This window comes from Myotis daubentonii, chromosome 18 (genome assembly GCF_963259705.1).
Source record: "Myotis daubentonii chromosome 18, mMyoDau2.1, whole genome shotgun sequence".
In the NCBI taxonomy this organism is placed as follows: domain Eukaryota; kingdom Metazoa; phylum Chordata; class Mammalia; order Chiroptera; family Vespertilionidae; genus Myotis; species Myotis daubentonii.
The window spans coordinates 19,444,430-19,732,787 of NC_081857.1; the positions used below are offsets into that span (position 1 = coordinate 19,444,430).

General features: G+C 45.3%; 3 protein-coding genes across 4 annotated transcripts in view; 1 reads left to right on the top strand and 2 right to left on the bottom strand.

Moving 5' to 3' along the window:
* Nucleotides 1–11,872: 11,872 nt before the first annotated feature.
* Nucleotides 11,873–115,726, top strand: NMNAT2 (nicotinamide nucleotide adenylyltransferase 2). Its single transcript, XM_059674577.1, has 11 exons — nucleotides 11,873–12,142; nucleotides 84,838–84,926; nucleotides 85,719–85,786; nucleotides 88,564–88,642; nucleotides 91,802–91,928; nucleotides 93,401–93,481; nucleotides 94,637–94,681; nucleotides 98,769–98,845; nucleotides 112,095–112,196; nucleotides 112,326–112,393; nucleotides 113,044–115,726. The coding sequence occupies exons 1-11, from the start codon at nucleotides 12,058–12,060 to the stop codon at nucleotides 113,144–113,146; spliced, it is 924 nt and encodes a 307-aa protein (XP_059530560.1). The 5' UTR covers nucleotides 11,873–12,057; the 3' UTR covers nucleotides 113,147–115,726.
* A 2,629-nt stretch (nucleotides 115,727–118,355) lies between these two features.
* Nucleotides 118,356–178,683, bottom strand: LAMC2 (laminin subunit gamma 2). Of its 2 annotated transcripts, XM_059674575.1 has the most exons (23): nucleotides 178,482–178,682; nucleotides 159,367–159,555; nucleotides 152,465–152,600; nucleotides 149,453–149,551; nucleotides 146,295–146,431; nucleotides 145,363–145,485; nucleotides 143,977–144,166; nucleotides 141,425–141,537; nucleotides 140,586–140,804; nucleotides 139,778–139,960; nucleotides 138,967–139,212; nucleotides 136,541–136,686; nucleotides 133,583–133,739; nucleotides 133,058–133,263; nucleotides 131,892–131,971; nucleotides 130,665–130,814; nucleotides 129,746–129,890; nucleotides 128,649–128,798; nucleotides 128,004–128,118; nucleotides 126,828–127,027; nucleotides 124,571–124,729; nucleotides 124,379–124,478; nucleotides 118,356–121,982 (listed from the first exon to the last, which is right to left on the bottom strand). In XM_059674575.1, the coding sequence occupies exons 1-23, from the start codon at nucleotides 178,555–178,557 to the stop codon at nucleotides 121,729–121,731; spliced, it is 3,573 nt and encodes a 1,190-aa protein (XP_059530558.1). In that variant the 5' UTR covers nucleotides 178,558–178,682; the 3' UTR covers nucleotides 118,356–121,728. The 2 variants fall into 2 exon arrangements, with proteins under 2 accessions (XP_059530558.1, XP_059530559.1); XM_059674576.1 differs by lacking the exon at nucleotides 159,367–159,555 and having other exon boundaries at nucleotides 178,482–178,683.
* A 21,401-nt stretch (nucleotides 178,684–200,084) lies between these two features.
* LAMC1 (laminin subunit gamma 1) overlaps nucleotides 200,085–288,358 on the bottom strand; it is a 106,267-nt gene continuing 17,993 nt past the window's right edge. Inside the window, exons 2-28 of the mRNA XM_059673654.1 lie at nucleotides 241,568–241,872; nucleotides 237,634–237,764; nucleotides 235,455–235,621; nucleotides 232,468–232,656; nucleotides 231,506–231,623; nucleotides 231,053–231,151; nucleotides 230,823–230,959; nucleotides 229,853–229,975; nucleotides 229,576–229,765; nucleotides 229,161–229,273; nucleotides 226,170–226,391; nucleotides 225,873–226,061; nucleotides 220,837–221,082; nucleotides 220,181–220,334; nucleotides 219,469–219,611; nucleotides 218,310–218,488; nucleotides 216,954–217,110; nucleotides 215,192–215,397; nucleotides 214,399–214,478; nucleotides 212,729–212,866; nucleotides 212,036–212,180; nucleotides 210,625–210,774; nucleotides 210,275–210,389; nucleotides 208,255–208,454; nucleotides 207,099–207,257; nucleotides 204,631–204,730; nucleotides 200,085–203,092 (exon numbers count right to left, since the gene is read on the bottom strand). Of these exons, the coding sequence (XP_059529637.1) occupies nucleotides 202,836–203,092; nucleotides 204,631–204,730; nucleotides 207,099–207,257; nucleotides 208,255–208,454; nucleotides 210,275–210,389; nucleotides 210,625–210,774; nucleotides 212,036–212,180; nucleotides 212,729–212,866; nucleotides 214,399–214,478; nucleotides 215,192–215,397; nucleotides 216,954–217,110; nucleotides 218,310–218,488; nucleotides 219,469–219,611; nucleotides 220,181–220,334; nucleotides 220,837–221,082; nucleotides 225,873–226,061; nucleotides 226,170–226,391; nucleotides 229,161–229,273; nucleotides 229,576–229,765; nucleotides 229,853–229,975; nucleotides 230,823–230,959; nucleotides 231,053–231,151; nucleotides 231,506–231,623; nucleotides 232,468–232,656; nucleotides 235,455–235,621; nucleotides 237,634–237,764; nucleotides 241,568–241,872 (4,412 nt within the window). The 3' untranslated portion in view covers nucleotides 200,085–202,835. The remainder of the gene's footprint in view (nucleotides 203,093–204,630; nucleotides 204,731–207,098; nucleotides 207,258–208,254; nucleotides 208,455–210,274; nucleotides 210,390–210,624; nucleotides 210,775–212,035; nucleotides 212,181–212,728; nucleotides 212,867–214,398; nucleotides 214,479–215,191; nucleotides 215,398–216,953; nucleotides 217,111–218,309; nucleotides 218,489–219,468; nucleotides 219,612–220,180; nucleotides 220,335–220,836; nucleotides 221,083–225,872; nucleotides 226,062–226,169; nucleotides 226,392–229,160; nucleotides 229,274–229,575; nucleotides 229,766–229,852; nucleotides 229,976–230,822; nucleotides 230,960–231,052; nucleotides 231,152–231,505; nucleotides 231,624–232,467; nucleotides 232,657–235,454; nucleotides 235,622–237,633; nucleotides 237,765–241,567; nucleotides 241,873–288,358) is intronic.

Below are 288,358 nucleotides of genomic sequence, written 5' to 3' on the forward strand. Positions count from 1 at the left end.
AAATATCCTAGAAACAATATTTAAAGGAAAGTCACAGTCTGGGAGAAGATAATTGCAACACATATATCAAACAAAGGATCAATATTCAGATAATATAAGTTACTTTTATAAATAAGAGAAGAAAAAGTTGTGTGAGATTAAAACAAATGGACAAAATATCCAGGTATTAGTCCTTTATATGAATAAAGCTACTGATCCATCTTCCTTCGGTCAGAGGGTCTGAGCTCCCACAGGAAGACTTTTATGTCTTATGGTGCTAGGCAAGGCAGGGAAAGCATTGAGTAGGAATGAGGTCAGCTGCCTTCCACTGCTTTTCACAGTCATCAAAGCCAATTTCTTAGGCTTAGAAGATTTTTGTCTTTTAAATAGATTTTTTCATTTCTTATTCCCTTTTCTTCTATACCACTGGTTCTCAACCTTCCTAATGCCGCGACCCTTTAATACAGTTCCTCATGTTGTGGTGACCCCCAACCATAAAATTATTTTCGTTGCTACTTCATAACTGTAATTTTGCTACTGTTATGAATCATAATGTAAATATCTGATATGCAGGATGTATTTTCATTGTTACAAATTGAACATAATTAAAGCATAGTGATTAATCACAAAAACAATATGTAATTATATATGTGTTTGCCGATGGTCTTAGGCGACCCCTGTGAAAGGGTCATTCGACCCCCAATGGGGTCGCGACCCACAGGTTGAGAACCGCTGTTCTATACGCATATGAAAAGAGCATTTGCTAATCATCCCACTTTCAAGTAAGTTTACATATTATAGTGTGTGTGTGTGTGTGTGTGTGTGATATTTCTCTACTTATTATTTTTTGGCTTGCATATCTAATCATTTAGTGGACAAAGGTTTTATGTATAAACCATGCAAAAACACATATCCAGGCTCAGTATAAGATTTTAGAATCAAAAATAAGAACTTTGGAGAGAAGCTAAACATGAAAAGAACGGAAATGTTAGCATGTACTCCGCCATCCTCCTGCTAATTGATCCCGGTCAGAGGGAAATCAGGGTTCAGTGATGAAGACCACATCCTGTTACCATGGAAATGATTGTGCTGTCACAACTTTAGTGCTCTGACTTCATGGTGAAGAGGAACAGATGGTCTGGATGAGAATAAAGACCCAGGTTAGCAAAATTATTTGGAGAATGAGCCATCCGTAGATTCTTTTTGGAAGTAGGTAGGAACATAAATAACTACTTCATAGTAGCTTTACAAAGCCCACTGAGCAAGAAGGAGCTTAGCCAGGGTAAAACTTACAAAGCTCTCTTCCAATGAGAGGAAAAGAAACACTTTACTGTAGGATGAAGCACAGGTAAGAATAGGATACAACTAGAACTCTTAGGGCCAGCAGTGAGGCCCACATGTGCCACACTTTTTACACTGTCCCATTTGGGGGCATTTCTGGCTTCAGTGTTGACTTGATTTCAGCATTCTGGGTCATACATTTCCAAACAACCTCAAGACCACAGGCTTGGATAGTTGGGCTAGTAGGGTAGGGCCTTGTATAGGGGTATCTTGCCTCCAAGTGGCCACAGTCCAGACCCAATTCTCCAGCCGTACTGGTGGTCTGGAAACCAGTCTCCACTGATAGAATAATAAAACCAAGGCATCCCCAGCAACTAAAAAAAAAAAAAGACTAAAAGCATTAACTTTCAGCTTGGTAGCTTTCTATCAACACGTTCTTTTAAAGGGCAATGAAATTTCTCAAGCTTATAAATGCTATAAAATCACTCGTTAGAAACACACTTTTTTTGCCAAAACTGGTTTGGCTCAGTGGATAGAGCGTCGGCCTGCGGACTGAAAGGTCCCAGGTTCGATTCCGGTCAAGGGCATGTACCTGGGTTGCGGGCACATCCCCAGTGGGAGATGTGCAGGGGGCGGCTGATCGATGTTTCTCTCTCATCGATGTTTCTGGCTCTCTATCTCTCTCCCTTCCTCTCTGTAAAAAAAAAAATCAATAAAATATATTTTTAAAAAAATTTTAAAAAAAAAAGAAACACACTTTTTATTTGGAGTAGAGGCAACAAGAAATTTCCCAGCATTATCGCCCGCTGGGGGTGATTATCAAGTAAATTAACCAAGAGAAGCTAACATCAGATAGTAACTGTTATGTGCCAGCCTACAAATTTTTTTTTGAAATAACTTTAGATTTACAGAAGAGTTGCAAATATAGTACAGAGAGTTCACGGATATCCTTCATCCAGCTTCCCCTAACATTAACATGTTATAGAACTATCATTCAATGATTGACACTGAAATTAACATTGGTACAACTATTAACTAAACTACAGACTTCCTTCTGATTTCACCAGTTTTTCCATTATTGTCCCTTTTGGTTCCCAGATCCAATCCATGTTAGATTTCATCATTACGTCTAAGTCCCTTCAATCTGTGATACTCAGTCATTCCTTGATTCTCATGACCTTGACAATTTTGAATAGTACTGGTCAGGTATTCTGTAGAATATCTCTGGATTAGGGTTTTTTTCTGATTTTTTTTCATGATTAGACTAAATTTATGGATTTTGGGAAATAATATCACAGAGGTGAAGTACCCGTTTTATCGCATCTCATCATGGGTACATTATATCAACACTACTTATTACCGATGTTGTTAATTTTGATCACTTGGATCAATTAGTGTCTGCCAGATTTCTCTACTGTAAAGATACTATTCTTCCCTTTTATAGACTCTGTTAGGAGAACTTAGTAAGTCCAATCCACACTCAGGGAGAAGGGAATTATACTTCAGCTCCTGGAAGGCTAATTATAAAAAAATTTGTGGATACATGTTTAAATCACCACAATAATTAATATTTTTTGGTGAGATACTTTGAGGGTATACAAACATTCTGCTTTTCCTGTTTCATCTACTAATTTTAGGGAATCTTGCTTATAGCAATTATCATTGTTATGCTCTAATGGTGATTTTCAATTTCCCCTACAATTTTCCTTCTACACTTATTTGGAATAATTCTGTAAGAAAGATGCAGTCCTCTCCCTTCAAATTTACTTACTGATATCAGTATAGACTCCTGGATATCTATTTTAGTCTTTGAATTATAATGCTATGCTACAATTATTTATTTTGCTGTTTAAATTGTTCCATGTTTGGCCATGGGGGTGGTAGGTTGGTTTCTGTGTCCATTTTATATGGCATGTACAGGCCCATGGCTGCTATCTTTAGAAGGGCCTGATGCCAAGATTGCCCTTGGCTGGCATCTGGGAACTTGGCTTGTGAAGAGTTCCCCATGTTGATATGGAACATTCCCGACACTGGGAAGGTTTATTTTTTCCACTTCAGGTACCAAACACCTGCTTCCTTCTGAGATCCTGGGATTTTGGCACTTGCCAGTCAGAGAATGCCTACATGACTATCCCCCAATAACACCCCTCAACTCTGAGTCTCCGGAGGAGAGACATACACATGTGCCCCTGCATGTTCACTGTTAGAGAAGGCAGCACACCTCGTGTGTCTCCTCTTGGGCTGGCAGGGACAGTGTCAAAGGCCTATTAATAGATTTCTCCAATGTATCTTTTTCTCTTCATGATCTGCTGTGTAATGTTATTCTGTCATTGTGATAAATTTTAGCCATTAATGCAACTATAGGCTGAGCCCTATGAGTCATTGTGTGAGTAGTCTTAGATATGCCCCAAACATGCCCTGTCCTTTATTATTTTAGCACTTCCTTACTTTAAGGCACTGTAGGCAGCTCCAGACTTGTATTTTCCTTGGTTGAGTCATAGTATCAGCCATTTCTTCAAGAAGCCTTGGTTTCTTTTATTGGAGGCTGATATTTAGAAAGCAAGATCTGCGTGCTCATTGCTAATGGGGTATCATTAGGCCCTTTTTTTGAACTGATAAACAAGGAAATGTGTGTATGTTTACTAACCCATATACTAGTATACACACAGATTTATATTTACTTCTGTATCTTTCTACCCGTGTATATACAACAGGTAGTGGATTCATACTAATTATAGTCATCTTTAATCTAGAACCACAGGGTTCATTCTAGCTTTCTCTGCTTATTTCTAACTTCTTTCTTTGATAGTGAGAAAACTTGGTTTTTTGTTTAACCATAGTATACATGCAAAGTAGTTTCAGAATTGCTAACGTATACAAATTGTGTCATAGCATCCCTAGTTGAGACAGAAAGTAGAAAAGAGTTTTCTTTTATGAAGGGTAATAAGAGCCTTTTCCTTTGCCAGGTCTGTTGTATCAGTCAGGCTACATACAGCTGCAAGTCACAGAATATGTGACAAACAATGGCTTAAGTAATTAACACATTTATCTGGACATAGATGGCTCCAGTGTTGAGATGTCATTGATGATGCCATCAAAATTCTTTAAAAAAAAAAACTTCATTGTTGAAAGTATTACATGTGTCCTCTTTCCCCCACATTGCCTCTTCTAGCCAACCAAAAATCTTTTAAAAAATCTTTCGACTCTAATATTTTTGAGTAGTCAATGTTCATTCTCAGATAGTCAGCTCATGGTAACAAAATTGCTGCTGTAGCTCCAAGATCACATCCTCATAAAATTGTTTGAACCCCCACCTCTGTTTTCATCAGGAATAAAAGTCATTCCCAGAAGTGAATCCCCCCTCTCACCCTAGCTAACTTGCCCTCATGTATCATTGGCCAGAACTGGGTCACCCAGTTACACTGACTCCAAAGATAGATGGGACTGAGAGCCTAAAACAGGAAGAAGAGAGTTGGCAACCAACAGTCTCCTACTATCCAAAGGCAACTTCTAAGTCTAGTGAGCAAAAGCATCTCAAGCACCCTTCTTTGGACTCTGAAATTTTTTCTTGAATAAATTTGCAATCTCTATACTATGGCACTCATTCAAACTAATTAGAAAGAAGATAAATTTGAGTTAGTTAACATAGAAAAGTATAGAATACTTTTAGTAGCTTGTATGTCTATCACTTTAAATTGCACTTATCAATAAGGACTGGGCTCACCAGAAAAGGCCAAAAATTAATCCTTCAGAGGAAACTTTGGGGATGAACACTACTCACCTGGGATAAATACATTCTTTGCATACAAAGGGATCTACCAAGCTTCATAAGCATATTTTTTCCTGAACTTCCCCCTGCGACATGTTTAACATAGGCATCTTTTGTGTATGTGTGTGTGTGGGGGGGCACGGTGCTATAGGGAGGGCAAGGTGGAAGAGTGGTTAATCATGCGAGCAACTAAAGGAAACTTAGGCAAATTAGCACAATATTGGCTTCTTAACATAATATAACTTAGTTTCCTATATCTTATAACATGGACGCCCAATTAGAATCTTGGTACTTAGGGAAATCTTATTTAGAAAAACATCTAAAACAACAACAAAAATCCATCAATAATCATCCACTCCCTACTTATCTCTTGTGTAAACATGGATTCCCATATATGAAGTTTGACTAATATGTAGTTTACTTTTCTGCCTTGGTTTCCCTTCATTGTATTATTTTCAATAATATCCAGATCTCTCATAACAAATATTTCCAGGTAAACTCCCCCTGAGAAAGATACTACCCTCTACACACGCACACAGTCACACACACACCAAACACAAATATACCAAGCCCCACTTTATGTTCAGAAAACTCCCATTTTGCCTTTTTTCTTAGTGGAGCTTTTAGGAAAAGGCGTGAGCAAGTTTCCTTCTTCCTCCTCTGAATCCCATTCTCTAGGTTGATCAATTAAATCTGATCCGGGTCATTCTCGAAATGCTTCCTTTTTCTTTCAGCATCCTGGATTTGTTGCACAGCACAATGGTAAGAGAAGAGAGAACAATGCATCAGATTCAGCCACCTCGGCAGTTACTTATCCATTGCGTTGTGAAATTGCCTCCTTTTAGAAGCATATTTCATTTCAACCCATGTTATGGTTCCTGCATTTTTCCAGAGTGGCGGAAAGAGCCAAAGATCCATCATTTCTAATAATACAAACTTTGTTTACTTCAAAGTACTCTTCAGCGCTACTCATATGAGGAAATGAACTCCAATTATACATTAATGACACTTTCTCTACCGTGATGAATTTGCTCAAATCATCTCGGAAACCATCTCAACTATCTTTTAAGGCCTCAAGAAAGATTTTAAAGCATTTTCACCAAAACCGGCCTGTGCTTACCTTCTGCCAGGAAGTCTTCCTGGAAAGAGACATGCCCGGGGACTTAGGCACCCGAGAACCAAGAGCAAGTTCAAAGATTAGCTGAGCCTGAGCATGTGTAGCCTCACAGCTGAAGGGGAAGAGAGGCCCAGCAGAGGTGGGCAGGTGAGGAGGGAAGCAGAGCAGGTGCTGGGGATCACAGGCAGTGAGGGCTGCCTTCTCTACCCCATATATCAAGTCCAACTGGTGGGACTCTGCCTGGCAGTCAGTCTGGGTAGCTAGTGGGCTCAGCCTTTACCTGGAATGTCACTGCACAGTGGGCTGGCACAGCAGTCTTTCTGTCCTCACCCAGGTTAGTTATCACATTGGAGAGTCAAGAGACCCTCACTCACGCCATAGTCTTGCATCGATGAATCTTCCTTCAGAAAGGCAGTGTGGGGCCTTGCTATAGGAAGGGCCCTGGACTCTTGACAGGCCTGGTTCGAATCCTGCCCGTGCCATGGGTAGCATTGAATGATCTTGGGCAAATCCTTTTGATAGGGGCAGAAATAGAACATTAGGGACCAGGTATAATTATCCTATATAATAAAACCCTAATATGCAAATCAACCAAACGGCAGAACGACCAGTCGCTATGATGCTCACTGACCACCAGGAGGCAGATGCTCAATGCAGGAGCTGCCCCCTGGTAGTCAGTGCACTCACACAGGGGGAGCCAGAAGCCAGGATCACAGCTGGCGAGTGCAGCGGTGGTGGCAGGAGCCTCTCCCGCCTGCACGGCAGCGCTAAGGAGCAGCAAGGTGAGTGGTAAAAAGCAGAGAGCAGGCGGGCGGTAAGCAGTGAGAGGGTGCAAGCTGGGCTGAGAAGACCCCCTCCCCCCAGTGCACAAATGTTGTGCACCGGGCCTCAAGTAGATTAATAAGTTCTCTTTGGCTTAAGTTAGTTTGAATAGGGTGTCTGTTACAGATTTCTGAAATGGTCCCGAATCATACAAGAAACTCATAAAATCTAAAAATGTACAGCTACCAACCTTCAGCCACGTCAAGTACAGCAACAGAATGAATATGGGTTGTGAAGACTGAAGCTAACAGGTACAACTGGTGCAAATTTTTCTTATGCCTCCATATCCTCTGAAATTGGTTATTATTGGTAAGTTTTTAGGGAAGCTCTGCTGCACCACTGCTAATTTCTACATTTCATAAATTTAGGGAGTCATGAGATTAAAATTCTAGGTTAGATCTGACTTGACCAAATTGTGAGATCTTGATGTAATAAAAAAACCCCACAAAACTTTTGTCTTTTAAGTTCCCTATCCTTTATTTAAGATTGCTGTGAGCTAGACATGTTTTTCATTCAGGTGACTTAAAGGAGGCAGAAATATTCTCACATTTTAAGGAATACTTTGACTTCTTATTCATTCTTTCTGATAGAACTTGTTTTTATATATCCAATTCCTGCTTTTGGGAAAACTTTACAAGTACTGAGCCCTTTAGTCACAAGATGAAAATAATGATTTGTACGTGCCCCTCCCCTCAATATCTGAAAGAAGCAATGATGAATAAATTGGCAAATATCTGAGTTAGCTGAAGAAATTTGTCTCTTTAAATATTTTTATTGATTTCAGTGAGGAAGGGAGAGGGAGAGAGAGATAGAAACATCAATAATGAAAGAGAATCATTGATCAGCTGCCTCCTGCATGCCCCCCACTGGGGATCAAGCCAGCAACCCAGGCTTGTGCCCTTAACCAGAACCCAACCCAGGACCCTTCAGTCCGAAGGCTGACACTCTATCCACTGACCCAAACGAGCTAGGGCTGGTTTTTATTTATGTGGGTATTTTTTTGTTTGTTTGTTTTAAAAATTTGTTATTTTTAATGGTATACAATGCCTATTGGTTATAAAGACCTGTATCCTATTTTTACCTTTCACTGTGGTACCAGCAGTATTGCCATGTTTATAATTGCTGGCCAGGTCTTAAATTTTGGAAACATCTTTCATTTGTGCAATATGACTTGAATAATTAGATAAATTATAAATCTGAGTGAGATTTAGGGAATTTAGAGCTGAAGGCAGAAGGATTTTTGCTCTAGGGACATTTTTCACTCCATGGATGTAAAAATGTTTGCTTTTGAAGAAGATGGGGAGAATAATGCCAATCATTTTAGCTGTATCCTTGAAGATGTTTGTCTTGAAGAGAAGCAAAGAAAGCAAGAGAGAGAGAGAACTATGCAAATATAGAGAACTGTAGAGAATCCTAAAGAGTCATGGGATTTCTCGGTCATTTCCCAGAGTAATATTATTTTTTTACCAGGAAAACATAAAATAAATATTTAATATCTGACTTTATCTCAGGAACCTAAGGAGATGTGTGCCCTTTTGTCTTCCTATAAAGGACCCCTAATATTACTTTGGAACCCATTTTCATAAACATGAAATGGTTTTACCCTGATTTGTGATGCAATGGATGATTAATCCAAGCTAGGTAAGTAGGGAGATATGTGAGCATAAGTACCCACACTGCTAGATTTTACATATGCACATTTCACACCAGGCCCAATAGACACTTAAGCCTGCCCATCAGAACAGATATTTATAGCAGGGAAAGTTCTGGGCTGGACTGTCTGCCTTGAGCCATTTGGAAACCGAACTAGCTGGAGCAGATTGCAAGATTTAGGCTGTGGGAGAATAACTCTGGTTCCTTTTCAGCCTAAAGCAATTATCCAGCTGTTGGAAAGTTGAAATATTGGACCAAATTATGTTACCTAAGTTAAAATAAGCACCACTGAGAATAGCTCACTCTGTATATTAAGGTACATGTATTATGCAAGAGACTTGACATTCCTATTTCTATATCTTGTAAGTCAGCCTCGGAATCTTAACTGAAAATTAATTTGCTTTTAGTATGCTTTTTGGCTATTTGTTTTCAAATCCATTGTCTTCTAAGATTGTAACTTCCAGAACATCCTTGACAAAGTCATCAATAACAAAATCTAAATAGTCCTGGATGGTTTGGCTCAGTGGATAGAGTGTTGGCCTGTGGACCAAAGGGTCCTGGATTCGATTCTGATAAGGGCAAGTACTTGGGTTGCAGGATCCTCCCCGGCTTGGGCCCTGGGGTGGGGGTGGAGGGAGTGCATGTTGGAGGCAACCAATCTATGTGTTTCTCTCACATCGATATTTCTCTCTGTCTTTCCCTCTCTCTTCCACTCACTCTAAAAATCAATGGAAAAATATCTTTGAGTGAATATTAAAAATAATAATAAAAAAACTAAACACACACACAAAAATACGTATTTTGAACATAACAACTGTGGAGTTTGGCCTAAAACTGACAATATGCTTTAAAAAAAGTCATTTATTTACACATGGTCTTATTTGATACATACTATACCCCTGTATGTATAGTACACAGGGCATGTAATATAGCAGCTCTAGTTCAAAGCCATACAATTAGCAAGTGAAACATTTCTTCACTTCCTTCAGGTCCCTGCTCAGATACCTTGTTATCAGAGGAACCATTCCTGATCACCTTAAATAAAGGAGAATTTCCCTTTCCTTTTCTTCTTACCCTGCTTCCTTCTCATTATGGTATTTATTATCATTAGATTTATTCATTGTTTTATGGTCTGTTTTCCCCTCTAAAATGTGAGTTGTACTAAATCAGGGACTTTGTTTTGTTCAAAGCCCCTAAATCAAGTGCCTGACACATGGCAGATCTCAATAAATATTTATTGCTTAACTATAATCATGTTAATTGCCCAGCTAGTGTCATTGTTTCATACCCAAGTCAGCCTCCCTTCAACATCTTGCTCTTTCTGGCCCAATAATCTGCATTCCATATCAGGGAAGATGCAAACTTCATTATTAATATACACCAATTCTTAGGACCCCTGTATTTAAACTATAAATTTTATACATATTAGGGTTGATTTGCTAGTCAGAATCATTTAACAAGTATTTATTGCACACCTATTATATACTCTTGGACAAGCAATTTACCCAAGAATCTTGAAGCCCAGGAAAGGTAAATATTTGTATTTGTGGAGCTCTATGTTCAGAATTATATGTACACCTGAGACTAATACAATGATATACGTCAATCATATCTCAATTTTTAAAAGGCCAGTTCAAAAAAGAAGAGTTATTAGGTCTATCTATTATATCAGAACAGAACACTTGCTCGCTTTTCACACTTCCCTTTCCCATCTTTCTCAGTCTCTACCTGTTCATTTCCATAAGCCAAATTTCTAGGCATTTTCCTAGATTTCTTTTTCCCTCATCTTCCAAATTCAATCTCTTTGCAAAGCTCAAAAACTCTATTTACAACACTTATCCTGAGACCCTTTGTTTCTCAGCAGCGTCACCTCTATAAATCCTAGTCCAAGGACCATCCCATTTGCTTAGCCTGCCAGCAGATTTCCCTAAATGCTTTCCTTGTCTTCCTATTTCCCACCTAGCAGCCAGACCTGTCTTATAAAAGTGTAAATTATGAATCACTCCTCTGCTTAAAAGCTTCAATGGGTTCCCCCCCCCCACTAGATACCCCACTTATTACAAAAGACATTAAGTGATATATGAACAACAGCCAAATAAAGATACATAGACACAGGCAATTCTGTCCTCCTAGACTAGAGCTCGGGGCCCAGAATGTTGGCACCTGGAAGCATTCTGTTTCCCTTGTGGAAGGTCTCCAATGGCTTCCTTATTTCATTCCTCTCTAAATTATTCCTAACCCTACCTTAACCTATACGCCCTACTTTATTGGATCCTGCTCACAAGCCCAATCTTCTCTCTTAGGATTTCCCCCTTTATTCATACACTCTAGCCACACTGGCCTTCTTTCATTTCTACTAGCACAATAAACTCTTACCTGTCCCAAAATATTTGTAGTAGCAACCCCTTATCTTTTAGGTTTCAGTTTAAATCTTACCTGCACAAAGAGGCCTTCTCTAACTACTTCCTGTAAAGTGGTCCCCTTTCCTCCACTCACAGCCAGAGAGTAAATTACACTCACCAATGGAGCATTGCACAACTGCCATCTAATATTTTCTTGATCTGTTGCGTATTGTTTGTTTCCTTTCGGTAGAATGTACAGTCGGCGAAGACAGGGACTTGGCTTTATCAGCAGATTTTATAACCAAGCCTAAACACAACAGTGAGCACTCAAGAAACATTTATTGAATGCGCACATCTTTGCCTCATTTTTGGCAGCTTATGTAAGATCACAGTCGTTTTCTAAGACAACTTTAGCTCATGGTGCCCCATTTATGTTCTCCCAATGTGATCTCATTGCTTCAACCCAGGAAAGGGAAGAGGGGAAGGATCGAGGCTTCCCTAGTTCTTGGCTCAGTTCAGCAGTTCACAGTCATCAGATAAGGGGCAAAACAAAGGCAGAAATAAACACTCCTGAAATGAACAACTGTCATTCCTCACTTAACATCTTAGAAAGAGAGAAAGAAACAGTTCTTCCCATGGAACGCTTTTGGATTTAGAGAATAGATGTGGACAGAAAAGTGTTAGAATGAGGGAGGAAAACTAAATCAGATGGAAGTAAGAGGAGGAGCTCACACCATACTGTAAGTATTCATGGTTCTGGACTTGGGTACCACATTTTGTCTGGATAGACACTAAAAAAGCAAACGGGATGGAACGAGGTAGGGTGGGGGTAGAGAAAGGAAGGTCGAGAGGCGCGAAAGAAGCTTGGAAGGAAAGAGAAGGAGGGAGCAGAACAGTACAAAAGCAGTCTCGGATCTTGCCGGGGATGCAAGCGTTAAGGGGAGGCGGGGAGTGACGCGGTTTGCGTCTGGAGCGGCTCCTTGGAGTCCACAGCATCCAACGCCGCCGGAGCCTCGCCTTCCTTTCTCCCTCTGCAGACATCGAGACACAAAAAGAAGCGACCCCGCGACCAGGGCAAGGAGCCCACCCGCACCATGACCGAGACCACCAAGACCCACGTTATCTTGCTGGCCTGCGGCAGCTTTAATCCCATCACCAAAGGGCACATTCAGATGTTCGGTGAGTCCTCCCGCCCACCCCCCGAGGCTGCTTCCGCCTCTCGCCGGACCCGGCACCGGTGTTTTCCAGGGCGACTGAACTGGGAGGCGAGTGGCCCTTCGGAGGGGTACGCTGGCTGATCCCGCTGGTCGGAGGTCAGCCCCTCCATTCCCGGCTCCGGGGAGGGGACGCTGACTGCGCTTTCGAGGCGTCACTTGCTCGGGCCAGACCCGGCTCTCGGGGTGGGGGGTGGGGGGAAGGCAAGAGGTGGGGGAGGGGAAGGGGCGAAGGTGCGTGTTGGTTTGGGCTGGATGGGAGGCCGAGGTTCGAGAACTTGGGTGCGGCTGTGCGGTGGTTTGGGTACTTGGCCGAGGAGGATCGGGATGGGGGCAGAGGTTGGGGCGCGGAGGCGCGAGGAGGAGGGGGTTGGAGATAACGTGCGGTTTGTTTAGGCTGGGCGGAAAGCTCGAAGGAGTTAAATGATGTCTGTGCATCCGAGACACAAACATTACACTCACAACAACCAGTAACACATTAATGTAGGGCTTGGATGGTGGTTGGGGTGGCCCGGGGGGGAATGTTTGCGGGTGGTGCACCGTGTTTTGCCCGCGGGAGGTGGATGGTTGAATGAATGGGGCAGAGGAAGGGGGATGCTGGCCAGCTTGGGCTTGGCTGTGGGGACCCGCTGCCCGGAGGGGGGCGGGGGCGGGGGCGGGGCGGCCGCGGCCAGAGGCCTTCCCCAGCTGGTGTTGATGGATCTGGACCCAAGTTGGCTGACGTTCTTCCCAGGGCGGCGATGGCACCTGGGAGGCTTGTGGCGTGCGGGTGTGTGTATATGACTGTGTGTGTGTGTGTGTGTGTGTGTGTGTGTGTGTGTGTGTGTGCGCGCGCGCTCACGCGATTTGGGGCGTGTGTGTGTGTGTGTGTGTGTGTGTGTGCACCATCGCGCCGTTTGTTTCTTGGAGGCTTTGGGCTTGGAGAGAGAGGAAGCGAGCCGGCTCTTGGCTGCTGGTTTGGGATTAGGAAGGGCAAGGGAAAGGGGATCGGTGCCTATCGGAGATCTCCGGCCAGACTCACAGGCGCGGGGGTGTGCACGTTTCAACCCTGAGGGAGGGACGCGGAAGCAGGCTTAAGGAGAGATTAGAAGTTGGGGGTGCTTTTTTTTTTTCTTTCCTGGCACTGAGGGAAAGGAGAAGAGGAGAACGAGTGGGCTGGGGATGGATGAGTGACCGTGGGAGGCGACCCGGGCGGTCAACAGGGCGCTATCCAGAGGCAGTGGTGCTGAAATGCAGGGTGTGCCGGAGCTGGCGCGGCACACGTGTTTACCGGGAGCCTGAGGATCGCTGAGCTCTTCTAGGGCTCTTTAGTGAAAGCCACATCCTATCGGCAAACACTGGGAGAGGTGTCTTACACCTAAAATATTCTCTCTAAACCTAAAAGGTGCGTTGAACTGGGTCCGCTTATTAAAAACCTCACAAAAAGAATACAGAATTACTTTGAGCCAAGGGTAGGCGCATGTATAGGATCCGAGGAGGGGGACTGAGAGGTAGCCATCCTTTCCTCACCATCCCTTCAGCTTTGAAAGGCGTTTTATTAGGAGCTAATACCTACTTACCTAGTAAATAAAGACTTTCGTTAAGCATCAGGGTAGAGCAGAGCATCTCTTCAGTCTTCTAAAGGAATATCAGACAGAGCCTTGGGAACACTGTACTTTCACTTTCTTTTGCTTCTGATGTCTTCAGTCTTGTCCTTCCTTTTCTTTCCGCTCATATTTCCTCTAGCCATTTTATGTGGGTGTACTGTAGTCCTCTCACTTGCCCAGATGGGGATGGGCTTTTCCTCTGGAACTTCTTGGCTCTAGGAATTTTTCCTGAGCCAGGAGACACTCCTCCTTCTTCCTGGGGCCAAAGATGTAGTTAATCCTGCTTGTGTTAGGGACAGATTTAGACAGAAAACCAAGGACTCTGTCTTGCGTCTGAAGAGAGTTTGGTAACAACGATAAAGGCTTTTATTAAGTCAATGCTGACCTGCCAGTTCTTTATGACTTTACAGGATAGAATATGTGGAAAAAGGAATGGATTACAATAGGGAGGTTTAGACAGAGAATAGGTGAAAAGAGACTTTTGACCGTAGTGACTATTTGCTAATTATTGGAACTGAGGAAGAAGACAGTATCTGTCCATAAAATCTTTTGAGTGTCCATTAGTCACATGTAATCCAGAGAACAACATGGAAGGAGGAGGTGGTATGCTCACTGTGCAAAAGTCTTTATTTAATCAGGCAAGGAGCTTATAACCTAATAAAGGATTTATCACATGTGCATGTGAAAAGGAAACAAGAACACAAAATATAAACTCAACTTTTTGTACAATCTGTTATGAGAATCTTAGAGCTCATGCTAAATATTATAATTGATTTTTGTAGAGTAGTTTCTAGTTTACAAAGCCTTTTCATATATGTTGTGTCACATTCCTAATAGCAAACTTACAAGAAAAGCACCGTTATCTCCATTTTACAAATGAAAAACAGATGTTCAGAGGCTAAGGGACTTTCTTAAGTGGCTTAAGTGACATGGAGAGCATGTGGCAGACTTGAGACTTTCCGAGTCCACTTGCAGAGGCCTTTGAACTGTACCAAACCCAGGGACAAGTGCTCACTAATCTGCTGACTGCATAATTCCATGAACTCTATTTTCTTCAAACATATACTAATAGAGATTGGAAGCAAATGGGCCATCAACTAAATGAGATTCCTAAATATGCATTTCCTTAAGAGCTCCTTCCCACTTCTAAAGAAAACAATTACCCACAAACTATTTTCTTCTTTTAAATGGCTTTTTAAATTTCCTCCCCAACAATACAGAAATAATTAATGCAATAAAATTATCAACAGTTTCTTTAAGTTGCCTGAAATTTGTAATGGAAACATTTTTTTAAGACCTAAACAGAACTTTGGTGTTAGACACTTTTAATAGAACTGTATTTTGAAGTGCACTGATTAACCAAAGAAAAAAAGACTATCAATAAACAGAGAGGTGGCATTCAGAACTAAAAACTCACTACCTCTGTAAAGTAGTACTTGTACGGTTGTCAATATTTGTAAAATATTTTTAAATGAAATTTTCCCTTTACTCTGAAAGGGGAGTTGATATTATTCCTATTTGTGGCTATAGAAACATATAGTAAAAAAATAACATTTGTATAGAGATATCTGAAACCTATATACTTTACTGTAATTAAAATGTTTTCAGGGCTAAATACAACATTTTTGGAAAAGTAAACCCATGAGCTAACAATGTTTTATTTCATGGGTCTACCTTATTACATAAGAAGATAATGTTATGCCAGTTTTTTTAAACATGTACTTTCTTAATACGTATATAGAGATTCTATTTCAGTATAACTCCTTTTTATAATTACATGGCTAAATTTGTCAATGAACCTACCACTGGGAAATCAGATAGCAAATTAAATAGAAAAATAAGAAAACAACTGATCAGATTAGTTTTGCCATAAAAAAAATTAAGGAATTGAGGGACTTGATAACAGCAGAAATGTATCCTGTTTCTTGATGGTTGCAAAATAATTGGATTTCCCAGTTTTTCTAATTCAAAATAGTTTTGCTTTGAACCACTGGGTCTTTTGCAAAGAGACACGATCCAATTTGTAACTCCCAAAGGGTAATGAAGATGGCTCTCTCTATTTGTTGTGGAAGTGGAAATGCAGCCCCTGTTGCTACAACTAGAAGTCAAATGAAAAATGAGTTTGAGTTGCTACTAATATGCAGAGAACTGTCAGAAATCGAGAAATTGTTTAATATGCTTGCAATGTCTATTTTAAAGGCACACATTTACTCCATAATAGTTAAGTAAATTAAAAAAAAACACGTGGATGTATAGACTCTTGTTCCACCTAGAGGAATCAACTACACACAAGGGCTGAGGTGGTGAGACAGACAGCCATGACACATTAGAACTAAGAAAAGTTCAGTATGGTTCAAGGACAAAGGGAATGAGAGATAAAACTGGGAAAGTAGGTGGAAATATGATAAATTATGAAGGCTTATAAGTCATGTTAAAGAATTTAGATTTTATCAAAATTAAATGGATAATCTCTGCGTTGTGTTAGGCAATAGTTGTGAAAGTAATCTATTCATGACTGAGAAAGAGAATGAAAACTCAGTTTTGAAAGTGTTTCCTTTAAAAAGATTCAAGTCTAAATTTTATAATATTGTCTCATCAGCCACAAATAGTGGTCCCTTAATATATATTTAATGATACTGTGAAATATACACTTTTTAGTACAGCTCTCTTTCATTTCTAAAGTGTTTAAAATCATCCCAAATTGCTCAAAAATATCCTAAGGACACAAAGGAATGCATTACATATTTCTTCAACACCAGCTTTGTTTTGTTTTTAAACAATAACACAAATTTTGGTCAAAACAAAGACATTTAAAGTAATTATTTAGGATTTGATGTAACAGACTAAGAACTGGGATATAGGGATTTATTTTATAGAGATTTATATTATTTTATTTATTAATATGTCCCACATCTCAATATATGAAAATGTAGCATCAGTTTACAAGGGATGAAGTTTTCCATTGCCAGAGGTTTTCTGATTATAATCATTCAGTTGCACGGAATGCATTTGCTGTTTTTGGATACAGTTTGGCAGATAGCTTCAGAAATATTTTAGCTCAAAAAGATGTCAGCAGCTTACATGGTGGTGTGACTAAGGCCATCCTCCTGACACTGAGGCCATCCTCAGTGACACATCCTCCCCTCCATGAACTGTGCAGCAACGGCAAATGTTACCAACTCTATCAGCATCAGCATCTTCCCCATTGTCATTTTAATAATGGAGCTAAACTGATTTGAAATTCTTTACACACTACTACCATTAAACTGTTTTCCATTACATCTATTGCACAGTTCTCTTAGGTCTGGACAAGTGAGCCAGCCAGGACAATTCTTGTTATTCTGGGGATAAGGGAGTAAGAACAGAAGGTGGAAGAGGAGCAAGACTCAAAGGTGGGGATGGTGGCAGCTAAATAGCACTCTTTTTCTACTCTTTCTCCAGTATCATGTTGCCTCTACATGGGTAGCGATGCTGCTACATCTTTATTTTATTATTTTATTTTTTTTACATCTTTACCTTCTTTAATATTTGCCCAACAGTAGGAGGGTAAGTGAAGTACGGCCCCTAGATCACACTAAATACATATAGTGCTTCCCTTGTTCCAGTCTCTTAGGTCAAAAACCTTGGACTAATGCTTGATCCTTCTTTCTTTACACATCCCATCTATGTCAGCCAGTGTTTTTGGGGCTCTCTAGCTTCAAAATATAACGAGGACCAACCACTTTTCCCCATGTACAACCCTGGTACAAGCCACTGGCATCTTTTATCTGAATTACTGGCCCCAATGCTCAATCCTCAACAAAATAGCCAAAGCGATCCTTTTGAGATGGAAGCCAGACATAAGTCAGATAATTTTGTTCCTTTGCTCAAAATCCTCCAGTGGCTCCCCATCTTATTCAGAGATAATGTCATTATAATGGCTTACAAGACCTTCATGGTCTGCTACCTTTCCCCATCACTGTTTTTATTTCTGTATTGCTCTTTGAAATAAAGAGGACTTTTCCTTTTTTTAATGACTTTATTTATTTATTTATTTTTATTTTCTGAAATGGAACCATTGTACATTGTTCAGGCCATACCTATTGAAGGAAGAACCGAGTGAAAAATTCTACTGCTATACAACCCACCCAAACAGTCAATTAAACAAACAACTACTCTGATGGGAAGCTGTTCTCACCCAGGTTCTAAATGTACCCCCTTTTACTTCAATGGGATGGCCCCTCCTTGTTCAACTATGTTAGATTTGGTGAACTCCATTCACCCCAGTGTGATTTCCATGATTTTGTAGAATTTGGATCACGTGCCCAGTTCTCTTTTCCACAGGCTTAATAGTCTGAAGCATAAGGACCATGGAGATCCTTTCTTTTGACACTTGTATTCAGCTCTAATCTTTTCAGGGGTCTCAAACAAGAATATTTCTGTTCTTTCTATAAAGGTGTGGGTCTCTATGACCTTGAAATTTATTATTATTATTATATAATTTTAAAGCCTCAAACAAGTGACATTTCAGTGTGTGTAGGGGATGGGTTTTCCAATGCTTTATTCTTCAACATTTTCCCAAAACTTCATCTTGGTACCTAAAGGAAGGTGGAATCCTCATTCCATGGAGCATTGAGATTAAACTACATCAATAACTGTTCGTATTTCTTTTGAAATATTTATGTGCTGATAAATATTTAGCAGTATGTGGTTCATCACATGGCCTACAAGATTTTTAAAACAAGGCAAATTTTTGCAAACTTAGGGATGATCACTATTATGAATTAAAATTAAGAAAGACAAAAAACCCAAGACATAATTTCTTCAGTTATCATGAACCACTCTTGCTATGCACAGTTTAAAAATTATTTACTTGTTATGCCACAGGGAATTGCAGTTTAGGTGTTGTGTTTTTTAAAAAATAGATTTTTATTGATTTCAGAAAAGAAGGGAGAGGGAGAGAAAGATAGAAACATTGATTATGAAAGAGAATCATTGATCGGCTGTGTCTTTCACGCCCCCCCTCCCCACTGGGGATCAAGCCCACAACTCGGGCATGTGCCCTGACTGGGAATGAAACTGTGACCTCCTGAATCATAGATCGACGCTCAACCACTGAGCCATTCCAGCCAGTTGGGAATTGAAGTTTATAGATAATATGTGATTTTCCCATGCTGTGAATCATGTCACAAAGCACGGGTGAATATCTCAGTCTTTCCCTATTGCTTTATTATTCATCTCTATATGGAAATTAATAAACTAAATAGCTATTGATTTGAGAATACACTTAGTCTCCTTTAGCCTTTGTATTATCATTCGTATATAGTGTGATTGATTTAAGCCAGGATCAGCAAACTCTACAGCCTGCTGGCCAAATGTGACTTGCAAGCTAAGAATGGATTTTATATTTTTAAATGGTTGAAAAAAATGTAAAAGAAGAATAACATTTTGTGACACATGAACATTTCTTGAAATTCAAATTTTAGTATTCATAAAGTTTTATTCACATACCACCACACTCATTCACACAAGTATCGTCTAGGGCTATTTTCATGCTACAAAAGCAGAGCCAAGCACTGTGACAGAAACTGCCTGGAATGAGAGCCTAAAATATTTACTATCTGGTTGTCTACTGAAAACGTTTGCCTACCCCTGATGTAACCTACCTCTGGGGGTTGGAAAGGGAGTGACTCTAAAGGATTCTAAAAATATGAAGTGCAGTTGAAGTATATTATCCAGAGGAACTCTTTAAAGAACAATTTTTCAATCTAAACTGAATCTCTGAAAAGACTCGTTTGAGCAGCAAATGTAGTTCCAATTTTGTAACTGTAATTTTTCTGGCTGACTTAAGAAATGGCCGTATTCACAATGGGGATGATTTTCTCCCGTCTGGCTCACACTGGACATTGATTAGCTCCTCTGGCTAATGTTGGATGCTTCTCTGTGGTTGAACATTAGATATACATTTCCTGATTCACAGCTACCTATTCTTTAAATCTAATATTTTATATGCCTTCATATTTGAGGATTTAAAAAGAATTAACACACCAATTGCGTCCGGCTTTTATAGGCTGTGCTTGCAGTTACATCTCGTTTTCCTGCAGCAGCTCACCACCTTCTGAGCTCTGACGGCACTTGGTCTGTACCTCTCTTAGGGCATTTAGCACACTGTGCAGTGGATTGTAGCTATTTCTGTCCCACATTTCATATTCTCTATCAGATGTAGACCCCTGCCAGGGTCGTATGGCTTTAAAAAATATATATATTTTATTGATTTTTTACAGAGAGGAAGGGAGAGAGAGTTAGAAACATCAATGAGAGAGAAACATCGATCAGCTGCCTCCTGCACACCTCCTACTGGGGATGAGCCCGCAACCAAGGTACATGACTTTGACTGGAATCAAACCTGGGACCTTTCAGTCTGCAGGCCAATGCTCTATCCACCGAGCCAAACCAGTCAGGGCAGTCGTATGGCTTATTGTATCTCCTAAGGTGCCTAGTACAGTGGTCTAGGCACATGGAAGATACTAGATATATTTAGCAAATGAATGGGCGATAGAACTGTTAGGAATATTCAGAATGTCAGAGTTTAGGTAGCATAGGGGATCAAGAATTTGGGAACCAGGAAACACAGAAAAACAGATTCAAGTAGGACAGAGTCAGAACACAGGACAAATAGCAAACACTCAGTGACCTCACAACTGAGATGATTGTTGCCTCAAGGTAGGAAGGTGGGTGAGTCCTAGATTGGAACCTTATCCCAGAGTATAGCCAGCCTAGATATCCACAGTGGGAACCGGCAAGTCATATTTGAGGGCGATCACGTATGTGTCTTGGCAGGAGTGAAAAATGAGAGTCAAGGATGAAAACTGTTTCCTGGATGTTTTATCCAGACCTATAGTACATCTAGAACAGCTTCTCCATGAGGCAAACGTGGTTTGAGGATGGCAGGGGAACTAAGTTTTCTTTTTATTTACTCTTAGTTTGAAAAAGGTTTCATGTCCATGGCACCCGGCAAAGGGGAACTTGGTATGTTATTTACTCGACTTCAAACAAATGAACAAAAGACCTTGGTTTGTCCATTAGAAGTTTTCATTTTCAGAAATCACAGAATCTCCATGTGAAAGCCTTTTCAAAATTTATGCAGATGCCCATCCAGTCGTGAAACCTCTTTAAAACATCTTCACAAATGTGGGTCCAAACTCCGCCTGAGAGCTTCCCGGGAACACACTAGCCTCCAAAGGAGCCAAAGGGCACTTGGCTCAGTTTTACTTTTTTCAAGATTGTTCCTTCTATTGGGCTGACAAAGGCCTTCCCGAGACTTGCGTGTGTTGGGCCTAGTTCTTTTCCTTCAGATCCACGGAGCAGGTCTAATCTCTCTTCTGTTTGAATAGCTGAAGACAGTTACTCTGTCCTCCTCCTCCAGTCTTCTCTTTAGGCTTACTAAGACCCAGGACCTTCAGCTGGACATCCAGTGCCGATGTTACTCTTCATAACATCCTCGCTCCTCTTCCTTGAATGGCTCTTTATTGTCTATATCCCTCTTTAAGTGTTATATCCAGTTCATGATGCAACATTCTGATGTGGCCCTACTGTGTGCTATCTTATTTATTATTGGACTTGGCTTACTGTATTTATGGCACTGTGTCTACCTCTTTCGAACTGAATCTGGTTATGGTACCTGCAAGCTATGGGTACCTGCATTGCTAAAAAATCCTGACATTCTGAATAATCAATCAATTTGATAGACTAAGCTGCTAAACTAATCCTATTTATTTAAAAATCTGGCTGGTTAAAAACAAAACAAACAACAAGAAACCCCTGACTGGTATATCATCAAGGTGTGGTATCCTCTGGAACTTTGCAGTCAACGCACATGCTTAATTATATGAGATGATGTCAACCACACACTGGAGTGACATGTTGCTTTTAGAATAAGAAAGAAACTTTGCCGGTTCCCGGTCAAGGCTGAAACTGGAAGTCTCGGAATTCTTGAGTTACCAAGTTCCTTGATATTTCACTGCAGGGACTGATCTGTTGTAAATGGGTTCTGTTGTCCATGTTTAAAGGTCCTGGTTTGGGACTGAACTCTGAACGTTCTTCCTATCTTGTCTAGCTCCTCCCTTCACGATCATGCCATTAGCCCTGTCCTTTTCCCAGGGCTCCCATGAGAGCAACCAAAGTGCTCTCTTCCTTTTCAGTGGAGAATTTGTCCCAACAGAGTTGGGTGGTGTCACATTTAAGTTGGGGGCATTTGGAATCTTTTAAAAAAAATCAAATAACAAAAAAGTCGTTTTTCTTCAGGAAATTTCCAAACACATGCAAAAGTAAACAGAATGATATAGTGAACCTCAATGTACCTGTCACCCAACTTCAATAATCAATTCATTGCCAATCTTGATTCACTGGTACCCTTAACTACTGCCTGCTTTATATTCTTTTGCTGCAAATCCCAGACATCCTCTTGCTTCAAAGTGAGATATTGTTAGCTAGTACATAACTGCTGTCTATAGGACCTCCATGTACAGACTGGCCTTTCTCGTTCCCATTTTACGTTCGTTTGCTTGACATTTTGAGTTGCAGATGAAGCTGGTATAGGGACAATGTCTAATTTCCATCTTGGAGCAACACAATAATGCTTCCACCCCAAGTCAACAGTGGGTGACATGTTAGCATTTAAAGGAAGGGATTTATGGCCTTTCCCATCTTTCTCACATAATGGGGGGTCTCTGAGGCTCCCCTCCACAGTGGACTCCTGCTGGACACAATGGGCCATTCTTCAAGGACTTCCAACAATCAAGTCTTTATCCCTTGTCATTCAAAGCCATGAATGTCTGTGTTAGAAGGTGTCCCTATATACATCAGTGGCTCCCAATCTGGGGGGCTTTGAACAACCAGGGTTTCCACAAATCAGAATAATGGTCTGGAAACTTTCTAGTATTTCTAAGGATATGCGTCCACCCTCAGGATGGAACAGGCTACAGGCTATGTGTCAAGTTTCTGGGCTTTTGCTTTTATTATTATCAGTTTGGTGTGAGGTAAGCTCATGCCGATCAGGAGTCCTGCTTGTATTTTATTTGATAATCAAAAAAAAAAGAAAAAGAATTTTTTTCTTCTCTTTCTTCATAAGAGGAGGAACATAAACGGATTCTATTTAGTGACAAGTTTGGCTCCTGCGGTAGCATTTGAGTTTTGGGCTTCTGTTTGGCCTGACTTTAACCTCTGTAGAAAATTAAAATACAACCCTTCTTACTGGTCCCTTAATCCTTTCCTTGGGCTGTTTTAAATCAACTTTTCAAAGTGTATTGTCATGCAATTGAGTGATCATTTGCATTTAAATGTAGTGAATAAAAACTCCCTGCTGAACCCTTTGGGGATGGATAGGCCCACTCTCCTCATTTGCCCAGCAAATCACATGGCTCTGAATATTCATAAAAAAGGGCTGGAATGACTTCTCCATCTGGAATGTGCTCTTCCCAGCTGCACTTGTTTTGTTAAGATTGGTTCTTCAGGTTTTATTTGTGGTTGTATGGAACTCTGTGCACCGGGAAGACGCGGTGGGGAGCTGGTAAGGACAGTCTCAGAAGTGAGTCCCACCCCCATCGTGGCCATGGGGGTACTTTAATGTGGTTTTTCTGCCATTGATCCCCTACGCTTGCTTCAATCCTCCACTCAATACAATATATAGTAATTTACACCACCTTTTTTTTTAGATGCAAATTGTTTATTTCTGTCTATTGTGATAAGAAATTGTTCATTTTTTTTTTAAGAAATGCATAAAGACATTGTGTTTGAGCCTTGGCCTGTGTTTCTCAGTAGTTAGAGCATCAGCCTACACACCAGAGGGTCATGGGTTCGATATCCAGTCAAGGGCACGTTCCTGGGTTGCAACTTCGATCTCCAACCCTGGTTGGGGCAGGTTCAACCTCTCCAATATATAATCACTATCAACTAACACATGAGCTAACGTTCACTGAGCACTTACTTTGTGCCGGGCACTGTTTTAAGTGCTCTCCTTGCCTTGCCTCCTTTAATTCTTAAAACAATCCTATTCTCATTCTCATGAAGCTAATGATCAGAGAGGTTAGGTAACTTGTGCCAAGCCACCCAGCAAGTGCCTGTGGGCAGGAATGTAGACCCACATGCTGTGACTCCTGAGGTCACAGTTTTAACTACTGCCATATGCTGCCTTGCTCTGTGGGCCCTGGGCTCTGTGGTAGGGGCGGTGGGTTTGTGGGCAGAGAGGCCTGCACTGCTCTGGAGATCCTGCCCAAGGCAACCACAGGTGGAGGGGCCAGAGGACTCTGCAGACCACCAGAGAGGCCTGTGGACAAGTCCAGAGGATGGAGAGGGGAGTAATAGGAGGGGGTCCGCTCAGATCCTGGAGCCACTGGAGGGAAACAGAGGAAGACTGGGAGCAAATCAGGAAAGGTCCTGGGTAATGACCATGAAGTAGCCACACTCACCTTTTTGCTAACTTAAAGGCACAAAGTCAGAAAGGACAGATATAAAATTTCCCCCTTGTTTGCACTGTAGTTGGCAAGAGTGTCTACAGATTAGTCAGTGCTCCCCCCCCCCCCACACACACACACTATAAAATAAGTAAGATAATAACTACCTTGTTGGGCTCTTGTGAGGATTAAATGAAATCCTGTGAATACTATATTGTAACACCACCTCCTTTGACAACCTGGCTCTCACCTTGCGCCCCAGTGCCTTATTGCTCCCCTTGCAAAATCATAGATCCAGACCCTAAGCCTAAGTGATGTCTATGTCACCAAACATTTTATGAAGAGCTAGCAACGGTTACAGTGTAAATCACCAACAACTTCCAGAATGCCCTACTCAACTCTAGGGAGAGGACATTTGATGCTTCCCCTTATGGCTGCAAGTTCATCTCTCTTCCCCTAGCAGCTGCCCCTTACTTCCCCATATCCTTTCCACAAAATGCCCTGGCTGCCCCCCTCCCACACACCGCCCCCCCAGCCCCAGCATTTAGCTTCCTTGGTCCAGCTGTCCCTCCATCACCTTGCCCACCTCTTTAAATCCCTTGGCCGGCCTAACCAACTCAATAAGCAGAAGCCACCACTGCTGGTCAGATTCTGCCCAGGTGTGGTTCTCCAAGCATGTTGATGTATGTGGCCACATATATAAAGGTCATAGCCATCCTGTCACATACAGTGTTTTCAGCAAACTATCTGGCCCACAGTAAGTGATGGATAAATGGGGGTAATAGTTTTTGCCAGTGTCTGTCCCGTGATGTCTTGCCTGGGCCAGCACGCAATCACCCTGCAGGTCTGTTTCCACTGTTGGTGGAGGACTCGGGAGATGGCTCAAAGGCAAAGGAGAGTGGATGGTTGCCATCTAGAGATGTGAGCAGGCTGGGATCTCAGAAAGGCCTGTGCTTGTGGACATTACGATGAGCATCCAGAAGTCACTGGGGAGGTGGTGGCCTGTCCAGGACAATGTGCTCTGCTCCTTTTTGTAATTGCTGGTGGCTTAACTATCAGTGAGATTAGAGTGACTGGCAAAGACATCCTGCCCATTCCTCGTGGACAGAGCACCTTGTTTAGACGTGAGCCCCTGGTAGGTGCTGCAGGGTAAGGCTAGAATAGGCTGTGCCTCTAATCTCCCTGCAGAAGACTCAGCTCTTGCTGCTGCTGGAAAGATCTAGGACAGCAGTCAGGTGACTGCTCATTGTCTTTGAGGGCTGGCCAGAGAACCTTGGTTTTTGGCCAGATTTTTGTGCCTGTCCTCACACATCGCCCACTGGAACGGGTGATGACTTAGGGTAAAAAGAGGTTCCAAAGAATGGAAAATAATCAGATTTGTAGTTGGAAGAGACTTCAGAGGACATTCAGTCGCTTACTGGATAGTTGTCATGACGGAGAGCTCATTTCCAGTCTGTTTCGTTGCTGGACAGCCTCATTTGTTAGAAAGCTCTTGGTCAGGAGCAGGTTCTGTGTGCTTGTGACTTTGGGCTGCTTGTCCTAGTGCTTTCTTCTGAAAATGTCAACCAGGCTTTGCTAGCACCCCTATTCCCTAGCATCTAGATTGGGAATCTTGAACACACGTCTTATTCAAATGTATAATAATGCCACCTTTCAGACAATCACAACCCAACGATTTGAAGTACTGCTGGAGGAAGGGTTGAAGGTTAACAAGTTATTTCTGGGCACCTCTAACATAGCTCATCTGCTTTGTTCCCCAATCAATCTTTATCCCTACCCCCTTCCCAGCACTATCACCCCCTGACATAGTTTAGGGGATGTTTATTTGTTTATTGACATCTCTTCTCTAAGAATATAGACTCCATGAGAGCATAATCTTGTCCTGGTTTGTGTTACTCTGCCCTGTATGCCCAGTGTTTAGAACAATGCTGGAACATAGGAAGTACTTGATTAATATTTGCTGAACAAATTAAGAGCCAAAGTAGGATAGTGAGGGTTCCAGATCCTTTTAATTCATCTGAGTGCTCCAAAGAAGGACACACTGTTTCCTTGAAGGTCGACTGGTATGGAAGCAATCATTTTAATCCTGGAGTCCGGGGACTTGGGTTCATCACAGTGTTGCACTCATTGTCTGGGGGGATGTATAAGCTGGATATATAACTGCATTGGGGCTTATTTTTCTCATCTACAAAATAGAATCGACATTCTTTGCCTTATTCAACTTCGGAGTTGTCCTGAGGATGAAGTACAACCACATGGGAGAAAGTATTCTGTAAATTAGAAGCACAATATAAATATAAAAGTCATTACTATTGTGATGATGATGATTGAGATGGTATAATTTTGCTATAGTAAAAGTATATTTAGCCTGAGAATGAATTTATCTTCCACTTGAGATGAGTTAGTTTCTGCAGCAGCTAGGGTTCGTGTGATTTCCAGAGATGCTCCCTATGAGTTGACTTACCAACACCACCAATACTTATTCATGTGTCTACTATGTGTAGGCATTAGTCCAGTTGCTTGAGGTACATCAGAGAACAAAACAGAAAAAAATCCCCCTCTTTCTCGGCACTTACAAGTCTAGAGGAGGCAGAAAGACAGTAAATAAAATAAAGAATTATGTAGTCTGTTAGAGTTACAAGTGCCAAGGTGTAAAATAGAGAAAAAGAAAAGCAGAATAGAGGAATAGAGAGGATGTTGGGGAGGGCATTGCAATTTTAAAGGGTGATCGGGGAGACCTCACTAGATGGTGACACTTGAGCAAAGACTTGAAGGAGATGAGGGATTTATCCACACGGATGCTGGGGAGTGGGCTCTCTAGGCAGAGGGAACAGCCAGTGCAAAGGTGAGGACTTCCCTCAAATGCCCAAGAGAAAAGTAAACCCGTGTGTCTAGAGTAGAGGGGGATGGTGGTAGATGAGGTTAGAGAGATATTGGGTGGCAGATGGTGTGGGGTCACATAGGACATTTTTAGGACTTTGACTTTATCTGCAAGGGAGAAGGGGAGCCATCTGAAGGTCTTGAAGAGCAGGGTTACATGATCTGCCTTCCACTGGGTTATTGTGACTGCCGTGAGGAGACTGGAACATTGGGGCTGAGACTAGAGAGGGAAACCGGTTAGGAAGTTACTACATGTAATCTAGAGGAGGAATGATGGCAGTTTGGATCAGGGAGGTAGAGGTAGGAAGAAGTGATGGGATTCTAGATATATTTGCAGGAAGTGCCAATAGGATCTGTTAATGATCTGCTTTGTTGAGAAAGAAAACGGAATGAAGGATGAGCCGAGGTTTTTGTCGTGAGCCAGTGGAAGAATGGAATGGACATTGACGGATGTGGAATGATTGTGGGAAGAGCAGGTGTGGGAGGGACTATCAGGAGCTCAGTTTTGGACAGGCTACTTCTGAGAGGATGGTTAGACATTCAAGTGGAGATGTTGAGTAAGCATATACCAGCATGAGCCAAAAATATAAGTAAATGAATAACTCGGGAGTCATCAGCATATAGTTGATATTTAAAGCCACAAGACTGGCTAAGAATACAGAGGGAGGGAGTGTCGTTAGAGCAGACGTCAAGGACTGAGTCCTGTGACACTGCAGCATTTAGGGACTGGGGAGATGGGGACGAGACAGCAACTTGACTCTAAAGAGCAGCCAGTGAGGCTGAGGAAAATTAGGAGCGTGTGATGGCCTGGAAGTCAAGTGAAGCTGGTACTTCAGTGGTGCAAGACCAACATGTCAAACATTGTTGGGAGGCCAACCAAGATGAGCACAGAGAACTGATGGTTGGTGTCTCAAAGCAAGATTTTGACAAGAGCAAATTTGCTGGAATGATTGGGGCAGAAAGTAGACTGGAGAGAGCATAAGAAGAGGAGTGTGATTGGAGAGAGTAAATTTAGATGGCGGATGGCTAGAAAGGGACGTGGGTCAAGGGATGGTCTTTGTTTATTATTTATTTAAATGGGAGAAATAACATCATGTTTGCATACAGTACTGACGGGAATCACCCAATGGATATGGAAAAACTAATAGTGCAAGAAAGAGAGGAGAAGAATCTTGAAAGAATGTTCTCAAATAGGCAAAAATGGAGGAATTGGCCTTGCCAGGGAGCGCCGAAAAATTCATCCATAGTAGCAGGAGAGAAAGTGAGACTGTGGAGCCACATGCCAGTTGGTGGGTTGATGTGATGGTGGAAGTATGAGGAAGCTCTCTTCTGAGAGTTCCAATTCTCTCAGTGAAATAGGGAGGAAGGTGAGAGTGAGGATGGGGGAGGAGGTGCTGGGGTTTGAAGAGGGAAGGGAAAGATGCAAAAGGAGCAGGAACAGAACTCAGTTGAAGTGGTGGTGGAGGTGTTTCTCTAAGACACTGTCCTCGTGTGATAGAGCTTCTTCAGTGCTGATCTACGCCGCAAAGTATCCGACGTCCCAATCCCTCCTTCCAGATTGCTTGGTCAGGTTTTTTTTTTTGTTGTTTTTTGTTTTTTTTATCAGTTTTTAGGCATCAGTTTTGGAATTAAAACCCACTTGTGCATCACTCAAGTGATTGCAGGTTGAGGGAGCTGTCAGAACTGTCATGGTCTTTTCAAACACTGACTTCATAAAAAGTAAAGGGAAAAAAATGTTATGCTCTGGCCCAGGCTGACCTTCACACTGTCCCTCAGCGTCACGTGGTTTCTTTTCTCCTTCACATCATCTGTTAGGAAGGCAGTCCTGGCGTGGGTGCAGAGTTCTCTATTTCTTTTGTTTTGGATGAGTGTGCCATCCTTTCCATTTCTCTCTGCCAAAGGGACTTGGCTTTATCTGGCCAGCCATTCCCAGCCTGCGCTATTTTATCTTTTTAAAAATTCCACGTGCTCCTTTGAATCTATCTTTTAGAAAGCAACCAAGAGTCTTCAATTTTGGTTTTCAGTATAATTTGTGCCATTACAATTAGACTCAAGCAGCTAGCAAGTATTTGTGGGGCAAGTAGGATGTACCAGCCGGAAATCAAATCGTGTGGGGAGAGCTCTCACATACTTGGTATGATGCCAACCATGAAGGCAGGCAGGGGTGCCATGTCAGGCTCAGCCACCTCATAATAAGGAAGCTGAGGACAGGGGGATGGTGACAGGGTTAGGGTGCGAAGATGACCTCTGCATGTGACATCTTCTCACCCGAACTCTAAAGTCTATTCCTTCTGGTCATTAAGATCTGCAAGTCTCCGTTTCGATGCTGGCTGGTACCCTGGGCATTTCTGAGTAGCTGTTTTCACAGTGATGTACATGCAGCTCACCCTATTCAGTCACCTCTGATTGATAAGCTACCAATGCAGAAAGCAGCAGTGTTCCCACCTTCTCTCACCATGGCTGCCTGTAGGAACTGCCCCGTGCAGTTCATGCCTTCCAAGGCCTGGGGACCATAGAACAACCTTCTCAGTAGGAACGAGTTTCCATGGCATTATTCTGAAAAAGCTCAAGTCTTCTGGGTGCATGGGTCCTTGGGGATAGTTGAGAGTTTACTTCAAGAAAAAAAGAGAAGTAACATGTTCTTTAATACCTGCTCTGCACGAGGTGCTTTTGTCTTTTTTATCCCGTTTAATTGTTACAACTCCGTCCTGAAAAATCAGTTTCAGCCCATGTTTACAAGATGAGAAGACCAAGGTGGTGAAGAGGTTATGCAGTTTGACTGAGGTCATGTAATTTTAAAATGGAAAAGCCAGCCTTCAAATTCTTTGTGTGCGATGGAAAAAATAAAGATAGTTGTAAAAGAGAAAATTTATTTTTAATTCCCTTGCTTCCTTCTAGAAACAGTGGATCCCAAGGGGTATGTCCTTTGCTAAATAGGGACTGCAGGCTGGAGGATGGTAAACCAGGGACCCTACATTGCTCAGGATCAAGGAGGGGGGTGCACAGAGATCCAGGAGGCAGAACATTGAGGACCTGCAGTGCAGAGGGGGCAGCATGGGAGAGGAGAGGGACGGCCAGCTGGTGGGCCAGGAGCTTGCTCAGTGGAGATCTGGGAATGAGTAAAATGCTGTGGTCTGTGTGAGGTCACTTCTCTTCATCTCCCAACCCGCTCCAGAAAAATACCCTTTCTTTTCCTTGTGCTTCATGACCTGTGCTTGCCTTGAGGGGAATGCGATAGTATTGACGGCCTAACTCAGGCTTGGTTGAAGAAGAAAGGTTGCCCACAAGGATTGGTGAGCATTTTCAAAGACCATTCTTTTTCAAATATTCACTTCATGAATATTTACTGACTTCTTTCTCTGTGCCAGGTGTTGTTCTAAAGTGCCAGAAATGCAGTGATAAGCTAAAGTGAAGTCTCTGCCCATATGTAGCTTATATACTAGTTGGGAGAAACAGACATTACAAAAACAAACAAAAAAGTGCCATAAAGAAAAAACTGTAACAGAGAATTATTCTTAAAGTGTTGGATAGGAATCTTCCTAAAGTGCCTTTCATGCATATCTGCCTTATGAAAAAGTCAACTGAGCCAAGAATTAATGGCTTGTGACATTTGATTAATTACCATGTGTGCGAAGTCCAGCTCTAGATACTATAGTAAGAGAACTGAACAATGGATTCCCGAGGAGCATCTGGTTAATGGGGGGTGGTTTGGACAGGTTTATTAGTAATTAAAAAAGTAATGAGATACCTAAAATGCTGTGGACCTTCCAACACAGTTGGCCAGAGTGTATTTCTTTAGGATCCCAGAACTGGTCCAGAGTGGGGAAGACCCTAGATGGACTCCTGCCCCGTGCCCTCACTTTGCTATACCCCTTCCCACCCGATGTTTGAGCGTTGCTTCACCCAACTAAACACGTGTGCCTCCATAACGCTCCGTTTACCAGCCTGTCTTCTTGCTCACAGCTGCTCTTTCTTTGTTCCTAGTAGAAAAGCATAACGGTAGTTGCCTGGTTTCTCATCTCCGTCACTTATACCTGGCCGCCTTGAGTGAGATACTTGAACTGGGCTATAGTTTCCTTATCTGCAAACTGTGGGTAATATTGTACCTGCTTCATGGAGTTCTTGTGAAGATCAAATGAATGAATTCATGTAAAGTCATTAGAAGAGTGCCTGGCACATAGCAAATTTTGGGTTAGAGCCAGCTGTTATTATCCTGGTGTTATCTAAGGGTTTATTATTATTTGGAATGACTGAGCCCACTCTCAAGACCAGCCCTTTGAGAATCTCCCCACCCCCTGAGCAGAAAGGCCACCAGTGCTGAGCCCTTGGCACTTCAGATCTGAGATCACAGAAAGAGGCTTGCTCTTACTTGAGACGAATGAGACAATAGTTCAGTGGTAGTTGAGATGGACCTTAGAAATGGGAAAGATGTAGACATTTGGAGATGGCAAGAACCCCAGGGGAAAGCCCTCTAGTCAGAGATAATGCCATGAGCAAAAGAAGAGAAGCTGGTCATTAGAGGCCAGCACTGAAACAGAGGGGTTTTGATCTGTCTGAACATTGAGTGCATGAGGTTAAGACCAAGAGACAGATGGGCAAACATGGTAGTTAGCGGGCAAATCATGGAGGCAGGTGAATGTTGAGGTTGTTGGTGTTACTTTACTCCATAGGCAAATGGGGGAACTACTGTGGATTTGTCGGGATCCACATTTGTTCTCACTATAATTTAGGTGTACAGGTGTAAGGGCTCTTTACCCCAGTGATAAATGACTCAAGGCTACTGTGTTCTTTGAGTTATCCAGTTTTTATACCACTTGTATCTCTCTTTTAGATATTCCACAGGGATTGGTCAAGAAAACCTAAATGAATTAATTATGTACAGTATGTATTCCAAATTAAGGGTGTTCCATATTTTCTCAATAAGAAGATGCAAAAATAAAATAAAATAAAATAAATAGGGGTTTCTAATCAAAATACAAGCTTTTAGGGCTATAGATATAACTTAATATAACATTTAATTCATGTATATATTTACTCTTGAAGACTTAGAGTTATATACTTTATGACATAGTATATTACTTTGTAAAGATTGACTTTCTTCATGCACATTTCATCAGTTTTATTCAAACTCATACAGGCACTTTCAACTTCAATGTCTTCGTCATTACTAAAGTGCAGTTTTGAGTCATCTAATAGTTTTCCAGAGCACAATATCGTCACATTAGCCTAAGTTGTTTGATATAAAGCCCTTTTTGCATCTCTGTGTAATAAAATTTTATCCTAAGCTACAAGCGTCCATTTGCATAATGCAAGCAAAGTTTTGATCTTTCATTTTCTTTTTTTTAAATTTTTTTTTATTGCTTAAAGTATTACAAAGGGTATTACATATGTGTCCTTCCCCCCCCCCCGCCCCGCCCTTGACAGTCCCCTAGCCTCCCCTACCCCCCTGATCTTTCATTTTCTTGCAACTTGCTATTCATCATCTCCACAAGTAACTGCATCCTCAATGGCTATTTTTTATTGTTAAAGAATTTTCAATTTTGTGCAAAATATTGATGCAATAATGTCAAGTGGATAAGGCATGATACATAACTATGTAAATATAGTATGCCCTCAACTATGAAGAAATAATATTCAAAATAATTACATTGCTTTTAAAAGGTCCTTAACTTTTTAGTACATAGCTTGTATGCAATCTCCAACCCTTGCTATTGTGAGGTTATATCCTAGGAATAATTATTACACTTGTCTTAAATTTCTTTGTTTTTTAGAAGCACCAAAACTTAGCATAGATTGTGGTTGTTTCAGGTGAATATAACTTCTCCCATTAGTACTTTGCTGTTTAAAATAAAGTAATTGAAAGGACACCTCAAAAATATTTTAGAGACTTTGCAAGGATTTATACATAGGATTATCCTTTCTTTCCTGAGGGATATTTTTGGACATGTTATAGTTGGATATATATGTTCTCTTCTCTCCCATTGATAATCTAGTCTTGTCATTCCTTTGCTCACACTTGAATTTTTTTCTGGGTGAGATTACACTTTTTGTTTAAAAGATTGTCCTTTAGGTAACAAAATGCTATGGTAGAGTTAGACAAACAAAAAAAGAACACCAAGATTTTAATTCCTTAGTAATGTCCTCCCAATAGGCACCAGGGAAGTCCCTCCCTCCCCAGAGCTTCCCTGGCATAATGATTCAGGGCCTTCCTGTGCTCTCAGCCACAGGACTTACCCCTCGGGGCCTCACAGATTGGCCTCATGTGCACCTTTTCTTCATCTGACTCTCTAGCCACTAGGTATCTTGAGGGCAGAGACTGTGTCCTGTTCACTACTCGGTCCTCAGAAGGAATGAATGAACCAGTAAGTGCAGCACATTCTCTGTGATAAGGTGCATTCCAATATCTTAGAAAGCTGGTACAAATTTCAAATGATGCCATATGCAGATTTTAATGTTTGTTATATTCCAACTATGTACACACATTGAGACAGTCCCCATCTGTTGCCTAAATGAATGGGTGGCCAATCTCAAACGAGAGGTGATGAAAGGAGCCTGCAGCTACAATGTAGAGGCTTTTCTGGGGGAGGAAGGGGGAAAGAAAGAAGAGAAATCCAGACTCGGTCTGTTTGTTTATATCACATGACTTTGGTTTTGGGATGGTGCCAGGCCATGCCCCTGTCTTCACAGAGTAGGTGCAAGCTCAGCATGTCTGTAGACTGGTTATCTGCTTTGAGTTTGTTTTATCTCAACTTGACCTTCACTCACCTCCTCCCAAGGTTGTCTTCCATACATGTATTTTTAGATTTAAATAGCTGGTGAACAGTTTTCCAGGAATTTCTGACCCCTGTGGGTTGTAGGCCATTGTTTCCGCCAACCTCAGCCACCATCAATAGCTCACAGTTTCCACAGGCACAAGCACACTTATACACTTATATACCCACGGGCATTGATTTTCACAATATTTTTTGGTGCATCTAGTCCATGTTTTGCAGTGGTCTTGGTCACAGTTTATATGAGACATCCTGCCCAGTATTCTGTTCAGTCATATCTGGAGACTGATGGCACCAACTCCACCATAAACATCTTTAATGCCTTCCTTCACATTTGTGTTATTCTCTCAGCCAGAATGCGCCTCCTACCTCAGAGCAAGTGAGAGATAGTTTCTCACTCCACTCACTGGATGGGAAATTATTATAGGGCCTAGAGAGCAATCAACTTTAGGGCGTAACAGCACAGAGCCTGGAATCAGATGGCTGGTTTGAATCTTGATTCTCCCGTCAACCAGTTGTGTGACCTGGAGCAAGACTTATTTTCTCTGTGTCTCTATTCTCTCATCTGTTAAATGGGTATATAATGGTTCCTACTCATAGGAATCCTGTAAGGAGTAATGAGTTAGAACATGTGGTGTGCTTAGAACAGTACCTCACACAGAGTAACTGTTATTTTAAATGTAGTTATTTATTTTCTATTGAGGTAAAAGTACTATTATTATTATATATGCTATTGGCTCTGGTTAACTACAAGTGCCTGACTGCTAGGACCAGCCCAAATTGTGTTTCCTTCCCGACTTCATCTTCTCCATCCCTCTTCCCCTGACGCTGCTTCTGAAAGTAGGGCTTAGGTTTTGGCGAACTTGTACTTTCTCTACTTACAGAGGTTGGGAGAGGGAAGACGCAGGGTCTGTCAATCTATGTTCAGAACAGGAATCATGCAGATGCCTATCCCTTTGGTCACCTGTATAATCAATCTCTCTCTCACTCATCCCCACAACGAATCCTGACCCTTCCTCGAGATTTCCTCCCACAGGGCATCCCATTTCACCTCCCTCATTCTCTAAGGGTTGGTCCAGGTCCTCCTATCTCTCCCCTGGACCATGGAAGAAGCCTCCCCGCTGTCTTATCTAGCTCCAGTCCCAACATCCCCCTCCAGTGCTCAGACCGCTTCCAGAGTGATCTTTCGGAAACAAATAGCATTGTGCTTCTCTGCTGCAAACCTTGATGGCTCCCTATTGCCTGCACAGTAATGTAAGAAGACACCACCGGGCTTTCAGAACCTCCTGCCACATGACAGAGGGTCATTTCTTCCCTGCCCACCTTCTACCCCGCCAAGCCCATCTCTTCTGCTTCGTTCTTTTACTCACGACATTTCCTTTCCCAGTTTACCTTTTCTGCTACTTCCATCTGCTACATTTCTGTCTTTAAAATTTAAGGTGAAGTTTTTCCCCATGAAGTCCGTACCCCACCACACTGCCCCTCCAGTCAGAATTCTTCATCCTCTCTTATATCCCCACAGTAATTTGTTTATATCTCTCTGACAATGCTTAGCACAGACTGCCTTGTGATACCTCTTTTTTTTTTTTTTACCTTTACTTATTTCAAAATGGCTTTTAGATGGCTAACAAAAGTTATTTGTCAAAACTCATTGCATGCAAATTATATCTCAATAAAATTGATTTTAAGAGAAAAATACAGTAAGAGCATAGCAGAGTAAAATAAAACAGGTGGGAAAATTGGGATGAAGGGAAAATTAGGATGGGAAAGTAAATAAATGCAGGGGTAAAGTTAGTATTAAAAATTCATGTCATAAATTTGCCTCTGAGCAGCCAAAGGAAATAGAGAAATAGAGATTTTCCTAGTTCTGAAACCTGAGAATGTCACAGCAGAATGGAGAAGAGCCAAGCAACACTTAGAGAGATGGAGTCACATTTATTATTATTATTACTCGCGGGCCCAGAGAAAAATGTCTCTAGAATTCTGAGCGAAGGCACACAGGAAGTTTCCTGTATTTATACCTTTTTACCCTCTTTGTCTCCCAAATATGGGGTTTTCCAGTTCCCTTTGCAAGTTCTTAAAGAGCCCCTATGTGCTGGGGCTTTGAGACCTCAACCAAATGCTTGGCCTGGCGCCAGCACTGATAACTTCGTCTGGGGAAGGTTTAATGGCCTCTCTGAAATGGGAGTAGTCTTATTTTCCTTATTATTTAAGCCAGCAAGCATCTACAGAAGCCAAAATAGCAGGGTTAAAATTTCAAACAGCAGTTTTTATATAAGATGGATGCTTCAAGAAGAATCTCATGGGCCCTTATGAAGAGAACACTGATTTAAAGGCCAGCTTTCTTGACAATAACTCTATGTTAAACCCAGTGAGGAGTTGTATGAGGCTGTTTCTTATAACATCTCTTAGTTCAAGTTGCTGGCAGAACATCAAAGTGCTGTTAAGAAAGTTCCATAAGGGACTGAAATAGTGCATGCAGTTCAAGTCCATAGCTTTCTAATGGTTTGGCTAGATTAGGAAATAAAATTTGAAATAACTATAGAAATGGGTGCACTGCTTATCCTTAAAAATTCTTTGAATTAATATGAATATATCTCGAATATCTGTTTTGTTAATACTTGAGAGAGTTCAAGGCTTTAGAGTTTGTGGTTAGATCCGATAGTACAGGTGACTTCTGTTACCCATCAAGGGCAGACCTTTGTTTTTGAATCTGTTGTTATGTCTCTCTTTATCCCTAATATTCCTTGGGCTGAAGTCTACTCTGTGTGAAATTGATATAGCTTTCTTTCAGTTAGTGTTTGCATGTATAGCTTTTTCCATTCTTTGGCCTTTCACCTATTTATGTTTTTATATTAACAGTGGGGTTCTTGAAGATAGTATAGAATTGTTTTGTTTTTAATTTAACCTGATATTATCTAGCACTTCACTGGTATGTCTGAATCATTCATATTTAAAGTGATTATTGATGTGGTTGGATTAAAACTTACCATCTTCCTTCTTTATTTCTATTTGTTCCAAATGTTCTTGCTTATATTTCTACCATCTCTAGGTTTAATTAGAATTCTATTTTGCAATTCTACTTTTCTCTCCTCTATTGACTTATTACTTTTGTTAGTGATTGTCGTAGGGCTTATAATACACATTTTAAAAATAATCTGAGTCTACCTTAAAATATTACACTACTTCAAGTGAAATGTAAAGACCTTATAATAATATTTTCTCAATTTCTCCTTCCCATTCTTTGTCATTGTTGTTATATATTGTTTTTTTTATATATTTCACTTTTACCTATGCTGCAAAAATATAACACATTTATTACTTTTTACTTTAAACAGTCAGGTATCCTTTAGGACAATTAAAAATAAGAAAAAATTATTTTTCTTTCTTCATTTCTTTATGTAGATTCAAGTTTCTGACCTGTACTACATTGATTCTGCCTAAAGAACTTCTTTTAACGTTTCTTATAAAATAGGTCTGTTGGTAGTTAATTCCCCAAGCTTTTGTTTGTTTGAAAGTCTTCATTTCTCCCACTCCTTTGAGCTATTTCTGCTGTGTATAGAATTAAGGATTGATACTATTTTATTTTTTTTTTGCTTTCAGCACTTTTAAAATAGCACTCCATCTTGTTTAAATGGGTCTGATAGCCCTGGCTGGCTTGGCTCAGTGGATAGAGCGTCAGCTTGAGGATTGCAGGGTCCCAGGTTCAATTTTGACCAAGGGCACATGCCTGGGTTGCGGGCTTGATTCCCAGTGCAGGGTGTGCAGGAGGCAGCCAATCAATGATTCTCTCTCATCATTGATGTTTCTATCTCTCTCTCCTTCTTCCTTCCTCTCTGAAATCAATAAAGAAATATATATATTTTTAAAAATGGGTCTGATAATGAGTCTGTTGTAACTTTTAGCTTTGTTCCTATATGTAATGTGTCTTTTTGTTGTTGCCTTCAGGTTTTCTCTTTGAGCTTCTTGGATATGTTGTAGTTTGGTGTCTTTCACTAATTTTGTAATATTTATGGTCATTATTTTTTCAAATATTTCTTTTGTCCCTTTTTTGATTCAAAACACACACGTATGTAATATTGTGGACTTCATATTGTCTCACATTTCTCTCATCTGTTTTTTATTTTTTCTCTTCGTGTTTCAGTTTTGATAATTTCTATTAACCTGTTTTTAAGCTCATTGATTTATTGATTCTTCTTTTACTTATGCCAAGTCTACTGATAAACCCTCTGGTAACGTTCTTTATCTCTGTTCCTGTGTTTTTGATTTCTGACATTTTCATTAGATTCTTTCTTACAGTTTTTAACTCTTAGATGAAATTATCAATATGATCTATTGTTTGTTTTTTCCATTAGAGCTTTAATACATCGGTTGTTGTTATTTTAAATTCCTAATCTGATAGCTCCAACATCTGAATCATTTATGGCTTTGGTTCTAAGGATTGCCTTCCCCCTTCAGGCTGTGTTTTATTTGCCTTCTTTATCCTTTGTAAATTTTTTTGTGGAGAGCCAGACATGCTGAATAATATAGATAATGAAATCAATTCATTATATTTTTATGCTTAAAAATGAGTACACCTTGACTTTTGGTAGACCTTTAGTATTGGGGAATTTATATTAATCTAGTCAAAAGGTAGGCTGGGTTTGAAGTTTGCTGTTGCTGTGGTTACCCTTAGTGCACCACGGCTTCATCTTTCTCTAACGGTAACTTCTGTTTATGGGGCGGACTAATTTACAAGAGGGTTTTTGTCAATGTCTGTCCTCTGCTTTACTTTTAATCTTCCTGCTTGGTTTTGAAACTCCCTTATCACTGCTACCCAGAGAGAATCTGCCTTCTGCAGCTCTCCCAGCCATATTTCCAGCGATATTCTCACTTGATGCTTGCTCGTGTGGAGAAGGTGCGTGGGGGGAGGGACCATTCTCTGATGTTCTGATTGGCCTCAGCTGAAGACAGTCACTATCAATCTGGACCTCGGGGGTGTGGTTTTGGCAAGTGTTCTTACCCCTTTTCCAGAGGTAACTCTGTGACGAACATACATTTCTGCCCCTGCATCAGGGGAGAGTCCCCCCCCCTGCCCAATTTCCTCACCCCAGCTTCAGTGAGCTTTCACCAGTGCGCTCAGGCTATTGTCTTGTCCTTCATGCTGAATATTTTCTTCCTTAGAGAAGACGCGGGAGATGGCATTTCAGGAAGGGCTGTTGCTCTCCAGCCTCAGCCAGCACCACGAGGGGAATCTTCTCCCTGATCGTCCTCGGAAGCCCTTGGGGGGGGGGGGTTCTCAGAGGAAAATCTCTGCTAAGAGAACCTTATTACTTAGTAAGTGCCCACTCTGAGCAAGGAGCTTCTTTTTTAGATGCCATGGGAGATAAAAGGATACATTTGACAAGAGTTTTCTCCTTACGTGGTTTATAATTATTAGGTACACAGGTATTTATAAGACTAAGCAGAATGGGATCAGTGATCTCATTGTGAGTACAGAGTGCCTTGGGAACAGAGGAGAAAGTGTTCACGGGCCCTTTCCTCACAAATACTCTGAGTGGCTGCTTTGTTTTGGGCTTAAGGAGGAGGATAAGCATGAGCGTTGCTTTTGGTGGGCGGTAGTAAAAAGATAACACTACCCCGGGTATAGAGTCGTAACAGGGATGTGGAAAGAGCATGGTGTTCAGGGAGCTCAGAGACAGGAACAGCCCTGTCTTCCTTGGGGACGGGGGAGTGGCAGGTGGTCGGAGAAGTGATTAATGCTGACTGGGGAGATCTGGGAAGGTTTCATAGAGAGATTGCCCTTGAGTTGTCCTTGAGGCTGGGTAGAATGTGGAGGGGAATTTGCCAGCAGAGAACTGCCTGGGCCAAGGCATAGGGGAGGAAGAGTACAGGTCAGGATCAGGAAATAGAAAATGATCAGTGGAAGTGGAGAGCAGGGTGTATGGAGGGGAGGGGATAGGGAGCAGAAGATCGGACTGGGGAGCTGGCCAGAATCAGCTTGTGCTGGCCCAGAGCAGGTCCTGGGTTAATCTTTGTCCAGTGATTGGATAAGCAAATGGCAGCCTCACACGTGGGTTGCTGTTATTTTGTTTATTCATCTGGGGAGCTGAGGGTGAAGAATTTGAGTAGGTGGCATGATCATAAAGTGGAGGACAAATGAGAGGCAGGTTGAAGCTAGGCAGGGACATGAATTAGGAAACCAAGGTGGTTGTCCTAAATGGCCTCCTGCCCCCAGTCCTGGAAGGCCTGGCTCTCCGTGTCTCTGAAAAGCCAGGCTGGAATGCTTCCCTCTTTTGAAATTGTGGGTCAACAAATGTCAGCACTCAAGCTGAATGCAGGGAACACACTGGGAACATCAGCAGACATCCTATTTTTAGGGCGGGGACGAAGGCCTCCTAATTGCATCTGTATCAAGGCTGGCCTGGCTCCTGGGAAGGATGTGGGAGGTGACAGAGAGCACTGCTGTCAGCACCGAGGGTCTGAAGAAGGCTGACACCTCCAAACGTTTGGGGCTTGACGATTCCGTTCATCTTCCTAGAGGGAGGGCGGCAGCCCACCTGACGCTCCCCTCTTAGCGCCCCTCATCTCCCCAGGATTGATGTCAATAAACAATGCAATCACAGGACCCAGATGAAGCAAGTCTCTTTTCCTTGCATGTGGTACAACACAGTTGGGAAATAAGAGAACAAATCAAATGCTCTGAAAGCCAACCGAATGCAAATGAAGGCCTGGAGAACGGTCGGTCGGCATCTGAGCATTTATTTTGCTTTCGTCTCCCCGTTGAATTAAACTAACACCATTGTCAAAGCTCAGATGTGAATCACAGCCCCTTCTGGAATGAACGGCCTCATTTAAGCAGGTGTTCCCTCACCAATGCGGGGAGAGGCGGATGGCCAGACTACCTCTCTCCTAGCTTTGCTCACCGGCCCAGCCCAGCAGCTCAGCTCCTCGAGAAGCATGCCTGTGTTTGTGGATGTCCTGTTTCAGATGTCCTCCTGAAATTGCCCCTTGTTTGTCCAAGAAGCAGGCGTGGTGTGCATAGCTCGCCTTTTGTTTTTTAATACTGGGGTTCCTTGCAAAGGAGAGAAGAAACTTGGGGAGCACAGCAGCCTCCCTTTCCTTGCCCTCCAGCTGCCAGCAGACTCCGGCAGGGCTCAGAGCACCCCAGAGTTTCAGGCCTTTTAAACTCCTTGAATTTGGTTTCAGGAAGTTTGTCTCTTTCCTCCTCTCCCCTCAGTGATGTCTGACAGCATCAATCAAACCCCCACAGCCTTGGCTTGTGTGTGTGTGTGTGTATATATATATATATATATATATATATATATATATATACACACACAAGTGTGTGTGTGTGTGTGTGTGTGTGTGTGTACATGCACACGTGTATGGGATGTACTGGGAGAGTACATAAATTGAGTGGTACGAATCATCCAGCTCCTTCTCCCACCCTGAGTCCTGGACCTGGAGAGGGCCTGACACTTTTCTGCTCTGGTCTGGGTGCAGCCAAGTGTCTCGGATGAGGCATTAAGAAAATGAGGTATCTGGCTGTCTCCCTTAAAGGGCCTCCCATCCAGAGCTAGGCTGCCCAAGTTCAAATCCCAGGTCTTCTGTTTGCTCACTGTGCTGCCTTGGACAAGTTCCTTACGCGGTCTGAGCTTGTTTCCTCTTCTGCAAAGGAGATAATAACAATACTCATTTGTAGGGGAGTCAAATGAGTATTGTTATTACTATTCACAGAGACAGAGTGCAGACTGGTGGTTGCCAGAGGCAGAGGGAAAGAGGGTGGCTTGTCTATGGGCACAAAGTTTCAGTTTGGGAAGATGGAAACGTTCTGGGGATGGAGGGTGGTGATGGCTGCACAACAGTGTGAATGTACTTACTGCCACAGAACTTAAACGTGTATACATTCTGAATACTTTCCCTCAATAAGTAAAGGCAGAGTACCTTCCTCAAGGACCTGGGGGAGGCTTGACGGAGGTCATGTGTGCTAAGCACTTAGGACAGAACCCATAGTACATGCTCCAGAAACAGGAGCTCTCACATGCCCAGCCCTCACCTTCCTGGGGAGGTCCTGGAAGCTGGGCGCCTGTCAGCTGGCTGGGGGGTGCCCTGAGGAGGGGTCTCAGTGTGTGGTTGGGCAGCTGCCAGGACAGGGGCTGGTGACTGAGCATTTCAATGGAAGAGCGCTCGCTGCCCACGTCCAGCGCCAAGGTTATAAATGGAACACTGCTTGCTAAATTGCCCCATTTCCCACAGACGCGCTCCACGAGTTGCCAGCTCTGGTGTGCGGTTGAATTTGGTGGTTAAGCCAGAACAAGAGAATTATGAACCCATAGAGGAAAACATCCAATTAAATGGCACCAACACTGTATGTCTGAGAAGAGCCTGGTGTTTTAATGCTTTCACTGGTCTTGCCCACGAATATTTATGAAGTGTCGATGGGAGGGGGAGAATGCTAACTGCTTAGGCAGTGGTTCTCAACCTGTGGGTCGCGACCCCTTTGGGGGTCGAACGACCCTTTCACAGGGGTCGCCTAAGGCCATCGGAAAACACATATATAATTACATATTGTTTTTGTGATTAATCACTATGCTTTAATTATGTTCAATTTGTAACAATGAAATTGGGGGTCACCACAACACGAGGAACTGTATTAAAGGGTCGTGGCATTAGGAAGGTTGAGAACCACTGGCTTAGAGTTAGGTCAGAGGCCAGTAAGTGGCTCAGTAGGAGCAGAAGGGGGGAAACACACACACACACAGTAGAATGCCCTGTGTCATACTGGTTCTGGGGACAGGAGTCCCTTCGGACTTCCTGCACGTAATTCTCCCCAAACAGCCCAGTTCAGTTTAGATCAATAACGTTTATTGTGTGGCACACGGAGCTCAGAAGGTTTTAGATAACTCAGTCTGGGGCAGGGAACTGTCAGAAAAAGACTTCCCTGGGCTTGTGTGGCCTCCAAGGACCCTTCTTAGTTCACTGCAGCCGCGAAGCTCCCCCAATTCTGAACCCAGAGGACCCTGCCACTTGGCAGGGACGGGTCCCCAAGGCCCTGCCAGCTCAGGGCTCTATGACTGACCATCTCTTCTAGCGCTTCCCAAGCTCTGTTCGCTGAAAGATCAGGTTTTTATTTTGTTTTTAGTTTCCAATGCATTGTGGGTAGATACTTTTACAAAATAAAACAATTAATATGGATTACTAAATTCACTGAATAAGTAAATGAAGGAATAAATTAGAAAAATGAAATAAGAAACAAAGAGATAGAAAATACAAGGCCACACTTGAAGCTCATTATATCTGGCCGACATGCACTTACTTTCAAATCACCATAGCAGTGTCTACTTTCCTTTGTTGTGCTTCTTGTGTAGCCAAATGGTTGCACCCCGACACTGGTTAGGGGGCCCATTTTGAATGGCACTTTTCTAGATCTCCAGTCTCCAGAATGGTATGCCAAGTCAACCCACTGGGGTGCAGGAAGGAAATATTAGCACTTATTTATATATTTTTTATCATCACAGCCCCTCAAGTTTTTATTTTTGGTACATTTTTAATGTACACAGCACAATAGTAAGATAAAACATATATCATTTATAAATAATATATGGCAAGTTATGCTCTGATTTTTTTTACAGAGAGAGCTATGTCCCTGTCAGCTCACACTCAATGTATTAATGGCACCGCCATCGATCCCTGCACCCTCTTCACACTCCTCCCCTCTCTCCCCGCTGACATCTCTTCTGTTTCATTCTACCTCGTTTCCATATCTCAAGTGCATTTCCTTTCCATATTGATAATGATAATACTTTTTATTATAAGGCACTATTTTTGAATAGCACTGCAAGCTCTTCATCTTAGCACTCAAAGGCAAGGACTTTTCATCTTGGAATTTCCAACCCAGCAAAGTGCTTAGCTTGTTGCACAGTACTAAGATTAATGAATCATCATCATCATCATAATCATATCTAATGTTTATATGGTGCTTAATATGTCCAGGCACTATTCTAAGCACTTCACGTATAATAACTCACTTAATTCTAACAATTTCCCTATGAGATTGATACTATTAGTCCTCTTACAGATAAAAAAACAAAGGCACAGAGAGGTCAAGTGACTTGCCCGAGGCCCACAGCTTATAGGGGCTCAGTGTTGAAGGAACGAATAAAAATTTGAATGGGAGAATAAATGTATGAGGCCAGAAAGGTGGGCTGGATTGTATAATGATCATCTGTGGCATTTGTATAATTAGCAGATTGGGAGCCATTTCTGGGTTTCTTTCTAAAGAGGCACTAATTGTTTGTTTTGGCGGCTGCAGTTTGACCCAGGGTGTAGCAGTGCATCCCAGAGCGTAGGAATCTGAACTATGTGATCACAAGAAATAAGGGGACAAAATATTGTTGGTGGAGACGGAAGGGAAGGTGGCTGGCCCAAGGTGTTCTGTCGGTTGGAGATGTGAGTCAGGGTGGTTTATCTGCAGTCTGAGCCTGCAGGGTGATACTGGCGCCCCGCATCATCCAGCCCTTGCTACACAAACATCGTGACCAGTGTCCCAGCAGGGAGCCACATACCTGGGATTTATATAGCACAACTTCCTGGACATCCATCTATCCAGGCTGCTGGCCACCTGTCATTGTCCCTTATTTAAAAAGCCCATTCTCGATCACATTAGAGCCTGGTTACCACAGACTATTGGTTGCACCTTTTCTCAGCTAGAAAAATGATGCTTCTGGACCCGTTTGCAGGCGTCCTCGATTCTTAGTCTTTCCTGAGCGTTCTCTTTGTTTCCATAGGCTCTGTGCTGCAGTTCTGTGGTTCCGCCCACACCATTGGGAACAAAAGCAGTGGAAAGGGTCCTCTCCCTCCTCCACAGCCCTCTCCAACCAAATAAACATTAAGACACCTCCATTTGCGTGGTATTCTTATTTTCTTTCTTTTTTTTCCAACTAAAAATAAACACATGAGTAAAACTACCCACTCTGATTCCTAGGCCGTCAGAACTATAAGGAATCTTCAAGACCTGCTTGTTGAACCTCTTCATCTTTTTTTTTTTAATTGTTTTATTGCTTAAAGTATTACAAAGAGTATTACATATGTCTCCTTTTTTCCCCCCGCCCTTGACAATCCCCTGGCCTCCCCTACCCACCAGTGTCTTATGTCCATTGGTGAACCTCTTCAACTTAAATATGAACTAGAGGCCGGGTGAATGAAAATCGTGCACTGGCGGGTGGGGGTTGTCCTTTAGGGACCCCTTAGGGGGTGTCCACCTGCCAGCTTACTTGGCAGTCAGACATCCCTCTCGCAGTACGGGAACCCTCGCTCCTTACCGCCTGCCTGCAGTGGAGGCGGGAGAGACTTCTGCCACCGCCGCTGCACTTGCCAGCTGTGAGCCCTGCTTCTGGCTGAGTGGCACTCCCTCTGTGGGAGCGCACTGACCACGAGGGGGCAGCTCTTGCATTGAGCATCTGCCCCCTGGTGGTCAGTGTACATCATAGCGACCAGTTGTTCCATGGTTAGGTCGATTTGCATATTAGGGTTTTATTATATAGGATGGAAATGCAGGGAAGGTTGAGGATTATGTTTGTGGGGACCCCTGGTCAGCTTCTGGGGACATGGGAGTGAGAAATCATTCTCTTTGCCTAAATTTCTCCCTGCAGCTTCTATTTATATATCACAAAATTAAACCGCAATTTGGTTTTAATACTTTCCTGTGATTTTTCCTTTTATTTTTCTATTTAGAACATTGATTTTTAAGGTCTCTTCTTTTTCATTTCTTCTCTGCTGGTTCCCTTCTTCAGAATGTGCTTTAACATAGAATGAAGGATTGTCTACGTTTTTCTCTCTTCCCATCAGTGACTGCATATAGATCATGGGGTTGCCCATAGGAGAGCTAGGAAAGGTGAAACTTCAGTGTCTGCTATTTCCGCAAGTCTTCCTTTGTGTGCTCCAATGATGGAAATCGCTGTAGGGCAATCATTGTAAGATGATGTTATCTGTAAATATTTGTTTACATACCGATCTTATCCAATGCATCATGAGCTCTTTGAAGGCCCAGGCTGTGTCATATTCCCTTTTGTGTTGCCGGTCTGCTGTACAATGTCTTGCACATAGTACATGCTCAATAAATGATTGCAGTATTAATGACTGAGTGGAATTTTAAGTCTGACCACTCATTCAGGGCTTGTTCTCCCCTAACGAGGAAGACTATTTACTAGTAGACTCAGGAACTGGCCTTCGAGCTGAGCGTTAATGGAAAGACAGCTCATGATAGCAGGAAAAAGAGGGTTGTTTTAATGCACATGGAAAGAGCCAAACAAAGGCTTGGAGCAGAAGACTAAAATGACTAGGTTGTCCATCAGGAAATTAAACAGCCTATCCATTCATTAGAGAAAGAACAAATGACAGGCCTTTTGCATTACCAGACTGTTAGTAAGCAAAAGCCAGACTTGCTCTTAGGAAAGCCAGACTCTGAATGTCATGTTACCCAGCCCTCTCAAGCCACCTGTCTTAAAGTCTTGCTATTCAAAATCGTGAGGACTGTGCAGAGTTCTGGTGCTGGAATAAAGGGTCACAGTCCCTCTTTTGTAACGGTCTCTGTCCTCGCATTTCTCAGGCTATTGAGATGGCTTATGTTTGCTCAGATGATCTCATGCAGAGATCAGCAGGGCCATGTCACCCCTCAACCCAAAGTGGAGGCATTGTTGTGTGGGAGGGGGACCTCATAATAAACTCACTGACCTCTTCCTGTTGGGGTTCCTAACTTTTAAAGTCTTTTTTAAAAAAATATATTTTATTGATTTTTTTACAGAGAGGAAGGGAGAGAGATAGAGAGTTAGAAACATCGATGAGAGAGAAACATCTATCAGCCGCCTCCTGCACATCTCCTACAGGGGATGTGCCCGCAACCCAGGTACATGCCCTTGACCGGAATCGAACCTGGGACCTTTCAGTCCGCAGGCCGACGCTCCATCCACTGAGCCAAACCGGTTTTGGCAGGGGGTTCCTAACTTTTAGACTTCAGTCCACTCCACTGGCCATGTTGCAATGGGTCTTGCAAGTTCAAATGCACCTTCCTAAGGGAAACCATGTCTAAAATGAGGGTGGAGTGATAAGAGGGCTTAACAAGTTTCTGAGTGTCTCTTGATTACTCCATATCTGTACTTGATGCTTTTCCATTTCGCTTGTTTCTCATAACAGCCCTGGGAGAGAGGCATGACCCCCTTTCATGGATAATAAAGCTAAGGCTCTGAGAAATTCAATAATCTCGCTTGAGAGTAATTCAGAAGATTATACAGAAGTCTAGGCACAATGTGGTGGCTTGGATGTGGAAGGTGCCTACAGTGACTGAGGGAAGTCGGTAAATCTGGGATATTATTTGGAGGTAAAATTGATAGAATTTGGCGATGGACTGAATGTGGGGGAGGGAGGAGGAAAGGAAAAAGTCAAGGATGGTTATAGGTGAGTAGATTGATAGTCTGAGATCTTCCTGGGAAAGTGATGACATTTTTGTGTCCACATCCACTGACAGTCTTTATTTGACCTAACCCCTCATCCTTCCCCCCACTTTTTCCTTTCATCTCTTTGTCATCAAGCCAGTCTAAACCCATCTGACACTTCTTGGGATAGTGAAGCTATTTGTTGTGGCACTAGGCCATCGGAAGATGAAGGCGAGGTTCTGGCAAGTTTAATCAAGACCCGCAGGCTTGGGATCACAATTTGACAAGCATGGTGGGGAGAAAGGATGGTCCACAGAAAGAAGCTGTATCCCTTTCAAGCTTTATCTACTCAACTCTTAAAACATTCATCAGGGAAAGCTTAACATCGTCATTCTTATTTCACTGGGGATAATGCTGAGCCATGGAGCAAAACACCTTGCTGTCTGCTGGAGAGGGAATGTAGCCACTTATAGATCGAGGGTTTGGAGCTCCTGGGCCCCCAAGTATCTCACCGGGCCTCTCTCTTGCTCAAGCAAGTAGAAGTAGGTCATGAGCTGCAATTAGGAACCGGAATAGGATGTTCCCAGCGGGAGGTTTGGATACCAGTGAGTCAAAGTAGAGGTTCCCATGGCAATGGTAATGCCGCTTCCTTGTGTGTTTTTTTTGAGACCAGAAACCTAGCAATATGGGGTGAGTCAACTGTTCTTTGAAGACCTGTGGTGTTCCTTCACTTTCATGTGTCAGATTGGAAAGATCCATGACTACTTGGTTCCTGGGCATTTGATAGCATTTCAGGTGGGTTTCCACGTGGTAATGTGAGCTTAGCTGAGAAGCCTGAGAGCATCATCTCATAATGTGTCTCTCCCCCTTGTCCACGGCACCATCCCCAGAGAGCAATGGACTTGAAGACTCCAATGGAGTGAGATTTTTCTACCAGCTTAAAAGTCTTTCTCAGGGCATTACAAAATTTTCCCACTTGTCTGATTTTGAAAAATATCAAGAAGGGAAGGATGGATGGAAAAGATCTGGCTGTTTCCAAAATATCTCTGAGATCTCCTGTTTCTTTAGGAGGCTGTGCCCAGAGAAAGATGTCCACGGTCTCCTCTCTAAGTTCCCTTTTCATGTTCCCTGACTCATCTGGTCGGACTGCACGCCCTGGCCATGCAGGTACCCTCATGCTCCTTCTCAGGATGAGTCAGAGAATTCCTGAATCACAGGCTGTCAGAGCTGGAAAGTGCTTCTGCCAGAGAGGGGTGAGCACAGACACTTTAAGACTACCCAGGTGAGGTCTCCCATAGGGCAGGACCTTGGTTGGTCACCGTGTTCCTGGGACTCACCATTAGTTTTATAGGTCCAGCTTTCACAGACTGACTCACAATAACTGGATTTGCAGTAAACTGACATAGAAACTCAAATGGTCATATATGCTCTTTCTTTTTTTTTTTTTAATCCTCACCTGAGGCATTGCGTTTTAGAGAGAGTGGAAGGGAGGGAAAGAGAGACATCGACTGGTTGCCTCCTGCATGCACCCAACCAGGAGCCGGGAGTAAACCACAACCCTTCAGTGTGAGGCTGACTCTCTACCCACTGAGCAACACGGGCCAGGGCCATATATGCCTTTTTAATGGGGATATTCTGTTTCAGTGACCAGAATTCCCATGTCTCTTATCCAGTGCTTTAGAGTACTTGGAAGATGGTAATCAGGAGCTTCTTAGCGATCAGAGCTTCAGATCAAAGGGAAGAGGATGACCTTGAATAATCTCTTGTCTGTGCCAGAAGCCCCTGGATGAACTATCCCTGCTCAACAACAGATACTTTGGGTTACAGCAGAATGTTCAGATGACCCTGAGCTAGCCACTCTCTTCCCAGGACAGCCCTGGAAAAGCAAATACTTATATTTGCAAATACATATATTGGCTTTATGGGGTCCACTCAGGCCATATCCCTGTTTGTAACACGTTACATTTCTTTGTTGTTGTTTTTTTAAATATATTTTTATTGATTTCAGAGAGGAAGGGAGAGGGAGAGAGAGAGAAACATCAATGATGAGAATCATTGATCGGCTGCCTCCTGCATGCCCTCACCTGGGGATCGAGCTCACAATCCAGGCATGTGCCCTTGACTGGAATCAAATCTGGGACCCTTCAGTCTGCAGTCTGACTCTCTAGCCACTGTGCCAAACCAGCTAGGACCATTTCTTTGGGTTTTAATAGTCTCAATGCTAATATCACTTGCAATTATGTCCACTCAAATCACATCCTGGTCATCTTGTCTCCTGATTTATTAATGTTCTCTTAGGAGGAGTTCATTGTTAATAATGTCCCTTCCCAAAGGTACTCAATGTTTTAAAATATATTTTTACAGGGTGCCCACTAGAGTCTACTCCAGGACTGCACAACCAAAAGCTTTCCCAGTTCATCACTTCAGAACATGAATTCCCAATGCCTCGCCCCAGCCTGCCTTGGCTTGAACACTGCCAGTAGCTGGGAGCTCACCACCCTGTGGGGCTCAGTTCTTTCAACTAAGACCCTAGGCTGAAAGAGAGGAACCAACCAGAAGACATTATCAATACCTTTGTGATTTTTTTCTCGAGTTGCTAGTGGGGACATAAGAGAAGAGTAAGTGAGCTAAGGAATGGGCAGCTGATTGGTTTCCAAAGTTCTGCAGAGAAGGGGGTTCAGACCTTTGTGGAAATGGCAGTTGGTGTCCTCAGCATCCCTGAAGCGTGTTCAATCAGCCAGAACTACTCCTGTCCATCCAGGACTCTGAATGTTTGGTATTTTAATGGAAAAAACCAAGCCCTGTGGCCCATATGAAGAGCTGTCAGTACAAGGTTGGGCCTTCCATGGAGGGAATAGCCTGCTGCTAGGCTCCATGGGGCTTGCCAGAGTGTCTGAAAATCCCATCATGCCTTTGGACCCTTCCTTTAGCTGTAGTGTTGTCTCCAGAAGGTTCCCATGATAATGCAAGTCATTTTACATAAAATCAGTAACAGATGAAGATGTAAGTGGCTGAGCAAAGAGCAAGACCCCAAGACAAGGGGACCCAAATGCAGGAGGCCTGGCCTGGAGTATGAGGCACTATTCTAAAGGGAGAATGGAAATTTTGAGTAATGATAGGTTGGCTGCTAATGGTGATGGGACATGATTCCCAAGGACCCCATCCCCCAAACCTCAAAACAAGATTTCATTAGCATCTTTGCTGACACATTTTGGAACTGGACTTCGGGAGTTTTCCCTCCAGTTTCATCATGAACTCAGTGAGTTAGCTTATGATTCAAACCCCAGATGTATTACTTAATAGCTCTGTGATCCTAGGTAAGGTACTAAATTTGTCTGAACCTTATTTCACTCAGCTTTAAAGAGAGAAAAAAGAAAATAGTACCTATCCAGAAGCACTGTTCATGAAATTAAGTGAAATTCCACACAATCCATGGCATGTGGTAGACAACATAATAAATGGACATAATTATTTCTTCTTTTATTTCTTGTAGCAGCTCCCTTTAATGTGTCCATTAAGAATCCCTTCTACTCCATTCCCAAGAGTCTTATCTAGGTATAAAATCATTCACTCAGGTATTCCAGGAGCGGAATTGTGATCGAGCCTAATAACAAAAGGGAATTTTGACGAATTAGACTGACCCTTGAAAGTCAGACATGCAGATTCCTCACTAAAGATGGCTCACACGTTGAGTTATATAATTGTGGTAGTTAAAGGAGGCTCCTATCCTTTCCTCTGTCTTCTCCCCCCCCCCTTTTCCTGGTTCCCTTTATCATCGGGGCCTTCAACCTGCAGGATATCTTTGAATGGATTTATCTCCATTTTTCCTCCTAAATTGACCAAGGCTGACCAGAAAGTTCCCCAACTGCCGGGGTCCAACCCCAGCGGGTCCAGGGGTCCCCAAAGGTGTGGACGGAGTCGGCGAAGAAGGAATGGCACGGGAACAGTGTTCAGTTGATCAGCAGCCTAGCCAGGATCTCTAGCCCGGATCTCCAGCCAAGTTCTGGTCTGGATCTCCAGAGAGGTTCCGCTTCGGATTTCCAGCGAGGTTCTGTAGCCATGTTCCCTCGCTAGGTTCTCCAGCCAGGTTCTGTCCAGGCTCTCCAGTCAGGTTGTGTCCAGGTTCCAGTCAGGTTCTCCTGCCAATCTCTGTAGTCAGGTTCAGTCCAGGATCCCTTGCCATGTTCTCCCGCTAGGCTCTGTCTCTAGGCTCCGAGGCCAGTCCCTCTCCAGGATCCTCCGGCATGCTCTCTCCAGCGAAGTTCTTCTGTCTCTAGGCTCTGTGTAGGTTCTGTCTTCTTGATTCTGTTCTAAGTTCTGAGTGTTTCTGTCTTGTTACAACTGTATTTATACCAGTTGATTCAATCCTATCAATCTCTATTACAAAGGTTAGGGCGTTTCTTATCTCCATTCCAGGGAGAAAAGATTATGTAGTTTAAGCATGATTGTTCGTAGTTAAAGGGATTAATTACCCGCCTGGCACTTAGTTAAGAGGTTTTATTCCCTCCCTAACTTCAGGGGAAAATCCCTACCTGGGGAAACCACCTTCCTCAGAGACCTTGGTTAAAACACACAGTGCCAAGAACAGTATGCCATATATGCCAGGTCCCTTGAAACAGCAAGCATGGACCGGCTCCCGGCAAATTCCCCCTTTTTTATTTTTTAAAAGCAAGCATTAAAAAGAAAAACCTCAAATGCTCTCTTATATCCATTTTAAGAGTAGGATTGGCGCTTTCCGCTATTACCTGAGTCCTGATCTATCATCCCAGGGAGAGTTTGCCAATCCTGCACTTTCCCAGGGTAGAAAGGCTGCAGTGGGGTTAAGGATAAGGCTTCTTGGGCCTACCTTCTCCCATGCCATTACATTTACCTTTCCTTCCTCAGAAAAGCATGGACATATTTCTTGTATAAAATGTTCTGTCTGACTGGGAGTAACCTTAATTCCTCTGCTAGCAAGCATATATGTTAAAAGAAAAGATCAATACAGAGTCTTTTTTCTTTAGACTCAGTATGGCACATCTTCTTAATCTAAAGATCAATACAGAGTCTTCTTTCTTTGGACTCAGTATGGCACATCTTCTCAATCTAAGTTCTGTACTATCCACCTTCTTACCCTATTTATCCTCTATAGGGGGGTCTGTAGCACCCTGGTGGAGTCCTATCCGTCCCGAATGTGGGGGTTCTCAATTGGGGGGGCTTACCTAGGGGAATCCTTTCCAGGGGTTCCCAAAGGTGTGGATGGAGTCGGCGAAGACTATCCACCCTCTTCTTACGGTGGAGTCCGATCCGTCCCGAGTGCAGGGCGCTTACCTAGGGGTCCCTGTTCGGGCGCCATATGCTGGGGTCCAACCCCAGCGGGTCCAGGGGTCCCCAAAGGCGTAGACGGAGTCGGCGAAGAAGGAAGGACACGGAGACAGCGTTCAGTTGATCAGCAGCTTTGCCAGGATCTCTAGCCCGGATCTCCAGCCAAGTTCTGGTCTGGATCTCCAGAGAGGTTCCGCTTCGGATTTCCAGCGAGGTTCTGTAGCCATGTTCCCTCGCTAGGTTCTCCAGCCAGGTTCTGTCCAGGCTCTCCAGTCAGGTTGTGTCCAGGTTCCAGTCAGGTTCTCCTGCCAATCTCTGTAGTCAGGTTCAGTCCAGGATCCCTTGCCATGTTCTCCCGCTAGGCTCTGTCTCTAGGCTCTGAGGCCAGTCCCTCTCCAGGATCCTCCGGCATGCTCTCTCCAGCGAAGTTCTTCTGTCTCTAGGCTCTGTGTAGGTTCTGTCTTCTTGATTCTGTTCTAAGTTCTGAGTGTTTCTGTCTTGTTACAACTGTATTTATACCAGTTGATTCAATCCTATCAATCTCTATTACAAAGGTTAGGGCGTTTCTTATCTCCATTCCAGGGAGAAAAGATTATGTAGTTTAAGCATGATTGTTCGTAGTTAAAGGGATTAATTACCCGCCTGGCACTTAGTTAAGAGGTTTTATTCCCTCCCTAACTTCAGGGGAAAATCCCTACCTGGGGAAACCACCTTTCTCAGAGACCTTGGTTAAAACACATAGTGCCAAGAACAGTATGCCATATATGCCAGGTCCCTTGAAACAGCAAGCATGGACCGGCTCCCGGCACCCGACTTCAGTTAGTGAGTGGGAATGGGGGCTCCCCTGTCCTTCTGGACATGGTACCTCATGCCTCTGGTTTGGTGTGTGAGGGAGAAGGAAAGATGGATGACCCTGACCCTCACGTTACTCAATTTAATGATCCATAGCACTTTTCATCCTCTACAGAGCTCCACGTGGGACTGTGTGTGTCTCGTATACCTTTATGTTTTCAATGTTTGCACACTGCCCGGTGCACAGTAGGGATTCAATCAATGTAGATAGAATGAATGCACAGTGTGTGATTGTGTCCCGGTGGGGCAAGGTAACATGGCAAGTCTGGGAAAGAGCCATTCTCAGCAAGGGGACCTCCTAGTTTGGACTGAGACATGCATCTTCCAGCTAGGTTGGCATTGGGGGTGATTTCTGTGCCCTTTTCTCTAGAGGGGTGAGCCTCCAGTTCTCCATTCTAGGCCCCCAGTCTGCAAGGTCAAGACACATTTCCAACAAGAAATGGGTATTTGATGTCCCCTGCAGCTTTGGAAATCTACTGTCCTCTTCACACCCCCCAGAGAGGACATTCCTCCTTTGGCTTTTACATCCTGGGCCCAGGCCACCCACTTCTGCCTACAGTGGATTTCAGCCATATCATTTAAAGTTGCTCCGAGTGCCAACAGCACACTCAGCACTAGACACAAACATGCAAGGACACAGCTCTCGCCTGCCCCGGAGACTTGCCCAGTAAGTTAAACAGACAATAAAATGCAGACTTCAAATATGTCAGAGGAGCAGACATTTAAAATTCTCAGCAGGGCCTGTAAAGATGATGCTTTCAAATTTTAAATTTCTTCCTCTTCCCTTGCCTTCAGCATCTGGGCTGCCTGAGAGCTGCCCTGCCCCTTCTCGGTCTGTATCACTGTTTAAGGAGGATCTGTGCTTTCATGAGCAGGCAAAGCGTTTGAGGTGTTGGCGGTGAGTGTGGATGGTTCTTCCCAGGCTCCTCCCAGGTTGCCTGAAGGAACAGAGGCACCTAAACTTGGCAGCAAATATTTCCACATCTTTCTTTCCTTTCTTTCTTTCTTTCTTTCTTTCTTTCTTTCTTTCTTTCTTTCTTTCTTTCTTTCTTTCTTTCTTTCTTTCTTTCTTTCTTCCTTCCTTCCTTCCTTCCTTCCTTCCTTCCTTCCTTCCTTCCTTTCCTTCCTTCCTTCCTTTCCTTCCTTCCTTCCTTTCCTTCCTTTCCTTCCTTTCTTTCCTTTCTTTCCTTCCTTTTTTTCTTAAATATATTTTTATTGATTTCAGAGAGGAAGGGAGAGGGAAAGAGAGATAGAAACATCAATGATGAGAGAGAATCATTGATGAGCTGCTTCCTACACCCCCACCCCCGCCCCCACTGGAGACTGAGCCCACAACCCGAGCAAGTGCCCTTGACCAGAATTGAACCGGGGACCCTCTAGTCCAGGGGTGGGCAAACTTTTTGACTCGAGGGCCACAATGGGTTCTTAAACTGGACCAGAGGGCCGGAACAAAAGCATGAATGGAGTGTTTGTGTGAACTAATATAAATTCAAAGTAAACATCATTACATAAAAGGGTACGGTCTCCCCCCCCCCCCCAGTTTTATTCATTTCAAACGGGCCGTAGTTTGCCCACGGCTGCTCTAGTCCACAGGCCAAAGCTCTATCCACTGAGCCAAACCAGCTAGGGCTCCACACCTGTTTTCAATTCTACGAATAGGACTGGTGTTATTAAGTGGATGGTTCAGGATCGTAAACCAGCAGAGCTCTGTCTTTTGGAGAAAGCATAATCCGCATGACAGATGTCACCTGGGCTATTTCTGAACACCAGAAACCAGTGCCCCGGACAGTGTAGATCACGAAGCAGGTGGGCCAGGCCCCGTGGGCCAGGCACCACCTGGCAGGAGATGCATGGTTAATTCCTTTCACTGTCTGCCTTGCTCTTTGCAACGGACATAGCCGGGGCAGCACGCATCCCTGCTGTGTTCACATGGTGTCCCTTTCTCCTGGCAAGGACCTGACCTGGGTCGTGGGCTCTCTTGGGTATGATGTGAGGAGGAACTGCAGTGGTTTCCGGGACTTGCTGCCTGGTCTTCTGCTGAGGCTGGCGTTTTGAGGACTGGCACAGAGAAGCACCTTTAGCAAGGGTGGCCCAGAAAGGTCACTCTGAGCAGATGACAGTTTCGCTGAGACCTGCGTGACTGGAACATGGTGGTGGTTCAGTAGGCACTTTTGAAGGAAGGAATGAAGCGTGAACATGAGCAGTAGCAGTGGGAAGGAGCAGAAGGGACATCTGTGAGAGGTTCAGAAAGAACTGACTGGGCTTGGTGATTGTTTGGATATGAGAATTAAAAGAGAGGAGTCCAGGATAGCCAGCCTCAATGGCCCTATGGTGACATCCATGGAAATAAGAAGGAGAATGAGGGGCAGACATGAAGAAAACAGATCTTGCCCTGGTCGGTGTGGCTCAGTCTGTTGGAGCATTGTCCCATACACTGAAAGGTGGCAGGTTCGATTTCTGGTCAGGGCGCATACCAGGTTTCAGGTTCAATCCCAGACGGGAAGCAACAGAACCAAATTTCTCTCTTACATCCATGTTTCTCTCTCCCTCACCATTCCTCTCTAAAATCAGTTTAAAAAAATGAAAACAGATCTTGAGTTACACTTGGGACGGGGAATGAACAGCTGGGTTCAAGTTCTAGCTCAGCTGCCCATTAACTGCATGGCCTCGGGGAAGTCAGTCAGAACGCCAGTTCTTCATTAAAACGAGGTTAAGTCTTGTCTTAGTTCATAGCTTGTCATCAGGATCTAGTGAAATTACATGTAGTCTTTGCCAACGACAGCCTATCCCAGGTATAGGACAGTATTCTAATCACTACACCCCCATCCTTAGTAGAAATCCAGGTGGTCAGGTGGGGCTTCTGGGTCACAGTCATTTTGCTCCTCCACCATTAGGGCACTTGCTGGATGCTGTGATCACACCAACCCCTGGCACATCACGCTTGGGGTGTGCTTCCTCAGCCCAGCTTACCTGGGGGGACAGATACCTCCCAGCATCCAGACAGGTCTCTTAACGTAAGTCAAGCAGGTATTTGGGAAAACTTCCCAGTCTGATTGCCCATGAGAAGTGGCCAACCAGAGGAAAGAAGTGCCAGGATCCAAAAAACCATCGGTACCAGCCCCTTCACCTCCAGGGCACCCACCAGCTGTGTGTACTTGAGGATGTGCCTCTGTGGGAGCCGGTGGAGGGGCTGGGTTTGCTAGCACAGCTGTTTGCTCTTCAGCACTTTGGCCCCCTGCAGGGAGGCAGCACCCAGGAAGGGAGTCTGAGCCTCTATCAGTGTTTCTCAACCTTCCTAATGCCGCGACCCTTTAAATACAGTTCCTCATGTTGTGGTGACCCCCAACCATAAAATTATTTCGTTGCTACTTCATAACTGTAATGTTGCTACTGTTATGAATCGTCATGTAAATATCTGATATGCAGGATGCATTTCCATTGTTTGCGACCCACAGGTTGAGAACCGCTGCTAGCTGGAGGCCCCCTGCACGGCTGGTTGACAGTGGGCCGTGAGGCAGGTGCTGGGACCAGGCTCTCTGCTCACTGTCACCATTCTAATCGCCCCCCACTGGCTCTGTCAACGGTCACAGGGCCAGTCCTCTTTCATGTGTTTGTGTTTTCAGGCCCTGATCCTTAATAAGAGTCATGGCCCCGCCTCCCAGGACGTGCCTTTGTGTTCCAGGGTGAGGGTCTCTCTTTGGGCCACCTAGACGTTGGGGGGAGGTGCTCCCTCACAAGGAGCTTCATTTGACTGCTGCACACGGTTGCCAGGGCAGTTATCAAAAAAGCACCGTGTGACGACTGGGACATCCCATGTCAAGTGCTTAGAACAGTGCCCAGCACAGCGTAAGTGTTCGATTAATATGAACCGTTGTTATTGCTTTTCTCCCAAGAACCCTATACAGAAGTATCGTTATTATCCCATCTTTAAGCAGGAGCAAATTGGAGCTCAGAGAAGATAAGTCTCTTCCCAAGAAGCCAGCTTGTGAATGGTGGCCCCAGGATTTGAATCCAAGATTCTCCCGACCTGGGCTACCTCCCACGCAGGAGCTGTTAACCTTAAACTCGTTCTAAAAATGCTGAAAGGGACTAAAGCCGTGCTCTCAGACTTAAAACTGGTCTCAGGATCCGGAGCTGCTGTGCTTGCCCATAACGGAATGCTTGTCCCCAGGGTGGCCCCCAGGAGGGGCTGGGGGAGGGGCAACTGGCAGGAGGACCCTGTGAACTCAGCCAACAGAGAAATAGAGGCACCTGGTTCTGATCCCCTCAAACATTTCCTCCTCTCTTTCTAGTCCTGCACTCCCCACCTCACCCACCCTAATTCATAGCCTGAGACAGCGTTTCCAAAAGGCGCCTGTCCAAATCCTAGACCTGGGGCTTTTGGCCCTTTGCAGAGCCCACAATCTTGCTATCACAGTCAACTACCGCCCTCCTCCGCAGCCTCCTGAAGCCAGATGCTACTTCCGGAGTCATAGTAAATGACAGCCTGCCCTCTGAGACAGCCTCTCAGGCTGATGGAACGCACTCAGGAGACCAGAGTTCTAGCTACAGCTTTTTCATGTATCAACTTGGACAGTAGGAAGCACAAGCATTGGCATAGGGATGATGAAACAGCTTCTCCAATCTTGTTTCATTTAACTCTCCAAGGACCACGTAGTCATCAGGACAGAGTCCCCCATTTCCATCTTACAGAAGAGAAGCTGATGTTGGGTTAAGGGCTTGATCAAGCTTGTACCTCTAATGAGTGGAAACCAGAACACAAACCCAAGATTCCGATGTTATTTCCATGTTGTCATTTTTCTCTCCAACTCTCTCCCTCACTGAACTTCAACTGTATATGTAAAGTGAGGGTGTCTGAGGTCCCTTTAGCTCTCAAGCAGAATTGAGTGTCTTCCTGTGTTCCGATGCACTCTTATTCACCTAAGGAAGCCAGCAGGGTTAGGGCCTATCTGATCTATGCACACTCTTCTATCTGGTAACATTTCCATGTTTACAGTTCGTGCAACATCCTTTCTTTAGGGAAGGGATCTGTTTGCTATTAATAATAAGAAAACCACCCATTCAGTCCCTGGATTGCACTAGCAAATAAAGAAACAGCCCTCCAAGTGTGTGCACCCTCCAGCAGCCCCATTACTTGGGCATTAAACATCTGAGCACAGCACAATCTCTCTGTAAAGAAGCCTGGTTTGCGACATCTAGCATCAGCAACAAGGCATTTAGACCCCTGGGAAACGGCAGTAAGAGTGCAAATGGATAGAGCGTATTGATGGCTCAAGGTATCTATGCGATTAAGAATTTAAAACCGGAGCAGGAAATGACTGTTGCCAGCAGAGAGAAGCTTCAGCTGAATCCTTCGTCCATTACTCTTAAAGGAGTAATTATAATAGCCCACAAACTGAAGGCAATTCTCAATTATAGATGCTTCTCAAACATATATTTTTTGCTGCAGACAGATGGTTAGGATTCTTGATGGTAAGAAAACCTAGATTCGAGACCTTATTTTTTAGTAAGTTACTTAGTTTCTTTATGCCTATGATTTTTATAAAACCTATAATACAATCCTAACACTAAATCACACATAAATCCTGGTGAGAGGATTTTAAAGTCTAAAAAGCATTAATTTGAATTTCCCCCCTTATTTTCTTCCCTTCATTATCTCATTCTCTCACTCACTGTGAGATTTGTTGGTTTGTCTCTCCCCACTAGAATGAAAGCTCCATGAGGGCAAGGGTGTTTGAACGTCCTCTCTGTTAGTGCTATTGCTGTGTTTCGAGCACCTAGAACAGTGCCGTGTACAAATAGGCCCAGTACATTTCCAATGAATGAAAGCATTAATAATTGTTTCTTTGTTAAAGCATTTTCTCTTTTACATCCCCAGGACTATTTTGTAATGGCTGATCTGTATTCCTTAATCCCTTCACCTTTTTTAATCCAGAACATGAGGATGTAAGTAAGTGCAGAGTAGGACCAGAGCATGTGGTTTCTAGCAGACATTTCTAAGTTGGGCATCTGCCATGAACAGAAATGGGAGCTAATATATAAAGAGGGAGCCTGCTGTGTTGGGAGCTACTTGGGTTGTGGTTGTTTGGTGACTTTTCACAGAAGCCCAATACAGCGAGGATAATGGGGCAGCTGAGTAAATTGAGTGAGAAGGCTTCTGTCAGTGCCTGGTAGGTCATATTTGATCATTACTGTTGAGCGGTGCAGTGAGGAGTTGGGAGGCCTGGCTGAATTACATTTTTGTGATAACTAAAGCACAGATTGGAAGTAGGTTATTCAATTTTCTCAACTTCAGACAGTGTCATGTGACCTCTTTCTGACCCACTGTCCAGAGCAGACAGGAAGTGGGTCCAGAGCTCCTCACCAGGGCACCCTGGAGCCCCAGCTGTCCACAGGGGTCTGCGTTGGAGCCTAAAGACCGGCTGGGGTGTTCTTGTGCTCACTCAGCTGCCCACCACTTCTCTGGGCTCCAAGCAGCCCCCGGAGGGTACTCTGGGCTCTGGCCTCCTCCTGGGTTTTGTTTTTCCCCTAACAGAAATATACACAGCTAGGTGGAGTCCTTCTCTATGGGGTTTCCAGTGGGAGCCAGATGCTTCCCGCCTTGTGCCAGCATTGCCTGGTGACACGGATAACGCAGCCCAGCCTGGCCATAAGGCTGAGTGACAGGTTCCCTCCACCATTATCTCAGGGTTGCCCTTGCCCTGCGGTTCTGACAGGCTGTCACTGCTGCAAACAAACAAGGAGAAATGTATGGAGGGTTTGAAGGCCCAGAACCCAGCAGGGAGGGTGGGGAGGGCAGGGTGCCCAGACCTGGGAGAGGCTGGGAATTTTCCATGGTGGGTTTGGATCCCCAGAGAAATGGTTAGGTCCCGGGAAGCTGGGAATTTTCTCCTGGTCCAGAATAATTTCTTTTTGTGGGGAGGGAGTTTTCTCCTGGGCTGAGCTAGCAGGGTATCATTCATTCAAGTTCAAAGTCAGGCAAGGGCCTCTGACTTTTCTGAATCTCTTCCCCCCACCGCCCCTCTGGTGCAGGGCTGACTGTGGACAGTGTCTGAGTGCACCTCCCTCCCATCCCACGTGCTCACGCAGATCCCAAACCTCCTTTTCAGTCTCTTCTCCACCGTCGTTGCCCTGTTCCCCCTCCTTTTGGTTCTGCTGTACATGACTGAGTGATTTAATTTATTCGGCTCTTGGTATTTCCAGTGATTAATATCACATCCTGCCTCTTATCATTTAATGCGCCGTGCATCCTGAGCTATCTGTCCCCCAAAGACAGGCAAGATAAAGTCTGAAAACAAAATCCCACGTTCACCAACCAGCAGATCAGAAACACAGAAAGGAGCTGGCTTACCTTTGTGAGTCGGGGCCCTGCATACACATTCTAGGAAAGGCCCAGGGGCCCTTGGCGGGAGCATACACAGGTCTGTAACCGAAAGCCGGCCCTCCTGGCTGGGAGGCACGGGCCAGGCTTATTCCTCTGAGGAGGCAGTTCAATGAGGAGGGCTCCAAAGGGAGGCCAAGCAGGGTGTGCTGCCGGCCAGAGGGTTGCCTGAGTGAGTGGGGGAGAAGGGTCTGCATTGTTAGCCTTGTGAGTCTGGCTCTGCGCTGGGCTCAGGCCTGTGGCTGCAGCAGGAGGGCCCAACAGAGAGAGGGCGAACCCTCCAGAAAGGAAGGGCGTTCAAGAGGAAAGCCTCGTGGCTTTTCATTATGAGGAAAAGGTGTTTACATTCCAGGCTCCCTGATTCCCTTGGTCCGGCCCAGCCCAGCCCAGCCTGCCTCTGCCTCCATCTCTCCTTTCATCTGGTCTACCCAGCAGGGTCCCCTGCCGCCTCCTCACTGCCCCATTCCTGCTCTCCCCCTGCTGCTTCCCCATGGCCCTCCTCTTTCAGTCCCCAGCTGTGAGCGGAGAGCAGGCCTGGCAGCCCTCCACCCTGCCCCTCCTCTGGTTTCCACCAGTGTTTCAGGACAGCAGCAGGGACGGATGTCTGCCTGCTGCCCAGTGTGAGTGCCCAGTGCACCCCACAATGTCGCAGGCCTCTGTCCTTGCACTGGAATTGCTGTGGAATTGGGGTTCAGGTGGGAGGGGATCCCAGCTGAGTTTCGGGCTGTATCTCTGCTTGAAAATCAAGCCTGAATCTCGAATAAACCTATGGAAGTGAGTGGGAGGGAGGAAAGGGGGAGAGGGTGTGGGGGTGAAGGGAGAGAGAGAGCCCAAACAAGGGAACAGGGGTCCTCCCACATTTCTGAGGCCGAGTGGAGCTCTGATGCCAAGTTAGGATCAGTCAGACCCTGATTGGCAGCTGAAGGAGGTGAAGACCTTTCTCTGCCTATTTCACTCCAGCCCCTGTGAGGACATAAAGGGGGAGAAACTGCCAACGGGAATTGAATTCACCTCACTACTCCTGTTTAAATTAACCCTACAGATGCAGGTTGGGGAAAAGGAAAGCAAACCCCCACATGTTTCTAGGTTAATAGGAAATGCCCCATTGATTTAGCAGTTCCTTTGTGACCCAGCTCTACACTTTCAGAGCTCGAAGCGGTTTGACTCAGGCTTGCAGAAGCGCTCACAGCCGCCTCCTGCAGCAGGAGTCCCTGAGTCCTCTCCTCCCTCTGGGCCCTGCTCAGGGAAGTGGAGGTAACTGGCCGATCAGCATGTGGCCCCACTGCCACTGGACAGGGGACCTGCCCTGAGCGGGTCTGCCCAGGGCCAGCCGGTAGCGTGTGGGTTCTTGATGTTGTGCAGGAAAGATTTCAGAACACGAGCGAGTCTAGGTGACTTTGAGGGTACATTTACTAAAGCTGGGGACAGTGAAACAAGGAAGGAAATAGTATAGAAGAAGCAACAGGAGACCCTAGGCAGGTCTGCGTTAGCTCACTGAGAAGTGAGAGAAAAGGGGGCCTTGGAGACAGGTTCAGGGGGTTAACCTGGGACAAGCTGCTGCTGCCCATTGCTCCCCTGGTTGCAAGTCCAGGGTCCCTTGGAGTTTAAGAGACTAAAGTCTGTGGGGGAAGAAGAGGAGGGATGGAAAACAGGGGTGTGCTCCTAGGAGGGAGCGTGCCCACCACGACCTTAGTCTTGAGGGTTTTAAAGGCTGGGAGCTTAGGGAAGATCTCAATAGAATATTCATCAGCTTTTCCAGGTGTGCCCTTTCAGGGTCGTGGTTTCCACTGATTGGTCCGTGTCAGGGCACGAGGTCATTAGTCTTTGCAGCTGATCCTGGCGTTGCCTACCTTGTTTTGCTACTTTTCTAGGCCTGGAGCTGAAATACAGCTGAGGCCTCGATGTTATCTCAGGGAGGTGGCCTGCAGTATCTGGCTGAAAATTGCTCGGCCAGTTTGTTCAGCTGTCTGTCTCCGTTTCCCCATTCCACTTGCCAAGGACTTTTCCTAGCTTCTTCCCATCCTGCCTCACCACCAACAGTGCTCTCAAGGGCGCCACTGAGGCTCCGAGGGAACATGGAGGTGTTCTGGGAGGGAGTGGGGGTGGGGAAAGTGATGGCAACATGTGGGAAGAAGCCCGAGCTATTGCATCCGCCCTACCCTCCTTTCCTCTGGCTCCGCTTGGCTGCTTTTGTAACACAGTCCCACAGCCCGGTGTTGGGGGACTCTGTCCACCGGATGTCCCAGGATGGTTCTACCTCGACTCCTCACCAAACCCCGGGTCTTCAGAGCTGCTTGGTTTTATTTCACAAACACACATATAGAGCATGCTACGTGCCAGGCACTGTTCAAACTGCTTGACTCACGTTAACTGCAGTAGTGCTAACACAACCCGATGCAATACATAGTGTTTTTATCTCCATTTCTCAGATCAGGTGAACCAGGCATAAAGCTGTTAAGTAGCTAGCCAGAGCCCCCGCCCCTGCAGCTGGGGAATGGTGGAGCTGGGATTTGAACCTGGGCACTCTGGCTCCAGCTCCAGGTTGTTAATCACTCTTTAGGCTGCATCTCACGGTGGCTCCCATTGTCTCCCTGCTGCATGCCCCGCCTCCCTGCTTTGGGTGGGAAGAAGAGTGGTAATAGAGGGAGTAGAGCACAGCACCGGAGATCAATAAACCTGGTTCTCGTCTGGGTTGTGCCACCATCTGGCCAAGTGACCCCGTACAGCTCACTCAAGCTCTCTGAGCCCCAGCTCCACATCTGTCCGAGGAGGGAGTGGATTGGCTCACTTCCACGTCACGCTCACATTGGATGACGACAGGGCCTCCATAGAGCACTCAGGCATGCTTCGGCCAGGCCGCCCCTGCAGCTACCTGGGCTTTCCTTCGGAATTACCAGAGGAGGATGCAGGCAGAGTGAACACACTGGGCCACAAGCCAGTGGGTGGGCAACCTCCTTTGGAACGGTGGACAGTTTAATGTGGCTCTGTGACCCTCCAGGAGGGGGACAGTCAGAACTTGGATAATGTTCTGCACAGGGAGGTCCTCCTATGATTATGACCCAGGATGGACCTCGTGGTTATGCTCAGGGTTATGATTCCCGTCGTGGGTCAGTAGGAAACTGGCAAGTGCTGTTCCTGATCAGCGAAAGGCCAACCCAAGTAGGTCTCCTTCCTAGCAGGCAGCAACAGATTCCATCTACTGCCTAATGACTTGGAGACACACAGGCTTTAATTGGATTTAAATGGACCATTTTAGCTAATTAACAGTCAGGATCAGAGAGTTTTAAATGGATGTGTTCTATTTCTTCAATGTTGAAATGCATGCTTCTCATGTTGAACATTTCTGAAATTGGAATAAGTCATATAAACAGCAATATTTATTTTAATGTCGTGTTTCCCCCCACCCTAACATACACGCATACACAGATGCACAAACAAGCATTATTAAAATGGATGGTGCATATTAGAATTAAAAAAAACGGTATTATACTTTCTTATGTTGCTTTTGTCTATGTTGGTGTGGGGGAGGGGAGAGAAGTCACTTTAGCAAGAAGAGGAACTTTATTATAATTTTGAACCCCTGTGGGCAGGAATGGGCCTCAGGAAGGCTAGAAACCCAAATTTGGAACGCTGTGGGGAATCCTTGAAGTATTTCCATCTGTCGTCCTTGCCTCTTTCTGTGTATCTGGTTCATTGTTCACTCTTTCTGCTGACTGTACATCTCAAGATTCACAGCACCACATGGCCAACCACAGCCTCACAGAAGGACCAAATCTCTCTGTTTCTTTCTCTTCCGATCTTAACATCAGGGAAATACTTCCTATTGGCCCTTCTAGTCCAATAAACTGTAACTGGACAGAGGTAGGGTCACATTTTACAAGATGACTTCCCATCCCTGTGGGTCCTCAGATCAGTGCAGGGAGATGCTGTAAGTTGGGCAGGCATCCCATAACATCTCCCCAGCTGGAGGCAGGGGCTTACTAGTACACGTCATTCCAATGGCACTACGTGTTGGGGTTGGGACGGGCAGTAGGCAGGGCTCCCGGAGACAAGTCCCCCTAAGCTAGCGCCGGAGGATTGCCAGCTCTGACAGCAAACCGGTGGTCAGGTCAGCATTGGCCATGCTGGATCAGCCTGGCTGCCCAAGGCTTTGCCCTGATCTCCTCACTCAGGAAGGACAAGAGGGCAGAAGGACCGTTGCCCAAGAACGTTGGAGGAGTGACAGGGAGCAGAGATGATGATCCCAGAAGAGGACTCCTCTAGAAAGGCTACTAACCTGAAGATTACCACCACAGAGGTTCTTTCCAGAACGCTCTTTGAGCATCCGGATTTTGCTGATCTCAGCCTCACACCATGTCCAAGGGAAGCATAGCCCCTCCATAATCTCTGGAGGTGAGAAGGGGTGGGAAAGATGGGTGGGGAGGAAGCCCAGAAGCCAAGTGTCCTGGTCTGTAATGTTTGGTGCCTCACCCTTTTCAGTCTGCTTGGGTGTCTGCAGTGGTACTCTGTGGCCTTCAGTTCCAGACCAGGTGATGAACCCCTCACGTGACACCTTCCTCTCCTTTCTGGCCCCGAGTGCTGGTTGCAGCAGTTTCCCTGCCTGTCCTGGAAGCTGGGGGGCAGCTGACGTTGAGGAGCCTCTGACCTGGAGATTTGGCAAGAGAGCTGCTGGCTCAGTTGGAGAGGAAGTCAAGGGAGAGAGGGTAGTGTTCGGCGCCAGCTCCTCTGAAACCCAGGGGAGCGAGGGAGCAGGCAGGGGCAGGGAGGAGCAGGGTGGGAGAGCACCAGCCTCCCAGGGCAAGAGAATAACCAACAGCCCAAGGACTTTTTATTTCCAGTTCTCCAGTTCCCACTCCCAAGAGATCTGTCGAGTGACTCACAAATGTCCTTATGCACCGAGAAATCACCTTGTGTGCAGGTACAATGAGCCAAATGAGCATTCCCTCTCTTCTTCAGCCCCTCAGCCCTACCATGGTAAACAATTCTGGGAAATACTAGTTTCTGTGCAGTGTGCGCATATCTGAATTGGGAGAGTTGTTGGAACACACAGTAGGAAGCCCTACACATATCTGAATTGGGAGAGTTGTTGGGACACACAGTAGGAAGCTCTGTTATACGAGAACTGTTGAGGTACAAGGAGAATTGCATGTAAATATGGTCCACTCGGCTTGCTGGATTGGTGATTCTTGTGCCAACAGATCTCCATAACTTGCTGTATGAACTGGGAAATATTATCTCACCAATTTCTGTCTCTATTTTCCTATTAAAGAGAAAAGAACTATGGACACTGCTGGGAAATGGTACGGGTGACAGTCATCCCAACCCCTTTACTCCCGTGTGGCTTGATTGGAGGAGACCAATTCTATTCATCTCCTTCTGATCCTTCCCCAGGCCCCTTCCATCCACCTGGTTACCCAATCCCTTCCCTAATCTCCCCCCTCCCACCCCCCAGGCCAAACCTTCAGCTAACTTGGAAACTTCAGCTAACTTGGTCATCCTTCCTCCGTTGTATATCTTAAATCCATCTTGCTCTTTCCAGCTCCCCCATCACCTCTCACCTCGTCTATTTCAACATTGGTTTTCTAGGTTCTCAATCCAGGAACATGTCCCTTTGGTCCACATCTGACCATTAGCACCCAGGCTGGGTAACCAAGACATAACAAGTGCTCAATAAATATTTATTTACTTCTTTTTTGAGCACCTACTGTGGGTAAAGAATTGCACTATGTTCTGGGCAAATAATAAGGAAATAAAACAAGACTGCTCACATAAAGCTAATGGTTATAACACATGATTTAACTATTATGATTTGAGTGTGAGGAGAGAAAAAGTGATGGCTCTTTTAATATTAGAAACACATTGAAATTGCATTAAAAAAAAAAAAACAACCATACGTTAACAACAGACTTCTCTGCTTTGCTCCACTGTGGAATAATATGAGGCAAAATGTTTTATTTAAGGAAGCTCCAGCCCAGGTGTCGTACCTTGGGCTTATTTAGCCATTTTCTCTAGAGGTTTCTGATTCTCTTTCCTCAAACCATCAAGCATTAAAATAGCTTGAAGAAAACCTTAAAGATTGCCCCGAGTCTCTTAAAGAACATGACTTTTCATTTTTCCATCTTTTCATGCAGATAATTGTATGTATCTCTCTAGAGTACCTGTGAATTTTCATCCTCTTACAAGTTGGCTGGGTTTGCATTCAATTGAAAGAGAGGGAATAAAATCCTTTTACCTACACTGAGCAAGAAATGGAATTTAGAATGAAGCTGCTTGATGTGGGAATAGATCTCTGACTAGGAATTGGGGAGCACAGATGCGGGGTTCGGTTCCACCGCTAGGTAACTGGTGAGTCAGATCATGTCACGGGGCCTCAAGTTTCTCTCTTAGAGAGTCAGGGGGCTGGACTAAGTGAGGTGTCCTTATCTAGTGGTGGCAGTCGATCATGATGGATGATGGTGAAATGGGATGCCCTGTGCCTGGGGCCCCTAATCATATACCAGAGAGAGAACTTGGTATTCTGGTCTCTAGGTAATCTGGGGGACTGCTTGTGGGACCACAGTCATTGAGCCCACATTTACCCTGTGAATGAATGAGTCCAGAGATTCATTCATTCAACAAATATTTATCAAGCACCTACTACATACTACCTGGAACTGGGACATAATGGCAATGGAAGGCTAATCTAAAGTCCCTGCCTTCAGAGAGTTTTAAGTCTAGTGGGGGAGACAGGTAGCAAGCGCCCCCCACCCTACACCCCCAAAAAGGAAAAAGTACAATGTGAAGTGCGAAGAGACTGGAAGCAAGGTGCAGGGACAGAGGATGGTGCTAGGAAAACCATTTAGGAAGTGGTCAGGGAAGACTCCCCTGAGCAGGTAGCAAACTTTGAAGGATCCAAAGGAGGAGGGAGGTGCAGAGCATATCTAAAGGCAGGAAAGGGCTGCAGCGGTTCTCAACCTATGGGTCGCAACCCTCAGAAAACACATATAGCATATCAGATATTTACATTACGATTCATAACAGTAGCAAAATTACAGTTATGAAGTAGCAAGGAAAATAATTTTATTGTTGGGGGTCACCACAACATGAGGAACTGTATTAAAGGGTCGCGGCATGAGGAAGGTTGAGAACCACTGGTAGAGTACCAGGGGAACTCAAGGGAAGCCAGAGCAGCTGGCATTTAGTGATCTAGAAAAAAACACGTGACATGAGGATGGTGCAGAAGGTAGAAACCAGGCCAGGCAGGGCCAGCAACTGGGACTCCCGCACCTGCGGAGGCCGGCAGCTGGGGCTCCCTGGTGTGTGCAGCTACAGAGCCTCAGCAGATGGAGCCCGTGGCCACAGGCTCAGGGGGCAGGAAGGACTTAGCACTCTTCCCAGGGAGAGGAGGGTTGTGTGGGGTTCTACTGCCCCCTCCCGACCCCTCCCTTCCCTGTTCCGTCCTCAGAAATTCCTTCCCCCACCCTCTTTGGGGGATTTCCTCTCAGGGAGGGTGAGATGACCTCGCTCTGGTTTCAGAATTCCAAAACAGGCCAGGAATAAATCTCCCAGAGCTGACTGGCTTCCAAACCCAGAGCTAACTCCGTTCTCCTTCGCTGCGGCCATTGCTCTGCCCCCTCCTCCGCTCCAGCAGGAGCCAACGCCCGTCTAGAAGGGGCTACTGGAATTCCCACTTAGAGTTAGTCTTTGGGGAGACTCGCTGGGGGCTCTTGTTAAAATGTGTGTTAGACACAGATGGGGTTACAGTTATAAAACGCACACAGGGTACTAAGCAGTAACTAGCTGAGGGCATGAGGGGGGCGCGGAGGTCTGGGACGGGACATGCCAAGGGCGCTGAGAGTTCCACTTGGGGCCCAGCAGGGGGGTCTGTGCTGCTGGGAAAAGCTCAGTTTCCACAAATGGGAAGAAGGAGGATCAGACAAGGGGCTATTTCCCAGAAATTTGCCTCATATACAATATCCCATGGAGAGGCCTGCTTTACTCGCTCATTCACTGTAATATTTAAGATGCTCTGCTAAGGACTGGGCTGGGGCGGGTAGGGCAGCAGCTGGGAGGGTACAGTCCTGACCTCCAGATCACAAACGAAGGGACAGTCCCCGGGAACCCACGCGCGGCCAGTGCGGAGGCCCAGGACGCCCGGGTCTGGAGCTGGTGCTCCCACAGGCAGCCCAGGAGGAAATCCGAGGCTGTTGTTTGGCTCAGCACATGGTCTTCACAGACATGAAAGAGAAAATGGGGCAGCAAGAATGTGTGTGGGCCGACTCTGCTCTCTTTTCAAGCCTGGAGAGTCTGCAGGGGAGAGAGGGGCCACCCCACAGAGCAGCCATTGATCTCAGGAGGCTCAGGGAGATGACCCCGGGGGACACACACACTCTGCCCGCCACCCACTCCCTCCTCATTGTTCACATGGCTCTCCGTGACCTGTGTCCAAATGAATCCCAGGCTCCAGGGGGAAAGGTCCCTGGGAACGCCAGCATGTGGGGTCAGAGGTGACTCTGGGCCCATGACGTCACCACCCACCCTGGGGAAAGCTGCCTCGAGCATCCCCACCTGTGAACCTCAGGATGGGCAGAAACTGGGTCGGAGAAGAGGAATACAGGCCCAGAGCCGTGTCTTTTGAATAGACCCGAAGGAGGACAAACCTCTACGCATCAAAGATGAGGCTTTGGTTACCTGAACTTGATAGTTTGCTTGGTTCCTGAGTTACTCTGATATTTTAAAAGCAGTTTGATGTGATGTTTTTAATTCGGATTGAATTAGACACACACATACACACACACACATGTTCTCTATATGTTGTACCCTCTAGGAATGCTGGACTGGTTACATGTTAGCGAACATGTGTGATGCGTGTTTGTGTTCACCAATGTGGAAATTGTGTGTTGGTGGGGAACTTGGTGTGTACTATGTAAACTGTTGAAATATAAACGGACCCTTTTAAAAGTATGTACAAAAGTATTTTCTTTCTATCTGAATGTCCTCCTGAGCGATTTCAGAACCAGGTACAGATGGCCCTCATAGTACGGTGGCCGGTCCATTTAATGTGCTCTTTTTCATTATCATCAGCATCTTCTTGTTGAAGTAAACCAGTGTCCTAGCAACCAAGAGAAAAAAAATGACGGATTGAATAATAACACATTGCAGGCGGATCACAAGCATTCTCGTGTTTTCATATGACACAGTGTTTTACGTAAATGTTAAAGGCACGCCTTAAAATTAAATACCCATTGCATTTTGAAGTTATTCCATGTTCTTACAAGCTAATATCTTTTTAAAGTATCATACTTTGTAAGACGTTTTTTGTACTCGTTCAATAGAAACTTATCTGGCCACTGGGTAAAGCTAGCAATAAGACTACTGGTGTGCAATGTGTTAAGATGAAGGGTTCATCGAAACCTTTGGCCTTGTGATTTTATCTTTGAAAACCCGTGGGAGGTGACATTAGAAATTTAAATTCATAAAACTAACATATACAAAGGTAACACCCCCCCCCCCCACAACAAATTACTACATTTGTACGTGAGAAATTCACCTTCAGGCTGGGGAGTCTACTTTTTAAGCTGCCTACGCTCTTACACACACATGTAAAAGTCTGGTGGAAAGCTGTGCCCATCAGTGCGCATTGAGTATCACGGAACGTGGGGTTGGTAAGGAGGGCCCAGGCACTGGCGATGCAGAGAATAAAGCACAGTCCTAACCGAGAGTGGCTCTGAAGAAAATGTGATCCAGCCCATTGTGGTGATACATTCGGAGCCATGGACAGGAAGCATCAATTTCCCCTCCAAAGGCCAGGGAAGGTGGCGCGGTGAATTGGACATCGAAGGGTTGGCAGTGTTACCAGCTGGGGAAGACATTTGCAGCAGAGGGAACACCTGGGTGAAGGCATCATAGGGAAGAGGGACGTGCTTGAGGGCTGTAACAGAAGGTTCACATTTAAAGGACCAAAGATGTCCTCCGTGGGAGCTTGGGCCTTAACCTACAAGCACCTAGTGTGGCAGGATTGAAGGCACGTGGAGGCTGAATGGGTGCTTCTGGAGACAGACAGAAGGTCCCACGGGGGACACACGGAGGCTGCCTCTGACTCTCAGCTGCGACTGCTGCTGGCAGAGCCGGCCTCGTGAACATGAGCCCAAGGCTGTGGCCCAGCGAAAGCCATCCCGTTCCCAGCAGCTACACACCCCCCAGGTCCCTGAAGAGAAAACCCAGCAATAGATGGAGCCAAACCATCGCTTTCTGCTTCCAGGCATTCCTTCCCGCCTTCCCGGTGAAGCTGCCCGTGGGTAATCATTAGTGATTACCAGCTATGTGCAGTGGTTGTTGGAATGGGAAAGCTATAATTCTCAAACAAGAAACGCTGGAACGAGGAAACATCTCAAGATCTTGTGAAAGCGCCAGGAACATACTCAGTATATTTTTAACATCAGTATTTTTCTTTCTTTCTTACGAGCCCATTACCGGGCTAGGGGGGCCTAGGGAAAGAAAGGACAGCTGGTTGGCCCAAACGCCCAGAAGCGAGGCCTCTTCCTCTCTCCGGTGGCCGTTACTGACAGCACTGCCTGTGGTTTGTGATCTCAAGTACACCAGGTTCACGGTGGTTTTCCTACTTAAAAGCACAGGCAGTGTAATCATTACATGCAATGAGCTTTTGTTCTTTTCTATTCCATAGCATGCTTCTCCATGTCTAAATCTGCCATTGTTCAGTTGAACAGAAGATCCGTGTGTATGGGGGAAGCAGGGAGCAGTGGGCAGAGAGAGAAATTAGGAAAATCGTGCATCCATGCCAGCTCCGCCAATGACAACTGTGGGGCGGGGGGGGGGGGGGGGGAGTTTCATAGGAGAGGGCAGTGTTTGGAAAAAATGCTGGTGAATAATGATCCCAAATAATGACATAGTGTGGCAGGTTTGTTTAAGTTTAAGCAAATGAGAAGGGAAGAGAAATGGACGTAATGGTAGCTAATACCGAATCACCTTTGTTACTGAGTATCGTGTCATACGTGTGCTACACGTGTCCATGCATTGTCTTATTATTCACTTAGTTCATTTGATCCTCGCGGTAACCTTATGCAAGAGATACCGGCATCCTTCCCAGTTTACAGACGAAGAAACCGAGACTTAAGGAGGTATCCAAAGTCGCACTGCTGGAAAGTAGTAAAGCCGGGATTTGGACCCAGAGATGCCAGGAGGCCCTCGGAAAATCCTACTTTGCGGGCCCAGACTTTTAAGCCATCTGTCAAGTGCTCAGCCTTCCTTCACCTGGAAAAGGACTGTCACTAATGTGTCCTTTTTGCTAGGAAACACATACTGAAGTATTTAGGAGCGAAGAGGCAGCTTAGCATCAAATAGTTTAAAAAGTAATATTCATACGACTATTACAGAAAGCACAGAGATAGAGCAAATGTGTAGTAAGACATTAACAAATGGGGAATCTCCGCGAATGGTATGTGGGATGCTTTGTACTATTTCTGCAATTTATTTCTAAGTCTGAAATGATTTTTTAAAAATTATAAAAACAGCAACAAAAACCTCTGAAAAAGCTGCCCAGAGAAAATGATTCTCTGTCCTTTTCTCCTTCATAGTATGCTTACACATTTCTAAGTTTGTTGTGGTTAAAGTGGGCAGAACACCAGGATGTATGTGGGGTGTGCGCGTGTGTGTGTTTAGGGGCCAGAAGTGTGAGCTGTGTTGCAGAGCCATCTTCCCCTGTTCTGAGCAGCAGCCCACTTCCTGGGTCTGCACGAGAAAAGAGAAGCAGTAACTACCATGCATTTCACAGCTATTAATCACCAGGTTCTCCAGCAGACCCTCCCATCCCCTGACCCGGGAGGCAGGAGACAGGTCTTTCCAGGAGGTGGACGAGGGACCGGCCTCTGTGTCCGCTCCTGCCAACATGGTGCAAAGAGCTCCCTGCCACTTGAACTTGCAGGAGAAAAAAACGGTCTTTACCAGCAGAGAGCCAAGAAACCAGTGCAATTGGTTTTACCTGATTATTAGAGAATATTATTTTGAGTCTAGAAAACAGGCTGCTAATAAATGCTTTCACTGCTGCTTGTCTTAATGACTCCCTCCCAGCTTTTCATAAAGAACCAATTAATTAGCTAGCAGGGCCTGCAAGGAGAAAAGGGTCTCCCTTGGTCCTTGGCCAAGAATTCCCTAAATCACTCCATCTGCTTGTTCCCAAATCCTGTGCCCTTTAACTACTGTGCACAGAAGCCCTTCATTCTGTCAGCGCAGGGGGATTTTTGAAGCTGCACGGCTCCCTAGAGTGGGACTCCGTTTGTAGAAGCAGAGGGAAGGGGACAGACAGATAAGGAAGAAGGCGGGAGGGTGGAAGCCTGTCCCAGATCACTGTCCTTCCCTCAAGCAGGGCAAGTCTCGATCTGCAGCCCTTTAGGGTGAGCAGGAACCTTGGGACTAGCCCCTTACAACCCGCCTGGACAGCTTGGAAATCCCTGTGTCCTGCAGGGCATTTGGTCATAAAATGGGATGTGGCTTGGTCACTTTTTCTAATAACAGTCCCTTGTGTTTAAAGGAGCAGAAAGGCGGAGACAAGTCCCAGCGACCTTGGGTGTTCTTCTCTTGGGGCCGGAATTCTTCCACCTGTGTGGGCGCTGTTCATTTCCACTTCACCTTTCAGGCGGGGGCCTTGTTTTCTTTATCTGGAACATGGTTTCTCAACCTGGGCACTCTTGACTTAGTAGACCAGATGCTTTTTGCCCTGAGGGCTGTGCTGTGCATTGTAGGGTCGTTAGCAGCATCCCTGCCCCCTAAAACAGCCAGTAGCACCCCCTTCTAATGGTGACAACCAAAACTGTCTCTAGACATTGTCAAATGACCCCCCGGGGAGCACAACTCAATCCCAGCTGTGAGCCACTAACTTAGGACTTACTTAGGAAGAGGGGTCTTCCTGGGAAACCACTGGAAACAGGAGAGGGGCCAGAGCAGGCCGGAGGCCTTGGGTTCGAGTTCGGGGTAACGGGGGAAGAGAAGTCGTTGTGATTGGACACCAGCCATTCTGGAGGCCAGGCTTTGCTGTCTTGCTCTGGGTGCTGGTCCTAAGACGTCGGAACCATGTCACATTCTGCACTGGCTGTTCCCACAGCCTTGGGAAGCCTTCTTGGGAGCAGGGCGATACGGGAAGCTGACCTAGAGATACTGAGATCCAGATTGCCGGGCCGTGGTCTTTGACTAATTAGAAATACGGCATCTTAAGAATGTTTGGGAGAGTCTGTCCGAGCCGCACCCGGCTGCCTGCAGATTAACCTAATCCTGGCTGGCTCTTTCCTCTAATTAGAAATTAGAGCTGCCCGCCCTGTGGAAGGTCACAGAACTCCTCTCGTTCGGAGAGCAGAGCCGTGGACGGCCCAGGGTGATTTCCATGCTTCTGCAGGTGCCCGCCCTATATTTTCAGGAAAGTGCTGACAAAGTTCATCCCAAAGAAAATATTTGCTCTGCTTAAAATTAGAACGAAAAAGTAAAGTCTGGTCTTCTAGGGGGCACTGTAACTTTAGCTAAAAAAAGTAACAGGGCCCGGCCGGCGTGCTCAGTGGTTGAGCGTCGACCTATGAACCAGGAGGTCACGGTTTGATTCCCGGTCAGGACCTGGGTTCCGGGCTCCATCCCCAGTGTGGGGCGTGCAGGAGGCAGCCAATCAATGATTTTCTCTCATCATTGATGTTTCTATCTCTCTCTCTCTACCCTTTTCTCTCTCAAAAAACAATTTAAAAAAAAACGTAAAAGGAACAAAACCAGAGAAAAAATATGTTGAAGCGCACACGTAGTCCACTCAAGAGTACAAGAATGTGAGATTTTACTCTTAGGAATTTTGTACATAATCCCTCGGATCCTTCCGACTCTTGAATTTCACAAAATAAAATGTCATATCAGATTGTTGAATAAACTGCCGTATTCTGGGGAAAGGATTTGACCAGATGAAGATAGGCTCATAACAAAATAATCTGCATCATTAACCAGCTGTAACAAATCTAATTCTACTATAAAATTACTCTCCACTTAATGTAGGCCTTTTTAGTTTTAAAAATAACATCTTAGTTATCGAACATTTTGTAAAATGCAGATTAACGTGTTTGCTTCGGTGGTACATGACTGGAGGCCTGGCGATTAGGAGGTTCATGATTTATTTCTCACCTGGTCTCCGGTGAGCATCACTTACTTGGTCTCGCTGCCGTCACCCATGTTCCCCACAATTCATTCTCCACCCAACACTCAAGTGACCGTTCAAAGGTGTAACTTGCACCATTCTGCTTACAACCCTCCTAGGACTTGGGGTAAATCCCAGACTTCTTCCCTGCTCACAAGGCCCTGCCCCGTCAGTCCTCCTCCCGGACTTGAGCACCAGCTGGGCTCTTCTGCCTTTGGGGCTCCATACCAGCAGCTCCCCCTGATCTTTGTGTGGTCGATGTCTTTCATTCGCTTCTCTGCCTCCATGTCACTTCTCCAGAGAAGCCAACCCCCAGCGCCCAACCTCTACCCTCTCTCCCTGCTTCCTTTCCTTCACTGCTCTCATTATGACGACCTGACATTATTTTACACTCACATCGTTTTATTCAAATGTCACCATGCTATAGTTAATTCTATAACTTGATTTCCACCCCCCCACCCCACCACCCCCCGCCACCGAACAGTGTACGTTGGAGATCGTCCCATGCCAGACTTGATAGACCTACTTCATTCTTCTTAATGACTGCATAGTATTCCTTTAGATGTACCAGAATTTGTCTCACGGTTAACCTCTAACCTCTAACCTCTTCCCATATTTATTTCTGATTTTTCCTATTATAAATAACGCTAAAGTGAAATAGCCTTTCGAACACATCTCTGCACATGTGCAAGTTTTTTCTGTAGGACAGATTCCTGGAAGTGGAGTGGAAAGGTCAAAGGTGGTGCCCATTTGTCATTTTGACAGATGCTGGCTGCCATACGGCTTTCCTAAAAGGCTTTATCCATTTATACTCCCACCAACGTGTGTTAGCTGCACACTGCCCGCATCCTCACTGACATTATAAGTATCATTTTTGTAAAAATTTGCCTTAAGGGATATACAACAATGGCATCTTATTTTGCCTCCTAATGCTAAAGGCAGTTTTCAGATTGTTTCCTGCTCGTGGCCCCTGGAGTCGTGCCTCCCGCTCAGTTCGGAGAGAAGCAGCAGAATCCTTTGTGTGAGCTCTGGGAATTTCATAAGATAAATGAAACCTTTCAAAGCAGTCTCATCCATCCCAGCAGAAACCTCATGTGTCCTGTCCCCGAGCTCTCTCCCATCCATCATCCACACACCCCGGGAGCTCAGCGAAGGCTCTGAAGTGAGTCGAAATCTGCCCCAGAGCAGCACGCCCCCCGCCCCAATCTTAGCTTCTCTGACATCATTCAGAGCCCTTCGTTCGGCTTCACGTAAGGACCAAAGGAGACTGAGGTCTGGTCATTGGCACAGCATCTCCAGCGGTGGCTTCTCAAACCCAGAGGGGCATGTCCGCTCTCTCTACGGAAGGCAGGACCAGAGAGCCAGAGGGCACCAAGGAGATCATATCGCTGGCTTGATCTTTCTGGTCACCAACCCCAATCCAGGGGTCATCCAGGAGCCCACCCAGAGTCACCTCATTAGAACAAAGACAAATGCCACAGATGCTGCTAGTGTTCTTATCACCTAGGTCAGTGATGGCGAACCTATGACACGCGTGTCAGAGGTGACACGCGAACTCATTTTTTTGGTTGATTTACCTTTGTTAAATGGCATTTAAATATATACAATAAATATCAAAAATATAAGTCTTTGTTTTACTATGGTTGCAAATATCAAAAAATTTCTATATGTGACACCGCACCAGAGTTAAGTTAGGGTTTTTCAAAATGCTGACACACCGAGCTCAAAAGGTTCGCCATCACTGACCTAGGTCCTAGGTGGTTTCCTAGGTCCTAGGAAATTACAAGGGTTTTAGGAGCTCTGTGCTAGGAACTAGGGGTAGAGATCAATATATGTATTTTCTATTGTCTCAAGAAAGTCGCTAGACTTCCCCAAGGAAGGAGAGTGTGGCTGCGATTCCTGGGTGCTGGTGCTATGCTACGCTCTTTGCATCTATCATCTAACAGCTCTGTGAGGTAGACAGTGTTATTATCTCTTAGAGATGAGTCTGCAGCCAGAGCAGTTGAGTAACTAACTTAAGGTCACCCAGCTCGTAAGGTCCGGGGCAGGATTTGAACCTCGAGCCTCTAAACGTATATTCTGTTGCCTCTTAGGTGAGATCGGTGTCTTAATCTAAGGCCTTATTTGGGGGTGTTAAGAGATTATTGTTCATTTCTTTATTTATACGTTTCTTTTAAGAGAAAATGCCAAAATAACTATGAAATTACTTTAAAATTGTGACCTTACTATGCCCCTGAAAGAGTCCACCACATGGACATCTATTTTCTATGGGCCAATTTCCTTTCTCCACTTCCGGTTCAAGACGGTGCAGGGGTTCCCTGGGCACCCTGGTCAAGGGAGGGGTAGGGTGAACAACTGTTTCTGTTTCCTATTGCTGCTGTACTCAATTACCACAAAGTATTGACTTACACCCACACAGATGTATGCTCGCATAGTTCTGCAAGTCCTAAAATCCCGGTGTGTTCTTCCTGGAGGCGCTGGGGAAGCTTCCCTGGCCTTTTCCATCTCCCAGAGGCCACTGCACTCCTCGCCGCGTGGTCCTCTCCTTCGTCTTCTAATCTCTGCTCCCGTTGCCCACTTTCCTCCGAGTACATTGGACCCACCTGCATAGTCCAGGGTCATGTCCCCATCTCAAGATTCTTAATTTAAGCCACATCTGCAAAGTGCCTCCTGCCACGCACGATAGCACATTCACAAGTGGCGGGGATCAGGATGCAGACATCTTTGGGGGTGTTATTCGGCCACCCATCTCACTTCGCTGGAGACTAAAAGGTCTTCCGGGTAGTGGAGCTTTTAGTGCTACAACTACTACAAAAGTTCTGGGCCAACCTGGACCGTCAGCTGCCCTTAGCAAGAGGGCCCTTGTCCCAGGGAGATACTCTATGACTCTTAGGGAAGTGGAGAGAGAAGATGAACACCAATAAGAAGGCTGCAAAGGAAACTGTTTCTCCAATAACACTGTGAGGAGAAAAGCAGCCTTTACCTTTAGGGAGCCCCGCCCCACACGGTAGCCTCCAAGGACCACGTCCTTTCAAAGGAGCCTTCTCCACTATTTCCTTGATAAAAGCAAAGCTATTTGCTGGATAATCTCTACTTCAAAGTCTGAATTACCCCTAAATAAGAAGCCTATACAGTGAACTTGAATTCAGAAAGGTTCATAAAGTGTGGAACGACAGAGTTGTAGTTAAAAATAGAGCCGATTGCCCAAACCGGTTTGACTCAGTGGATAGAGCGTCGGCCTGCGGACTCAAGGGTCCCAGGTTCGATTCCGGTCAAGGGCATGTACCTTGGTTGCGGGCACATCCCCAGCGGGGAGTGTGCAGGAGGCAGCTGATGTTTCTCTCTCATCGATGTTTCTGGCTCTCTATCCCTCTCCCTTCCTCTCTGTAAAAAATCAATAAAATATATTTAAAAAACAAAAATAGAGCCGATTCCATGCCCGTGACCGAGACTTGCCACCTCAATGTGGAGCCATGGTCGGGTTTCTGCATCGGGTTTCCTCTTCCGATCTTTGTTTCCTATTCCTCACCTTCCCCTCTATCCCTAGCCCCAATCCACCCACCCAGTTATATTTGGTATTACAGTCTGTGGGTTTCTAAAATAATTCTCTCATGTGTTTATGAGTCTCACTGAAGGGAAACCAGTTCATGTCATATTTTTACACATATATTTAGCTTTCTATTTCTGAAGAAATAAACAAAAAAATTCTTGTTCAACGATGGGTGAATTCCAAGAAGCTTGGAGCCTGCTTTGGAAAGAGTGGGGGATGGGATCTGGGGAGCTTTCCCAGTGGAAAGGGTTTGAATGGAGGCCAGACTTCTGGGGTGGCACGCAGCCACTGGGGCACAGGAGAGGGTCACCCAGCACGGTCTGTCAGAAGTGACAATTCGTGGAAGTGAGGGTCATAAATCATCCTTCAGCTGTGAAGACGGAGGGACTCAGATTCTCCCAAGGTAGGGGTAGTGGAGCAAAGAAGATCTCAGGAATGAGGGAGCGACTGCCACTCTGTGTTACTCCGTGACAGCCGGTTCAGGGCTGCAAGTGGCAGTGGCTGCAAAAGCCAGGCAGATCGATGAAAATCCAGGACCTAGAGGAAATGCAGGCATGCAAGGGGTTCTGGGAAGCATTTGCTGCTTTCTTCGGTGAATTCAGACAGCCTGAGGCTCGTGCTGTGGGGATGGGGACCGCTGGTGGGACTTGACAGATGGTGGAGAGAACCGGACTCCAAGGTGGCAGGGCTGCTCTGAGCACGAGTCTGTTCCGGGACCTCAGCCTGATCCCCACGGGCACTTACACCCAGCCCGCCCTTCTGCCGGCCAGCCACTGGCCATAGAGACTGGGCGGAAGAATGCACCAGATCTGGGCAACCTCTCCCCCCTGCATCCCCACCCCGCCATCCCTGAATCAGAGACAGGCCAAAGAAGGTGTCTTTTACTGAAGAAAATAATTGTATTCTCATAACCTCAAGGGGCTTCATGTTATATTGCTTCTTCTATAGGCGTGGGGAAGGGGTATGAAGGAAGGGCGAGGCCACTGTGCTGGTGAATCTGCATGCTCTCCCCCAGTTCTGCCGAGGCATCATCCTTGGCAAGCATCTGTCATGGCCGGCTGGGGCAGGCTGGCGGCTCCCTGTGGAGAGTAAGTCCATAACCAGCTATCCGCCCACTCAGCTCATGGTGTCTAAGGGGTGGCACGGCGGGCTCCCAGGATCCCACCCGTGGATCAACGGTAAGGAGAAGACTGTCCTTTAATACTTACTTCAGGCTCAAGTTGGAATCTCACTTGGAAATCATCTCATGGCATAGGCTGGACAACTCAGAGACAGAGGACCAGGCCCGACCCGCTGTTTCACCCACCAGGGGAACGTGGCCTCCCAGCTCCCCTCTTCCAAACAGATGGGACGGGAGCACCTGGGACCAGAGGAAGATGCAGAAGGTGCTCTAGGTTGCCTGGGGGAGGGTAAGAGGCCCTTAATGACAGTGGATGGATGTGGTATCATTGCTTTCCAAACAAGGAAAGCCAAGCCCTAGAGCCTTCCGGAGGACCCACAAACTCCATTCCTGACTCAGTTCATCTGCTCACATCGCCTTGTCCCCCTGGAATGAGTGTCTTCTGTTTTAAAATGTAGGTTTCTCTATTAGGTGTAGCAAGGCCGACAGATCAGGAAACAGCTGCCTGAAAAGATAGTGAAACTCACAGTTCCCAAGAGGAGAGGACCTGCCGCGCTTGCGGGGGTGGGTGGTGGTAAGACTGGATAAGCACCAGGTCAGTCAGCAGGCAGAGGGAGAAGGGGAAATGCAGGCAAGAGCCTTTCTTGTCATTTCCACAAGAAGGAACAGGGGAGGCAGAGTAAACAGGTTTGGGACTGGCTCGTTTGGGTAATTTCAGCAGATGCTGTGACATCAGAGCTATCCCTAGTTGTTGGGTATCTGGCCCTGAGGTGGTTAAGGCAAGGGGATAGTGTGACCCTGAGTGTGAGAGCAGACAGAGGAGGTGGGGAGGTCGGGGGGAAGCGGGGATGACACTCTGATTGGGGGAGTTTGCATTTGAAAGGTGGGTTCTAGTGTAAGTTGTTCATTATCTCTAGGAATTGTCTAACCCGGGGAGGGGTGGCCCTCCGGGGTCAGCAAGGCCCCCGAGATCATAGCCTCAGAGAGCAGAAAATAAAAATACATGGTTCATCCACTTTCCTCTTCTCTGTTTCCAAGACCCAGTTCAAGCCTCAAGCTTTCCCAGACACCCCATTCCATCGGGACCACTCCCTCCCCCGAAGTCTCATAAGGCTTCATGTCCCTGCTGTTCATTTTGGTATCAATTATCGCAGGCGAGTGTTCTGTGTCCCTGCGTCACACACCTACGCTCCTCGGAGGTGGGGCTTGTGTCTTTTACTTATCTTCGTAACCTGCTGCCCGCGGGCCGAGAGTTTGGCATGCTTGTCGTAGGGTCTCAATTGCCTTCAAGCTCAAAAATAATCCACGTCCAAGTGGCATGTCTTAGGGAGGCTTTTAAAAAACCCCTTCAGTTCCTTCCTTTATTATCTAGGGCTTGATCTTTCTAATACTCAGAATGTATGCAACTCCAGACCCCCTTTCTGAAAGTCTCCGTTCAGGCAGCTCCAGCTGTGAATGCAACTCAGAAGGGATCCTTTCTAGTTTCAGCTGGAAAGGAGAAAGTGAGTAAGTATCCATGCCCTGACTCCAGTGTTTCCTCCATGAACTCCCTGGACGAGGAGAGGCGATCACATACAGCAGTGGGTTCACGGAGTCGCCCGGAGGCAGGGGAGGCATGTCTGTCTCATGTATTATTATTAATGGACAAACCATCTGGGTTATGTCCATCTTCGCTGGTGGGTCCAGCCCAGGCTGTCAGCAAGGGAAGTAGCCTGGAATGAGGAGACACAGTGGATCCTCAAGGTATTGAGGGCACCGGCCACCTTGGGCTCCCCCTCCATTAGAAAGAGAGCGATGAGGGAGAACAAATGGAGGGCGGGTTGGACTTGAGTGTAAAATGATAGAGTGGTTTGGCTCTGTCCCTGGGGCAGAGCTGATGGACAAAAATAGACCACATCTTGGGAAGCCTGGCATGAAATTAAACTCCAGGGCTGTAGCGATAGCCTTGCCGGTGGGCTACCTGCCAATATCCAGAAATGCCCTTGTCATGCAAAGTGGAGGTGGTGGTGGAGTGGAAGAGAGAGCTTCTGTGGAGGGGGCCCTGACATTGCAGGGCTGTCCCATCTGTCTTGAGTCCCTTGTTATTCAAAATATAGCTGATAGGCCTGCAGCATTGGACTCATTTGGGAGCTTGTTAGCAATGCTGAATCTCAGGCAGGGCCAGGGGGAGGGGGCGGCCGAAGAGGTTGGCGCCCTCCACTGCAAAATTCAAGGAGGCGCCCCAAAACTTGGTCATCAAGATAAAGAATACTTTTAAAAATCAAAATTCATGCAAAAAAATAAAAATCCATGAGATGAACACAATAGCATAATTTTAAATGAAAACAGGATCTGACTCTGCACTTGAAAGATTCTGCCTCTTTCACCTCCCCCTAATCTTGGCCCAGATCTTAGGCCCCGCCCACACTGTTAGAGTCAACATTCTAACAAGGTCCCAGAAAATGCACATGCACCTTGAAGTTTGAGAGGCACTGCTTTGGACAACACCTCTCAAGCCACAACAACTCAAAGTCTTGGAATCCAGACAGCAGCAAAGATGGATAGGGATAATCAGAAAAAAAGTTCCAGAAGCATCCGCCCCCACCAGTTGGCTGGCCATTTGCCTGGATTTGCACACGGCCACCTTAGAATTGTAGTGTTTCATAGTTTCCTATAAACTTTAAAACCTGTTTTATTTGGAAATCATCATACATTCATAGGAAGTTGCAAAGAGAGTACAGAGAGAAGCCATGTGCCCTCACCCACCTTATAGCCACACCCACCTCCCTTCCCTGCCTCACTCCCATCCCTAACTCTTGGCAGCCACTAATCTGTATGAATGAATGACATATAAGTGGAATCATACATATGCAACCTTTTGAGATTGGCTGTTTTTCACTCAACATGATGAACTGGAGAGTCATCCCAATTATTGCACATATTACTTCCTTCATCGAATTGTTTGTGCACCTTTGTCAAAACTCAGTTGGCCATATTTGTGTGGAGCTATTTCTAGAGCATTGTATTTCATTAATCTATGTGTCTATCTCTCTGCCAATACCTGAGGTCTTGATTACTATAGGTATATGATAAGCTTTAAAATTTGGATAGATTGATTTTCTCACTTCTCTTTTTTCCCCCCAAAAAAGGTTTTAACTACTTTAGTTCTTTACCTTTCCATATAAATTTTAGAATTATACACCCCGAAAATCTTTCTGACATTTACATCGGAAATGCATTAAACTTATATGCCAATTTGGGAAGAATTACTATCTTTACAATGTTGAGTCTTCTAACCCATAAGCACAATAACCTCTACATTTACTTAGATCTTTGATTTCTGTCACCAGCATTTTGTAGTTTTTAATGTACAAGTACTGTATTTATTTTATTATATTCATACCTGAGCATTCATTTGTGTGAGCGGTTATAAGTGGTCTTATACATTTAATTTCACTTCCACATGTTTTTGCAATTACTTTTCTTAGATCGACCTTGTATCTTATGAACTTACTGAACTCACTTATTAGCTCCAGGAGTTTGCTTGTAGATTTCCTGGGATTTATAAGTAAATTTTCATGCCATCTGCAAATACAGTTTTTCTTCTCCTTTTAGATCTCTATTTTTTTTTAATTTCCTTTTCTCGCTTTCTTGAGGTAGCTAGAACTCCAGGTGCTGTGTTGAATAGCTGTGATGAGAGCAGGCATCCCTGCCTAGTTCCTGATCTTAGGAAGAAGCATTTAGTCTTTCTCTGTAAAGTCTGATGTTCGCCGTAGGTTTTTATGGGTGTTCTATACCACGCTGAGGAAGGGCCCCTCTAGCCCCACTTTTCTGAGTTTTTCTTGTGGGGAAGGAAGAAATTTCCTCTACTCTTCCAGGTTCTGGGCCCCACACTCAACAAGGACAGAAGTTCCTTTGTTTGGGACCTCAACCTACATGTCTCTTCATCTGGCTGTTGATTCTTAGTCTTAAAATCCTTTGTAATAAATTCATGATCTAGCAAATAAATGGGTTTCTCGAGTTCTATGAGCCACTCTAGCGAGTTTGCTGAACCCAAGGAGGGGTTCTTCGGAACCGTCGAACTCTACAACACAAAGTAAATCTGTGACCTAGAAATAATAATGTCAGTATGAACCCACACAGTGTAACAAATGTACCACAGTAATGCGAGGCAATACCAATAACATAGGGGAAATGGTGTGTGTGCGTGGAGTGGGGGAGGAGATAAAGGGGCTGAGTATATAGAACTCTGTACACTATTTGCTCACATGTTTTATCAATCTAAGACTGTGCTAAGAAAGAAAGTCTATTCGTTATTTAAAAATGCAACTCTAAGAGAGCTGGCATTAAAAGAAATGTGATGAGAATTTTTTAAGCTTTAGGAGAGCCAGCAGGGTCACCCTGGAACCTTGCTTTTAAACTGCACTGCAAGCCTTGCTACCCAGGCGCACTTACAGAGTCCATCACCTGTAAAATAAACTCAAGCCTCGCTTCCTCAGCGGCACAAGCTCAGGCCCCGAGAGAGCTGTAGAGCGAACCCCCTGAGAAATAAGAGGGCCAAAATTTTCATCCCCTTCCTAGGTTACTGAATTTTTCTCATGAAAATGAAATGGGGCGTGGCTGGCCAATTTGAAAAAGCAACATCACAAATTCCTTCCTAAGGGGAGGCCGGGGGCGGGGGGCACACACAGGTTTCTCTGGCTGAATGCTCCTTAACTCACTGTGATGATGGGTTTTTGACCTGACGGTTAATTCTCCCTGATGATGCAGAAGGCTCTGTAAATTTGTTTTGGTGGGTTTTCTCTTCGGAGTAACTAGATGAGGCAACCAGCTCACCTTGCCTAACATAAGAAGGCTGCTGCTGCTTCTTTTTAAAAAAATGACTCCTGCGCTTCAGAATTTCTGCACGTGATCAGAGGGAGCACATTTCCTTCTGTTGCTCCAGCAGCTCTTAGTGAGGGGCTTGTTTCAAATCCCCCTAAACTACACTGGCTCATCGAGTGGAGGCCCTTTAAAACTGGATTAATCCCCTGGAGTTCGAAATCCTTTTGCTTTGAGGGCTGAAATCTGGCTCCCTCACCTTTTGAATCCCCAACTTGTGCTTTGAAAGTTAGCACTTTCTCTTTAAATGGCAAGAAAGATCGGAGGTAAGCCTTCTAGAGCTGAATGTATTGATTGCAATGATCGCCTTTAATCCACCCCTTTCCTCCTTATAATGTTCGGCTTTCTTCTCTTAATTAGAAAGAGCCAGAGATTATCTGCACAAAACCGGGAGGTTTATTGTGATTGGCGGGATTGTCTCTCCTGTCCACGACTCCTACGGAAAACAGGTGGGCTCCGCTTTGCCCCTTTTCTCCCTCGCCTCCCCTGCCCCCCCCCCGCCCCCCACTTCCTGACCTGATGCCTCCTCTGGCATCAAACTGCCCCACTGCCATTTCTGCTGTGATTCCTGCCAAAGCAAAATGCCTGGTAGCAGGCATCCCGTTTCCCATCTCTGGACCAGCCAGACCTCAGGGACTGGTGTTGGGCAGCAGCTGGAACAGCTGCCCACGACCAGGCAGCTGCTGGCAGTGCCAGGCTCGGTCCAAACTCATTAGAAGAGAAGCAGTCACACCCGCTGAGGGCCAACTGTGGCTTGGCAGGGATGCCAAATTATCGCCTGGTTATGGGCTAGGCAAGTCTTTCCTGGGATTTTAGGAGGAAAAAAGACTTACACCTTTTATAATCTGATTTTACAAAGTCACTTTCCTGCCCCTCCATCCCTGCCTCATGTCCCAGATAATCTAGGAGCCACTCCCCTTGCACCCCCATGCAACTTGGTGGGCCCCAGGGGAGCCTGAGTCTCATCTCTGTGCTGGGCACATGGCTGCCCCTAGAGGTGGGGGCTCATCCATGGGCCCTGTTGGGGGTGGTCTCCTCCTCCTCCTGCCCTTCATTCCTCTTCTTTCCCTGCTGCCCCTCCATGCCTGTCTTGTGTCTGATGGACAAGTAAAGGGGGCACACCCTCACTCCCTGTCACCACCGAGAAATGGCTGTGCTTTTGGAATGGGCTGCCCCGGATGGTGTCTCGGGAGGCGGTGGGGAGCAGACACAGGTCCCATGATTGCCCTGTTGCTTCCCAGGGCCTTGTATCGAGCCGGCATCGTCTCATCATGTGTCAGCTGGCCGTCCAGAACTCCGACTGGATCAGGTAGGGCTGGTCTGCATGTGGCCCTGGGACTCACAGAGGTGGGTGGAGAAAGGATGGGTCTGGGCAGGGGTCGGAAGGCCAGGGAGGATAGTAACCCTGTTAAAGACAAAATTCAGCTGAGTATATATATATATTTTATTGATTTCAGAGAGGAAGGGAGAGGGAGAGAGATCAAAACATCAATGATGAGTGAGAATCATTGATCGGCTGCCTCCTGCATGCCCCACAGTGGGGATCGAGCCCACAACCCAGGCATGTGCCCTGACTGGGAATTGAACCATGACCTCCTGGTTCATAGGTCAGTGCTCAACCACTGAGCGAGGCTGGCCGGGCCAGCTGAATAGATTTAAAGATCAAATTGGCTTTATTCAAAGATTCATGAATCAGGCAATATCCCACCTAGCAAGTAAAAAGGAGCTCCGAGGAGCGACACCAAATGGAAGGCTTTTATAGGCAGAAGGGGAGAGAGTGGATTGTTTCGGGCTTAGGTAACCTACCTGGGGGCAGGAGGAGGCTATCGGGTGAAGTACCTCACCAGGAGCTGACCAGGAAATTCTAGACTGACTGGTTAAGATAATAATCCTGGGAGAGGCTGAAATTGCTGTTAAGCTAGGTATGACACCCTGGTTTGGTGATGTGAGCTTAGCACAAGTGACTCCATTTTGGGCCTGTTTGTTTCATAACAGCCCTGTGCAAGCAATAGTTATGTAGACCAGAGGTCCTCAAACTTTTTAAACAGGGGGCCTGTTCACGGTCCCTCAGACATTCCACACATGCGCACTGCGGGCCCGGGACGAGTCGGCTGCTAAGCAGGACAGGCAGCGGCGGCAAGGACCCCTGATGTAGACCTTCAGGGGTGGCCCAACTGATAACTTACATTTTTAACCAAGTTCTGGGGCCCATGGCACTAAAGAGGGTGCTTCTAGTGTTTCATCTGCTCTGACACCTTTGGATCCAGGAATATTCTTGGAGCTTCCAAAAGCATCATTGGGTTTGGGGTGAGGCATGGCCAGAAAACCCAAAATGCTTCCCTACTTTTATCCCCACTCAATTCCCAGGTGAGTGGCCTGGCCTTGGCTATTTCCTTTCCCCAATTGGGGTCTCTAGGGCCCCAGGTTGACTGTGGGTCAGAGGTGTGGGGGGAGCGCTTGCTCCCTTTCCCGGGGACATTCCACTAAGATGGCAGAGCCTTTACCCACTGAGCCTGCCCTGTAATTAAAGCAACCTTCCGCTAATTATGCTAATTACACTCCCAACGTGCCTACAGCTGTAATTTGCATGAGTGGATGATGTTTCTAAAAAATAATGGCCCACCATGTGCACTGTCACTTCCCCCATGGAATCGTCAGCAGCACCTAGGCTCCCTTGAAAGGAAGAAAAGGAGGGAAGGCAGACCTCAGGAGGAGGAGATGGGTGGGCCAGAATGAGAGCCGTGAAGGGAGGCGACAGTGGTGATTAAGAATCCATCCTTGCCCATCGTGCACAGTGATCTGTGTGAGGAGCACATGGTAGACCTCCTCCTCCCCCCAGGACAGAGGTTAGGCAGAGAGACAGTTGCCTTGTCTCAGATGAGGCCCAGAGACGTCCAGGGGCTCGAGAGCGAACAGCACGCCTGAGGTCAAGGCAGGGATAGAAACACAGCCTCTGAACCTTGTGACTCATCACCTGCTGGGGAAACGGGGTCCCGTCGGGAGAATACTGGGCAGCAGGCTGTTCTCCTCGGATGTGATTAGAAGATTCTAAACGAATTCCCTCAGCCACTCACTAAATGTTGATTGACAACTTCCAGCCCGCCCTGCTCTAGGCACTGGGAAAGCTAGAATACGGAGCTGAGGTCACTAGGGGGGTTCAGAGCTAGCTCTAGAGGCGGGGCTGGGTGCAGCAGGGCCCCTGGACATGGGGAGTCTGCTGAGTAGATCCATCCGGGGTCTGTGCATCTCAGGGGAGGGCTGGGCTGGGATCTGGGGGGAGAGGGGGGCAGGCTCAGGGCAGGCTGACTCTCTGAGTTTTCAGTTGGAGAGATTGCCTCTCTGAAAACCTTAGGTGTATGTGCATGGTGGGAGGTGGGCAGGGGATGCTCAACTGCTAAGATCCCAAGTTAGCATCTCATTTAGCGTGTAATGAAGGCCGAGTGATGCATCATTCAGGGCTGGAGCCCTGCTCACTCTCATCCTGGGGTGCAGGAGGGCGTGGCCCGGCCCAGTCTGACGGCCAGGCCCACCCCCGTGCCCACAAGGCACCCCTCTGGGCAGCGAGGCAGAAAGGGCAGACTCCCCAGCTCAGCTGGCTGCAGCCACCGCGGGGTGAGGGCTTGGCTCTCGCTATCCTACAAGGCCCCCAGGAGAATTCCCGTCGTGCAGGTAAGGATACAAGCAAGACACTCGCCTGGGCACTTTACCTCCAACACTCATCACGCCCTTCTCATCTCCCCACAAGAGAGCTGCTGCTGCTGGTCTCGTCTTACAGAAAAGTGAGCGCCCAGAGCGATCACATAGCCTCCCCACGGCCCTGCAGCGCGAAGCTCTGGGCCTGGGGTTCTGCCTGAGCAGACGAGTGTCAGCGTCCCTGCATGTCAGCCCACACACCCCTCCTCTCACAGAGGGGAAACTGAGGCTCGGGGAGGCGTATAAGCCCAGGTTGTATCAGCTTTGAGATCTAACTCCACAGCATGACCAGGTCTGCTCAGCGCCCCGAGCGGTGGTCTTTGGAGGGAACCAAGAAGAAAAGAGGGAGAGACTGGACACCAAGGGAGACCCCCTCTTTCCCCCATTGTGCAGGGTGGACCCCTGGGAGTGCTATCAGGACACCTGGCAGACGACCTGCAGCGTGTTGGAACACCATCGCGACCTCATGAAGGTGAGCTGGCCGCGCCAAGGGCTGGGGGACCACAGAAGCCAGGCAGGCTGTGGGGAGGGTGCCGCTGGCCTCCTGACCTGGTTCGGACTCTGGTTTCTCACCAACCAGGCCCCGAGCAGCACACGGGAGGGCGGTGGGCTAGGCACCCAGAGCAGCCCCAGGGACTGCACCTGCCCTGCTCCCCTTGCTGGATCTGACCTGGGGCTGTTTTCATCCTCTGGGGGCAAGTTCAAGGTGGGATGAAGACCACAGGCAGAAGACTTCAGAAAGTGAGGCGAGACGGAGACCAGGCAGAAAAGGCAGGAGAAGGGAGGGCCTCTGGGAGGAGGAACAAGCAGCCAGGTGCTCCTGTCCCACCTGTTTGGGAGCCAGTGGTCCCCCCCACCTCCAGCATAGGATGCTGTGCTGAGGGCTGCACACCTGCGGGTCAATGTACCGCCATCCCCACGGGTTCCTCCTCAGTGAGTCCCACGGGCAGACAGCGTTTCAGCTCCTGCTGTGTCCGTGGGTAAAAGGAAGCTCGAGAGGTGAGCCAGCGTGTCTGAGGACACATGGTGACTGCCTAGTGAGCACGGCAGGGTGCCTGGGGCTTGTGGCCGGGTTGCCAGATGAGGACGGGTTGCCAGGTGAGGACGGGTTGCACACCAGCCAATTGCACCCGCCACAGACCAACACCAACCCATTGACTCCCACTGTGAAAGGAGAGAAGCAGGAAGCCCAGCCCCCAAGGCCAGACACAATCCATTCTGCTCACCTGCACCGACCCTGCTGCAGGGCCCTCCCAGCCCCAAACCACAATCCAACGCCATTGTTCTGCCCCCAGGGAGCCCCTCCAGCGCATCTGTGCTTGTGTCGAAGGGCCTGTCCCATCTCCTCCTTGGGGAGCTGTCCGCGGCCCTGGCCACCCCACACTATGCCAACCACGGACCAGGCTTTATCTTAACAGACGCGCAGCCTTTGGGGTCCAGACCGTCCAGGGAGTCACCAGAGGAGTCGCGAGGACTAGCAGGCAGTTGCCTCGTCCGTTAAGATTTCCCCCAGGCCCAGGGAGTTGAAGAAAACCCATGTCCCTTCCCTCCATTTTCAGAACCCTTCACACTCACCCCGAGTCTTTTCGGGCCCCCTGGAAAGGACTGGTGAAGGATGGCACTGGCTGCTCCCCTGTGCTGCCCCGTGATACAGGACACCCCGTCTTACTGACTAAGGGTGTATCCGTCAGGAGAGGCTAAGAGATGCTGTGGTGACAAACACCCTGAAAATCTCAGTGGCTGCCCACACAGTTCTTCTCACACTGAGTGTCAGCTGAGGGGCCACAGGGACCTGTGCTCCCAATAGTCACCCAGGAGCCCGGGCATCATGATGGAAGGGAGGATGCCAGAAACCCACAGACATGCCTGGGCCCCAGGTATGCCAGCCATAATGCCTGGCTCCTGTTTTGCTGTCTAGGTGCCTGGGCTCCCCGCCCCTTCCCCTGTTGGCAATGCCCAGAGGCATGGTCCTGGGCCAGAGAAGCTGTGCCAGGCGCCCCAGCTGCAGCAGTGATGGCCACAGATGGGCAGAGGATGTAGGTCTCGATGGCCCCGGGCTTGGAGCAGGAGCTGGGCTGCCTCCTAAGAACCCTTGGCCTCCCCAGTCCTAGCATCAGGCTGGGTTTCTGGCAGGGAGAGTAGACCCATCGGAGAGACAGGCACGGGGCTTAAGAAGTGGCTCAAGGCCACATTCGGGAAGTCCTCTGAGAACCTGAGAAACTGACGAGGACAGGTTGGGGCCGGCGGCCTGCCCTCTCCTCCTTCCCTAGCCTAGAACTAGGATGCACGCAGCAAGAGGAGGAAACTCCTCGGCTGCCAGACCAGTTATTAAGTGCGAATGTGGCGTTTTCTTATCTGGGGGTGACATAACATTAAAAAGGGGGCAGACTGTCCCTTCCACTCCACCAGCAATACCTTCAGAGGGTCCCCCCAGCCCTGGAGCTTGGGGGTCCTCTGGCAACAGCACAGTAATCCAGAACGGGCGGTGGGCAGGGGCTGGGATGCTGGCTTGCAGGGAAGGGGCCTGGAGTCAGCAATGGCTCTTCCAACGCTACACAGATTGAAAACTCACCCTTTGTTTCTGTTGCCCAGCAGCCACTGTCCCCTCACTCCTGGGTCAGCTGTGACGAATGCTGGGTATCACAAACGCTTCCTGCTCCGTTTTCTGAAGCTCTAGAGCAGCGGTTCTCAATCTGTGGGTCGAGACTCCTTTGGAGGTCGAACGACCCTTTCACAGGGGTCGCCTAAGACCATCGGAAAACACATATATAATTACATATTGTTTTTGTGATTAGTCACTAGGCTTTAATTATGTTCAATGTGTCACAATGAAAATACATCCTGCCTATCAGATATTTACATGACGATTCATAACAGTAGCAACATTACAGTTATGAAGTAGCAACGAAAATAATTTTATGGTTGGGGGTCACCACAACATGAGGAACTGTGTTAAAGGGTCGCGGCATTAGGAAGGTTGAGAACCACTGCCCTAGAGAGAAGCAGCGCAGGATAACACAGGACAATGCTGAATACACATAGCATTTCCGCTTGGCTCTGGAATGTGGCTTCACACTGGCCCGCTCTGCCCAGGGCCCCGCCCCACCCTCCTGCAACACAAACGCTTCCTGCTCTGCCTGGCACCGCTCTGGCTTGGCCCTGCCGTTGGCATTTCTGGCCTGGAGAGGCGGCAGATGGTGATAGTGCCTGGTGTTTATATGACCTTTCCCAAGCTCACACGGCCCTTGTGCAGACATGACCTCATTTGAGCCCCATGAAGCGGGCAGAGAGGGCAGGTATGCGTGTTACCCAGAGGTTACAGCATGGGCTGGGGGTACCAGGTTCCTGCCACGCGCCAGGCACTCCATAGACACCTTGCATGTCCTCCCTCGTATAATCCCAGCACAACCTGGAAATGTTGCCTCTCTATGTTAGACTCCTGAGCTGAGGTTCAAGAGAAGTTAAGTCCCTATCCAAGGTCACACAGACAGAAGGGGGCAGAGCTCAACCTTGAACCTAGGTCTGGGCCACACCACACCCCATTGGACAGCACATGTGCGTTTGGAGATGATTAGAAACACGTTCCGTAAGTCACTTGGCTGATGGCACTGACTCTGAACTTTTCCCCCAGCGGGTGACCGGCTGCATCCTCTCCAATGTCAACACCCCCTCCATGACCCCCGTGATCGGACAGCCCCAGAACGAGAACACCCAGCCAATGTACCAGAACAGCAGCGTGCCCACCAAGCCCACTGCAGGTAGGGAACGCCGGCGTACGGAGGGTTCTCCGGCTTCAGAACCGCCGGGAGCGCTTGTTAAAGTCCAGAGTGCTCGGTGCCGCCCCGGATCTGATTCAGTATGTCTGGGAGGGGGAGAGTTGGCATTTTTAACAAGGTGATGCTGATGCTGTGGTCTCCGTAGCGACAACGCTTCATATAGAGGGTCAGAGAGAAATGGCCAGGATTAGAGAGACACAGAGACACAGGGGTGAGGGCGTGCATTCTTCCACTGTATATCAATATAAATTATATAAGTATAAGTATAATATAAATATAAACTGCCTCAATGGAAATGAAAGATACAAAAGAGCGCATTGTCCTTTGCCTCTCCCAAGGGGTCAAGGACTTTGCCCAAGTCAAACAGCGAGGAAGTAGCAGGACCAGGAGTCAAACCCAGGCCGTCTGCATCCAGAATCCCACCCTCTTACCCGCCTCTTCAGTGACAGAGAGGTGGGGGGCCACCCAACACCTAGCACTGGGTGTCCGCACCGTGCTCAGTGCTTTACCCGGCTTCTGTTCGAATGCAGAGATTCTGTGATAGAGATAGGACGTTCCCATGGACGTGAGATGCAGAGGAGACGTGGTTCGCCTCAGGACACACGGCTGAAACGCACAGGAGCCAGCATTCGCATCCAGGGCTTTCTGATTCCAAGGTCTACGCTCTGTCTGATATTTTCTTCCAGGCCAATTGCAAGAGGCAGGCCCTGGTATTAATTTTCCAGCCTGGAGCCCAGAAGCGATTATGTCATTAGGCTGCTAGAAACAGGAAAGAGTCCCATAGTTCACTTACAGCCACAGGTGGGGGCTCAGAAAAAAAAAAAAAAGTCTGGATTAGAGCCCAGAGGGATGATGGAAAACCAGATACCTCTTGGCCAGAGTAGGCTGTCTGATTGTTCTAAGGGCCGTCTGCATGGGAAGGAATGACCAGCAGGAATTATTCCACATGAATCCTCTGCCACAGGCCCAGGCTCCTTGGGTCTGGGGGTCAGTGTTCAGCGGTGGGTAAAAAAGCTCATGATATTAAAAAAAATAAATAAGCAAACAGCCAATATGCCCTTTAAACACAGGATATAACCCACCTGATGTTACACAGACACAGCTGCATGATACACATTTGAAAAATGGATGACATATTGGTATATCATTTATTTCCTTCTTCATATATCTTCCTCTTCTATATTTTCCGATTTTTCAACCGTGTAATAAACATGACCGGAGAACAGACGCCAGTCCGTGGCTCAAAATGCTGTGCCTTGGACTGTGAATGAGAAGGAATCTTTGCCGTCATGTTTCTGTTCTTTCTCTCTGCCCTCCTTCCACCGCCCCCCGCCCCCTCCCACCGCCCCCTTCCAGTGCACCCCGCTGTTAACGGGGGCCCGATGCTCGGCTCACCCAGTGCCAGTTGTGAGTGGTTCTCTCCCTGACCCTGTGTGTCTTGCTCTCTCCCGCAGCCAAGATCTTGGGGAAGGTGGGAGAAAGCCTAAGCCGGATCTGCTGCGTCCGCCCACCCGTGGAGCGCTTCACTTTTGTGGGTAAGGAGCACGGACCTTCTCTCCCAGTCCTGCCTCTTTTCTTTCCCTCCTCCCTCCCTTCATTCATCCAGCAACACCACCACCCCCGCCCCCGCCCCAACCCCTCCCTCACCCCATCCAGCACCTGCTATAGGATGACCATTTACAGAACAATGGTTTCCAGAAAGCAAGTTAACAGTGGTGCTGGTGGAGCTGTTCTGGGAGGCAGAGGGCATGACCCTCAGGGCCTGGGCTGCCTGGGAGACCCCCTCGGAGATGGGCTCATTCCCAGCCCCCCCCATGTGTCTACATGCCTAGGAGTTTTCAGGGGCCCACATCCCCGCTCAGGTCCTTCCGGCTCAGGCATGCCTGTCCTCCTGGCGGCGGGCAAAGAACACACACACACGCTTCCCTAATTCCCTCTGGTTCGGGCTGCTCCCCATGGACCCCGCATGGATGGGACTCTCCGAGCCCCCAGTCCCCCTCGGCGGAGGAGCTAAAGGCCCCGGCCTCTCCCCTTTGCCGCTTTGGGGCTGACGCCTGCCATTTCTGAGATTCCCAATCGCAGGCGTCTGGAGAAGGAACTAAGAGGGACAGCTGAGGAGGAAGGGAGGCAGGGGACCAAAGTGGCCTCCCCGTGGCTTTGTGCACGCCGTGCTCCCCCGCGCAGGCCTTGCACACGCGCAGGCTGGCGCCGAAGGCTCTGTCGCTCACACTGGCCTCGGGCTCTTGCTGCATCCCGCCCCGTGGAGAACCGCCAAGGCTGTTTTGCCTGCCCTTCGGGCCACGTCACCCCTAAGGAGAGAGGGCCACCTCCGTGTGACTCAAAGCTGCCTCCCTCGGTTCGAGGACGTTGCTCTTCCCTAAAATACAGAAACAGAAGGCGCTCAGCAGGAGCGTGTGTGTTTGTCACTGGCTCCCCAGCGAGGCTAATTCTGACCGTCCCCGAAATGTGACGCCTGCCCTGGAGCCCAGGGAGATGCTCCCTCTCTATTTTGGGCTGGACTGTGCTGTCCATTCACTCTATGCAGATGCCCCCTGTGCAGGGAGGCAAGCACCCCCCCATCCCCCACCTCCACCCCCTCCCATGTACTCATTCCAAGGAGCCCAGGCAGACTGCAGGTTGGGTACCAGAAGTCAGGGCCCTAATGCTTCTGTGTTCCCCTCTCCTCCCAGATGAGAATGCCAACCTGGGCACGGTGATGCGGTACGAGGAGATTGGTGAGTGGGGATGGGAAAGCAGGGGTGGGGCACGGGGAGCCGCCTGCCTCCACCACGGGCCAGGGTGGCTGCCGGGTCTACTCTCAGAAGAGTCCCAAGCAAAGACCAAAGTCTCAGTGATCCCCCTGTTCGCCTCCTAACTGCACTCTCGCCAGTTCCCAGGAGGGAGGCCTGATCCCTGGGCAGCTTTCCCTTGGAGCCTCCTCTCCCTCATCCAAAGACCTGGGAGTCGAGCTTCAGTGCCGGCCAGAGGGACCCACCCACTCCACTGCACAGGAGGCAGAAGACCTTTGCATGGAGAAGGGCAGAGAGGGAGCCAAAAGCTGCCCCACAGCCTCCCTGCAGCCTGGGGCTGAGGCTAAGGCATCTACCATCCATGCGAGGGCCGTGGAGGCTCAAGGCCAGAGCAGGCGGAGGGCGGGGACCGGAGCTGCCAGGTGGACAGGAGCCAACCTGCCCCAGGGAGGGAACCGAGTCCTGGCCAACCTGGGGAGCAAGCCAGAAAACTGCAATCTTTCCAAGGTTCCAGAGTGGATGAGAGATACGGGGGGACACAAATATCTGACGCTGGGGAAAGAGCAGACAGGTTCCAGAATGCAGCTGGAGCTGCACAGGTACCAGGTGACACAGAGGGTCGGTGGCAACGGGATGCCTGGATCTCTAGGGGGAGGGGCAGCCTGGCGTCCAGCAGACACGCTCAGTCTCCAAGGTCCAGCTGCAGAGACGCTGCCGGTGCCCCCTCCCGCCGTCCTCTGGGGCTGGCGGTCACGGCCTCCCGCAGTGACCCTGGGAGGTGGGCTGCACTTGAACATCAGGTCCTCCCAGGAGGCCCAGCAGCTGTGACATCATTTCAGGGGCTTTTCTGGGCCCTGTCCTCTGATCTGAGGTGCACTCGGCTCAGCTCTCGCTGGTTTGCTAGAACCGTTTGCAAGGTTTCCAGGAATTTTGTGAAGCGGCGGTTACATGCAGCCAATACAAAAAAATTAAATTATATCAAGTAACAGTTAAGTAAATTGTGTTAAAAACCAAAGTAATGAGTACTGGAAACTCCTCACTTCCTAAGTAGCTGACCATATTTTAATATCCTTTATTTACTGGCACGGCCCTGTCTGAGGGCCACAGAAAGTGGTACCTGGCTTCCTGGGGGCACCCCAAAGCAGGCAGGTGCACAGTGGCCACAGCCTCCAAACCCAAAGGCCAGGATGGGAGCGAAAGCCCTGCACCCCCTTCCCCAAGGTTCCACACTGGCCAGGAGTTCGTTTTCGGGGAAGTTTCGTGACCAGCAGAGCTCCCTCCTACCGAGAGGCAAAGCCAACGGGTTGGCACAGGGCTCTGCTCTGCGCCCAGCGCTCACTGCAGCCTCGGGAGGGGCAGTCTTCGCCCCATCTTACTTACTCTTCCTTCAGAGGAAGGAACGCTGGGTGGCCACAGGGGTCAGGATGGACGCCTGGCCTGGCACAGGTGGCGGCTGCCTCTGTGTGCGGTGGGAGCTGGGAAGGGCTGAGTGGCCTGGGCTTCACATAGCACAGATTCCTGGGTGGGGAGGGTGCCTGGAGAGCACTGACCCTGGCTGTGGGCCCTGGATCCCTGGGCGGGGGATGGTGAGGGTTGGGGGTGGGGGGAAATGGGAGAGAGCTGCCGTGCCTCCCCGGACCTCCGTGCTGTGAAGCCCTCTGGCTCACACATTCTCTCTCTCTCTCTTTTTTTTTTTTTTTAATATATTTACAGAGAGGAAGGGAGAGAGAGAGTTAGAAACATCGATGAGAGAGAAACATCGATCAGCTGCCTCCTGCACACCCCCTATTGGGGATGCAACAGCAACCCAGGTACATGCCCTTGACCGGAATCGAACCTGGGACCTTTCAGTCCGCAGGCCGACGCTCCATCCACTGAGCCAAACCGGTTTCAGCCACACATTCTCTTTTTGCAATCCCCTTGCACGCTTCAAGAGAAGGGAAAAGCCATTTTTCTCTTAGCTCAGTTAGCATTTTGGCTCCATGTTCTTAACCAGCTGACTGCCCCGCTAGCGGGAGGTGGGGAGGGGGCAACCCCAGACCAAAGGCTTTGCGGGCTATAAAGGCCTCCTGTCTCAGGCATGAAACTGGGAGAAATCACTGCTGCCCTCTAGTGGCCACACGTGAGATCCCAAGCCCTGTGAGGGCCTGCGGTCTGTGATCAATCCATCTGCTCTGGTCCTGTAAGCGAAGGTGGAGACCCCACTCTAACTCTCGGTGCTCTGGCTTTTAACAAAATAATAATCCAACATTCTACTGGAGTGGGAAAGCGAGGCTCTGGCTGGGGGCTAGAAAAGAGATTCATTCCCATGGCTACCAAGCAGAGGTTCTTGTGGGGGCTGCCGCACGCAGAGTAGGATGTCGAGCAGCATCCCTGCCTCTCCCCGGTCTTGACAACCAAACACCTCTCCAGATGCTGCCAAGTTCTGGAGACACAATTGCCCGCCGTTGTGAACCACTGAGGGAGAGCGAGCTGAGGGCCGGCACATCCTCTGGGCTCAGCCCCCTGACTGAGCTTTCAGGTGCCTGGAGTTTGAGCCTCAGCCTTTCAACAGGGAACTGACCTGGCTCTCTGGCTCCTGGTGGGGGGCTGGGAACAATAGGCTCCCAGGAGAGAATCTGGCCTGGCTCCTCTGAGCCATACCAAGGCCGGTTCCTCTCCACAGGTGGGGAGTCGGGCCAGCAATCCCAGGGCATAACATAGAGGGAGGGAGGCATCGCTGACTAGGGCGACACTTTCCCAGGCCCCCAAGATATAAGGGCAAAGGCCATGATGGCCAGCCCAGACCGCCCGGAGGCTCTGAGACAGCCTGCCTGCATGGCCTCTGTGGTCAGGTGGTCTGCAGTTCACTTAGTCATATGTCCTGAGCACCTACTGTGTGCAGGTCACTCTGTCTGCCCTGGGGATATAAAGGTAAACTAAGGTCCCTGCACATAAACAGATCATTCGACTATAGCAGGACATCAGGAGGAAAGGGAAAGGGAGGAGGGAGGGAGGGAAGGGGAGAGAAGGAGAGGGAAGGCAGGAATATTTAGGAGTTAAGCCCCCAGGGCTCCCTGCGGCTCCCTGAGGATGGTCTGTTTGAGTGGGACCATGAGATGCTGCCCTGGCTGTTGTCAGCCAAGCAGCCTCCCTCTGAACCATCGGGGACACCTGCAGCAGGGACAGCATCACGGTCTGAAAGGCCCTGTCAGGCCCTGGGCTAGCTGCGGGGTCTAAGGCCACCTCAGCCTCCGGGCCTGGGGTGGCAGCGGCCTCTGGAAGGTCAGAGCCAGGCAGGCTCACTGTTTCAGACAAGAAGCCCAGAGCCACGGCCTCTTGACAGAGGACCTGGGATGGCTCCGCACTAAACACACCACCGAGTCCCGCCCCCCGCAGAGATCTCTCCTCTGTGGCTCCAAGAACCCCAGGGTTTTAATGAGTGAGTCAGTTTGCTGCTTGTTTTAAACCACCATGGGCCTCCCTGGGCTAATTCAGAGCGGCTTAATGAGGGAAGAAAAACAACTGACAAGCGGGGAGAGTACCTGGGAGTCAGACAAGGGGTTCTTGGCACCGCTTCTCCAGCCCTCAGCTGAGGACAGGGCCCAGGGAAGGAGAGGACAGCTGAGGAGCTCAGCTACTGCCCCAGCTGCCCTCAATGCTCCCCCTTCCCCGCGTCATGTCGGCATTTGTGATGGGAGACAAACCGAGAGAAGGCACAGCAGCAGAGAAGCCAATGCCCCTGACCCTTGAGTTTGATGTGAAGCAACAGAGAGAGACCCTGAGACCTTAGTCAGGGCACATCCCTGGCTCCGTCTCTGTTAGAGTGACGGGCCATCCTGACCCCAGAAACCCCTCAGTACCCAGCAAACCAGACCCTCCCCGAAGTAATTCCTCCCACAGGAGACAGGGGTGGTCTGTGAACGAGCTGAGGGAGAGGTGAGCAAAGGCTTCTGCACTGCACACACCATGGTGCAGGGGTGCCTGGGAGCCCCAGGGGGGAGACTCCCGGGTGCAACGGGGAAGGCGGCTGAGAGCCGCATGCTTCCCAGGTCTTCACAGGCTCCCTCTGCAAACTCTATCCCCTCCTCAGAGCTGCGGATCTTGCTGCTGTGTGGCAGTGACCTGCTCGAATCCTTCTGCATCCCAGGGCTCTGGAACGAGGCAGATGTGAGTACCAAGGTTGCAAGACCGCCCACGGCTGGCATGGGGAAGGAAGGGAGGGGGCACTTGATGTGGGCCTCTGGTCTTCCCTCTCCCCACAGCCTCCCTCCCCAACCCGAGTTTCCTCCCCACTTCTGAGCTCCCAGGAGGGCAATCCATTCCTATCTCCAGGGAAGGAAATTCTCACCCACCCAGGCTGTATCTCCTACTGCATTTCCACACCCACTTCCTCATGCTTGCTCTTGTAAAGCCTGGGGGAAGCCACCTGAGTCATAGAGTACCTTCTGCAAGGAGTGCGGGGGGGGGGGGGGGGGGGGGGATGTGTAAGCTCCAGAGAGTGCTGCTGGCGTAGGAGGGGGTGGGAGGGAGGGATAAAAAAGGCCTTTACCCCTTTGAATTATTGTGTTTTGTTTTCCTTGGATTCTCTTTGAAGAGGTAGTAAATATCACCCTAGAATCCCCTCAACTGGAGAATGGGATCCAGAGGGAAGACATTAATGGCAACAGGTCAGCAGGATCCTTCTGGCCATTGACCTGGACTTAGAGGGAACCAGGAAGTTAAACTTACATCACTTAGAAGCTCAGTGGATGTCCTTGGTTACCAGATCTGACTGGGATGGTCTTAAGCCCGCTGATTCTTAAACGACTCACTCTTCTCGTGGCCAATTATTCTTGTTCTTTCACGAATTCATTCATCTGAGAGCCAGAGCTAATGCCCCCAATCCCATGGATAGCCCTCTGCAAGCTGAGTCCCTGGCAGGAATTCCGGATCCAGTGCGTTTTATTAACTTGCTGTGTGACTCTGTGCAAGTCACTCAACAACTCTGGGCCTCAGTTGTATTTTATCTATAAGATCTATAGCATGTTATCCATAGCAGGGGTCCTCAAACTAGGCCCGTGGGCCACATGCGGCCCGCCGAAAACATTTATCCGGCCCACCGGGTGTTTTTGCCGCTGCTGTGTGCATAGGGATTTGTTCATAGTTTTTTTTAAACTATAGTCCAGCCCTCCAACGGTCTGAGGGACAGTGAACTGGCCCCCTGTTTAAAAAGTTTGAGGACCCCTGATCTATAGCATCCAGAGATTTTAAAGAAATATACAATACAGACCCTAACCCCAAGTATTAGGTGGCAAGATGGATACATATGAAATAATACATATATATGTCTCTGGAGAGAGAGAGAGATCCGATAGGATCAGACTCAAGATTCTAGTTCTACTCTAACACAACTCATGACAAAATATGTTCTGAGCATCAGGTTTTCCCACCTCTAAAATTGGTATAATAATGGTGCCTACCTCATCGGATTTGGGGAGAATTAAATGAGTTTCCCTATCTATAGCGCCCTGCCTAGCTCCTGACACACTGTTACATACAACATATGTTAATAAGTGAGTTTACCTGCGCAGACATGGAGGTCTACACATGGGTACGGGGGAAGGGCATCCATTGCTGACAGGCTGTGGGACAACCAGGAGGGGAGGAGAGACTCGGGGGAGCAAATTACAGTGCAGGCCTTTCATCTCCAGCCCTCGATTCCGGCAGAGAAATTCTAAACCCCCTTTCAGTTCTGGATTAGGTGGCTTCCTTAGCTTTCACTTTCCTCCCTGCCTCACAAGGTGCCGTGAAGGTGAAAAGTCATGCGGGCAAAGTTCTGTACAGATCGCAGCAGAGCTCTGCCAAGAATCCAGGCAAATGCGGGCAACTGTCCGCGGCTGTCCCAGCGGGAGGCCCGGGCCTGGGAACCTCCAGGGACTCCTCTCCAGGGCAGACTCAGGCTTTGTGGAGCCTGAAAGTACCCAATTTGGGGTTCTGGAAGCGCGGCCAGGGCTTTGTTAGCTCGCCGCCTGCAGGTCCTCTGACTGCCCTCCAGAAGGGCTACTCTCCTTGTTGCCCGTCTGACATTTGAGGAACAGAAAAGTGAGCCCCAGGCCCCGCCCTTCCCTTTGGCCCCTGGAGCTGAAACGACATGTGGGTTAAGACAGGAAATTTGAGAAACCATTAGCTGTTGTTTTACTGGGAATGGGAGAGTGGAGGTGGAGTGAGACCCTCCATCTACTCAACTGTGTCCCCACTTGGCGGGTCACCCCAGAGATCGGGGCTCCCAGCCTGGCTGCTCCCAGAGGGCCCAGCAGGCCCAGGCCAGCAGGGACCCACATCTGTCCTGGTCAGGGTGCTGAGGACTCCAGTCCACAGCACAGGCAGCAGGCCAGGTGGGTGAGGGGGATACGCAAAGCTCATTAGTGGGTTTTCTAGAGCCCAGAGCTCTACCTCCCCACCCAGCCTGGCCCATTACTCAGTCCTCTGATTCAACCCCCAGCCAGTCTGTGGTGCCCTTAGAATCATCGTATCTGAGGCAGAGAGAAAAAAACCAAGGAGCTGTTTCCTTATACAGTGAGTGTGAAGCTCAGCCCACAGCACAGGTGTGCCAGACAGGTGTGTGAACCAAATTAAAATTCAACTCCAAATCGCTGCCCCACAGGGATGATGGGAAGTTGGTCTCAGTCATCACTGACTAGCAGAACCTGAGAGTCTCCTGTTCGCCCTGAAATGAATATCAATGCATGAGGGTCCCCACAGACATCTCTCTTCAGGCCTTGTGGTGCCTTGAAGTTGGTGGCTCTATGCTCACCTGGGGCACGGGACTCCTGGGTGAGTCTAGAAGCCCAGAGCTGATCTACCCACCTATGATCACCGGGCCCCATTTTCTTCTGAGGCTTTGCTCCCAGGGTGATGCCTGGGAGGGAGGAAGGAGGGGTTTCACAGATCCCTAGCTTCTCTCCAGTACGGAGGAGGGGGCGACAGCTAAAGCTCTTTTTATTCTGATGTGATATCCCTATCTTCTCTCTCCTCCTCGGACATCTGGTGAAACCTCTTCAGGGAGTTTAAAACCACTGACTTAAAAACATTCTGTTGTCTGCCCTGCAGATTCCGCTCCTGAAGGGGCTGGCTCTGCTAGAAACAGGGTTGGGGTTGGGCAGAGGGGGTACAGGGAGCAGGAAACTGTAGTCACTCAGTGAATTATTCCACTGTCCTTATTTGGGGAAGGTTGGCTCTCATGGTCTAGAAAAGGAAGGTCTTTTTCAAGACTGGGCACAGGGTGAGCCCTGTTTATTCTTCTAGCACGGTCTGCCCTCTGAGGCCTGCCTGGAATTTCAGTCCCTAAGTATGAGATCACCGGGATGAGGTTTGCGAGACCCGCTTCTGGCCCAGGTGTCGTTCATTCATTCAGCACTTCTCAGAACACCTGGTGAGCCCAACACCAGAACCTGCCCATGTCAGCGGGAGAACAAAGCTCCTTGGAAAATCCCGGGCCCGGGCTTTGTGTTCCAGTCTCCCGTGTTTTCTCCAGAATCCTCAGAAACCAGACAGGAGAGGAGGAGAAACAGCAACCTCTGCACCCTCCTGTAAGGGAAGCTCTAGGGAAGTGGGGAGCCACTCTGTCCCCACTCAGGCTGGGCAGCCGCCGAGACAAGGGGCTCTCCAGCAGGACCACCAAGGCCCTTTCCAGCCACACACTCTCCACCGAGTCCCTCTTGCTCTTTCTTTGCTTTGGATTCCTGAGCCAAAGCTCTTTCCCCAGAAATCTAATTACACAACTAAAGGGACAACCCCAGCCCCACCCCAACACACCCCGTGGGCATTTCCTGTTAGGCAAAGCGACCCATTAGCCCTGCAGAGCATTCCGACCTCCTCTGACCAGTCACACACCCCTAACCCTTACATTCCCCGGGGAGAAAATTCCATGCAAGTGCATCATGTTCCTCCATAGGATCCCAAAGAGCTGCTTGTGTGTTTCCTGGTGATTGGCATTTTCATTCTTGATTCCAGGAGAAATCAAGACTCAGATGGCTACTTCCTGGACTAGCCTTGGAGATCAGGACCCAGCCCCCCTAGCCTGTTCATTTCTGGGCTTTTTATATATATATATATGTATATATATAATTAATTTCAGAGAAGAAGGGAGAGAGAGATAGAAACATCAATGATGAGAGAGAATCATGGATCGGCTGCCTCCTGCACGCCCTACACTGGGGATTGAGCCTACAACCCAGGCATGTGCCCTGACCAGGAATTGAACCATGACCTCCTGATTCATAGGTTGACGCTCAACCACTGAGCCATGCCGGCCGGGCATTTCCGGACTTCTTATTAGAGAACTAGTCTCCCCCCGAAGGCCTGGTTGTTGCTGTGCTGCTTCCTGATACCAGCACCAAAGCAGGTGTGCAGGCGGGACCAAGGTCCATGGGAAACCAAGGCCAAAGGCGTTATAACCGGTCAGCCATGGACAGATTTATGAAGCAGGAAGATTTCATACTCACTCACTCCCCTCCCCCAAACAAAACCTGTGGTCCAGGACCTTCTGCTGCCAGCTGCTTTGTCCATTAGGCTATGGTGGCAGGCAGCCTGGCAAACTAACTCTGATTCAAGTATTCTTTCCTTCGATCAATCTTGCAACTAATACTTATTGAGTGTCCACGATGAACATAAGCACGTTATTTGCCCTGGAGGCACTGGCACCCTAAAAGTATCTTACATTTTCTTAGCTTAGTTCCTTCTAGTCCATGAAATAAAACATGTGAAAACTTCAGAAGAGTTTCTGACCCTAAAAAGCAATCAATATTGGCTGCTATTCATTCATTGGTTTTAAACTATTGAGTAGCTGCCATGTGCCCGGCACTGTTCTAGGGCTGGAGGAACAGAGAAAACAAAATAGACCAAGAGGGGAGCCAGGCCATAAACACTTGGCTTGTGTCTCAGTTAACCCCTAGACTCAAGACCTAGAGCATTCCTGAGAAGTGGGATCTCTATTCCCGTTTACAGATATGGAAACCAGGACTTACATGTATTGTGACTTGTGTAAGACCTAACTATTGGTTAGCAGAGAGGGATTTTGCATAAATCTTCAGCTCCCTAATCCAGATAAGACTGTCAAGTGAGAGGACTGATACATGTAATTCACAGCAGGCCAGGGAGGAGGCAGCACTGAGCTGGGCTTTGAATGATGAACAGGATTGGGTTAAGCGGGTGGAAAGAGAGGGCTTGAGAGGCTGAGAGAAGGCTGTACAAGACCCAGTGGTGGGAACAAGACCTTTTTTGGGGGTCGATGGTTCTGGCTGGTTGAGCTAGAAGGTTTCTCTTGGTCTTTATTTGGGAAGCATTTGACTTTTAAGCAAGATGGCAAAATCATTAAGTTTAATGATTAAATGTATTAGCCAACTCGCCTTTTAAATGAGCCAGGGTCAATATTTAACCCAAAGGAATGAAAGTCTGAAAGGGACATGAGGCACCAGAGACGGGCCAATGAGGAAAGTGTTTTTTTCTTTGTTCCTTTGTCTTTCTTTTTGCATTTCCCAAAGCCGGGCACTCCACAGGCCAGCTCTAATAGGCTGTAGCCGACATTTTTCCAGCCAACCAGCCCGTGGCCTAACTGCCTCCTCCATCCACCAGCTGTGGGAAACCAACCAAAGCAAATAAACAGGGGAAGAGCCTGGGGCAATGGCCACTCCAGAAGAAATCCCTGGGCTCCGGGACAAACGGAGCAAAGACAAACATTTGGTTTTTCAGGCTCAGATGGTTTTTATCAGACAGCCCAGCCGCGGCCAGGAAGCCCCACGGACACTCCCACCCTGGGGATTAGGTCCCCCGCACTGATGAGCCTGGGCTGAATTCACAGGCTCCGGGGAAGGCTAGCGGGGAGTTTCTGGTTCTCGTGTGAAAGGCACTGTTGGCTTAGTTTTCAGGCTGTTTACTTGAGTCTGGAATCCCCTGCCTTCCCACACCGCCAGTCAAGTTGGAAAGGGGAGTGGAGATGATTTTCTCTGGGAAACCCCTCAGAAGCATCATTCATTTGTTTGCACTGAGCCGCATTCTGGAAATGCATTCCCACCCAGCCTTCCCTCCGGGGAGGGGGGTCGGGGGGGGGGTGCAGAACCAAGGTGGACGACTCTTGGTTGAAATGGGTGGCGCTGGTGGCAGAAGCCTGTCGCCTACTGGACACGTTCTCCCCGCATCATTTCTGACCCACTCAGAAGCATACAGAATGCCATACCCCAGGGGGCAATGTAGGGTAATAACCAGAGGACTTAGCCCATGAGGTGCCTGGAGAAAAGACAGAGTATCTTTCCAAACCAAAAAAGTTTCAAGTCACCAAAATGTGAGTCTTAACAATGGATCTAGAAGAGGTGTTGCTCTTGGCAAGGGGACCTGGCCCTGAGCGGGTCTGCTAGGGGCCGCCCGCGGTGTGAGCTCTTCACTTCTTGCAGAGAAGACTTCACAACCCCAGTCCCGGTGATTCTGAGAGGCTGTTTAGTAAAGCTGGGGACAGTGAAGCAAGGAAGGGCTTAGGATAGAAGCAGCAGCAGGGGAGAGCCGAGGCGCGGCTGCTGCGGTTCTGTGGAAATGTCACAGGAAAGAAATGAGCCTCCGCAGGTCTGCCTTGGCTCACTGAGAAGTCAGGGAAGAGGGGGCCTGGAGACAGGTTCAGGGGGTTAGCCTGGGACGAGCTGCCGCTGCCCATGGCTCCCCTGGTTGCAAGTCTCCTGGGGTCCCTTAGAGCTTAGGAGATGCATGCCTTCGAGGGAAGAGGAGAGAGAAGGAAAAGGCGCAGGCATGCTCCTGGGAGGGAGAGCTTACACCGGGATCCGTTGAGGGTTTTAAAGGCCGGGAGCTTAGGGAGAACCTCAATAGAATATTCATCAGCTTTTCCAGGTGTGCCCTCTCAGGGTCGTGGTTTCCACTGATTGGTCTGTGTCAGGGCACGGGGTCATTAGTCATTGCAGCTGGTCCTGGCTTTGCTATTTTTCTAGGCCTGGAGCTGAAATACAACTGAGTCCTGGATGTTCTCTCTAGGGAGGTGACCTTCGGTATCTGGTTGTAAATTGTCAGTTTGTCCAGCGATCTGTCTCAGTTTCCCCATTCCACTTGCCAAGGACTTTTCCTAGCTTCTTCCTACGGTGCCTCAGTGTAATGCTGCCGAAAGAGCCTTTAGAGCAGATCAGACTGAGTGTAAGTTCACCTCCTGGCCGTGCCACTTGGACTTGGGACTAAATCTCACCGAGTCTCGGTTTTCCCATCTATGAAATGAGAACGGAGGCACATATCTCAGAAGAGAGTTGACGTAAGGATTAAATGTAATAATAAATAAAGCTCCTAACATTGTGCCTGGCGCAATAGCAGGTACTGTTTCTTCCCCTCCTTACTGGTAGTCCCATGTTCATCCCTGAATTTCCTCATCTAGAGGACAAACACAAGGGTGCGCATGTCGCTCAGGTGTGGTACCTTAGGAAGAGAGCACGGTTAGAATTCGGAACCCTAACCAGGGTCTCAGAGTGATCCTACAGAGGGTCTTACTGGTTAGACTTGCCTGGCTCAGTCAACGTAAATTGGATCCTGTTGCTAATAGAAGTCAAGGCCTCTGCTTAAAACACCCTAATGGTTTCTCTTTGGAATTGGAATGAAACCCCATCTTTACTGTGATCTGGTCCTTGTCCACTTCCCCCACCTCTCTGGGCTCCAGGTCCACTTGGCTTCTCTATTTGAACACCTTTTCCCACCCCAGGGCCTTTGCACTCACAGTGGCTTCACTGGGAATGCCCTTTGCCCAGGTGTCCCTATGTCTTCCTCTTCTAGTCATTTAGAGTTCAGCTGAAAAGTAATTGTGTTTGATTTTGAAGGGGTTCAGAACAGGCCTCCTAAATGTGTGACTTTAGCCTGGGGATTATTTTGAGGTGAAGGCAATTGAGACCCTGTGGGGAGAAGCTTTTACTTGTCCCTTCAAGAATTTAAATTTGGAGCTTGGCCCATAATAAGTTAGCACCAGAAATAAAGTTTAATGACCTCTCTGGAGGGCACAGCGAATATTTAATCACTGAACACCTGCTCTTATCCTCCTGAGAACGCTCCTCTCTGAAGCCCCAGGGCGTCTGACCTCATCTGAAGCTCCGAATGCCATTACCCCTCATTTTACCTTTCTGTCTTGACCCTCTCGTGTATGTGGGGCTCCCATATGTGAGTCTGTAATTAAATTTGGTTATTTTCTCTTGTTCATCTGCCTTCTGTAGATTTAACTACTAGACCTGCTGGAAGAACCTAGGGTAGGGGGAAATTTCTTCCTCCCCCACAGTATTCAATATTGTCCTTAGCTCTACCTGATGTTTTCTTATTTAAATATTTATCTGTTTATGATCTACCCCTACAAGACAGTAAGCTCTGTGAGCACATTAAATGTACCTGTCTTTTTCAGCAACAGCAGGACAGGGACCAGTTTGCCATATTCACTCAATAAAAAATTGTTGAATGGAAGAATGAAAGGGTACCTGGGAAAAGCTTGGTTGGAGGAGTTCAGCCCATAAGGTAGTTTGCCTCCACCACGAGATGTGCCTAATGTTTTATGGGTAAACTGTTGACAGTTACCGGAAAGACATTAGCCACTAAAAGGATGTTAGCCACTGAATAGTAACCCGGCCTTATCCTTCATAGCAATGCAGCTGAAATCATCATTTGTGTAACGTTTCCCACTAGTTAGTGATTGACCCAAGAGATGAAGCCATACCTGTCTTGCTCAACCCTCTGTTCCAGAAAGGTCTTGGCTAAGACCTTTGGGCATCCTCCTACCCAAAGCATCCCTGAAATCCAGCAAGGCAGGTCTTGGAATTCAGCCTCCTGGAGGGATGATGATGATAACTGCACATTCCTTCCAAAAGATTTGCCCCCTGTGTTTCTCCCGAGGCCAGGTTGCTTCCTGCCTCAACACGTTTCACATCTTTCCCTCGGATTCCCTGAATTTGGGGAAGCAGAGTCGGCTCCTTCCACTTGCTCTCCCCATCCCCACCATCCCTCCCCTGGGGAGCCTTTGACTAGAAGATGAAAAGGTAACATCACTGAGAAGGTGACATTTAATTGGAGGGTTTTGAGCTAAGGAGCAACATAATTTGTATTTTAACATTATCAGCCTGGCGATTGGGAATAGACTGGAAAAGGCAAGAGAAAAACAGGGAGACTGGAGCAACTCAAGTGAGAGATGATGGAAGTGAATTAGTTAACTCCTGCAAACTTGGTGACTTAAACCACACAAGTTTATTCTCTTACACTCTGGAAGCCAGAAGTCCAAAATAGGTTTCACTAATAGGACAAAACTAAGTTGTTGGCAGGGCCGTATTCCCCCCAGAGGCTCCGGGGGAGAATCTCTTTCCTGGCCTTTGCTAACTCCTAGAGCTGCTTTTGTTGCATTGCTTGACTCATAGCCCCGTCTTCCATTTTCAAGGCCAACAGTGTAGCATCTTCAAATCTTTCTCTGCTGTCCTTACATCATCGTCTCTCTTCTGTGTTCAACTGCCCTCTGCCTCCCACTTGTTATTGAAGTAGGTCCCTCCTCCTAGATTATTCTGGATAATCACACCTGCAGTTTCTTCTGCTACATAAGGTTTCCAGCAGTTCTCAACCCGTGGGTCGTGACCCCTTTGGCGGTCGAATGACCCTTTCACAGGGGTCGCCTAAGACCATCCTGCATATCAGATATTTACATTACGATTCATAACAGTAGCAACATCACAGTTATGAAGTAGCAATGAAAATAATTTTATGGTTGGGTCACACCATGAGGAACTGTATTTAAAGGGCCAGAAGGTTGAGAACCACTGGCTTATGTGGTCATGGGGGTCCAGGGATTAGGACCTGGGTATCTTTGGGAGCCATTATCTACCCTATCAAAGGAAGCTTGGACCAGGATAGAAGGGATGAAAATGGTGAAAAATGAGCCGGTTCTTGGATTTGTTTTGGAATCAGAGTCAATTGGGTTGCCTTATAAATCATACGTGGGATATGAGAGAAAAAGGAATCAAAGAACTTGCCAAGGCTTTGGCCTCAGCAATTGTAAGAAGAGTTTCCATTTATTGAAATGAAGGGCTACAGGGAAAACATTGGGGGGGGGTAATGATAGATTGATGTCAGAGCATTTAGGGGCTCATGGACATATCAAATTTGCAATGCCTCACCCCAATGGGCATGTTGAAAAGGCCGCTGGATATATGAGCCTGAAGTTGAGGAGAGAAATCTATGCTGGAGGTATCAATTAGGGAGCCTTCAGTGTGTCTTTAAAGCTTCGAAATCGAATGAAATCATTAAGTGTGTGAATACAGATAAAAAAGAGGTCCAAGGACTGAGGCATGGGGGGCTCCAATGGTTCAAGTTCAAGGTTAGGGAGATGAGAAAGAACCAGCAAGATGAGAGACCAAAAAAAAAGAGTAGATGGGGAGGTAGGAGGACAACCAAGAGAGGGTGGTGTCCTGGAGGCCAGGTGAAGACGAGAGGCAGGGACTTGGGGTGGGGCACACCTCGCCCAACTCTAGCACCTGGCACCTCCCCTCACCCCAAAGCACACACCCACACAAACACCCTCCAGCATGAAAATCAAGCCGGAGCCCTAGAAGATAAAGCCTGCAGCCTCTGGCCTACACGCCTGCAGACATGCCTCTTTGATGTGGTAACAGCTGTGTCTTGTCTCTAGACCCCATCTCCCTTGCCCATCTGTGATTCCCAGGGGGCCAGTCTGTCACCTGTTTCTGGCAAAGGAAAACATCTCAAGCAGCACGGTCTCCATCTGCTTGCTACCCACTGCGCCACCTGGCCCTGTTATTGATTGGGTGCTCAGATCATTAGTTCCTGAGTGGAAAGCAGCAGATGCACTAATGTCACCCAGAGGGCCATCCCCCCAGGAGTCCTGACTGCCATTCTGAGCCATTGTTTTCATGCTTTAAACGAGGATGTTCTCTTTAAGTAGCCCCATTATTTCAGGCATATGATACACCCATCCAGTTCTCAGAATCAAATGGAAGGCAGATCCTGCATTGTGCGGCCTACACCAGACATCCTGAAACATCTACATAGCCAAGCCCGTAAGGGTCTCCCTTGTCTCCCTCCCATTCCTCCCTCCCCTCCGCTTCCTTCCCTTTTCTTCTTTCTTCTCTTTCCATACCCTACCAATTCCCCAGGAGTTTGAACTCAGTATTTATTTAGAACACTGGTTCTCAAGCTTGGTTGAATATTGCAGTCACTTGGGGGATTTTAAAAAAACTGTTGATGCCTAGGTCCCACCCATTCCCTGAGATTGATTTAATTGGTTTTGGGTGTGAACTGGGCTTTGGGAAAATTTAAAACACCTGAGGCGATTCTAATGTGCAGCCAAGTGTGAGAACCAGTGTCTTAGGTTACCTTCAGAGTAGTGAACCCCAGGGCAGCATTCTAAAAGCTATGGCAGGAGGGGCTGGGTCTACCTCCAGCTCCCTGCCCTGCCTCTCCCTAACATTCCTGGTTTTTATAGGGCAGTTTAAACCGTGCCCCTTTACCGGGTCTGAACACCACCGATTGATCGGTGCAGCAAGTGGCAAAATGCTCTAGTTTTCCAAATGGCATGTTCCCATGGGGCCCTGATATTTTACACCCACCTTTAACTTCTCTTCAAAACGTCCCTCTTAGGGCACCTTCAGCCGACTTTTTATTTCGGCAACAACAGAGCTCCAGTTGCAACGCTAGCTCCAGTTGTCAGCAGTGGCAGAAGTAGGGTAAAGTGGATGGAAAACCCAAGGGCACAGGCACATGTGCACGCACACGCACGTGCACCCAATCACGTGCATGTGCACCCAATCACGTGCACGGGCACCCAATCACGTGCACATGCACCCCATCACGTGCACGGGCACCCAATCACGTGCACCCCATCATGTGCATGCACACACACATGCACCCACACGAACATAATCAGTGAATTGGACTTAAAGTGGAATCCTGCTGGTACAGAAATCCTCCCACAGTGCTCCTTAATGTCTGTCGGTGTCACTAGTTTGGAGAACTGTAAGAAGAAACCTGGGTCCTTTGCTGCCAAATCCAGGTCTTGCTCAATGAGCTGCCTTGCTTAGAAGCAGCCGCCCTCCCCTCCCTACTCCCCCCACCTGGGATCCTTAATTGGCAAGATCTAAGCAATACTAATTCGCCCAGGCTAGATCCAAGTCTCTCAGTGCCATCACTTTCAGACTCTTTGAAAACAAGAATTGGCCTGAGTTTCCAGAAAGCTTAGTAATATGTCTCAAGAGCTTGAAATGTGTCCAGTTCAGATCCTTTCATCTAATTATTTTACTTCTTATCCTAAAGAAATAATCAGAGATGTGGTAGGCGGCTTATGTATAAAGATCTTCAACAAAGTCTGATGTATAACTGCAAAAAACAGGTCACTGCACACTTTCTATTATTCAAGGTGGGTTTAATATATCCTGCCATATCATAGTGCAGCTTGACAATAGAGGACACAGACTGCTGAAGCTTCATCTTTTCAAATAATTTTAGTGATGTAAGAATATGCTCACAATATAATGCTAAATTAAAATGCAGATAAAGTGATTTGTTTTTCAGTGTAATCCAATTGTGGATATATACACTTATTTGTAGAGAGGAAAACAAATTTATTATGGTTATATTAGTGGTTTTCTGTGTGGTGTGGTTCTGATTGTTTTTTTCTTTTTCCTTTCTTTTTCTTTTTTTGTTTTGTTTTAGTTTTCCAAGCTTCTATTATTGTCTATAGTCAGGATAAATTTTAAAGGTTATTATTTTTTTAAGGAAAAGGTTTCATTTCTCATATGGCAGCAAGCTCCCATCAAAGGCTGACCTCAGAAGTGACCCCATTATAATCTTCCTCCTATCACTTCCTCTGCACACACCGATGCATGACAAGCTCTGCACCGCCCCTGAGACCCTCAGCAGCTTTGACTGGGGTGAGCAGGGAGCATTCTAGCCCCTCTCAGTAGCCCACCGGGGGGCTAGGGCTTTTCTTGCTGGACAACGGGATCTGTGTTGCCACAGGCTGTCCACCATAGGACTATGTGCCATTCATGCTATTCGTCAGCATTATGAACTCAACAGGAGCCTCAGGGATTGGCGAGATCGTGCCCAGGCATGCAGAACCACGCTTATTCATTTAGTCGAGGGGTATTTATTACGCATATTCTGTGTGCCAGGCGAAGTTCTCACTCATTCCACTAACACTGTTACGGGTTGTTACTTGAAGGAGCTGACTGATGGGGCTGAGAAAGCAAGTGTAGGACTAAAGCTTGGGGTTCCACATGGATGATACCTGCACCCTGCTAAGTAGTTGCTTGGTAGGGGCTTGGGGTCATGATCTCACGAAAGGATTTCTCTCTCTCATTTCCCCTCTCTCTCTCTCTCTCTCTCTCTCTCTCTCTCTCTCTCTCTCTCTCTCTTCTAGATGGAGGTGATTGTTGGGGACTTTGGGATTGTGGTGGTGCCCCGGGACGCAGCGGACACAGACCGAATCATGAATCACTCCTCACTACTCCGCAAATACAAAGTGAGTTCTCCATCTCCCTGCTGGTGTAGCTCTGTGATGTGGCCCTTTTCTGCAAGGTCAGGGGGTCGGGGTGGGGGGAAGGGGGTGGGGTGGGTGGCTGGCAACCTATTCTCTTTGCTCTGTCCCCAGAACAACATCATGGTGGTGAAGGATGACATCAACCATCCCATGTCTGTTGTCAGCTCAACCAAGAGCAGGTACGTTTGACTCCTCATATGAGGAGAGAATGGGGAGCAGCCAGACCAAGGCTAGAGCAAAACTGCAGAAACCGAGGGGGCATCCCTGGAGCCCTTTTGTACCTGTGGGTGCCTTCCCGCCATAGCCCCCCGGCTTGTGAGAGGGCACCTTCTTCTCCATCAGGCTCCTGTAGGGAAGAAAGGAAATGGTCAAGCAGAAGAACCCCGATGAGAATCATTCTCACGGATCACGGATCATGGTGCAGAGAAACACAAAGGAAAGAGATAATAGCTAACATTGAAATGCCTACTGTGTGCTTGGGCTGTTCTAAGTGGGTTTCGTAATGAATCATTTAATTTTTGTAATAAATGAGATAGTTATTGTCTACATTTTGTGGAAGAGAAAACTGAAGAACAGATGGGTTTAAATCGCTTGCCCAAGGTCCCTCAGCTAGGAGCTGGCAAAGCCAGGATGAAATGGAGTCACCAGGTTGAGGGAAATTGTGGGCACAAGAGGGCATTTCCTAAGAGGGATTCCACTTACTTAGCCTACGCAAAGGCTGGTTATGGGGCGTTGGGTACACCCTTTCCCTGAAAGAGAGTGGGCAGACCAGTCCTCCTGCCGGCTTCAGGGAACCATGTCGATCTGACTCCCATCTGTTCTCACCCAGGCTGGCCCTGCAGCATGGGGACGGCCATGTTGTGGATTACCTGTCCCAGCCCGTCATCGACTACATTCTCAAGAGCCAGCTGTACATCAACGCCTCGGGCTAGCAGCCGCACAGCCCTCCACCGCGCTCTCCCCATGACCTCCGCCAACACACTGGCCCCTCCAGTCTCTGTCATCCCGTTTCTCTCCGGCCTCTGTTTCTCCATCTCTTCATCTTGACTGTTCTCCCCGTTCGCCGGCTCAAGCCCCCACAGTGTGGGGACCTTCAGAGACCCTCGGCATCCCTTACTCCACAGTCATCTTTGGACAAACTTTCCTCTGGTCTCCGGGTTGGGGGTGGGTGAGGGCGTAGGGGTGGGAGTTGGGGGGAAGTGCCGTCCTTGGAGATGTGCTGGTGGCCATCTCCCAGCATGCTCTAGAGAGTGGCTCTGGTGCCCATCCTCCCAGCATGCTCTGGGGAGGCAGCTCTGGCTCTCGCCTTCCCAGCATGCCCTTTACCACAAAGGGCTATTTTTTTCTTTTCTGTTTTTTTGTTTGTTTGTTTTGTTGTTTTGTTTTGTTTTGATTTTGATTGTTGTTGTTCACGCCTCATAGAACTTGGATGAAATCAGTGTCCGTGATTCTTCACGTCTGTGGTCTTGATGCATTCCTGTGGAATCGATTCCCTGTGATGGGAAACTGTGGCCAGACTCAGCACAGTGAGCATGTGAGGGCCACACCCAGGGAAGGCCAAGCCACCTCCACTTCTCCAACACCCACCCCCGACACACACCTACCCTCACCACCCACCCCCACCCCCTACAGCAGCAGCAGCAACAGTCTGGGGGCAGGAGTGAGATTTTCAGGTTCTGAAACCTGGGAGGCAAGTCTGGGAACAGTAGGGATTCTTAGAAGAATTTGAGTCCATTTCCTTTGTTTCAGACCATTTTTCCTGAGGCTCTGGGCCTAGGTCACACAGAGCCAGTCCATCCCCATTTCCCGGTGACATCTATACAGTTACTCCTTCAGACTCCTTCAGTGGGTCTCCTGCCATTCCAGGCATTTCCAATCACCATCTCAGCCAATGGAGGCCATACCTAGCTACATCCTGCACCTGAGAAGAATCACATATGCAAGGCCATTGTATCCTAATGATACAGTCATTTCTGAAGAAAAACATGATAGAAATTCACTCCCTGGGACCTTTGCTAATTGCAATTATTACCTGTTTGGCTGGGACATGTCTCTGTCATCATGTGAGTCCAGGATGACGCAGGCGAAAGCAATTGGTTGCCCTGGTGGCAATTGATGATCCTTCACCCACTGGAGCTGAGGTGACACAGCCTGAGGGCAGTTCTTGAGAAGCAGAGCCTTGGCCTTGTTGTTTGGCCTTGGTCTTATCTCCTTCTGAGCCGGCAACCATTGTCCTCACCTGGAGAGATCTGCCTGGTAGAGGAGTGGGTTCACAGAACAGAGATTGTGAGGGACATCAAGAGCCACTATAGTTCCATCCATTTTCTCCCTAATTCCCCACCTTCCTCCACCGCCCCTGGAAACAGTGTTGGCAGGCTCTGTTCTTGTTGTTCAGGCCCCGTGCATGTCCTCCTTGGAGACCAAGAGGAAATTATTTTCTCGTGCCCTGTGTCTCTCATCCAGTCCCTGGCTCTTTGGTTTCCGATTGTCTCTGAGGAATGGTCCCTGAGCAGCAGGACAATTTTATCAAAATCTAGTACCAGCTATGGCCCAGGAGGGGTTGGGGGAGATCTGGTCCCAGGAACAATGGTCTCCACCACACGCTTCATATCTGCAGCATCCTTCAGTAGTCTCCAGACAGGGAACTGGATTCAGCAGAAGAGCATCCAGGAGGGCTATTCCTCTTGGATTATGGAAATAATCTCCAGAGGAAGGAAGGAAAGATTCTATTCTTGGGTCTTAGTGCTCATGGCTAAGGATCATGGATTCATAAGTGAAAAGAACTTTAGACATTAGTTGATCCAACATTCTCCTCTAAAAGATGAGGGAGCAGAGAGCCCCTGAATTAAATGGCCGGTCCCAAGTCACACAGCAAGTAGAGAGCCCAGCAAAAGGATGTTGTTTCCCGGACCCTTAGGTTATCACATCACATGGCCTCTGCCTCTCCAGTTCCCATGCTACTAACCAACTAACATGTAGTTTCTACTCTTCTTAGCCTTTATCTGGCATCTTTCTCTTAAATTATGTCTGACCCAGGTGCTGCCTATATATGGCTTTGTATATGGCAGTTCCAAGGGAAAATGTGATGGTGAGGAAGGCTATAGCTAGATTTCCCCATAGAAATCAAGAAATCTCAACAGCTTGGAGGAAATCCTAGAAAGTAACTCTCTGAATCCAAGAAAGAATTGCTTTGTGCAAAGCTTAGAAAGACCCAGAATGCTCAAGATGACACTAGTGTTGGAGGGAGGGAGACAGAAAAGCCTTTGTCTAGGCAAAGAAACAGGAAAACGGGGAACTGGGTTCCCGGGGTGGGGGTGGGGGCATGGCATCCTCAAGGATATGGAGTTTACCGATAGATTTTATTATGAGGACCTACAGGAGCAGACCCGAGAAAGACAAGATAACTTTAGTCTCTTTAATCTTTGTTACTCGGCTGGACTCTGGTTAACCAGTTAACTGGCACATGTCCAAAACGGAAACCATCCCCACACGCCACGATATTTTGAATTCAATTTAAAAAAATCCGCCGCTAGCATCTATAGACACTTATGGCGTACAAACGGTTAAGCCCCATTTAGTTCACATCCCATGAGAGAGAACGGGCTACTCCGTGCACTCAGTGCGGGGATGAGAAGACTCAGGAAGGGAGAGGAGATGAGCTAAGGAGAAAAAATAGAAGATTTCTAGGAAGAAAAGGGGGCAGGTCTTATCTTGGTACATCAGAGGGATCTTGTTACAATAGCTTTACAACAAGGAAAAGTGAATCTCCTTTTGGGTAGGATTGCCCATTGCCCATTCTGCCCTGTTCTTCCTTTGCTAAGGGGGAGGTCAGAGCCTCTCTCTCAGTCCGGGCAGGACAGTGTGGCTGTGACCCAGCTAATGTCAACACCAGAACGATGATTCAGTTTGAACTAGTGCCCCAGGTGCCGATAGGCTAACCCATCAGCTAACCTCCAGGCTCTGACTTCCCCTTTGGGGTCCTGCTGCTCCCTACAAAGTCCAGCTCAAGGCTGGCATGGCTCCAAGACTGTGAGAAAGGGCTGGGCTGGGGTGATCATACCAAGAGGGGCCTGGAGCCGCATTTTCTGTCCGCCAATAAAAAATGTTCCTCCCATTTTTCTGAAAGTGGCTGATATGAGTAAGAACAGGCAGGAGGGAAACCCTCTGTGTCAAGGACTGTCTCTTCAAGGAATGGCCCTCAGGCTCGGGGGGTGGGCGGGGGGCTCTGTGCTGCTAGCTGGTACCTCATTTGCCACCCCCTCCCCCAGGCAGCCTCTTGCTTTCATTTTCCCTGAATGTACATAGGAACAGGGGAGGGAAGTCTCTTACTGAAGTGCCTGAAACCCAGAGCTGGAGCTTCTAGAGACACCGTTCTTCCGGTCTCAGCTTGGCCTACCTTTCCCCGACGTTCTCTGGTCTCATGCTCCAGCTTCTCACAAAGAATAAAAGAACTTACTGTTCTAATGAAGGAGAAAGCGAGACCCAATAATCAATCTACAGCAAAAGGCAGAGAATTACAGGGAGAAACAACTTGTATCTTAACAGCCCAAATCTATTCTCCCAAACTACACACACTCACACACACACACACACACACACACACACACACACACATGTTAGGGGACTAAGAAGCATGTTATATTTTATTTGTCGAAAATCAATCAGTGGAGTATGAAAAGCTCAGGATCTCTCCCACGGCTACTGCGGGAAGGCCAACAGAGATGGAAAGGGTACAGCTCATCCAATCAGGACACCTTAGGAATAGCCTTGTGGTAAAGAAGATGAAGATGCTTGGTTGAATTCATCCAATCCGCACCTTCCTATGGCTGCTCAGTGAACTCAACGCGTGGTTTCTCAGTTGTGTGTGTTGGGAGTGTCCTATTAATCTGTGCCAGTTCGTTAGGACTGAGTTCCACACGTTCCCTCCTCAGTCCCAGGGCCCAGAACGCAGCTGGATCCAGGAGGTCTCAAGGATTGGCATGGGGAGGGGGAAGTTTTTCTTTCTTTTTTTTTTTTTTTTGAGTCACTTTTTGGTCACTGATTTGGCCATTTTAAGAGCAAGATTTGCTTTATGGAAACCAATTCATTCACAAAACCTACATTCGAGTTGCAACACCATTTCACAGTGAAATATTTTGAGTGAAATTTTGTTGCTTAGAATAGTCACAGACGAATGTTTTATCAGCAATATGTTTCAATTATGTTAATAAAGAAGACAATGCTACTGGAGTCTCTTGTCTTGGTCTAGAATCTTCTCTGTGGGTTGCAGTATATATCACTTTTTCTTCACAGTCCTACTTGACAGGTGACAATAGCTGTAAAAATGTTCTTGGAGCTGGAGATTTTCTGCCTGGTTTAGCTGATGCCACATGTGTAATATGAAAGTATTTACAAACACACCCAAGGGTCAGAAGCAGGGAAGAATTCATTAGCAATTTTGTGAATTGTGCCTAAGTTTTCTCAGCTAAAAGAAATAAAATAAATTTTAGATTCTATCTAAATCTGCATAGTCTGGTATTGGTTAGCTTTGACTCCTTAATGAAGTTAGTTCTTTATGAAATAAAAATTTCTAAAAATTACAAACTTAAATAACTTTTTGGCATAGAAGATCTTAAGAGAAAAGTTGCTAAACTCACACATTGTCTTGGCAATGTAAAAAAGCAATAAATGAATAAGTTGTTAATTGCCCAATCCTGCTTTAACTCTTAGTTCAATGTCATTTTTAGTTGTGACATACACACGGTACTGGTTTAGGTCTAAATGGTGATTGTTATGAGCTTATCCCAGCTGTGATTCAGAAGGTGAAATAGTAATTTCCTGTTAGGTCAGCTCAGTTAAGGCTTAGCTATGTGTTTGTCAGATTAATTGTGGTTATTTTTTTAAAAATCATTTTAGTTCTTAGCATTTTTTTTGTTTAAAATTGAGATTCTTTTTTTTAAAAAATATATTTTATTGATTTTTTACAGAGAGGAAGGGAGAGAGATAGTTAGAAACATCGATGAGAGAGAAACATCGATCAGCCGCCTCCCGCACACCTCCCACTGGGGATGTGCCCGTGACCAAGATACATGCCCTTGACCGGAATCAAACCTGGGACCTTTCAGTCCGCAGGCCGACGCTCTACCCACTGAGCCAAACCGGTTTCGGCTAAAATTGAGATTAATGAGCTTCGTGTGTATCCGTGTGAGTTTGGTGGCATAGGATAATGATGCTCAAAACGCCTTGTAAATTGATGACTTGTATTTATGTTTGCTATTTTGGCACAAAGCTAAATACTTTTTTCTCTGTCCTAAAAGTATATAATGATGAGGGCTTGTTTAAATGAAGGTATAAACACTGATTTGATCTGCTAACGTTCACGAACTTGTCAAATAGGTATTTTAAATATGAATGAACATATACGAACACATTAACATTTCTTCCCACATGACCCATAAATAAGCTTCAGATCTTGGAATTTCCTAGGAAGTTTCACGTAGTCCATAGTGGAACAAACGCAGAGAACAAACAACAACAGTCTCTGCTTTCCAGGTGGGAAAACGGAACCACAGCAAGAATCCATAACATCGCCATGACGATGCAAAACATTGAAAGATGACACGATAAACATATTCCTGGTCCTTGAGACTTGTTCCAAACATTGGACATGACTGAGTATCTTCCTGCCCTTCCCCCAGCCTCCCAAGAGTACTGGAAGGAAACCACATCCTGGGATAAGACCAGAAATACATCTGCTAAGAAGTTCTAGTCCATGGGCAGTTTTATTTCTACTCCCATCTCCATACAGAAATCCCTGTGAGTCAAAGTAGATGATGATGCGTGTACTAGTAATTGCCTATCGTCGGCACAATTCTCCAGAAAACTCTCAGTGGCGAAGTATAAGAAAGTTTTCACTACAAATTACAAGTACTGATGAGAAATCAGAAGGAAAAAGCTCCCTCAATATGGCAGGGTCAGGTCAAGTCTGGCAACAGAGGCTAAGTCCCAGGTAGGCTGTCTCTGAGTCACATGGCCTTTCTCTCTTCTCAGGGATTACTTGTCAGGAAGACATTCTTATGACACAACAATCTATCCCACTGAGGAGTCTTTTAAGATTGCATGCTCCTTGGTTAGTAAGTCATTGGGTCCCTCACGAAGTTCCCTATTGTATGTACTGCCTAGCCCTTTACTCAGCAGAGACAGAGAGCCAATCACTAACGATGCATTCTCCCCTTTTTAGATTGTCCTATATTCCCCAGTTCCCTGGTAAGTTAGATGTGAATGTGAGAGAAAGTGACTTACAGCCCCTCCTAGGCTTGGCCCACAAAAACCTTCCATATGTCTCCCTCTTCCATATCTTTTTCTCCTTCCACCCACTGGAGTGGAGATGATTGTCAGGGTAACCCTAAAAGTCACATGTTATAAATGGCAGGGCTTCTGGAATGACTACATGGAGGGCCAGCCTACCAACTTTCTCCCCATTCAGCATGTTATGGGAACAAGAAAAACATCTATTGTGTTTGAGTTACGTACATGTTTAGGTCTATGTGATATAGTAGTTAATCTAATAGAATACACCTTCTTTTCTGGGCACTAGTTAATTAAAGCAATGTGGTTGAGTGTGTCAAGACAGGATTATCGGTTCACTCCCACAGAAGGTAAAGCAAAGTGACCAGACCTGTCTGTACCTGGCAGGGGCAGGGAGGGTCAGGGTGGAAAGGAGCAGAGTCCTTTTCTCAGCCACTTGGGTAGATGGCCAATTCAAGATCTTAATTTATTATATTTTAATGTATTGGAAAGCAATGTACCACAAACTACTGATTTTATCTTTATAGCCAATAAAAAGACAAAAATATTCATTATAACCCCTACCTTGCTCAGGGTGTTCCAAAAATAAATCCTTCTTCATGCTTAGGAGATAGTGCCAGTGAAATCTCACAAAATACTCTCGTGGTTGGAAAGGGCCAGACAGATGCTCAGAAAAAGGACTTAAGGAGGCTGACTCTAGGACTCCTTGCTCTTTCTGTGGTTTTGTTTCAGTTTCCATGGTTTTGGAACCTCCACCCCAGGCTTAGAGTTTAACAAATTAGAAATTGACCACAGGCATCTAAGAATTATTCTTTATTAAAAACATGTTCCCGAAAAGCCAACGAAATACAGAGGTGAGGCAGTGCCCACGTCTTCTGAGCTGAGGTGGAAGGGCCTCTGGCTTTTCCAGCAATTCCCACTGGTGTCATGACTCAACGGTCTGTTGCAATAGGTTGTGGAAAGGGGCAGAGGGACAGCTGGAATACAAAGACGTGTGCACAACCCAGAGCCGTCTCAGCTTTGCCAAAACCCAAGTGCCCCCAAGGGAGTGTCTTGCAACATATGTCCTGTTGAGAAAAGAGGCTGCAAACCAGGGGGTGATTGCAATAAACACCACTTGTGACGAACAGATTTGTAAGTTTAAATTTATTTTTTTGAATGTCTAACCTCCTCACTAGACAATCAACTCTATGAGGGCAGAGACTGTGACCATTGTACCCCAGCCCCTGGCATACAGGAGGTACTCAATAAATATATGTCGTAAGGATGGATGGATGGAAGGGTGACTTTTATATAGCTCCAGTGTGAGTAGGAACATTCTCTGAGAGAGAGAGAGAGAGAGAGAGAGATAACACATGGGTGCAAATAATTTTTAATGTTTGAAGTGGGACTGAATTGGGACTAATACATCTTCTAGATGATATTGTACTTCTTTCAATGCCCAAGTTACATTTTTTTATTACTTTGAAACCCAAAAGTGAATTCCCAGTGTTTGCTTTGCTAGTAGGAAATGCTGATAGGGTGATACTGTGGCATCATCAGGAGAACAGATGCCACGCTCAGGTTCAGAGGAACTTGAAGGTAGCAGGGCACGGCAGGCATCATTGCCCCAAATGGGCCAGGCTTGCAGCTCCTCACTCCATCACTGCTCTCTTCTTCCAGCTTGAAAGTGGAGTACATGCTTGTGTACTGGGTGGCAAGTGGGAAGAACTTTGGTCAACAAGAACACTGGACACTAGGAGTCAATAGTATTTTACTGGCCAAAGTATGACTGGACTTCACTCTCTGTTCTGACATTAGGAAGAATTTTATGCATGAGCCAAGTTAAAATATTTTCCTTTGGTCACATTACTCAAAGAATGAATGAGCTATCCCCCAGCAGCGCTTGTCCATACTCCAGGACTCAGTTTGCGCCTATTCTGAGGCAATCATCTGCCCGTACATTTTGTCCTTCCATCCAGTCTACCCTTGGGATCCAGGTCCTTGATCAGTCTCCTACTCAATGCTATTTGCCTCATTATCCAGCATCAGAAAGCAAATAGCATCACGTTGGTGCAATAAGACATTTGTCTGGCCCAGGTCTCAGGGATGGAATCAGGTTCCGCTGACCTGAGCATGCCTTTCAACATGTTCAGACGTCCACATCCCACCCCATCCACTTGAGATAGCTCCTGAGCCCTGAGGTCTGTGTCCCGAGAACCTCAGTTGAGAAATCACTACGGCAGCCTCACTGTTGCTCAAGAGCCTGGGTGTTATAGCAGCCTGGGGGCAGGTTGTCCCGAATGTTCTCCAAGTTTTTTACATCAGCCAGAATCCCATCTATGCTCATCTCCAGCGAACGGAGTTGGCCTTGCTGGCGACGTGCCCTTTCTTCCAGCTCCAACATCAAGGGCTGCAACTGGTTTTTGATCTGAGTATTGGCTTTGAAAAGCTTCTGCTCCAATAAAACCAGCCCCTCTTCATCCACACTGCCAGGCTGGTCTATTGGAGGGAATGAAAAAGGAGTTTAACAGAAAAAAAGCTATGGGTTAGATCCCCTTGAACCTGCATGGCCCTTCTGTCCCTTTAACTAATTCTTCTTTCACTTGTCCAGAGCTAATAATGTGCCATTCATTTATTTTTAAAAGGCTTATTTTAAATTACAAATAATCCAGAAAAAGTGCTGAGAGCACTAGCATAGTTACTGTGTTGTAAACAGTCTAATTCTGAGCTCTCCAGTTAAGCAATATGAAGCTTGGAATTCTCTTTCGATGTTAGGGTCAACAGTTCATGCTCTGAAAAGATAGGGGCTGAAGGTCATATGGGACTGATCTCCTCCGAGGATCAGAATCCACCCCTAGTTATGCTTTCTGAACCACCCGTAGGCATTATCTTGCCGTTTCCCACCGAAGGACCTGTAGAAACTGGCTGGGCTTGGGGCTTCAGAGAGGCCAAGGTATGTTTTGCTATGCGGAGGATGGATTCCAGCTGGTAGGAAATGATGCACGATTTCCTTCTGGCCTGAAACAGTGGGACTCTAGCTAGATACTGGTTTACTTCCAATATGAAACATAGTCCCATTTGTTCAGGTATGTTTACCCCGAAGCAATCTAAAAGTGACATCAGCATGAAGGGCACCAGGCCAAACTCATTTGGCTTGAACAGGTTTGAGCTACCCTTGGGCATTTCAAAGTCAAGGTCAGGTGGCCTCACATATCTAAGCTGAGTGACAGTGTTCGGCTGCATGAGTTTATTACACCTAGAACAATTCAAATGCGATTGTTCCAGGACTGAACAGAGCAAATAGAGTAGAAACAACACCATCACAAAAGTGGACCAATCCTTCACCGGGGGCAGGAGAGAAATCACGAATTCAGGGTCGGTCCCTATGGCACGCAGAGAATGTTAAGTAAGCTTGGGGACAAAATAACTATGTCCATGGGGAGGCAGCATGAGTTACTCCAAAACAGCAGGAGTGCTGGAGGCCAAGAGACCTTGTTCAGAACACTAAACAAAGCTGCTAAAATCTCAACTGGATCGCATTTTTTACCCTTACAGGGTATTTTACTCTTTGGGGCCCTAATGGGGTCACGAAGCAGACCCATAAGGATAACAACACAGATAATATTGGTCTCTCAGGGTGATGATGATACTCAGGGCGATTGATCCATTTTTTTAAAAAATATACATTTTATTGATTTTTTACAGAGAGGAAGGGAGAGGGATAGAGAGTTACAAACATCGATGAGAAAGAAACATCGATCAGCTGCCTCCTGCACACCTCCTACTGGGGATGTGCCCACAACCCAGGTACACACCCTTGACCGGAATCGAACCTGGTACCCTTCAGTCCGCAGGCCGACGCTCTATCCACTGAGCCAAACCGGTTAGGGCTGACTGACCCATTTTTGTTACAGTGTAGCTTCTACTCTATTTAAAGTTGTCCCATGGAACGAACAAAGTAGAACTAGGCCTTTTCCAGAATGTGGCTGGAGTCTAATCAAATACCTAGTCCAGAATGTCTGCTGTAGTCCAAGCTTGATCAAGCAGGCCAAATGGGGGCCTGAAAACAGATCTACCTAAATCTAGAATTTTAATTCAAATCAGATGTCTTTTGGACGGTTCTGTGGAGAAACCTGATTTGTTGCCACACCGTGCCATCTAAACTATTTCATCCTAAAATGTTGCAGTATCTCCTGGGCCTACCACCTTTACACTTCTTCTGGGTTATCTACCAGGCAGCTCGAGTTGCCGCCGCTGCGCACATCCAGGTATAACTGTGGTTTGAGGAGGGACACATAGCAGAGTCAGCAAGTGATTCTTGACTTCCCAAACGGGGAGAAGCTTCCCCCTCGCCACTTCCACTGCTTCAGAGAAGGCTCCATCATCTCTCTCCCTAGCTCCTTCACCAATCTCCTGAGCAGCCTCACCCTGTCTTCCGTCTAACCCGCCTTAGCGCTCCTCTGCACAGCCGCCCAGGGATCTGTCTGAAACATGCAGTGATGACAGTATTCCTCTGCTTAGAGCTGTCCACTAGCTTCTCAGAATCAAGGCCAGAGTCCTTAGCAGGACTTCCAAGCCATTCACATCCTTCCTCCACTATTTACTTTGTGATCCATGAGACATTATTAATCAACCCGAGCTTCAATTTACCTTCCCTATAAACATTCAGCTCTTTGACCTAGAGACTTTCACCTCTAAGAGCAAATGTGCTCAGTAACCCATCTTAGAGATGCTAACGAGCAGAGAGTCCAGAAAAGGTACAGTATCTGGGCCTGGACAAGGCTAAATTCCTGATACCCTTAAGGAAAGTTGAGACTCCCATTCATCGGGACTCATGGTTAGTCTTCTAGAAAAAGGCATGGAGTATGGGACTGGAGGCTGGGGGATACTCCTACCTATTAGGTGTAGGATGCTGTCCAAGTTGTCAAGTGTATCTTGGATCGTAACTCCAGCATTCTTGGCTCTGTTATTAGCTCCTTGGGCTTCTGTAATCACCTAAGGAAAAACACACACAAACTCGTCTTGAAGGGTGTTTTCCATATTGGCAAGTTTGAAAGGATCTCCCTTGGAAAGCTGTGGGAACTCACCATCTGTACGGCGTCCATATCCATGTCAAACTCCCGCTCCTTCCTGGCCAGCTCTCCTTCTACTTCTCTCATCTCACTCCTCAGAGTGGCCAGTCCCTTCTCCATGGCCAAGGCTCCATCTGCTGTCACATTGGCTTCCAAGTTCAGACTCTCTATCTCCTGGGAGAAGAAAAGGAGCCAGGGACGGAAGGAAAGAGAGGGGTGAGGCACAAAAACATTCCAAAGACAACTGCAGAAAAAATACAGATGCAGCGAGGCCCTGACAGACTGAAATGAACAAGGAGAGAGTCAGACATGGGGACACACCCTTTCCAAAGCTCTGCCTCAAACTAGTTAATTTGGGGGTCTGTGCCTGGGGACTATGAGGGTCAGCACTGAGACACTGCTTCCCTCTTGGGGCACGGCTCACCAAATGGTGGATGCAATAGGAACGAGTTGGGATGACACAGAGGGTGGGAAACTCATCTCATTCTCTGTCATGTTCCTTTGCTGCCTTAGTCCTTTGCATGACTTTATTCCCCAAGAGAGTTGAGTACGAGGTACAGAGAATGAATGGGCTACAGCTTTGAGTTTTGTTTTCATTAGGACAAACCTTATCAACATCTTTTTCAATAGCTATTATTAAGCACCAAATTGCAGATGTCTCTGTGTTAGAAGCCATATAAGGAAGGCACATGAAGTTGGTCTCTACCCTCAAGGGACCTCAAATTAGAGATTATTTTTGCAAGCCATCAAGTGGTCCAAGAGTAAGGCCAGTCTAAATATCAAGAGTTCGCTCCAGCCGAAGCCGGTTTGGCTCAGTGGATAGAGCGTCGGCCTGCGGACTGAAGGGTCCCAGGTTCGATTCCGGTCAAGGGCATGTGCCTGGGTTGCGGGCACATCCCCAGTAGGGGATGTGCAGGAGGCAGCTGATTGATGTTTTTCTCTCATTGATGTTTCTGGCTCTCTATCTCTCTCCCTTCCTCTCTGTGGAAAATCAATAAAATATATATATATATATATATATTTTTTTTTTAAATATATTTTATTTATTTTTTACAGAGAGGAAGGGAGAGAGATAGAGAGTTAGAAACATCGATGATCGACCAGCCGCCTCCTGCACATCTCCTACTGGGGATATGCCCGCAACCCAGGTACATGCCCTCGACCGGAATCGAACCTGGGACCTTTCAGTCCGCAGGCCAACGCTCTATCCACTGAGCCAAACCGGTTTTGGCAATAAAATATATTATAAAAAAAAAAAAAAAGAGTTCGCTCCAGGCTAGAGTCTAGAGTTGCATCGGCTTTGCAGAGTCATGCTTAAGTAATAGCTATGAAGCTCTCTTTCTGCTGAGAAGCACTCCTAGCGGAGCACTTAATGTATGGGTTGTAAGCGTCACTAATCTCTCCCCATTACTAAAAGCTCCTGGAAGAGAAGGAGTGAGTCTTTCTCATCTCCATATGCCCAGCCAAGCACAGCCTGGCCCACAGTGGAAGATAAATAAGTGGAGCTTACATAGAACACAGAGACAAGGAACCTAGAACTCTAGAATGCCATAATCTTGAGTCAAAACATTGATGATCGTTGTTATGAGTTGAATTGTGTGTGTGTCCCCCAAAAAAAGTCCTAGCCCCAGCACCTCACAATATGAACTTATTTGAAATGGGGTTGTTGCAGATATAATTGGTTAAGATGAGGGCATACTAGAGTGAGCCCCCTAATCCAATACGACTGGTGTCCTTAATAAGAAGAATCAAAGACACCTAGGAAGAAGTATCCCATGTGATGATAGAGGTAGAGACTGGAGCGATGCTGGTACAAATCAAGGAACACTAATATTGACAGCTGCCACCAGAAGGTAGGAATGTTTCTACCCAGAGTCTCAGAGGGAACATGGCTCTGCTGACACTTTTATTTCAGATTTCTAGCCTCCAGAACGGTGGGAGAATACATTTCTATTGTTTTAGGCCATCCTGTTTGTAGTACTTTGTTACAGCAGCTCTGGGAAACAAATATAATCGTCTATATAAAAACAATCTTGTGTGGGGGTTTTTCATGGTGTTGTCGAAAAAGGGAGTTGAAAATAGAAGATTCTAGCACCCAGTCAATGATGGACTGTGAGTCAACCAACAAAAGGGGTGCCCCAGTGGATCTGGAGCCACCATGGGCCCTGTAGGTGAAAAGGGTCCTTGAATGCTTTGGAATGCTCTTTCCCATTCCACCTGAGCCTTGTGTTTGGAGCTGCTCATGCTGACCAGCATCTCGATTTCTCTTTACCTGTTCTATCTTGCCGGTGATCTCGAGGGCCTCCCTGGCTGCGTCCTTTGCCCTCTGGGCGTCAGCAGCAGCAGTGCCCAGGGCTTCCTCTGCTTGCTGAGTCTGCTCACTGGCCTCGGCCACCTTCTGGCTGATGTAAGACAGTCTCTTCATGGCCTCTTCAGCTTCTGCTTTTCGGTCTCCAACCTGCAGGTCGAACTCTGAAATGAAGGTAAGGAAACATCACCTTGAAGATGAAAACAAACTTACACAACCAACTTACAAATGAAGATGGAAGGGGCTGAAGTTTTTAAGAAAAATTCCAGAAAGAGTGTTATTACTGCCTGGGAACGAGATGGGGAGAGGGAGTTGTGGCTATTGTTCTCTCTTATCCAGGAGAAAGCATCTTAAAGAAGGCCTTGAAAGGACCATAATTTGTCCTTTGTGCGGAGGAAATGACACTCAGCCTACCCGGGTCCCCATCCCTGCAAGAATCTTAAGACCCCAAAGCAAATCAGAAGCAGGTGGGATCTTCGAAGCCCCAAGTTTCAAGCCAGAGCCTTAAACTCGAAGCTGCCACTGACAGCAGTTGAGGGTTGGATAGGGCTGGATTTTCTGTGAAGAATATCCCAGGTCTTGAGGAATTCTTTTGGTGTGTGTTTTGTTTTGTTTTTGTTTAGTGAAGAAGCCTGAAACTTAACCAAAGCTCTAAGGCACAGACCGAAATTTCCTGGGATCTGGATGCTGTGACAAAGCTTGCCCCATAATCACAACAAATTGACCTATCCTGGAACCAACCAGGCTACAAGAACAAGAATGAAAAGGAAACATATCTGTACGGTAGTTGGGTGTTGGATCTGTGAGGGACCTTACAGGTCACTTAGCTTAACCTTCTTCCTTCAAAGAGAAAGCTGGGGTCTGGAAAGGCTTTGTGACTTGCTTATGGACACCCAGCCAGCTCAGCCTGGTCACAGGGTCCGGCAGAGATCGGAACTCAAGCCTTATGACATCTAGCTCAATTCTTTCCCCTGCATCAAATATTAATGAAAGCTTTTCCTTTATAAAGTTATTTATTATGTGTCTATGAATACTCCCAATGTACCTATCACTTAGCGAGATATATGAGGATTCAAAATAAAGCAAAGTCATGGTTGCACTTTAAAAATGCTCAAGGGACCGGAGCCATGAACTACTCACCTCTAAGGTTCTTTAAGATGCTCTCAACTTCATAAAAAGTGGCATTGCCCATACTTAGTGCTTCTTGGGCTCTGCTTTTAGCAAGGTTGGCCCGGGAAAGTAGCTGAGCTGATTGCTATAAAGTGGCAGAGACAACAAGATGAGCGTAAATATACCTGGGAAGTGCGTTCTGCAAGCAAAATCGTTTCAACACATTTCTCTTTGTGACAACAGAGTGCTGTGACTCACCCGAGAGTATAGTGGTGCTGGAGCAAACCCCTGCACAATCTGGGACAAAGCAAACACTATAACCCAATCACCCAAAAGGATCCCATTCAGAGAACAGTCTCAACTCTAGACCACTATCAGAGATAAGAAGTTTTGCAAATCATAATTTTTAACTCTGGATACTTCCTGAAGCCAAGCTAGCTGACAGAGCTGGACCAAAATTGGACCCACAAGGCCTGGGTCCTATTCCTAGATTTGAGGGCTGATTCAGTGGGTGAAGTTGAGCTAATTACATCAAGGTCTCTATATCTTAGTTACTTCCTCTGTATGCAGTGGTACCATGATCTTTTAGAGAGTTTCTATCACCACCCCCCCCATATTAATTCACACGGCAGGCATTTAATGCATGTTTGTTGAGTGAGTGCATTAAAAAGATACCTGTCTCTCATTCTTCCCATTCTGTAAGAGCTGCCGGGTTTCTTCTTCCCAGTTTCCCAGATTGCTCTGCACACGCTTGAATTCATCCATATGCTTCGTCACCAGGCTTGAGAGAGAATCAGCTTTTTGTCTGATCCTCTTTGCTTCTTCCTGTGAGCAAAGGAAGTAAGTCAACTCTCTGCTCATCAGTTACCACACCCGTCTTCTTAGGACCGGCCATCATTGTTTGAAAACAACAATAACATGGACCCAAAGTCTAACAAGCACAATGCCAAAGCAGGCCTCCCCCCCCCCCGCCCCCCGCGCCCCAGGCATCAAACAGGTCCTCTTTTTAAAACTTATTGTTAATTGTAGTTGACATATAATATTATATTAGTGTCAAGTGTACACCATAGTGATTCCTAAAAAGTGATCACCATAATATGTCTATTAATCATCTGTCGCCATACATTGCTATGAGGATATTCGATTATATTCCCTATGATGTATGTCACATCCTTATGACTTACTTTCTAGTTGTAAGTTTGTACTTCTTAATCCCCTTCCCCTTTTCCACCCATACCACCATCCTCAAAGAGGTTTTGTGTCTGTTTTCATTATATTTCATGTTTTATCACACACACACATATATGGGAACATTTTTGTGGGAAGCATTTAGACTGCTTTTTGTGGTAGGTAGAAAGCCAAATCTTCTTAATCTAAGTTTGGAATTGATGACAGAAATAACAAAAACTGTGAACAGAACACATGTCTTTTGAGTGGCTATACATAGTATTATAGATTTCACCTAAATTTAAGTATCAAATTTTATCTGTAATAATATCCCAGTTTTCAACAGTCCCCCAAAGTAGGGAAGAGATATAAAACCTTTATCCATAAATTGGTTCAGGATGTGAGCCGAGGCCTTTTCAAATACCAAGATTGGGATTAAAGAACAAGGACATGGATAATGAGAAAGATACATACTCCTCCTAACCTAAGCAAGAAAGGTCAGTATTGACACCAAACTGAATGACTGAATGATATGATGGAACCACCCCCCAGAGAAGAAAACAGCAGGGCTTCCGCTCATCAGCGCACAGGTGAGCTGTCCTTACCTGCAAGGACGGATCAGTGACTCCCTGGAGCTGAGACATGGAATTGAGAAGGCGGAGACTATGTTGATAAGACTTATCTGCTTCGATGTCAGTTTCAGTGGCTTCCCTGGACAACTGCTGAGCCAGAGACTTCGTTTTCTCCAGTCTACAAAGGGGAAAGAGAGAGGAGTTTGTGAGAATTCACTCTTTTTATTAAAAGCAAAAACCCATCGTGTTGTCTTAAAAGTATGTGATTGGAATGACCATGAATGCCAAATGAGGTTATGTATCAAATATGTGCTCCTCTACCATCTAAACACAAGCCTTAAAATTGATATAGATTGGCTAAGGACAATTCAACCCATTTCCCAATTCTTTTTTTTAAGTCATTTTTTGTACATGAACACATATATGAATCTCTTATTTATTTTTAAATGTATTTTTATTGATTTCAGAGAGAAAGGGAGAGTGATAGAAACATCAATGATGAGAATCATTGACCAGCTGCCTTCTGCACGCCCCCTACTGGCAATCAAGCCCACAACCCAGGCATGTGCCCTCGACAGGAATCGAATCCAGGACCCTTCAGTCTGTAGGCCGATGAGCCAAACTAGCCACGGTGTTTCCCAATTCTTGATAATACAAATATATTATTGTTATATCCTCCATTCCACTAGGTGGATTTACTCACATCCTTTAATCACCTCAGAGGGTGGCCATATCTCCAAGCATGCAATATCTCAAGCAAAACACAAATTTTACTTAGATTAACCAACAACTTTTTCTTCCTCCAGCCTTAAAGGTATCTGTTTTGCTCTAAAGTAAGCCTTTCATTCTCTTGTCCCTCTTAATATAAATATATTTTTTAAAGAAACATAGTTTGCATTATGCCCCAACATTGCAGATGACATTGGTCCCGTGAGGACCCGCTGAAACATACTTTCCCACAAGCCCTTGCACCACGGAGCCGTCCAGGCTGCCGCTGCCGCCTCCTTCCCGAAAAGCCTTTCGCGCCAGTGACAGAGCTTGTTTGGAATAATCTTCAGTTTCCCTTGCCAGTTGCTCCATGTTCCTGGCTGACTCCTCATGGCTGAAAGAATTAAAAATGAATAATTTGGGTTTTCATAGCAAGAGCCTCCTTGAGGCCCTTTATTTAAATGAAGGGAGAGGAGCCCGGGAACTGGTTTGGCTAGAAATGCCAAACAGAATTGACCCAGTTAGGTGGAATTAGAGGGACTGTCAAGAAACAGGAGGTGTTCTGCAGGAGTAGCCTCGTGTCATCGACTTTTGGGTGATCTTTTCCATTTATGGCAAACCCAGGAGAGGCCTGGGGTGGGGCTCAGGATGGCTGGGAGCAGTAGTGAGGGGATAAAATATTGCATGTATAAGCTGTTTTCTGCAGGGGGAAAACCAAACAAAAACACAAAAACCCTGTGTCTATTTCATTTAGGATGTAACCTCTTACTCACATGCTACAACTCTAAACTGGGCCATCACCAGGGGGGACAAAACCAATCAGTGAAAGTCCCCCACATGCTTTTGTCCTCCTGGTTTTGGAAAACGACAAAAACAAACTCTGAGGCAGCTCATGCTACAAAACCCCAAGCCAGTCCCCTGTGCAGACTGAATCCCATGTGGGATCAGCAGAACACGCTACCCTGCTGAGCAGGGGGCTCTGGGCAAACCTCTGCAACATGGCGGCACAGGCAGGCAGGAGGGAGGAGCTGCCTGAGGTCATGGGGGCCCAGCAGAGCTGCTGTTCAGGGGGAAGGCCTCCTCTGCAGACTCAGCACCTCCCTGCCCCCCACCCCCAGGCTGGCAGAGGCTCATGCTCCTTGTTCCCAGGCTCGCTGTGGGAGCCTGGGAGTCCCTCAAAGCTGCAGCGTGTTCTTTTCCAAGGGCGGATTCATTTCTTGGGGCCCAAGGACTCACATCTGACACACACCAAAGCCATGTCGTGAGTCACAGAAAAATCCGGGAACACCCTGACCCCCAACTTCTGCCAAATGACCATGTCTAGTGGCCACCAACTTATCAAGGGAAGTGGTTAAAAAATGAGCCCAGAGGTTACGAATATGGTGCTTGGGGAGGGAACGCCCTGCAGTGTTGCTCAAGTCTGGCCTGGCGGAGATGGTCTGAAGCAGGGGTGCCCTCTGATCATGCTCACCTGTTTGCCAATCTCATGGCCTCCTGAGCCAGACTTTTAAAGTCATTTGGTCCCACGTAGTGGTCTGGGGATGGGATGTTCTGTGAAAAAGGAATATCGGTTAAGGATTTGCCCTTGGTCATGAAGCCTAACCAAGTTCGCATCTTCCTGGCAGAACCACTTGTCATTAGCCACACGGCATTCTACACCAGGCAACACAGAGTCCCAAGTGACCATGGTCATTACAATTAAAAAGAAGTAAAAAGAAGAAACAGTAAGAATAATGTTGAAATTTGTGTTCAAAATAAATCTGGATAGGTAGAGATGCATTAAAAATATACATATGTTTATATTTTCATATGTATTCAAAGTCCAGTAGACTATATATCAAGTTATAATGGTGGTTATTTCTTAGTAATGGGATTACAGGGGGAGGGGTTATTTATTTTCTAAATTTTCTACAATAAATTTTCCTCAGTATAATAATCTGATTGTCTTCTAATTTCCTTTATTCATCTTCCACCCACCCACTTATATAACTGCCACTTTCCCTTCTTTATTCTGAAATAGAAGAGTGCTCATTCAAATTTCTCCCTCCTACCATACTATAAACTACATCAAGACAATCATACTGACCATTTTTTCCCTTTACCTTATTTTTAAAATTTTCCCCCATCACCATTTACCCCTCATATACCCTCTTTCACCTCCACCCAGCCCCACTAGCCACGATTTTTATTTCCCATTTTCAGGACCATGTTTCCATGCCCTCCTTCCTTTACTTTGCATTTGTTCTTTCGGTTGTTTCTTCATTCATTCCTGCAGCAAACATCACAGCCACACACTGTGCTAGGGGCCTGAGAATGTGAATATGAACCCAGATCCTGCCCTCTGGGAGCTAACAAGCTAGAAGACAGGGAGAGAGAAGGGAGAAGAGACAGGCCCAAGAGGAAGACATGGTTAGCAGGAAATGAATCAGGGAGAGTAACATAGCGCAGTAAAATGGGACATGGGGGAGGGGAGGACGCTAAAGAACCCAAAATCAGGTGTGACTGTTTCAAGGGACAGAAGTCCAACTCTCTGCCCGATGGACGAGGAAACCCAAGAAACAGCCAGTGAGCCAGTGATGCCTGCGGACGGGTCCCCGACACAGCCAGGTCTCAGCACCCTCAGCCAGCACCACCTACCGTGCTGCGCAGAGAAGACCCGCTCTCCTCCACGCTCAGGCGCATCTGAGTGATGAGCCTCCGGGTGTCCTGAACTCGATTCTGATACTGACTGCCCAGGGCCTGAAACCTCTCCACCGTCATCTTGAGCTCATCCAGGCGGTTCCGGTAGGTATTTTCTTGGCTCCTTGCCTTGTCCAACCGGAGGCTGAGAGACCGCATGGCCTCTGGACAGCAACAAGGAAAGGGAGGATGAGCTTTTTTGACGTCAGCATGGTGATCAATGATTCTAGAGGGCTGACAAGGGGATTTCGGCTGGCCTATGGCAAGTTGGTGCAAACTCAATAGATGAATGCATGCAACTGCTCTTTTATCTCCACCATTCATTTCCCAGGAGAATGTCACAGACAGTCCTTGCCCCTCCATAAGGGCTGGGCAGCGATACCTGCTGAACTGGTACCCAGAGAAGAGTCTGAGACCTCAGGTGGCAATGCTTTCTAGGACTATGCATTCTCTCCTGTCTGAAGGGGAAGTGGCCTCCATCACCTTGTGAAATCTGGGCTTCTCTCAGCATGTCCCGAAGGGCCTGCTCAGCCTGCTGCATCCTGCCTTCCAGCTCCGCGTTGGGTGCTCCTCCTCCACCGCTCTGAGCCTTCGAAATCAGGTCCTCCAGGCTCTGGAGCTGCTGCACAAACTGATCCATCTGAAACCACACAGGGAAGAGGATCAGAACACATCATGGTCAGACACCAGGTATCCAGGGGATAAAAGCTGAAGGCCCAGAAATGCATAGCAGGCCACGGTGGTCCAAAGTTCAGACTGTAGGCCTGGACTCTCGGCCCCACTGCTCACTAGCTCTGTGACCTTGGGCATGTCACTTCTTTCCCCATAAATGGGGATAATAATAATATCTCATAGAGTTATTACTTGGACTCAATATTTCTATGGTGCTAAGAACAGTGCCTGGAACAAAGAAATTGCTATAGAGGGGTGGTTGAATACGCAAATTTTAAAACAGGCTGCCCGGCCTGTGTGGCTCAGTGTTTGAGCATCAGCCTATAAACCAGGAGTTCATGGTTCGATTCCCAGGTTTCAGGCTCAATCCCCAGTGTGGGGTGCGCAGGAAGCAACCGATCAATGATTCTCTCTCATCACTGATGTTCTATCTTTCTCTCCCTCCCTTTCCCTTCCTCTCTGACATCAATAAAAAAAAATATATATATATATATTTATTTTTTTAAGTTTTTAGAGAGGGATGTTCTCTTTTTTTAAATATATTTTATTGATTTTTTACAGAGAGGAAGGGAGAGAGATAGAGAGTTAGAAACATCGATGAGAGAGAAACATCGATGAGCTGCCTTCTGCACATCTCCTATTGGGGATGTGCCCGCAACCCAGGTACATGCCCTTGACTGGAATCGAACCTGGAACCTTTCAGTCCGCAGGCCGACGCTCTATCCACTGAGCCAAACCGGTTTCGGCAAAAATATATTTTAGAAAAACAGGTTGAGTTTGTCCTACATTTAGGGTTCTATTTGGGCTCCTTCTTCCCCCACCCCTCATTCCAGTAAGATATCTACACTAATAAAAGAGAAAAATGGTAATTGGCGTACGACGATACCCTTTTCATTGGCTAATCAGGGCTATATGCAAATTAACTGCCAACTATGATTGGCAGTTAACTGCCAACAAGATGGCGGTTAATTTGCATATGTAGGCACAATGCAGGGAGGCGAGAGGGAAAGCAGGAAGAAGCCCCCTGCCACTGACAGTGATCGGAAACCCAGGGGGGAGCTAAGAGCTGGGGGGCAGGGCAAAGGCGGCCCTGGGGCCACCTTTGCCCTGCCCCCCAGCCATGATTGGAGAATCAGGCGCCTTTGCCGCCCTGGCCAGTGATAGCAGGAAGTAGGGGTGGAGCCAGCGATGGGAGCTGGGCACAGTCGAAGCTGGCAGTCCCGGGAGCTAGGGGTCCCTTGCCTGGGCCTAAAGCGGAGCCCACGATCGCGGGGCCGCTGCAGCTGCGGGTCCCCGCTGCCCGGGCCGGACGCCTAGGCCAGAGGCGTTAGGCCTGGGCAGGGGTGGAGCCTGCAACCGCGGGGAGCTGGGGGTCCCCTGCCCAGGCCTGACACCTCTGCCAGAGGCCTCAGGCCTGGTCAAGGGGCCGATCCGGTGATTGGTGATCGGAGGGTGATGAGGGTCAACTCCTCTGGCCGAGGCATCAGGCCTGGGTGGGGGGCTGGGGGTCCACTGCCCAGGGCTGATGCCTGGGCCAGAGGCATCAGGCCTGGGTGGGGGCTGAGCCGGGGATTGGGGGGATATGATGGTCCCCTTGCCCAGGCCTGAAGCCTGGGTCAGAGGCGTCAGGCTTGGGCAGGGGGTGGAGCAAGCGATCAGAGGGAGATGGGGGTCCCCTGCCCAGGCATGATTCCTGGGCCAGAGGCCTCAGGCCTGGGCGGGGGCCAGAGCCAGTGATTGGGGGGCGATGGGGGTCCCCTGTCCAAGCCTGACACCTCTGGTGGAGGTGTCAGGCCTGGGCAAGGGGCTGATCAGGTGATCAGAGGGTGATGGGGGTCTACGCCTCTGGCTGAGGCATCAGGCCTGGGCAAGGGGCAGAGCCAGCAATCGGAGGGGTCTGGGAGTCCCCGCTGCCCGGGCCAGACGCCTGGGCCAGAGGCATCAGGCCTGGGCTGGGGGCAGAACCAGTGATGGGGGAAAATGAGGGTCCCCTGCCCAGGCCTGACACCTCTGTCAGAGGTGTCAGGCCTGGGCAAGGGGCCGATCCTGCGATTGGAGGGTGATGGGGGTCAACGCCTGAGAGCTCCCAGTATGTGAGAGGGGGCAGGCTGGGCTGAGGGACACTCCCCCCCCTCCACACACACCCAGTGCACGAATTTCGTGCACCGGGCCCCTAGTTATTTAATAATTAACAACAACATCAATTGCATTCTTCTCTGGAATATAAATGAGACATTTCTGAAAGCCATCTCTGTTTGGACAGCCTTGAGACCTTCTGGACTCCTCATATCTTTTGTGTGTTTATGTTTTTCTTCATTTGCCTTACAAGGACAGCTCTTGGGGAAAAAATCCTAGGAAGTGGCATATTATAGTGGGAAAATCACTGAACTCAAAGTCAGGGGCATGGGTGGGATTCCCAGGTCCACGTGGTCGTGTGACTTCAAAAGGCTGCACATTTTTTTGAGACTGTTTTCTCAATGAAAACTGAGGTCAGAATGCTTTTTCTCCCAACTTAACTAAGCTATCACAAATACCAAATGAGACGGATATCTACAAAAGGGGTTTTCAAATGACACATGGAAGAACATAAATCAGAAGTGTTATTACTGTTATAAAGAATTTTTTAATACAGTAATTTTTAGAGAAAAAATAGTAACCCTTCCCTCCACCCCCCAAGGAGACCAGGAGGGTCCTAGAGCTATGGCAGAACCACCCAGTAGACACTGAAAGACTTTACTCATGAGGTGAGGGGGGCGTTAGCATGCTTACCTGAATCTTCACTTGATCATAGCAAGCTGGGCAGTTGGTTAATGCTGCGTGCTCACAGTTGGGGCCACCAAATCCTGGCTTACAAATGCAGCTGCCATCGCTTCGACACTCCACAGGCTCAGAGCCCATTGGGTTACAGTTGCAAGCTAGAGACAAAAGACAAACCATTCCTATCAAGCTAAATCCAGAGACTGGAGGTATAGCAAAGTAAAAGGAAGATCAAGTCAGCATTCATACTGTGTCATTGATTCACACTGGGTGAGATGCATCTCTTGGCTATGGATCTAAGCACATTCCTAATACAGTTAGGTTCCAGGAGTCATCTGGCAAGTTTGTTTGCTGTGTGGGGGGGTGAAGAAATATTACAACAGCCCATCCCTTCTAGTGGCACTTATTTTTCCCTCCTGTTATCTTGTAAGCCTGTTGGAGATTCAGCAGGCACTCTGACTTTGCTCACAAGGTGAATAGCATTTCTTCTGGGACTAATCTGTGCCAGATGTTGACTTCTTCTATTTTACAGATGAGGAATATGAGCTCAGAGAGGTTAAGTAACTTGTTCAAGGTCACACAGCAAGTAAATGGCCAGCTCGAAGGAGAACTTGAAAAGAGCCAATGCCCTTTTCCTTCTGTCCTGCTGCCTTTGATGTATGAAATGCAGTAAGAAAGTAATACCTTTAATCAGTCGGTCAAATTAATTGTGCACCTACTATGTGCCACATTCTATTCTCAAGGCTGAGGATATAATGGAAGGTGAGACATCATTCTAATGGAGGTACAGTGATTCCCTGGGCTGCTCTATGTTCAGTGCTCACAAAATACTCGGTATCTATAATAATAAAAGCATAATGTGCTAATTAGACTGGACGTCCTTCCAGACAACTTTGTAGACAAAGCCGGGGCTGCAAGGGAAGCCTGGGTCCTGGGTGCCTGCCGGTGGCCAGAGGGAAGCCTGAATCTCAGGTGCTGGATGCCGGAGGGAAGCTGGTGCTGGCAGCCGGGGGAAGGAAGGCCTACTCTTGCACGAATTTTGTGCATCGGGCCTCTAGTGTAGTAATAATCACATATCTTACTGTACTGTCATTATTTGCTTACATATTTGTATCTTCCTTATTAGCATATGAGCTCTTTGGGAGCTGGGACTGACTTACTCATCATTACAACCTTAGGATCAAGCTCCAGGTGCCGGATGCTGGAGGGACCTGGTAAGTGCTTCACAAAAGATAGCTGAGTGAAGAAATGTATGGTCTAAAGCCAGTGAAATGCCTATTAATAGCCTCTTATAACTAGAATTATCTAGTTTACAGTATACTTTCTCTATGCTATCTTATCTTTGCAACCACTTTGAGTTAAATATTATTCATCCATATGAGGAAACTGAAGCTCAAAGAAATTAACTGGTAGAATCAGAATACTACAGTAGGTATGTTAAAAAGCTGGACTTGAACTCAGTAGTGCCAATGCCATGTAGGCTTTTCCCACCGTGGGGTACTTTCTAGCACATCACAGCAAACCCACAGGTTGGGGTCAGGGCAGGTAGGATTCGTGTCCCTGGGTAGAAACCCCGGGTTGCAAGCCCAGGTTGCACGGAGGTCCTCGGGCATTTCCAGGGTGGACACTCTGGTGTCAGTGGGAGGCTCTGGGCTCCTGCAGACGCCTGGAGAATCAGGTGTCCTCCAATCTGGGCCTCCAGAGCCACTCTGGGCCTTGTGACAAGCAAGCTCCTAAGTTCTGGGCACCAGGCCTGGTCTGAGACCCTTGCGACCAAGGGGTGAGTCCGTGGTGAGGCCAGCTCCTGGGATTGAACTTGCCTCTGGAATGTCACCTGTGCAGAGGCGGGACAGGAGGGCTGAGCCAAGAGGCCCGGGCGGCACATCCACGCTCTGTCTGTAGGACACCTCAGACAGCTGCTGCTTGGAAGCCGCGTCTCTTTAGGAGACGTTTTGACCGTTGCCTTTCTACACATCAATGACACCGACTTCCCGAGAGGGTCTCAAACTACTTCACCGCCCACTCCTCGCCCCGCCTCAGCTTGTTCAGGCTCAGTGGTCAGGCATTTATTCCTGTCCGGTAACAGGTGGGGCAGCCACTTCCCTGCCCACCAGCCTTGGGACTGGGCAGAGCCTGGGGCCCCACGTTATCTCCTCTTCCACTTAGGAATGTAAACCTGACCTTGTTCACTTCTCCTCCCCGGCTTTACCCATTCGACGCCCGCCAGCTCTGTGCTCCAGCCCCGCTGCAGGGGAACTGGTCCAAGGCCCGGCAGGCGACGGGTCTGGGCTGTTCATGGGCCAGCTGGTCCGAGAAACCGAAGTAGCATCGCAATCCGACCTGCTGCTGGCCTGGCCGAGTAGCACGTTCTTACATGTGTACATACCAGCAAGCTTGCGTGTACACACACACACACCTGCCTGGAGACACATTCCTACCTCGACACTTGTCCGCTGGGTTGGGAGCCAAGGGGTCCCCGAAGTAGCCTGCTTTGCACTGGTCGCAGTGGGCGCCGGCTGTGTTGTGGATGCACTTGAGACACCTGCCCGTCAGGCGGTCACAGTTCCCGGAGGCGCTGGGGTCCACGTTGTTGTTACACTGACAGGGCTGACAAGGCCTCATTGGGCTACGCTCCCCAAAGGGGTCCCCGAAGTAGCCCTCGGCGCAGAGCTCGCAGCGGGCACCTGGAAGGAACAATGGACAAGCCCAGGGGGTCATCCATCGGCAGCGAGACCAGACTCAGAGGCAGGAAGTACTCGTGGCATCTAGAGAAGCTTGCCCGCCCGCCCCCCCCCCCCAACCCCAGAACGACAGCCTCAGGAGCAGGCCCTGGTGAGGGGTTGGCTCTTGCTCTCCAGGGAACAGGATGGTGGGGCGAGGCGGGCTTGGAGCAATACTCTCAAGGCTGCTGCTGACAAATGAACTCTCCTTTCAGACTGACCGACGGCAGACGTGACATTTCCAAGGTCACTCCGTTTTCCTTCTCTACCTTGGTTCACTTTTAAAAACCGAGCCAAAGCATGTCTTTTGTCTGAACACTTCATCTCCTAATTACAAACCTCCTCAGACAGCTCAGATGTTCCCTCCCTGTACACCCAGCCCTTCCTCAACCCACTTCACCTCTCGGGCATCGAAATCGTCGTATCTTTAGAATGAGCCCATTTAGTAATTATAATTCCCTAGAAATCCCTTGGAATAGAAGCTCGGTCCTCAAATTTACGGCATCAGAACAGGTGGCGCGGGCCTTACCCGTGACCCCGAGGGGGCAGTTATTGCACACGACCTCCTCTGTCTCGGGCATCACGGAGCAGCTGAACCCGTTGCGACAGGGGCACGGCTTGCAGCTTCGGGGGTCGTGCGGATCATTGTAGAAGCCCAGGGGGCAGTCGGCACACCCGATGTCAGGATTTTCATCCCCTGAGTAGCAGTCCCCTGGGAGGCAGAGGAAGAATGGAGACGTAGACATGAGCAGGGTAAAACTCTACACTTCCTGCAATTCGGGTGATGTCGGGGGTCAGGGCTTAGTAACCCAATGCCTTCCTTTCTGAAGCTTTCTTCCACGCGCCGGAGCACTGGCGTTCACCTTTGCCCTGTACCAACTCTAAACATGGCCGAGCACCTGCATCTCACCCTCCCTCTCCCATGCGGAGTAGACATGCACTTCCTCTCCTCTCCTCAGCTTCACACTGTGCCCCGGCCCCCTCCCCCTGCCTGACACCACGTGTCCTGTCCCAACATTCATCCAGGCCTTGGCACTGCCTTTGATCTCCCCAGATAATTCTTGCAACTCGACACCAACTCCCCGCCCACCCCCAGCGCTGAACCAGGACAGCCATTTCCTGTAACCTAGCACCTTTCCCACAACCTGGTGGCATTTCCACAGTGAAAAGGATTGGGTGTCCATCTTCCCAGACTCCAGCCCGGCTTTCCTTAATCCTTTTCCATCTCTGAAATGAGTTCAGGCGCAGGCTTTCTCACACAGTCCTAGCTCATCCGCGGGAGACCCCAGTCGCCTGGCTGCACCCAGCCCCCTGGTCCAGGAGTTCATTTCACTCACCTGTGTCCGGGTCGCAGGCCCCGCCCCCTTGGCAGTTACATGGAATACAGGTGCCAAAAGGTCCCAGTCTGGGTGAATCTCTTTTGTAGCCAGAAGCACAATCCTGGCAGAACTGCCCCTTGTACCCAACAGGACAGACACATTGTTCAACCCAGGGTGCGGGGGCTCCGGAGACGGGGCGGGCCGAAATCAGGGTCACGTTGTCCAGGTAGCCAGTGCCTGCAGTGGAGAGAACAGGTTAGACAGAGCAGGCGGCGAGGCCTGAATAAAGATAGACAGGCGGGCCTCTCTTTGGGTTTGATCTTTCCTAACTCACTGTCATAGGTGGTGTTCACTCACTCCGCCATGCGTGGAGGCATAGCCGTCCGTCATGACGGAGCACACAGGCTCTGGGGTCAGAAGAGTCAGAGTTTAAATTCTGGCTCCCCCCTCACAGGCTGTGTGAGTCACATAACCTTTGCATGAATGTGTCTGCTCCACTGTGGAAGTAACAGTGCGATCTACTGCCCATGTTTGCTGTGAAAATTAGATGAGACAACATATATGGTATCATGTGCCTGGCACACAGTAAAGACTCAGTGTGACTGTCTTCCAATCACCAGCTTCCTTCTAAATCCAGAGACTCTTTTAAGCAAGGAAGCACCATTCACTCTTCCATGTTTTGAGAGAAACATTCCTTTTTAATGACTTTTTCTAGAATTGAAAAATTCAACGCAGGGACCCTACGCTGAAACCACGGGGCAGTTTATCTACTTGCTTGGGTGGCTGAACGTTAGCGCGCTGAAGCAAATGGAAGGAAAACCGGAGGGGAGGGAACTCCGTTGCTCCCCGTCACTTACTGTAGTCGCCGTAGGTAGCTCGGATCCAGAGGGCTGTGAGGTTCCGCAGTAGCCGCCGGTACTCAAAGTAACTCAGCTGGGGGCTCCAGTTACTGCTTGGATGTTCATTTAATCTGCAGGGTTTAAAACCACAGGCTTAACGATCCAACTCTTTTCAAGCCTTGTCATTTGTACACCTGCTACTAATTATGCCCAGGAACAGCCAAGCCCTTCACAGCCCTGCTCAGAGAAGAGGCAAAAGACCAGCAGCCATGTCCTTGTCGGCGTAACCTGGGGCTTTCTCACTCCGTGGGAAGCAGGCCCCACAGGACGGGATGGGGGGGAATCCAGTGTAGGAAGCAAGCTCCAGGGTTCCTGGCATCCAGTGCTGGCCCAAGTCCTCAGAGACCACTTTCTATTCTTGGTCATGCAAAACCCAATATTAGAAGCATCTCTGGGTTCAAGAGGTTCTGATCCCCAACTCAGATCCCCAAGAGCTACCATTCATTTTTTGTTGTTGTTGTTTAAATAATTTATCTGAGCACATTTCAGAAAGTTAGTTTCCACCTTCTACATCTCATGCGTCCTAATTAGGCATCATAGTGCCTCAATCCATCATATCGCCAGCCCCTGAACTATTCTTTTTCAGGTTTTATTTATTTGTTTGTTTGTTTGTTTCCTGGACTTGCGCTCCCAGGAACAACCCCGACCCTTTTGTTTCATTCACTGACTGGTTAAACAAAGTTCACTGTGCACCTGGTTGGGGCCAGAAGCTGTGTTAGGATGGAAGACTCAGAGACACTGGGGTGAGGTGTCAGCACCGGCCAGGGGAGTCGTAGGTGAATAATTATGACACAATGCAGCGAGTGCTATAGCACATGCAGGCACAGGCTGCCATGGGAACCCACAAGGTGACTGTCACTTCACCTGGGATTCCGGAAGGCTCACACGAAGGAAAACCCTGTAAGCTGAATCTGAGAGAGCAAAGTACCCCAGGCTGAGAAGGTGGGACTGGGTAATTCAGGTGGGAGGGCTGTGTGTGTACCACTGGCATAAGCTGCACTCCGTTAATTAAGCACACACTGTGTGTGCTGTGGGCCTTCTAACTCCATTTCGCTTACCACTGCCCTGTGTTAGGCCTCCAGCAACTGCCGCTTGAACCACTGTGCGTGTGTTCGGATGGTCCAGTTAAGGACCCCACCTGAAGTATCCTCCACATGGTATTTGCACCAGCCTTCACACCTGATCATACCACTTCTTGACCTCCAGTGTCTCAGTAAGCTTTCATTATCTTACAGGCATGGACAAGACCTCAGCACCTTGGCATGACATACAAGGACCACCCTGTGGGTCCTTTCCCAGTCTTTTCAACCTTCTCTGTCCACCTCCCTTATACATGCGGTGTAGCAACCACAAATAGCTCTTGCCAATTCCCCCTGTATGATGCCCTGCCACACCCTCACCTACATCGACATGCACAGTTGTCTTGGTTTTGTCCCTGGGAAAGTCCTGCCCTTCTTTCTGTCCTCAGCCCACATGCTGCCTCCTCCGCAAAGCTTTCTGTGACTCCTCCAGGCAGAACTGGGCACTCTTTCCTCTCCTCCCAAGTCCCCATGAGCATGCACACCGCTGAAGCAATTTTTGTACTGTACTATGTTTGCTTGTTGACATGTTAATATATTCTACTAGACCAGTGATGGCGAACCTTTTGAGCTCTGCGTGTCAGCATTTTGAAAAAACCTAACTTAACTCTGGCGCCGTGTCACATATAGAAATTTTTTGATCTTTGCAACCATAGTAAAACAAAGACTTATATTTTTGATATTTATTTTATATATTTAAATGCCATTTAACAAAGAAAAATCAACCAAAAAAATGAGTGTCATAGGTTCGCCATCACTGTACTAGACCGTGAACTCTTGGAGGACAAAGACCATATTTCTTCGTCTTGATTTCCAAGCTTCTAATCAATACTGAGCATTTAGAAGGCACAGCTCCTTTCCCCAACCTCTCTGTACCCACCATTCAAAACTCCCAATCCGCAGGAGAACGAGCAACCCCCTTAGAGAGACACAGGGCTGTGTCCTCCCACCTCTTTCTCTGACCTCACTTCTCAGTGTGTTCCTCTCCCCCACTCCACGCTCCACTCGTGCGTAACTACTTGGAGTTCCCTAAATCACAACCTCCCACAAGCATATTTTTCTCTGCCTTGTTAACTTTCCCCTTTTCTTTCCTTGGAGAGCTTCTCTTCACTGTCACATCTTCTTGAGGCTCTTTCCTTGATCGCTCCAGTGTGAGTTGGTTTTGCCTGTGTGTGTTCAAAACCCGTGTCCACCTTATCTATCTTATAAGCTTCACTGTAACCATTTGTTTATTTTCCTCTCCCATTAGCCTGTGAGAGGCTTGAGGGCGGGAGTCATGTCCTGTCTCAGCACATAACACCATGGCTGGTACATAAAAGGTGCTTAGAAAAGCTTGTTGAATGAACAAATGATGATTGAGTGAATGAAGGAAGGAACTTGACTGCAATCGCAGCTTGTTCTATTGGACCCACTGGTAGTCTCTCTTCTTACCTGAATGTGTAAGTCTTGGTGATCCCACAAGGCAGTGTCTTGCCAAGCGGCATCAAGGGAGCTGTGATCCGGAGACCGGCACCTTCCAGGATCACGTCGTGGGCAGATGGGTGTCTGCCGCCCCTGTCCACACGGTAGTCAAAAGACAGGCTTTGCCCATAGCTCACCTGCTGATTCCCGAGAAATTTGGCTGTGAAATAGAATTTGAAGAGATCGAGATCAGTGTGAAGCTGGAGAAGCAAATTAGGGAGCAAGTCTGCACTAATGTTGGCCATTTCTGGTGGAGCTTGTATTATCCACCCACCACCCTGCCCCAAACCACCCTTCGGAAGAGCCAGCTCACGGCACTGGACACGGTCACACTGCTGTCAGCTACAAAGATGGATTCGTTACAGAAATGCTAAAAGGGCCTCATTATCACAAAGTTCCATCTATTAGATCAGTGGTCACCAACTGGTGGTCCGTGGACCACTGGTGGTCCATGAGGTCCGAAAGGTTGGTGACCGCTGTATTAGATGATTCATGGCAAGGCCCTGTGACAGGCCAGTATGCTAACATCCCAGGTATACTGGCAATAGTGCCATTTGTTACCTAATGCTTCAGAGCAGGGGTGGGGAACCTTTGTTCTGCCACGGGCCATGTGGGTATTTATATCCTGTTCTGCCACAGAATTATCAACTTAAAAATTAGCCTGCTATATTTGGTCAAACGTTTAATTAACTCGCCCCTAATGGCTTAACAGGGCCAGGCCAAATGATTTCACGGGCCTTACATGGCCCGCGGGCCGGATGCTCCCCACCTCTGCTGTAGAGTTTACAGAATGCTTTCACAGACACCATTACATTTGATGGCAATAATACTTGGAGGCAGGCATTTCAATTCCCATTTAACAGCTGAGAGCACGAACTTTGGAAGGTTAAAGAGGACAACTCATCTGGGAATCACATATCAGCTAAGGATATGTGACTAGGATTAGCATTCTCACCAGAGCTTTGCCATCCAGTGTTCCTATACCACTGACTATTTTTAAATCTACAAGTGCTTAAAGCTTTGAGAAATGCCTTGTTTTTGCTTTTCCATCTGCTTCTCAACAGGCCCACGGCTTTGACTGCAGTCCCTCTATCTTTTATATCTTGTCTTGGTGGGAAACCTAGAAACTTCCCCTTTGATTAAAGTAAGACCCTCACCCAGGGTCTGACCGCCTGGACACCCATTCTGCTCTGTTGTGCCATGACTTTGTCAAATTGGACTGAAGCCCCAACCGTCGGCTGCGGATACTGCTGCCCTGAACACTAAGGGACATGGTTTCTCTTCTCCAACTCTGCTCCTCTAACCTCACTTCCTAGTCTTATAGGTTGGCTTCTATAGGACAAACGCCGTACATACCAGGAGCTACAAAATAGACAGGGTCCGATCGTCGTGCCGAGCTAAACACGTCCCGGTGGCGGGGTGACCAATGGAGCTTTGCAGGAGACCCATTTCTTTGGACAGCCTTCCAGCCGTCAACATCTGGAAGACAAATAAAACCACTCTGCATTCGGACACACCATCGACTGAGATAAACAAGGCAAGATGTGCTTGCCAAAAAGTCTAGCGGTGAGTAGCAAGTGGGGTTTTCTTAATATTTCCACCCTCACAGTCCAGTCCTCAAAATTCCCCAGGCTCCTCTCTGCTTGGGTCTCAACCTCATCTGCTCTGCCCACAGCTGCACTGACTTCCAGTCTTTGTGTCTCTTGTAGGAAGAGAGCACGTTTTCGTCTGCCTGTAATTTGGAATATTATTTTATTGACATAAACAGTGTCTGGCCTTAGTGAGGAAAGAGGGTCCAGGATGTTCAAAGGGAAATTCAGAGTTGGAATCATCTGGATCCCCCACATTTTTATGGTGCTTTGTAGCTTGGGAACTAATTTCACATAAATTAACTCATTTAATGTATGTGAAAGGAGTATGATTAGTGAGTGTGAATTCCAGGAAGGAGCTCATAAGAGCCCCTCCCCCCGTACTCAATCCGCTGAATGATTCTTTGTGGTTTTGAAACAGATGGGGATGGGAAATGCAGGGAAATGAAACCCTGGTCTCTTTTCAGTGATTCTTTTAAGTTATTCATACGCTGGTATGAGTAACTTGTTCAGTTATAACTTTTTCAAGATACCAGAGCCTGCCTGATTGGCCTGTAATAATAATGCACATTAGAAGCTAGAAGAGAGTTGCTAAAGGTGACTCCAGACTCCCGTCCTATGGATGGCCATGTGGTTATCTGTCAGCACAGAGCCCTGTACATGTTAAAAACAGAAGTTCTAGAAAACAGAGGACTTTACCCTGATGGAAGGCAGAGGTGATTTTGTGGACGCTGTAGTCCCCAGAGCTGTGGCAGCTGGCTGAATGCCCGTAGCAAAAACACTGGGTACAGCCCTCCGGGTTTCCTCCATCCAGGTGATAGTACCCTGGTCGACACCTGCAGGGGCGTTTTGGAAGTCAGGATAATATTATAGGTTCTTTCTCTCTTTTTTAAAAAAATATATTTTATTGACTTTTTACAGAGAGAATGGCAGAGGGATAGAGAGTCAGAAACATTAATGAGAGAGAAACATTGATCAGCTGCCTCCTGCACACCCCCCACTGGGGATGTGCCCACAATCAAGGTACATGCCCTTGACCAGAATCAAACCTGGGACTCTTCAGTCCACAGGCCGACACTCTATCCACTGAGCCAAACCGGCCAGGGCTATGGGCTATTTCTTAGTCCATGTAGAGAATATAGTGACTGTTCTTCCCTACTTTCTCTCCCACCCGGGCATGTTCATTCCCAGAGGGGCTACATACAAATTATACATGCCATCCCCACTCCCAGACCACCTGGGGACCATCATAGGCCCTCCCTCCACCACTCCCCCCCTCCCCGCTTCCCCACCTAGTGACAGAGCATGGGGCACATTCACTTTCTCTCCCTCTAGTAGAGCAGAATCATGTGTGAATTGGTGGTTTGGAAACTTAGTGATTTCCCCATTCTTGGTGAGGAACTGAGTGGAGGTCATGTGGGCAACATGGGGTGGGGTAGGGCAGGGCTATGCAGAGCTGGACTCATCCTGGAGTAAGGGCTTAATGGGGACAACAGGGTGAGGGAGGGCGCAGGAAAGGGAAGCAAATGCTCCAGTCCCGGCACCCACTTAGTCCCACTGACCCCCCCCCTCCCCCAACCAGAGCACTAGGTGTTAGCTAGCATCCCTGCCCTTGTCCCCGGGCTCTGGCCCAGCGAGGAAAGGGGCAGGTGAGGCTACGACAAAGGGTGGCTAGAGACTCTCTACAGAAGCAAAGTGTGGGCTAGAGTTCCACCTCTCTCCCAGCTCGAGCTGTCCAGGGGCTTCTCTGAGGACCACAGCTGCCACACAAGTCCCAGATGCTGGGGTCACAGAGAAGAGGGCAGAGGAAGCTAGGGAGGACATGAAATAACGATAGTTTCAAGTATCATTTATTTAACACTTCAAATGAAATGCCAGGCACCGGACGTGTGCTCTCTCATTTAATCCTCACCACAACCCTATGAGATAGCAATTGTTATTTCCAACTTTCTTAGATGAAGAGACCAAGAGAGGTTAAGAAGCCTGTTCATTCAGCTGGTAAGTGGCTGAGGCAAGATGCAAACTCAAGCACGTTTGTTTCTAATCCATGTGGTCTAACTCACTGGACCATAGGTCGGGCGTATGTTCATTGTGCAAAATTCCAGAAAAGCAAGTTGGCTGTGATGCTTCAGAGAACAGCTGTAAGTACATAAGCATGACATTTTCTCTATAGGGCAAGGGTTTAAAAAAAAAAATCATATGGTTTCTATGGAGGAAACCTGTAGATTAAAAGAAATTTAAAAACAAGGGAGGAAAGAAGCAAGAAGGGAGGGAGGATAAGGGAGGGAGAGGGAGGGAGGGTAAGGGAGGGAGAGGGAGGGAGGGAGGGAGGTCCAGAAAGGGTAGAGAGGGCATGACAAAGGGAGGAAAGTGAATGAATCAGGCAACACTAACTAATAGTGTTTATAGGGATGCACTTGCATAACAAATCATGAAGAAAAGTAAGGAAGCGATCACCCTAGAAGTCAGAATAGTGGCCACTTCCAAGGAGGAGGGAGGAGGGAGGAGGGAGGAAGGAGGTAGGAGGTGAGAGGAGGGAGGTGGAAGGAGGGAGTAGGGAGTAGGGAGGAGGGAGGAGGGAGGAGGGAAGAGGGAGGAGGGAGGAGGGAGGAGGGAGGAGGGAGGAGGGAGGGTGTCGTTGGGATGCCACATTTTCAGCCGAGGTCTATTTCCTACAGGTGGTGGTGCTGACAACATTGGTTTTATGTGGCTCTCTATTTCTGTGTTATATTTTGAAATTAAAAACATTTTCAAAAAGTGTCTCCTCTTTTAACTCGGAAGCTGCGATTCCTTCTCCCCACCTCAGCAGCAAAGAACCCCCTTGAAAACGGAGATTGGAATGCGCCTGGCATTGCCTCTGCCCAGGTAGGAGTGATGGGCAGGGTGCCAAAGAACTGCTCTCTTACTTGGGAGGAAATGAGAAGGAAGCCTTTAGCACTGGGGCCTCGCCACAGCCCTCTGCTCGCCACAATCTCAGACTGAGTGGAGGAGGTGGGGAGAGGACGGAGCTTTAGGTCTGGGCAGTGTCTACACAGGAATGTCCTACCGCAGCAGCTGAGGGTGGGTCTCTTCTCTCGGGGCCACCTGCCCAAGCCTGGCATGGGGCCTGCGTGCTCTCACATCTCCCCCGTTCATGTGTGTGCATGCAGCCACCGTGCCATCTCTGGGCGGCTCCTTTTCTGCACACGATGGTTAAATACGGCCATACACTGCGATATTCCCTCTTACAAGAATTTTCCCAACGTGTTTAATTAGGTCAGGCCTTTCCTGGGAGCAAGATGAGTCATGTGACCTCGTCACTGCACACCACCTGGTAGCTGAGCACCTGGGATTCGGAGCCAGTTGGCAAGGACACTCACTGGGGCCCTGTGCCTCTACTGTGGTGCAAATGAAGAGGAGGAGCCACAGCTAACGCATAGAGTCCAGTAAGATTTGGGGGCTCAGTTGTATTTCTTTTTTTTTTCTTTTAAATATATTTTATTGATTTTTTACAAAGAGGAAGGGAGAGGGATAGAGAGTTAGAAACATCAATGAGAGAGAAACATCGATCAGCTGCCTCCTGCACACTCCCTACTGGGGATGTGCTCGCAACCAAGGTACATGCCCTTGACCGGAATAGAACCTGGGACCCTTTAGCCCGTAGGCCGACGCTCTATCCACAGAGCCAACCGGTTAGGGCTGAATTTCTTTTTTAAGCTTCGTTTTTGAGGACAGAGGACAGGAAGAAGGTCATCAACATCTGTTAAGTGTCTCTTTCCCATAACTGCACTAGAGGATGATTTATGCTAGTGGCCAAGGCCCCCCCCCCCGCCCCCCCCCCCCCCCCCCACCGTGTCCATAGGCCCGAGTTCACAAACCTATCACAGCGCTCCCCGGTGACGGCCGGCTTGCAGACACAGCGGCCTGAGTCGCAGGGCCCCGAGACGCCAGCTGGGTCACAGTCACACCTGGGGTCTCTGGGAAAGAAGAAAACCAAAGTTAGGGATGTATTTCCAACTTTACACATAAAGATCAAGTGCTCATCAGCCAATGTCACTGACTTGAGCGAATCTTTTCTCCTCAGTGAGGCCTCTCTTGGCTATCCCTGTCCGTGCTCATGCCCTGCCGACACTCTACAGACTCATTCGTCTATGCCAGGGCTACTCCAGTGTGGTCTGGGTGGCAGCCGGTCCATGACCTGTTTGCTACCAACCCCTAAAGAGAGGAGGGGCTTTGTGCCAGAATGTAAGCCACACTCATCACTAAGCTGTCTAGTTTGGTTGACTGTTTGGTTCAGTTGATATTAAAAAAAAAGTTGTTTCTCTGTTGTTTAATTCAATGATATCTGCTTTTATTATGACTAATTCTAGCTATTTGCTATTTTAATTCATTTAGTTCTTTCTTTGGGTAACAATTTTCTTGAGCTATAATTCCCATGCTATGTAATTCACCCGTTTAACGTGTACAATTCAATAGTTTTTCGTAGCTTCTCAGAGTCGAACATCCATCACCACAATTTTAGAATATTTTCCTCACTCTGAAAAGAAGCCCTGTGCCTGTTAGCAATCCCCCTCCATTTCCTACCCAGCCCGAGGCAGCCACTGGTCAGCTTCCTGCCTCTTCTGCACATTTCCTATGAATGGAATCATACAATATGTGGCCTTTTGTGTCTGGCTTCTTCCACTTAGTATGTTTTCAAGGTCCATCCATGTCATGCCATGTATCAGTACGATGTTTATCGAGGGCTGAATAAAATCCTATCATGTGGGAATTCTATATCTTGTTTATCCATTGAACATGTGTGTACTAGTTTCAGTGAAGATATATGTTTTCATATCTCTTGAGTGGAATTGCTGAGTTTGGCTGATTTTTTTTTTTTTTTTTGGCAAGACTTTCTCAATCAAGTTCTTCATTATTTAACGCTGGCACAATCTCCTTGTCTCGTGCAGACCAGGGCTTTGACTAGTGACTGGTCCCTGACAGTCAAAGCACGGGTCTCTGTCACTCGGTTTGGAACACAATTATGTAGTTATCTCATGGGTCCGAACCCACGTGTCACCTGTACTCTGCTGATCTGCTCCTCCTCTGACTGCCCTATGAGCCCATCCACATCCTGCCCAGACTTGAACTTGACTCCTTCCTCTCCCTTACATTCCTCATCCAACCAGCTGCCAAGTCCTGTCAGGCTTCCTGAAGATTTCTTTGCCGATCTTCACCTTTAATTCCCATGGTCTCCTCCCTGTCTTAGCCCCTCCGTACTATGTATCTAGACCAGCGGTTCTCAACCTGTGGGTCGCGGCCCCTTTGGCGGTCACACGACCCTTTCACGGGGGTCGCCTAAGACCATCCTGCCTATCAGATATTTACATGACGATTCATAACAGCAGCAACACTACAGTGATGAAGTAGCAACGAAAATAATTTTATGGTTGGGTCACACCATGAGGAACTGTATTTAAAGGGCCAGAGGGTTGAGAACCACTGATCTAGACCCTTTGATGGACATTGTACAACATCTACTGGCTGCTAAGCACTGGGGATACTAGGACATGGGAAATGCCACTGTTGTCTGGGAGTCTCAGGGACAGTAAAGCAGGTGGAGCTGGAGCCGAGCTGGAACACCCTCTATGTGCCGCCTCCTACAGGGATGCAGCAGTGAACAAGACAGAGTCATAATGGGGCTCAGATTCTAGCGAGAGAGACACACAGACAAGCACATATAGAAAATGAGAGATTTGAAGTAGAATAACAGAGTCAGAACACGGAGGAGTAGGGACTGGACAGGGAAGGCCTCTGTGAGGCGATGGATGTGGTGGGGATGGAGCCCCAGGAAGCTCTGTGTGGCTGGGGTGGGGGGTGGGGAAGGGCAGTGCTCTAGGCCAAGGCCCAGGTCACATACACTTGGCTCCCTCGGGGAGGGAAGGAAGGCTAGTGCGCTAGAGTGCAGGGAGCCTGGGGGAGAGTGGTGAGAAGTCGGGAAGCCTATGACTGAGGTTGGAGCAGGAACTCGCACGGCCCTACTGGCCTTGATGAGAAGTCTGGATATTCTGAGTGGGAAAGGGAGCTAACAGAGGACTGCAACCAGGAAGTGATACGATCTACTTGTGTTTTAGGAGGGTTACAAAAAGGAGATTGGGCCTAGGAAGGGTCTCTGAAGATCATCGAAAAGGGGGCAGAGAGGCTGGAAGAGAACAATCTATGCAAAGGCCCAGAGGGTAAGAGAACATGGGAGAGTGATGACTGGGGCAGACCAAGCATGGCTGGAGGGATCTTCTCCTATGGGCAAGGGGGACACAAACCCTCCGCAGGCAGCCTTCGAACTAATGGCTTCCCTGCCAAGCTCCCCCACCTCTAAGCCACCCCAGCGCCCTGCCCGCTCTGCATCTCTGCGGACTGGATATGTGATTTATAATGCATGCTCCACCTTCTTCCAGCAAAGAATGTGAGGAGGGACAGAAGCTGCTTCAAACTAATGGAGATTAAAGTTATGCACAAAAGTTCTCTACTCCAAGCTCATCTGGGTTGGAACAGGCCCAGGTAGGAATTTGAAGATTCTTACGTCCATCGTTGTTCATCTAAAGGGGGCAACTGTCAGGGTGCGGAACGTGGGTTCCTGAGCCAAGACTCTGGGCTTGACTATTACATCCACCTTCCCCAGGAACATGGGGCAATTTATTTAACCTCTCGTGGAATCAATTTCTTATCTTTACCATGAGTATAATGGAAATCCCAGCTTCTTAAGGTCATTGTGAGGGTTGAGATAACCCACATGAAGTTCTCAAAGCAGTGCTTGGCACACAGTAGGTGCTCAGGGACTGTAAGTGGGCACAAGGGTTAATATAATTGTCATTATTCATGGCAGAGGCAGCACTGGTGGGCAGGGTACTTACATTAGCCTTTGGTCTTGGGTGCACCCGGCATCAGTGAGTGTGTGGAAGCCTGGCAGACATCGGTCACACCTGTCTCCTGTCACACCTGGCTTACAGCTGCACCGTCCGGAGCTGTCACAGCGAGCGCTAAGAGACCCTGTAACCGACAAGGTAGGGGAAAGGAAAGAAGAGGAGGAAATAGGTAATTTATATGCTGGTAGAGAGCACTCTGGGGGACAATAAATATTATGAAATCACCACCACCTGCTCCCTCTAGCAATTCCCACATCGTCTGAGTTTGCGTCTGCCCCCCAGGGAGAGTTTTAACAGCAAAGGATGTCTTCTCCCGGGAAATGAGTGGAAATTACTCCTGAACGTGTTTTTAGTACATCTATCTGCCTCCTTTCAACACGAAGTAGTGTGTAAGCCACTGCTTTTTATAAGAAGTCTGTCAGATCCTCAAGATCTCCAGAAAGAGGACATTTGTGAATGGGCATGGCCTCCTGGACCAAGTGGGCATGAGGAAGTGAGCCACATTCTCCCCTGTTTCTGGCAGGCAAAAGCCGTCTTTGAAGGGTTAGTGTTTGAATGGTGTGATTTTTTTTTTTAAGAGGACAAAAAGGCCTCTTGACCAAAAATATCTCTACCAACCTGGAGGGGCAGAAATTCTTGTCGTTGGAGCATCACTCCTTGAGAGGAATGGAGGACGTATGCCTCTTACCCAGTTTAGTACACGAGAGTCCTTGCCCTGTGATTAACTTTTTATAGACATGCTCTTCCTTGTAAATGAGTCCTCTCAGAGGAAGCGGTGATGAAAGACAAGGGTGCTCAGGATAACAAGACGTGCCACTCCATCACCTCCGGAACCCATCACCTCGCCTTCTGCCACCCGAGTTCACCTGGACCCCGCCTCTCATCCTGGCCTCCCTACACTCCAGCCTCTATACAGAAGCCAGAGTGCTCTTTCTAGAATGGAATTCAGATGATATTATTTGTCTAAGTTCTCCTCTGGCTTCCCACTATCAGCAGGATAAAATGCAAACTCTGTACCGTGGCCTGCAAGACTAAACCTCTCTTACCTCATCTCCTACCCGCCTTCCCTAAGTTCCAGCACCCAGCTCTTCACACTGTTCCTAGAAGGTGCTAAACTGCTTCCCTCCTCGGGGCATTTGCACTTGCTGCTCCCTCAGCCTGGAATGCTGTTGCCCCAGAACTTCCCTAAGTTGGCCCATTCTCAGCACTCAGGTCATGATTAAATATTCCTTCTCTAGAGAAATCTTCTCTGACCCTCATATCTAAAATATCCATCCCACCCCTACTCCGGTCCTTAGCCCTGCTTACTTATGATGAGTTAGCTCATGTTCTCGGCTGCGTCTCCAGCACCCAGCACAGTGCCTAACACAGAGAAGGGGCCCAGAAATTCGCTGAAGCGATGCACATATGCCAAGAAAGAGACAGGGCTGTTGTGAAAGCACGTAGGAGGGAGCCAAACCATGAGGTGGGAACTGGCTAGTGGTATACCTCACCTACTTTAAAATGTTTCTGTGGCTGGTAGAACTGTAAAATCATCTGTGTAGCTCCACTGTGGTAATTAGGGTATCCATTCTCTAGCCAGCCAACAGAACACTAACCAGTTGCTCCTTTAGAAAAATAAAATCTGTTATCCTTCTATGAACGTTTAATTCACTAGTAGTTACAATTCAAATCAATAAAGGCATTGGCTCCGTACCCCTATAAAGGCTTTTATGCCACACATGGAACATGAAATAAATTAGCCACATTTAAAGTCAGAGTCTATGAAAGGCTCTATGTCAACTTTGGAAGATTTGGGGGACCTCAGTCATAATAGTCTAAAGTGCATTTTTGAGCACCCACGACATGCAAGACACCAAGTTAGGCACTTTATATATATTAGCTCATGCTAGCTACCAGTGAGTTGAATGCCAACAGAAGGATAAAAGGTCCATTCGGGGGTAACAGGGAACTATCAGACCTGTGGTTTAGAAAGACAACTCTAGAGCAATCTGCAGGGAGGCTTGGGAAGGGAAAGATCAGCAGGCTCCCATGAAAGGAATCCGCCATGACGTGATGGCCTGGAGGAGAGGGGTCTGGGGAGGAGAAGAGGAGGGAAACCTGGGAGAGCCACTGTGGATGTAGAAGGAACAGACTTTGGGGACATGGGTAATGGGGGGTTGTGGGGGACAGGGATCACATGGGTGGCACCAAGGTCTTGGAGGGCACAACGAGATGGAATGGGATGCTATTTACCAAAGAGAAGGGAAAGGAAGAGCAGGATCTGGGGTTGAATCATCCAGAGGAGATCGGGAGTTTAGTTCAGACATAGGAAACTTGAGTTTCTAGTGGCCTATCAGGTGGGAATGTAATTCTGGAACTCACGAAAGAGGCTGGAGATGAAGTGCACAGCCAAACAAGGAAGCATGAGCTCACTCTGGGAGCAGACAGAGAGGGCTGAGTAAGTGCCCGGCTTAGAAATGGAGCCCCATGGATTAAGGAAAGAGGTGACCAGAGAGGGGGGAAAGTCTCAGGAGAGAGGAAGGCCAGGAAGGAGAGTTTTGAAGGAGAGTTAAAGGAGGAGGAGGGTGGGATAGTTTTCAGGATCTAAGGCAGAGAGCGTTTTACAAGACGAGAATGAAGAGAGGTTGTTGGGCTTGACAGTTAGAGACAGCCATGCTCATTGTTCTACCAACAGTAAACAGAGCTAAAAACAAACAAATAAAATTATACTTTAATAAGGAACATTCAACAGAAGAAATATCTCTTTAATATAATTGAGTTTTGTTTTTGTTTTTGTTTTAACACAAATGGGTGCTGATCTGGGACTCAGAAACATAATTTTTCCCATTCAAATGAATGGAACTTATGCTTCTGACTTCGGAAAACTCCTTCCACAGTTTTTCAGAAATGAATTAATCTTATAGCATGAAGAAGACTGTACTTTGCTTTTGGGTTTGGCCCAAATAACCCCCAAATGGTACTCTATAAAATACCTTTCTGAGGGTTATTAACAGTCACCTCATAAAAATAGGCACTCTGCGTTCCTAAGAGTTTGGGAAACAGTTCAGACTAAATCTTGCAGAGATTTACAACATAATACATTCAGTAGGCATAAAGCTTAACTTTTTAATGCCAGTGTTTCCAAACATTATTTGACATTCTTACAGGCAACACCTATTATTATCTGGAGGAACGCAGTGTTCCTTAGGACATTATCTATAGAACACAGCTCTAGACGCTGGGGGGTCATGAAAAGAGCCCAGGCTTTGAAGTCCAACAGATCTCACTTCAAATACCAGCTCTGCCACTTATGTGCTTGCGTCCTTGGGCAAACTGCTCGTTCATCACTTCTTTGAAGAGGGGAAACAACTTGCACCTTGGAGAGCTGTCCTAAGACTTTGAACTGAAATACGTAAAGTGCCTAATTCAGTATCTGATGCATAGTGGGTGCGGGAGAATTGTAGTTTATACATTATCTCTAGGCCTCCTTCAAGCCTTACCAAGTACACAGGCTCCGACCATGAACAGGACGACTTTATTTCATGTTCCAAAACGTCCAAAGTGATAGCACTGGCTTTCCAAAGTGTCTCATTGACATAAAAGCACCCGTCCCAGTTCCTACATCAAGAGCTACTCTCAGGGGCTGTGAACAACTGGGTTTCAAGCACAGATGCGAAAAGTTTCCTGTTGCAAGTCTGTGTCCCAATAACCACTTTCAAAACTTATGAACATATAGTCTACATGCATCTGAGGACTCAGGAAGGTATTCTAAAAGGATTATCAGTTATCAATTATCAATTATACCCTCTCAGTTTAAAGTTTAAAATTTAAACCGAGAGGGTATAATTCCTCTTGAGAACCCAATGGCTGTAAGTATACATTTGCATTTAAAAATAACATGACTATTATGGAATAATTCTATGTAATAATAATTAAGTAATTATTATTTAAGACATGTTTTAAATAGTAACTCAAATGTTAGAGACTGAGTAACCCACTGTCAGGTTCATAGGCATGTAAAAAAAATGGTAAAATTAAGAGAACAAATCTAATATCATTGATGTCCACATAGATATCAAAGAATTTAGGTGTCATGGGAGGAATAAACACACATGCACACACAGTGAATTTCAAAGTATTTGCAAAAAGGGTATCTGGGCTTATACACGTGGTTATAAGAATTAAAGACAATAGCCTGACTGATGAGCCCACAAAGTCATCACATAAAAATAAGTCTAGTTGCTCTGATTATGAGAAACTGATGTGAAGTCCAAATCTGTGACCAGCCGAGGGATTATTCATGCTGTTGGCTTCCTTTGCCATACATGGGATGAGAGCATTATTTGGGAAGAGGTAGTCTCCTACATTTGAAATTGAATAGACAACAAGGTCTCTTGTGAAGGTCTTATTTGAAAGTGAAAAATATCCTTTGACTAAGAGGCTGAGAAATCACTTTGGGAGTTAACCTTGTGACTCTGGTTTAGGCATCTGTGCAGCTCGGGCCCTTCAGTTTCTTCATGTTTGTAATGCTGGGTGGAGCGTGTTAATACACACACAAAGAACACATAGGATGAGAAAGTGTTCTGGAAAAATAGAAAGCATTACCCAGATCTTAGGAAATAATATGCATGATTTTTTTTACTGGACCTCTAATTATCTGCTGTTGACATTTTGATATTTTTTTTTTCACACAGAGGGAATAAAAGAGAATAGTTCCTGATCAGAACACCTGGGTTACAACTTTAGCTCTTGTAATCACTTGCTGGGAAATGTTAGGCCATGAATAAATTCTTCTAGGTCTCAGCTTCCCCACTGTTAAAAATATTTGAAAAATTTACTGTCAATTTCAGGATGTTAATAAAATATTTACAAATTGCTTTATTAAGGCTTCTTTCTAGGCTGGCATGTAGTTGATTGGGACCCTGACCTCTGACCTAAAAAGAAAAACAATGACATTACTGTACTGAGTTGTCTAGCATGTGCTCAACAAACATCATTTTATCCTCACACGATCCTGTGATGTAAACAGCATGATCACCCTGTTACAGATGAGGACACTGGGGGCAGCGAGAGCTTAAGGGGCACGCCCAGAGGGACACACAGTAGTGGCAGTGCCAGGATTTGAACCCAGGCTGCCCGACTCCAAAACCCACCACTATACTCTACATTACGACCTTTGATGTCAGCACACCTGGGGCTGGAACCCACATAGCTCTACAACCTTCTACAAGTTTCATCTCCTCTCTCTCTAAGCCTCTGCTACTTCATTTGTAAAATGGAAATAATAATAGCATCCTCTTCATAAGGTGATTTGTGGGGATTAGATTAATTATTGCACGAAAGCACCTAGAAAAGTGCCTGGTACAGAGAAAGTGAGTAATGCATGCTAGCTATCGTACAAAATGTAAGTCACTGCTGGGCTCTACCTTCTACCAGGCTGATCACCCTTAGTCTGGGATAGCTGTTCCCCAAAAGAAAGAGTCAGGCTCATTGCTGCTGGCTGGATGGGCAATGGATTGCCAGTCCTTCATCACCATCTCTCTGAGAGCAGCAGCGGCAGAGACTTTGGGACTATAACCTTGTCCACAGGCCAGGCTTTCCAGCTGAGCCAATTACATTTCTAATTACACTCTCACCAATCTTTTTGCTGGGATGACCCAACTCTAGTGACTCACAGTGAAGCTGCATAACCTAAGGGGATGTGGGCTCTTCAGAGAGGTTAAATGCCCATTCAAATGGAACACTTTTTTTTAGGTTTTCTTGATGAAATCCCTTGATTCATAGGGAGAATTGCTAAATCCAAAAGATTCTGGATGCTGATTCTCCACCACCAAGCTGAGCAAACCTGACTCAAACCACATCAAGAGGGCAACTCTGGTGACTGCGAAGTGGTTGCTGGGATATGGGTCTGTGTCACGACAGGGTCACCCCAGTTTCCTATGAGGCTCCCCAATACACTCTATCAGCAACTCATAGCTGGACCACAATCTACTATTTTCAGATGCGTTGAGCTGCTGCTATGAATGGGTCCCACGCAGCTACACTGAGTCACTGTCACATGTTAGGCCATAGCCTTTAGGTGGCCTCATATGTGTCTTATTATCCTACTAAACACTTTCTAACAAAGAAGTGAACCAGACACCGCCAAGATAATAGACAAGAAGGTCAATGGAAAAGAAAAACTCAACTTATTTAGCAGAATTACCTGTCTTTCTCTCTATTTTTATTAGCTTGTCTTACTGTCTGCCCACAATGAATCCTGTGCATCAGTGCACAAAACTCCCTACAGTTCTGTGAATATACTGGTAGCTCCAGGTGATATGTTCAGCAAAATAACAATAAAGAGCCCGCCTATGAACCAGCCTCCCTGTCAGGTGCTTCCTATTTGCTAACTCTATTTTTTCTTTTTAACAACCCTTTGAAAGACTATTTATTTGTCCGTCTTTTCTATGGGTACCATTTTATATCCCTAGCACCTAGCATAGCACCAGAAACAGACCTTTCTAATCCTTTAGTTTTTTAGAGACTGGGCAAAGGGATGGTTGCAGATATGAGAAGCTATCACTGGAAGAGTGTGAGCTTCCTTTGTCCAGGGGTCAAAGACTGTCATCTGCCAGGACAAGTAATCGTGGGCCTCTTGGTTCTCGAATTCAAATCAATGCGCCCTAAAGACATTAGCTGGTTCCTACAATTCAGACTTCAGAAAAACATATTTCTTTTCAGAGTGAAATGACAAACAACAACAACAAAAACAACAACAACAGTGTCTGGTTAGATTCCCAGTTGTTCTAGAAGTTGAACACCTCTCTCTTGGCCTGTTGGCTTCTCCCTCCAACCCGCTCTCCCTCCCTCCCTCATTGCCTTCCTCCCCTTCTCCATCTCCCTCTTTGTCCCTTTCGCCCAGCTACCTTTGGAGTTACAGTTGCAGGGTAAACAGCGGTCTCTTTCCCTCTGCCTGTAGAATCCTTCCTTGCACCGCTCGCAGTGAATGCCACCGGTGTTGTCATTGCAGTTGAGGCAGCGGAATCCATGCCCTGTCTGCCTGTGAAGTTCTGGATCAAAGACACATTGCCGGGACTTCCCATTGCAATCACAGACTGGGGATCAGGAAAGAAAAACATCGTTAGCTAAAAGCACAGAGACAATTCTCCCAGGTGCTGTTTTATTAATATAAGTTATGCACGGGGTCTACAGCTTAGTCCAACTACTCGATGGAGTAAGAGGAGGAAGTGAAAGGAGCCGGGTGAGGACTGTGAGAGTTCTCACTCATCCAAAGGAAGGAGCAGGTACGCAGTGCTGGTGGGGTGTTGCCTGGGAGAACATGAGTCCAGGGTTACCCAACTGTCCATTTCCTCAAAAGTCTTATGTGTTTTTATGTGAAAATTTCTGAATTCAATATTTGCAAGAAGTTCGTTTTTAAAACCCCATGCAACCCAATAGGAAAAGTGTATGGGCTGGAGACCTGAGGACTGCCAGCATGTGCACAGTGGCACAGCTGTCTAACAGCTGGTGGCGTCATCTATTCAAGACACACAACACAACATCTGTTCCTCCAGTGATGGTCCATGCTGAGGAGCTAATGACTGTCTGGGCAGGTATCTCCTGCCCCACTCACTGGGCCTGGCATGTGCCTTCCAAAGCCAAGTATCAAAGAGAACCATAGCCCCATGAAGAATAACCTTTCCCAAGAGTCTAGGGGAGTTTACCCTGTGGATATTCCAAAGAGACTCACAGAGTGACATCTCCATGTGGGACCTACACAGCCAATGAGGGAACACGTGGAAATACTTAGCATAGTACCTGGCACAGAGCAGATACTAAAAAATGTTTCATCACCACGTAGAGGAGAAAGATGATGAGCCTTGAGGTTAAAAGAATTGGATCAAATACTAGTTCTGCTGGTTTCTGGGGCAAATTACTTGAACTCTCTGAATCCTGGCTCTTGCCTTATAAATGTACACGCATTATCTGCCTCCCTGGGCTGGTGAGAGGGTCCCACCGAGAAGAGAATATCTAGTCCTTCGCCTACAGTATTGTGTCCCTCCCTCCCACGGGACAGGCACTGCCTTAGATGGGAAAAGTGCAGCTCTGAAAGGGTAAGTCACTTGCCCCAGTGGAGAGCTGGAATTTGAACCCGTCTGATGCCAAAACTCACTTTCTTTTCGCCAGGCACACTGTGTCTATGGGTCATGCAATCCTACTGAGAGCCTGTTTCTAGAGGTGCCTAGGGCCATGACTTACCCAGAGCACTGATAACAACTTCAACAAATATGCCAAGATGTACGGAGCAGCTGCCCTTGCAAGCCGAGTCAGGCTCTGAAGACACAAAGGTGACTCCGCAAATCTTAGGAGCTTCCTAAGCAACTCCCTTACAACAGCTCCTAGAACCCTCATGCTACTTTGGATGCCATCTAATCTAGGGCAAGTCAACTAACATCAAACCAGAGCCCGCTCTATTTCCAGGACTTTAAGTGCATCGGCTTACAACAACACTTTAACCGGAGTCTTACTATCCCCATTGCACAGAAGAAACAGATGTTTAGAGGGAGTAGGTACCCTGCTCAAAATCAGACAGCTACATAGGCTAAGATAAATGTGCTCCCAGGCCTGCCCAACTACAAAGCCCTTACCTTTCCACTGGACTCCCACTTCTTGAGAATCTGGTTTACTACTGAACATAGGCATTCTTTTTATAAATTCAGTTCCTTCTTGAATCCTTTCTAATCTAGTACAATCTCCTGTTCTTCCTTAGACAGTACTGGTTGTTATAAATTATTTTTATAGAATCTTAAATCTGTCTTCCTCCCTATAATTTTTACCATGTATTCTTGTTCTTCCTTGGAAAATCACACAACACACACACACACACACACACACCCCTACTCTATTTTTCATTTATCTATTCATCAGACATTTATTTTAGACATTGTTCTATAAGGCACTGCATCAGCCAAACCTTTGAATATCTTAAGGCTAGAGGCCCAGTGCTCTTGGGGGGGGGGGTCCCTCAGCTTGGCCTGTGCCCTCTTGTAGTCCAGGAGCCCTCGGGGGATGTCCGACTGCTGGCTTAGGCCTGCTCCCTGGGAGAGGCTCCTGGCAACACCACAGCACTCGCCAGCCATGAGCCTAGCTTCTAGCTGAGTGGTAGTCTCCCTATGAGAGCACACTGACCACCAGGGGGCAACTTCTGCATTGAGCATCTGCCCCCTGGTTGTCAGTGCATGTCATAGTGACCGGTCGTTCCACCATTTGGTCAATTTGCACATTAGTCTTTTATTATATAGGATAGTAGCTATAGCATCTCCCTCCTTCATCTTTTTTCCTTCAGGTTAACACACTGTATGCGGGAAACGTGTTTACACATTTTATGTATTTATATGTTCTACCAGTGTAGTAGAGCGTGGGACACGTATTAATACATTTTTTATAGACTAGTGGTAGAATGCGGGTAATGTATAAATACGTAAACTAAAGTTATCGTAATTTTACTGAACGTTGCCATTTGCGCAAAAAATTAGCAAAAATGGCCCGCGCAATAAAAACTACCCGCAAACAATGTGTTAAGATGGAAGGTGACAACCTCCAAGACCTCCAACATTTCCCATGTGATGATTTCTAGATCCTTCTTGACTACCTACCTAAGAACAAACTCTAATTTTCAATATGTTTGTTTAAATGACCAGATTTATTACAGTACGTCGAGTATGGTTTGAACAGCTCTGCTTCCAACAAGATCAGGTATTACAATTCCATGGTTGCAGCCGAACATTTCATTAAACTTACAGCCTATTAAGTTTGCGCCCAAGTCAAGCTCCCAGGGCTTTTCACAGAGCTGGTGCCAAGGCGAATCTTTCCCAGTGAATGCTTGTGTAACTGATGTTTTGGATCTCAAACAGATGTGCCACACAGCTGTCATGTGCTGTGAAATTTCTACCAAGTACATCATCAGGCACGTACAAGAGCTACATTCACTAGCCAACGATCCTTGTGTGGTTACTCAGCTGGGTCAAAGGCAGCCAATGCCCTCTGTGCCCTGGATGCCTTTGGCGAGGAGTCTCAATATAATTACAAACTTTTCATTGTGCCTTTCTTATTCAGAACAAACTTTTTGCTGGTGATAGTTAACTTCATAAAGACAGCTCATGATATATTTAATTTAGAGCAATATTTAAAAAATAGACAACCTTGTCATTATTATTATTATTATTTATTATTTTTTTACCACCTCTCTCTCCTTCTGTCCAAGCTTTATTCTGAAAGAATTATGCTCTTCCTTTAAAGTCACAGTCATCCTTAGAGCTGCATTACAGTTCCAGCAAGGGAGGTCTTCAACCAGCATCTCCACTCTGGAACTTGCCCAATAGGTTACAAACCTATTGTCAATCTACCCTCCTCTCTGTCACATGGGTTTTCGTCAAACCCCAAGGTCATGCTGGCTGGAGTGAAAGAACCTATGGGCCTCATGTCCGGGGAGTGCATTGGCTCCTGTGTCTGCATTACAAGGTAATCCCATGAAGACACTCTCTCCATCCTTGTCTGCAGGACTTTGAAGTTACACCAAACCACACTGAGCTCAACACTTAGCTGCACTGCACTTAGCTCAATATTGAGTCTTCCGAACACTCACACCCAGAGAATGAGGGGAGGGAGTTTGCCCTTTTGCATGGAATGACCCCATTTGCAACATGCCCTCTCTCAAATCATCTCCCAAATTTAGACTAACTTCCCAAACACCAATTATTACTCAATCTTACTACTGAGAAAAAAATCTTTATGCTTCCAATTTCAGATTATTTCTGCAACTGAGCTGAACAGAATGGGCCTCATACAGCTTGTGCCTGGTCTGTCTTATTCTGCGATCAATTTCTGCCCAGCCACTACCATGGGCACACCACTGGTTGCCAAAGGGCACTGCCAGGCTAGGAAAAAGGTGACAGGGAGCAGAGGGGATTCTGCCGAAAGGGCTAAAGGGAGAAGCTGTACATCCCCCAGCCAATCCTGTCACACAGAAACGACGCCCCCTGTAGAGAGCATTTCCGCTTCCGTTCTTAAAGAAGAGAGAAATTTCGCTTTATGTCTGAAATGTACTGATTTTTAAATATTGGCAGAAATATTTTTTTAAATTTATTTTTGAAACGAAGCGGGGCAAATATCTTCACTTGACTCTGCTCTTCAAAGAGGCCGAAAGCACCCTCATGCTGTAGAAAAGGAAAAGCAAAGCCCTGGTATCTGGCTCAGTGTCTGTGTTTGCAGTGTCTGTGTTTGCAGTGTCTGCGTTTCATGCTTTTCAATGAACAAATGAATGAATGTTTTCTTAAACTTCAGGAAATTCCTAGATGTGTTTCTACCATTCAAAGGACCCCACGTGTTCCCACATGTCTGGCTGTGCCGAAAAAATACAAATACCGACATTTAGCAGACACTCTCTTCCCCGTTCCTGGAGGGGATGCTTTTCTCCACAGAAGCCCTGTCTAGGAAATAGCATTTTTTTAAATAACTTATAATACAATGACTTATTTAGATTAATAGAACTAACTACAAGGCTAGACTACATTTCAAACAAGAGGAAATTCTAAAAAGTATTTCAGTATACTTCCCTTCCTCTATACTTAGTCTTGTTCACCTTTATGCCTAGAATTTTCTCATTTTCATTTTGTAACGTACTTGATATTTTTCCAAATTCTGGGCCAGCAGCAAATTTCATGACTATGTTCTCTAGTTTTCATCAAGGAGCCTTGATACAAAAGCAAGTGATGGAAGTGTAATGATAAAGGTCTTGGACATTCCCCTTTTATCAATAGTCCATTCATTCTTCCATTCACTCAACAAATTGATATTAAGCATCTACTATATGCCAGGCCCTGTTCTAGGCACAGGGAGAACGGGGTATACAAAACCAATAGATGTTACAGCCCTCCTGGAGTTCTCATGCAAGTTGGAGGGAAAGAAAATAAATAAGAAATACAGAGAGAATCCTGAGAGTGATATTTGTTAAGGAGAGTTACAGAAAACAGTGAAGGGAAATAAAAACTAAGGAGTGGGTAAGGTATGTAAGGAAGGAAGGGTTGAAAAGTGCCCTGTGCTGGTTTCCTATTTTATTTCTATTTTGATAGTGGTCTGTTCATGATCTTTGTCCATTTATCTAATGGGCACCATGGGTTTTTTAATTACAAATTATCATGGCTTATTTACATAACAAAGGTAGCAAACTATTTGCTTGTCATGTTGCAGATTTTCTTTGTCCCTCCTAATAAATCTCTTTCTTGACAAAGTGCCTCATTGATAGATTTTGTTTTACTGATTCTTATTCCTTTCCCTCCTTCCTTCTTCTCTCCTTGGTCAATGAGCTATACATCTATTTCATTCATTTAATAAACATCACCTCATGCCTAACACTGAGGCTGCACTTGGTGCTGAGACACTGGGCCTTCGTGAAGAAGAAAGATTTCAAAAAGGGGCGTTGCCAATGGTTTATTTTGTCAAATATGATATTCTGTATATATTTACTTAATATCTATTGGGTTTTGTCAAACACCATCACATCATCCACATTTTCCTCATTTCACCAAGGATCTGGGACCTGGCCTTAAGGCAGCGGTTCTCAACCTGTGGGTCACGACCCCTTTGGCTGTCGAACAACCCTTTCACGGGGGCCGCCTAAGACCATCCTGCATATCAGGTATTTACATTACGATTCCTAACAGTAGCAACATTACAGTTATGAAGCAGCAACGAAAATAATTTTATGGTTGGGTCACAACATGAGGAACTGTATTTAAAGGGCCAGAAGGTTGAGAACCACTGCCTTCAGGTATCACTGCACCAGAAAATACAGAAACAAATCCAACTGGGACCCTGAACGGACCTGAAGCCTCATAGGCTCTAGGAATCAAGACAGGCAGGCCCTGCCCCCTCCCTCCCTGACGATCATAGGCGCCAGGTCCCATCCATTTCTCTTATTCGTCTCTTCATTTGTACTGCGCTCTTTCCAAACTAGGGACCTCTCTTCAAGGTTATGTCCCATCCTCTCTTTGTCCCCTCACTCCAATGCTCAGAAATCCTTGTCTCTATCGGCCGGGGTTCTCTCCACCAAGTTACCCCGAGCCCTCTGTAAACACATCTAAAACCGAGTCATCTTACTCAGATTTGCACATATTTTTTCAGTCTAGTAAAGCGTGGGTGGTCATTGTGTCCTGACTAAGCTGTATGCTCCCTCTTCGGCACTTAAGTATTTATTATGATAATAACTATCATAGCACCGGACCCTCAAGGTGCTTCTTAGCAAAGCCCGCCAGGCAGCCAGACACAGGCTGATCCACCCCCCACCCCCACCCCCACCCCCACCCCCATCGCATCCCCAGACGCAGGTCCAAGGAGCTGGAAATCCTGCACCAGCAAGGAGCAAGGTGTGCGGAACCCCTCGGGCTCCCTTCATGCCACCGCCCTCTTTCCAACACAGCTCCAACAGGTTGGGGCAGGAAGCGCGGGGGCAAAGGCTGTTTCCAAGCTGTATCCTTAGGAGAATGGAAGGAAACGGAAAATATTTCCTCGGGTTGCACTTGGGGCCAGGCCCTGGAATACTCAGCATCAATGGCTGCAGTTCATCCAGACCTCATTTTAAATTTTCCATAGGAAATGCTGCAAACAATTACGAGAAATTTTTCACAATTTGGCATACACCGCATCGTTTGTGTTAAACAGATCCTCTTTCTTTTGTTCTACACTTAAAACACACGCTCTGCTATTCACCCAGGTGATCTCATTGCCATCTTCATGCAATTTAGGGAATCACCACGTTTTTAGCGCTCCCACAGTGACAACAAAATTAAAAATGCAAACTTCTTTCCAAACCCTGAGGATGTGGCTCCGCTGAGCTCTGCAACTTGATCTCATTCCTGATTCCCTCTCTTGTTCACTGGGCTCGAACACACAGAGCCTCACAGGAATCTGGGATGCACCAAGCTCTTCCTTGCCATCACCAGGCCCTGGTTGCTACTTCCTTTGCCTGGGGCTCTACCCTCTTCCACTCTCCTTAAACCCACAGGACAACCAGAGTGATCTGTTTAAAGAGCATAAATCAGATTGTGTAGGGTCCCTGCTAAGAACCCTTCAACAGCTTCTCCCTGCTCTGAATGCCCACAGGACTTCATCTCCACCTCTCTCCCAGCACTTACCACTTTCTCTCCCATGCCATCACTATTTGTGTCCATGACTTACTTCCCCTTTAGCATTTCACACATTTGTGTCCCCACAAACAGTACCTAATACAGAGCTTGGGACAGTTATTGTTGGATGGATGGATGGATGGATGGATGGATGGATGGATGTATAGAAGGGTAGATGGAAAAATGAATAGAAGGAGGAAAGAAGAAAGGAAGGAAGAAAGGAAGGAAGTCTGACGCTTAAAAATGCTAAACAAGAACTCGAACATGCAGAAATCTCCGAGTCCAGGAACCCAATATGAAAATTTCTCAACACAATACACAGATTACATATATGGCATTCAGTGTAAAAAACTAATGTTTCAACAACAACAAAATCCACAGTGAAATGGGAACAGAAAGACTTGTCAGAGGAACATGGTACTCTGAGGTAGGAGGAGTGTGGGATGTTCTTCCAGGTAGCTGCTTGCACCACATGAACGATTTCTGTGCCAGGGCTGCCTGCGAATCTGTGCCCTGTGAGCTTGGAGCTGCAAAGACCTTCTGCCTATAGTCTCAAAGGGCAGCAAGCCGAGGGCTGCACGGGAGGCAGGGCAAGGCCGTGAGGCAGGCTGGAGACCATGAGATCAGTTTGCAGAGATCTGGCAGCCTTGACAGGTAATGTACTTGGCTGGTGTGTGGGACTAGCTCATGAGCTAGGAATCTGAGTGTCATGTTTGAACTTGACGGTGTGTGCTGGTTGCTATTACGTAGAGCTTTGCTGCTCTCGCTTCCATTTCAGCTGCTTAATGCGCACTTATACTGATGCAGTTAAACAGCAGCAAGGGTATCAAACCAGTTACCTGTAATGGATGAGTCCATGTAGAAACCATGTAGAGATGACATTCAATTCTCTTCCTTATTTAGAGGGGAGGTGTGTGACCTGTGTTTCCTTTCTAGCATTTTGTGCCCCTCTTTCCCTTTCTGGGACATTGAGTCTTGTTCTCTCCTTTTTTGAGACTCTTCCCTTAAATATCATGGCATCATATACTGTCAGATTTCTTCTTGGCTTCTGACCTATCCCCCCCTCCCCCCCCACACACACGTCTGCAGCCTCCTTTCCTCACCCCGACTCTAAATGTTGCTGTTCCTCAAGGCTCAGCCCTGAACCTCCGTGACTCCTCACTCTAGAATCTCTCACCCAAGCCGAGGCCTTCGGTAACCGTGACAGGTGTTGCCATGCCAAGATTCTTCCCTGGCCCAGACTTCATTCTCAACTTGAGACCCTCATGCTCAGCCAACCACTTTACATTCCCAACTGGTTATCTCAAAAGCTCGTTACACAAAACACGTTTAAAAGCAGACTCACGGTTGTCAGGCCTCAAGTCAGAAAGCTGGAAGCTATCCTTATAGGTTCTCTATCTTTCTTACCTGCCCATACACTAGTCGCCACCTCATTTTATTGCTTCGACCCACTAACTAGCTCAAGTCCACCCAGTGCGCCTCCACTGTGACTACTCCAGACCAAACCCCAATCATCCCTTGCCTGCCACAGCTTTCTGACGGCATTCCCTGCAACTTCTCTTGCCTCCATCCACTCAGTAGTCACGAAACCTTTTCAACGTAGAAATTTTACCACTACCGCTCTGCTTGAAACTCCATGAGGCCTTCCCTTTACATCTAGGGTAAAGACCAGGATTCCTTAATATTGCCTACAGAGATGTTCTAAGCCTATATACTTCCCCAGCCTGGTTTCCTGTAACACTTCCCACGGAGACATCTCTCCCTCTCCCATTCATTTCACTTACACTTCATTTTCTCTCTTTACTGCCTCTGCTTCTTTAAATTCTTGCTTTGTAGAGGAAAGCATCCTTGCGAGGAGAGGTGAGTTGGAACTAACACTCTTAACCACCCTTTTCTGTTTTGTTTGTTCAAAGAAGTTACACTAACAATTAAACATTAATTTATCTTATGGAATGTCATCCCCTTTCCTGGAGTCCAAGAACTGGCCTCATGTAAACTGACAACCCTTTTATGCTCAAACATAGCAACTGTCACCTCCATGTAAATAGGTCGATTGAAAATGGTGAGTAAAATTAAAGTTGAGAATAGTATTCACTTTTTAAAAGATGACAAATGCCTATTTTCAGAACAAAAGCAATGATTGAAAGTGTCCTTAAATATTCATTACACCTGACATGAATATAACATTACTAGTATATGTCAACTGTAATTGAAAAATTTAAATAAAGTAAAAATTTACAAAATCAAAGTCTCTCAATACTCAAGATGACAAGGTATTTTTATTATATTACACTTCCATGTGCTGATGAAAATGCTCCTAAACACTGTCTAGTTTTAAAACCTCCCCGCGTGAGATTTTTCTTTCCACGGTTTAAAATGGTTCTCAGTTTGGGTGAATATTTAAAACAACATCTGAACAGTCCTTTATTGAAACTGATCTTGAATTTCAGGTTTAATGTGTGACTATCTGCTTTAGTTTTATCTTTTTAAGGTTTGTCACAATATGTTTTGTAATCAGAATAAGAAAATGGAACTGGCACAAACCTCACTAGGAATTTTTTGACTGAATTCAGTTTTCACTGCTGCCTTCCCAACAACGCAGCCAGAGCCGCCAGCGCCACATCCTGCCTGATCCTTTTGTTCCCAGGACCCATCGCTGCCCAAGCAGGGTGAGCGAGGCTGCCAAGGGGAAGTGCCCTGAGAAGAGGGACAACAGAGGTCAGGGCTCTAATCATACGGGTCACTTTGAATGATAAAATGTGGGCCAAGCTTTCCAACTGTGAATAGTCTAAAGTTACCGAGAGTCAAGGAAACTCAGATCACCACATTTTCCTTTTGACAGATTGTGGCTTAAAAGGAGTCACCTATTTTCACCGAGTTTATAGCACTTTGTACTACGACCCAGACTTGGAAAAGGCACAGGTGGACTTAGAGAACTCAGCCTAGTGACGATGCCACCAGGAGACCACACCTGGAGATGTCTTCCCCTAACTCCCCACCAGGGTTCTGGCAGCCAGTGGGGACAGGGAAACACTGGCTGCCGGAAACAGAGAGGTTGGGGACACTGATTTTTGTCTAGCAAAGGAGTTGAGGGCAGAGGAGGAGGCTGAGGGCTCAGGCTGAGTTCAACGGGAAAGGGAAGAGAAGAGTAGGACACGAGGTACAAGAGCCTCTCTTCTCTCACACCTGCGCCTTTAAGGCTTCATTCCAAGACAGCAGGTGTTGGCTATAGTACGAGACTCAGTTTGTGTTCATGGTAAGGATTCCATGTGTAGGTATTCACCCACCTACATGTAACCCCACGCATCTCTGACCACATAAATAGCAATTTCTGTATTTCCCCGAGTTCATCTATAACTGGTTCTCAACCTTCCTAATGCTGTGACCCTTTAATACAGTTCCTTATGTTGTGGTGACCCCCAATTTCATTGTTACAAATTGAACATAATTAAAGCATAGTGATCAATCACAAAAACAATATGTAATTATATATGTGTTTTCCAATGGTCTTAGGCAACCCCTGTGAAAGGGTCGCGACCCACAGGTTGAGAACCGCTGATCTATAAAGACAAGCATTCCAATACAGAAATCACATTTGATTGTGATTTTTAGGAAGCCTACTTAAGAAACATTTTCTACCTGGTCCAGCAAAAGGTGTCAGGTGCCCCTTTACAAAGCAGCTGAAATAATGAAAATTAGAGAGTTCAGGGCAGGTATAAGTGACACCGAAATGAGGACCAAAAGGAAAACAATCGTGCATGAGGCATATCTATACATATAAAAGGCTAATATGCAAAGTGTCCCCTCAGGAGTTCAACTGAGAGACGGGGAGTTCGATCGCTCACTATGACGTGCACTGACCACCAGGTGGCGGCACGAAATGAATGAAGCCCCGGGCCGGCAGCTGGAAGGCCCTGATCAGCCCTGACTGCCAGCCAGGCCGAGGGAACCTACCCGTGCACGAATTTTGTGCACCAGGCCTCTAGTGAATAAAGAAAAGCTTAAAAGGAAGTTTTGGAGTATACATTACATGTAGCATTTCAATCACCTAAATTTGTGTTTTGTTGGCTCCTTAAAAAAAGTTACCCAATAATTCTCCACCTTTAAACCCTTCATTGCTTTCATAAACAATATATTTTTGCACATGGAGATTAGCAATAGATTTAGTTTTATTTTTTTGCTATCACCACATCTCTTCACAAAGACACACATATTTAGGTGTGTGTGTGCTAACTATACACCACTATCGTTTCCAGTTTCAACCAAAAAAGCAGTGGTAATTCATGTACATTTACATTGTTGGGAAAATATGTGTGGAGTGCATTTATCACTCTTCCTTAATGATTCTTTTCAGAAAATAAACCCTTTTAAGAACAATAAATTAAAAATGTACTGCTTAAAGTCAGATAATGAATTAAATGGCCTTCCAGGAGCCCAACCATTTTTAGATCCATAACTAGAAGTAACAAATATTCCAAGGAGAGGTTGGACCATGAAGCCTTCCCCAGGGAGTGGAAGCCGTATGTCCCGTGTCTCAGTCAGACAAATGTGCTACCTCCCCACTGTCACTCCCCACGCCCAGTTGACTGTGACTGCCTCCCCGTCTCCACGGATCTCAGTGAGTGAAGATCACCTCCTACCATGTCCAACCCCCTCGACGAGGCCAGAGCAGAAGCTTGGGTCGCTGTTGGAACCACTGCTTGCAAAGTGGACCAGTCTGTTTGAGATGAGAAATGATCTTTAAACATTAGGGATCCCCTTTTACCAAAAGCAAAATGGGTAGTAATTTGAAACAGCAGTAAGCATGCGTAAAGATTACGGTGTCACTGTTCTAGCCGTAAACAGACATGGCCCAGAAAGACTCCAAAACTTATACCTCTGGACACAAATACACATCAATGGATTCAAAATGTCAACCATTATTGAAGAAAAATGACTGATAAAACACCGAAAAGCTTATTGCTGTCCCTTCAACGTAAATTTTGAATTCATCAAAATTATATCTATTTTTCTGTCAGAGCGGCAAAAAATATGTTTTTTGGTGTGCCCTAGAATTTCAGTAATTAGTTTATGTGTGCCATGAAATTTAAAAAAAGTTTGAAAAATCACTGGCCCAGAAGCCTGAAGATGCCCAGCGGGTGAAATTAATGAATGTATATCTATACATATAGATATACTTATAGCCTTTGCTCACCTGAACTCCACCTGTCTTCCGATACGCAGAAGGGAGGACTCAGGCCCTTCTACTGATCAGTGTTGGAGGAAGAACCGTTTTTTTCCTCTTTCAAAATTGTGACATAAGAAGCACCCATTTGTTGGGAAGGCACATACACAGACATACCGTCACCCACAGACACAGAAAAGGTTTAGCTTTCGGCTTTGGATATGATGCAAATATTACATCATGTACCCGGGGGTTATATTAGAACACAGCCCAGTAATGATTCAGTAATCCACTAGGTCTAATTTGTGACTAAGTTAGAGTATTCCAGAATCTATGGGGCTCCTATAGATTGGTAATGGATGATTCAAGTCTTGTCCTGGTGGGGAAGGGGGCGGGGGAAGGGAGGTGTGGGGGGGGGGGGGGGAGGAGACAAAGCGTACAGTTGAGCCACTAAGAAACTTAAATGGGGGTAGTGCCCTCGGCGGTCCCAGATCTGCCTCTTGCTTCAACAGTGTTTGGAGAAACAGACCCAGGGCCGCCCCTTCTCCCAGCCTCCGGCCACCCTCCTTCCTGCGTCTTATCCAGTCACCACCTTCAGCACCACCTCCGGGACCAGCCAGCACACCGGTTTCTTTTCTACCTTAACCCCTTATGCGAACAACCATGAGCTCCCAGATCCGTCAGAATTATCCCACCGAGGCGGAGGCTGCCATCAACCGCCTGGCCCCCCACTCCCCCTGCCGCTGCGGCCGCCCACACCTACCTCTCTCTGGGCGAGATGGCGGAGAAGCTCGAGGGCACTGAGCTGTCTCTTAAAGTTGCAAACCCAGCGCGGTGGCCGCACTCTCCCCCAGGACGCGCTGAGGCCTCCCCAGATGAGTGGGCAGAACTTGAGGCCCAGGGAGGCCGCCCCGGCCTTGGGGAGGAGCCTGACCCTGCAGGCCCTGGTTCTGCCCCCCGCAGACGCTCAGCTCTGATTCCTGCAGAGCCACTTCCGGGTGAGGAGGGGAAGCTCATCAAGAAGATGGGCCCCACCTGGCTCCCTCCGCAGGCTGCGCCCCAGGCCAGGCGGGCGAGTGGCTCTAGGAAAGGCTCCCCCTCCAGCACCACTAGGAGCCTGGGGAGCCCGGAGGCCTGTGAGGGGCCCCTCTGCCTCCCCTGGGGTCTGCCTTGTGCCTGAGCCTCTCCCCGAAACCCCAGCCATTCTTTTAACCACCCTGCAGCCCTCTCCCATGCACTGGACTAAATAGAAACAATAAAGCAGTGGTTCTCAACCTTCTGGCCCTTTAAATACAGTTCCTCATGTTGTGACCCAACCATAAAATTATTTTCGTTGCTTCTTCATAACTGTAATGTTGCTACTGTTATGAATCGTAATGTAAATATCTGATATGCAGGATAGTCTTAGGCGACCCCTGTGAAAGGGTCGTTCGACTGCCAAAGGGGTCGCGACCCACAGGTTGAGAACCGCTGCAATAAAGCTTTTTGCAGAAAAAAACAACAACAAAAAACTTACATGGAACAAATATTCCCAGGATTGACACCTTAATTTCACGCTTCTGACTTTCCCATGAACACTGATCACAAATCAGCATTCTTCCTCAGCTTCTCAGACCAGCGGAGCTAAACCAGTGGCTGCTCCCCCAATTCAGGACATCCAGAGTTTAAGCTGCATAGGAATTTCCAACTTACACTCCAACCGAACTCTACACTCCTGTTGATTGTACACACTTGAATATAAGGTAAACATTTTTTTTTTTTATTTTTCCACTAATTTATTGTTACACAAATGTACAGTGTTTGAACAGAAAAAGAAAGCCCCACTGTTGCCTAGAAAGAGGACTTGAAGCAGCACGTGGGAAGCAGGGTGGCTCCGGGATAAAACATTTTTATTTTTCAATTTTTTTCTCTCTCTCAGGGGAAAATAGGTCACATTTAAGTCTTTTCACAATCTCTCAAAGGATTTTTTTTAAAAAAAAAAACACTAAAGTATCGTTTGGGGAAGACACATTAATTTGAAATGACTTCAATGAATGTTTTGGACAGCTATCAGTGAGAAAGAGGCCAAGCTATCGAACAAATGTACACTTAAGGATTTTTTTTTTAACCCTCACCTAAGGGCATGCTTAGAAAAAGGAAGGGAGAAGGAGGAAGGGGAGGAGAGAGAGAGAGAGAAGAAACATCAATTCATTGTCTCCTGTACATGCCCATACTGGGGACTGAACCCACAACCCAGGTACGTGCCCTGACTGGGAATCGAACCGGCAACCTTTAGGTGCATAGCACGATGCTCAAACAACTGAGCCACTTCGGCCAGGCAGGATGACTGTTAAATGTTTTTAAAATGGGGTACTTTCTAATGACAGCACCAACAACAGACTCAAAGAGGGCTGTATCTCAAGCCACCTAGTCCAACGTGAAGAAGAAACTGTACTAAAGTGGCTTTGGGAATGCTAAAGATGAATGGAATTTCAATTAATTACTTCATGAAATGTGAGTGAGCTAACCAATACTCCTAAGTTATTAGTTTATAAATTATGTGACTTTAAATATATTTGTGTCGCTAATTTCCTAAATAAAACATAAAGAGACATGTGGCCATCTATATTTATTTTCATAATTAAGTTGACCTAACTATTAAGAAGTGAAAGACCATCCTACATGGGGTCATCTTATATTTGGTCATATTCCAGAGAGCAACAGATTTGCTGAGTCTATATGTGATGAGGTCTGGTGGTGACAGAAGGCAAGGAGAAGACATGATATAAAATCCAGTCTTGAAATTCCAATCTGCTTTGGGTTCCTTGTCAGGTTCTTTGTCATTTGTTTCATTGGGTAAAGCTGAGGGCTCATTCCAGCCTAAGCACAAGGCTCCTCATCACCTTTTTTAAAAAATATATATTTTTATTGATTTCAGAGGAAGAGAGAGAAAGAAAGAGAAACATCAATGATGAGAGGGGATTATTGATCGGCTGCCTCCCGCACACCCCCTGCTGGGGAATGAGCCTGCAACCCGGGCATGTGCCCTTGACCGGAATCGAACCCAGGACCCCTGAGTCCGGAGGCCCACGCTCTATCCTCTGAGCCAAACCGGCTAGGGCCTCATCACATTTTTTGAGTTAATTCAAGGAGTCTTCAAAAACTTCACCATTAAAACTCACGAGGCAATATACTGGCCTTCAGTATTGTCAGGACAGTTAATTATAACAATAATACTGACACATAGTGAGTGCTTGAGAGGCACTGCACAAAGTGCTCTACAAAGACCCAAGTAACGAGTGCGGTAGCTTGCTAAATCCCAGCACTGGTAAATGCCGGAGCTCGGATTTGAACCCAGGCAGTCTTACTCCAGAGCCTGCGCTCTTACGCATGATACTACTTAAAGAATTTAAATAACAGAATCCATGAGAGTATAAACCTTTCCACGGGTCCTTTCCACTATTCGTAGCACCTCTTTTCCAGTACCAGGCCATGGGAAAAACCACATTGGTGATCTATAATAATCTTGAATTCTGAGCTCACTATTCTAGAACAATTGCTTCAAAACTTGCCTGATGGCTGAATCCAACAGTGTGTTTTAGTCCTCGTCTTTGTATATTCATATTTTTTTAATCTGAACACCAGCTGTTACTCTTACATTGTCGAAACTCTTATTAACTCGTTGCCTAACAAAACACACCTCTTTCTTAACTCTTTTCTCCTCAGTGCTCATCCCTCCCGATTCTCCTTCATTGTTCTTCCATCCCCTTGTTAAGTGTTGAGGTTTCTCTTACCTCTGTCTCCCAGGTGTCTCATCTATTGTCACGGCTTTGCTTTCCACCTTTGGGCTCCCGACTGTATATTTCAAACTTTTCTTCTAAACTTCAAAAAATCATATTTCCAGCTGTTACCCAGGGCTGTTGGACATCTCTACTCTTATCTCAATCAAATCCAACAGGTCCCCCCAGGAATTCCATCCCTCCTCTTCACTGCTCAACCTTGCTCCCAAATCTCATACTTCTCTCACAGTCCTCCTTTCCTTTAATGGTATCACTGTGTAAACAATTACATGACCCATTTGGACTCTTTGGACCCATCTTGGACTCATTCCTCACAATTTTCCCTTTCTGGTATTCCTAACACACACACTTAGTGGATCACCAAATTCTTTCAATTGTACTTTCGAAATGTCTCTATTACCTGTTTCCTGTCTCATTTTTACTCTTGCAATGGCCATTCACTGGCCTCTCCTAGCACAACTCCATCCCGTAAGCCTCTGAGTGAGCGACCTTGCCTATATCCTGCTTATAAACCACCTGCAACCCCTTTTGGCCTACAGAACACCATCCTAACTGCACAGCCTGGCATGCAAGGCTCTTAGGGACCAGATTCTTGGCTACAGTTCTAGTCTCCTTCTAGCCCCTTCTCCAGTCATACCTCCCCATGTGAACTCTGACCCAGACCATTGGAGCCACATGCCACATTCTCTCACACCAACTGTGAGCTTCCTTACTGATCTCCAGACATCCGAGTTCATTATACCTATAGTGTTGGCGTTAGACTTTTAAAAGAAATAAGGTTCCAGGCATTTTGTCACTTTACAATAATCTCTCATCCTTTCAGCAGCTCTACAGGGTCGCACAGCACTGCTGCCTCCATTTAACAGGCGAAGAAACAGACTCGGAGTGGCTGAGGTTACTCATAAGGAAGTAGTAAGTGAATGCGATAAAATCTGAAGCCAGGTCAGGCCGCCTCTGAACCGTGTGCTTTAGCTGAGACCGTCCCTGAAAGTCTCGCTGATTACATCTAACACCATAACTTCACCTTTGAGGGAACAACCAAGAGGCAATGTCATTGCTTTGGACTCACAGGGGCAGCCCAGAGGATGCACAGATATGGGTCGCTTAGGGAAGTGGCAAATACCATACTTTCAGCCCAACTTCCACTGCATCCCAGCATCCCAGGAGTGGACAAGCAGGTGTGCTCCACCCGGACACCAAACTTTCCACACTCTCACTGAACCCCAAGGTGATGCCCTTTGGAAAGGGAGCCAAATATCCTAAGCAGTCTGTCCCCAAAGAAGAGGGAGTTCTAGAAATGAGCCTGAGCACTGCTTCTGACTCAACGGTCTACACAGAATGCTCAGCTGGTCCGTCCTTGAGAAGGGACAGTGCAAGCTCTGTCCGCTTGAGTCTGATTTCATTAAACAATTGATAAGATCCCACACATTTGTTTCTACTATCTAATGCTAACACACACACACACACGCACGCACGCACATGCACGCACACACGCACACGCACACAGACTCAACCATAGCCAAGGGGAGAATTGCTTCAATAATTACCCATTATGTAAATATGTACCTTGTTTCCTTATTACTTTCGTAATGTGGTCCCAAAAGTTCCAGTCTAAGAACCCTGAATCAAGTTCCAGTTCCGTCTCTGACAACAGCTGCTTCTGTGGCTCTGTGCAAATCCATTTCCATTTTCTCATTTTTTTAAGCCACCAGATTCTAGCAGATAATCTATAAAAAGTTTTTGTATATCCCAATATTCAGAGACTATGCTTACTTTTACAATGTTTTTTTTTTTCACTAGCTTAAGACTACTTATCCTAACTCTGAGGGAACCGAACCTGCATGATCATTTTCATAAATAGTTTTTTAAATGGTAGTCCTAATGATGGGTTGGAAGTTAATCCCAAAACTATATTAGAAAAAAGAAAGAAAAAGGACTGTATCAGCACATTTAAACCCACACTAAAATATCCCTGCCGTTCACATCCCTTCAGGCCAGCATCAGCCCAGGCGGCACAATAATAAATGGAATATCTAAGATGATCCCACGTGCACTGAACATAGCCTCATGTTCATTCATGCACACGTGTGAAAATGCCTCTTAGCCCCATTGAAATGATTGCTGGAATGCCATCAGGTGCAGGAAGCAATATAAACATGAAAACTCAGGGTAATTACCCAGTCAAGTATCAGTGGTAAGACTAGGTGACAAGGAAAACACCCGTTATGTGTTGTCATAGCTGATACGTGGGTACAGTAAGTGGTTGCTAGGCTGCCTGAAAGTTTTGTTTATATCAGCTGAACTTCTCAGGACATGACAGCCACTGGGAGCCCCAGATAAGATCCAATGATCTATGGCGTGTGTGCCAAATAAACGCCTGATGGATGATTGCTATATGAAAATACTATAAAAGGTAACATTAATCAAACGTAAGGCATCTTGAAGACTCAAAAGGCTCATTTTCCATCCCAAAGGGGAAGCGGGAATTTCAGGAGGGTTATGGAAGAGGTTCATTTTCAAACTTTGTGGTGCTCCGTCACACAAAACACTCGCACCAAAATCCCAACAATATAAACACACAATGAGGAAAGCGTTTATGCACCAACATATTACTAATTGCACAGGGACCCCTTTGGTCCAAAAAGCAATCAAGGAACATGCTTGAAGTAAGGAAACCCCTGGTTTGGCGCACCTGTTGGATTGTTTTTAAGTCAGACAGCTTTAAATAGTAGCGTTAGTCTTACTGAAACCCCATCTCTGGAGAAGCCCAGACGGGGGTGGCAGGGAGGAGGAGGGAGCTCAGAGGGGTTCTGAGCAAACTGGGCATCTTCCGCGGTGCATTCAGCCTCGCCGTCTGCACAGAAAGGCCAGTTCGCAGCCCAGGACTGCGAGGTTTCCTCCTGGAACCGACTCACCTTCCCTCCTGAAGGTGGCCCGGGCGGCGGGCAGGAGCAAGACGCAGAGGCAGCAGCTGAGCCAGAGCGCGGGCATGGCCGGGCCGGCGCGCCGTCCACCGCTGCAGGGGTCGCTGCCTGGCGCCTGGCGGCCGCTGGTGGTGGTTCTCCTCTGCGCTCCGCTGTGCCTTCCTTGTCCTCGATCAGGTGGTTTTATCGACTCTTCTACCTGACTCAGTCCTGACAGGAAGAGAGCCTGCGTCTCGGGGTGTGACTCACCTGTGAATAAGGAGGACCCAGCCCTCGGGAGGCAGACAAACAGCACCCGCCGAGCTGTAAAAGCGCTCACCCCAGCCGCGGGCTCCCCCCGCGCGCACACCTGGCCGGGGCCAAGGGTGTGGTGCGGAGGCTGCGGCCCAGGGATCCTTCGGGAGGAATGTGCCAGGGCCCTCCTCCTCTCCCGGGGTGGTCCAGGGGTACCGAGGTAGCTAGCAGACCGCCCCTTCCTCAAACTGGGAGGTCCCGCCTCAAGTGCGCAAACTCAGAAAAAAATTGGCAGCCCTGATCGGCTGTGGTCTAAGAGGCATCAAGGAGAACAGGCCAGTCGGAGAGTTACAGCAGGGTCCTCTTCTCAACCTCTTTCTGAAACACAGCAGCGGATCCCAGCCCACCCAATCTGCTGACACCTCATTCCTTCCCTCACCATCAGGGGCCAGGACCAACGGTCCCCCCCCCCCCCGGGGCCCCACAAGTCCCTGATCACTTGGGCTAGCCGCTCATGAAGTCCCCTGTGGACAGGTGGGCCTCCCCATGAAGGCCCGGTAGCATCCCTAACAACTGGTACAGCATCTAGCTCACAGTCGGGGCCAAGTAAGTGTTCTATTGAATCGTATAAGAAAGAGGATCCAGATTTATTACTCCTTTTACATCCTAGACCCTATTTCTGTAGCCATTTGCTATGGACCCATTCGAAAAGGTTTGTTGAGACCCACTGTGAGTATCATCCAAGCCCACTGTGCTAGGTGAAGTGCGTGATAGCTAGAGAACGGAAAATCTTGGTGTGTCCAACATTGTCCCTTTCCTGTCCCTGTACCTTCTGCTCCTGTATGTCCACCCATCAGGGCTGTGCAATGAATGTCCCACAGTCCAGCAGGACCAAGGAGCAAGCCCTCCAAAATAAATCTTGAAGGGCAATTTCATTTTAGCACAGACCACTATTGTTCATTATATCTTAAAGGGTAGGACAGATATTTATATCTATCATTTTTGGATAGTGATAATAGCCAACACATATATTGTACCTACTATTTGTCATCACTGTTATAAATCCTTTATACATAATAACCCTTTGGTCTTCGAAATAACACTATGAAATAGGTGTACTATTAATTTCGCCTTTTTACAGATGATAAAAACAGAGGCTTGGAAAGATCACGTCACCCTGTGAGTAAGTGGCAAAGCTAAGATTCAAAACCTGGCACTCTAGTTCCAGAGTCCATAAACCCTTTGTTAGGTCCGATTACAAAGCACAATAAAAAAGACAAGTTCACAATATTGAATGAATTCAATATGCAGTCAGTGGTTACTTGTCAACATCTATTATAACCCAAGCAGATTGTGGACTATTGGCCCACGTCAATAAAGCCAAATCACAATGGACTCTGAACAAAGAATTCTGGTTTTCCTCACATGTTGGCTCTGAAAGAACCCCCAGAGGTCACCTGGTCCTGGTTAGAAAAATGGGCAGCAGGCCCCTGGGCACCGGGCCAGCCAGCAACCTCTTTCCTATAAAGAGGATGCGCCAGTGTTTCTCAGTTCCTGCCTCTTCTTGTGGCCTTATTCTGGGCTTCTTCATACATCTGAACAACCTGTCTGGCTCAGGCTTGCAGTCTCTGCTCTGGCTTAATCTCCTACCTCGCTCAGGGACAATATCAGCCCCCTTTGCTAATTTGAAATTTTTTCTCTAGGGCACTCCTGGGCTTAAGAGTATTCTAGTAGTCAAACATCAAGGCTCTGGAGCAGAATCTCAGGGCCCAATCCTGGCTCTCATCAAGGCAGGTTACTTAGTTTTCTCTGAGCCTCAGTTTCTTCATCTGTAAAATGGGGATAATAATAGAACACTCACCTGGACACGTTGTTGGGGAAATGAAATGAGTTAATGACCTACCTAGAGCTCAGAGCAGCATCAGACATATAATATACACTATATAAGTAAGCTATAAGAAAATATTATTGTTGTTGTTCCTTTTATTATCGCTAAGCACCGTCAGTTTTTCCTTGTTATAGTTACTAACAAATATATGAGAAAGATGGGAGTTTTTTGCTTTAATCTTTTACTAATTGAAATTACTCAATCATAATTTTAAACTTCTGTGGAACTCTTGGTCTAATTTAGGTTTATGTCCTAACTACAAACATTTACCTGGAAGTTATTAAGTAACTTGTATTTTTGCTATATATCTAGAAATTTCCTTCACATTCAGATTTGCCTGACAAATGGCTCAAAATTTGTGCATTTACACCTTCATTTTAAGTATGACAGGGTGGGATCTTCTATTTTGAGGAAACTATAAAGGTCAGATGGATATAAATATATTTTTATGACCAACTTCAATTAACACATGCTTTTCAAAAAGGCAACAAAAATCGATTTGCTTTTCCACATGACCCAAATAAATCTTTTTTTCAAATCCAAACGAAAGTCAATTTGATGTACTTGTAAAAATGGTTAAGGTGGTAACTTTTATTATGTTTACTTTAACACATTAAAAATGTAGAAAAACACACAACAAAAAAGAATGAACTACTGATACATACAGGGCATAGATGAATTTGAAAAGCATTGTGCTAAGCGAAGGAAGCCAGATGCACACACACAAAAACATATCCTATATGATTCTATTTACATGAAATTCGAAATGAGGTGAAACTTTGAGGAAAGAAACCAGTTCAGTGGAGACCAGAGATAGGGGATTGCCTGCAATGGGGCATGAGGATAATTTGTGGGGATGAAAGAAACATCCTGAAATATGACAGTGGTAAAAAACAATCCAATTGTACACTTAAAATAGATATACCTTTGATTGTATATAAATTATACCTCAATAAAACTGGTATAAAAAATAAGAGAAAAAGCTCAAAAAATCTACTTGATAATTAAGATGATACATTAAGTCAAATGTGCAAACTCAAACCCAGAACCAGAAACAGCGTCTGCATAAGTCGTGACATGCACAGCACAGCACAGCGCAGAGGGCGTCCACCCTGAGTCTCGCTGCTTCTGATGAGCCCTCAGGAACTCCCAGCAGAAGGCCACCTTGGGTCTCCAGGCAGAAATTCCACCCAAGAATTGCTGGGGGACCCCTCTTCTGGAGACCTGCCTGTTTTGGCAGTTTGCAAAACTTCACAGATGCTTTTCTGAAATGTTTGCTTAGGAGCCCGTACTTCACACTTGTCTTGGAATTTTGTTCTAGGAAGTCAGCACTGGAATTTGCCTCTTATCATCCCCCAAGTTGTCACATTCATCTACAGGGTAAGCCCTGGGATCAGTGGGGACAATGTCCTAGCAGAAGGTCTCCAGTCCTGCAGACGGAAAGGTCCTGGGGCATTTCCACGGGGCAGGGCAGGAAGGCCGAGGCCCTGGAAGTCCCCTCAGTCCATTGTTTTATTTGCAGCTCAGTCACCACCCGCCCCACCCGCCCCACCCCCCCACAGGGGACTTTCCTTTTTACAGTGCTGTGTCAGTCACTTCACAGAGCTGTCATCTCTGCACCTGGACCTCCCAAATAGAATTGCAAGTGACATGTTGATTTTTGCCCTGAGTTCCATCTTTACCTCAGTTCACTTTCAGAAGGAATGTCTGGCATGTCACCGCGTTCACTCACTTATGATAAAAACTGAAGCACTGGCTGTTCACATGCCGACATCAGACCCAATTCCCTGCCCTTCATCTCCCCAGATAGCGCCCCTGACGTCAGCTCCTGCAGAGCATTTTTAAATGTAAAATAAAGCATCGGGCAAGTGGAGGGGAGGGGAGCGGGGAGGGCAACTCCCCTTGTTCTTAATTGTAAAGGAAAATGTCCATAAATGGAAATCTCATGTTTCCTGGATCGACCGGGTAAATTCTCTGAGGTTGGCCGGATTCCAGAGCAGGGCTCTCTGAAGCGAGCGCCCTGGCTGAAGCGGCCGGCTTTCACTTTAGGCAGAAGCCTATATGGCGTCCCCACAGCAGGATCTCGGGGATTTGCAGCCGCTAGGCCTGACTCTGCCTTTTACTTGGGGAGGGAGCTGATCCTTTTTCTGTGGTTGGCTGGGACCCACGTGGGCCAGGAATTGGTGGGCCATCACAGCCCTGCACAAAGAACAACTTCCTTGCATCTATTTGGGTGTAGTTACTGCAGACAGAAATATTCAAATCAAGTCTTTTTTTTTTTTTCAACCTATACCACAAATAGAGAGGGCCAGAGAGAGGGCAGTGCTCAGAAAACAAAATAGAAGAAAATAATAATAATAACCAAGAGAGTGAAAGATTCTGAGAGGCAACTTCAGTAGATGTCGGGGTGTACCAACTGTCACGTTCCTTTGGGCTGAAATTTTGTCATCCACTCCTGGGTGAGATGTCCATTAGCAGATTAAACACTGCCCATGGCTCCTCGGCCACTCTAATTCTTGGACCAGACATATTTGGATTTGAACGAGAGGCCACCTGGTTTGAAGGAGCCCACCGCAGTGAAAAATTCTTCGCTGGGCTTCATGGTGAGGTCAGGGCTGCAGGCGTGACAGGGTGAGAGGTGGCCACCCTTAGGTCAGGCTCCCCAGCCCTGCCTTTCAGAACCAGAAAGGAGTCCAGGTAACAAAGTTTCTAATTGCGCTTATCATTGCCATCTGGAACTCTCCACCTTACTAAGTGAAGTTATAAAGTCTGAAAAACTATATATAGCATTCGGAGCCTAGTCCTCTCCTGTAGATAAAAAGCTGTGAACGCATTTTAAACACTTAGCAATAATGCTGACAATTACAGTCCTGACAGTGAAGCTGTATGGAATGTTCTGGATGTGCCCAGCTCAGCGCAGGGAAATGCAGGGTTTTGGAGTGTGTTCCTCACCACCACCCTAGGAAGCAGGTCCTGCTATTATCCTCATGTTGAGGTTACTCACACATCCAGTACCTCTATCTGGAGTTATTGCTGACCTCCACTATACAAAAAATTAAGCCTCGCATGGGAGAAACATGCCCTCCTCCCATTTAAAAAAAAATAAAAATGAGTCGAATATTCAAATAAAACATGAAATTCCTAGTCTTTTATATACCATATTCTGCAGGGACTCCTCTCCTGCAATAAAAGTTTGGTTATTAGGGACACATTTTCCTTTTCACGTTACCTTTTTGAAATTCTTCAGTGTACAATGACTTCAGACTCTTACGCAACATCCTTTCACATCATCCAATCGGGGCCCTTGCTCTGATATCTTAATCCAGGTATGCACACTTTATTAAGTAATTCAATTCTTGAACTCCTCAGGGTAATTGGGAACGACTGTTGGCCTGGTGCAGAGCCTGAGCTGCCGGAGAGAACTCCAGATCCCAGTAGCTACCTCCCTGGCCGCAGCGTTTCTGGAGGCCGGGTCACACAGAAATCCCCAAACATTCCTAGGTGTTTCTCCTTCAGGAAGCCTGCAGATTGGATGAGACCTCGGTTAAAAGGGGGAACTTTTAGACCACTGCGATTATGGAAAAAGCTACCAACAATCACAGAAAAATCTAGACACTCCCGGCTAACCTGAAAACCTCTGAGTCTACTTAGATTTAGTAGAATTAACGCAGTGATTGAGACAACTTAAACCAAAATGACGCACTTCTCCCACACACCCACCTGCTTTCGGTGAGTGTCGTGTAGGCCTGGATGAGCTGGACATTGCTTCAATGTCCTACTTTTTATTGTACAAACGCACAGCCGAGCAAGGGCTAACTGCCAGTGCTTGACCAAAGCTACTGACGCTTCTGCTGTTTTCTTACCTCAAGGTCCTCTTTGAATACGACCCTTGGGAGTAGCTTAGGAAAGCTCAGCAAAAGCAGAATATGACTCCTTGGTTTTTCGGAAGAATTGCCTGTATGGAAGGGAATGCATTTTATATGCCCCAGGAATTCTTAGAATTGCACCCATGCGAAAAAGTCTACGCACAGAAAGGGACATATTTTACTTGAGCTCCAGGTAGAAAATGTCCTTTTGAGTAAAAACTGTGGGCTTTTGTCTGGTTGGTTTGCTTCTTAGGTTTTAATCTTAAACTCAATATTTTCTAAGAAATGTCTCATCGTTTGGGTTGTACACCTGAAACTAATATAATATTGTATGTCAACTGCAATCGAAAAAAAATAAAAATTAAAAAGCATTACAGTACAGATACATACACAAAACTTTGAGACAAATTTGCTAAACAAAAGTATGTTTTAGCATTTCCCAATACTTTATGATTTTATAAACTTTATATGTCCCCGGGCCTGTCTGGCTGAAAAAATCCCATTTTTAGGCATCCAGTAGCCATCCCTGCTGATGGTTTTTGTTGCTTTTTTCTTAGGCTGTTTCCAAGCTTTTCTATGAATGTCTTGGCAAAGAAAAACCAGATTGTAATAGGTTTTTACATTTAAATGTGCCACAGCTTACAGTCATCTTCCTAACATTCTTAAGGGGTAATTTAGATCAGATATAATTTCCATCATATTAATATTTAAAGTGAGATATAGAAAGGTGAGATTTGGCCTGATTGGAAGAAAAACAATTCTGAAACTCAAGTTCTCTTATTTTATTAAAATAACTGAATATATCGCCAAAGCTATAAATTCATACAACTAAGCGAGACTAAAATGAATATGAAAGAATGATGTATGACTGTAAGAATGGTATAAGAAACATTAAACTTCAAAATGAGATGTTGCTTATGAAAGATTTTTTTTTTTTACATTTTACAAGTGGTTTCTTTTTTTTCATAAACTGTTTTTATTAAGTCCTAAGGTTTAAGGTCATTTTCCTTCATTCCGTTTTAGACGTGCATTTGAAAAGTACTTTCTTATGTTTAGAGCTTAAGACCAAGGGTGCTACTAGAGAGAAAGTCCATATTCTCAGTGCCTCTTGGCATTCATGTTCTTAGTCTCATCACAGAGAAAGTGTCCTCCAACCCATATATTTCATAGATTTAATCAAGCCGTCACTGCCTCCAAGAAGGCCCACACCACCAATCTAGGTAATTAAAAGAAGCTAGTGTGCCCTGGCTGGTGTGGCTTAGAGGTTAGTGTTGGCTTGCTCACCGAAGGGTCTTGAGTTCGATTCCCGGTCAAGGGCACTTACCTGGGTTTCAGGTTCTATCCCTGCCCTGAGAGGCAACACCATCAATGTTTCTCTCTCTCTCACTCCCCTTCCCTTCTTTCCCTCCATTTTCTCTAAAAATCAATGGAAAAAATATCCTCCGATGAGGATTAACAAAAAATAAACAAACAACAAAAAGCTAGTGTAACTTTATTTCCTATTTTTCACATTTTTTTCTTTCTTGATTAAGGTATACATATGTGTCCTTATCCCCCCATCCCTCCTGCCTCCCCCCCCCGCCCCCCCCCCCCGCTCATGCCCTCACCCCCCTGGTGTCTATGTCCATTGGTTATGCTTATATTTCACATTTATTTTTAATGATGGAAAGGAACTTTTATAGAAGCAGGTGTCAACTCTTTTTAGTGTCTGCAAGTTTTGAGAGTCATAAACATTTAAGTTTTCTGTCAGCTAGGATGCATTTAGCCGCAAGGAATAGAAATCCCAACTCAAAGTGGTTTTTACAATAAGCAAACCTATAGGCTCACATAAGAGGTTGGTGGGAAAAGGGGTTATATTATCCTGTGGTCCAAGGAGACCACCAAGGAGGCAAGTTTTATCTTTCTCTTCCATCGCCCAGAGGACACACTTCACCTGAAGGCAGTTGTCCTCATAGCTGTAAACTGGTGGCCGGTTACAATTAGGGTTATATGCGTCCTTACTCACACAGGCAGGAAGAGATCAAACTCCTCTCCCCCAGACTTCAAACAAAAATCTCTCCTCTTCATGGGGCCAGTTTTGGTCATATGTCTGTCCCTGAACCAGTAGTTTTCTCCAGGAAAATGCTTTATGCTGATTGGGTTAAGCCTAGATGCCATAATCATTGGCAAGAGGTTTAGGAGAACACTGATGGTCAGCAAACGTGGCTGTGGGCCGGATCCTGCCCCCCAGCTGCCTCTGTGAAGTTTTATTGGAACAGAGTCACTCTCCCTCTGCATGTTACCCATGGCTACTTTTGCACTATAACGAGCAAGTTCAGTCGTTGCTAACAGAGACCATTGGACCCAGAAATGTTCAAATAGTTACTATCTGGACGTCTACAGAAAAAGTTTGCCAGACCCTGGTTTGGGTCAGCATGGGCCCGCTTTGGAGCTGAGTCCAGTCCCCTGAATCATGTTGCCACTCCACGAGAGAAAGTTGGACTCAAAGTTAGATTGACATGTAGTCCCTCCCATGTCAACCTACGTGGAGTGTTTTCTCTTGTATTTGTGTGTGTGTCTTTTCCTGAGAAGAGCTGAAAATAGATGAACACACACCAGCCTAGTTTTGAAAGCGCTGGTTTTTGAAGTCCATTGACTTAGGTCTCTTCTAGATTCATCGATATCGGTTCCTTACATCGATCTGTGTTCCAACCTTGGCTCTATGGTTCTTTGCTTTTTGTTTCTTGTTTATGTGTGCATGTTTTTCTGAATTGTCTTCAAGAAATTTGTTAATTTCATGGAACTAGACCAGTGGTCGGCAAACTGCGGCTCTTTGGCCCCTTGAGTGTGGCTCTTCCACAAAATACCGACTTCTGCGCATGGGCCACGAAGTTTCAATCTCACTGTATGTGCGTGCCCGCACTTGGTATTTTGTGCAAGAGCCACACTCAAGGGGCCAAAGAGCCGCATGTGGCTCGTGAGCTGCAGTTTGCCGACCACTGAACTAGACTAACTAAGCTTTCTTCCAGATCTTCAACCCTCCAACAGTGCTACCTGGAGTACCCCCGAGACCCGCTACAGTCAGAGAAGAGATCTCCGGCAAACCAGGGCTTGGCAGTGCCTGCCCAGTCACAGGAAGGACCAGTCCTGCCCAGGGTGACGTCATGATTTTCTAGGTAAGTGATTTCCTGCCAAAACAGCCATCTGACCTTTCTTTTTCCATAGCTTTTCTTGTTTATTTTTCTTATGACAGGTGCAATACATGTCCACGGCAGAAACCTTAGAAAACACAGATAACAAAAGGGGGAAAAATAAAGAAAGCTTGTCATCATCCCACACCCCAGGGAACTTTGAAAACATGCTGCTGCCTGTTCCGGAGGCGCAGTCTTCCCTCCAAGTGATCTGAGCAGCTTTGACTTTTCCAGCAGGAAGTCGTGATGGAATCGTTTAGTTTTTCAGCCCCCTGTATTTACGAAGTTACTGAACAGGTCTACTCTTTGACTTACCTTTCTAAGGGTCATCAGTAAATTTTGAACTTTCTCACCATTTTCGGAACAGGCCAGAGTTGGAGAAGTTGCTGTTTCTAATTGCTTTCTCAACGCCTCGTGTAAATCTTTTGCAAACATGAAAGAACTCACCTCTTTGCATTGAGGCTGGTATAGACCCCCTCACCATATTTTGTAAATAAAAGGGAGCCAACCTTTCTGAAGTATAGGGTTGGGAAAGTCTGCTCAGTTTCGCAAATCCTCATTTAGGCACACCTGTGGGTTTGCTAATGCTCATTATAGAAACCACTTGAAAATGCCCAAGGTTGGGTTGTTTCCAAGCGTTCAGTATGACTTAGGTTTAGGACTAGAATAGTCTATAGGGTAGTTCTCAATGTTACTCCGAGTGCCTGTGGGGATCTGAGTGTGGGCTCAGGACCAATGTTGTAATTAGGAACCAGGCATGACTTCAGAGAGGGGTGCCTTCCCACCTTGCTCACGCACCCACCCCTCTCCATTATTTCTCTGTAGAATCCACACAGTACAGCTGACACCACGGGTCAAAATAACTCTGGCCATTCATAGCCTAAGGATAATTCCTGTTGAAGAGAGCAGGAGCTCCTGCTGCTGGGAAGAGGAGTGAACGGGGAGGAAAGTACATAAACGATAGACGTGAGAATAACACTGACTCTGGGCCCAGACGCTCTGGGTCTGTTTTTCTTCATGGATAAAATAATGACATAATAACACCCACCTCCTTCATAGTGTTGGCTGCTGTGAAGGTGAAAGGCAATACATGGGCTAAAAACTTAGCACAGTATCCTAGGTGAGCATGGGCTCTTATTTTTATGAGGGGAAAGGGTCTGGGATGGGAGAACTGGGAGCTCTGAAACATACTTCTCTTTACAGAATTGCCTGCCTGTGCAGTCCATATTTACAGGGTGCTGGCTGCCCAGAACTGCCTGCTTCGTGACCAGACTTTCTGCATCAGATGGACTCTGAGAGCGGCAGAGTTTACTTGCTAGTCAAGTACATTAAAATATTTTTTTTTAATTATTTTTTAGCCCCGACCGGTGTGGCTCAGTTGGTTGGGCGTTGTCCTGTGTACCGAAAGGTTGCTGGTTGAGTCCCCCTGCTAGTGTTTTAACCTAATGTCTCTTTCCTGTTCCAGGATCCAACCAGGCTACCAGACTAATTAGAGGTCAGGTTTTGTTAGGCTCCTCTTGACAGACAGCATCTTAGGCTATTCATGTTTCAGATGACCTTGACAGTTTTTTGTTTTGTTTTGTTTTTTTATATATATATTTTATTGATTTCTTACAGAGAGGAAGGGAGAGAGACAGAGAGTTAGAAACATCGATGAGAGAGAAACATCTATCAGCTGCCTCCTGCACATCTCCCACTGGGGATGTGCCTGCAACCCAGGTACATGCCCTTGACCGGAATTGAACCCGGGACCCTTCAGTCCGCAGGCCGACGCTCTATCCACTGAGCCAAACCGGCTTTGGCCCTTGACAGTTTTGAGGAGCACTGGTCACTGTTTTTGTAGACTGTCCCTCAGCTGAGGACTGCCTGATATTTTTCTCATCATTAGATTAGGGTTGTGAGGTTTGGGGAGGAAGATCATAAAGTGCCATTTTTATTTCCTCTGGTGAAAGGTACGTGATTCCAACATAATGTTGACATTGACCTTGACCACCTGGCTGGGGTTGTTTGCCAGGTTGCTCCCCTTGAAGTTACTCTTTTCTCCCTCTTCCCATATCTGACTCTTCGGAAGGAAGTCACTACACATGCCCACAACTAAGGAGTGGGGAGTTACCCACTACCTCCTTGAGAGCAGAGTATCTACGTAAATGATTTGGAATTCTTCCATATGGGAGAGTTGTCTTTTCTGCTCAAGTAATTTTTCTAGTCTAATCTTTGCTTGAATGAATTATTTATTTTCTACCAAGAAACCAGTGAAAAAATAGTCTAAAGCCAGCTTCCCCCAAATCGATGTCCTTAACACTCACCACTTTCTGCCATCAAGTATTAATGCTTGGAGTGTTCTTAAGCTGAGCATGGGGGGGAATAGAACAAAAGCAAGATTGCTAAAACCAGCTCTGGAATTAGAGAGTCCTTGTTAACCCTACATGGAAAGGCCTGAAAATGATGAAGAAACTAAAAATAAAATGACTGGGATGGTCAAAGCCAATATGAATGAAAAGCTGTGAGCCAAGCAGAAAAGAATCCTCTGGCGAGTTCAAACTGGTTGCCTCAGCGTGTCCTGAAAATGTGCTCTCGGGGTTCCAGGCCACGCGGTTCCCTCTGCAGCCATAAACCCCGCGCCTCCTCAGAAATGGAGCCACCTCCATGTCCCTCCTAAAGCACACACCCGTAGATTGCTCTAGCATTGGCATGCTCCCCCAATCTCTCTCACACACCACACAACTCGAGAATAAATGGCATGTCATGGAATTAAGGATGATTACAGTTAGAATAAATGGCTGGGTAGCTCAACATCCACTTGGACTTTTTCTCAGAAAGGCTTATTGTAAAACGAAAAAGCATGCATTTGGAGTTGTTCATTTGAAAGGAAATGGGGGATGAGTATTGTTGGGTCAGCCTATCAGATTTCTCCCTCTGTTTGGTCAGATCAAACTTTAGTGACCATTGTCTTCATTGCTGCCAAAGCATCAGCTTACAGAAATAGGTGTCTGTTCATTTCCCCAGAGTTTACCCCAAGACAGAGAGACCTTTAATGTGCTCACCGGGTCCCTTTCATGCCCCCCTCAGGTGGGGCACAGCCTGGTCGCAGCAGTCCATGGTGGTCCTGACACATTTCTTTGGAAAGCCACCCACTGCATGGGATATAGAAGCATCCGTCTCCAGCGATGAATTCCTGTCTTATCTTGTTCTGCTGCGCTCCCACAGCCATCTGGGACAGGCCTTCATTTTGACTTATTATCCCAGGCCACTGAAATGAGCTGAAGGAAAACAGCCTTCGATCAGTGTAACCACGGTGAGGATTTTTAAAAGGATAACTCTATCTGGTTCAGAGCCTCCTCAATTTCCCACTTCCTACAAAGGCAGCAAATAGAGAACCCCTGTTTGAATAGAAAGTTCAGGAATGAAGCTGTTGGGGTTGACTATGGTTTCTGGCTAATTAAACCCTGCTAACATTTTTTTTTTCTAAAGTATGGCACTCACTCTACTTTCCAGACTAAGGTATTCATGCCTTCACTTAACATGTTGGGTGCCCTCTCTGTCTTCCCCAAATTGTCTAAGGTGTGATTACTGTCACCTTTCTGGAATATTTTGGATCTCATTCACTCTTCACCATTATTTTTCCTCTTCAGCGCTATAGTTAATGGAGACGGTGTAGGCCGAATTTTTGCCCACCCTTTGACCTCACTTCAAAGTTTTGGAAAGTTCTTTGTCTTTTTTTGTTTTTATTTTTCAGAGAGATCATTAATATGAGTTTTTATTCTTGAGATATTTTTCTTTCCAATTAACTCAATTGCTGAAAAACAGCCAGTCAAATTAAGGGTTCTGATTAAAAATGTCTAGCTAAATGTTTTTCAAATTCTTTGCCTGAAGAGGTACACATAGAAGGTCAATTTGCAGGAAGCTCATGGCAACCACAAAGGGAAGTACAGTAATCTGATATTTGGTTAGAGCAGATCAAATATCCCTTGTGAAACCATTGGCTTTACAGAAATTACTCAAGTGTACTTCACCAGCCCCAAGTATGTGCACTTGCTAATGTTCACCTGGGATTCAAACCCATCCCTTTCCATCAAGGAGTCTCATCAACTGTCCCAGTCATATGTGTGCGCAGGATGCAGAGAGCCAGGGCATTGATGAGTCATGATGGGTCATTCATGGACTATGGACTACCAGTGAACAATGATTTCATTTGGTTTCATTTAGAAATAAGACTTTTGAACAATTTACTAAAGTGGCTTCTATAGGTACAAGATTGAAAGAAAAAAAATGTGACTGCTTAACCAAATAAATGATCGGGTAATACACACCCTACTCGGCTACTCATTCCTGCATTCACAGTTAGATCTTGCCATTCCAAGTAACAAGTACCTCTTCCAGAACTTCAGTTTCAAGCACCTAATCTCTAATCACCAACTCTGCTTTTTCAAAGTCAGTCTCTCTATTGACTCTATTGACCAGACCTTAATACCAACCCTAAACCGCCCCCCCCCTCCCGCCCCCCGGACCTAAAATCCACTGAACCTACCACCTTTGCACTTCTCCAACCTCCTCTCACCATCGCAGCCCTCCTCACTCGCTATAAATGCCATGGTCAGTCATGCCTTAGAGTCCCATTAGAATCCCATGCACAAACTTACTGTCATCACTTTGAATCCATGCTTATTAACCTCAGGGGGTCCTGAGCAATCAGACTCCATCTCCATAGTCCACTGGTTCTCCTATTCTCCTCGAAGACTATTTCACACTTTCCCCTTTTCTTCTCACGTCTCACACTTCCTCCCCCATGTCATTCTCTGCTAGTGACCTAGCTAGAAGCATCAGAAGAGAACCTCCACCACATGCTTTTGCTGCCACATCCAACTGCTCGTCCTCCTTTTCATCTTCCCTGTTGTCACATGCCCCATGTAAGGCCGACAGGAGGACTTAACCCTTCCCCCGGAGAAGGATTCTTCACCCTTTCTCTGGAGTCACTGGCTTTTCTTTCTTTTCTCAAATGTTCCCATCTTAGGAAACAAGAACAACTCCCTTGAGCCCATGTTACACATTAGCTTCTGCCCTATTTTTTTTGCTCCCTTTTAGAGTTGTCTCCCTTATAGGCAATAAGAGTTGTCTTTACTCCAATGCCACCTTCTCAGTGAGGTCTTTCTTGACCACTTTGGATAAAAATTGCAAGCTCTACCTCACACCTCAAACACTTTCTGCCCCTTCCCTGCTTTGTTTTTCTCCATAGAACCTTCTTCTACTCTACTAGACATTGGCGTGCTATTTGGAGGCAGTATGATGTGGTGGATGAGACAGAGGTAAGTGCTGGAGTCTGTTTGCCTGAGTTCAAGGCCTGGCTGTGTCATTTACCAGGTAGTCAAAATAGAATCTCTCTCTCCTTCATTTTCCCCATCAACAAAATGAGAATAATAATAATAGTACCCACCCCATTGGGTTATAGGCTTAATATTTACAAAGTGCTTGGAACAGCATCTGGAACATATTAAGTGCTGCACGGTTAGCTTACATATTTCATCTACCCCTTGTTTATTATGTCTCCCTTGCTAGAATGTAAATTCCGTAAGGGTTTTGTCTGCTCTATCCTCACCACATCGGTGGGGCCTCCCACAGAGCTCCTCAGTATATAGTTGTAGAATGACAGGTCATCAGTTTCTCATCTCAGGAGCCAGTAGGAAACATTTGCTAAAAAAAATTGCTTACTGTAATGATGTGCATAAGAACAAAACTCAGAGTTCCCCTAGTGCATGGGCCTGGATAAATCTGTGCTAATCATCGGTAGGTGGTAAGTCTCTCTCCCGGGTTATTTCAGAAAGTCACAGAATAGACTCTCAGCGTGCTAGGTGGACATGCATTGGCTTTATGTTATTACTAGATGAGTAACCATCGAAAGTCATTTTCCTCTGATAAGAGAGAACCAACCGAGGTGTTCCAGTTCTAAATTAATGCTCCTCTCAGTATCTTTTGACCAGAATATTCTTCACAGTGCCACTGAAGAGAGCAAGTACCCACAGGGTACTCTGGGGTCCCCAGGAGAGTGGGCGCCCTAAATAAAAGTCACTATTATCTTCCTCTACCATCTCCCAGGCTCTGGAAATACAGACTCCAAAGGCTAAGCTGAAGAGTTCAGATCTTTTAGCTCATGGAAGCAGCATTATTTCTGTTATTGTTGCTGTTTTGTTTTAATAAAAACACACTTGGCACCGAGTCCTGGCTGAGACGTCAGGGCTATGCGTTTGCTGTCCAGAACTTATGTTCTAAGCATGGTGTGGGCTTAGAGCAGGCCGGGGCCCGAGAGCAACATTGAACAACTCCTGAGTGTCAACTTGTGAACCAGAAGGTTACAGTTCAATTCCTGGTGAGGGCACATGCCTGGGTTGTGGGCTCCATCCCCAGTAAGGGGTGTGCAGGAGGCAAGGGATCAATGATCCTCTCTCATCATTGATGTTTATATCTCTCCCTCTCCCTTCCTCTCTGAAATCAATAAAAAATATATATATTTTTAAAAGAAGTCAGCTGTGCCTCTTCCATTTCTGAGTTTGAAAGATTTAATGAAGCAGACCGTGAAGGCTCTGCCCCATCAAGCCATTGCCCGTTGCCCCAGTGAATGCATGCCTTGGGGTGCCCTTTCTTCCTCTGGCAGAAGGCTGATTCTGCAGCCTCCGGGCACATTCTGGAGGCCGGGCACTCCCCTCGGAGCCGCACCCATGTCGTCATGCAGTGAGCACACCAAACAGGTTCTCCTGGCCAGACAGCAGCTGAGGTGTCTGCAGCGCAAGGGAAGTACAGTCATGCACACGCCCAGTGAAACAGTGACATAAAGGAAGCAACTGCTCGGCCTTAAAATAAATACAGTAAGTGCACTGTGGTTGGATTTCCCATGTGGGGATGATGGAGCTCATGGGTCCTTCCCAGCTCCGTACTTACTTTTGCATTAGTGATTTCATAGATTTTAAAAAGAAGGCCCCAAATTTTACAAGCTTCCGGCCCCACAGTAACTTCAGTTTGCCTGGTTATACTACATTTTGTATAGTTACACCTACTTACCCATTTCTAGGAAACGCAGGCGAGTCAACTTAGTTGAGGGCACTCGGCTAACTTGTCCATGAATTGTGGCCATGCGATAGGGCCCGAGATTAAAACTGAACTTCTTTTGATGTCTTCAGGTGTATTTGTTGGTTATCCTAATTTCAAAGGCATCTCTCATACTAAATGACTTGGCTCTCTTTCATTTTACGCTTGAGGAAACATTCAGGACAAGCTCGCCAAATTCGTAGCATTAGATGGTAATGATGAATTATAAAAAGTCTAGTCTCTTCCATGATCTTTTGGTCTGTTCACAGCTCGTGGACAGAAATTAGTATTTAAAAGGTCTTGTGGAAAGTGGAGAAATCAATTGGAAATGAAAATACTTACAAGGTTTAAAAAGTAGATTTGTCAATGTCATAAAATACAAAGGAAGTCTCAGGAACTGTTCTAGATGAAAGGGCATGAAAGAGACATGACAACTGAACACAACACATGAGTTCAGATTTTCTTTTTCTCTAAAGGACATTATTGAGACAAATGACATACTAGTTATCTATGGCTGTGTAATGCATTACCCTAAATTCAGTGGCTTAAAACAACACAACCTTATTGCATTTCTGTAGGTGAGAAGTCTGATTGGGGTTTTCCTGGTGTCAATCAAGGTGTCTCTATTCCCTTATGGAGGCTCTAGGGGAGAAGCCATTCCCACCTTTTCCATCTTCTAGAGGCGCCCACGTTCCTGAGCTCCTGCCCACTCCTTCCATCCTCCAGCCAGCAATGGTGGGCCCACTTCTCGTCACATTGCATCACTGTGGCTTCCTTTCCTGCCTCCCTATTCCAATTATAAGAATCCTTAGGATTATATTGGCCCCCGATAGCCAACATAATGTATTATAAGATCCGCTTAAATTCCCCTTTGCTGAGTAACCTAATCCATTCACAGGTTGTAGGGATTAGCATGTGGATATCTTTGGAGGCCCATCATTTTGCCTACCACAAATGGTAAGAACTGAACAATGGCTGTAGATAAGAATAGTCTATCAATGGTAATTTCTCTGATTTTGACAATTGTACTGTAGTTATATAAGAAAGCTCCCTGTCTTTACCTTGAAGTATTTATGGGTCAATGGGGCAACATGCCTTCAATTTAAAAGTCTCTCTCTCTCTCCCTCCCTCTCTCCTTCCCTATCTCCTTTTCTCCCTTCCTCCTTCCACAGACAGCAAGAGTAAGAGAACAAGAGTGAGAGCAGCAAAACAGCCAATGTAGTAAAATATTAACATTTAGGGAATCCAGGTAAACTATCAAAGAACGTTTTGTGCTATTCTCGCAATTTTTCTGTAAGTGTGAAATTGTGTAATGATAAAAAAAAGTTAATGTAGTTTTTGTTATAAGCAAATCTCCCATTTCTAATAAATACTTAAATTTGTCACATTATGATGAATGACATGTTCATTCTGATAGATCTTTAAAAATCTCTTTTGAAACATTAAGGACATATTAGCAAATTGTTTAATGACATTATTTGTAATAAACTATGAATGTTGTACATTGGGGAGTCTTATGTCTATTATGAAAGTAAAATAAATTATTTTGGAATATTCTGTTTCTATTTTAAAATTCAGTATTACTTTAAAAATGGTGTCTTGAAGAAGAAAGTGTTTAAAAGCAGGGAAACGACTATAGTTAAGAGTATTCTGCCAATATTAATTTCTTAAGTTTTGACAAATGTGCCGTGGTTCTCTCAGATGTTAACATTAGAGGAAGCTCGGTGAAGGTAGAGAGGGCTGAGCCAGCTTTACACTCTGCCCCTGGACGTAAAGAGGGCAGCAGGAGAGGAGTGTGAGCTGGGTGGTGTATATGAGCCAGGCTGCTTGAGGACAATCAGGTTCCAAGTGATAATTCTGCCACGAACTGGTTCCCATATATTGGTCCAAGTTACTAATATACTTTAAATTCTGCCTTGATTTCTCCAAAAGGGGATATGTTGAAACTGAAAATAATTGTGTACCATAAAAATTCTTAAAGGGAAAATAAACCAAAATCACAAGTGAATAAAACAACATGCTAAAATCGGGGTGAGGGTGATGGAGCGGGGGGCCATGCTTGAATTTCCTCACTGGGCAAATGGAGGCCCTAATCAAATGAGGGGCAAATGAAAGAAAATAATTATGAAGGTGGCTTTTCCAACAGGGCATACAATGCAAGCTATCTCGATAGTGCCAGTCCTTCCAAAGTCCCCAGGAACTTAAAGAGGGCGACCCATCTGAAATCTACAGGGTGAAACTCGCATCTCTGGCCCATTCTCAGCCTCTGCATCAGCCCAACCAAGACCGCGGAGAGCAGACTGTCTGAGCCAAGAGCAATCAGCAAGTTGCAACACACACTTCCCTGACCAGGCTAAACGTGTAATCACCCAAATCACAGCCGTCTCCCCCGAGCCTTCATCCTGGACGCTGGCTCAGCAACCCAAGGTGTAATCCACACCAGCACAGCCCTTCCTTCCCAAACAGTTCTGCTGTGGCTGGACTTGTGCTTACGTTGCATGAACCTCAAGCTGGAAACGACGCTCAGGAGGAAAGAAGCGTCCGTGGAAGAAATGGTGGGGCTCGGTTAACAGCGAAGAGCAAGGAAAACTAGGGTGGTACATCCCAGAAGGCGGGCGCTGAATATTCAGAAATGAATTGCACTAGAAATGCTTAACACTTAGTTGCCACGGCACAAAGGCTGATGATCACATTTAGTACTGCAATGATGAAGGATCTCAGTATCAGGGCAGAATCCATGGAATGGACCCCCTAAAACATCAGCCTGAAGTTCAAGTAGAATTATTTGCTACTAGCCATAGCGAAAATGGATTATAGGCGGGAGGAAGGGCGGTCCTCACAGGTATAAGTAGGCACATTTCACAGTCACCTAAGTCAACGTGGACATTATTGTGGGAATCATGCTGTAAGAGAAGGTTACATTTCCAATCAAGGTGTGACCCTCCACTTTTTGTAGAAATAAATACCAACTGTTTTGAATTACTCATAAGCCATACCTCTAGGGCTTAATTACTCATAAGCCATACCTCAGTGAGAAAGGGAGGGAGATTGACCCAGGGGCCTCTATTACAAGGCTTCTAGCACCAGTCTGTTTAAATTCCTATTCTAAGGAGTCAGAGAAAAAGGAAGGGAATTAATGCTGTAACTTGGGCCAGAGCCAGAGATACCTACAGAAGAGGCTGCCGGTAAAAATCACAGCCCCACGCCCATGGCACTGGGAATGGCTATCGTGAGGCTGGAGCTGGAGGAACGGGCCTTGCAGACCAGATCGCATCACTCACTGGACGCTGGCTGCTTAGCTGTGTGTGTGGCGTGTGCAGTGCCATTTGGTGAAAGACAACAGTTGGTTTTGCTTATCATCCTGCAAATCCCTGCGTAGATGAGTGTGTTGAGGGAGCAGAATGTTGTTGGAAGGAGGCAAGGGAGGGCATTAACAAGTATCTCTAAACCTCCCTCTCTGCTCACAGCAGGGGAAAAGTAACAGAATAAGGAGAAAAGGCAGATGAGGAAGGATGACTATGTTCATGTCATCGACACAAGCTGAGTAACTACACCTCCCAGCCCCGAGGATGTGACTGTGAATGATCCAGACCTGGGTCTTGGGGAGGGGGCGGTGGGTGGAACACCTGATCAATAAAATGTGCCCAAGGGCCGTGCTAGGAGACAGAACACGGCTGGGATGGGTAGTGGACCTCAGGAAGGAGTGGCTAGTTTCAACACAGGAGACTTTCCTGTATTGGGGAGAGGAAAGGAAGGGTGTTCTAGGCAGAGGGAAGAGTTACAGCAAAGACATGGAGGTTTTATAACAACACTGGAAATGTTGGACTTTCTCAGATTTGAATTGCAAATCGGGGACTTTGAAGCTTTTCTTTGGACTTCTGCTAAATATTTCCCTTTCTTAAGCATGCATTTAGAATGTCATTTATTCATGCAGAGCAGATGCAATCCTTCCAGGACACTCAGTACGAATATAGGACATGCTAGTTGACGACTCCTGAACCAGGGGAGCCTCTGAGAGAGAGATTCCTAACTAGGAAGTTTCTTATTTTTCACTCCAACTAGGAATACTCACTTCCTTTAGACCTACTTAGTGTGAATGGGCAAAACTGTCTGCCACTGACCATTTCTCACTTGTTTCCATAAGCTATGGGCCTAGGGACATCTGATGTTTCCTCGGGCCAGGACTTTCCTCACCTTAGGAAGAAGGTGCCACCTGCTTTTCTACCTCAGGGACCCCTTGTCCCAGGGGTCTTCTTCGGCATTATTCCACCATAAGCTTCATGGACGGAGTTGGTGAATTCAGATTCACCGGGACTACGATGCTTACTTAAGGAGTAAGCCTCTGGGGATTTTTTGGATCGCATGACGCTGGTACCAACTTTGCAGAAACTGTGGAAACAAAAGGAACAGGAGCAAGTTTTCAAAATCCCACTCATCCCGCTGACAGTCGCTAGAAAGGATATATTTGTATTTGAACCGGATCCTGCAAACAAACTAAGAGGAGGTGTGGAGGAGAGCTAGTAACCCGTGCCCTCTAAAGCTCTCGGAGGGAGGAAGACGAAAGGGAAGCGCTCAGGCCTTTCATTACAGGTTACGTAGTTACAATGATGCAGAAGACGGGGAAGGTGGCATGTCCTCCACAGGGACGCAGGGTTGTCGACAGCACTGAAGAGCGAACCAAAGCCCACCTGCTGCCTCTGTAGTTCCGACGCTGCTCACCTGGTCTCAGGTGACTCCAGCCGGCTCAGCCCTCCAGGCGGGCAGAGGTACGATGAGCAACGCCTGGCCTGCTGGTCCAGCACATTACTTACTCCCCTTCTCTTTTTATTCCATGTGTTTGGGTGTTTCTCATCATCTGAAGAAACCATCATTAGCTAAAGACATGTGAGTATTCAAAAGGCGAAACAACTTGTTACATACAGCTGCTAATGTAGGAAGCCCAAAGAGCTTAAAAATAGTCCTCAGTAGTCATTCATCAAGTGTTGAGATGACACCAGGGGTAAACTACAGATGGCAGGCCCATGGCCTGTGTTTGTAAATAGCTTTACTGGGATGCAGCAGCAACACTCATCTGTTCACATGCTGCCCATGGTGGCCTCTCTCCTACAATGGCGGAGTGGTTGTAACAGATACTGTCTGGACTGCAAAGTCTAAGACAAATATTTGCTATCTAGCTCTTTACAGAAAAAGCTTGCCAACCAGTGGGCTATAACGAACTACCCCAATCTGAGAAGGGTAAGAGAGAAAAATTTACACACACACACACACACAGGGTTGTTCTTATGAAAATAAGTAAACACCTTTTAACACATCTCATGCTCCCCACCCCCCCGCCGCCGTACTCAAGACGCACCAAATATGAAGGGTTACAAATATTCAGATTTTATTATAAATAAAATACTGGTTTTTTAAAACATAAAAATTGCCAAGTGTTGCATTTTATTCACCATCCTGGAGAGCAAGACTGTAGAAATGAAGGCAAACAGCTCAGGTGAAGGCACATGTAAAAGGGCCACACTTGGAATTAAAAACAGAATCCCAGGGAGCAGCTGTCTCTGCCCCTGTGACACCCAGCATTCCGCAGCAGCCACCCTGTCGATTGTACTAAATTGTAAAATACAGATAACTGGAACTATACAATGAAACAATGGCTATATTGCAGGGGTGTAGTCAAGGTATCGTCTTATAAAGAACTTTCATTTAAAAAATAAAATTCTGCTTACAAATATACCACACAGATGAAGGAGAAAAGAAAAAGCCAACAACAACAGAATCAAAATCTTTTACCGGGGCCCAAGACTCACTGGAGTGACCCTGACCGAGAGGCTGGATGGAAAACTACCCTGGCAGTCTATCTCAGGCCTCTTCCTGCAACCTTGACCGCAATGTCTATTAGGAAACCGCCACTTTGCCAGAGGAACTAGCTAGGAAACACTGCTGTGACAACTTGGCAAGGAGGAGCCATGGGTCCTGGGAGAGCAGGAGAGAAGCAAGAGTGAAGGCTTAGGGGTGTGCCACGTGAAGCCACCTCTGGTCGCAAGGGGAGATGGGAAGGGGCAGAACTGAGCTAGGCGGCTCTCCCACTCTATCTGGAGCGCCTCCCTGACGCGCTCTCGGGAATTACGCCATCTCTCCTAAGACTGACCCATCCAGCTCCAACCATTGCAGAACGGGCATCTCTAGCTCACTCCTGGCTAGAGCCACACCAATGTTGAAGATACCCTTCTGCAAAATGTCCCCACCCCACCATCCCCTGGCAGCCTGGCTTTCCTGCTCTGGAGCAGGCGTTAAGAGCAACACTGTGCTGCCGTTTAGGATCACCAGGGCTGCAGTGGAGCAGGGGGCGAGGGACTGGGATGCTGGCTGCGGCTGGAGGAAAGCAGGCTGATGTTCGTGTGAGAGAACGGGCATGCTGCAAACACAAGGCAAAGAGCAAAGGGATGGAACAGGTCCAATCCGGAGGACTGCGGATGGAAGGGGCGGAGGTAATCAGACACATTGTGCCCTGGATGAGAAGTGGAGAGAAGTGAACAGACAGTGCCACTTTAGAAAGAGGACCAAGTATATTTACATAAATTCCTTATTCTATAATCATGATAAACAACAAAAAAAAACATTCACACAAAAATATAAATTTTGAAATAATTAATAGCACCAGTGTGTCAGATAATAGTTTCTTTCCCCCCCCGCTACGCAAAGTACAAAGTTGCATAGTGTTAAAGGCTATATATGAATCTCAAAGGCAGGTTGGTAGGAGGAAGGGGGCGTGTGGCAGGGAATTGTCACACTGTGATCTTAAAAGAAAACCACAGAGCTGAGGATCAAAAGTCGAGAAGCCCACTAGGAAACTCCACGTAAGGGTCTTCCCTCCACACTTAGAGGGAAGGGTTGGAGTGGGTTTAAAATCACAAAGTGCAGGAACTAGATGGTGTTGGCAGCTGTAGGAACTACTGAGGGCAAGTTATTTGCCACCTGGATTTGGCAAACACGTGTTTTGAGGGATTCTAGACGATGGGAACGTCAGGGAGAAAAAAAAAATGAGGCTAAGGATCAAATATGTCATCTCTTCCCAATGGAAGGAAAATGGATACATGGGATCCTGACAGTAAAAACTGACCTAAGTTTTATCCCTTCGCTAGAAAAGACTGGGGCTTGTTTTTCTTTCGTTTTGTCAAGTTCTTAGGGACCAACTGTTTTCTGCCAGATAACAACACTAGTTCCCATACCAACACACTAACACAAAGCTCTAAGAATCAGATTTGGGGGAAAAAATAACAACTTTAGTGGTTATCATATCCCTATTTCTTCTGCATAAATGCCATTGACAGGAATATCAAAAGATGTCTAGTGGCAAGTACAAGCTGCCCATCCGGACTGAAATGATCAGCTGCCCAAGGATCTGAAGAATGTTTATCTTCCTAGTCAATTGTTAACAGAGGAGAAGATGTTCGGCCCCACGTTCTCCCGACACTGTCGTGAACATCCTTACCCGGGGATGGCTCAGTGTCAAAGTAGCTAAAGCAAGTGGTGATGGCTCTCGACCTTCTAAGGGACCAAAACCTTTGGCACAGGAGGTTTCGTTACTTTTGCTTACAAGGAGGAGGGTCAGGAGACGTGGAAGCGTTTTCTTTAGCTATAGGCTGGCTATACTGGCCATCACAACGCTACAATGAGCAGCCAAACTTTTCCTTCATAGAAACAAGAGGACTGGGGCGGAGGAGGTTCTGTTGGCACCGGTGAGAAAGGGAGGGTGACTTGCCCAGCCCCGGCCCGCAAGGGTTCCCACGAAGTGCGCACGCCACTGGAGGAGGCCACTGCGAGAGGACACGTCCTTGCGCGACTCAGAAGGGAAAGTGTGGGTCAGGGAGCACCGTTAAGTGGAAGAGAGACTCTGTTAGATAAAACCCTTGGTTCCCGATTCGCGATGTTTCGTTTGCTTCTCTTTAAACTTTGTGACTTTTCCTGGGTCAAAAGGACAGCGGTGGCGAGCAGCAGAGAAGTGGGGGTCTGAAAATGTCATCTTTGTGTGGAGGCACGCCCCGGCCTCCCAGTGGCTCCCGGCGGCCGGAGGACTGCCTGCCTGCCTGCCTGCCAGCCCTGAGGGAAGGCACTAGGGCTTTTCGATGGACGGGGTGTTGAAGCAGCCGGAGGGTAAGGCCTTCCTGATATCTTCCAGGTTGTGGATGTCCTTCATGATCTCCTCGATGTCCCTGTTGTAGTCCAGGATGGCGGCCTCCTGCTTCCTGGCTTCGTTCTCCAGGTCGGACACTTTCCTGTCTAGATCGCTGACTTTCATTTCGTCTTTGGCTTTGTTCAGGGTGCCTTCAATCTCGTTGAGCTTGTTCAAGTCCACGGTTTCCAGCTGCCCTGTAGAGTCCGAGAGGACCCAGAAGAGAACAGACGTGTTCAGAAAGGATTATGCCTTCACTCCACAAGTCCCACCCTGGCCTTTTCACAGAGCCCCGCAGCTGCCACTGCGAAAAGGCGGCCTGCGTACGGGACTTGTCCCTGTCGCGCAAGGGCATCCGCAAGGCAAGCCGAGAACCCCGCCGACCCAACCCGGCAGGAAGGGGGAGAACGTATACTGAATACTGACCGGGCTGGATGGATTTTCTGAGAAAATGGTTTTTGTGAAATGTTTCCTAAGTGCCCAGCCTTGGGACCTTAAACCTTGCTGTGGTTTTGAAGGTCATCTGATGGTATTTGATACTTTTTCCACGTAACCTGTGTGTCATTTCAGTGCCATCTAATATACACAAACCCCTATGGGCTAGAACCCTAAGCCTCAGCGCTGAGGTTCCAGGGAAGCTGAGCTGGTTCTGGGAGTCATGTCCTGCTCTCAGGAGTCAGACACTATGAGGAGCGCTGTGAGAAATGGCCAGGGCTGACATGATGACATCATTTCGGCAAAGCTTCACTTTAAAACCAGCAAGAAAGAGGGGTTCTTTGGAAAGGAACTATTTCCATAACAAATGAAAGCAGACTTCCACACAAAAGTCAGCACTTCAGACATGCTGTACTTGATTAACTGCTCAAAAGGCCATGTGACATCAGGGATTCTCAGATGTCAAGTTGCCCAAGTTTGCACAGCTTCCGGGCAACAAAGCAAAGATTCCGACCCAAGTCCGACGAACTTTAAAATCCAGCTCTTTCTTCCACAAAAATCGACCTCTTTTAGCTAACTTTCATTTTCAAACCCATCTGCTAGCACATCGTTTATTATTCTTGACATTTGAGACAGATAAAAAATATACCCCCACCCCACCCCCCCAAAAAACACTGCCTAAACTTTAAAGGCTAGGAAATGAATGGAATGCCTTGTACAGAGCTGCCGACTACAGTTTCCCACTTTATGATGAAGGCCAGTGACAAAGGGGATCTGTCTTATAGGAAGCCTGCTCTCTATCAAGTTGGATGAAGAGTGGTCTCCAGTATATTTCCTTGAAAATAATCAAGCCTTTTTTCCTTTTGACATGTAAGCGTCACCTCATCAGATTATCCTTCAATCGGCAAAGGAAGAGAATTCCAGGCAGTGGCGTCACAACCAGTCGAAAGTGTTCTTTTATCGCATCACTGAAATCCTCTAAAGACACTGCCAGCAGGATGAGCTAAGGATAAGCACTGTGCGACTGGATCCTAAACCTCAATCGTAAATGAGCCACCCCTGCTGGCAACACGTCTCCAAACTTCTGTTGAGTCCTGGGACCACGGTCAGACTCAATGCCTAGTCAGGTTCTATGGAAGGACCTTGTACGTACTAACTGGATTAATACAACCAAAAGTCCAGATTCAGTTCACACAATATTCGCATCATGTATCATCTCTGTTTTTGAATCAGCTACATCAGAGCCCAAGAACAGTATAAAGAATCCGGAGATTCTCTAAAGGACGCGTTGGCTACTCACCCAGCTGTTCCAAGAGGTTGTTAATAAGGTTGAGGAGGCTGGAGACGGAGTTCTTGGCCTTTCTGGCATTGATCTCGGCTTCCTGAGCAGCCTGAGAGGCCTGTGGGGGGAAAGGATAAATGATACACCTGTCCTGACAGTATGTTTTCATCTGCTTGAAGCACTTCTTCCCCAGTGAGCCAACTAATCTAATTTTCCTAACTCACAAAACCTCAATCTCTCACTGTAGGGCGTTTTTTGTTTTTTTGGGGGGGCGGGGGCAGGCAGGACCATCTTCATGTTGAGGATGTTGCTATTTTTAATACATATAAGAGTCACAAATAGGCGCTCAGTATACCTACACTAACTGTGTTTGTATTTTAAAGATCAACACGATCTCCTTTTCTCACTCTCTCACTCAAAAACACATGGAGTTGTATTCATAATAAAATCCATCAGGCAGAAACAAGTTATTTTTAAAGAATGATCACAAAAACTACATTTTTAGATCCAAAAACATGTCCTTCAGGACACTCTTAGGAGCCTGATTATTAGAAATGTCCTATCTTCAGGAAACTTTCATAATCAAGTGCTATGGCTGTCTCCCCAACCTGCATGTATGCATGCGTGCGCGCACACACACACACACACACACACGCACGCTCGCACACACTGGGCCAAAACAATTTACATTTTAAAAATCAACCGAAGGTAAATATAATTGGGAAAATTCCAGGAAACCTGAATAAATACACTTGGGCATGAGTCACAGGAGACAGCCAGGGAAGAGGAAGTGTTCAAATATCAGAGCACAGATGCTCTCGGAAATAAATCTCTCAGGACACAAGCGAGCGGCTGTGAGCTCCCTGCCACATCATTGTTTTCTTAGTTTTGGGGTCAAAACAACATAAAATTTTTGCATAGAAACAATGTCAAAATTTTAAAAAGAAAAAAATAAAGCAAGGGGTAAAAACCTTCCCATTAATCACAAATCAATGATTAATCTCTGGAAATCACAGTCAGCCGTTCCTCCGGAGCCTTCGCATGCTGCTCTGTGCACGAAGGACCGAGCTGTGGCCGAGAGCAATGCTGCTGCCTGGGCCCTGCTGCCCCTTCTGGGAACAGCCATGAGCCTGCGCTCTTTTGGTTAAAAAAACAAACAAACCACCAAGTCACAATACTGGCCCAATGCTGGCCTTTCAGGATTGATAAAAATGTAGATGGGATAGTGTGTGTGACGGTGAGTTGTGCTCTTTAGACGTTATTTACCGAAAGGAACAACAACAAAAAATATATCTTCCTTTTACCCTTTGAATGGAGGTCACGGTTCGATTCCCAGTCAGGGCACATGCCTGAGTTGCAGGCTCGATTCCTAGTAGGGAGCGTGCAGGAGGCAGCTGATCAATGGTTCCCTCTCATCACTGATGTTTCTAGCTCTCTCTCCCCCTCACTCCCTCTCTGAAATCAATAAAAAAAATTTTTTTTTAAAGAGAAAAGAATACAGCCTCTTCTTCCAACTGGCTCTAAAACTAATGTTTCTACAACCAGATTACAGATGAAATCCGGATACTCTCATATGAGAAACACCTATTTTTACTAGATAGGAATTTCCAGTTGGGCCACACCTTGCTACGGAAAATGAAGACAACCTCCCCGCCCCCCCAAAAACCCCCACAAAAACCCATAAAAAAAAAGCATAATAAAACAGGGTGTTTGCATAGGGATGCTTCCTGTTATCACTTCCTAAACGTCTTCTCTACCTAGATGAACTGCCTAGTATTTCTCCTTCCCATCCCAAGGCAAACATGACCCACAGCGAAGGGCCTGTTTTTTAGCAGGACTGGAAGTGCACAACAAAATGAGTTCATGTCCATCATTCCTGTGATTGAGATCAGATGGAACTGGGAAGGAGTACTAGTATGTTCCCTGTGGCTTCATTAAAGTCTTTCAAAAGCAAAATACAGCATCACCCGTTTTTAGCTGGGCTATGCATTCACAAGTCAACTTGGTTACAAACGATGTTACCACACAAAAGGTGAACAATTAAATGGGATGCAAGTTTGGGATGGTTTGCCAGCTTCAAAAAATGTCCTTTTACACAAGAAGCGGGTCTCTGCCTCAAGGGAGCAAGTGCTGGGAGAACAACAGTAGGATGGAAATTGACTTTTCATTGCATCCTTTTTTGTTCCTTTTTTTAACTTTATACCCTCTATGAATTACCCATTCAAAAATATAAACACATACTGTGAAATACCCTAAAGCCTCAGATGTGCAAAACAATGTTTCGATTTTAACTGAGAGCAGCTTTGGAACAGGACAATTGTGCAACCACCTGGCAGAACATCCAAATTCTTGGTCTTCTATGTAAGTTACTAACCCAATTCCTGACTAGAAAACACAATGAAAAGCGGAAGTCCATATGAAAGAGACTCTTTTTTATGAAATACCCTTCCCTTTCTGCCCACGAGCACCTAGGTCAATGTGCTTACCATGCCCGCCATCATCATATCCTGGTCCGCGTCATCTTGTTTTTTCTTCAGCTCCTTTTCTGCTTCTTGTAGCTGTTTCAACATATTGTTCACCTCATTATCCAGGTCTGTCACTTCTGCAAAAGTCCTTTCAGCTTCTGCCTTGGTGCTGGTAGCATTCTAAGCACAAAATAAAGAATGGATTAAAAAAAAAAACCCAAAACCCCACCACATTAACCTGTCAAATGGCTCAAAAATACAATCCAGAAAGAACAGGGCAGTAGTTTATACTGGATGTTGACTTGCATATTGAGTTTCTCGTTTATTTTTTGTCTTCTACTATTCCCATTTTTAGTTGAGGTCACCGAGCTGGCAAATGCTGCACATTTTCATGGGGTACACTTTCCACCACATCATACTGATTAGATTCTTTCACTTGGATACATTTCAAATTCAAGGCTGGCCTTGTTCTACTTGGCAGTTCATCATAATGTACAAAAAGACCATAATCCCGAAACAGGAATATTTCATACAATTCAGTTAAGCGGAAACTGACTGTTCTAAAGGAACTAAAAATGTGTGTGATTCTCAAATATGTAATATTAGAGTCAGCACCAATCCTCCTAATAAAACAAGTAGATTGACCTGTAGGTAGGGAAAAAGCCAGCCGAACAATGAGTAGAAGAAGCCAGCAATGGCAGCTATAGGAATTCTAAACAGGTGGGGCTTAGGTATGGCCAATATGCTTGAATGAGCAGCTTCAAAGATGTATTGACTTGGCACTCTATACAAGATTGAAAAAAAATGTCAACGGTCCAGGTCAAAGAACTGTACTGATTGAGGAAGAGCCTCATTTTTTTATTTTTTTTTTTGTAGGAAGGGGCTCTATGGGTCCCTGAAGCCATCTACCTGCTCACAAACTCAGATCCTGCCACTGAGACAGTAGAAATTTTAGTCAAAGACCCTTTCCACGGTTCTCCTTCCTAGATCAGCGGAGTTGCCTATTCTACTGCCTAGTAAAAAAAAAAAAAAAAAAATGACAAGGTTAGCTTAAGATCATTTTACTGAGGTCAAGGGAAAATTTACCAGGGCTCTTGAGGGTTCTGGAAAGAAAGAGGAAAATAACTCAAGAAACACATGAGCGAAGACTTTGTTTCGAGAAGAGGCACACACACACCTGCTGGACAGCGCTGGCGATCCTCTCCGCCTCGTGGGCCTTGTTCTTAGCCTCCGTGGCGTCTGCCGCCGCATTGCCCAAGGCCAGCTGCGCCTCCCTCGTCTTTTCATTGGCTTCAAATATGGTCTGGTTGATGGCGGGGATTCTCCTTAGCGCCTCCTCTGCAGCAGTCTTGTTATCATTCACTCGCTTATCGAAGTCTAAATAAAACAAGTTCAAGGAATGCATTTGAACTAGACACTCAACAAACCAAAGGGAAGCTTCCAGGGAGCTGAGACTGGGTTTTATGTTACAAACAATGAGAGTCGGGGGAGAAAATGATAGCAGCATGGACTGAAATCTCAGAAGAACAAAGCGCACAGTTCTATGGGCGGGAGAGTCAGAGGAATGAACATCTAGCTCCAGAAGGCAAATTCTTACCCGAGAAGTGTACTTTCAGGCAGAGTGCTAGGCACGCCATCACTACCACCTCAACCCGTACTAAAAACTGCGGTTTCCTTGTGTTCACGATGTGCTAGGTGCTGAGTGAAGAGCTTTATTGTGTCTGTGATGCGGGCATTGTGCCATGTTTATATGTGAGAAAACTGAGGGTTGAAGAGATAGGTAATTTCCCCAAAGGTTCACAGTGAGACGGGGATTGGCGATTCAAACTCAACCCCACTGACACTGGGACCCTACAGTCAACCATCCTTGTGTCAAGCATTAGTATTCACAGAGCCTGTGGCTGCTTTATCAGAGACAAATCCAGGACCACACAGTGCATTCAGAACATTTCTTTTTTTTTTTAATTTGGGCGAGAAAAGAAAACACAAATATTGAGATGCAACTGGCAGAGAAAATTAAAGATCATCTCCATTTTCCAAGAGAGATCAGCTAAATAGGCTTATCTAGGTTAAGTAAGTTAGCCTACCAAAAAGTTCCCTTTCCCCCCATACTGAAGGATGCAGGAGTGAGATGACATGAGCTCTGATTTTTTTCTTTGAAATACTTCAGAAAAAAAGTAAAGTGGGCCCTAGCTAGATGGCTCAGCTGGAGCATTGTCCTGTACACCAGAAAGGTTTCAGGTTCGATTCCTTGTCAGGGCACATATCTAGGTTGTGGGTTTGATCACCGGTTGGGGTGCATACAGGAGGTAACCAATCGGTATTTCTCATATTGATGTTTCTCTCTCTTTCCCCAGAAAATAAATAAAAAGATATCCTGGGTAAGGATTAAAAAGTTGGATATTGGGGGATGAATTAAGTGCAGTGAAAATCATAACTGTTGAATCTGGATGACAGTATACGGAATTTATTCTACTACAATAGTTTCCCCCTTATCTGTGATTTTGCTTTCCACAGTTTCGGTTATCTGCTGTTAATCACAGTCCAAAAATATTAAATAGGGAATTCTATAAACAAACAACTCCTAAGTTTTTCCCAGCCAGCGTGGCTCAGTGGTTGAGCTTTGACCCAGGAACCAAGAGATCACTGGTTCAATTCCTGGTCAGGGCACATGCCCACGTTGCAGGCTTGATCCCAAGTAGAGACTATGCAGGAAGCAGCCGACTGATGATGTTTCTATATCATCAATGTTTCTATCTCTCTATCCCTCTCCCTTCCTCTCTCTCTAAAAATCAATAAAAACATATTTAAAAAAAAAGAAATTCCAAACCATTCCGATGTGAATCATCACTTTATCCAACCTAGGGTATCGTGCAGTATGTGGAATACAGGAAGATATTTTAAGAGAGACCACATTCTTTTTAGTACAGTATATTGTTGTAATTGCCCTATTTTATTAGTAGTTACTATTGTTAATTGCCTACTGTGCCTAATTTATAAATCAAACTTTATCACAGGTATATATATCTAGGGTTTGGTACTATCTGTAGTTTCAGGCATCCATGGGGGGTCTTGAAATATATCTCTCACAGATAAGTGGGATCACTATTATTTTTCAAAGAATCTCATGGTTAACATTTAAAAAAGAGAAGCACACAAATTGCCCCTGTGGCCCTTGTTATCTGGCCCTTTCGTACCTTTCAGGTTGTTGAGAATGTCATTGGCTTCTTGTAAGGTATTTCGTCCCCGTTTGGCAGCTTCTTCTGCAAGAGCCTTGGCAGCATCAGCTCGGGCTAGGAGCTGGTCGGCGGTCTGCAAGCACAGGGCTGATCAGAGGCCAAACCAGGCCAGGCGAACCCCCTCTCTCCTAACAGGTCAGGCACGGCCAGGCAGCCACGCTGAGACGCGCTGGCACCCAGCAGGCCCTGCTCTGAGAACGCCGTGCTTTGCTGCCTCTGCTACTGTGGTGACATTACAGACACGGCTTGCACTTGGACGGTTTCAGATTTTGCCCCGAGGAATGGAGCAACCTGCCAATCAAACCGACCTGCTGTTCGACCTTGCCGCCCTCCAGAAGTTTCTTCACTTCGAATTCCTTCCCTCTCATGTCGTCTCTGAGGTCCTCATAATCTTTTAACTTCTGGTCAATCAGACGGTCCAGATCCTCAGCTTCCTTCTTTATCTTATTGGCCTCATTCTGTGAGAAGCAAGTAAGACCATTCCGTTTTATATCAAACAAACGGATGTAGAGGCAGGCTTAGCTACTCTATAATACTTAATAGGTATTCTTAAAAGAACAGCATAGGTCAAGATATGGACCTTATTTTAAAATCGAGGTACACTTTACATGTGGTCAAATGCACAATGCTTAGTTTGATGAATCTAGATAAATATATTTACCTATAACACCCCAATCAGGATACAGAATATTTCCACCCCAGGAAATTCCCTGTATCTCTTTCCAGTCAATTCCACACCCATCTTTCCAAAAATGCAGCTGCCACCAGTCTGATTTTTAGTATCATTGATTAGTTTTGCCTATTCTCAAATTTCACAGATGTGTAATGATACAGTATACTCATGTCTGAAAAGACCTAAACCTTTACGGTAAAAACAAAGTCAATGCTGTGGATGTAAGAAGTGTAACTTATAATAAATTTTAAGTTTTAACATATATATATATATATATATATATATATATATGTGTATATATATATATAATTTACCCAGAGCCTGGAATGAGGATTTATGATTAGAGTACAGATGAAATAAAATACTACAACCAATTCCAAAATATTTTACCTGACCTTGAGCATCTTGATGTAATTTCTTCATTTAAACCATTCTATTTCTCTCTCGTTCTCAACCAGTTAGTGCCTGGGAGTGACGGTCTAGGTCAGTGATGGCGAACCTTTTGAGCTCGGCGTGTCAGCATTTTGAAAAACCCTAATTTAACTCCGGTGCCGTGTCACATATAGAAATTTTTTGATATTTGCAACCATAGTAAAACAAAGACTTATATTTTTGATATTTATTTTATATATTTAAATTCCATTTAACAAAGAAAAATCAACCAAAAAAATGAGTTCGCGTGTCACCTCTGACACGCGTGTCACAGGTTCGCCATCACTGGCCTAGGTGTATACTGCTTTAATTAATCCAAACATGTTATAATTTAGACTTATATTAAAGACTTGGGAGTGGCTATTCATATCACTAAAGTAGTCTTTGCTATTTAATGTTTATAATCACAGGATTCTTTACCTCAATCAGTTCTACTATGTATCTAAAAGAGAACTCGCCTTAGCGGTGAGTCCGTGGGTGTATAGTTGTGGGCTGGTCAGAATAGCTCTTACCCTGACTCTGTGTGTGCAGGGAGGAGGGGAGGAGGAGGGGGAGGCGAGTGAGTGACACAGTGACAACCAAAGCCCTGTGCGTACAGGTTGTCAATCCCATACCTCCAGGGCTCCTGAGTCCACAGGTGACAGCTGGGACACGCTGGCATAGATCTCCACAGCTTTCTCACCGGCCCTTTTGGCCTCCTCATGCACTCGGGCCGCTTGCTTCTCTAGATCCTGGGAGATGTTCTTCGCTTGCTCATACCTAAGGGACAAGAGATGGGATTTCGTGAAAAATTCAGATGCTTTTGGCATCTTAATATTAAACGGATTTATTTCCGTTTAAATCACTATGAGGGTATTTCCAAAATCTCAAAGAAAATGCCGCCTTAAACTGCTATTGTTTAATACCAACACAGCTGAAGTTTACATTTCATCTCATCAATTCTATACATAGCCTTTGGTTTACCTTATACTTTCTCATAGCGACACTTTTTAAATATTTATAACTCAAGTGTATTTTCTCTCTGTTATGATTCTTTTCCTCTTCTGTTTTCATTTCTGCAGAGTTTTAAGTATCATGGCTAGTCTTATCATTTTCTGCAGTTACAGTAATTGGACCAAATAATATCTCCATGGCTCTACATCCCCAGCTCTAATTAATTATGGGACCAGGTGAAAAGCAGGATAAGCACAAGAAACCTTAGTGCATGAACGCATACCCTGAATCCGCCAGCATCTGATTTTCCATTGAACTGGTGTTACTTACAAGAACACCTGAATGGCTATAAGCCACTTTTAGATTTCACTCACTTCCTATTAAGCTCCTCAATCTCAAATGCTGTTTGATTTTCTCCTGCCAGTGTCCTCAAAAGCAGATTATACGCCTCAGTTGATGTGTCATTGGCTGTCTGGGCCACCCGGACAATGTCATCAGCTTCTTGTTTATGGCTGTATAACAGAAGAAAAAACAAACCATGAAACAGAGTCATCTGATGGGGAAAGCAGTGGAAATTAGGGAATGCTTACCTTATTGCACATAATAATGTATATATGCATCTACAAATATTAGAAAGTCTTATACATTTGGAAATTTGTAATCATTTTAGTGGGCCTGAGTTTACAAGTAGCATTCTGTAATCTGAGAAAATGACATTTTCCAAGAAAATTAATGATATAAAATGTATAGGAACAAATGTTTATATTTCTTCAAAAAGTTACCTACAATTACTTAAGAGTGATTCATATATAAAACCATGTCTGGTGGCAAGAACGCCTGTATCTACTCATAAACACTAATGCCAGACCTACTTTGGTTCATTTACTACACAGTCTTGAAATAGCTTTGACTATTCAGATTTCGTACAAGCAACCCCATTACTGGCCAAGAAAAGCAACTCAACACCAAATGGCAAGGAACACATCAACAGGCTCCCCAGCCAAATAAATGCATTTTAGATGGGTAACCGCTAAGGTATTCTTCTTCAGCTCTAAAACTTCGTATTGCACTGCAATGTCCCACTGCAGTATGTAGCCATTCATTTTGGTATGGTAAACTTTCCTTCAAAATTCATGTATGAAGTACACTGGAATTAACTGATCTCCAAGACCTGATGTTCTTGGGAGCTTTCCATACTGTTTTCAGCTGTCTTCTTTTAATCAGAAAATCCAGCTATGAGACCAGGAATGCTCTATGAACTAAAGGACACAGCTCACACATTCACATTCACAAGTAACAGAAAGAGAGCACATGTTTCAGCAAAATGCCAATGTAACTGCTCTGGACACTGAGGATAAAATTCCAACCTCAGGCTTACTTAAGCAGCCATGAGGTGGGCAGCTGTTCTGCAATGCATTCAACAAACATTTATTGAGTGCTTACTGTATGCCACACGTTGTTTTAGGCATTGGGGACTTCAGCAGTATATAAAACACAAAAATGCCTGCCCTACTGAGCATACATTCCAGCAATTTTATTTAAAAAAAATTTTTTTAACTTGATGCCCTCTACAATTTAAAGTCTTCTTAAGACATTACATTACACTTAATTTAAAAAAAAAAAATTCAGGAATGAAATGGTCTGTTTTCTTTGGCTGATTTTCAAACGTACTATGGCTTAGTAAATGGTTTTTCCTGAAGCTTGAAAATTAAACATTTTTGTTAAAAATAACTAAATTCTGCTGCGCTTCTCAGTAATCTATTAACTTTAAGCTTTTGAAATTAAACATCTAAAAATGTTATTTTTTTCAGATGTGCAAACATAATTTCCCTTCAAGCCATCATACTCTAATATCCAAAGTAAATATTCTAATTTCAAAGAAAAGGAAGAAAAGAGTACATGTAGCCGATAACATTCCAGAAAAGAGAGCCAAAGTTGCGAGGGAGGGTGATGTGGAAAGAGCTTGCGGGTGTAGGATGCGGGCACACGCCCACACCACAAGAAAAGCCACAACTTCACCACGGAACAGGGGTCTGGCCATTACCGTTCCGCAAGCCTCCGCGCCTCTTCCGCCAAAAGGGTCATGTTGTTCGGGTCCCCAGTGGACTCTGGCTGAGTGATTGACTGAAGAAGAAATAAACAAAGCACTGACTTAAAAGGACTGAATTATTTAATTTTAATAAAGCAGGTGTCAAAACTAAATTTTTAAAAAATGTGTTTTCATGGATTTCTGAGAGAGGAAAGGAGAGAGAGAGAGAGAGAGAGAGAGAGAGAGAGAGAGAGAGAGAGAGAGAGAGAGAAACATCAATGAGAGAGAATCATTTGATCAGCTGCCTCCTGCACACCTCCCTACTGGGGATAGAGCCAGCAACCTGGGCATGTGCCCTTGACCAGGAATTGAACCATGACCTCCTGGTTCATGGGTCCATGCTCAACCACTGAGCCATACCGGCCAGGCAAAACTAAATTGTTATTAGTGTCATTTAGCAAAAAAAAATGCCTCTTTCTAATTTCAGAGCTCTTCAATAGTAGCCTCCTTGATTGTAGGAATTACTTCTAGGTTCAGGAAAGGATAAAACAAACTACAATTGCCTGGAGCCATAAAAAAGAACAAAGCTAGAGAAAGGACCCAGATGTAGCTTTGGTTCTGATCCAGTTCCTGGTAACTGTTTCATGACTACTATGAGCAACGTGGTTTCCTTGCTCCATGTTCAGAGACAAAAAGACACAGGAGTCACGTTAGCTGAAGGAGTGAACGCTCCACCGACTGTAACAGACCTGCTCCAAATTACCAAGGGATGCCCCCACCCCCACCTCAGAGCAGCACAACCACTCACCACGTTGGCAACAGCGGCCTTTGCTTTCTCAAGTTCCTTGGACGCAATTTCAATCAACTGCTCTGTGCTTTCCACCCGGGCACGCGCTTGCTCAGCCAAGTTGCCAGTCTCTTCAACGGTATTCCGGATATTCTGTAAACGGCTAATTTGGCTGGATAAGGAGTTATTCACTCTCTGGAGGCGATCCATCAAATTCTGGTCCACATCTGCAATGGCGTTGCGGAAGAAGGTGCATGGATTACTGGACGGGTCAGGGGGACACGTCACCTCACATGGGATCCGAGGCACTCGTGATCCTTACTCGTCCAGACACAGCAGCTTTCTGACGAGTTTCCCTACCGGCAGAGCCAGTCCTGTGCCCAGTGACATTCGTCACAGTGTCTGTCTGTCCCACTGACTCTGAGGTCCTCTTTCTCACTCATCACTATATCCCCCGTCTCAGTGTGCGGCCACGACTTAAAATGTTACAACCAAAACAACCAAAAAACACCTCACGTGGACATACGCTCTTGACATCTCGTTTTCTTTTTCTTAAAAATTTACCTCACAGAACAGATTCTGGATTCTCATATGCAATTGACCCAGCCAAAAGCAGATGCATCCAATTACTTCCTTCTCTACACCAATACTTTTTATCGAGTCAAAATTCCAGATATTAGAGATAGTGACAACAAGAAATAAGCAATCTGCTGAGTTTTTGTTGACCTGAACTCTAAGACTTCTCTAACGCCACGTGGAAACAAATTCATACACCCAACAGGGAAGTCCACCATGGCAGTCCCAGGTGTGATCATGTTGACGCGCATTTCCTGTGAGTGCCTGTGAACCGGGCATCTCAGAGATGGAGCGCCCCAAAGCAGAGTGGCCTCAGCCGGAGGGTGAGCACCTTACTCATCTTTTCATCATTGTTGTTGAGCACAATGCTTGGGATACTACAGGCACTCAACACGTGTAGAGAAGAACCGGTCCAAATGTAGGAAAGAGCTAATTCAGAGTAAGAAGTAAACATCTAAAGTGACTTAAAAAGCAAGTAAATTATTTAAAATAACATCTTTTTTTTTTTTACATCTTTTACTTTCAAAGTTTCAAAAACTGTTTCTTGTAAAGTCAACAAAGTATCTATTCAACTGTTTTCTTAATCTTAAATCAACCCCTTTTCTGCCTGTCACCAGTCTCATCAGATGATATACATAGAACTGGTCTACCGAATTGGGAATGATATTAAAGATGCACATAATATGTAAAATACATACTTTTATATATACTAGCACATATGCTTGCTAATTACACAGAAAATTTCCCACATAGACACTAATTTCCAATCTTTGCTTTTGTAAATACTAAGTGTTATACATTCAGTATCTGTTTAGCCAACACCTGACGCCCATAACTTTTCCTCACAAGAGTCCTTTCTAAGAAAATAATAAAGCTGTGCCTAACATAAGCTCTTACTCACTAGGATGATAGAAAATCAATGCTACAATTTTCTACTTAAAATAACGCACACCTTTAATGCTTTTTAAAGAAACTATTTAGAACACTTTGTAATGAAAAAAATTTATAAAACAGAATTTTAACGTCTAATCCTTCTTGATGTGCTTGGAGAATGTTTTATGTGTACTTAAACCATTAAGTTGACAGGTTCTTGTACGACTACAAGTAGTTTAAAAATAGAGAAAGAATTTTATAAAACCATACAGATTCACCTTGAATTGAGACTGGCTTGCCTCACGGAAGTTACCCCCTGTTGGGTCCTGCGTACCTTTGACATCCTGAGCCTCACGAAGGAGGTCCATCACCTCTCTCTCTGCTTCCTTCAGTCGATCCTCGAAGGCTTGATCCGGCACCACCTCACCCCCAGTCCCAAGGTTTGCCATCAGAGTCTCTAATTCCTGAAGTTTCACTCGATGATCAGCAACCTAAATATAATGAAGGGAGAAGAGGAAAAGGTAGGACATACAGGTATTCCAGAACTCAACTGTACTTCCTGCAGGAATACAACTCAGAGAGCATTCTATAACAAGTAGGTCCAGACACTCCACGCATGCCCATTCCATTGACTTTTTATTTGTATTTAATTAATAAACACAAATTTTATTTTTCACTTACAGTTTACACTCAATATTATTTTGTATTAGTTTCAGGTGTACAGTCTCCCGGTATTTCCAGTACCCACTTGGCACCATATAGTACAATGTTATCGACTCTATTCCTAGGCTGTTCTTCACTCCTTTGACTTTAAACACTATGGGCTGAGGATTCTCCAGTTCCACCTCTCCCTTGCCCTTTAGATTACCTTCCTGACATCTCCACTTGGCTCTCCAATAGGTATCTCAACTTAACATCCAAAATTATACTCTCGATTTTTTCCTCTTAAATCTGTTCTGAGTCATCTCAATAAATAATGCCTCCAGCTACCTTAAGCAAAATATCCGACATCCAACCCGACCCTTCTCTTTCCCAATGCCTGCCCGCTCTACTGACCTACCCCACAAACATACATGTTTATCCACTTCAATCTAGGCTTCCCCTTGGCCATCCTTCTTCACGTAGCAGTCAGAGCGGTCTTAGAAGATGAGTCGGCTTTCCTAGCTTAAAACTCTTCGGTACATTCCCATTTGATCTGGTATAGAATCTAAATTTCTTACCCTGGTCAACATGTGCGACATCAACCGTCTCTACCTACCTCTCCAGACTTATTACAAACTGCTCCCTCTTCATTCGGTGGGTTCCAGGCACCTCCCAGTATTGAGGCTTTGGTACCCGTGTTCCCTCTGCCTGGATCAGCCTACCCTCCACTTGCTTGCTCCTTGTTATCCTTAAGATCTCACCTGAAGTGAATTTCCTTCAAGAGGCCTTGGATAAAGTAGCTCCCCCAGATTTTCTGTTTGTTTTGGGCCCCAATTCTTTTAGGCACTTATCTCAGTTAAGATTTCTTTATTTAATGTTAATAATTTATCTCCCAACGGGAGTCTGAGTCTTTGAGAGCAGGCACTGTGTCTACCTTGTCCACCATTTTTTCTCTAGAGCTCAATGCACAGGGATAGGCCATTCAACATCTGCACTGTGAATGAATGAATGAATGAATGAATGAATGAGTGCGCTGTTGGCAGCTCACCTTATCCTTCACCAGCCGGTAACATGCTGGACATTCCTGGCAGCCAGGCCAAGACCGATTGTAGAAATAGTTCTCTTCACATTGGTCACAGCGATTTCCCACAAAGCCTTCTCTGCATTCACAGCGACCATCGTCTTTGCACTGGAGTGAAAGAGACCCCTCAGGGTGGCAGTCACAGGCTGCAGAATAAAAGCAAAAAAAGGACAGAATAAGGAAAAGAAGGAAGAGTGCGTTTTCTCTGAACACAGGCTACCAATAAACTGATTGTAGTATCATGACAAGTAGACTTTTTTTTTTTTAAAACAGGCTGACGTAGGATTTAAATGGTGAAGTCTGCTTAGTTGAGAATACAGACATTTTTGTGCCAACAATAAATTTTAAAGTAAAATGTACATCCTTTGGAGGGTGACACGTTTCATGTCATTTAGTAATTACAGAAATTAGTCTATTCAACTGATCAGGGCCCTTTCCGTGCACTTGGAGAAGTCATCTCCCCGCTGTTTAATATTTCTCTCACTAAGGAGCTAGAAAACCCAAACGCTAATGCTTATATTATATTATATTATTTGCTGGTCTGTTTACTCACTTTGTTCTCTGAGCAGAAAGTCAATGACTTATGCTACATTCCACAGGAGAAATGAAGGAATTCGGCAAGCAAAACCCACACTGTTCTGAGGCCTAATTCCAGGCAAGTGTTTATGCCAGGGAGCAGCAGCTGTTTACATGTAACTGCACCAAAAGCGCCCCAAGGGTGGGAAGCAACTGCAGCCAGCAAGTCAACAAACATGTTCTGAGCAGACTCCCTCTCCGTTTCATCATCTGCACTAAGAATGTGATCAATGACATGTTTTACTGGGCACAGTGGGACACTCGGTAACCACAGGGAGGCTTTTCTTTGGAAAAATAGAAGACCAGCAGAAGGATCAGGAACATGATAAAAGAAGACATAAAGAAGGTGGCTGCAGAAACCAGAGAGGCTCTCAACCCCCAGAGTTTGAGAAAAGGATAATATTCACGGAATAAAGCATCGATGATGATTTAGGGACGGCCCTGGCTGTGAGCTGTCGGGGAGACGGGGGCTGTCGGAGTTCTTTCTGGACGTGCGGTCCCAGCTAGGATTAGGGGAGACTGAGAGTTCTATGCCATCGACGCCCCTTACGTTTGCAGCCTTCGGGTCCAAAGCCAAAGTGGTTGACCTCACAGCGCTCGCAGTGCTGACCGGTGATGCCCGGCTGGCACTCACACTGGCCAGTGCGGATGTCACACTGTCCGTTGGTGGAACCCAAAGCATGGCAGTCACACCTGAAATGAATACAGGACATTTCTCAGGTGAAAAAATAACACACAGAACAGACTTGAAGCAAACTTCTTTTTCCCCCTTTCAGCATAAAACTGATATAATTTGTAACAGAAAACAGAATGTTGAGGACTACTGAGCCTCTGAGGTTCAAGTAATTTTCAGGAGTTCTATTCGGAACCTCATTTCCTAAGCCAGCACACAACCACTGTTATTCCACCACTAAACCCACTGCCTGTGGCTCTCCGACCTGGGGCCTCCTAGGCCCTGACCAGGAGTTTTGAAAACAAGAATTCCCCAACTGCCTCTCTGCAGGTCTGAGTCTAAACATCTCCGAAAGGACCTTGCCATTTGTGTATTTTTAAAATGCTGCTCAGGTGAGGCTGCCCCAGCCGGGGCCACGGCATCTCGCCTTTCCCCCCATTAGCTTCATTACAGCTCTCCAGTACTGCCTCCCGCGTCAGGCACTCGAGTAACTCCTGAACAAAGTCAAGCCCACGACAACTCGTGAACATTCATCTCTTCCGATGAAAAGAGCAAAGATCACTTCTACCAAAGGCCCCTGACGCCTCACCGCTGGCAGCCCTGCCCGCTGTGCAGGTTGTAGAATCCAGGTTCGCAAGCTCCACAGTCCCGGCCGGTGACGTGGGGCAGACAGTCGCACTGGCCGGTCACGGGGCTGCAGCCGCTCTGCTGCCGCGAGGTCCCGTAGGGGTTGCAATCGCAGGCTAAGGCGGGAAGAGAAAGAGACGGCAGAAGAGTCAACTCACCCAAGAGAAACACAAAAATGCAAACTTTACAAATAGACTCTTTAGGTGTGTGTTGTCCAGTGCAGGAGCCACCGGCCACCTGTGGCTGTCGAGCACTTGAAATGTAGCTGCTCTGAACTGAGATGCTGGAAATGTGGAATACACACTGGATTCCGAAGACTTGGTGTGGGGGAAAAGCATACATTTCCATAGTGTATTATTACTGGTTACTTGTTGAAATGATAACATATGTTAGCTATATTAGGTTACATAAACTATATTACTAAAATTAATTTCACCTGTTTCTCTTTATTTGGATGTCTCTACTAGGAAAATGTAAGTTACGTAAGTGATGCGTAGCTATTTCTATTGAGCGGTGCAGCTTCAGACCAAACAACTATAAATATTTAAAGAGACCGACCACACAGTGAGCTCTCAAAATGAGTACAATTGGGACAGCATCTGGCCGATGGCTGATCACCTTTGCATTTGTCTGCCGGATTGGGAGCCAGCGGATTTCCAAAAAAGCCGTCTTTGCACCGGTCACAGTAGAAGCCGGCGGTGTTGTAGATGCACTTCAGGCACTCTCCCGTCAGGCGATTGCAATTTCCAACGGCGTTGGGATCGATGTTGGCGTTGCACTGGCACAGCCGGCAAAGCCTCACGGGGCCGTGTGTCCCCTGAGGGTCTCCAAAGTAGCCATCATCGCAGAGCTCACATCTCTTACCTGTGCACGACACAATCGGATGTTAAGAAAGAAAGGCCTTAGGTGTTTCCGGTGCTACTGGTTATGAAGAGTCTGCTTACAAATTACCCTGGTGACAAACAGCCGAGTGTAACCACTGATTGGGAGGCAACATGGTGCAGTGGAAGTGGCACGGGCCTAGGAGAGCAGAGGACCTGGGCTGCGGTCCTGGCACTGTGACCGTGGGCACCTCTCCAGTTCCTCACCAGAGTGTAGCACCTGGTTTGCCTACTTCAGCTCAACTGTCCTGAGGATTACCTGAAATCATACACTGAACGTGCTTTGTAGGTGAGCCGGGCTCAGGGTTTATTAACCTCTCCATTCTCAAGGGCTGGCACATTCATATGTTTGCTTTGTTGATGATATTAAGAGAAATGAAAAGTGACTGTTGATACCATAAGCCTCCTATACCACAGGGTGAGTAGGATCATTCTCTTAAAAAAAAAAAAAAAGGCTAATCTTTGAGCAGCATCAACTAGCACAGAAACTGAGCATCTTACAAGGGAATCTGGAGATCATTTGCCACCCACTTCTATCATAGCTAAGGGATCAGAGAGAGAGGTTAAATTACTTGCCCACAACCAAACAGCTGATAGGTAGGGAGAGAGACGGAGCTACAATTCAGGGCTCTTCCTACCACACTAAACTCATGACTCTGTGAAGCAGGGAGAGATGACAGTGATGTGGACCAGGGTGGCGGCGGCAGAAGTGAAACATGGTTAGATTTAGGTAGAGCCAGTAATACTTGCTGGCTGACTGCGTCTGGGAATCAAGGATATGCCTAGGATTTTAGCCTGAGCAACGAGGTGGGAGGTAGTATTTTTACTGAGATGACCAAGATTGGGGAGGGAACAGGGTTGATAATAGGAAGAAGAAATCAAAGATTTAGCGTGGATTTGCTTAAATTTGAGATTCCTTTGGCCATCTGAACCAAGACCACAGAAGAAAAGAATCAGCAGATTCAAATTAGCAAGACCTGAAGAGAATTTAGTAAAGATACTATCTACCCAGGTATGGGCAGAGTATAGGGAAACCACAGGAGAGTGTAGCACCTGGGACAGTAACCATGGGGTTGATGGGCTCCATAACCTGGTCTTCAGGCGTGGATGGAGGGAGTGGTTACCGGAACCTAATATAATTTCTAACTTTACTAGAAAGAGCTGTTTGGAGAAGGCTGCCAGTAGCTGAGAACTATGATTAAGGTCACCAAACCATGAGGATCCTACAGAGAAAGAGCCTCAGAACAAATACTCCATATTCACCAGGGAGGCTGCCATTCGATGTGGTGCATGCAGGGCTTGTGAGAGTAGAGACAGATGAAGAGCGGAGGAGGAGGAGCATATGGAGGGCTTTCAGCCACCACCCACGGGGAGATGGTAAATAGGTAGCCGGTGCTCAGGGCAGCAAGGTCAGGGCTGAAGAGACAGATTTTGCAGCTGTAACAGAGCGGCTTTGAATCCTAAAGACGGGGTCTACTCACCCGAGGGGAGACTATAAAATTGACATCAAAGCCCCAGGCTGAGAGTCAGAAGTGATCAAAGGAGACCCAGGAGAAGAGAGGTAGGAGGAAACTGAGGAGAGGGAAGTGTCCAAAAAGGCAAGAGGAGAAAATGTTTGGAGCAAAGTGAACAGTCAACAGTGACCAGTGTTGCTGATCCCCGGCCAGAGGAGGACTGACCAGTGCAGGTGGCTAACGGAGACCACTGACAAGGCGAACAGAACAGAAAATGTGGCTGGGCTCGGGCAGGAGGGGAAGAAACAGGATGCTGAGAGGAGAGGTAGCTGGGGGCCTTCTGGTCTCTGATACACATAGTTGCCAGACCCTCACCTGAAATCCTTGTCCAGATGAGCTTGAAGACAGCATTTCAGTTCTGCTTTTTTATTAGATAATTTAGCTATTCTAGATGGGATCCACATTTAAAATGTTTTGCAACCTGTTTTGAATAAAACTTAACTTAAAAAATCTGGTGGAAAACCTAAAACTGAACTACATGGTAGCCCATGGAAAGCTCTCACTCCAAAATACCCTCTAGCAGCTACAGTTCATCTACCCTTTGTCTTAATTTTTTTTAATATAGTTTATTGATTTCTTACAGAGAGGAAGGGAGAGAGATAGAGAGCTAGAAACATCGATGAGAGAGAAACATCGATCAGCTGCCTCCTGCACATCTCCCACTGGGGATGTGCCCGCAACCAAGGCACATGCCCTTGACCGGAATTGAACCTGGGACCTTTCAGTCCGCAGGCCGACGCTCTATCCACTGAGCCAAACCGGTTACAGCCTACCCATTTTGTCTTAGAGTCTAGGATGCAGGTTCAAATCCTGGCTGTACTATTTACACAGTGTTGGACAGGTTATATGCCTTTTTTAGCCTTAGTTTTCCTTATCATCCCTCCCAGCAATGGGAGAGGTGTCCTTCTTTCTTTCCTTTACCACAAGTGTGCATCCCACCGTCTTAACTAACCACACTGTATTAAAATTATCTCTGCTTCCCTTCATACTTTTAGCCCCTGAAGAGTAGGAACCATCCATTAATCATTTTTATATTCCCAATGCCATGCACTCAAAAACTGGTTGAAAAAAGACTATTATTATTAATTTATCTCAAAAGATTGTTTTAAAAATTAAATGTGAATGCAAACCACGTTAGGATCTCAGTGATTATCAAGAGTTATTTATATTTAATAGTGTCCTAAATGAATTGCATCTTACCTTGTATCTGCAATCTCTATTCATTTATTCAATAATTATTTGCATTCATTCAACAAACACACATTTTGAATGCTATATTCTGAGTGTTAGGGATACAAAAGTGAATAAAATAGATAAAGGTCCCTGCTCTCATGGAGCTTAAAGTGGGGGTGGAGGAGTAGAGGGGAAGATAGACAATAAACAAATGAATAAACATGAAAATATCAAATGATTAAAGAATGCTATGGGAAAAAAAAGTAAAGAAGGATAAAGGAATAGAGTGAGAGCATTTTTACAGGGGCTAAGCTGTTTTCCAGTGACATCTACACCCTAATGAACATCCTCAGGAACTGCTATAGATCATTCCCTTCAAGCCAGGTGGTAACTAATGAGACAAATATACTTCCCAAGCTTTGTGCGAGAAACACCTGACTAGAGGCCAACATGTTTATAACATTTCACAAGATCTCTTATTTTATACTCCATTTCTCCATTAAAGCATCCCAAACTGTCTTAATCCACCATTGGTATCCTTTAGTATAGACATGAGGACAACTCCACTATGTTTAACTGTTTCGTTTTTGCAATTGCCATCTACCCAGTGAAACAACAAAATGAGTTAAGGGGCTCTACCATCAAACGTTATATTAAGTACATCTAAGAGTAGATACTATACATGGGATACTTGCTAGATCCTATGGCCACAGTGTAAAAGGCACTAAGCACCTGGGGTAGGAGGGCAGGGAGGTTCCATTGGAAAGCCTTCCTGGGAAAGTGCTGTTTCAACCCCACCTCCCAGATGAGACAGGCGTTGGCCAGGAAAAGGGAGGTTTGGGTAGGAGAGGGTGGGGTGAGCACTCTAAAGGAGAACAGCAGACGCCGGCCAAAGAGTCCGGCACATCTGAGCGACGACGAGAGCCCAGGAGGACTGGAGCAGAGCGCGGGAGTGGGTGATGGGGAATGAGAATGGGAAGTCTGTTTGCGTGAGACTCTGTTGGGTCACTGATTTTTTTAAAAAGCAGGAAAGAGTCAAAAATATAAAGTTCTACGCTAATTTCCACTCCTTATTTTCCCAACTATCTTAGGCAAATGATCGCATCTCTGTGTTGCAATGCCCTGGTGCTCGGGGAGGGGTCAGTGCAGCAGGGAGGGAGATGGGGTGTTTGGATGCTTCCCAATGATTAAAGAATGTTTTGATGAAACACAAGAGATACAGATGATTAGCTCAGTGTTCTGGTCTCCCACTTATTTTTATGCTCTGTAGCAATGTCTTTGGAACAAAAGGCTTGTAATGGAGTCCAAGGCTTGTAATGGAGTCCTGGCCAGAACCTCTCTGTTACGTGGAGGCCGAAGTCAATGTGAGAAAAGAAACGATCGCCAGTGAGCCTCGGTCTCCTTCGGCAACCAGCCTGGGTGGGCAGTTCCTTGAGTAGCTAGGAAAGACCTAGTTTTATGTTTTCATCAGAAAGAAAGAAACTCAGAGAATGGGAATACTGGCCTATCCAAAGCTATAAAAAAATGAACATGTTTTCCCAATAAATGTGATGGGCTCTGATACTCTGAAAGAACAATTTGGAGCAGGGATATAAAACAATTGTTTTAATTACCACTTTATCTCAAGAAGCCCTGGATAATGGCCCCATAAACTAAAAACCAAGTTGTTTTGGTTTTCATCTTATGTGGGGGAGTACACTATAGCGATCATCATCTTTGGAGCCAGAACACCTGGGCTGAAATTCTAGCTCCTCCAATGACGAGCCTGCAGGCTTGGTCATGTAACCTAGTGTCTCCGTGCCTCAGTTTCCTTAGCTGGAACATGGGATGATAGCAGAGCCTACCTCATAGGGTTCTGAGGATTAATGGGGCAGGAAAGTACCAGGCCATGAATACGTTAGCTATTGTAAGTATCTGATACGCATTTTATAAGTCTATCATCAATCTGTTTCCTACAAAATGTTGTCTACTAGGAAAACTGTAATCATTGAGCCGGACAAAAATAATCCAGACACTTCCAAAGCCCTTCTTCTCACAGAGTTTCTAAAGGACGGACACTGTGATTCGGGGGAGAGAGCAGACTCACCGGTGGTACCGGTAGGACAGTTGGTGCACACCACCTCCTGTGTTGTAGGGACAACAGCACAACTTGAGCCCCCAGGACACGGGCAGGGCTGGCAATCAGAGGAGGTGCCCGCGGTTGGATCTCCATAGTACCCGTCACTGCACTTCTCACAGTTGGGGCCGGCTGTGTTGTCTCTGCAGTTACAAACACCTATTTGGAGAGCGGGTGTGAGAAACAGACAAAGGAGACAGTGAGGATTTCCTACCCATCTGCTAAGGGGGACTTAGGTCGAGCAGCCCCCAAAGAGCATCCGCTCACCTGTCTCAGGGTCACAGGTCTCACTGTGTCCATTGCAGGTACAAAGCACACATGGACTATATGGCCCGAGACTCGGGGTTTCTCTTCTGTAGCCCGAGATGCAGATCTCACAAAACTGCCCTCCGTATCCCACAGGGCAGGTGCAGGTCTCCACCCAAGTTGCAGGGACCCCTGGGCCAGGACGAGCAGTAGCCAAGGTGACATCATCCAAATATCCAGCACCTGTGTGGGGTGTGGGAAAGAGAATCACTGAACTGGCTTCCATTTTGCAAAAGCTCAAGAGAAGTCAGTAACATTAAAAGGTAACCAAAGCCAAACTCCCAGACAAGCAACCATCAGTTTAATTCATTTACTGGAGAAGATAAGTAGACAATAGCATTTAGAATAATCATGTGGTAGCTGGTGCTGTGTCTGGGATACAGCAAACTTATTTTTAAACACACACTGAGACTGGTGGCTCTTACAGTTCTCCCAATCACCAATATAAAAAATGAAAAGCACTGGACCATAATCCAGAGCAGGAAGAGAGAAGAGCAAGACTATGGAGGACAAGAAGATTTTAGGTCTGCAGTCAGCAAGCAGTGTTTTTATTCTCCTGTGACAAAAGCAGGTACTGATTGTAGAGTTCAAAGACAAGACAGCAGGGAAAGCACCTGTCAACAAGTACCACTCCATTATATTTTTTTATACCCTGCGCAAAACGGCAAAAATAAACACACAAGTTCTAATACTCAGGGCTACTTCAACATGTATGCAAAGATTCCAAAGCCATTATGCCATATATCACAATGCTTTCCCCTTTCCAGAAGAAAAATAAAAAGAGGAAGCCTTACATTGACTTAGACCAATGGTTCGTCCAACCCCACAGTGCCTGTGATGGTCTCAGCTGGAGCATCCCATGGAAGAGGCTGGCCCTGATGATGTCATCAAGTTTCCCTTTAATTTCCATCCCACTCCTGTCTCTGGCAGTCTATCTTTCAAGTGTATTTCCCCATGTTATGAAATATCACTGGCTGCTTATATAATTCTTAAAAATTGACAACCTGAGGCTGAAGGATATCTCTTCTGTTATTGACTTGAACTTAGTTAACTTTCAATATGTTTATGGGGTTTTTCAACAATTAGATCATGAGATACTTTTCCACTGGCTAATGTGCTTCAAACTCTAAACACTCTTAAGTCTCCCATGCTAAAAGTACTCCTCCTCCCATCTGGTCCCCACTCCCAAATTACGTATAATCCATCTCTTTTCCTTTCCTTATAGCCAAACCTCTTAAAAGAATAACCTTTACTTTAACTTCTTGACCTTAAAATTACTATTGGGACACTGCACTCTAATTTCAGTTTCAACACTTCTTAAACACACACACACACACACACACACACACACACACACACACCTCCACCTCATCAATGACTCCTTAGTCACCCAACCCAAAATCCAATGGTGTTAACTTCTTAAACTTGTTAATTGTTTCTCCTCCTCAAATTTTTTTTGTCGCCGAAACCGGTTTGGCTCAGTGGATAGAGCATCGGCCTGTGGACTGAAGGGCCCCAGGTTCGATTCGGGTCAAGGGCATGTACCTGGGTTGCGGGCACATCCCCAGTGGGAGATGTGCAGGAGGCAGCTGATCGATGTTTCTCTCTCATCGATGTTTCTAACTCTCTCTCTCCCTCCCTTCCTCTCTGTAAAAAATCAATAAAATATATTAAAAAAATTTTTTTTCTCTTTTGAGGCTCAGGGCATGGTCCTTAAATAACTGTTTCCCGAATTGCATGCTCTTTTTCTTGTTTCCAAGTTTAAAATTACTACCCATGCATTGACAACCTTTCAGTTCTAGATCTCCAGTCCAAATTTTTTCCTAAGCCCCAGATCCATGTTTCAACTACCACTTATAAGATATTTTCATCTGGATATTCATGAAGTCACATCCAAGCTGTTGAGGGCATTGTGCTAAGTGAAATAAGTCAGACAGAAAGCGAACACTGCATCATCTCCCTTACACTCGAAATCTTTAAAAAGAAAACAAAAAGAGAAACAAAACAAAAAGAAACCAAAACACTTACCTCTTAGCTACAGAGAACAGAGATTGGTGGTTTACGAAGTTCCAGTTATAAAATAAAATAAATCATGGGGATGTAATGCAGTGTGGCAGCTACTGCTGATAATACTGTATTGCATATTTGAAAGTTGCTAAGAGAGTAAATGTTAAAAGTTGCCATCACCCGGGGGAAAAAAAATTCTGTAACTATGTGTGGTGACGGACATTAACTGTACTCATTGTGGCAGTCATTTCACAATATGAACAAATATCAAATCATTATGTCATGCACCTGAAACTCATACAATGGTGCATGCCAAGTATGCCTCAATAATAAAAATCCACACACCCAAGCTGCTGATGCCACTCTCAGTGCCACCTCACCACTGACTCCCCTGCGCCAGTCCTACCTTTCTACAGAAAGAGGTCTTCGTTAAAAGGGACATCTGTAATACTTTCAACAATAAAAATGAATTTTCGAAAACAATGCAAAAAATTTCTATAGGAAAAAAATTTGAAAGGCATACTTAAAACAGCTTTATCTCAAATTATAACAAATGTTCGTTCAGTAATTTTTAATTTTCTATAATCAAGCCAACAGATAAAAGACTTGAGAATTACAGAACAATAAATAAGAAATTGAGGTTAGTAAGTCAGATGAGCCAGTAAAATTATATTTAGAAATTTTGGAAGAATCTATTTATATGTAATGTAATCGGAATAGGCTTATCCATTATAAGACAATAGTATTTACTAATTTTAGTAAATTTTCTCTAGGTTCTTAAAAGTGATTAAAAATACTTTTTTTTTTTTACACATAACTCATGTATATAGTTTATACCACTTCTTTAGGATAAGCTTTATAGCATTAGGACTTTAGCGATACCCTTTTGCATATTAAGGATCCTAACCATGTTAAACAGCTCTTCTACGTTATATCATAACTTACTTCTCTCACTGTATGTCCCACGGATCTTGATAGAAGTTAGGTTGTTAAGGAGCTTTTGAAATTCGAAAGGGGTAAGAGTAGGCCTCCAAGGGTAATCTGTTGCTTCGTGGAGCCTGGAGAGAAAGAAGGGGCCCCATTAGCTTCTGTGAGGACAATTCTGGGGGCTGAGAAAGCATTTCTTCTTCATTTAGGCTGCCAACAATGCAAAGCTCCGCCAATGTGACCAAGTCAGAAATCGGTCTGCTGGCTTGACAGTGCAGGTGACAAGGGTACAGGGGACACAGGGAAGGCTCCCTTTTACAAAGGCCCCTTACACCCCAAAGTTTCTCTTCAACATTCACCTTGAAGCCTGGAGAAGCTCAGATCAAGAAACCACTTCTGGCCAAGTCACACTTTACAACGAAGAGGACCTTACCTGAAGACGTACTTCACAGTGGTCTCACTGGGATAGGAATTGCCCTGCGCGATCAAGGGCACGGACACTCGCAGGCCCGCTCCCTCGAGCACCACGTCTTCTGCAGAGAGGCGCGTGTCTCGCCTGTCCACTCGAAAGGAGAAGGAGAGGTTCTGACCATAGCTCATCACCTGCTTGCCCAAGAACTTGGCTGGAACACAGACACATGGGGCAAGGACGTGAGAATGAGACTACAGAGGAGCACACCCCAGCCAGGCCGCTTTCTGGCCCCACTTACCAGGAGCAATGAAGTACCTAGGAAAGTAGCTGTCTGAGATGACGGCGATGTCTTGCCTTTCAGAGGACCACTCCAGGGATGATTCGGAGCCGTCCCTCTGCTCTGCATGCCACCCATCCTCATCTGCAAGCAGAGGACAAAAACACAAGTGCTGTGACATTGTAAACACCCTGAATTCACCTTTATGGACCACAAACACAGATAAAAAGTGTAGGGAGAGCCCTAGCCGGTTTGGCTCAGTGGCTGGAGAGTTGGCCTGCGGACTGAAGGGTCCCTGGTTCGATTCCGGTCAAGGGCACATGCTTAGGTTGTGGGCTCCATCCCCAGTAGGGGGCGTGTAGGAGGCAGCTGATCAATGATTCTCTCACACCATTGATGTTTCTACCTCTCTCTCCCTCTCTCTTCCTCTCTGAAATCAATAAAAATATCTATTTTTAAAAATCTTAAAAAAAAGTATAGGGAAACACAGCAATGAAGAAATGAATCCTACAACAGTACCTAGATATGCTATACCTCTAAAATTACATTTTTGCTTTATTTTATGTAACATTTAACTATGGTGAATTCTAAACTCATGTATGTTTTCATAAAGTATGGCATCGGGAATATAGTCAAGAATATTGTAATGACTATGTACGGTGTCAGAGGGGTACTAGATTAATCGAGGTGATCACTTCGTAAGTTATATGAATTTCTAATCACTATGCTGTACACGTAAAACTAATATTATATTGCATGTCAACTGTAATTGAAAAATAAAAAGTTTTTAAATTACCATCTTCAAAGAGAAACTATGTATGATGATAAAAACAAAAAACCCCCAAGCAAGAAAGCCAAATAAAAAATCATGTTCATTAAAAAACATGAAGCGTTGCTACCATCAAAAAAATCCTCCAAGAGTTACTGATTTTTAAAAAATGCTGTACGTCTAGTTGCACATTTTGGGGACAGAAGAAAAGGTCTAAGTTACCAGTCTGAAAGGTCGAGGTTACAGAGTAAACACTGTAGCCGACGGCGTTCGTGCAGACAGAAGAATGCCCGTAGCAGAAGCAGGGTGTGCAGCCTCGGGGATTAGATGATTCCAGATTAAAAAATCCAGGTTTGCATCTGAAAAAGATTAAGGTACAATCAGGCATTTTTTGAGTGCTTGAAAGACGATAACAGAGAAAACACAATCCAGCTGGAGAAGGAATGAGCTACCTCTCACAGTTGAAGCCTTCAACGTTGTCTTTGCAAACACACCGTCCTGTCTCGACGTTACATTCATCCGTGCTGCCGGCAGGGTTACACGCGCATGGCCTGTTGGGTGGAAAATGAATAAAACAATGAGAGAAGAGACAGGAGCAAAGAAATTCCACTCTTAAAGTCAACCTGTTGGTTTACATGTTAATAACAGTAATAATACCTAACTGATGTCACTTTTATACTTGGATCTGGTTTCAATCAAGGATACCCATTACATTTAATATGTAAAACTCTGCTTAATCTCTGTGCACACCAATCCTGGGTCATCATTACAGCCACAAGTCTTGAATCTCGCGGACAATTACTTTGGGGGAAATGTTTATAAGGCTACAGATAAGCCGTAGGTCTATCATTAGGAATCAGCTCCATTTAGGTTGTGCCCCTTGTTTTGGTGTTGAAAGGTCTCACCTGCACCCTGCCTCCGTGAGAGAATGGAACCCAGGCTGGCAACGGTCACACTTGTCGCCCATCACTCCCGGCTTGCAGCTACATCGGCCATAGCTGTCACACTGCGTGCTGAGGGAACCTAAAATGTGAAAAGCATGTCAACCACCGGGTGCGTCTGCAATATTACGTGTCAAAAAAAAAAGAAAAGAAAAGAAAATTGGTAACTTAGAACAATGCCCGAAAACCAATACGCAATCTCTAGATGGTTACGGAGGAAAATGGTGAAATTTTAAATCGCGATTCTCTCAAAATCAGACCCCTGTAAGCCATTACATGTTACCTTTCCAGACACACCCCCTGGACATCAATGTTGAAAACACTAACAGGTCGCTCTGTTCCCAGCGGTAAACTGGACACGAGGCCCGTCCCTCCTCTGTGAGAAAGCACTGGTTCCCTCAGGGTCATGCCGATAACTTAAGTGTCCACCGGCACACACAACAAACACAAAGGTCAAACTCCTGCAAGGACAGAATGGACTGAGAGCACAACCACCTCTGTGGACATAAACTAACATGAAACAGCTCAAGCTCTCGAAGGATTTCAGACTAAACAAAATCATCAACAAGGAAGAACTCACGCAGCAGCTAACCTTTCACCATGGAGTTCAAATGCTCCCTAGGATCCTGTTGCTAATTATTTACGAAATCATTGCTCAGGCCACGCCAAGTTTTACACACACCCGAAAATCATCGGAGAGTCCAATGTGGTTAAAGAGAGTGGCGGTGGGGGGACAGACAGATCCTGAATCACTGACATGTTATAATTTACACGTTACAGTAATGTCCGCATTTTCATACCAAACCTGTGCACGTGCCTAGGAAACAGCTTCATTTTCTGAGGCTACAGGAAATGCTTACTTTTTTTCTTTTTTTTTTTTGGTCTTGAAACCCATCAGGCTGAAGCAGACACTGCCTGGCACTTACCCACAGGACTACAGTGGCACGGAGAGCAGGGCTCCGTGTTCCCGAGGCGGAAGAAGTTCTCCCGGCACCTCTCGCAGTGGGCGCCGTCCGTGTTATCCTGGCAGTTGGTGCAGTGGCCACCGTGGCTGGTGGAACGGTATAGTTCAGGGTCAAAGTAGCACTCTCGTGATCGGCCATTGCAGTCACAGGCTGTCAGCCAAACACACAACTTAAGTGAGATCCATGTTCCTGATGAACAGCATTTTTACAAGACTAAACAAACAAACAAACCACAATTTCCCACATCTCTGGGACAGACAGTGTTAAAATAAGAATGACTGCCAGATGTACTGCTCATTAAGAAAAAGAAAACTAGTTTGTCAATAAAGAGTTTATACAGAAAATGTTCATCCTGATCAAAAACAGCACCATCATAAAAGATAAGGAATTCCTTTTCTTAGGAAGGGATCTCCAGGTCATTGTGCATATACAAAAAAAAAAAGCCAAGTCAAATTACAATTTTTCTGAATCTTTATTCTTCATCCTAATCCCAACTCCAAGAACATGTCAACGTAAACGCAGGCTTCAAGGCGCCTTAACGTTTCAGGCCTTAGATGATTCAAATACATTAAGATATGAACTTCCAAGGTGCCAGGTTATCTGCATATCCAGACTGGGCTAACCTGAGACCGAGGGGTTATAATTAGTGCTTCTGCAGACGGAAGCAGAATTAAAGCGAAATCTGGATCCAGTGGAGCCATCCATCCACTGGGGAGCCTCAGCGCCAACTGCGTCATCTGTTAAGTAACTAATGATACCACCCGCTTCAGGGCACAACCATAGTTTAAGAACAAGTATCTGTAGTCACAGAAATGCACTGTATTTATATGCAGATGATTTTATCAGAATTATTGATTCTGCCCAAAGTATGTTTGATTCTACAGACAGTATCATGCACACTAAATAAAAATAAAGTTTTATTTAGAAAATAAAATTTTATTTAATAAAGTTTGATTTCAGAAAGATCAGGAAGTTGTTGTTTTAAAATACTTAAATATACATATTTTCTTCCTTCATTTACAATCAGTTCTTTTATGATACTATACTTGAAAATTTTTTAGGAACTCGAATTACTGTCACCAAATTAGAGTTGTGCTAAGTAACTTTTATAGCTCCCTTCCCCTTCTTCAGTAGCTGTTTCTTTTCCCTCCAGCCTCCCTAGATGATCCCACAATCTACCCAGCCAGCCTCACCGGAACAGTCTGGTGCTTGCAGACTATGAGCCAGAACAATTCCTGGGTCTCCACTGTCCTAACCCAAGGGTTTTCAACCTTCTTCATCTCACGGCACACAGAAAACTAATCACTAAAATTCTGAGGCCACAGCTGTCACGTTGCATGCTGAGGGAACACCAAAAATATATATTTTGCCAATCTGATAAAAAACATAGGTATAATTTTGACTCATTCACACTGCGCGGCTGCTGTTGTGCTGGCTGGTGCCATTTTGTAATTTGACAACCTCAGGGAAAGAGGTCAGTGCCCTGACGAAGCAGTCAGGTACTGCACGTTCTGATAATTCTTGCGGCACCCCAGTTGAAAATCGCTGCCTACCCCACAGCTCAAGCAGAGGCTGTGGCTCCCTCTTCAGCATCCGGTAAGAGAGAAGGCAGCTGTCATTTCCTCTTCCGTAGCTCGAGCCCCTGGACAATACTGGGCTACTGTCACAACCTCCAGAAACGTTGTTCTCTGAGGGGTCACAGGGCCAAAGGGACCGAGGAAGCAAGCAAAGTGGCTTAGCTCCTCATCAAAGTCCTCTGCCTACAGCATTCAGCTGGCGATCCAGGGTCTTTGTTGTTCTCGTAATGTTCCTGGACAGACTCTAAATATGCCCACGTCATTAAACAGAATATTTGCTAAACACAGGTGTACATTTACTTCGGTGGCACACCTTAGGAATATTTCATTCTTTCTCTTGCCGGCCTTTATCCCGTAGCTTCCAACACTGGATATGACAGTTCAGTAAAATAACTAAAGAAGCCCAAGCAATCGTTTAGGAATGCTGGAGGAGGCTATAAAGTTAATCTGCAAATCTGGGATTTGTTGAGGGAAAGAAAAGATGAATAAGGAGATCTGCTCTGGGCAGCTAATAAAATTAGTCATAAGATATCAATTCTTTCTCAAGGCTTCTGCCAACAATTCCTGCAAGTTCACAGGGTCCGCTTTCTTATTCAATTTATTCCCAAGAGAATATGATAAGGGACATTTATAAGGACATGAGAAAATTACAGCTGCTTTAAAATTTTCTTAAGTCCTTGGCCAGTCATAATTATATGATTTCATGGTTCCTTTCTCCTGAGATTCCTTTCCCTATCTGTTCAGAATAAACAAAGATGTTGTGAAGGAACAAACAACGTGTTATCTTCTCCAGTTCACCCTTCCCTAGGAATTCTAGTGTCTACTCTTCCTCCCAAAGCCTCCGCCTCTGCCTGAGGGGAATCAGAAAGTTCTCCCCACTGCGCTCTTTAGTGACACCGAGGAAAAGTAATTTTTTATAAATAAGCTTCTGAATGGCAGTCTTAGTCTAGAACTCATTGTAACCGACACATGTTAATCAATGACCTTAGCTCTTGAGCATTAGTCGGAAGAAGACTATTTTAACGGACAACAGAGAAAAGAACTGGAGAAATCGTATGTTAGAGCTGACCACACTGGCCCGGTATCTGGATCTAAGCACAGTGCCCAGCGTTGAGGATGCTGCTCCCATCCTGGTGTGTGCACTCAGGAAGGAAACACACAACCAGCACGGTTTATGTTTACAGCCAATCGCCCTCATCTGTGATGTTCCTCTGACGTCCACGTCCCACGCTTTCAAAGTATGAAAGAAGCACTGCCTTTCGTTGTTTTCCTTTCAAGGAGGCGTAAATGCAAGTCACCCATTCCTTCCTCCGCCCCTGAGAGATCTCAAGATCACTGAACGGCCCGACACCGACGCCACGGGGCACTCACGCAAGCATTCGCTGGCACTCTCGGCAGTCGCCCTCCTCCACGGCCGGTCGTTGAAGAAGGGGAGACACTTTTCACAGTCGACCCCGTAGGTGTTATGCTTGCAGTCACACACCAGCTTGTTATGCTCATTCTTCACACACTCGCTTGCGTGTCCGTTACACTTACACCTGGGGAGAGAAGAGACACTCAGACACAGGACACAGCTCGAAAGCCCCAGAAATGGATGCAGAAAAAGGATGGACACGGGGAACCAAAAACAACCTCTGGATATGCTTGAGATCTCCATTCAAAACTGGAAACTGAGGCACGGAGAAGATTAGGTAAGGGCTGTTTGAGTTTTCAGGTATGAGGAAAAATTAAACAGGAGAAAAAGAAAAAGAGTGACTTTATTTAACAGAGGATGGGGCATTAACCAGACGCGAGAACAAAGTCCCTAACAGTATCGGAGGACGTCTGTAGCATCAACTTCCTGAAGTCAAATGTGTGGGCCAAGAGGCAGCCAAGTGCACTGCTTAAGAAGAGCATGGATTCTGCAGCCAGGCTAGGCTGCTGGGTTTCGAGCCCCGCCCTGTGATTTGCCTGAAAAACAGGGAAGATGATAATGTCTGTTTCATAGGGCTCCTGGGAGGATCAAGAAGTTGCTTTATTCATATGCCTAGGACTGTGTAGGCACATCACAAGTCAATAATTATGTCAGCAATTATCTGCCATAATGATTTTAAAGTATTCTAATCTGAGGGCAGCAAGAGACATTAGATACCTCAGGACCAGATAGATCTCTCTCTGGTGGCCTGGTATTCCCACAGGTTGCTTGGGGTAAAAATCCTTGCAGGATCCCCCAGATGCAGGTTAAAACCATAAACTAAGAACTCATGGAAATCCCCATGAACACCAACACATGCTCTGGTGTGCTGAGTTTCCCTCACTTGCTTCCTTGAGGATAGCCATCAGTTCCATAGCTTCTACTACCACTTAAAAATACACCCAAACATTTCTGGAACATCTACAGCATAACCAGATGAGTCACAAATTTATATTTCCAGCTCTCATGTTTCTCCCAAACTCCTTGACTGCTGCACAAATTTAGTCGTCCTCCGTGACCTACAACTTTACATGTCTACATCCAAACTCATCGTCTTCCCAATTAACTCATCTTCGTTATTTACTGTTAATGGTACCACGACACTCCTGATCACTAAGCCTTACGATCATCATGACTAAATCCTGACAATTCTTTCTTCACAACAAAATGCATCTAAATGTTCCCTTCCATTCTACTGTCACCACCCTAATGTCAGGTGTTTGTCAGCTGTCACCTAGCTCACACAGCGTCATAATAAGAATGGAAATTGTCTCGAGCATACTCTGCTTGTAACTCATACATACATGCTCACAACTCCTCTTCCTGATCTCACAGCCCTACTGCAAAAAAAGAATGACATGATTTCTCATTGGTGACAGTTTCTATCAGCTTTCACTGAGCATCAACCCCTCCCCAGGAACACTGCATGCAAAAAAAAAAAAAAAAAGTTTCTGCTCTTGAGACCTCATAGTTTAACAGGGGAGGTAAGGCCAAGATTCTTGCCTGCTGTGTAAAGTCTCTGGCTCTCTGGTTTACAGCTCTACAAATTCACATAAGAGATGTTCCTTAAGCCAAGTAGGCTTATACACTGCCAACTCGAAACTTTTTTCATGACCTGCCCATCCTTCTGTACCAACCCAGACATCCTTCCCACTCATCCTAATCCTACCTGTTCTTCAAGACCCGGCTCCGAGCCCATCTGCTTCTCTAGCCTGACAGTTCTGCAGCATTCTCTGGCATGTGGCATCTTTTTATCTAAAACATGGGGCTGTACTGGTATTTACTCTTTCACATATTTACCCATTGTCTGCCCCATTCCTGTGTAGGATCCTAGAAGGTCCAGTCCGTAGGTGCATGTCAGCCCGACACTTCCTCCGGAGCTTCATAGTGCCTATCTGTTATAGAGCTTTGCACTTACATTCTCAATAAGAATTCACGAAGGGGACTGACTTGACAGGGTTTTAGAAAACCTACTTACTTTGTTTTCATGATAATGAGAAGGTCTAACAACATTATTAATGCAGCTCTAAACAGCTGCTGCATTCACTTCTAAACCAAAGCTCGAATCCCTTTCAAAGTGGTTAAAAGTTTACTTACCTACCACCTACGGAAAAATCAGAGATTGCGTAGTAATAGGACTTGAGAACTTTGGGGTCATTAAACACCTCGTCTCCAAAAGTGTTTAGGCGATTGAGAGTCACTCGGATGTCGGTGGCTGTTACCCACTCCTGTGAGAAAACAGAAACAGAAAAAAACAGCTAGTGGGACTGAAGATAAGAGACATAAATGGGACAACAGTGAATGTATCATTTAACTTATGTCCTCTTCTAGCATTAACTCAACTGTAATACTCAATGGTTCCTTGAATTTCTTGATATTTTTCTCCTTCTTGACTTTTCCCTTCTTTGTTCTAAGTTGTTACTTCACCACTCAGAGTCCCCCAGAGCAGGAATAATACTAGTTTCTTCACAGGCCATTGAGAGGCTTAAGTGAAATATACTTCTAAATGCCTGGCATACATTGGATACTCAATACACATGTCCCTTCTTTTCCACCCTGTATCCGCACCCCAAATCCAATCAGATATTAGCATGGAGCTCATGTGACGCCACACTTGTACAAGACATGCTGGTCGTTGTTGTCTCCTCCTGCCCACTTGGCACCACCTATCGCTCCCTCCATAGCCAATCCACTCCGATAGGTCTGGGATAGACATCCAAGTAGAAGCACTAAATCATTACACTGCCCTCAACCAATCAGAGTCAGTCTTTGCCTTGACCCTCTCCACAATTTCACTTCTCTGCGAGGCCTTCCTGGGGCACCCTACCTAAAACTGCTACCACCCCTGAATGCCCGATTTCCTTTCCCTTTTTTATTTATATTGTCTGTTTCTGACACCAACATCACCAAATTGTAAGCAGGAATTTTTTGTTTTGTTCACTGCCATTCCCCTAGCATAGGAGGTGCTCACATGGCATTTGCTGAGCAAATGAACAAATGGAAAGAAACTACGGCTGATCGACTTGGTAGGTGTACCATAACAGCCACGGGTAAGAACGAAGGTTGTACCGTTTTCCCCTAGATTTTGTGAAATCAAAGCCCTTGTAATAAATGCCCTTTCACTGAGCTAATGCTAGTCAGGTGTTTACATCTGCGACAGGCTGTTATACAAACGATGCCAACCCATTGTCACTGCCGGTGTCCCCACCCTGCAGAGCCCCTTCCCACATGGATTCTGGGCTTGGGCATGTGATTTGCTTTAGCTGAGGGGACATCAGCGAATGTGACACAAGCAGAGGCTTGATAAGTACTTATCACTGGGACTTGCCCTCCTGGAATAATTCCACCATCACATGAAAAAGCCCAGACTAGCCTCCTTGAGGATGTAAGACCACAGGGAGAGAGAAACCCAGCTCCCAGCTCACCTGCCGGCGAGTGAGCCCAGGGCAATACAGAATTAATGAGAAATAATAAATCATGGTTGTTTAAACAAAGACACCATCTCCATTTCAAGTCCTCTCCTGGGACTGCACTACAAACACCTACGGAGACATAACGAGACGCAACGAGTGAGTGCAGGGCTGTGGGCGAGACTGGGAGGCACGCCTCTGATTAAGAACCACTGCTTCAACCATGCCAAACACCTGGCAGATAGAACAACACAGAGAACTCAGAAAAGCTAATCACCAAGCCTCCAAGTATAATTAGAAAGGAAAGAGATGATGATTTCACCGCATCCAAACTTGGAACTCCAATAACAACTCCCACTCATGGCCACAATGTTAGGAATCCTTCAGTCGTCTGTAATGTAAATAGCTAAACATATCTGTGTTTAATGCTTATTATATTTTATACAGCCTTCACCTTTATCACGGCTCTCCTGAATAAAAGTTTTTCAAGGGCTGAATCTAAGCACCCCCCCCTTTTATTTCCCTCATAGTGGGAACCTTCAAAAGAACAGACAGACCCTGGGGCAACACTTTCTGGGTTTTGAATACCAGTTCAGCCACTTAAAACTGTTTGGGGCAAGTTATTTTATCCTTTCTGAGCCTCTGATTCCTCGCCTGTAAAATGGAGATAATCAAAGCATCTACCACATAGAGTCATCCTGAGGGTTGAGTTAATATATCTAAAGGGCTTAGAACAATGCTTGTCACACTGTGGCACATTGTAGTGAGTGCTGTAATAAATGCTAATCATCGTCCTAAATCAATGGATGCTTGATCATATTCATATACAAGGAAACCAAGAAGGGTCTCCCTCCTGGCAGGGAGATAGCTTCTGGAGGGTGGCACAGGGGGTGATGAGGAAACGGTGCTCGGCCTCTCCTCACTGTCCAATCAGCTGAAGCTTAAACCCCCTTGGCAGCCAGATCTCAGAGCCAGAGCGCTTACATCTAGAGACACATAGTTAATGTCTCCGCATAATGATGCCAACTGACCAAATCCACCGCAGACGCTTACAGCATTTTTTCCACATTAAGTCTCGTGAGTTCCTGTGGAACAAGAGCAGCAAACATCAGGATTCCTATAGCTGGCGGAACGGCCTCAAGACGGCTGACCAGGCCTCCAGTTAGCGAAGGTGCCAGAAAACCAGTCGCAACATGACGCCACTGCCTTTTCCTACTGGCTATCCTGTTGTCCCTCCAGGACAGTCGAACACAATCATCTGTGTGGGAAGAAACGAGGCTAGCAAACGTCTGCGGGGTCAGCTTGAGGAGTCTGTGTCGATCACTCCTCCCCTAGGCAGGCAGCCTCCTGCCTTCTCATCTATCAAAGTCAGCGAGTCTTCCTGCCATTGACTTTGAGCACCTCTTACCGCCAATGCGAGAAACGCTTCTCTGAAGGACTCTGCAAACATAGCCATTGCTCACCACACCCTCAGAGCTTTCCAAAATCAAGACGTATCACCTCGCAGCCAGCAGCTTACAGAAGAAATACAATGGAAAGGAAGAAGTGGACTCACAGAGAAATACAGTCTCATCTTGTGCCACTGTCCAAAACCGTACAGCCAAATTAAAGGAGGAGTCCTGGACATCATAAATCCCAGAGAGAAAGAATGAGAAGACACAAAAGCATAAAGCACCCCCCCACCCCCCACTGAGAAGTCACAATAGCTTTTCATGACACAAGCACAGCTTTTGCAAAACCACATCCAGTATTTCTTGTCTCAGTCAATTACTACAGCCTGCCCCCATTTAGATGTTAGCTTCAGCCACAGGGCAGAAGTGCCTCCAATTCTGTGTTAATGTGCTGGGTATATATGGCACGAGGCTCGCCAGTCTCTCCAAGATCAAACAGCCAGAACATAAGAAAAGTTCACAGAAATCTAAGCAATACATAAAGATTCCATATGATGGTGCATAGGAATTATGTACACAGCATTTATGAGAAAAATTCTTTTCTATTGCTAAATAGGGGAAAGTTTCTATGACGATGCTTGAGCATGATACGAGGGGTACCGAAATTCATATCCTGGCACAAACACCAGTGCTATAGATGATGAGGAGTTTTCATGACTGGCAACAGTGCCAGACAAGCCCAATCAGAATTCCCTGGCACAATAATGAAGGAAGGCGGCATTCACAACTATCCTGCTTCAGTTGTTGCCTCTTGCTAATAAAATATCTTCTACTTTGTCCAATCAAAGAAGAGGTAAGAAAGGATGCAAGAAAACCGGATCGATAAGTTCAAATACCCTCTTCTCAAGGTCAGAAGCAAAATGTTTCCACTTCAAGTGCAAACACTGGAGTTAAAATGGTCCAACTTCAAAAAAATTTGTAAAGTTTAGATATCCCAGGACACACTTGCAAGTGCATGAGAACGTAAGAACAAACATCAACCGTGGGTAGGGTGGGGTGGGGACAGGACAAAACTGTTCTCCCTCGCTTAGTGAGAGTCCACAGGAGGGCAGAAGGCAGGCCAGCTGTCTGTCTTGTTGGGGGACCACAGGCCCCATCACCACAATCTTCCCGCATCCCGTTCGTATGTGGGAGAACCGCCTGGCTCCACGCCACCCTCCGGATGCCTACCTGCAGCACAGGGCTATTGTCGAAGTTGTAGGCACTGGGTCTCCCCTCCAGGGTGGAGAAGGCCACGTTGCCCCCGGTGAGCGGGGAAATGTCACTGAACTCGTCGGTGCACAAGGCCTGCTGCTCGTCCTCTCCAGTCCTGATGAAGCCGCGGTTCATCTTGAAGTAGGTGTTCTCGCAGGAGCCGCTGTAGTACTGGTAGGGAACCCAGGGCCCGTCTTCCCGCGTGCGCTTGTAAATGGCGAAGCTCTCTGGCCGGCTGGTGTGGAACCTGAGGCGCACGTATGTGATGTCAAAAGATTTTCCTACGGGACAAACACATCAAAGTTCATATCTCATGTGAGAAGCAAAAAAAAAAAAAAAAAAAAAGCCCCCGTGTTCCCAGTTTGCTTTGGAACTTGACAGAGAAAGAGCATACCAACCACCCTGTGCACACTAGACTAAGAAGGCTCCAGAACATACAACACATCGGCTGTGTCCGACAAGCTGGTCTACATATACTGTTCCGGAGCACGTTTTCCCACACAAATGACAAGTTATAGTTGGTTCATAGGTTAGCTTATGAAAGCCTATTTATGACGTAGTTTGTTGAAATTTTGTTTGCCATAAAAATTGTAGCATATGTTAGTACTGTACTTACACTATTAAAAATAAAATGGGGGGAAAGTACATTTATTCTTAATGCTGAGGTTTCGGCAAAAGCTTAACTGAGAGATAGAAAGAAATGTTTTTTGAAAGTGGGTATTCTGGGCACTTTCAAAATGTTTAAAAACTCATTCCTTGTTAACAATAATATTATCTTTTCATGCAGGAAGAGTACCCTGGGCACTGATTGCGATGCTACTTATCGACCAGAGTAAGAAAGAGAAATCTGATACGGGGGGGACAGTGGTTGAGATAGGAGGCAGGGCATAGAGTAGGAAAGAAGACAACAATTCCTCCAGTGGCTGAATAAACAGAAAGAGAAAGGGAGAAAGGTGGCTTAAAGAAGTTGTGTTTGAACATGTTCAAAAGAGAATAGGTGAGAGGTGAGCTCTGGTCAGGGAAGGGCAGCAAAGGGAGGAGTCAGTGGACTGTCATCCCTCCGGAAGAAGAATCGCTGGTTCAGGCAGCTCCCTACATCTGCCAATCCGACAGCAGGGTATCTTGGTCGCCAGTCAGCGTGCCTTCGGGTAGGTAGAAGGGGTCATGTGCAACTGTTGATTCATTCAGAAATTGGGTCTGACACTATCGTTTCTTTGCTGCTTCTATGCCAGAGTGAAGATCACAGTTTGGTCAACAAGTATTTGTTGGGCACAATGACAAGCTCAGGCCTCTGCTGTACACTTTGGGGGACAGGATGTATTAGGGGTTCTTGCACTCAAGGAGCTGCTAGTCTTTTGTCCCCAAGTGAATTAACTGCACAGGAAGAACCATCTTAATCCTCCCCTACACTCTCAGAAGTGCTGAGGGCAGACTTCCACCATTTCTCACTTCCTTGAACCCACTCATCCCCAGGGGGACGATGCTCATGTGTGGCCTGGCATCTCCAGCTCTCTCTCTAGCTGTGAGTCCATCTCCTGCACGTCTCAATGCAAGACAGTACCTCTGGCTCCAGGCAGGAGGCCTGCTGCAGTCCTGGTACAGATCTGAGACTCAGTGGGTGAGTTCAATTGGGAAAAGGAGGTGGCAGGGGGAGGGGGCAGGAAGTAAGAGCAAAGAGGCCATGGAAGCCATGTGTGCAGGCTCTGTTCTTCACTCCAGTCTATCTATAATAAAATTGATGTGATGAGCCATATCTGATTGTATTTCTCAACTGGTCCTGATCTTAAAAGAGAGGTTTAATTAACTGCCCCCGTCTACACAAAACACACACACATACATATGACCTGGAACACAAGGACGTGTGGCATGATGGAAAGAACACAGTTCTGGGCACTGTGAGTTCTGAGTTCAGGTCCTGCCTCCTTCAACGACTAGCTGTGTGATTTCTGCTCTGCCATTTTCCCCTCTAAAAATGAGGAGGATAATCCCTGAGCCACCCGCTCCCAAGGGCTGTTGCAAGGTCAAACTAAGATCTTGTATATATTTGACTCATTGTAAAACTCTATACAAATATAAGGTATTATTACAACAGGGTTTAGGAGAAAATTCCTGAACTAGGACCCTGGGTATGTTCACACATAAGGGCCTGATTATTCCAGGGACTACCTGGTACAGCCTGGATCTTCTATCTACAATGCAATCCAACATTTTGCCTCAACACGGGTCATGAAAATACAGTTTACAACCCTCCTGTTAAAAGAATGCAAATTTAACCTCTCTTTACTATGTAAAAAATGTCAAGACATTCACCTTTGCATGAGGGTGAGGCTATAATGCAGTATCTAGGACATTCCAGCAACTATCTAAGACATTCCAGAATGGGAGAACCACTTAGGAGTAGGTGGCTCAGGATGTTCAAAGGCTGACTCGCTAATCTCTAGATTATAGATGACTCTTACTTTTCTACTCTCTGTCTACATTTATGATATCGCAACCTCATTTTTCTTTAGCAACTCAACCTGCAGAAGATTGGATCAAAGGAGAGAAGGCAGAACAGATCAGGGTGCTTTTGAGTTCCATACCAACATTTGTACCACAAAGCCACACCCCCAAAAGAAACGGCCTATGTGCTCATTCTCACTGGGGACACACCTAGAAAGCAATCTTGCTAGCATTAAACCTGGAGGCAACCTAGCATGCGGGCGCTGGCCTTCCCTCACCCAGCCTTTTTCAGAGCTGCTTTTCTCATCCTAACCTATAGCCACGGTTGGAAGAAGAAAGGCTGATGGGGCGATCTGTGGAGGAGGTGCACACAGTCCACAACACAAGACAGCCACATGGACTGACTGCTCATAGAGTTGCAGTCCGTCCGGCAGTCGCTACAGAACATTGTGCTTCCATGCAAGGAGGGCTATGACAGGGAAGTGCATAATGTTTTGGGAGCATGGAGGGAAGTCACCTAATCTAGATTTGTGAGGTTTTCCAAAGGAGGTGACATCTAAATCCAAGAGCTGAGGAATGCAGAGGAACTGGCTAAGCAAACAGGGCTCAGTTGTCCAGGCAGATGAAAGAGCATGTGGGAAAGCCCAGAGGACAGAGAAGTAATCACTGGAGGAATCAGAGTTGAATAGTATGGCTGGAACTGGAGAGAGTAGCTGGATATGAGCTAACGAGGAGGTAGAATACGCTGCCGGCCAGAAGTCATGCTAAAGAGCAACTTCAATTTAAGGACAATGGCAAGTCATTGGAATTGGAAGATTTGTCAGGAAATGCATGATTTGGTTTGATTTTTAGAAAGATCACTCTGGCCACTGTGGAAGGGACAGGTGGGGAAATAGTGAAGATGATGTGGCAGTAATATCGGAGAGATGACAGTGGCTGAACTAAGAGTAGGGACAACTGCTGAAAAGAAATGAATGGATGCAAGTGAGATGTAAGAAGCAGACATCAACAGTAACTTGGTCATTGATGGAGGGTGACGGGGAACAGGAGCCACTTCTGAAAGCCTCCTCTACATTTACCCTGTTGACATTCTGTTTCACTGTCAAATCTTTTATTCATTTCATAAAGCTGGGATACAAGAATGTGACTAGTGGTGGTGGAGGGATTGCCTCCATGTAGGAGGAACCCTGCATCCCTGCTTGCTATCTGGATGCAAATGCAAATGACTGTAGGTTTTATGGGATGGACACTGAAAGAATTCTAACTGATGACTTTTTATTTCTGTGCAGTGAAAATCAAGGGTGTCAGCTAAGAGGCTGGGGAATGTTGGTGGGGACTATGTGAGGAGTGTAGAAACTTCCTAAGAGACAATGTAGAGTCTAGCAAAGAGATGACTGGAGAAAAAAAAAAGCTTGCTGGGGAGACTAGACTGCGGAAGAGGAAGGAGGTCATGACTTTGTATGGACATCTTTGTGCAGGTGTGATTTTCTACACAGGTGCAATGGAAGGACAATAAGGAGACTAAAGTTACTTCAAGAAATCTGGACTCTCTTCTGAATAAAAACAGAAGCAAATATAGAGTGAAGAGTCAAAGCTTAGCTGTCTGTGCTATCCAGGATTACCTGCAACCATGAATAAGGAAGAACTGGGAAAGTAAGGAGCTACTTTTTATTTCATTAAATATTCCAATTCAGAAAATCAGAAGTGTGTGTCTGAAAAGTGTCCCAGCAACTACACAACTAGGACATCTTCCACCCCTCACCTCATGTTCATACAACCGAGACCCATCATGTTCTCTCTCTCTTTCTCACCATACTTCCCTACTCTTTGCCTGTCCTACTCCTTTGACAGTAGAGAAAGTACAATGATCTAGTTAATCGGGAGGTGAGCAGAAAATAGGACCAGGTCTCCTGATTTCCAGTCCAGTGACAGCTACCGTACTATCGTCACACTGAAAGGGTGTCCAAGGAGACAGGTCTGACTTGAAGGTGAAGACTCCAAGCACACAATTCCGAAAATCAGAAGTGCGTGTCTGAAAAGTGTCCCAGCAACTACACAACGAGGACATCTTCCGCCCCTCACCTCATGTTCATGCCCATTAAGACTAACCATGAATATACACACCCACAAGAAAATATTTAGCTTCTGCCTGTTCTCCTGCCTCCCCCCTCTCTCTGCCACATTCCTCCCATAAACAAAAAGCCTCAAGTGCAGATGTTTAGAATGAAGCACACAAAATTAACTAATACTTCCTGCTCTGAATCCTACACTTCAAGCTGGCGAGGGAATGAGAGAAGGGGAGGGGGCCGCCTGAACAACGAGAATCGGCCTTTGTTCACACGGGGCCAAGCCAAAGAATTCCGCTTAAGCCTCCTACGTGGTGAAGTATTTCTAATCGCTGAGCAGGGGAGAAACCCTTCCTGTCTCAGAGCTGGAGTCAAGCACTGACTTCTGGCGAACATAAACGCCTCTCTGTTATGTGCAGCTCAGAAGAATTCCACTGAGTTCCTTGTACAACAGCCTTCTTCGCAATGAAGTTATGAGCGACAATGGCCATACAGAATTTTGCAAAACTTCAAAATGCCCTTCAGTGGCCTGAATTAGACCAAGAAAACGAGTTCATTCTGAAGTCTCCAATTAGGAGTCACTGATTCACTATTGTACTTCTGGGCGAACTCCTCAGAATCATAAAATGACTGTTTTCCTTGCAGTCAGACTTGATCTTCTGAGTCTTAAAACTTCAATAAGGTTGTAGCACGTAAAGTCCACGAGAGATGATAGATGTTTAGGCTGCTAAACGAGATTCCCCCAAACAGTTAACACAAACAGTAGTCACCAAAAGCAACTATTTGAAAACGTTTTCCATTTTGTGAGTGGTGTAACTGCTGGCTGAAACAAGAGTTCCCAGGACAACATGCACAGCTGCGTTCCAGCTGTTATCGCTCCACCTCGGCAGGCAGATTTTCCAAATACGGCCTCGCCAATCAAGATGACCCAGGGCCAAGTGAATGCTGAGTGTGGGATCCTCAAGTGGACAAGGATGGGTGAGCAGGAAGAGGACTGATGAGCACATGCAGAATGCGATCTGGGTACGTGGAGTCGTTCCAACTGCCAGGAAACTCAGTCCTGATTGCCTGTTAACCGGCTAGTTACTACTGCCCAAAACTCATCTTCGAAACAGGTTCTTTTTAAAAACTTATTATCCCAGTCCTCCCCCTTAAATTTCAGTGCCCCTTTGTCATGGCCTCTCTGTCAATCGGCTTGATGCCAACAGTACGAGGGCACAATCCCATAGGAGGAACATCTAAATCAGCACTACTTATACCGAGGACAAGTAACCTTTATAGCTCGGTATAAAACAGTCATTTTTAATGGAATTTATTAAAATAAATGCAATGGAATTTACGATTTGAGAAAGCTTCAATGGTTCACATTTCCAGAGTACATGCAATACGCACTTCCTGTCACACGTGTCACTGCCATGACAGAAAGACATGCTAAGATGAGTAGTGCTGGAATATGGAGTTTCAGTTCCAAGCTGCCATTGGAGATATAACAGAGCAGGTAGGTAAAAGAGAAGTAATGCCAACCATTTGACTCTTGTTTAAACCCAACAAAATTCTACACCCTTGACTATTTATAAAAATCGTTGTATGGCCATGACAAAGGGGCTTAGGGGAGAAGAAACATTTGGAAATACATTGGCATGCCTTGGGGAAGATAATCTCTTAGGAAAGCAAGGTGTTTCCAAAAAGCACCAAATTTAAAGTGTAAGCCAAAGAAGACAGTTCTACCTTCATCTCCCAAAACTACCAGTTGGCGCCATTGTTGAATAAGACCATGGCACTAACCTAGCGTAGCAATCTTCCAAACATAAACTCTTTCTGCTTGCATTGCCCAACTGCGAGATCCAAAAATGCCATATACCCTTCAGCAAATGGAAAGGTCAAAACTGATTTGGTTTAACACACATCAAATATGAGATCATTAGACAGCTGTTATGTGAACAGAGAGAATTAGAATTCTTCACTGGACGCCAGAACATCAAACACTCTTGAAGAGTAATTTCAAATAGGTGTATAGCACTGTTAGATGCTACAGATATTTGCCATTATTATAACATAAATTCATCCTAATTTGTTTATCTTTGTCATTTTATTTGAAACCTTCACCAGAAGAGACAAGATTCCCAAGTGAAATTCCAAGACAAGAATTGGGCATATGCCCTCTTAACCCAAACCTCCTGCTTACAAGACTCAATACCAGCCCTAATTCAGGCTAGTAGGTCACAAGCATGCCTGAAATCCTTGAGCTGAGCTAAAGGAATGAAGCCAGCATTTACTCCCACTCACCCCAGCTGAGGCAAAAAATCCATTCTGCAGAACAACAGAGTTCTAACTACAGGGGACTGACTGACAAGTGGGATTTAATGGAGTCACCTAAAGAAAGCAAAGAAGTTAATTATAATACTAAGGAAATAAAATATAGAAATAGAAAGGCAATGAAATATAAGCTGCATAAATAAAACCCATATTTTAAAAATGTAAAATTGTTTAGCTATGAAAAGAAAAAAGACCACACAAGTATATGGGAAGTTATGTCTTCTGTGATATCCATGTACTATTAAGAACTGCACATACTTTCACCCATAATAGAGGAGTGACGAATGTAAAAGAATAGTGAGAAAATCTGATTGGGGGAAAAAGATTCTTATATATAATGAGAGATTCTATATGTAATGGTGCAATAATCGACTAAGGTAAACCCTAATAACCCTTCACCACCACCCCCGCACACACGGAGGGCCACAGAGAGTTGAACAATGGTGTTCTTTTATTTATTAAACCACTATTTGCTAAGTGAATTTAAGCTGAAGCCCACCAAGACAATCTATTTAGAATACACCATTCTTCATTTTGCTAGAATGCCTTTGCTTTCATTACTTTAACTCCTAATAAACTTGGCCCCTTATTTCCCTAAACCATATACTTCTTTTTCCTAAAAAACAAAACAAAAAAACCACAAATACCATAAAATATCTTAAATACTAAAATGTCTTTCTCAGTTTTCACAACTGCTTAACTTCTGAGCACAGCCACCCATTAGGTCAAGCACGGTTAATAGCCATAACCAGTCTTGATAATTCCACGTCCATTTTTTCCCCCATTCATTCAACAAATATTTAGTGAGCATCTACTATTTCACCATTCTACGCACTAGGGTTATGGAAGAGAATCACAGAGCCCAACACCGTAGGGCTTAGGGTACAGTGGGGAGTGGAGGTGGGTAAAGGATAGATAAAAAGCAAAAATAAAAATGTTGTGTGTCAGGTGATAAATGATGTGGCGAAGAACAAAGTAAGGATAGAAAACATGGGGGAGGAATGCCATTGAATACAGAATCATCAGGGATAACTTGAGGTGGACAAGGACATTCTCGGAGAACTCGGGAGAAGGGAAACACGTGGGGGGGAAGAACATTCCCGGAAGGACAAAGGCAAATACCATGAGGCAGGAGCATCTTGGCAAGTTCCAGGGAAGGTGACAAGGCCAGGGGGGCTGGAATAAGAGTGAAAAAGAAGGAATGTACAGGGGATAAGGTCAAGAAGCTGAGGGGAGGAGGGCCTGCCCTTCATGTAGGCCTTACAGGCCACTGTAAGACTGGCTTCTACTGCTTTGTTTTGTTTTGGCTTCTACTCTGAATGAGTTGAAACACCCGCCGCCTCTCCCCCCACCCACCGCCCCCCAGCCCCGGAGGATTTTATAACAAGGGCGTAACATGATCTGACTAGTATTTTAAAAGGATCGCTCTGGCTGCTTTATTGACAAAAGACTACAGAGGAGGCTATAGGGACAAGAAGGCTGGCCAGGGTTCTTCTGCAATCATCCAGGCAGGAGATAAGGGTAGTTTGGTCCAGGGCAGAACCAGTGAGCAGTGAGCAGATTCCAGCCATATTTGGAGGGTAAAGTGGACCTGATTTACTGATGGATTGGAAGCCAGGTGTAAGCTGTTCCATAAGCAACTAGAAAGGAGAGGTCGTTTTCTGAGATCATGAAGAACATGGGAGAAACGAGGATGGGGACGGAGTGAGAGGAAATTGGGAATTCAATTGTTAACATTTTAAGTTGGAGATGCTTATTACGAAACAACTGAGTGGAGATGTCAAGTAGGCATTTAAGTCTGGATTTCAGGGAGAGGTTCAAGCACGAGAGAGAAATCTGGAAGTCATCAGCAGCCAGACCAAACTAAAAGCCATGGGATCGGATGAAAACACCTAGGGGATGAACACAGACAAGAGGTCCGCAGCTGGGTCTTGGGACATGCCAACTTGTACAGATGGGGAGATAAGAAGACTCAGCAAAGGAGACTCAAGAGGAATAGACACTGAAACAGAAAGAGAATTAAGAGAAGAACCCTAGAAGCCAAGATTAAAAATTTTTTTCAATAAGGAGAGAATGATCGATTGAATCAAACACTCCTAAACAACTGAGAAAGATGAAGACTGCACACTGGCCATTGGATTGAACAGCCTGACAACTGGTTTGGTATAATGACAGAATGAAAGCCAGGGAATATTTGGGGTGGGGGTGGGGGGGGCAGAGATTGCAGACAGCTAATAAAGACAATTTTCCAAGTAATGTTGCTATAAAGAAATGAGATGGTGGATGGAGGGGAGGAGAGGGGGTTCAAGGGAAAATTGTTTTTAAAGATGGGAAGACAGCATGTGCTATGCTGACCGGGTGATCCAGTGGAGCACTGGACAGTAAGGACCCTCTCGGGCAGTGTCAATGGACTAAAGGGGGTAAAAGAGACCATTTCTGGCCCACCAGGAAGTGTCTGAGAGAACCTGTCCAAAGACCTTCAAGAAAAAAGAAATAATGGAATTAACAAAAACAATGGAATCAACAGGGTCACTGCAGTATCTAGATTAAAGAGAAACATCTGGTGCCAAAACAGTTCAAAACCCACAGGAACTCTGGAGGGCGCCTCCCCAGGAGCCCGGCACCAGGCTAGGCTTTCCTGCTACAGTCGTTCCCATAATCTGGCCCGTGTAAGGCTCCAGCCTGCCTGGTAGCATCACCTAGTGAGCTTCTGGAAAAAATGCAGACTGTTATGCCCGACCCCCAGAAGTCCTATTTTGGTAGGGTCTGGGAGGGGTCCCCAAATCTGTATGTTAAAGGGCACCCTAGGTGATTTTTATGCACATTTGGGAAATACTGCCCTAACCGGTTCGGCTCAATGGATAGAGCGTCAGCCTGCGGATTCAGGGGTCCCAGGTTCTATTCCGGTCAAGGGCATGTACCTTGGTTGCGGACATATCCCCAGTAGGGAGTGTGCAGGAGGCAGCTGATTGATGTTTCTCTCTCATCGATGTTTCTAACTCTCTATCCCTCTCCCTTCCTCTCTGTAAAAAAAATCAATAAAATATATTTAAAAAATAGAAATAAGAGAAATACTGCCCTACTGTAAACTTTTTTTAAAAAATATGTTTTTATTGATTTCAGAGAGGAAAGGAGAGGGAGAGAGAAATAGAAACATCAACGATGAGAGAGAATCATTGATCAGCTGCCTCCTGCACACCCCCTACTGGGGATCGAGCCTGCAACTTGGGCATGTGCCCTTGGCCAGGATCGAACCCGGGACCCTTCAGTCCACAGGCTGTTGCTCTATCCACTGAGCCAAACCAGCTAGGGCTGTAAAAGCTCTTCTTCACCCTGGTTCTCACCCTTTGAAGACGCAGGTAGGAAAAGGCCCCTGCCCTCGGTGCTCCGCTGCAGGATGAACTAAGGCGCTCATGGGTGCTACTTTGACTTTCACATGTCATGTATGTCAAGGCAAAATTTATTGCACGTGTTAACTGCAGGCCTGCGCAGTGAACCAGAATAGCAGTTTATCTCCTTTAAGACACATACAGAGGCTCGGCTCCACAGGGGCCGCTCACTCCACGTCCAAGGAGGCTTGGAGTGACTGGGCCAACTGAACCCAAGCTCCCCAACATTTTTTTCCACGCCAACCTCTCAGTCTTTCAACTTGTGTCCTCAAGGCCCTATCTCCGAGGCAAGTAGAAATAAATATATGTTTGATTCTGAGAAAACCCACCTACTGCTGGGGCTTTCGCTATGCTATTCTTCTCATGCAGACAATGGTCAGGATTCCCCGAAAAAAATTCCCCATCCCTTCTGGTTCCAGTCCTTCCGGCCTCCTCCCAACCATTACTGATACGTAAAAAAAAATGATACAAGACCAACAGCAGTTCTCAAGGGCAAGGGACAAATCTGGAAGCAAAGAGTTAACTTCTGCTTCAGTGCACTCAGAAAGATAAGAAAACACTTTTTCTCCTTTGTCTAGTAGCCTAGACTTGTTTAACGCCAGTCTGTGTTGGGCAGTGTTGGCATTTTCAGGGAGGGTGCTACATTCTGCTGGTTAAAGACCAATGTGGAAATATTTACTTTTCAGAGAAGAAATTTCAGGTATGTTTTTATATATATATATATATATATATATATATATATATATATATATATATATATATATACACACATATATACATATATACATATATATATACATATATATGCGCTTTAGAGCAAACTATCAGGCACTCACACTGATATTAGAGAGAAAGAGAGGTGGAAGGGGAAGGTGAGAAATAAGAGGAGGGAGAATAAAGGAAGATTGATTAAAGAACTGGAAGAACACTCCAAAACTCCAGACTTGATATTCTGGATTTTAAATTCTCTCACAACATTCACACTGAATCTATAGGGTGACCTTTTAGTTTTCATGTTAGAAATACTTGGAGGCCCCTGTTCCATCTCCTTCCAGACTCAAGGCGTAGGGACACACCGTTAGTAGTTTAGATTCTAAGGTTGGCAAACTGTACCTATGAATCAGTAAGTAATTCTGGGCATCAAATGTATTTGGATTGTTCTTAATCTTGTAAAATTTCTGAATGTACCTCCTCCTCCTTCCGCATTTTTTGGGACAACAGAGGACACATTCAGATTTCCTTGGCCCAAACTTTGAACCTGTGTGCCCTGCAGAAAAGAGGTAAATGAAGGGGCAGGAAGATTAGCAGTTAAAAGGTGAGGGGAGGGAGATTCAACTCATCTCCAAGATCAAATCTGTACTAATAATCTTTAGCTCTTCTACGGCCCACGAACTTGAAGCCGTCAAGCAGAAGGACAAGGAAAACAACACTTTTTCAGTCACAGCCTTTCCCCAGTGGTGCCCTGTCACCCTGCCCCAGTGGAGACTTAATAGCAGTAACAGCAATGAAGGGAGGGAACCAGACTGATCAATTCAAGGAGCCATGGGAGCTGGGACAGCAGGAAAAACGTGTTGAAAACCGCACACAAAGTGGGAAAGGCAAGTGGAATCATTCAGGCTCTGCGAGAACCTCCCTCCCTGTCCGCTGGGTGGGAAGGAATTCGGTCCTTCACACAGGCCTCCTTGTGCCTCTGCTCTTCTGAGAGGATGGACATTTTACATCATGAAAATGCTCTGCCAACTGTCACTCTTTCCACAAGCGACTGATTGTGAGCAGATGCCCCTGTAAATAATATAAGCGAATACGGCCCCTTTGCATTTGTCATTCACCCGACCCCCCTCTTTGCATAGGAATGGACATGCACACCCTACAAAGTACTTCTTAGACACCAGAGTCCGTGTTCTCTGCGTCTCTTCATCTCTCGTGGGCTGTGCTTGGACTTGCTGGCGCATTGCTGATTAAATTAACCCCCCTACCCACATCGAATATCTGAGATGTCTGCAATCTCCCTAAGTATTTGTGAGCAACCTTGTACTCCCAGATGCTAGGATCTGCCTATTTGTCCTAACGACTTGAATTAAACACTGAATTACATTCTAGTACAGCCTCACTCTAGAACATTTGATAATCTACTACAACAAAGAATCAAAACGTCTAACCAGAGTCCATCAAAATTACTGATGCATATGCAGTGTTACAGATTAAATAGTCATATTTAAAGGCATTTTTCTTCAATTCAATCCCTTTCCTTTTCATGTACATTATAATTTCAGAAATTTCTTTGTTTTAAATTTCTGTTCAGGAAATTAGTAAAGTAGTAAAGAGGGTTCTTTTTTTTTTTTTTAAGGAAAATAGTAAAGAGTATCAATGACCCTATTTAGGGAGGAGAAATTTTTTGTGATCACTCCCAAAACTCTTATAAATTATACACACGCACCATCCAGTGAGGGGGCACTGAGGTCAAAGAGAAGATCATGACAAATTATTTGCATAGCACCCTTCAGGTAGGTCGGTCAGATTCCCAGTACTTCAAAAAGGAGCCTCTCTTATCTGCTTTTCCTTGTACAGTGAGAGCAAACTTAGCAGTGGTATCAGAAGAAATGTTCAAGTCCATCCTTTGCCATATTTCAAACAGACAGCCCTTACCCACAGGAGTGCCTCGAAGGTTCACAATGGGACCCGCTCTTCCTTTCTATTTACATTCTGGACGGCAGCCAAAGTCCTCCTGGCTCTCTTTGATCGGATGCCAAAGGGTGCTGGTATCCAACACCCACCTAGAAGAAATTCCCTCAGGAGCTCCACAACTAGAGAGGGGTTAGGACGGAGCTGGGAGACAGTCTACGAGCCCACCCTACACCCTATCACCCCCCGCGTATGAATGTGTGCGGGTTACCCGTGCGGGTCAGTGCAAACTCCAGAGGTGTGTTACTGCAAGACTTTCCTAAGTCTCAACAACTGTGCTTCACTTTCTACCTCCAAGCCAGACTTGAAAGCACGCCAACATAACTTGAAACTCCTCTCCAGACTTGCCATCTTTTTTCTCCCTCTACCATTTCTCCCTTCTAAGTCTTCCTCCAGCCGTCACTCCTTCCAAACCCCACCTGTATTTAGTTCAGGTTTAGTTCAAGTGCCACTGTCTCAAATATACTTCCAAGCTGTATTACCCTCTAAGCACTTCAGGATGCACTGTGGAACTCAGAACTTGAGTATGTACTCCTTTGTGTAAGTTTCTTTTCTCCTACAAGAGTTTAACTTATTCAAAAGCAAGAAATCTAGCTCTACTTCTTAGATATTCTCAAAAATAATATTTTTCAAGTTTTTCTGACCATCATACACAGCAAAAAAGAAACTTTACATTGTAACCCCCCACACACACAACTGAAACTCCAGCTTGATAAAACAATGCAATGCTGTGAGGCAATCTGATATTCTATCCTATTATCCATTTCATTTGTTAGAAAATGCTAGTTCACAGCTCACTACGTTGATTTTATGACATTAGGAAGTTGTAACCCACAATCTGGAAAGCACTGTTCTGCAATCTCTTGGGCACCACTCTTGGCACAAAGCAGGTGACCAATAAATATTTGCTCACTGTCGGTTGACTCACGTCCTACACACAACGGCTCAGAATTCTACAATGAAACAATGCTTTCTGGATACTGACACGATGCTACCTTTCAAGACCTTCTTCCAATTATTTTAAAAACAGGACAACAGAAAGAAAAAAAAAAAAGAGCCTTTGTATGTGGCAGCCTTTAACAAGATCAAAGAGAAAAAAATACCTTTTCCAAAAAGCTAAAAGGCAAAAATTCCATTCATCAAGATGGCATCCCTAAGAGGGCCAGAAGCCACCAGCCCTGCCTGAACTAATCCTTCCAGAGACGTTCTGTTCAGCAGCTCTGGTTCCAGAAGTCCTTCCACCAGGAGCATGCATGAGCTTTTAGGGGAGCAGCAAGGATTTCCTCTCTGTGGGGTTACATGGACTGATGCCCAGTCCTAGGGGTGAGATTTCTACTGAAGAGAAGACGTTCGGGTATTTACTGAGAAACTCAATGCTCCATGTCTCATGTCCGTGGCACTTTTTTCATTGAATTATTAGTACCTGGGATCATCTCACTTATTTTTTGCATTTTTTGTTTAAATCCCCCTTTCTTATCCCTTTTCCCCTGCCCCCACCTCCCACACACACATACTCATACACAAGAGAGTAATGAGGACCAGGACTTGTCTCTTGCTATCTCTTTACTCTGGGGTACATTTTTCTTGGTGTCCTTTAATGGAAGAAAAGGGTCTGACTTATGAAATAGCAGCATCCCTGTGAGAGAAAGAGAGTGGCCTAGGTGAGTCTGGTTTGCTATCTGGTGCATTCATCCACTGATTCACGCATTTTGCAAAAATAGGCTAAAACTTACTGCATGCCCCTCAGGTTAGACACTGAAGATACAAAGATAAAGCAAGACTCACAACCCTTGTCCTAAAGGAATTCTGTATGACCTATAAGAGAAGACACAAATAATTAAAATGTAAAGTGAGTGCACTGCTCTACTAGGGAGTAAGCTGCAACCATACATCTCTTTCTCATCCGTAAACCAGTTTCGACAAAAGGAACTTTAAAACCCAATTCCAAGAAGCTTGATTCTACACCCTTATGTGTCAGTGACATTTCTAAGGATACCCCCCACTAGATCTGAAGCCCTTTTTCTTACAGTTACATTCCAGAGAAATGCCAGAATGCCATAGGAGCTTGACTTCACAAAGACAAATGACATCCGAGACATGAAATATCAGCTGGTTTCCAATTAACTTCAGTTCTGTAAAGACTTAGGTAATTTCCTGAACCTATACAATGTGCCCGGTTATTGCCAGCTGCCAGTGAGCTTATACTGAACCATCTGGGAAGGGTAACAGAAATTCAGGCCCCATTTTTAAGGGTAAGACTTCTCTACTGACTGCAACCACAGGGTTCTCACACGGCGGCTTCGTCTTTGGATGAGAAAAAGATAACTTTCGGTTTCTAAGTGCACAAAAAATGAAGCATTTCAATCTCCAGGCTCTAAACAAACAACCAAACGTCTCTGTCCACATCTAGCCACAAGGGACAAACGACACGCAATGATTCACAGCAAGTTCCTCAGGAGCAGGGAAGAATGGGTTTTCTGCTCTTGCTTCTCTCACCAGAAAAAGCAAATGTCTGGAGCCCTTTGAAAATTAGCCCAATCCACAGAACCGTGGAACTAAACTGAACTCCCACCACTACTTGGCTCACGCATTCTTCCACAAGTTTGGAACAAAGACCCCATTGACTTCCGCATGTAGGCGGATTAGAATGGCAATGCAGTCATGCAGCACATTGCTGCACAGTGGATCCACCCTGGTGAGGCCCGGGAGCCGACCCTAGATTTTGCCCTGGTTTCCTTCTCTCCACAGAAACACACTGGCAAGGCCACCATATATCACCTGAACGGGTCCTTTAGCATAAAGCAGGCCTGCTTGTGTATTTTAGAACAGATATGGGCATTACATTTTTTAAATCTGCCTGCTTATACTTAGTGCTGCGTCCAACCCTTTTTAGAACGCTCCTAAAAGTCCAGACTAAGTGGGCACATGCTAAGGGTCAAACCACTTCACATTCCTAAGTGTCCAGTGAGGACCGAAAGAGAAAAATATTAGTATGAAAAGACGAAAGGCATGTGAGGATGGGAAAGGGCTAAGTGGGAGGAAACATGAGCGGAAGGATAGCATGAGCATAAGCCAGTTTTCACAGCTTTCTGTGCCTTTAGACTTCATAAAGCATGCTTATAAAACATCTTTTAGTGGCAACAACTTTCGGAATTGATTTCCAAGCATGACCAGGAATAGAATATGCAAGGATGAATGTGTCTCTGCCCTCCAGAAGTTTACAATCTAGTGGAACCCAAATCAAAGGGCAACACAGGGTGTGTGGTTTCGGCAAAGGCATAGACGGGGCTGACTGATCCCAAGTGGGTGGTTAAAAAGCAGTTACATACAAATTTAGATTTCTTCTTCTGAATAATTGATAAAATGGGTGTTTCTGACACAATAAACCAATATAAGACGCACCCCTGACTGCATTTTATTTCAGTGTTCCTCTTGATGTCTTATATGAATTTTAAGAATATTCACATTGAGTAAGTGCCTGGTACTGTCAGCATTTCATTGGAAGGAACCCACAGAGAACTTAAGTGAATATATGCACAGGTAAGTGCGGAGCCTGGTTCTAATGTCACATATGCCTGAAAAAAGAAAATAATTTCTCCCCTATGTTATCCTTTTAGAAAGAGAATTGCTTTGTATTCCAGTTCTTACTAAGTTTCCCAATTACTTCATTTTAGACCACAAATTACTGTGGAGAAATCAAATTAGCTTGCAAATAACAGAAGTTTTGGAAGTTTATAAAGAACACAGGATAGAGGTTCTTTTGTTTTTTGGGTGTTTTTTTTTTTTGGTTTTTTTTTTAGAGGCAAACATTTTAACCCAGATTTATATAATTATCTCTGGAAGGTATAACTTTAAAATTAAAAGTGCTGAATATTGTAAATAATAAGCCTTTTAAATGATACTTTATTAGGCAGGAGAGTAAGTGGTTATATTGTTAAAACCCCAAATATAAAACAAAAGAAAAAAATACATACTGTTGTTATATGAATCAGTATACATGGCTTAAGATTAAATTTCCATGATAGCAATCTCATACAAATTTGAAAAGTACTGTATTATTCATGGAAATGAATGTATATAATGTACTCTGGGAAACTGCTGATAGCTAAAAAGTAACTTTAACAATCACTGATGTCAAAGATGTAGGCAAAAAAAACTGTAATAAAATGGTTCCATAAGATGTAAGAATGTAGAAAACAACCCTAACTTTTTATTTTATTTAAACACATAAATCAATTAAATATTTTCAAAAGACATCTGATTATTTCACCTATATCCCTAAAATGTTTACATATTAAAAGTTGGTAAACACCTATTTTAAAATTCTTCTAAAAGGGAAAATGAGGAATAGCTTAATATTTGCAGATGTCTTTTACAAATATTCAGATGGTAAATTTCATGTTATTACTCAAAAGAAACAGGATGGGAGCCCAAGGGGGATTCTGTATGAGAATTCTTCAATATTGAACAGTCCCTGAAGACACCAGCACAGGTCAGGTAGCATGTGGGCGGCAGGCCGGCCATGCGTCAGGTATGAATCTCGTATGTTGCCACAGAGTAGCTACAAGTCACCCAGGCGGAAGGGTGCCCTTCTTGAGACTCTTCCATCCCCTTCCCACTTTATTCCAACTTCAAAAAGGAAAATCAACTGTAAAGGCAGATCAATCATCAACACTAATAAAAGAAAAGGTCAGTACAGAAATCAGTATAGAATGGGTGTATGGTAACAGAATAGCATAGGGAGAAAAAAAATCTTTTTCTCTTATCTGCCTTGCACCAACTCAAAAAATTATCACCTTTCTTTGCTTCCTCTGGAGTCCTCCCACCCACACAAGTCACTGAAAGCCAGGAGAGTTGGCAGGATTGTTAGCACAGACAACCGGAATGTGAGCTTATGAGCATGTCACTGTCTTTGCATGAGCTGTGCTAAGGCCAGAGAGCCCTTGTTCCACAATGTCACTCCCAGGACAAACGGTGACACTGTCCACATCAAGGCTCGAGCCGGGGAACCTCACTAGGAAACTATCCTGACTCTAAAGTGCACTGTCCGGGCCACAGTCCTCACTTCTACTCCCAGCACTAGGATCTGGTTGGCACTGGTCCTAACCAACCCCAAATTAAGCCATCTTCAGAGACCCAGGCCCGTGCCTGGAATGCCACAGATCTTCTCATCAACACTAACACGGTGAAGCATCAGTGCCATAGTCACAGTAGCAACGTGACTGCATTCCCAGCAGCAATTCCAAATGCAAGATGCGGTTTCAGGATGACCAGTGGTGATTTGGAAAATGGAAGGTGTTGGGAAGTCCTCGTCCTTGAGCGCCCTTTCTTAGGCACCAGGGTGTGTGCACGCAACCGTCACACACCACAGTCAACCCTTTTGCCCTGACCTCTCAAACGTCACAGTCATCTGCCAAACGATATCCTCACAAGGAAGTCATCAAAACCACATGGAGCATCCGAATCCCTTTAGGATTAAAAAGCATTACTACTCTCCTCCGTTGTTGGTGGGGGGTGTAAAATGGTAGAGTCACTTTGGAAGACATTTGGCAGTTTCTTACAAAATTTCACTCACGCTCACCGTATGATCCAGCAGTCACGCTCCTTGGTATTGAAAACGAAATGAGGTGAAACCTTATGTCCACACAAAAACCTGCTCATGAATGTTTATAACAGCTTTACTCATAATTGCCAAAACTTGGAAGCAACTAAGATGTCCTTCAACAGGTGAATTCATAAATAAACTGTGGTATATCCAGACAATGGTGTATCATTCAGCAATAAAGAGAAATGAGCTATCAAGCCATGAAAGGGCATGGAGGAACCTTAAATGCATGTTACTAAATGAAACAAGGCAATCTGAAAAGGCTACAGATTGTATGATTCCAACTATAAGACATTCCGGAAAAGAAAAAAACATGATGACGGTAAAAAGATCAGTGGTTGCCAAGGATTTGGAGGAGAGAAGGATGAATAAGTAGAGCACAGAGAAGTTTTAGAGCTGTGAAACTATTCTGTGTGATAGGGTAATGGCGGTTACATGTCATTAAACATTGTGCAACCCCACAGAACGTACAACACCAAGTGTGAACCCTAATGTAAGCTATGTAGAAACTTTGGGGGATGTTGATGTGTCAATGTTGTTTCACAGATTATAACAAAGGTACCACTCTGGCATAGGAAGTGGGCAGTGGGAAAGGCTGTGTGTGTGGATGGAGGAGGGAGTATGTGGGAAATCTCTGTATTTTACTTTCAGCTCAATTTTGTTGCTAACCTAAAACTGCTCTAAAATAAAGTCTATCAATTTAAAAGGGAGCATTACTAAATTTCTTTTAAAAGACTTGTTTTAGAGGCCAAATAAACGTTGCTATAGCCTTTCAAAGGCAGTTTTCACCCAAAACTATTAAAACTGTAGAACGTTAGTACCGTCAAAAGGTTGTCCTAAGGCCAATTTTTAAGTTCAGATAAACAAAGACAAAAATTGTGTTTAAAAAAAAAAACACACTAAAAAATAAAAACTTGCCAATCTAGCAACATAAGTAACACTCATAAAATCACAATAACAACATAAATTTCTACTTAAAGATGAAGGATACAGCCTAGAAAATGCAGAAACTATCTTGATGCCTTAAATATCCACTGTAGAAAAAATAGCCAATACAATGCCAAAAAATTTGTTTGTACATTTTCATGGCACTGTCATTACTCACTAAGCTATCCCTTCATTATAAGATGACTACAGTAATACAAATATTTATGTTGCTGTTCAGTAGAACTCCATGGCATCTGTCACAAAGACTGAACACTGGTTATAGTTTTTTCAAGCAAAATCAGCTGACCTGCAGCTTTTCAAACTAGAAATGCAATGCTGATCAGCTGATTAGGCTCCTGGGAACTGACTTGCGCTAACCAAAGTAACCATAGACCATAAACAACCACATGTTCATTTTTGATAAAAGCTACTTTGGTCAAAACAATAGGACAGATATCTGCACAGGGCATGTCCTTACAGAAGACCAATCTAGAGATCAGAAGGTTGCTTGGTAAGCAGAGAACTGGGGCAAACGGGAGTTGAACATTCTTAGGCAACAGTTCTATGGCAAACTGCCCTTCTCTGGTCTAGGGGTGGTTCTCTCCAAAAGCCATCAGACCAGTTGTGTAAAAAGTTAGAGCATTCTATCTCCCAGAAAATGGGACATAGATTAAAGCATTTACTCTTCACTTCTCCTTTTTCAGTATCCCTTATATGTCACAAAAGCTTCTGTTTTTACGGTTTCTCACATTAATTACCTGTCATGATCTCCTTAATCTCCCAATGTTGCCTTTAACTGCATCACAGAAATGAGCTAAAATGACTCCATCTATTAAAGGTTTAGTTCTCTCCCCTCCCCTCCATGGCTCCAGATTTGGGAATGTGAGGATCTTATCTCATTACTGGAGCTTTTGGACTAAAGAGCACTTAAAAACACAATTAACATTCCAATGTGATACATACTTTCCCATGTAATACCTGCCTCCAACGCAGAAATTCATAGGACCCATAACTAGTGGGGGAAAAAAGTGACAACGTTCCTGCTAAGAACAATCTTTCTGAACCGATATCTTTCATAATTTTAATCTGTATCTAAAATATCATGAAAACACACAAACACAAGCAAACAAACAAAAAGCGAAGCACAACTTTTAAAGGTGAAGGAAAGAATGACACCGGGGTTGAATAAATCTAAGAGAGAGAATTTTATGGCCTCAAACAAGTAACCCGCGAAGGGATGAGAGAGAACTGGTCAGAGCTAGTCCACACAAGCACGGGGACTGGGAGGGAGGGGACAGGAAAGGGAGCGACCCCAGGAAAAGGCATTCCTGCGTACAGTCAGCCTGTCCACACCAGGAGTTTCCGGGTTCAAAGCGACCCAACAGGATTATCTCTGGGATCACTACGTAAAAAGAAAAATGCTATAGAATTATGCCGCCAGGTACTTCAAAGGAATTCCCACTTCCCCCAAACTTTCAGCCAGTGTACCTGCTTTTCAAAAAAAGAAAGAAAGAAATGAAGGGGCAATTTAGGTTTGAGACTATTTGCATTGTTAGGGCCTTTCCTCTGTTCTCTCTAAATTTAAAAAAAGAAAAAGCAACCCATGTTGTTTCCCCCAAAGTGCCTCTTAATGACACCAGTTACCAAAGTGAACCCATGAAAAGCCCCATCTTGGCCTTTCACGGCACTTCAAGGGACTACAGTGGGAAGAGTCAGTCACCGGTAACAACTAAAACCAGCAGGCCCTTCTTGAACTAGTTGGGTATGAAGCTAAAGTATCTTTCTGTGTTTAAATATTTAGGATGGACATTGGGGAGGAACATATTGGGGGCTCTCCGAGAAAAGTTTAATTTTTTGGCACATACACAAATGTTGTAAATGTTGAAGGATTTCCCGTCAAAATTTATATCAAAGCTTTGATAACCAGTGATCAAACTTAAAACATTCATTACTGTGCATTCGCATAATCAAGTGACACATGAGATGGCAGAAAATTAAGAAAAATGAGTGAAGATGGACCTCGCTCTGAAGTGGTGCAGAGGAAGGATGGTCCGCGTGCACTGCCGCATCCTAGAGGCCTGCGATGGTGCCGACATAGGATGTACGTGAAGGTGGAGGAGAGAACGTAGGCCAACCCCTCCTACCTTCCCGCCCTAACTCCCAGCTCGGCTCCACTGCTCCCCTAGTTTGATGGACAAAGATGGCAAAATGTGATGAAAAAATTAGTAAAGTCATCAGACATGTTGGTGGAATAAAATATAACTACCAAGGTGTTTTCTTCTCATGCTTCTCATTTTTTCATCAAAATCCCATGGCAGCATTCTTCTGTTCCTTACTACTAAAAAATAAAAATGGCAAAGCTCTGTTGGACAAGATGTCTTTTTGTCACTCAGGGATAAAGGCGAGTGACAAGGAGCTGAAGATATTAACGTGAAGTGTATCTAACCATCACAGAAACACTTGGAGGGCACATACTAATAGCCTTTCACAGGGTGAACGGAGTCCTCACTTCCGGCCTTCTTACCGCGGTGGAGGCCTATTTATAGACTCATGTTGGGAAGGACTGGCCAAGGAAAGAAACTTCTCTCTTTATAATAGCTATAAGATCTGGTAAAATGACAGAGTGAGGTTTTGTAATACATTGCTTATGACAGCTGCAGAAACATTTATAGAAATTGGCCAGACAACTCGATGTTCAATCTACTGATTTCACATGCCCCAGTGCGCCAAGAGATTAAGAAACCGTTACTGTACTATATCTTTCCTTCCCTCTCCACACAGGAGGCAGCGGAGAGTTACAAGCCAAACATTTCAGAATTTGAGGATTTATTTTAAAGGAAATGTAGTTGTAAAAACTCTCCAAGGATGGGAGAGTTCTCTCTACCAAATGCCTGTAGCTATTCATTCCAATCACGGGACTACACAAATCATTGCCGTACCTGAAGTGGGCTGACTCTACAAGTTGTAAATTCCGTCTCCAGGGAAGGACAGGGGAGGCCAGATCACTGATATCCACAATGAGCAAGCAAGATGGACCACTGGGATGTGTGTGGGGAAAAGTATTAGAAACTCTACTTATATTCAGTTTTGCCTTAACCTTTTAAACTTTCCATATACTATCCTTGTATAAATTACAACAGTACATATGTGTATAACATAATTGGTATATATACATTATAGGTGTATGCCAAGAAATATTTTTATTCTAGTGCGCTGAATCAAAAAAGTTTAGAGACCACAGGGCCAGACAGCCGCTTAGAGTCCATGCTTATGAAAGAACTCAAACATTGGGCAGGACTTGGAGATAACCTGAAAGTTCACTTCCTAATTTTAAATTCCGTTCACGCTTGCTCAAATGTACCTATTGTTTTAATGACCTGTTTCAGAAAATATTTTCCGTGAAACAAGAAAAATATAAACAGCAGACACACCTTATTTCAGTAAGATTCTTTTAGACTTAAGTGGGATTGAGATTATGTTAGAATTCTGGAGGGAAAAAGTCTTTTAAAAAACTAAATGAGATAAAGTCCAATCTGTATATCCAAAGGTAGGTAATGAAAGCGGTTTCCATTACTTCTATTCAGCTACCTGATATTTAAGTAAAGTTTCATCTTTCACTCTTGCAGCGCTAAATGGAGAACTTCCAAGATTTTTATTCTTATAAACTCCAATGATTGTGAATTAAAATATAAAATTAACACACATCAGAATGTAAAAGATAACTTTTTCTAATACATAAAGTGTCCAAATCCTCTATAATAGAGAAGACAGAAATGATGCTGTATGTTCAGCTCTCTTTTAGGTAAGTACTCCGCCTCCTCTTCATGATCTAATAAACTTGTGACTCGGGCTCAATATTATTGTACAGTCACGTCCACAGAGCTGTCTGGGGACCTTGCAAGGACCACCTGAATTAATTGTCACAAGGCTTCAGCGTAGCAAGATTTTATCTTCACTCAAAGCTCACCACGGTCACATTATTACAGATGGTGCCCCCAAGTAACCGACTTCAGAAAGTCAAACTTCACCTGTGTTCTAGTATTTGTTCTTAGCTCCAAATTAAACTGTTCTCTTCATTCTCAAGAGATTACTTTTATTTTTTAAAAAGCATAAAAATACCCCATGTTCACCCAGACATCTGAACCATAAGTAGGAACAATAAGCTTCTACCCTAAATACAGTTAATTTTTATTACTCTGCGTAGTTATGTTCTATAAAGTTGCTATAAACACCGACTTAGCAAATATTGAAGCATTACTCCCAGGGGAAATACAGGCTTAGATTCTTGCAGGCCTCTGGTCACATCTTGTCAACAGATCAATACATAGCCTTGTTCTATGTGTGCTGCTGTTTTAAGACACCTCATTTAATACATATTATTGATTCATTAACATTGAGGTCATGGCCAACATTACTACAAACTCGTGCCTGAACAAAGCTAACCTAACACATGCATTTCCTCCCACATCAAAGCCTTCTGGTGCTTCAGGACACTAGACCCTTGAGGGCCATTTTAGGTAGCAAAATCAACAAAAGCACAAAAATGTGCAAAACATGGTAGTAAACAGAGCATGGAAATTACATACTTGTAGTATGGGAGCTGAAACAAGAAGGCAGAGCGTCCCCTGCAATTTCAGCTATGAATGTGCGTATCAGGGGACTCAAATTTTTCACCGCTCTGCACATGTCCCCAAATAACTGAGAAAATGACCTGAATATTGATTTTGGGGTTACAAGTGAGGATGCGATTTTGCAAATACCAAATCTGTGAATCGTGTCCAGAAAAAAAAGGAAAAGACCAACTGTGCTATCCGTATTATTATTGTTTTAAATTATAGCTGTAACTGGATGCCGTTTCAACTTTCAAGTGAGAAACCCCACAGGGTAAGAGCTACAGAACACAATGTAAAGCATGTTCCTCCACCCACGTGCAGACAAAACATCTACACATGCACAGGCCCAAGTCACTCATGATGTCTCTTCCTCCATCCATCACCAATTCCCTAACCTGACAGCCTATATGTATACACACACACATCAGCTTTCAAATTTAGAGCCTTGAGAGACATTTCCTGGATCTGCCTTTTGTGCAACAACAACAACAACAAAATAAACATGGGCTTCCTGACATATAAAACATGGTTTCCTAAACAGCAGTCTTGAAAAGTGCTGTTACTTTGTATAGTGACACAGCAGGTGGCAGGGTGTGATGAGACAGGAAACGAGAACAAATGTCTCCCACACAAACTTGCAGACCACCACGGGGAATTCATCCGCACACGAGTCCACATCTTCAGCCACTATCTGCAGGGTTTCTCCTCCTCTAACTCCCCCCACCCACTGCTCAGTTACCCTTTCACCTGCCTGACAGTTCTTCACATATAATTCTTTACATGTTAACAAGAAATTCACCAAGGGTGACATTACAATGAGAAAGACTCCACTAAATTCAAGGACAGAAAAATTCCTAATTCCTAAACAATAATAATAATTCCGAATTCTCTAAATTAAAAGCATTTCTTCTCCTTAAGCCCCCAATTTTTTAAAAATGTAACATTAATGTCTCTAGCAATTGTTAAACCCCTGTCCCCTCACCACCTCCAAAGAATAAGGGTTCCCTAATTACCAACTAAATAGAGCATTGGTTCCACTCATAAAAACCTAATAGGAGCCTTTATCTCACTACCCCAGAGATCAAAGTATCCAAATAAATAGAAATGGTGGTAATGACCCTGACAACAAAGGCAGAACACACAGATGCTACCATCACCCACAAAACTGGGAACACCCCAGGAACACCTGAGCACCCACAAAGCTTCTCAGTCATCTAAACTCTACAGCAGGCTAGAGTGATGCTGACAGCCAGGACAGAGAACCCAACCGAAGGGGCTCAGCTCTGAGGCCCCACAGAAGCACTGGTCCCTGGTCCCTTGACTTAAAATCACAGATGCTCTAAAGTGGAAGGAATAGAAGAATTCCCAAATGCAACTGCTTCATTAGTAGGTGAGGAAATAGGCCCAGAGATGAAATGGTTTGCTAACAGTCTAACTATGGAATCAGGGACTGAACTGCATGACTCTATATTTGCCTCATGAAGGGCTAGGAGAGGATGATTTAATGGGCAATAAAATCACCACAGTTTTATAAACTACAAATCTGGTCATTTCATCCCCTTGTTCAGACTTCTAATAATTTCCCAAAGCACTCTGGACTTTAAGAAGTTCCTGAACATATGGCATAAAGATTTTCATGGCCCAAGTCTGCGTATCTCTTACCTAATTCTATACTCACCCAACAATCCAGCACATTCATTCATCTGTCCATACACTCAATCATTCTTTGAGTAATTATTTATGAAGAGTCTACTCTGTGCCGGGCACGGTGCCATCCCAAACTACTTAGCATTACTCAACTGGGTTTCTCCTTCTGGACTCCGTGACTTCGCCCACACCACTCTGTCCACCTGGCACGACCTCTCCATCTTCCACGTCTTCATTCCCTGGAGTACGTAGGGCTTGGTAAATGAATTAACTCAGTAGTTATTGTATAAATATAAAATGTACAAAGGCCCTGAGATTTAGATTAATGTGCCAAGTATAATATATCTGATGAGCACTCTGAGAACACTGGTCTTCTCTTGATGGACATATAAGTCACACACTACAAAATTCACCCATTTGAAGTTTATAAGTCAGTGGATTTTAGTACATCCACAAGACTGTGCAACCATCATCACGATCCAATTCCAAAACACTTTTATCACCGCTCCCCAAAAAAGCCTAAACCTACTAGCAGTCCATCCCCATTACCTTCTCCCCCTAATCTACCTTCTGTCTCTATGGATCTGGGTACATTTCTCACGACAGGTGAATACCCTAAATATTTAAATATTTTTAAAACATCCTAACAAGAAATTCAGCAAACATATTCACTAAGACTTCTTTTTATTTTTTTTGAGATTATAACCTCTTATTGAAAAATAAAGGCAAAATTCACCTTACATAACATATGAATTCTAGTTTAACTTAATAAACTCTTAATGCAGCTTAGTTATTTATTCCCTTATAGGCAACAAATAGCAAACTCAGTATTTCCAGGAAAAAAAGTTAAGCCCAATAAGTGGATTTTTGAGAAAGCAGTTCATAGACATCTACAACTAGATTCACATGTCCCCCAAATAATAGAGAAAGTAACATGAATATTGATTTTCGAGTTACACATAGTGAGGAGTCAATTTTGCAAATACCAAATGTGAATAGTGTCCAGAAAAAGGAGAAGACCAACTGTGCTATCCCTACTATTGTTATTTTAAATTACAGCTGCATCTGGATGAGATACAGCTTCCTGGCCGTCCAGTCTGTTCTGGAACACTCACGTTCTGCTGTGGACTCAGGCAGTCTGAGCTGCTGCGGGACATTTTTAACTATGAGAAAGCCCTTTCTTTGAGCCATGAACTGATTTTTGTGTAAGTCTGTGGCGCTGCAGCATGCGTTGCACACAGGTGCACAATCTGTTACGAGTGCTCAGAATGTAGGATGGACAGAGCCTTTGACCAGCAATCTAGTCTCCCTTTAGGAACCTGATTTGTAGAAATGCTAAGACCAGTGTATAAAGTAAAAGCCTGAGGATGCTCTCCCCCTGGTACTGGAACTGTCCAAGCAGAGCTACAGTGACCCTTGTGGGGGTGCCGTAGGGGGATTCCTGCACCCCCTGGGAAACTGCACTTGGTGACTTCAAAGATTCTTCCAACGATAGGCTCTTGAAGACAGGGGACAGCCCTATCTAGTCTCACTTATTTTCTTCTCTACTCCCCTGTTTCTCCTCTCGGCATAGGCCATGGAGCTCCATGGAGAAGGTGACCATGATCAGGTCAGCATCAGAAGCCTTCCCACAGTCGCTGAGGTCTCTGGGGCCACCTCTCCTGCTTATGCTGGTCGGAAAGGAATCCAACCACCTGCTTCACACAAATACTCTGTGCTTGGGAGCACACTGTCTTTCCTAACCCCCCACCAGCAGGGCTGACCAGGGGCAGTACCAGGGGCAGCAGCAGTGATATCCAAGGTCAGTGGGAGGGTGATGGCAGGAGACGAGATGACCGGCAGACCAGTTAAGAGACCGTGGGAAGGTCCAGGTGCTGGTCCCTTCATGTCAACCTGGCAGAGTAAAGACAATACCAGTGTACAGAGTGGAGACCAGATAGTCTCCCAACACCAGGCTGAAACCCTTAGGAAGAGAAAGAAAAAAGGAGAAAATTCCCACCACAAGGCCCTCCTATCCTGGTAGGAAGGGGAGGACAAGTCAACCCTAAGATCCCACGGAACCAGTCGGGGAGATCAAAATAAGGACCAGAGCAGCCCAGGAGGCCAAGGACCTGGCTCCCCTCCCCCCCAGGAATACTACAGCCTCAGCATCACCCAAAAGGAACTGATCTAGAACTAGTTTGGGGGAGGGATCTGTTCCTTCATCCCTCCCCCATTCTGCAGCTCTCTGGAGTCAGAGAGGGAACTCTAGCTATTCATGGAACCTGTGCAGATCGACTAGACTTGGTCTCCAGTGTTATGATCCACCCACCCTTTCAATATGGATAAACTTTTAACTTTTCTGAAGTGGGTCAACTCTTTCATCTCTAGAAACTAATAAATGTCTGCTATATCCCTTAAAAAAATAAAGAAGGTATAAATTGGTCCGATATGGCCTCAAGGAAATCCCAGTCTGGCTCCTTTCTCCCCACCTAAGTTGAAGTGGGCATGTGATTCCTAGTATATGCTTGGGCTATTTGGACAAGACACTCAAGATGCCCAAAGAGTTTGGTGTGTTTGCAGCTATCACTGCATCGAATTGCCAATGTGTTGAGCTTGCCAGTGTGTGAGAAGTAAGTATGTCTGAAGTACTGCATACTGCGTGTCTGTAATAATTTGTGTCCAGAGATTTCAGTGGGCTTGGAATGGTTCATTTGTCTAGAGTACTCGCAGTTTTCAATATGTTTGGCACACTGTGTGTTGGAAGGGGTAAATCTGTCTTGGTTATTAGTATGTACAGAGTGGTGCCTCTGTGAGCATTTTGGTATTGGAATTTACAGCCACATCCTGAGAAGTTTCAATCATGGCCTGTTCTTCTAACTGGCAATGTGACCCGAGGCAAACATGGTGGGTCTTGCTGGGATGCAGTTTCTCAGTGCTCCAACGTGACCCCTGGCACAGATGTCCAGGCCATCAGAAGCATCCCAGGTGAGTGAGATGGGGAGTCCATCACGACCTATCATAACTATACCCTACTTGCCACAATTCTTAACCTCACACTCCCTGCAGCGGTTCTCAACCTGTGGGTCGCAAACAATGAAAATACATCCTGCATATCAGATATTTACATTACAATTCATAACAGTAGCAAAATTACAGTTATGAAGTAGCAACGAAAATAATTTTATGGTTGGGGGTCACCACAACATGAGGAACTGTATTCAAGTGTCACGGCATTAGGAAGGTTGAGAATCACTGAGTAAGGGACAACAGCTGTTAATTCTGCCCTTGAACGTCTCACGTTCTAGACGCGCATCCTCTCACTGCACCTCTACCCAAGACTGAAGGCTTCTTTCTAAACATCTGTCATCCCAATAGCTCCCTCCTGCCTTTGCATCTACAAATAGAGAGGGCTTGTATGAGGCTGAAGAACGGGCTTATCCAGAGGTAGTTTAGACACCAGCATTAGGTAATTTGGGCTTCACCCCAGGCTTTGAAACAGGTGGTTTAACAGCCCCATTAAGACCCAGGCAGCTGGGCTCGAAGGCCCACAAATCTTCTCCCTGACATCATGAGCCTATTCTGAGTTTTGTCAACTTTTCAAATGAAATTTTAAAATGTAAACACTAATTATGGTTAAATATATTGCAGTTAATTTCCAAAGAAAAACACTAACAGGTATGTTTTGAACCCTGAAAAACAGAGCCAAGTCTTAAAGAGCAAGCTGTTTCTATAAACAAACCAGTAAATATATACTAGTTTACTGCCAAATAAACTATTTTTGCATTTCATGAATGAAGACAAATTTAAGAGAGATTGCTAATAAAAACCTACCAGGGGAAAATATCTAATAAACAAAATACTCTTACCATAGAGTAAGGCTATAAATTATAAAGAAGCTTTGAAAGTGTTGGGAACAATTTCGTGTAGAAAACAATGAAGAGAAATCTCCTAACTTCAGCCGCAGGACTGAAATTTCCCAGTACTGCACTAAAACCAGGTTAAAATGCACATTCTAACCTGCATTTTAGAGGGAAAAGAATGAGGTGGAAAAGCCAATATTGACTTATATTGTCTCTAGAACTCACCGACACATAAAAAAATCAGAAACAATGGGGTCATGATGACAAAAGATAGAGAAATGAAATGATATTATTTGTATGCATCTGCTCTTATTCCAGAAACATCATATCCTACTATACTAAGTGGTAAATGTATGAGTATAGGTCAAGTCTCCTTGGGAAAATTATTTTTCTAGGCCACTACTTTCTTAACTGTAAAAATAGAAGTACTGGTCCATAGTCCCTTTTCCTCAAATCTGCAATTTAGAAATTCCCATAAACCAGTTTTTGTTGTTGTTTTTAAGTTAGCAGCAGATTTCTTTGGCAGAAAAGCTCACTGCTAGCAAAAATCTGACCTGAAGGACATGGGACTATTTATAGTCATTATTCCACTAATGCGTGACTTTTCTGTATTTCACTTCAGAAATAGTCATTCGCTCAATTATGGGATACTTGGCCAAAAACTGCTCGAGGAGCAAGAATCTATAATACAAAGTATCCACACTGCATTGCCTTTCTAAAAATCCAAGAAATTCATGAATTCTGAAACACGTTTTGGCCCAGGGGTAACTGACTGCATGCCTGCAATAATTTAGCATCTACTTCACAGAGTGGTTTTGAGGATCATGAACTTACAGAATGCTGGTACAGTGCCTGCACATGGCAGGTCCTTTTCAGGAGTCAGTGGCTGCTGCTAGCCTTCCTGGACTGATCCGAGGGGTAGCAATACCCCTAAAACATTTCTGGTTTTCATTTCCTCTTCATTCATACCCCAATGGATGTACTTACCCCTCTTTGCTCATGTACAAAAAATAAGTGCTGGCTAACTATTTCTTACCTTGGACTGTTATATCCCAGGTGCTACTTTAATCTACATAAAATAATTATCTTACACTGTAAGTTCATTTAAGCATCTGAGATTAGGACAACTGTATCCAGCGTCATTCATACAAAAAGAAACCACAGTACAAAACAGGTAACTCATTAAAATGTACCATCCTCTTAGGCAATAAGGTTGTATAGCAAAGGCTTTTTTAAAATTATTATTCCATTTTCAAGTAGGAAAATGAGTATTACCAGGTACTTTCAATCTAGCCCATAAGCCTCTTAGTAGGTTACTAGGAAACAGACCCCAAGCACTGTGCTATGGGAAGCTCTGGGTAATGGACTCCAAGCCACTCACTTTCAGGGAGATGCATCAGAAGCAACAGCTATACAGAGTTAAGTCTCTTTTTCTCATTCATTTTATCACCCATGTGAAGCCCCAATAACATATCTTTCCCAGCCCTCTCTGCTATCATGATACTCCCAACACTATGAATATTGAGGTCAATACTGACAAGCTACAGAACACTCAGCATGGAACCACAGCAACAGAGAAATGCACAAAACGGTCAACTTTAGGAGGAAGCACACTAATCATTCTTTAAAAAATCAAAATACGAGTGCTTCCATAACTTAAAAAAGTGCACTTACAAGAAAAGCATTCCAGACAACATTAAAAACTTTACAGATCAAAGATTACTTTTTATTTCTGAGCAAAGTCCCAGAACTGATCGGTAAGTCAGCAATAGTTAGACAAGGTTCTAGATGTAACATCTGTAAGAATATGGCCTGCTTTGAAGGTTTTCAAGAAAATAAGGTTCTCTTTCAGGAATACTAGTGTCAAAACAGTAAGTTAACTTTCAGATGCACCCTTCGAATTTATTTAAATGTAACTATGACTTCAGAAAAATTATATACCAATGACTAAAAACACAATAAGCAAAACTTATTGTCCAACCTCATTTAACCTTCATACAACACTTTAAGATCATAATTTCACTTATATTTAGTTTGTTCCATCATAATAGTCTTTAAAAAATAGAGAATGATAAATTTGAAAGATGCCAGATTTTTATCCCATTTTTCCTTATTAATAATACCAACAGTATACTCAACAGGATACTTGTGTCTAAGGCTACAGTGTATAAGATATAAAGGGAAATTGAAAACTTTAAAATGCAATGTAAATGTAAGTCTATAATAATAATAGTCACAATAATAAGTCATCACGTGCTGAATGCCACTATATGCCAATCACTATACGGGGAGTTTTACGATCATTCTCTCCTTTAATTACCAAAGTAATCTGATGAAGTAACACCTTATTTTATAAATGAAGAAATCGAAAGTCAAGTTTAAGAAACTTGACCAAGTCATACACATTATAAATGGCAGAACTGGGATTTGAACCCAAGTCGCTCGCTCCAAGCCTTGGCTCTTTCCATACCCTTGTGCCTCTCAGAACCAAGTACTTCTAATTCTTGTCAGAGCTCTGGGCTTCCAAAGAAATACTCACACTGAACAAAATTTAAAATTTATAACGTTTATAATGTTTCAAAACGTGTTATTAAAGATACACACTATGATGGTTAATTTTTTGTCATCTTGGCTAGACTATGGTAGATAGTTGGTCAAACACCACTCTAGATGTTTCTGTGCATGTATTTTTTAGATCTGATTAATATTTAAATCAGTAGACTCTGAGGAGAGCAGATTAACAGGGGTGGGCCTCATCCAATCAGGTGAAGGCCTTAACAACAAAGACTAAAGTTCCCTAAAGAAGAAGGAATTTTGCCTCCAAACTGCAACATAGAAATTCTGGCTGAACCCTGACTTATATACTTATATGTATTACATATAAAATTTTAAGCATCAAATGCATTAACTCATGTAGACAAGTCAATTTGTTTTTACGCACACATTGAAGTACCTTTTCTCCATCTCTGTGGTGTATCTGTGTGCCTTTAATTAGGTTGGTTCTGCTCTGTCTTCACGTGAATTCCTTTTGGGGTTTGTCCACTTGCATGAAACTTTATAAGCGCGCACACTATCACTGTCCTTGCGTGCCACACGTATATGCCGGGGAAAGCCTAAACTCGCCTGCTCACCTGGGCCTGTACCTGCCACAGTGTCAGAGTCAACTCTACAACAATAAAGACACTTTACAAAAGAGATTTAGGCGCTGTTTTCTGATTGTCACTGTCCATGACAACTATGACAAAAGGAAGCCATGCTATCTATTATGAGACTATAGGAACATCTTGTAAATGACAAAAGAACTGACAGATTATTTCCCAAGCTTCCTCTGGGCCTGCAGCCCAGCGGAGATGAGCCTAAACTGAAATAAATAAATAAAAATGTAAACATGCTTAAAAACCCCGAAGACAAGAATTATTACAGAAAGAACTTCTGCTCCTCTTTGAAAAATCAGAGTACAGACTTCAGATTTAGGTGGAGTTTTTAGGCACTAAAGCCCAAGACTTACATAGAAAGGACTTTACTTTTGAAGGGAAGAGGGGAAAAAAAAAAATAACGCCTTGGCAAACCAAAATGTGAGAAATCTAAAAGCGAACGACGTTGCCAGAGCTCGAGGTTTGTTGTTTTAAGTCTCTCCTCTTGCCCTTCTCGGCCCTCATTAACTCACATCTGGATTGCTGCAACAATTTAACTAGTATTCCAGGATCCAAACTTTTCCTCATTCCAAACCATCCCACCCCTGGGCGAATTTTCCCGTAACTCTGCTATGTAACCATGCCACTCCTCTGACAAAAAAACCTCAATGGTTCCCTTCCATAAGACATCTCCACTCTTCTGCTTCATGTGAGAGCCTTCCAGATGAAGTGACCATGTCTTCTCATTCACACAAGCCCACTTCCCAAAACAAATCCTTCCTTCCAATTAAAAGGTCTCATTCTTCCCATCAAAATAATGCTAATTTTGCACCCTTATCTTTGCTCGTGTTGTTCTACCAACTTAGGATAACCTCTGATCATAGTAATTTATGCTTCCATTCATTCATTCATTCATTCATTCATTCACAAGCATCTCATGAGTATCTTGCACCAATCTAGTTTCTAGGGACACAAAGATGACTAAGACCTTGACGTCAGGGCATGTAATGATTCTTTGGTGAGTCAGACGTGTAAACATATCATTAGGGCACAGTTTAATAATTGCTGTAACATTGTGTACAGGGCACTATGGAAACACAATGGAATTACTGATTCACTGTAAAGGAAGGTAGGAAATGAGGAGACCATGGTCCAAGAGATGGAATTTGAATGAAGTCTTGAAAAATGACTAACGGGGAGTGGTGGGACAGGATAAAGGGACAACCGCTACTTAAGAAAAACAATGAAAAGGCATCCCATGGTTGGGGAACTGCAAGAGATTCCACATGACTAAAATATAAGAGGTAACGACGGAAAGCACGGTCCCGTAGGCCTGAACTTTTAGGTGTGTGAGGGGGAGCCAAGGAGGATTCCTAGGCAGTGAAACTGATTCGATGTGAGGATTTTAAAGGTTTGCTCTGAAAAGACTGTCCCTTCAACATCAGCAGGGCCTTCTGTGATGGCTATTTTTATGTGACAACTTCTCTGGGCCAAGGGGTGCTCAGATTCACCATTATTTCTGCGTGTGTCTGTGAGGGTGGTTCCAGATGGCCTTAGCATTTGAATTGGACTCAATAAAGCAGATTGCACCCGCCCCCTCCCCCATGTGGGTGGGCATCTTCCAATCCGTTGAGGGCCTGAATAGAAAAAGGCAGAGGCAGGAAGGATTCACCACAGCTTGCTTCCGGTCTGCCTGCCGGAGCTGAGAGGGTCTTCTCCTGCCCTCGGGCGGGCGGAACTGATACCATCATTGGCTCCCAGGTTCTCAGGCCTCTGGACTCAGACTGGAATCGCACCCCCAGCGCTCCTGGGTCTCCACCTTGCAGACAGCAGATCGTGGGATAGCTCAGCCTCCATATCCGCGTGAGCCAATTTCTCATAATAAATCTCTCCATTCATATCTATTTCCTCCCCTTTGGAGAGCCCTGGCTAATACATCTCCCTGCTACCACACCGCTCACATTTCTCCCATTGCTTTCCCCCTCCTGCCTGGAACTCCTGGAACAAGAACAGCTGCCATTATGGAGCATTTGCTATGTCCCCACACACTGAGCCGGACACTTCACACCATCGTATTTAATCCTCACAATCTCTCTAAGGCAAGGAACTTAGAGCCAGAAAAGTTTTCTTGTCCAAATATCACACAGCTTGTAAATGGTAGATGGTATTCAAACCGACTCCAGATTCTGTGCTCTCCACCCACTCTGTCCAGCACCTTCCTTGTCTTCTCCCCGTTCCACATCTGTGACCTCTCTTCGCTATCTTAGAGATAGCTGTGGGGCCTGGGTTCTATGCCCACGGCTGCCACACATTAATTGTTGACTTACACTGGGCAGGTAATTTACCCTGGCTACTTTCCTTGGCTAAAATGAAGAATTAGATCAGGTGGCTTCTCAGATCACTTCGTTATCTCCTGCCACACACTTGGGTTAACACAAACCACAAATGTGGGTATATAACAGGGCAACTGGGCTGATACAACCTGGGATGCCATGTCCACCGAGATATAACTTACGAATGGTCCATCCGTCAACCTTTAAGCACAACACTTCTCAAAGCAGGAAGCCAAGCCTGAGTTAACGAAGCCATCCACAGTGAAGGGCCCCTCTTACCCCTGAGCAGGATTCTTAGTCTAATACTGTCTCCTCTGGGCATGGATGCTTGGCTTGTGACGGCTTGATTTAGAGAGCACTTCACTACCAGGAAGATCCTACAATCACAAGCTAAGCAAGAAGCTGCTTCAGGGAACACAATGGAAGCCAGTGCCCCCGTTAAACATCCACCAAACTGAGACACAAAACAAAACAGATCCTGTCCGAGTGTTGCTATCTTTCGAGAAAATCTTTTGAGACTTTATTCCAAGGGAAGAAAATGTTACATGCTACAAAACAGAACAATACATCCATATTAGCTTACTTGAAGAGCCCTTGGCAGCTGAGATTGGAGCTGATGGGTTTTATCTTTAATAAACATGTAAGTAGCTTTTTGTTCGTGGTTTTTGTGTGTGTGAGTTTTTTTTCCTCCTTCATTAATCACCTTCTTTTGCCCTCCAGGGAAACCAAGTAGGTGGGCAAAAATTCCTGGAGGTTTTCTGGGAGGTACTTAGAACACCCACACCCAGAGACATAAAAAAATACTTCAAGTCTAGATAAACAGTTTTAATTTGTTTAACAGGAAATATTAGTATGAGTAGAGATAAAATATTTACACATTGAGACACAGAAAATGTTACAGGAAAATGGAAAAGATGTATAAGAACTACAAAACTTCAACCTAAACCCTTTAAGATGTGTTTTCTAATGATTCATTCACACAGCAGACTCTCGGATCCACCAAATCCATCATTCTTTCCTGGGAACGGAAAAACAGTATCACTCACTATTATCTATTATATCTATTATAATGAATGCAGAGAAGAAACAAGACCAGTCTTAAATTTACACCTGCCAAGCAAATTAAAATAACCACAGAGGAGTTTTCACCACAAAAAAAAGTAATGTGTTCATTTCAAGAATCAGACAGACATAAAGATGTAGGAAACTAAAACATTGTAAAATTCAGTCAACCCCAACATCCCTATGCGATTGGTACAAAAATACAACTATTATCCAAAACTCACATTCATTCAACCAATCAGCAGGCTTGAGGTGAAAATCTTTAAATTGGACTTTAAGTACATTTCCAAGAACTGACTACATTTAGGATAGCTCAAACAGCCAATATATAGTGGTGAAGTTTGGGGAAACTACATCATAGACAAAATGCTAAATGTCCTCCCATGTTAGAATGAGAGAGTCTCTTTTTAGAATGGCCAAATATACTCAATGACATAAACTGATGGTTTATATTTAGAAAGAGATGAGGTCTGCTAATATTTGCTAAACAAGAACAAATCCTAAAGATGACCTTTAATTATGACTTAGCTACTTTTTAGGTGTTCAATTGCACACTAAAAAATACACATTTAGTTAGGACACATAGTACTTACGCAGGAAGAGAAACAAAGAAAGACTTTCATAGAGACTAAATGAAGGTGATGTATAATGTATGTTTTCAACTTCCCAACCCCACCAGCTTGGGCTAGTTTGAAAGTTGTTAAAATTTTTTTAAATAAATTTCTGTCTGGTTTGGGATGGCCCAGGAAGTTTCCAGAGACACAGGCAACCTAGTCAAACTGGACATTAGCCTGTATCCTGAAATCTGTTTACCCATCAAAGGTGGCTAACTAAGGAGGGGCACGGAATGAAAGGAGACCAAATAAAATGAAAGTCCCTGGATGCCTCCAGAAAGCTATGACGCGGGCACCCCTGCTGCTCTGAAATAGAAACACACCTGCCACTAGCAAATGAGAAGCTGAGAGAACAAGGTGGGCGCCAATCTGTGTCTCTCTGCATCTGTCTTGTGGGAAAAGGTTTTCCGGAGGCCTCCTTATCCCCATGGCCTCTTAACCGCCCCGTAGGCTGTGAGCTCTCCAAAGGCACAGACCCTCTGATAAAACCCACCGTCCTCAAAGCTTTGCACATAGTAGGTGCTTAGTAAATTACGCCTATGGTGTGATTTTAAATAAGACAGAATTACTCAAACATTATACCTACCATCTAAAAAAGGCAGGTATACAGACTGTGAGCAGGATGCACACCTGGAAGAGGCTCTCTGTCCTAGGAGGTACAGGTCTACGTCCATAACCTCCTAGTCCTGTTTCTTTAGGGTTTTGTTTTTAAAAGAAGCTCAAAAACTGAGATGGTGCACAGAGTGGTGGAGAGAGCACCAGTTAGAGGTGGGAAACCTGACCGTAGACAATCACTCGGTTTGTCACCCTGGATGGACTCCAGTTTCTTCTTCTGTAAAATGGGTGTTGGTGGTGAAATGAATTCTGAGGTCTCTGGGGTCCCTTTAAACAAGTGATACTAAAGAATCCAGGATGGAGGGCAAGATCAATGAGCTGGGGGCGAAGGGAGGGGGACACACAGTGAAGAGCCTCAGGAATAAGACGGCTCAAATCAGGCTTGAGAGATGGGGTGCTTGTCCACTGGACAACTCCGGGATCGGCAAGGTCAGGTGTTCATACAAGGCAAGTTTTGAATTACATGAGATCTTTATAAAACCTTTATAAAATGTTCTGCTCAGATCCATCATCACTGCGGTCTTTAAACACATTAATTCTCTCAGGGAAGCTGATTGGCCTCAGAATCAGACCATTACCATTCAAGCATTTATTACCCAACTCAGTATTTTTAAAACAATACATTAGTTTGAAATGAAAAACAAAAGTCAGGTCAAGATCAGCCTTTAAATATATATTTAGGATAGACTAGAAAATATCCTAGTACAATAAATGAAATAATGGTGAGACAAGTTTTCAGAAACCTGTTTCAGTTACGGGTACTGACTAGGTAGTCATGGAAAACTTATTTCTCTTAGTGGGCTACAGTCAAAGATACCTGGGAAAAACTGATCTGACTACTAAAAATGAACAAGGAAATCAAGTTTTTAAGCAAGTGTTTCAAGTTTTTACATTTAATGCACTGTGAAACCCTAACAAGCTATCTGATTTGCAGCATTCTCATACCATAAAGTTAAACAAATACATTCAGAAATGTGTTTTCCTGGACAGGAAATAGAATTAGAGAACTGCAGCCAACACTAGGAAGAAGAGAGTAAGCACTGTGCAAGCCTCCTGCCTCATTTTCCTGTTTGCATAAGGAAACTCACATGCTCTCAAGACAGTAATTCCCTAAGTTTCTGGTCACTAACCTCTAAAGAGCCGTCACATAGTTTCTTGGAATAAAAGGGAAGAAAATACAAACACAGAAATGGTTTCCACTTAGTGCAAATAATTTAATGTGCACTGTTTTATATTATAAATAAGACCTTGTCTGTTTATAATCTCCTAAGGGATATAAGACAAACACTCAAAAAGCCACAGTGACTGTGCCCAAGGTGAGGGAGAGGGAGAGACATGAGCAGGAGGAATAAAGGAACGAAACTTTTAAGAAATAGAAAGCTGCTGATATGAGCCTTGGAGTACATGAAGGGAGTATCAACTGGTAGAGTTTGGGAGAGAGGGGGTGAGGAGTGGAAAGGGGATGCCTTTGACAGAAGAGAGAAGAGCGAGGAGAAGGCATGAGCGCTACAAAAAGATGGGCAGGCAGCCTGGGACACCTGTGGGGAAAGGTAGGAATAGAGGCTATGGTTTCAGCGTTGGGCCCACAGAGTAAGTGCCTTCAGTGGCAACCAGGGGCTACATGTTTTCTCTGGCAGGCAATGGAAGGGGAGCTTTTTGACTGGGGGGACGGGGGGGGGGGGGTGGCGGCAGGAACCTATGGATACCAAGAATCTGAACACAGCTTGTTTTCTTACTGCAACACATTTAAGGCTTTGCTGGGGATCAGCTTAAAGGTGGTCCCTGCACCTGCCTCCCATTCATTAGACAACAGGGATACGGACCAGAAAAGAACCTGTTTTCTCAGACACAAGACACAGTGACAGTAACTTGGTCTGAAACTCCAGCTAAGCTTCACTTCTCATGCAAAAACGCAGAGCCTCGGGATAGCTCTGGCTCCTTTCCCAATGCTCTCTAGTGGAAGCCAAGAAGAAGGGCAATGTCTGCTGGGAGGAAGTCCACAGGTTCTTTTTAAGCAACATTCCAGGAAGGAAGAAAGGCTAATTCCCCTTGGGAAAAAAAAGCTTAGCCTCTCATACTCAATACCCCAGAGGCTCAATAACTGTTCCACTTACCCATTGCTGCACAGCAAGCTACTCCAAAGCCCCATGGCTTAGGACAACAACCATTTTTATATCTCATGATTTTGAGAGTCAGGAATTTGGGAAGGGCTCAGCTGGGCGGTTCTTGCGCTCCACACGGTGTTGACTGAAGTCACTTGGTAGTATGCAGCTGGGGTGGTCATATACATGGTGGCCTGATGGGGATGGACAGGAGGCTGGACACAGCTGGGAATAGCCGCCAGAGTGCCTGTCCATGTCCTCTCAAGCCTGTTGGTTGTAGGGTAGTCAGACTCCTACATGATGCTTGGGCTCCAGGAGACCCAGGTGGAAACTTCACTTCTTTGGAGCTAGCATGTCATCTCACATGCTATCCATATGGGTCAACAAGGTCACAGGCCAGCCCACAGGCAAAGGGACAAGTGTCAAAGCATCAATGGTCATCTTAATCCACTGGAACAACCAAAATCAGAGCTGCATCCTAGGCAGGCATGATTTGCTAATTCCTGAATATTGGACATTTAAAACATCAGGTGACGAAAAACTCATTTGACTACCTCACATTAAAAGGAGAGGGGAAAAGGGGAATTTTTAGAGCAAAAGATACACTCTGACTGCTACTCAGAGTTTAAGACTGAAACACCTAAAGGCCTTACAGGTACTCATGTGTTTCAATTCAATAATTCTGCCTAACAAAACAACATAAAGTTAGGCGAGTATATCAAAGCACTATTGACAATAGTCACAAAGTTGAAGTAACCTACATTTCTAACAAAGGATGGGGTAAATATATAAATACAGACAAAAATTTATTTTAAACGATTAAACAATGTAATAAAATCCACGGGGGGAGTCAACAGGCAATGAAACCCTACACTCCAGTGTGATCAATAGCAACTCTGAAATCTGATGGATAAAGATCAATTAGTAAATAATAAATACCATCTTGACTGGGATCTGTATTTCCAGCATTTAGGATGCAAAGCACAATCAGGCAAGGATATTGAGTTTGGAAGACCAATGCACAGAACATATATAAAATGCTACCCAATACAGATATAATTTACCAGGGGGGTACTGCCCCAACTCTTGCTGTATCCAGGGTTAAAAAAAAACAACAAACAAACTCACACAGAAGAGAGATGGTCCAGATTAATTTTTTTTTTTTTACAATGTGGTAAGAATGGAAGAGGATGGTGTTTAGGGACAAGAAAAACAAATTTCCCCACCAGGAAACAAAAACAAATCTCACACAATAAATCAAATTCCACATTGGAGAAAACAGCTATCAAAAGTCAACAATACAGTGTTGACATACCTTTTTATAAAAAGTTAAAAAGCGGGACTTCTTTTACTACAATTAAACAAAATTTTTTAAAGTAAAAATATTTTTAAATGCTTCCACCACACATTATTCTAATGCTGTAATTACAATAGAACCTGTTAAGGCCTTTCCATGCCTATGCATCTTCTCTACAGCCAGGGGCGATGTATATGCCCTCCACCATGGAAAACGTTATGACACTCACCACTGAGACTCACTGAAAAAGCAGTTGTGCACAACCAATAGGGAGAGTTATAAGGAAATATGGAGAACTTCCTCTGACTTTCTACCATAATGGGGGTGGGGGAGGTGTAGACTAAATATATCAGCAAACACTTTGGGAATATACACCAGTTGCAAAGAACTATGTTAATGTTGGAGATACAGAGAAATTTAAGATATAGCCCCTACCTTCCATGTCTCCAGTCGGTGAAACCAAAAAGTTAATACAAGATAGCACTTGGGTAAATAACTAACACCTGATATTTTAGGAAGACGCTTTGGCTTCCAAGTACCAACTGGGTTAGGGGGTTGTGCGGGGGAGGGGAGGGTTAGGGGGACAGAACTCGGAGGCAGGACACAGAAGACTGCACATGAGGTGGGTTGCTGCAGGATGATTCTCAAGCCCACCAGACTCCTGCCCCTTTTTATAATAAACATTTTGTAATGCCTCCACATTACTATCCCCAAATGAAACACTTAAGTTATGGAATCTACAACATACATGACTTCCAACTAGGGGGGTGTGTGTTGGGGGGGGGGTGTAGCTCAAACTATAATATAAACCAGAATTAAAAGAAAACATGCTCATTTCAGTAGATAAAATCTTGGGGATTACTACAGTAGAAGGCATAGCAAACCCATCTGACACTTGTACTTATTCACTACAACATAAGTTTGAATTTTTAAAAATAGGATTGGATGCCATTCTGTATAAGACACACAGACAACAAAGGGGCAGAGATACAGGTAAACCCTGCAATGAAAATCGGTGTCAGAAGTAATCACAGACTAGACTCACTCATATGTTTTGAGACAGAGAGGAATATCGCTTTAACTGAGTACGTGTAACATGTCAGGACAAATTACAGACTATCAGAGCGGAGACCATGAGGAAGGATGATATACCGCTGCCAACTTGATCAGCCTGTTTCCTTATAAAATATTCCACTTAATTTAATTATCTCATTGTTCCATAGGAAAATAACATGTTGGTTACTATTCATTTGGAGGAAAAACTGTAAAGGCACATTTCAACTGAATGTTATCAACGCTTTTCTTTTAACATTTGATACTTTAGAAAAGAGGCTAAGTAAGAATATACAATACATGCACAGAATCCCTCAGACTGTGGTCTGCTTGTGTGTTGTATGGGCACCAAAAGAGACACTGTTGGCAGTGAAATGACTTTCCTATTTATAAACTCTTGTTAAGCTAAGAAAATATTTATTTACATGGTACTTGTATTCTTGAGAAATTATGTACAATAAAATTATGTTATAAAACTTCTGTGTTTATGTATGAAGACAAAGCTATATTCTAGGCTCAGATCTTTATAACTGGGTTTTTTAATAGCACAAATGTCCCCTGGGAAACCCCAAAGATGGGCAGGATTCAGGCAATTCTTTGTTGTGTGGGACTGCCTCCTCTCCTCTCCCTCCTCAGACGCCCCCTGTCACCTGTCCACTCTATGGCCCTAACGCGACACTACCGTAACTCCTTTGAGATCCATGTCTGTGGGGTTTACAGATGGATGATACCCGGGGCTTATCTATCCCAAGAACTAAAAGACTTCACATTTATCACATTTTATGTTGTACAGACAATCTTCCTACCAAGTCACACAGATTCACCATTCTTTGTTCCAAGACCTTTAAGTTCAATCCATTTCTCAGCTATAAATCAGGTTTCAGAGTGTATTAAACTTTAAAGAGAAGAAGAGGAAAGAGCTTAAAGTCTATGATCCACATTCATGATAGGAAAACCAAAAAGACTGTCCTAAAACATCTCAGGAGCTTGAGAAATTTATCAAACTCTGCAATCAAGAGTGATTTAGTTATGAAAACTGATAAAGCCCAGGTCCCTCTATCAGTGCCTCCTGGAGTTGCCACTGAGACAGTTTACTTCGTGTTTTAGGGACACAAATGTATTAACCAAGTCTTTACCGAATTTTATAAATAGCAAACTTTTCATAATCCAAATTACCACTTATCAGGTCAAACAGTATGGAAAGAAACTAATTTGGCAATTAATTTTACCAAAGAAGTGAGCAGTACCTGTGTATTATTAAGTTTAATATTTTAGAGCTATTTTAATCCACTAAAATCTGTGCCCAAAACATTCCTTACAGTGGTTTAATAGCAAAAACAAAAAAAGTCAGAAGCTAAGCTGAAAAAAATTTTGTATTAATACCACATCTCTTTACAAAAAAAGGAAGTGAGGTAGCTTACAGAAATAAATATTATGCCACAGAATAAAAAATAGCCTCAACAATTACAAAAGAAATGCAACCTAAAATAAAAACATTTCTCATCTTTCAAATTAGCAAAGCTTTGGGAATCACAGTATTTAAGGGGAATGTTTAAACAGAAACTCTGTATATTGTTCTAATAGACAAAGAAAAGAGAAAAATAAATATTAAGGATTGGTCTTCCATATTTCATGTTTCAAGAAGAAACAAAAGTGTCATTATTTACAGTGATTGTCTTCATATAAAACCCAAGAGAATCTAAAGACAAATAATCAGAATTAATCAGAGAATTTTACAAGTGGTTATAAGATCAACATACAAAACCAGTTACTTTCCTATATGCCAGCAACCAAGATGTAGAAGATGTTAATTTTAGAAAAAAAATTATAAAAGATAAAATGTAGCCGAAACCGGTTTGGCTCAATGGATAGAACGTCGGCCTGCGGACTGAAAGGTCCCAGGTTCGATTCCGGACAAGGGCATGTACCTGGGTTGCGGGCACATCCCCAGTGGGGGATGTGCAGGAGGCAGCTGATCGATGTTTCTCTCTCATCGATGTTTCTGACTCTCTATCTCCCTCCCTTCCTCTCTGTAAAAAATCAATAAAATATATTTTAAAAAAAAAAAGATAAAATGTACCAGGAATAAATCTAACAGAAAAAGGACAATGCTTGTGTAGAGAGAAGTAGAAACCATTACTGGAATTCATTAAAGAAGGGCTAAAATTATACTATGTTCATGGATAGAGAGACTCAATATTGTCAAGCTATCAATTCAACCCAAATGGATGTATAAAGTTCATGCAATTTCAATAAAGATCTAAACAGAGGTTCTAGAAGAACCTGATGACCTGATTCTAAAATTTATGTGGAAGAGCAAAGGCCCAAAGACAGCTAGGATATAACTAAACTAGAAGACTAAGTTTGAAAGGGATTTGCCCAAGGAGTTAAGGACAACACACAAATCAATGTCAGAAGAATTAAGAACTTAAATGTAAAAGGCAAATTTTAAAACTTTATAAGGTCCTTAAAAGAAAATATATGAAGACATAAAAAGGCTAACTACCAGAGAAAATACTGATACATTTGATCATATTAAAATTAAGAGATTCGGCCCAAAAGATATAAAAAGGACAAACCACACACACTGGTAGAAAATACAGACAGTACGTAACAGATAGAGGATCAGTACCCAGAATATATAAAGAATTCTAAAACTTCTAAGGAAAAAAGGGCAAAAAACATGAACAGACGTTTTACAGAAAATGAAATATGGAAGACCAATGAACACATGAAAAGATACTCAACCTTATAAATTAAGCCACTGAAATATCATTTTAGACCATCAAATGGGCAAAATTTAAGAATTCTAACAATACCAAATTTGGGTCAACAGCCTTATATTAACCTTGCTGGTGAGCATTCAACTGGCATAGCCACTGTGGAAAACTATTTGCATGATCTCATACAATTGAAAATACTTATTATGACCTAGCAACCCAGGGAGACTCTCACACATGAGCATCAGGGAACATGTGTAAGAATACGCACAGAACATTATTCATACTAACAAAAACAATATAGTCTATCAACAGGATGACCAATAAGTTACTGTATTATAATCGCTTAACAGAAATCCTACAGAGGATGCAAATGAATTAATTACAATTACACTTTAGAAATGCACCGAGTGACAAAAGCAAGTAGCAGTAGATGACTACACATAGTAAACCATCTTTATAAACTCAAAAAGCAAGCAATCCATTGTCTAGGGATGATAAAACTGTCTCTTTTTGAAAGCAAGGGAATAAAACACAAAATCTAGGGTAGTGGGTACCTACGGTGGAAGAAGTACTCCTCTACTCATGTACTTCATAAAGAAGTTTTCACTTCTACTCTGGTCTCTGTGCACTGAAACAGACAACCGGCTACACAAACAATATAATTATCTCTTTTATCTTGTATTTACTTGTAAATACTGAACAGCACGTCACAGTAATCCACATAAACTTATTTCAAAAAATTCCAGAGGTGCTTCGTTTGTTACTGGTGAGCCCTTGGGAACCACCAGCCTAAAGTGACAACAGATTTCCTCACAGAGAAATAACCTCTGGGTTTGTTGGCAATCAAGATTAAGAGTTGTGTGACATTGTAATAACCTTCAAACAGCTACTTTGCAGGACTTTGTACTTAGTGAGACAGAAATTCTTCAAGTCTCAGTCTGAGAAACACTGCCATCCTAAAAAAAGAAAGGTACTGAACTTGGCATCGTGGATCCTGGAAAGGAAGAGGAGGCTTCTTAAAAAGAACAAGTTTATAGTTGGTTTCAGCTACTTTCCTGTTCTGAAAAGAAAATGCATCGGAACACAGGCAGGTTTTCTATTATTACTGTCCACAATAGGGCGATGTCCGGAAATTAGCCTGCACATATTTGTTAAATTTAGCCCTATGCTTCCCTATCCGTTTCGAATTGAGTTTTCTGATTCATCAAGACAGCCAAAGCATATGTAAATGCCTATCATTTCGTGAGGCAAGTACCTCGCTCTAACCTGCTGACCTAATGGCTTAAAACAAACTTCCTGTCCTCAGTGAACTCATATGAGGAAATACACATGAAAAAGATTCCAGAACAAGACAGTATGCTCAAGTGACCAAATGAGTGGTGCAATAGCCACTGCTGTCTTCATCCTTCTGCATGTGGAAAAGAATGTATTGAGAAGGCAAATTCCTTAAAAAACAACACTGGAATGATAAAGCCCAAAGGACATGACATATTGTAGGCAAAGGGTGATGGCAAAGGACTCTGAGCAAATAAAGATAATGAGTTTGACTAAGAAAAAAATAAGAGTAATTGAGTGAGACCACAATCTTTTAGAAAGCAAAAACCAAGCTGAGAGAACTCAACAAGTAAAAGAAATCATTTATAAGTCATCCTCAACATGAGCAATTTTTTTAAAAGATTCTAAGGGACACTGATTTACTACTGATTTAAAACAATTGGACAGAAAGAAAAACAAAGCTGTGCTAAGTAGGTAGGTAGATGGGGAGATGCATAAAGTGTGAATAGAGGAAGGACCCAGACATCTGCTCCTGAAAACAAGAAATCAGAATTAACTCCAATTCAAAAAGTATCTCAAATGAGATGGCTTTAGTGCAGCCAGGTTCCTAACAAACTATGCATAGGTACTGGAGATGAAATCGCATTTTTACAAAAAACAAGGAAAAAAATTCTTTTTTCTTAGAATGAGTATTTTTGGTTAGAATTCAACCACTACTACTTCTCTTAAACATTTCCATAATGCTCTTTTATGTACTTCTAAATATTCTTACCGTAATAACCCATCCACTCAAATTTTCAAAATAAATGTTAAAATTATTCCTTTTGACCAAATAAAAGTTCCTATTAAATGGGCTTTATTCATTTAGTTAGATAATAATCAATTACCAAATGCCTATTGGGAGCCAAATTTTGAAATAGTCTATCTATATAAGTGGTATAACATATAATAAAGCGTGACGCAGTGTACCAAAATTCAAAAAGTGCTCAAGAGCAGAGGATTTTCCTGACATTCGACAACAAAGCATGAC

Excerpts from the sequence above, each read along its gene's own strand:
- NMNAT2 (XM_059674577.1), top strand. The coding sequence starts at position 12,058 with ATGACCGAGACCACCAAGACCCACGTTATCTTGCTGGCCTGCGGCAGC. Across the intron at positions 12,143-84,837 it reads AGGGCACATTCAGATGTTCG|AAAGAGCCAGAGATTATCTG; the intron begins GTGAGTCCTCCC and ends TCTCTTAATTAG. Across the intron at positions 93,482-94,636 it reads GGAGCGCTTCACTTTTGTGG|ATGAGAATGCCAACCTGGGC; the intron begins GTAAGGAGCACG and ends CTCTCCTCCCAG.
- LAMC2 (XM_059674575.1), bottom strand. The coding sequence starts at position 178,557 with ATGCCCGCGCTCTGGCTCAGCTGCTGCCTCTGCGTCTTGCTCCTGCCC. Across the intron at positions 133,740-136,540 it reads ATGATCAAGTGAAGATTCAG|ATGGATCAGTTTGTGCAGCA; the intron begins GTAAGCATGCTA and ends GTGTGGTTTCAG. Across the intron at positions 128,119-128,648 it reads ATGGGAAGAATGAGAGACAG|CAATCAGCTCAGCTACTTTC; the intron begins GTATCTTTTTAA and ends GCCACTTTATAG.